Raw genomic sequence first — 267,063 nt, 5'->3', positions numbered from 1 at the left:
AAATACATAAAAACACAAATATTATCTCCTCACATGTCTTTTGAGGGTTATTTATTTTGCAGGATGTTTAACCCTTTCTGGCATCACAACATCCAAAGAGGTCCAACTTAGGCTCTTTATCCTTAAGCATGCCCTTTGTGGACCTGCTACTTTTCTGCTCTTCTGAAACAACCAGAGACTCTGGATTTGGGTGGGCACAGAAGTGCTCAAAGCCCTTTGGGAGCACCTGGTATCTCTTTTCCATTCATTTTGAGGTGGGCGAGAGAGTCGCCAGAGTTTGTTAAAGTCCTTTGGCTGGCTCTAGGTTCCCCTCACTGATGGGGAGGGTAATCCTGGCCAGAGTCAAGAGTTTAATATACCAAAAGGCTTGTAGGACTACTCATGTGTGAATGTAGTTTCAATGGCCAGGGTCTCTGCAATACAGGACAGGAGGTCATGGAATGCCTTGAAGTCATCAGTTGCCAGTGTGGGGGTTGGTTCCAAGGCCTCATCTGCCAATCAGGATGACTCCTTGAGTGGCAAAGGGGGTCATTGCTGTTCCTCCATCGTCTCCTCTCAAGGGGACCAACATCTGGCCTCAAGTGGGTGGCACGGCTAATGACACCACTGGGGAACCGAATCTCCTCCTCCTTCTGGATGAGTGAAAGGGGGATCTGCTCCTGGATACACCTGACAATGGTCCACAGCCAAGGCAACATGCCAAAGTAGAGGGTCCAGCCTAGTTGAGGCTGGCCAGCCCAGTGCCACTCACTCCTCATCTGAGGCGGAGCCCTAAATGAGGGCCACCTGATGACCTCCCTGGGGTGGCTCTCTGAAGGTAAAGGGAAAAGAAGTACGTCAATGATGACTAAGAGGAGTACATTTCTTCTTCAAATAGCAATGCCTTTTCATAGAATATCAGGGTTGCAAGGACCTCAGGAGGTCATCTAGTCCAACCCCCTGCTCAAAGAAGGACCAATCCCCAACTAAGTCATCCCAGCCAGGGCTCTGTCAAGCCTGACCTTAAAAACCTCAAAGGAAGGAGATTCCACCACCTTCCTAGGTAACGCATTCCAGTGCTTCATCACCCTCCTAGTGAAAAAGTTTTTCCGAATATCCAACCTAAACATCCCCCACTGCAACTTGAGACCATTACTCCTTGTTCTGTCATCTGCTACCACTGAGAACAGTCTAGATCCATCCTCTTTGGAACCCCCTTTCAGGTAGTTGAAAGCAGCTATCAAATCCCCCCTCATTCTTCTCTTCTGCAGACTAAAATCCCAGTTCCTCTCCTCATAAGTCATGTGTTTCAGTCCCCTAATCATTTTTGTGGCCCTCTGCTGGACGCTTTCCAATTTTTCCACATCCTTTTTGTAGTGTGGGGCCCAAAACTGGACAGAGGCCTCACCAATGTCGAATAGAGCGGAATGATCATGTCCCTCCATCTGCTGGCAATGCCCCTACTTATACAGGCCAAAATGTCATTGGCCTTCTTGGCAACAATGGCACACTGTTGATTCATATCCAGCTTCTTGTCCTCTGTAACCCCTAGGTCGTTTTCTGCAGAACTGCTGCCTAGCCATTCGGTCCCTAGTCTATAGCGGTGCATGGGCTTCTTCTGTCCTAAGTGCAGGATTCTGCACTTGTCCTTGTTGAACCACATCAGATTTCTTTTGGTCCAATCCTCTAATTTGTCTAGGGCCCTCTGTATCCTATCCCTACCCTCCAACGTATCTACCTCTCCTCCCAGTTTAGTGTCATCTGCAAACTTGCTGAGGGTGCAGTCCACACCATCCTCCAGATCATTAATGAAGATATTGAACAAAACTGGCCCTAGAACTGACCCTTGGGGCAGTCTGCTTGATATCGGCTGCCAACTAGACATGGAGCCGTTGATCACTACCCGATGAGCCTGACGATCTAGCCAGCTTTCTATCTACCTATAGTCCATTCATCCAGCCCATACTTCTGTAACTTACTGGCAAGAATACTGTGGGAGACTGCCAAAAGCTTTGCTAAAGTCAAGGAATAACACGTCCACTGCTTTCCCCTTATCCACAGAGCCAGTTATCTCATCATAGAAGGCAATTAGATTAGATAGGCATGACTTGCCCTTGGTGTATCCATGCTGACTGTTCCTGATCACTTTCCTCTCCTTTAAGTGCTTCAGAATTGATTCCTTGAGGACCTCTTCCAACTTTTGTGATACTGCTGCCAGCTCCAGTGCCAGTCATTGTCTGGGCTCAGAGACTGGCTCCAGAAGAGACATCAACTTCTCCAAAGTGTATTTCAGGCCATTACCAGGCTCAATCATGGGTACTGGTACTAAGGGTACCCTATCAGGTCTCTTTTTTTTCCCCATATATCAGTGCAGTTTGGGGGGAGCAGTTGGAGGCTCTGTCTTTGGAGGCTTGGTGTTTTTATCCTTTTTTCCAGGACTTTCCCTTCTGCTTGCAACTATTCTTGAGCTCCTTTTGGCTCTGAGTTTTGGCATCACCACTCTGTAGGGGCATAGTTGCCAGCTTTATAGCCTGGGATGCCAGCACTGGGGCTACCAGTGCCAAGGCTGTCAGTGCCAATGTTCTTGGTGTTGAGTTTGTCAGCATCAAAGTCACCTTCTTTTCATTATCTGATTCTAGAATATTATGTGTGCTCAAGGAAGCACTGGTCAATGCTGGCTTTTCCAGCCTCACTCTAGTAGTTACAATCACTTCATGGAGTGCCCTAGCAGACGTAACTTCAGCCGAGCATCCCAGGATTTGCAATTTCTTGACGAAAACACACAGAGCATTTATCTGGAATGTGGTTTACCTCTAGGTAGACAAGGTGTTGACTATGTCCATCTTTGATGAGGATCAGTCTGTCCTATGACAGACAGGGTTTGAACCCTGAAGGTTTACAGTCTGTCATGAGATGTGGCAGTTGGTGCAAAGCACCTCACCCTGTTGTAAAGTTTTTCACGTTGACATCTCTAAGAAGAGTAGTGGACTGAATGCTCGCTAGGTTCCATCTCAGTGGGTGCTACCATGGGTGATAAGAGGGAACTAATGGAGGGTCACAGTTGCACCACCTTTCATGCTCTTGCATGGGAGCATTAGGAGGCACAGGGCTCTGATGGATACAGCTCTCTCACCCATGAGTTCTATGTGCACCTACAGTGGGGCCATGTGAGGGGTTTACAGCCCTCATACTAAACCAGAGCCAAGCATGAATCAATATTGGGCTAGGAACTCCCTGCCCCTCAGCAGCTATAGGCATGTTGCAGGTGGAGGGACAGTTTAAAAAGGCATTGGCAGCTGAGGAGAAGAGGGCAAAGAAGTTACAGGCTGCACCAGAAAGTAAGGTTGAGGCCTGGAGCCTTGGACAGAATGACTGTGATGGGTTCCCCAGAGTGCATCCTGGAACTGGGGTACTGCTGAGTCCTCTGGCATACCAACCTGGGCTCCCTCTCTCACTGTGATGCTGTGACCAGCTGTAAACCTCTCCAAGTACTGCACTTACACAGCCATCCAAAGGCAGGGATACATCCAGCTGAGTTACATGAACGCTTTTGCCAGCCACTCATGAACCAACAATAGAGAAGCTCCAGCCAATTCCCACCAGCTCCCCAGCCTAGGAGGTATACCGTCTTGCCCTGATGGTATAGTTCCTTAATACACAAGCTGGGATTCTCCTTTCCAGCCTTGGCCCACATCCACAGTTCAGTCTTTGTTCTGCAGACCCATTTCCAGGTGTTGAGTTGTGGGGAGAGAGAGACCAAGTGATGATGTTACTTCCCCTCTTTTATAGCTTATTCCAGTTTGCTGGAAAAATCCTTTGTTGGTTGCAAGTCAAGCAGTGTCCATTGTCTGCGTGCTATCTCTGAGAAGTCTCCATTGTATACAGTTCCTGGGATAGTCCATGGTAGTGTAGATTCCCCTTAATAGACCCTCAATGCTGTCGGGCTTCTCCATTGTTGTACCTGAAAGGCTGGCTGTGGGTGTTTCCAACTTCACAACATATTTCAGTAACACACACATAGCAAAACTTCATAACTTCACATACAATGACAGCACATACAATCCAACAGGATATTAATGTTCAACAGATCAAGACTTTTAGAATACTTCGCAAGGCATACTCTGTACAAAACATATCAATCATATCACCATGGTAAAGATGGGGGTGCCAGGGTGTTGCTTTGAGGTACAGTGTCACAGTGACTATGCCCACTCCAGAAGCAATGATCCAGATGCACTCCCTCTGGAGGTGGGAACCCATGAGAGGCCCTGAAAAGCAGGATGTTATCACCCCAGACTGACTAAATTGCTACTACTAAGACTGTTACCACACCCCAAAGGGAGGAGCTCCGGCCCAGAAGGAAGAGACCCGGGGAGAGTGAAACTTGTGGTGGACCAGTGGGTGGTCTGTTTGGGACACTGCAACACTCCTTTAGGACCATGAGTCACGATCTGGTGGAGGGGAGGACCCAGGTCCCCCTCTTCCCTCTGTCACAACAAAGCCCCAAACGGAGATGATGGAATACACAGGAGGGGCTGAGGGCTGCTGTATATGACCCAGCAGGGCCCCCTCCAGAACAGAGAGACTGATAAAGACTGGGGAGCCATGGCCTGACTACTAGGCCAGCTGGCTTTCAGCTTGACACATTACAAACATTGGTGGAGAATGTGGACCTGAAGGCAGCCTGAAAAAAAGTGGGGTAGAGAGAATGAAGAAGGCCATGGAGATGACAAGTTGCTAAAATGGGTAGTGGAAAATGGACAACAGCAATAGACCCACTTGCTGCAGCAGCCAGGGACACAACCAGCAGCAACAGGCTCTGCAACAACAGCTGCAGCAGCAGCAGCAGTTTATTAAAGGAGTTGGCCACCAACACAGGGAGCAGCAGTAACAGGTGGTGATGCCTCTGCAACCCCCAAACATGCCATCTAATCCACCAATAAGGACAGTTGACCCCAACTCTGCTCCAATCCTCCCTTTGAAACGACAAAAGTAGGTCCAGACAACAAGCCCAACTTATTTCTAGTGACCTTCCAGAGGAATGGAATGGACATGAGCAAGCACTCAAAGGAAAAAATGGTTACTAACTTTTCGTAACTGTTTTCTTCGAGATGTGTTGCTCATGTCCATTCCATGATCTGCCTTCCTTCCCCTCTGTCAGAGTTCTGGAGAGAAGGAACTGAGGGAGGGGGGAGCTGGTAGCACCCCTTATATCGGCGCATACGCGCACTACTCCAGAGGGCACCAGAAGCATTCCCCTACGGATACCACTCGGGGAAAAACTTCTGGCACCAGTGCATGTGGTGAGCACACACACCCTACAATGGAATGGACATGACCAAGCACTTGAAGAACCTGGCTATCCAACTAAGAACTGGGGTGGCCAAGTAAGCAGAGATCACACTCAGGACTTTACTCTCAGGGTGAGTTGCGACAGGAGGAAGTTTCCAGCCCAGCAAGAGGCTCCTCTGCAGACACAATGTCAAATGTGGAAGCACAAGCAGCCAAAGCCCCTCCACTGCCCAGAAACTGTCCCCAAAGAAAGAGGGAACGCTGTGGACAGGATGATAGAAGAACCCTAGGGAATAGTTGGGTTGGGGGACAATGAGCCAGGGAAAGAGATGTCCGCATCCCCAGTTAAAGGCTCCCACCCTACTGATGAACTATGCCCCATGGGGATTCAAGCGAATGACATATATAACACACTCCCTGACACCGACCTGTTCTTGAGCCAAGTTGATGTCATCAAAGAACAACAAAACAAGTTGAGGTTGACCAGAACCTATGTGTAGTCAGTGATGAAGTAAAGGAACAGTGGCTAGTAAAGCAATGGCCACACTTTGTATTTCAAGGAGAAAAAAATATACTGAGCAGTGAAGGATGCTCAGATTGGGGAGGTCAGGATGCAACTCCTTGTCCCCAAGTGGTCCTGAAGGGAGCTGATAAGCTGGCCCATGTGATACTTCTTGGAGGGCAACTCAGGCAGGAGAAAATGCTTGAAAGGGTGAACCTGGCATCCACAAGAATGTGCAGGACTATTGTGCTTCATGCTCTGAATGTCAGTGGACAAGCCCAAGAAAGGTCCCTAAGGCTCTCTAATGTCTCTCTCAATGGTGAGGTCCCCATTCAAATGAGTAGGAATGGTCTTCATAGGTCCACTGGAAGAGTGCAGCGGGAAGGAGCGGGTACCAATATATTTTGGTGATCATGGACTATGCCACATGCTACTCTGAGGTGATCTCCTCCAATGCACAAAGGCAGCAATCATTGCCATAGAGCTTATGAAAGCATTTGCCTGAGTTGGAATCCCTACAGAAATAATCACCAACCCAGGGTCCAATTTTATGTCACAGTTAATGAGGGAGATGTGCAGCTTACTAAAGGCAAGAGCAAGGCATAGATCTCATGGTGGAGGGACAGTTTAAAGGAGCATTGGCAGCCCAAGGGGAAGGGGACTCAGGCTGAAGCTTGGGCTCTGAGGCACAGGGAAGGGGTGGGCTTCAGAGCCTGAGGTCCAGCCCACCCCAGAATGTCTGCACATGGCATGAGTCCCATGAGCTCCATGGCACGAGTCTTGTGAGCGCAGGACTGTAGACCCAGGCTCTGAGACTCATTACCATGAGAGGGGTTTTTTTTTGCCATGGAGACATACCCATTGACACTGGAAGCACAGAGACCAAAGGGGGCACCAATATGTTACTAAATAATATTCTCTCTCTTAATTTATAGCACCTAGTGCACATGCCAAAAAAAGAGACTTGCTCAACTTGGACTTTTTTTTGAAAGTGAAGACTTAAAAGCTTATTTTTTTTCTTTAACCTCTGAAATCCTAACAAGAAGCCCAAATCTTGCTTCCTTCATGCAACAAATAGTCCCGTTGGTCCATCAGTTTCAGTCAGCTTACAATGTTGCTATGTAGTGACCAGCTCCTGCCTCTCGGGGTGGTGGAGTAGCTACGCTGTTGGAAGAAGTTCTCCTGTCGGTGTAGTGGTGTCTTCACTAAGCGCTACAGCGGTGCACTTGCAGCTGTAAGTGTGGACAAACCGTCCGTGTGGAAGGAAAAATCCCTGAGATCCTGTGCTCCCACTGACCCTAGTTTAACACAGATGCTGACTGCAATTGAGTGACCCCTGATTTTACACGTGAGACCGAACGCAGGTCCTCAATAAGGCCCTCGATTTGGCCCATAACTAAATAAACCCTCATTGCATATTACTGGTGGGCGGGGGGTGGGGGGTGTATTGAACCCTGACAGAAAATTTGAACACGCCATCTTACAGCTGGACAATCTGTCTGGACCCCAGACACGGGGCAGCGATCAGCTCAAGCCTCCGGCGCTTCCCGCGGCCAGCGCAACCGCCTCGATCGCGGCACACCGGCGTTACGCCTCCCGCTCCCCCGGCGCCCATCTAGGCACAACCGCCAGGGATACGGCTCCTCTCAGCGGCTCAGCCCGCCCCGCCCCGCCCCGCCCCCTCAGCGGGCCGGCGCCCGAGTCCCGGCGCGAGCCAAACCCGCTCCTTCCCGCCTCCTGGAGCGAGCACGCACGCGGGGCCGCGCCCCGGGAGTCCGGGGTGCCGGGAGTGGGGGACAGGCGGGTTTGGGGTGCGGGGCTGAAGGCACCGTGCAAAGCGGCCACCCAGCAAAGCCGCCGCCCACGCGGCGCTCTGAGTCCCGGCAGCTGGGACTGGGGCGGCGGGGGACGCTGGCCGGGCTCGGGCTCGGGCTCCGCCCCGGCGGGGCGACAGGGGCACCGCGAGAGAGCACAGAGCAGCGGGCATGGCGCTGCCGCGCTTCCTGCCCGGGTCCGGGAGGGCAGCGCCCCCTGCAGGGAGCCGCAGCCGCAGCCGCGACGCGGCGGCCGCCTGGAGAAGGGAGAGAGGCGGAGTCGCGCTCGCCGCGCCTGCCGCTACGGGCGGGGCCGCGGGAGGAGGCGGCGGGTCTCGGGCGGCTGGTGTAGTTGCTGTGACAAGGCGCTGTGCGTAGTAATGTGCGAGTTAGCGAGTACTGAGCCTGCTCAGTTCACCTGCTGAAGCCGCTGCCCTTCACCCTGCCCTTATTACCCCTAAGACTCTGCGGACGGCTTTCGACAGGGTTAACAAGGGGCAAAGGGGGCGAATCGGAGCAGGGGGGCGGAAATTGACTGGGGGGGGGTCAAGCAGCTGGAGGCCGGATTAGGAGAGGGGCTAAACAGCAAAATTAGGGCGGGGGGGAGGCGCTGGCGGAGGGTGTCAGGGGGCAAAACCCGGCAGGGGCACAGGGGGTAAGAGTGACCCCAGTGGGACTGAGACCCCGTTGTTTGCCAAAAGGGTGGGGGCAAAGCGTTGGTTTTTTTTTAATTTCCCCTCTCACAGCCAGCGGCTTCCCAGGGCTGGGTTCTTAAAGGCCCAGGCATCCCAATGCCTAGTCAATGCAACTCTTCTTTGTCTGATCTAACCTACTGCGGTTATGTCTACGCTACCAAGTTAAAAGCACCGCCGAGGGTGCCAGCGCTCCTGGTAATCCACCTCGATGAGGGGATTAGCTCCAAGCACTGGGAGCCGAGCCTGTCCACACTAGCGCTTTCAATAAGATGGGTGCAAAACTAGTTGGAAAACAATCCCGACAGTAGTTAACAGTCTGAAAGGCCTGAGTCAGGTTGAAAGGGCATAACGAGTGGGGTTCTGCAGGGAGCCGTTCTGGATAAGTTTCTATTCAAAATCTTAATCAATGATTGAGATAATGGCATAGAGAGTACATTTATAAAGTTTGTGAATGATAACAAGCTGCACGCATACAAAATGGGAAATGACTTCCTAGGAAGGAGTACTGAGGAAAGGGATCCGGGGGTGGTCACAGTAGACCACAAGCTGGCAGTATGGTGTCCAGGTGTCCAGTTATGGGTGCCACATTTCAGGAAAGATGTGGACAAATTGGAGAGAGTCCAGAGAGGGGGGGGGGGGAAATTAAGATCTAGAAAATGTACCTATGAGGGAAGTAGCATCTTTTTACAAAAGCTGTTTCTTACAATCCATACGTATAAAAAACTGCTGCAGATAGTACATTTCTACATGTAGCAATTTCACATATACTATAGTGCAAGAAACTGCTACCTGTAGGCATTTGCTACATCAGGTAGCCGTTTACTACAATAGCAGTTTCTTACAATCCATTACGTATCAGTAACTGCTATCAGTAGCACACTTCTACGCGGAGCAGTTTAATACCTGGCCGGGCCAGGTGCTGGCGGCGCAGCTGACGCCAGGCAGCGCAGGGCTGCACATCCCGCTCCCACAGTGGCAGGGGATAGGACCGGGGTTCCCGCAGTGTGCTTGTCCCCTCCACGCCCGAAGCGCCCGTAGCTGGGCCACTCTTCTGCTACCCCCGGGAGCTGGGACACCAGGCCCGGGATTCCTCTGGGGATCCCGCCAACCGAGTAGTCTCAGCACACCCTGTCATGGGGCCCACTTGAATGGCTCCGTGACAACCTGCGCACAACTGTGGACCCATGGGGGGCGGCTGAGCCCCAGGGAGTTTCAGGGGAGCTTCAGTAGGCAGAGGAAATTTTGACTAACAGTTTTATTGAAAAAAGAGAAATAAGAAAAATTCCAACCAGTTCTAGCCTTTATCCCATATTCAGAGGGTCCCCACAGTCCCTCAGTGGGTCTCCATAGGTTTCAGCCGCTTGAGCCTGGTCTACACGTTATAACTATTTCCTGGAGGTGGGGGTTGGGGGTGTTTTAATGGCATGTCTACACTTGCCATTTAAGGTGGAAAAAATCCCTTTTTTGCGCAAAAACCATGAGAGTCTACACTTGCCAATGACTTTTTGCGGTGAAACTCGAAACTTTCACCGCAAAAAAACCCCCACCCTCACGAGAGGCGTACAGCTCTTACCGGTGATGCTTTTGTGGTGATGTGCAAGTGAAGACGCATTCTTCCTGTTTACACAGCTTTTGGGCTCCAGGGGATATCCCACAGTGACCACTCTGACCTAGTTTCATAGTGGTTGTCGTGTTAGCCTGTATCAGCAAAAACAAAGAGGAGTCCTGGCATCTTAGAGACTAACAAATTTATTTGGACATAAACTTCCATGGGCTAAAACCCACTTCGTCAGATGCGTGGAGTGGAAAATACAGGAGCAGGTTATAAATACATGAAAAGATGGGAGTTGTCTTACCAAGTGTGAGGTCAATCTAACGAGACAATTCAATTAACAGAAGGATACCAAGGGAGGAAAAATAACTTTTGTAGTGGTAATGAGAGTGGCCCGTTTCAAACAGTTGACAAGAAGGTGTGAGTAACAGTAGGGGGAAATTAGTATGAGGGAAATTAGCCACTAGCCATCACCTACAACCCCCAACTAAAACCTCTCCAGCGCATCAAGGATCTACAACCTATCCTGAAGGACGATCCCTCACTCTCACAGACCTTGGGAGACAGGTCAGTCCTCACTTACAGACAGCCCCCCAACCTGAAGCAAATACTCACCACCAACTACACACCACACAATAAAAATACCAACGCAGGAACCAAACTCTGCAACAAACCCCGGTGCCAACTCTGTCCGCATATCTACTCCAGGGACACCATCATAGGATCTAACCACATCAGCCACACCAACAGGGGCTCGTTCACCTGCATATCTACCAATGTGATATGTGCCAGCAATGCCCCTCTGACATGTGCATTGGCTAAATCAGACAGTCTCTAGAAGAATAAACTGGACACAAATTGATCCTCTGCTTGGAGCAATGCTGAGCTACTAGAGCTGATCAGTGTTTGGGGAGAGGAGGCTGTGCAGGGACCCAGGATGTCCAGTGATCACACACATACCCCTTCCCACAAGACCTATTTTCAAAATGGAGAAAGCTGTACTGTAGGATAGCTGCCCTCAGTGCACTGCTCTCATCGGCAATGGAAGTGCTGCACATATAAACACTCTCTGACGCCTGTAAAAGTAAGTGAGAACACAAACCAGCACTTTTCTTTCACCGGTTCACTATCACTGGTGAAACTGACAGCGCAAAAACTCTGCAAGTGTAGACATAGCCTTGTGCTGCCTCCATGCTAGAGGTACGTCTCTACAGCAAAAGCTGTACATGGACACTTAAATCTAACTAGTTGGTTTTCAGGCTTGGTCTACACTTAAAAGTTAAGTTGATATAGCAGTTAAGTTGATATAGCCACAGCACCTGCTGTAGTTAAGCCAACCTAACTCTTCAATGTAGACCTGACTGTCAATGGCAGAATTATTTCATTGACCTAGCTACCAACTCGGGGAGTTGGATTACCTACATGGATGGGAAAAAATCCTTTCTATTGCTACAGAAATGTCTATAGAATGAAGCTTCCACAGTAGAGCTGCAGCGGTATCTCTGTGGTGTCAGTAGTGTAGACATGGCCTTATAATATGAATACTGTTCATTTAATGATTGGGTATCAAAGGAATGCAGAAATCAATTCTCCCAGTGAAGTCAATGAGTCAGGCACAGGGCTTCTGGATTTCTTACTGGGACAGTGCATCCCCATATCTTTATTAGCATGGAGCCACAATCTTGCCCCAATGTGAGAATCTTTCCTATATTTTATTTTCTTGTACTGTATGAGCAAAAAAAAGAAAAAAAGGTTCTTTTGAACTCTGGTCATATTATTAATCTTTCAATCCATTAAACCAAACTTTTTATAAGGCCATTTTTGTTACTTTAACTAATGCTTCCTTTCAGCTTTACTATTGAAACCTGTACCATTATACTTTTCTACAGCATTCCAATTACATTTTTGCAACAGGGATTGGTTACTCGGAGATCCTGCAGTATTCAGTGCTTCAAATAACCCTTTTATTTTCAGTCTGTAATATGCCTACTAGTCTCCTTTACAGTTACCCTACTTTCCATGTTCAGCAAATTTAGCAACATTTGTATGTGATACTAAGCTTCCATAAATCTGCCACTTGCTTCTTAGACAGTATTCCACGGAAAATATTTAATGGAAAATGTTCTTGTAAATATTTTAAGAGTGTGGGGGAAATCCTGTCTATGCAATTGGTGATTTGGGGAAATAAAGTCCCTCTTTGCTGAAATAATGCAGTTAGAATTATTTTGCAAGTACACATAACAGTAACATTACTGGCTAGTTTTGTATGGAAAGACCTTTATTCAATACTTTTGGATTTACATTTCCAAGCTCCGCACTATCTTCTGTTTTGTTCCAACACTCAAATTGTACAAGCTAAAGGAAAAAACACGAGAGCACAATGGAGCAGTCATTAACCTTTATTATGGTAGCTTTTGAGTAGTTGCCACCAGGAGAAAAGAGACAAATACAAAATCTGGAATTAATTTGTTCTTCAACATTCCACCCTTAGAAAACTATTTTAGGAGTGTTATGATCACTTTCACATCTCCAGAATGCATATTAAATTCACCTTCAGGTCATTAATCAATTAAGTCTAATATTTTTCCACAACTTCTATTACAGCCAGATACTTCAATATTTTTCAGTGTTATTTGTTACCTGTGTGCTTAGAGCTGCCCCTACCCTGATGGGTATTCAAATCTAAATAGATAACCAAACATACTGGGAGAGCCAGGGGAAGTGTCTATTTTGCAATTTGTTCACATGGTGGAAAATGACCAGCATAGCTATGCTAGAATAACTATTTTAGGGCTGGTCTTATACTACATCGTTAGATCGACATTCCCCGCATTGGGTCGAATTTATAATGTACTTGTCTACACTACAGAGCCCTTCTCACTGACCTAAAGGGCTTTTAAGATCGAGGCCTGTACTCCACCTTAACAAGTGGAGTAGCACTAGATTCAACCTTCCCAGGTCAAATTAAGGGTACTGTAGACACAGCACAGTGTATTTCAACTTGTTTGGCCTCTGTGAGGTGTCCCAGAGTGCTCTACTGTGTTCACTGTGGACAGCACTTTCAACTCCACTGCACTTCAGCCAGGTAAACAGGAGAAAACCTGGGAACTTTTGAATTTCATTTCCTGTTTGATCAGCATGGAGAGCTCACCACTACAGCTGACTATGGCTACCCAGGTATGCGAACGTGCTCCAGTGTGGAGCATACAGGAGACACTGGATCTGATTGCTGTGTGGGGAGAAGAGTCTGTCCAGGCAGAGCTCCAAAGCAGCAGAAGAAATGCTGACATCTATGCCAAAATTGCACGGGGCATGGGGGGAAAAGGCTACACCAGGGATATACAGCAGTGCCATGTGAAAATAAAGTTGCTCAGACAAGTGTACCAGAAGATAAGGGAGGAGAATAGTCGCTCTGGTGCTGAGTCACAGACATGCCACTTTTATGAGCAGCTGCATGCAATTCTAGGCGGGGACCCCACCAGTACCCTAACACTCTCCATGGAAACCTCCCAGGGGACCCAGACGGCCACGGGCAACAATGAGGAGGACATTGTTGAGGAGGAGGAGGAGAATGTGCAGCAGACAAGCAGAGGATCCATTCTCCCCAACAGCCAGGAGCTTTTCTTAACTCTGGATCCAATCCCCTCTCAGGATCCACTGGTGTGGGACTGTGATGGTGGGGAAGGCACCTCTGGTGAGTGCACACTTGTAATAACACTACAGAGGTTAAATGCAATTGTGGTTACTGTTTAATTTGAAGTAAACAGTTGGGGTACGGTGGTGGGCAGTACAGCCATGCAAAGAGTGCTCCTGGAAAAGCCTGTTTATGTGCCAAGAGTGTCCACAGTAAAAAATTTCCCTGGGTGTGCCCAGGGTCGTCCCTAGCTATTCTGGGGCCCTACGCAGTCCCCCGTGGGGTGGGGTGAAGGTGTGGGGCCCCAGGCTTCTGCAGGCCTCTGTGGAGGGGGCAGGGAGGAACCATCCCCCAGCACTCACCCAGCAGTACGGCTGGGGCCGAATCACTGCATTTCCCACTGCCGGTGAGTGCAGCCCTGGTCCCGCTGAGGAGCTCAGGGGAGTGGGGGTGAGGCTGGAGCGGACCAGGGACAGGAAAGAGGCAGAGCAGGGTGGAGCAGGGGCAGGGGCCTGGGGAAGAGTCAGAGCAGGGGCTGGAGCAGCACGCAGCTGCACAGAGCACCAGGAAATTTGGTGACCCAAATTTCCTGGTGCCCTACTCAGCTGCGTACTTTGCATATGGGTAAGAACGGCCCTGGGTGTGCCCTCACATCGCCTACCCTTTCGTGTGTGCTTAGCATGCCTGTCTGCAAACCGAAATCTACTGCCCAGCGCTCTGCCATATGTTGTACCTTACTAGCAGGCTTTTCTTTTAAAACACAAAATGTGTTTGAGTACCTCAAGGAATGTATTTACTGCTGTGAATTGTTTCATTCATTGCAACAGTTAACCTTTTGTTTTCAACCATGTATGCTTTTCTTTGCAGCTGCAATATGTTCTCTGGGTGCTTCCTCCACTCCAGCACAAAGGCTATCCCAGATTAGAAGGCAAAAAAAGTGAACAAGGGAAAGACATGTTCTGTGATGTAATGCATTCCTCTGAGGCTGACAGGGCCCAGCTCCATGCATGGAGGCTCACACTTTCAGAGAGCATGCGCATCAACCAAGAGGGCAGAAAAGCAAACAGGGAACAAGAGCTAACACACAAGAGGAGATGTTGCGGCTTATGGGGGAGCAAACAGACATGTTGAGATGTCTGGTTGAGGTGCAGAAAGGCAGCTAGACCTTAGAGTCCCGCTGCACCCAATGATGAACCAGCTGCCTTCCTCACAAGGTCTATATCCTCCTCTTCCAGACATCCTAGAATGCGGGAGGAGGGAGGAGGGAGAGAGAGTTCCAGTTTCCCTTGGACTCAACTCCAGGGGATGGTTCATGGAGCAGAAAGCTCTCATTCCCACAGCTTTGATTGCTAGACAGTGCAATTCTAATAAGCTATGTGTCTTTGCCCCTCCCTTCCTGTGTTACCAGGCCCTTATCTGATTATCATTTCTATTCATTACTATCTGTTCAGTGTTTGTTAGCATAATAAAAATGCATGAATTGAATTTAAGAGGCTCTTTATTCACTGTGCACACTGTAGTTGGTGGGGGTTTAGTTTACAGGGCAGTACATGTGAAAAAGGGGGCAGGTTGGTAAGGAACAACACACAGAACTGTCACATCAGTGTTGGATCATTCATGAAACTGGTTTTCAAAGCCTCTTGGAGACACAGTGAGCTTCATTGTGCTCTTCTTATTGCCCTGGTGTCTGGCTGCTCATAATTGGCATCAAGGCAATCTGCCTCAACCCCCCACCCCACCAGAAACTTTCCCCCCTTACTTTCACAGATATTATGTAGAACATAGCAAACAGCAACAACAATAGGAATATTGCTTTCGCTGAGGTCTAACCTAGTGAGTAAACTGCGCCAGCGCCCCTTTAAATATTTAAAGGCACATCTACCATCATTCTGCACTTCAGCCTATGGTTGAACTGCTCCTTACTGCTGTCCAGGCTGCCTGTGTATGGCTTCATGAGCCACGGGAGCAAGGAGTAGGCTGGGTCTTCAAGGATAACTATTGGCATTTCATCATCACCAATGGTAATTTTCTGGTCTGGGAAGAAAGTTCCTTCTTGCAGCTTTCTGAAGAGACCGGAGTTCCTACAGATGTGCACGTTATGTATCTTTCCCAACCATCCCACACTGATGTCGGTGAAACAGCCCCTGTGATCCACTAGCGCGTGCAACACCATTGAGAAGTAGCCCTTCCGGTTTATGTACTCTTTGACAAGGTGGTCTGGTGCCAAGATAGGGATGTGACTCCGTCTATCACCCCACCATAGTTAGGGAACCCCATCGCGGCAAAGTCATCCACTATGTCCTGCACATTTCCCAGAGTCTCTACCCTCCTTAACAGAAGTGAATTGATTGCCCTGGCTACTTGAATCATAGCAGCCCCACAGTAGATTTACCCATTCCAAACTGATTCCCGACTGTCTGGTAGCAATCCGGCATTGCAAGCTTCCACAGGGCTATCACCACTCGCTTCTCAATTGTCAGAGCAGGTCTCATTTTTGGTTTTTCTGCGCATCAGGGCTGTTGGAAAGCAATTTGCAAAGTTCCATGGAAGTGGCCTTAGGCATTCAAAAGTTATGCAGCGACTGCTCTTCATCCCATACCTGCATCACGATGTGGTCCCACCAGTCTGTGCTTGTTTCCCTGGCCCAGAAGCAGCATTCCACTGTGTCAACAAGCCCGGCTGCCACTGCCAGTATGTGCAAATCGCTCCATTCCATGGCTTCCAGCACAGCTATTTGCGTGGCATCACATTCTTCCGCATGGCTGCTCCTGGCTATGCTCTGCAAATACCGCAGGTTGATGCGTGAGGGGTTTGTGACACTCACAACAACAGCGTACAGCTGAGCGCGGTCCATGCTTGCTGTGCTATGGCGTCTGCACAAGTAACTCAGGCTTAGGCACACAAATTATTGTTTGCCATTGCTTTCAGGGAGGGAGGGAGGGAGGAGCCTAGTGCATCACAGGAGGCTGACGGTATGTATCCAAAACACCTCACAAAATGTTTTTGTCCCATCAGGCATTGGGAGCCTAACCCAGAATTCCAATCGGGAGCAGGAACTGTGGGATAGCTGCCCACAGGGCATCGCGCCGTGAGTCAATGCTACCCATGGTAGTGGGGATGCGCTCTGCTGATGGAATGTACATAGTGGAGACATACACCACTGATTTTGTAAAACTAGAGGCAACAGGTTGACTTTAATAAATTCAAACTCATTTTGTAGTGTAGACAATCCCATAGTATATTTTAGCTATTCCAGGATAACTTTATGAGCAGATCATTTATTCTAGAATAAAGTGTCCACATGGGAAGCTTCTGGAATAGTTACAGCAGAACAGTTATTCTGGAATAATTATGCCACTCAATCTCGCTGTGTAGACAAGCCCTTAGTTCAAGGGTGGCCAGCCTGAGCGTGAGAAAGAGCCAGAATCTACCAGTGTACATTGCCAAAGAACCACAATAATATGTCATCAGCTTCTCCCCTCCCCCACTCCCAACGCCTCCCGCCCACCAGCAGCCCCGCCAACCAGCACCTACCCCTCCCTCCCCGCACCTCCCGATCAGCTGTTTCGTGGTGTGTAGGACCTCGGGGGGGAGGGGGAAGGAGCTAGGGCATGGCAGGCTTAGGGGAGGGGGCGGGAAGGGGTGGAGTGGGGGCAGGGCCTGTGGCAGAGCCAGGGGTTGAGCAGTGAGCACCCCCCGGCACATTGGAAAGTTGACACCTGTAGCTCCAGCCCTGGAGTTGGTGCCTATACAAGGAGTCGCATATTAACTTCTGAATAGCCGCATGTGGCTCCAGAGCCATAGGTTGGCCACCCCTGTCTTAGTTGTTGTTAGTACTTGTTTGTTCGCTTTTGTGATTGGAGGGTGACAGCATTTTACTCACATAGGTAAACTTGTTAGAGCAGGGAACAAGACTGGAAATTACAATGTAAGTTCTAAAGCTCTTCAGATAGAAAGTGACATACATGTACTAATTATTAATCTTATTGTACAAAATATTCAGACTCAAATAACAACAGTAAATTTAAAATACAATGATGAGTTTAAAGAATGAAAATAGTATAAAGATTTTAAAATTGCAGCTCCTTATTACATGACAGTTCAAAGATTTTTTTTTTTTAGTGATTAAGACTTCCATTTGTCATTTAACATTATGTAATCATATTGATACACACTGGTGGGCTGTAATGTAAAGATACATATCATCATTTTTACAACGCTGATAGAATAAATCTGAAAGTGTGTAGGAAGAAGTGCTGTAGAAAGCGTTTCACATCATCTCACTGAACAAGCAGTAGGTAGCATGGGGGTGTAAAACTAGGTTAACATTAACAACACAGAGTTGCATGTAATCCTAAAAGTGCTAATGAAATAGCTTGTAATTTCCTGCAGTTCAATGATGAAAATGGCACTTTTTTGTTAATGTCTGAGGTCTGCTTTTAATAGCTGCCCTTTCAGTTTGTTTATATTTATCAAGCTCGGAAGCTGAAGGGAAAGTAAATTGCAACTAATTTGCATCAAGGCAGAGTTATGAGAAAACTTTCACCTACAGGCACTATTATGTAAGATTTGTTTTTCTTCAGATCACTTGCCAGCTGCAGAAAACAAATACTATTTCAAAAGGTCCTAGGTTATTTCTTTATTGGCTGTTACCCTCACTGAACACATTTTCTACAATTATTCTTTGCTTTTTCCTGGCCTGGGAATTAACTTCCGCACTGGTTAAAAGCATATGCACTTGGCTCGTGCTGGTTAGAAGTGTAGGGTCCTGTAGGCTGTACCCTACTCCCACCCTCTCAGGGCCCAGCTGTTGTGGGTGTAAAGGGAGGGGCAGAGAACAAGGAATCCTCCCTGCCCACTGTAGCAGCTGGGCACTATTGCAGTCCCTGCAATCCCTGGTGTACAAGACTGCTCACTCCATCCTGTGGAGTAGACTGTATATGCACCTCCTAAGACAAAAGACCCCCCCCCAAAAGGAGTGGGAAGGAAAAGAGATAGGTCAATGGCCCACTCACTTCATGAACTCACAGCAGAGCTGGCTGCCCACAGAGGAGGGCGTATGCTGCACCCCCAAACAATTGTCATAGAAAATATTCTCCCCTCACCTATTGGAAAGAATTCCCGAAGAAACTGTTCCTTCCAAAGACCTCCCAGCTATCCACTGTCCCCACTGCAGTCCAGAGGCTAAATAGCACTATTGTGCCCAGAAACACAAGCCGTTCCAGAATCGTGTAGAGTAAGGGCTGTAGGATCACAGGCATCAAAGTTTGTTCATTTGTTTTTCCTGTTTCACATGCTTCCTACCTTCTCCTGCCTCATTTGCACTATCTGCTATCACAGTGCTTTCAGGCCCATCAGGAAATGGCTTCCATCAGCATTAGTGTTATTAAAATACAGCTGTGCTCTCTGCATTGGCAGTACAGCAGTTCCTCACACCACCAAACCTCCTCTCTTGAAGCCAGATGGTGGCTGGCCTTTGCATGGGTGCACAAGAATGGTGCAAAGACATCCCCTTTCTTTGGAACCCCTCCCTTCTGTGCAGGGACTGGCCACTGTTGCAGTCTTTCCACACCCTTGAGTACAATGACAGCTCCTAAGGTACAGCAGTGCCCCAACGGAGACAGTAAGGAAGCACTTCTCTGTAACTGACGTGGGCTTTCCAACTGCAGAGAGGAGTGTGCATGGCACTCTCAGTAAAGGTGATGAGGAATATTTAGCATGCAAGTTCAAGCCTGCTAGTGTGAGTCTGTCTGCCCAGACTGGGAAGCTCGTTCCCAGCCGCAATGTAGACATACCTCAGGAGACATTGTGGCTCCCTAAGGGATGGCTTTAGAGCTCATGCTGAGACCCAGTGCCACAATATGACCTTTGTTTTACACTAATTTGTAAACACTTTTACACAACTGTACCTTTGTTCCATAGAAAACAGCTCAGTTCACAGTACTAACTGCTGTGGTTATTGTATCAAGCCTGCTTCTTACTGCAACTCATACCAAATACCACTGGGGAAAATTCATCCAAGATGTAATCCCACAGAAGTCAGTTTGCAATTCCTCAAAGGTTATTGCATAAAGTGTAAAATGCTCATTTCCTCTGTTAGATTAGTGTTTCTACCTCTTCTGGAAAAAATAAAATGAATTCTGTCACCTATACTAGGAAGAAATGGATTCCAGTGGTTAAAGGAAGGGACTATGAGTGAGATTTTCCAAATGCTCAGTATTGGCCTAGTTCTGTTCCCACTGAAAAGAATTGTGTGGACTTCAGTGCAAGCAGAGATGAGCACTTGACTTCAGTGGAAGCAGTGTCAGACCAGAACTCAGTGCTTTTGCAAATCCCACCCCAAAATTCAGAGCTCCTGGGGCTCTGGTTCCAACTCTACCTCAGACTTGCTGTGTCTCAGTTTGCCCATTTGTAATATGGCATTACATTTGCCTTTCTCAGTGGTGCTCATAGGGCTTTAAAATCACCAAGATCCTCAAATACAAAGTAAAAATAAAATGCAAAGTATTGTTTTATTACTAAATCACGATAAAAAAATCAGTCATTTTATAAATGTTATTTGATGCTGTTTATTATTTCTAAAGCCATTTACAGTAATTTTATGAGCTACCCTATATTTACATATGTAGGTATAAATGGATTGCTAAGTAGCAACAGCTATTACACTCAGTATGTGCATTATAAGTTGTCACTGTAAAGATAAACAGCTCTAACATTAATTAAATATCAGTAAAAAGACAGGTACTCAGATTTTCAGGGTCACATAGGAAGGTAATGGTATTATATCATTCTTCTTGCCTGCATTATAGGTACATGTTTTCATCCGCACTGACTTCTTTTAACCTTCACTCTCTGCTAACATAGATAGGTCTCTCATTCTATGCTGAAAGCTATGACATAAGGTTTTGTGAGTTGTTACAGCTTAATGGAAAAATTATTTTTGCATTCTGCTAAAGGTCAAGGCCCTAATACAAATGTAAGTCAACAACAGCCTCATACATGTGGTTTCCATACATAGTTATACTTAGTCATTTTCTCAGCAAGATACTTTTTGTTTCCTGTTTCTCCTATTCTGCATCTGAACTGGTATTTTAGACTCTAGAAACAAATGAGTTGCTCACCTTTAAATTGTCAGACACATCAAACTATTCTTTGTCATTAGCTGACTGATTAAAGTCATGTTATGAGTCAGTTAGTTTCAGTCTTGGTCATCAACAGTAACATTCACCAAATTTGACTTTAGAGATCAGTAGCTAAAGTCAATGGTAGCTTCATTTGCTCAGCACCTCAGAAAATGAGGTCACTTAGTTAGGTGGCTAAATATGGATTTAGGTAACCAACATTAGACATCTGGTTTTGAATATTTTTGGCCTAACTTCATTGACATAAAGATCCAGCATATTTCTACTGACCATATTTTCAAGAATTAGTTTCATCTCTCTATGGTAATGGTATATATTCTGCTGCTGCTAAGGTGATCCTGTGAGAGGCTGTAGGTTCCAAGAGGCTTTCTCTCAAGGTGTAGCACTGCATTCACATATTTGGGCATGTGGTCTTTTAATAGTGTTAATTTGTTTAGTGCTGAGTTGGTTGGTGCCGAAGACTAACTTACTTTTCTTAAGGTGAAGAGTCTTTCAGTTGTATAGAAATTTGAAGAAGGAAAAAAAGAGAATGTAAGTTGTGGTATGGGGAAATAGAACGTTTCCCAAATACAGGCTCTGGGCAGCAGTATTACAAGGTTAATAGTCTCTCTGGGAGGTGGTTGCACTAGACTAGAGGATCTGAACAGCAGTGATTCCTGACTTCAGGGGCAGGGGTCATTCCCACAGCAGGGTTCTCAGCTCCTGTTTTAGAATGAGAGAATCTGGTATGAGGATTAGGTGTTGTCTCTAGACCACAGGTGAAGGATAATATGCAAGACCTTTTCTTATAACTGGAGAGGAGACTGGCTGAGGGTTGAATCTGTTCCAGAGATGATGGGGCACTGTCTCTAGAATGTGGCTGTCTGTGGATCATACTAGCGAGTAGATTGGATAGAGTGGAATCAATTTAATTCTGTGATAACTCTGGACAGCATATTGTACTTTTTGTTTAGTTTGGCTATTGCAGCACACGGCTAAAGATAACCTTCATGTCTGTGAATGGCTGTAAAAAAATCATCCGAACTAGGGGAACAATTCTGCAGGGTGCTGAGCACCTCCTGGGAGGTGCTGAGTGCCTTGTGGAGGGAGCACAGCACACTGCAGGATCCAGCCATGTATGAGTCTCTGCATTAGCTATCTAGCAGGATCCAGAGATGTAACCCAAACAAAATGGGAGCACCATGGCCTTCAGGTTAGAGGTTAAGAAGTTGTGTTGTTCGGTCTTATCTTTTTGTGTGGCTTTTATAAAAAATATCTGTTTTGATCCCTGGGCTGTTATGGATTTCTGGGGAGCTTTCAACTGCTATAGCCATTGTAAACAGTTTACTTTCTAGCCTAATTATCCATAATGACACTTCCATGTCATGCCTCCAACTCCATTCCTCTAATACATTTAAGACAGCATTTGAAGTTTGCAAGTAGAGAGAGGGACAACTATTAAACTGTGCATAAGAGCATGTACAGCATTATTTTATGCTGACTGATATATGTGTAACACTCATACATGCATATACACATGCACAGAGTATATCGGGGGAATAGGATGATTATGGAGAATGATCTTCAAAGGTAAAAAATGAACTTACTGGTTTTGTGTAAAACCATTTAGCTTCAGTGATTATTCAGTAACAGAAGTGCAGACTCCACACTAATGATAATGTAATAGAAAATACATAAAAGCATGGGGTAAATAACTAATATGCAAAAAGACATCTGGCCCTTTATGACATCCTACCTCACATTGTCTTTAATCATTACCCAGCAGGCATGTCATACAGTGTTCGACTTCTTTAACTTCATTTAGGATTTACATGACAAAGTCTTGTCAAAATAGAACCCTACAGGCTGGAAAACAAACTCTTCATTAAAGCACAGTGTTTCTAATTACGTACACCAGGACAAACTCATTACAATGAATGTCATTTTCAATAGTGTCCCAAGAAATGACAAAACAAAGTCATTGTCAAATGCACACCCATCACATTTATGACGTGTGTTCACAGAATTGATAGCTGTTTCCATTAGAGACACCAGCACAGGCCTAATTTAGTGTTGAATGGTACAGTGGTATATCTCTGCACAGCGCTCCCTCCATAATGTGGCGGCAATTGTAACATGCATTATTGTACAGGAAAAGCAGGTTCAAGAGGTAGGGTGGGAGAGGGAGAAAAACTAATCTGGGGTTAGAATCTAGCTTCAACTGAAGTCAGTGGAGATGTCTTTCTATTGCCTTCAATGGGAGCTGAATCAAAGCCTTGGTTGGTGGAAATCAGATGCCTTTTAACAGGAGCGGCTGTCCACCAATATTCAGGTTACAGAAATATTTCTATCTAATCCCTTGTTTTCAGCGACTTAGAACTTTTAGAAGCTTTCAAGTTCTGCACTTAAATTTTCTAGGCATGATCTCTGCACAAAGGGTTGCTCAAAGGCAGTTCAATAACTTGAATCTGAAGAGGATGTAAAAATGCTTCACCATTGCGTAAAATAATTACAACTTTTTTTGAATACCTCTACAGCCAAATTGGTTTGGGGAGAAGTTGGAAATTATGATTATTTATTAAGTGCGTGAAGTTTGCTGGGGATGCTGAAGTAGAAGTTCTAACTCACTATAAAGCAGTGGTCTCCAACCTTTTTACACTCCGCCCTTTCCCCAAAGCCCTGCCCTGCTCAGTCCATCTTCCGTCCCCCATCGCTCACTCTCCCCCACCCTCACTCACCTTCACCAGGCTGGGGTAGGGGGTTGGGGTTCGGGAGAAGGTGCAGGCTCTGGTCTGGAGCTGAGGGGTTCACAGTGTGGGAGAGGGCTCTGGGCTGACCCTGGGGCAGAGAGTTAGGGTGCAGGAGGGGGTGAGGGGTGCAAGCTCTGGGAGGGCATTTAGGTGCAGGAGAGGGTTATGGGCTGGGGCAGAGTGTTGGGGTGCAAGAGGGGGTGTGGGCTCTGGGAGGGAGTTTGGGTGCAGGAGGGAGCTCTGGGCTGGGGCAGAGTGTTGGGGTGAAGGAGGGGGTACAGGGTGCTGACTCTGGGAGGGGAGTCAGGGCTGGGGTGCAAGAGGGGGTATGGGGTGCTGGCTCTGGGAGGGAGGCTGAGGGCAGCACTTACCTCTGTTTGCTCAGTGATGCAGCATGGCTGCCACTAAAGCAGACTCCCTGCCTACCTGACTCCAGGCCGCTCCCGGAAGGGGCCAAAGTGCCCCTGCAGCCCCTGTGAGGGGGGGAGGGCAGGAGGTATGTGGCTCTGCATGCTGACCCTCTCTGCAAGCACCACCCCACAGCTCCTGTTGGTCACAGCTCCACATTCCCGGCCAATGGGAGCTGCAGGGGTGGTGCTTGCAGGCAGAAGCGGCACACAGAGGCAGACTCTTGCCCCCTGGGCCACGCTGGCTGCCTCTGGAGTGACGTGGGGCCGGGGCAGGCAAGGAGCCTGCCTTAGCAGCAGCCCTACTGCACCACCGGAGATTGAGATCAATTGGGAGATGAGAAGATAAGAGCTGGAGGAATCTGTTTCCTTGTGTAAACAAAATGGCTCATACAAAACACTCGGTGAACAAACTTGTGCTAAGTGCACTCAGCTGGAAATGTTTATGCTGTGTTCCTGAAAAATATACTGCATGTGTATTGATAGACTCCGAGAAGTGATCTGCTTGGGGAAAGTGAGCTGGATGGAGACCTTGTACAGGGAAGCTGCCCCAGGAAGAGTTTTGGAAAATACCTGACATGTGGTGCAGCTTCAAATGTAAAATATTTCTCTGCTCAGAACAATTCCTATGAGATCCAGGGATAAGAGTCATCTCTGAACTGGGTGACTCAGTAGTGTCCAGAGGGAGTGAACTCCCTCAAAAATCACCCCAACCCATTCTTCAATTTGTTGGTGGGATTTTAGCAGAGGACTTTGGAAGCCTCTCTCCTCTTAGCGCATCACAGCTTTGGGGGTGGGGAAACCAACCCAAGCTGCAAGGTGCTCTCTGTCTCTTAGGAATAGGCCCAAAGTCAGGGTCATGGTGAGTTATACAAAAAACCCTTTTTTTTTTATTTGTTTTGTGTCCTCCCCCAGTTTACTTTTCTACTTGTCTTGCTGGTTCTCAGAACAAGTCATGCCCCCTCCCCCATACCAAGGTTGCTTATTATACCATTAGTAATGGGAGGCTGCACCAAAAGTCTCACCAGCCACTAGGGCTAAAAGTGAATGCTGGCTAGCACTGGAAAGCTGGCATTTCTAGCTTGGTCAGGTCTTGGGATGTTGACAACCTACTAGGCAGCTGAGAATGGGGACTCTGGAATGGCTGTAACCGAGGAACCTCTTGGTGCCAACTGGCAGAGGGCATAGGGGGTGCATATAGTTTTAAAGGGATCTCCTGGGTTGGATATATGCATAATAATTCACTAAGAGGTGGCATGAGAGGTCTCTCTAGCAAGACCCAGTAGCCCACTGGTCATCATAATCATTGCAGAATGTATGTATGGATAATATCTAAGGAGTTATGTGCCTATACTGAAAATTATGTTCTTAAGGAAGGTAACCCGGAGGTGACATGTCTTTGAGAGGTTCCTTTCAGATGGGGGTAGCAGACAATATCTCCCTGTCTGGTCACTGTGTATTGTGTCCCCAAGCGTATATCTATTTGCATACTGAGCCAGATGCTGATCAAGCAATTGTGAAATCTACAAGGAAGAGGTATACAAGAAAAAAAAATTCAGGGGGATGGGGGAGAGCGGGTGTGTGTGTACTGCTTATGAATAATGACAGTGGATTGTTCTGATATGTCTGGGGGTGCAGACACTCAAGATTTTCCACCGAGGAGGCAAGCTGACAGCATGACTTGTCTCATGAATGGAAGGTCACAACCAAACCTGGCTGTAAAATGCTGGAAGGACTTTGGGTGAACATTGCTCTATAAGACAAGAAAATATCAAGTTAAATAAGTCTAGGTTCTAGAAGGCAGCTTATGATGTTATATGTAACAATTTGCTTCCAATACTTCTAGTTGCTATTACTTGAATCTCTATACTTTGTTAAATGAACTTTTACTTGTTTTCACTATAAACATATCTAAGTGCTGTGTGTTAAGCAGCATGGTGATCCCTGATGGAAATGGTAAGCGGGGTATACTGCTTCTTTGGAACTGGCAAATCTGTAAATACAGAATGTGTCCAGTGGAACAGGGGCTGCACACTCCAGGGAGACACTTGGAGATCTGAAGGGTTGGTGTATGCCTATCACTAACCAACAGAGAGACAACAGGGCCTATGAGGTCTACAGGGGCATTGCTTGTGTTGCCTGTGGAGTTGGGGAGCTGACTCCCGGCAGGCACAGACAATGCTTCTTCATGCTATGGGCAGGTAGTAGCAAGGTGCCCCATTCCCTTGGGTACTCCCTGGGAAGTGTCACAATGGCACCATATATACTATTCATTTCTAGCCTTGTGGCTTGTCATCTATTGGACCTTAATACAGTCACTGGTCCCTGGGACTAGCAGCACCTTTTGATGTAGCAGCCTGTTTTATCCCTGCACTGCCAAGTGCTGCCTCCTCCTGCCTCTTCCTCACTGCTGCTATAAAACCTGCTACTAGGCAGGAATAACTTGGCAGCCACACAGCAGCACTCTCATTAATGCATGATCAGTTTTCCCCTGTATCTCCTGATCTGCGTATCACTTTTCACTTTAAGCTTAAGAATTCTGCAACACAGCATTTGTGCTGCTAAAGATCAAGTGGCATGGTGGCCACTTACCTGCCAGGATGTCAGTGGTACTTGAGGGTACTGCACTGATTTAAGCCTTATTTGTATTACTATAAAAAGACTTGGAGAGCTGAGATATTTATAGGGAGCAAGAAAGTGAACATTCTTGCAAACTGGCAGTATGTTACAATTCAGAATAAAACAAAACCCAGAAGAAGAATTTTTATTCCTGCTAAAACAGGGCCAAATCCTCCTTGCTTTAGGCAATTGCTAGGCAGTGAGTCCACTCAAATATGTCAGGCAAGCAGGATTTAGCCCAAAACTGCCTGTAGGTGCAGCACAGAGTTCGACCTTGATGAGAATACCTTGGACAGTTCCTATGACTATCACTGAGAGGAGTGCACGCTAGAAACAGAACCTTATTGGCCACAACTGATAAGTTAAAAATGAGCATTAATCCATTTCAAGGATTCCACTTTGTAAGTTGGCTGCTGAGATGCTGAGCTGTGCTCTCACTTCTTTGTCTCTTCATTAGAAAAATTATTTCACCATTTTTATAAATCAGTACAAGGGATTAAACAAAACAAAATGTCTGCAAAAGATTTAAGGCAATTGCGGTTAAGTAAGACTATAAGAAGCAAATACCCAAGATCTCTCTCCTTCAAACCTTAAGGATCCAAACTGGAATGGGTAAACTTGACAAGAACAATGAGGTTTCTGGCCAGTCATCCAGAACTATCTGGAAAGTGTTAATCACAGGGAAGAGGAAACTGGAAAGTTCTTTGTGGTGGTGATTATTTTAAATAATAAATAACTATTTGTGACATGTTTACTGTCATAAATATAAAGGGAAGGGTAACCACCTTTCTATATACAGTGCTATAAAATCCCTCCTGGCCAGAGGCAACATCTTGTTACCTGTAAAGGGTTAAGAAGCTCAGCTAACCTGGCTGGCACCTGACCCAAAGGACCAATAAGGGAACAAGATACTTTCAAATCTTGGCGGGGGGGGGCTTTTGTTTTGTGCTCTTTGTTTACATGTTGGTTCTCTCTTGGAACAGAGAGGCCAGACAGAAATCCATCTTCTCCAATCCATCCTAATCCAAGTCTCCAATATTGCAACCAGTATAGGTAAGACAGGCAAGGCGGATTAGTTTATTTTTTGTTTTATGTGAATTTTCCCTGTGTTAAGAGGGAGGTTTATTCCTGTTTTCTGTAACTTTAAGGTTTTGCCCAGAGGGGGATCCTCTGTGTTTGGAATCTGAATACCCTGTAAAGTATTTTCCATCCTGACTTTACAGAGGTGATTCTTTTACCTTTTCTTTAATTAAAATTCTTCTTTTAAGAACCTGATTGATTTTTCATTGTTCTTAAGGTCCAAGGGTTTGGGTCTGTGTTCACCTGTACACATTGGTGAGGATTCTTATCAAGCCTTCCCCAGGAAAGGGGGTGTAGGGCTTGGGGGGGATATTTTGGGGAAAGATGTCTCCAAGTGGTCTCTTTCTCTGTTCTTTGTTTAAAACGCTTGGTGGGGGCAGTGTACTGTTCAAGGACAAGGCAAAGTTTGTACCTTGGGGAGGTTTTTAACCTAAGCTGGTAAGAATAAGCTTAGGGGGTCTTTCATGTGGGTCCCCACACCTGTACCCTAGAGTTCAGAGTGGGGAAGGAACCCTGACATTTACACAAAGTGGAGTCCAGCCCTCGAGACAAAAGAGGTCAAACAATGGTAGTTGTAGAGCATAATGCAAGATAGGTCTCACAGGGCTTCATAAAAGTGTTCTATACACCACAAAGTGCTGGCTACAGCAGGTTTACTCAATGCTTGTGCAATTACAAGGAAAGGACTACCTGATGGGCATTAAAAAGAACAGCTGCTGGACACCAACACTCTGATTCACACTGCCGTGCTGCAATGGTAATGATTAGTCATGTTCTACAATACATTGAGCCAGCAGTGTATTAAGAACAGAATTTGTCCCAGTCTCTTCTTATGATTAAGGCTTTTTGGTACAAAGCTGCACTTTATGCAAAGTTATCCTCCCATGGCATACAACTTGACCGAAATCCATCATAAAGATTTGTGTGGCATTCACTACTATACAGCGTAACACATACAATCTTTGGTTATTTAGAACCATTTGTAACCCTCCCCATGAATTCTAATTTCAGAGTTCTTCCAGTGAATGTCATCTTATCAATACAACCAGAGCAGATTTATGATTAAAAGACGGCAGTAGATCTTGGGCAGCCCCCACACCATAATTATAGGCTTTCTGGCTGAGTACACTGTCTCAAGACTGAGATATAGATTATTTATTTGCAAATTGCAGTAATAATCCCACTTTGTGTTTGGAATTTTTCCTCTTGCTTTTATATAATTTTCTTTTCTACCATGTTATTTCCCTTGTAATACAAGGTGTAATTTTCTTGCCTCTTCCACAGTATATTTTTTCTTGGTCTAGTCCACACCTTTGAATTTTTTTAGCCCAAAGGTAAACCCTGGTCACTGCTAGAAAATTAATACTATATGTTCTTTAGAGGACCACAGAATAGTTACAGCTGGACAAAATCCATGGAATAAATTCTAATCCTCACACCTGCTTATTTTGCAGGACTCTTGGGGCCAAATTCTCCAAAGATCCCAGTCTTATGCATGCAAAGACCTCCATTTATACATGCCAATGGGTATTCCCATGTGCAAATTGTAAGTTAGATGCAAAACAGATAATTATGTATGTGTAGATACCCATTTGCACAAATGGATGCATGGGCACAAAACAGAGGCCATTTAAAATGTTGCTATTGATGAATAAGAACGCTCCTACTGTTAAAACTAGAAGAGGACCGCATAAAGCAACATAACTTGGGGGAAATAATTTTACTCTTCTCAATGACATGAACACCTGAAAAATATGTTAATATGAGCTAGAGACAGCTGACTTACAAAGCATGAACAGTATGAAAATTGAATTAATTTTCCTTTAAGAAAAAATTATTTTCCCTCATTTTCATTTTGTTTTTCTGCCTATTTTCCTGACATGACACACACACAAACTCAAATGCTACCATATTCCTGGTTTGTAAACTCCATAGGTCAGTTTCTGATCTTAGTCACAACAATATAAATCTAGAGTAACTCCACTGACTTTACACCAACGTTACTGTGATTAGAATCTGGTCCATCACTATTGACCATATTCTTACTTCTGTCTTTTCTATTTCTTAATTCTCTTTTTTCTTCTTCTTCTTTCCTCTTAGATTATTTTCTCATTCTCACTGCTTTTCCTTTTACTTCCTGTTTGATTCATGCAGTAGCATCAGCAAAAATAACTTGGGAAATTAATCTGTATTTTTAAATTACTCTGACTCCTCACACTTCCCTTTCTGTTCCCTTATGAAAAGGCAACAGCAAGGTTTCTGTAGCAATTCCTTGAAAAGCTGGTTCCATCTGCTAGAGTTATTAGCTATAAAGTGCCAATTCATCCTTGGTGTAAGAAGGTTCAATTTGCATTGAGGATGTGTGAATTTGGTTCATGGATACCAGGAGGTGAAAAGATAAATACCTACCTATAGGAGATGCCTGTGTTGCAACCTATCAGATACCATCAGGGGTTCTTCTCTTAAAAGAATCTGTGCTGGATGGAACAGGCTTGGTAGTCTATCAAAGTACTCGCAAAAAGAAAAGGAGTATTTGTGGCACCTTAGAGACTAACAAATTTATTTGAGCATAAGCTTTCGTGAGCTACAGCTCACTTCATCGGATGCATTTATCGGATCACTTCATCGGATGAAGTGAGCTGTAGCTCACGAAAGCTTATGCTCAAATAAATTTGTTAGTCTCTACGGTGCCATAAGTACTCTTTTCTTTTTGCGAATACAGACTAACACGGCTGCTACTCTGAAACTTATCAAAGTACTGTATGCCTGAGTTCGGTATTTCATAGCTGTGCTTTGGAAAGGATACTCTTCAAGATCAAAACTCTCACATCTTTGAGGAACCTGCTTTAGGTTATAGGAAGTTTAGATCTGTAAATTCAGGTTATTCTCTTCATACTTATGGGTATTAAAGTTGTACAATATGTGTTAGGAGCAAAACTGCTGAAATACGTAATTCTTGCCCACCAAAAATAAACATGCAAGAGAACTGTGCTATTTTGAAAAATTTTAATAATCTGTTCATATTTACTCCTTTGTTTCACAACATGCAGCTATAATTCAGTGCCATTGGCATTTAAAGTTCTAACTTGTTGACAGGCATTTTGATATGTACAGTAGCATATCAGAGCTAGATTTCTTACAGCTGTTGCATATGACCTTTATTTGGCTACTGCAGACTGCCTGCTATTCAACCTTTTATAATGCTTTTTGTGAAAGTCACTTAAATGTTCTAGTTCTACTTGCTCTGAAAGAGGAAGTTATTTACCTTGTGCAGTAATGATGGTTCTTTGAGATGTGTCCCGCTATGGTGTTACCCCAAAATTTGGACCCAAGAAACCCTAATAGTGGCCTGTCTGTAACTGTAAATCAATTGTCAATTTGGCCCACTTCAATGGGTAACAAGCAGTGGTGCAAGTAGATTTTAACTCTTACCACTATGGTACCAACCCCACTTCCCCTCAAAAAATATTCCGAGACTACAGCCTTGTGTGGATACAAATTTATACCCGTAGATGTGGATATCCGCGGATAGAAATCATTGTCCCCTGAGCTGCAGGACTCTCCCAGGAACCACAGCAGTGGAAAGAGCAGAAAGTGGGACCGCCACTCCCAGGAGCCAATGCCCCATATCAGCAGCTTCTCCAGCACTGCTGTACCATCCCAGCCAGTACACACAGCTGTGTGTCCTGTCTGGGGTCTGGACAGCCCCACCGGAGGACAGGGCTGGGGGCAACACTCAGGTTGTGGTCAGCAGTTTCACTGCTTTCTGCTGTGCTTTGATTAGCCTTGTTAGCGGTGGTGGTGTATAACTTGAACCTCATGTTGTCAACAACAGCCTGAATGAATTGTGACGGCTTAATTATGGGACTTTTCCCAGTGCCTGTCAACCTTGTGTTCTTGAACATCATAGCCTCTTCGGCTCGCTGGGCCTGTTCAGTGTGCAGTCCAGGGATTCTATGTAGGCTCTTGATTCTCTGCAAATAAGTTTTCATCAGGTTGTCTGCTTTTGGGATCATCAGTTCTCGGTCTTGTAAGAGTTCAGACAAATTCATGAGCTCAGCCAGGACATCTAACATATTTTTTACAAAGTTGACTGAACACAGTTTTGAAAGGAGACCTTGGAGTTTTGCTCATTCCCTTCTATCTCTTGACTGGTTTTGTGAGGCTTTCTCAAAATGTTTAGCTAATACTGGGTAAGTCTGCCAGCCTGCATTGACAGCTCTCCAAGTTGAATCTACCCATCATACACTAAAAACTCTGCCGATTTTTTTAAGTACGTTATGCAGTTTGTTAGCATGTGCACTGAGCTCACAGGCATTTTTTGGTGACTGACTGTAAAGCGAGTATAAGCTGTCTAAAAATTCCCTGAAATAGTTTGTACCCCCAGTAATATCGGTGCTTGATCAACGGCCAGTTCAAGTCTATGGTTAAGGCAATGCCACAGAATGAGATTTGGGAAGTTTTTTGTAGGAGTTTGCCCACCCCAGCTTTGACTCCTAGCATGACATTTGCACCATCACTTCAAAAACTGACAAAGACCTTGGTCAGTAATTCCATAGTGAACCCATAGTGTAGTAAACATTTGATTATGTCTTACTTTATGTTCTCAGCCAATGCATTGTCTGACTTAATCAAATCCAAAGGAAATGCTACTGAATTCATAACACCATCAAAACACCGGCTTTTAAAAAAATTATAAGTTGATTTTCGAGCAAGAGTAGTAGATTTGTCAACTGGTATAGTGATCTTGGATTTGGTCTTGATTATCTGCGAGACAATTTTTTTCTCCATTTCTGCAGAGAGACATGTTCTATGATATCACCACAGACAGTTCTGCTTTGAAGCAATTGCCCCATCTCCACCCCATTCACTTGTTGCAGGTCAATCAAGCTCTCGTGGTCAATATATATGGCCAATTCATTTTCTCAATGCAGTAAGCTGTCCTGAACACGTGAGCAGTAGTTTCAAATGCTGCTTCTTCACTTTTTGCATTGATGTTTATCAGAATGCCTTTCGTAGTTGTTTCTAGAATTTTTGTCACTTCAGTGTGAGCAGCTGACTTTTTGTGTTCATTCATTTTTTTTTCAAAGTGATGTGAGCTCTGTTTCTTTACTTTTCCCAAAAGATGAAATCTGACATTCAGTCCATTGCGAAGCGATATTCACACCTCTACCTGAGAAAAGCTTTAATTGGAAACGTCTCTACAAGTTCTACACCCTAGCGTTCCACTGAAAGCAAACAGCCAATAGTTTTTCCTTTGAAATTCGTCAAATTGAACCCTCGACCACACAGCTGGGTATTGCTTTTCATCAATAGGCTTATCCCTTGATTCAGCAGACCTCTCACCCTCCTTAGGCTGAAGATTTGGCCTTTCTGTGGCTTCATGCGGTGTCGGTGACCCATTCATGGGTTTTTTTTTTTTTTTTTTAGAGGCCCTACTTTCTCCACATTCATCCTCTGCTTTATGCTTGAACATTTTTATTAACATTTGTTGCACTGACATAGTGATTGACCCTTATTAACTACTTTAAAAAACCCGAACTAGCTAGCTAAATTTGGTTTCTTAATTTGACCATCTTCAATTTCACTCACTGCCCAGATTTTTTATTTTCGCGCCATGCAACAGTGGCGTAGATACCTTACCACGACCATTCGGATTCTAAATCAAGTGTAACTTACACAAACAGACATGACACAGACAATGCAGGCTGTCTCTCACTTGCTCCTTACAAAGGCACACACGACACACCTAAATAATGGATCTGATTTGATAAACTGTATATCTGGGCAGAACGTGTCGGCACTGTAGCCGTCTACTCTCTCAGTCACCTTAAGTCCCAACTCCAAAACTAAACAAACTGTGGCTGCAGCCTCCCCCTGTCACCTAAATATTCTAACCCCGCGTGGTAACCGCTGACCCAACCCCTCAGTCATTTACCACCTATCACTATAGCAACTTGCCCTGACATCAACGCAACCCAATACACAACAACACAACACGTACAAGGGACATATTTTAGCAATTAGCTACATATGCCAGCGCACTCTTCCAATATCCTTAGAGCATAACAAGAGGAACTAGGCCACAGACTAGTCTTGCACAGCTGCCCTAAAACACTGCACGAAGTGTGTACTGGGACAGCTACAATACCTGGCACATTACACAAAAAATAGTCCATGACAATAGAGCCCTGCACGGATACAAATTTCTATTGGTGGATGCAGATATCTCTGGATAGAAATAAGTATCTGCTGAACAGCAGGGCTCTCCTGGGAACCACAACGGCAAAAGAAGCAGAACGTGGGGCCATCACTACCAGGAGCCAGCGCTCCATGCCGGCAGCTCCTCTGGCACAGCTGTACCACCCCCAGCCCTGTCCTCTGGCAGGGCCGTACAGTAGTTACAATACTCTTAATAATCAAGAAAGAATACACTGTAATACATGACACAGTTTAACACAATGGTATAGCATTTAGAAACCATGTACTAAGGCAGGGGTCTCAAACATGCGGCCCACGGGGTTATTTTCTGTGGCCCGCCAGCTCCCCGCAGCCCCCTGTCCCCCAGCATTTACCTAGAGCAACTCCGGCCCGGCGTGCACCAGGGGCAGGGCAGGCTCCCTCACTGCCTGCCTGCCCTGCCCCCACGCCACTCCGGAAAGAGGCCGGGACCTTGGGGAGGGGAGGCACAGGAGTCTAAGTGTTGCCCTGGCTGCTCCTCCAGGTACCTCCCCCGAAGCTCCCATTGGCCAGGAATGGGGAACCTCGGCCAATGGGAGGTACCTGGAGGCGTGGCCAGGGCAACACACAGACCCGTGTGCTCCCCTCCCCCAGGTCTTGGCCGCTTTCCGGAGTGGCGTGGGGGCAGGGCGGGCAGGCAGGCAGGGAGCCTACCCTGCCCCGGTGTGCTCCGGGCCAGACCCACCCTCCGAACCTCTCCTGCAGCCGAACCCCCTGCCCTGAGCTGCCTGCTGCACCCCGACATCCTGCCCTGAGCCCCCTGCCACACCCCTCCTGCCCCAACCCCCTGCCCTGAGCCCCCTGCTGCACCCCACATCCCTCCTGCACCCCAACCCCCTGCCACATCCTGCACACCTCCTGCACGCCAACCCCCTGTCCTGAGCCCCCTGCTGCACCCCGCACCCCTCCTGCACCCCAACCCCCTGCCCTGAGCCATCTGCTGCACCCTGCACCCCTGCCCCACTCTGCACCCTGACCTTCTGCACCCCACACCTCTCCTGCACCCCCTGTCTGAGCTAACAGACAGTCCCAATTTCTTTAGAGCCACCATATAGTCTAGGATTACAGACAGAGTGGCTGCATCTGGGGTGACGCCTCTGGGCTGGCACCAGATCTGAAATCTAGTCCACTTTTGTAGGTATGATGGGGAGCCACCTTTCTACTAAGTAATAACACTTTCTGTACCTCTTCAGAACAAGATGTTTCTATGTGCTGGAACCATGAAGGAGCCAGGCTTTGAGCCGCAGCATCAGCAGGTTGGGATGGAGAGTGTGCCTTTCGTAAGGTAAGAGTGATTGGAAGAGTCATTGGACATAGCGCCAGGTGTGACCGGTAAGGATACCGTGTCTTTCTGGGCCAGGTGGGAGCGATCAGTATGATGTTTGCTTTTTCTCTTTTTATTTTCAAGAGGACTTTCAGTACTAGAGGGAATGTTGGAAAGTCATAAAGAAGGCCCTTGTCCCATAACAGGAGGAGAATGTTCCCATTGGAATGTTGTCCAATCCCCGCTTTGAAGTAGTACTGTGGATATTTCTTGTTCTGATAAGTGGCAAACAGGTCTGTTGTCAGTGTCCCCCATTGCCAGAATATGTTGTGGAGTATCACTGAATCTATCTCCCATTCGTGGTTTTGGGGGAATTTGCTAAGACTGTTTGCTGTCACGTTGTACACTCCCAGTAGGCAGGCAGCTGATATTATGAGAAATGTGACCAGTTCCATAGTTTTAATGCTTCCATGCACAGGGAGGGTGAGCTGGCACCTCCTTGTCAGTTTATAGAATACACGCAGGCCATGTTGTCCATCATCAGTTGGGCATGTGTGCCTCCGATCAGAAGGAGGAAGTGAGCACATACATTCCTGACCACTCGACGTTCGAGCAGGTTGATGTGAAGGCATATCCCAGATGGAGACCATTGCCACAGCATTGTGAAATCATTGAGATGTGTGCCCCATCTTATGAGGGATGTGTCCGTGGTCAGGAGTAGCAATTGGGGAGATTGAACAAACGGGATTCCTGTGCAGACATTTATTGGGTCTTTCCACCAATTCGATTGTTTAATCTTGGTGGACATCAGTCGTAGTTTATTTATGTCGTCTCCGTTTGGTCTGTAAACCAAAATGAATCATGCTTGGAGGCATCTCATGCACAGTCTGGCATGAGCTATAACCGATGTGCCTTCGGCCATATGGCCCAGAAGCTGGAGACAGTGTCCGGCTGAAATTTTGGGGCTGGATTGCACTCTCTCTAAAAGTGTGGAGAAGCTGATGAATCTGTGATGTGAGAGAAGTGCCCTCACCCAGATGGAGTCGAGGTCATCTCCTATGAATTCTAACTTCTGTACCAGCATTAATGTCAATTTTTGTGCATTGATTTGAAGGCCCAGATTCTGAATAGATCTAGTGTGGTAATTCCATTTGACTGTGGACTGAATTGTACCATTGAATTACCTCTCTTCTTTCTCATCAGCCACAAGTCTGTGTTGTGACCACATGAGGTCTTACAAGCAAAACAAGGTCTGGCCAAGTCAGTGCTAGGATGGAAAACAATGAAGATAATTTATGTGCTGCAGATACTGGTGTTGGTGATTCAGAGCTTGTCTCCCTGGAGAAATGATACTGTTACAAGCTAAGGTGAATTTAAACTGATACAGTTACATTGGTATATGGACACACTTCTTCTGGAATAAGAATGCATTTTCCAGTTTAAGTTTGTCACTATGGAAGGGATTTAAGTTAAACTGAAAGCAGCCACTCTTATTCCAGAGTAAGAATGTCCACACAAGGAATTATACCAGTATAACTAGGAAAACTTTCTTGTATAGACCAACTCCTCAGTTGTGGCATTCCATCCTTTGAATCAATACTGAATCAGCTCTTCAACATGGTATTAGGAGCCACAGTAATACTGACGTTGCCATCTTCTGATTATATGGCATTGTTAACATTTCCATGAAAAAAATCTATGTAAGAGCAATAGATAGACTGGGTTTAACCTGTCATGACCAAGATCCAATTTGGGTAATCTTGCCTATTTAGCCTCTCCTGGAAGTTTCAAATGTAAAGTTGAGTAGTTTCTGTACACTTGTTAATGAGTTGCCACATTTCACCTAAACCACTGTGTTTCTGTGGATGCAGTTATGCCTATAAAGTGTATTTATATCAGTTTGTAAAATACATCAGGATCCTTTTGGGATGAAAGGAAGAACATAAATGAGCATTAGCATCAGCCTAAATGAAGAGAGTGGCATTTTATTCTTGTGCAAGTAAGTGCATAGTCTGTGATTCCTCAGGGTCTATTGCTATACTTTATTAACTACTACTCTGTATGCTCTGTGTTTTGTGTGGGGAGTGTTTTTATATTACATCTCAGAAAGACCGATAGTGTGGAAGATGAAGCACAGTGACTTGAGATTAGTTTCACAGGAATATGGAAATTATTTGAAGTCTGACCAAAAATGAAATTATGCATCACTAATGTAATTCTGTCTTCTAATACAGTACATGCAGTTCTGTAAAATTTAATAAAATACAGATATTGAACTTAAAAAAAATATGTTATTTATTAAGGGCCAGATTGAGACATTGCTTCTAGCTAATAGAAGCCATGCTGCCCCAGGAGCAGTCCAGGGAAGGAATTGTGTCTCTGAGACAACTAAAAAACCCAAAGGTTAAGGGCCTGATTTTCATACTGGTCTGGTAATATAAAGAAGCCTTAAAATGAGACTAAATTACATGACACCCACGCTAAGGCCACCCCCTCGATAGGCTGCAAGAGCAGTAAAAAGGAACCTAAGCATGAATGAGAATCAGGCCCTTAATCCAGAAGTGATCAGTTAAAGGATTCAACTAGTTCCCCACTACTATAAATTCCTGCATCACTCATCATCATCCCACCCACCTTATACCACCCATCTAACATTTGCCACCTACAATTAAAAAAAATTAAATGCAAAGGTCAAACCAACAACAAATTACTAAAGGAGTATAAAAATCTTATTTTCTATTCAAGGAATCCATTTCTAGTAATCTCCTTGTGAAATGGTATTTTGAACAGTTATTCCATATTGAATCTTTTATATGCAGCAATGCAAGATAAGGGATTTTACTTTTTTTTTTTTTTTGGGTGCTTGAACAGCACTCTTGATTTTGTGTGAAAGATAACCTGTCTCATTAGCAATTATCTGTTGCCTATGCATAGCCAGGACATATATAGATGACAATTATTCCCTCTAGGTACAATCCACTGGCAGTTATTAGAGTGCATTCAGGACCATGCACCTTTTAAAGTTGATTTCTGTTGGGGAGTTGTCACTCAGTTTCTGAGAGCTTAGTTGAGGCATCTTTGAAAACAGGGGTCACCAACCTGTGGCTCCGGAGCCAAATGTGGCTCTTCAGAACTTAATATGTTTCAGAGTAGCAGCCATGTTAGTCTGTATTGCAAAAAGAAAAGGAGTACTTGTGGCACCTTAGAGACTAACAAATTTATTTGAGCAGAAGCTTTCGTGAGCTACAGCTCACTTCATCGGATGCATCAGAAGTTAATATGTGGCTCCTTGTATAGGCATCGACTCCAGGGCGTCAACTTTCCAATGTGCCGGGGGTGCTCACTGCTCAACCCCTGGCTCTGCCACAGGCCCTGCCCCCACTCCACCCCTTCCTGTCCTCTCTCCTGAGCCTGCCATGCCCTCGCTCCCCCTCCCCCCCCGAGTCTCCTGCACACCACAAAACAGCTGATCGGGAGGTGTGGGGAGGGAAGGGGAGGCATTGATTGGTGGGGCTGCCGGTGGGTGGGAGGCACTGGGAGCGGGGGGGCTTTGATGGCGGGGCTGCTGACATATTACTGTGGCTCTTTGGCAATGTACATGGGTAAATTCTGGCTCCTTCTCAGCCTCAGGTTGGCCACCCCTGCTTGACATCATCATTGTGAGCTTCTGTTTATGAAAGTTTCTATTAATAGATTCCTAAATTTTAAAGCCAGAAAAAACCACTGTGATCATCAAGTCTGACCTCCTACATAACCCAGGCCACACAATTCCATCCAATAGTTCCCACATTGTGTCCAATAACCTGTGGTTAAACTACGGGATTTTTTTTTAGAAAGGCATCCAGCCTTGATTTAAAGACCTGAAATGTCAGGACATGCCTTAGTATGCTGTTCCAGTGGGTAATTACTCTCACTTCAAAAATTCCACTTATTTCCCAGTTGAGTTTGTCCATCTCATTTCAACTTCCAACTCTTGGATCTCATTATGCCTTTTCCTGCTTGATTAAAGAGCTCTCTAGTGTCAGATATCTTTTCCCTCTGAAGATACTTATAGACCATGATCAATTCACCTCTTGACCTTCTTTTCAATAATCAAAATCTATCCTGATATGTAGGACTAGTTTGCCTCCATATTGCCTAAAGGTAGGTGTTGCTGAAACCTAGATTTGTTTATTACTGTAGGAGCAGAAAGAAGTAACCAAGTCAAAGAGTTCTGATTCTGGTAGTTCTGACTTGATTCCTGTGGAGTAGCTGTGTCTGTTGGACACTGAATTTAATATCCACAGCTCACACAGAACTATTTACTTGAGAAAAATCTGTGGAACATCTAGAAGGGTTCCTATGTATCTACCCTCTTTTGCCATTTTTATGAATGGTGAGAAAGCTTTGCCACCTGACTCTCTTTAAAATGAGATCCCTATTAAAAATAGTCACCAGCTTAAGCATTTCTAAAACACAATATTGAAAAACAACTCTTCATGTTTAAACAGTGAACAACACAGGCATGCTGGCAAATCCATGAAATTTACAGGTTCAGAGTTAACTCTATATCTGTAAAGTCCTCGCTTCAGACAGCCTTTCAGAGGGCTCCCACTGACATATGTATCCAAAGCTGGAATATGGCCCTTATTCCTTCCTGGGTTTCATAGAGATGCAGGAATAAGTTTAGAGATGAGTCTGGGTGAATCTAAGGGAGGCTAACAATGTAATTTAACCTTCTGGCTTTCTCAGTTTACATGTTACACTAAATTGATGGTTAACGTGTAATTTACACCAGGAACCTATACTGGTGTTGCTGAGGATTTGGAAGAGAGGTGTAGCAGGAAAAGCAACAAATAGGAGAAAACAGAAAGGTGTAAATTAGAGTAATCATAAAGTGGCCAATTTTAATTTAAAGAGACAAAGTGGGTGAGGCAATATCATTTATTGGACCAACTTCTGTTAGTGAGACAGACAAGCTTTAGAGCTTACACAGGTCTGAAAAAAGAGTTCTTTGTAGCTCAAAAAGTTGGTCCAATAAAAGATATTACCTCACCCATCTTGTTTCTCTAATGTCCTGAAACCAACACAGCTAAAACACTAGTGCATACAAAGACAAACAAAGCAATGATTTTGTAAAAGATCTATAACTGGATCTGAAGCAGAGAACCTTATTAAAGAGCTGGAGGGGAGAGAGATACAGACTCATTATTTTTTCCCGGTTTCAAAATACAACTTAATTGTATTGCCCTCATAAAGCAGGAGAAGTTGACAGATATTAATTCCACTCCTGAGCAGTTAGATATAGCCCTCCAGCATGGAGGTATCCAGGTCTACTTAACAACAATGTGAAAAATAAATGAGTCACTGATATGAGATTCACAGTATATATCGGAGCTTCCAATCAAGCAAACAGGCTGCTGCTGAGCAACTGTTTTATAGAAAATTTGTATCCCCAAATAGGAAATCCTAAGAGTCGCCCTTCTCTCTCTGCTACACAATATTTAAATAAAAAGCTAATAAGTAATATACATTGGTCCCAACAGATCAGAATATATCTCCCTTAAATATTCCTAGCCCAGACTGCACCCTAATGTTTATTACAGATGTCTCACTGATGGCCCTGCGTTTTCCTGAGGCAATACTCCCCTTTCATTAACACCAGCCCTAGAAATATGCCAAACTAACGGAGTAATGAAACCAATTGGGTAACATCACAGGCACTTTCCCATTTGTACTACTTCTGTCTATTTATAGTTCAGCACAAACAATCACATTCATTTAGTGACTAGTCCATTAATTACTTGCATAGTCCTAGGTCATCATGCATCTAACTATAGAGAAAAACCATGGGTGATGTGGGCAATTTTCAGAAGGAAACATATGTTTGTGCTATACAGCATTGCTCAGTCCTCTGGAGAGCCAATCAACAGAGGTGGATAGAAAGCTGGCTAGATCATCGAGCTCCATAGGTAGTGATCAATGGCTCCATCTCTAGTTGGCAGCTGGTATCAAGCAGAGTGCCCCAAGGGTCAGTCCTGGGGCCAGTTTTGTTCAATATCTTCATTAATGATCTGGAGGATGGCGTGGACTGCACCCTCAGCAAGTTTGCAGATGACACTAAACTAGGAGGAGTGGTAGATACGCTGGAGGGTAGGGATAGTATACAGAGGGACCTAGACAAATTAGAGGATTGGGCCAAAAGAAATCTGATGAGGTTCAACAGGAACAAGTGCAGAGTCCTGCACTTAGGACGGAAGAATCCCATGCACTGCTACAGACTAGGGACCGAATGGCTAGGCAGCAGTTCTGAAGAAAAGGACCAAGGGGTTACGGTGGACAAGAAGCTTGATATGAGTCAACAGTGTGTCATTGTTGACTCATAAGTAGGGGCATTGCCAGCAGATGGAGGGACATGATCATTCCCCTCTATTCCACATTGGTGAGGCCTCATCTGGAGTACTGTGTCCAGTTTTGGGCCCCACGCTACAAGAAGAATGTGGAAAAATTGGAAAGAGTCCAGCAGAGGGCAACAAAAATTATTAGGGGGCTGAAGCACATGACTTATGAGGCGAGGCTGAGGGAACTGGGATTGTTTAGTCTCCAGAAGAGAAGAATGAGGGGGGATTTGATAGCTGCTTTCAACTACCTGAAAGGGGGTTCCAAAGAGGATGGATCTAGACTGTTCTCAATGGTAGCAGATGACAGAACAAGGAGTAATGGTCTCAAGTTGCAGAGGGGGAGGGCTAGGTTGGATATTAGGAAAAACTTTTTCACTAGGAGGGTGGTAAAGCACTGGAATGCGTTACCTAGGGAGGTGGTGGAATCTCCTTCCTTAGAGGTTTCCAAGGTTAAGCTTGACAAAGCCTTGGCTGGGATGATTTAGTTGGGGATTGGTCTGGCTTTGAGCAGGGGGTTGGACTAGATGACCTCCTGAGATCCCTTCCAACCCTGATATTCTATGATTCTATGATTTAAGAAAACCCTTCCAACATGGTAATTCGCTTGCAAGTTGTTACCCTGCCACGGAAATACCCCCTTGGAAGTGAGGAGGCGGCCAAGTAATTCCATGAGGCTCACCTCATGATTATCTATCAAATTTTCCCCTCAAGAGGAATCAGGGGAGCTGTGGAAAAGGCTAAGGTACAGCCTCTCCATCATGTGGATCCCCAAAATTTAGGGAACAGCACTTCCAATCCATGAAGGGCCAAGCTTTTCTGTGAAACAGCTCTGGTTCTTTGTTTCCTTCTCTGCTGCATAGTAGCAGTTGCAGACTGTATCCACTTGAATAGCGATGGGGCCAACAGAGGATAATGCCAGGCATAATACCCCTTTTCTGCTCCCAAAATTCCATTGCACCCACTCCTGCTATTATGTTTGGAAGGAAAAGGATGCTATGGAGTCATGGCTCCCCTATACTGCAACCCCCAACCTAGGGTCATTCCCAATCCACTGAGAGCAGCGCAGGGATTGATTGAGGCCTTAAGGCTTTAGACCTGGTTGCCAAAAATGGGATTCTGATGCTTTACTGTGCATGAGTAGGATATTTGTCTCACCATCAGATAGTGTCATGGGCATGACAGATGTTCACATACCTGTTATTTACATGGGATTTGTGGGAAAGGGATCTCTGTGCCCTTTTCTATTATTAAAGATTTTACATGCATCTGACTAGATGATCTCGAGGTCTCTTCCAACCCTACATTTCTATGACTGTGTATAATTTAATTATATCACCACTGGTGTGGATACCGTATGCATGCTGAATATGAGGAGTGACAGAATGGGATGCCACATAAGAGTCTTCAGGAAACATACGCAGCTACCCAAAACTTCTGTCCCATGTCTCTGAAAGAAAGAGTGGAACTATTCAAAAACATTCCGTATATCTCTTCCAGCACCTGCAAACCTGCTAATACCACCTCATCAGGAGTAACGCTACTGAAATCACTAAAATACATCATCATACAATTGTAGTAAGTCAGAGAAGAATCAAATCCCTTGACTTCAACAGAAATCGTACAAAGTTGGGCCATGTGTTTCTCTATCATTGTGATATAGGCACCAGAGTTTGTATACACTAACCCCTGAATTGGAGTAGTCAAATGATATAGTGTAACCCTTCTGGGCCCATCAGAGTTGGCAGCAAAAAGGGCCAGGTTCAGTATCTAGGGGTTCCATTCCAATAACACAATGCAAAACCGGCTCGAGCCCCCACCCAGTGACCTGGGATAAATATATACCACCCCTGCTGGGCACCACCAAGAGGCAATACTTTCCCCTCTCACAAGCACAGAGTCTGAGTGTAGCAAAGCTTTTTAATAACTGAGATTAAGGGCAGGATGTGGCATTATGCTGGGGAAACACCACCAACAGGATTCCTAACATAACCCATGAGCAAAAAACCCACCCCAAGCAAATTGGAGCATGTTCTTTCCCTTTGGTTCTTGAGTCCAGCAACCCAAAAATCACCCAAAGTCCAACACCCCAAAAGTCTCTGCCCCTGATCAGTGCAGCCCCAGAGTTCGAAAGTTTATCTGCAGAGTTTTACCTCCCAACCTGGGTGGAGATGCGGGGGGGAAAGGGTGGGTTAAGGGGCACCTTACATGTCCAAAGCAGATTGCCCCACCTCTCCATTCACCCCGTGAATCGCTCCGCTTTGCCAGCCATCCCATGAGCTGCTCCAGCCATCCCACAAACTGCTCCGCTCCAAGAGCCGCTCTGCTCTGCCAGCTGTCCCGCAAACTGCTCCGCAATATATCTTCAAGCTCCCCCACTACTTAACACAACACTCAGTGATTTCAGCTCTTAGTAAGTTTGGCTCTTTTGTGATTTCAGCTTGTACTAGGGGAGCCTCAGTGCTGGTGCACCATTAGCCCAAAGTGAATTCAGCTCAGCAGCCTGTAACTAGATTCCTAATGGAATCAAAATTAGCTCTGATATTCCACAGTGGAGAGAGAAAGTGCAATTAGCATGTAAGGCCCTCACTGTGGGGCCCATACCTCCAGGTATTAATACCTATCCCCAGCCTCTCTCCATTCACTGGGTTTTGGAACCCATGACCCTTGCCTATCAAGTACTGCTTAGTTGATGGTGAGTCCCTCCATCATAACAAAAGGCCAAGTACAGTTCCACTGTCCTTGATTCACATAATCAGGATAATAACAGTTTATTCCTGTCCCAATAACAGAGAAACTGGGGCTCCTACAGCAGCCAAAGTGACCATCTAGGCAGGGTGGGTGTGCCTATGCAAATGAGATCAGCCCCTGAAGTTCTTTTCCATAACCCACCATGACTTGCCACCAGATGTCAGGGTAGAGCTCATAGATTCATAGATACTAAGGTCAGAAGGGACCACTCTGATCATCTAGTCCGACCTCCTGCACAGCGCAGGCCACAGAATGTCACCCACCCACTCCTATGAAAAACCTCACCCATGTCTGAGCTATTGAAGTCCTCAAATCATGGTTCAAAATCAGAGTTCATCCTGACTCTGCTTACATCCGGGGGAAAACAAAGAGAAAAAAGAAAGACTTATCCCAACAAGCTCTAGGAAAAGAGGTGGATCACTACTCCCCCACACTCTAAAGTTACCATTTGTACCCTTTCCCACTGTCCTCCAGCCAGGGTCTTCCCTGGGTATCTATTTAGGCAAAAAGGATTGACAGCAGCTGATGTGGCACCTTGTTTTGATATGACAATTTGAGATTAGTGTGCCACCATGGGCGCTAGCTACCACTGAATTTGATTATGGCATTGTATGTGCTCGAGTCTTGCATTTTGTTTTTGTTATAGAATTAACAGCTGAGCTGGCTGGCTGCCACAGCTCCAGATATAGTCTCCATAACGACCACAGAAATAACTGAATCCATTTGACCAATTTTATGGAAATCTTTGCTAGCACTAGCCCTCCCAACGAACCTCCTTCGGTTCCATAGCCTGCACTTTCACGGGCAAGCTCTGGGGCATACAACTGATCAGAGAAGACAACAGCTTCACTGTTCTGCTTTAAGAAATAGCATTGCACACCTTCACCTTAGTTTGCAGCAACACTTTACGTTTCATATTAAATTCTGCAAATAGAGGACATCTTAACAGTCCTTGGTTTTATAAACAACTGGCACAGGCACATACATTCTATTGCACTTTAATATACTGCTGGGTTCTGTGGTTTGGTTGCAACACTTCTAACATAGCGGAAATTATGCCTAGTCCTAAAATTCCACTCAACATCTACTTCACCCCAGAGAGGGCAAGGGCTAGTACTAGGGGAGAGAGGACATGAAAAGTGAAAAGGATGGTACATGGCTGGGCTATGGGAGTTCACCACAACACCTCTGCTCCTCCAACCCTTGTTGCAACATACCAGTAATGGATAGTCCGTATCCTCTGCTTATGTAAATCAATGCTTTACAGAATTCTGTGGTGCCTACCAATCAGCTGAGAATCTGAGCCGTAGTGTGTGATATTTCATTCCACCTGAAAAAATATTGAAAGTGCCTTGCCTGTAGGCCAAAGACATTGTACTGTACAACAGTTTAGAGATGGTATGGTAACCTCTTGATGGCCCTTCCAGCCCTACATTTCCATAAGTCTGATTTATTGTATATGTCTATTCAAAAAAAGCGTTGCTGAAACACATACAACTGCAGTAACCTAACAGTCTTTCCAGTTTATTACCTAGAGTGGTAAATGATCTGAAAAGATATTCTCTCCTTTTTCTAGGCAAAAATGAGCCTATTTTTTGTTGGCTTGAAACTGCCTAGATCCCCTTAATTTAGAGCTATGCTTAGCAACAGCAGCAATAAAGGAAGAGATTAACAGCTGTGACACAAAGAAAATAAAAGTGGCAACAACTGTTTTCCGCTTGGCAGTTGCTACTACTTCGTGTGGTATCATTTGGATTTTGTAATCCAGCCAGCATGTGTTAATGTTTCCACTTACATAGAACAGATGCAGGAGAGAAAGATGATATATTGCTAAGTACAGTGGCATTGAGGACATGTTCATAAGTACTATCAATAGCCAAAGAGTGGGGTTTGGAAGAGCTTGGAAAAACCTACCTGTCATGAAGTTCAGTTTCTTAAAGCTTGCCAGTCTAATGGGCTGGAGGGGAATGAAATCAGTCAATAGAAGAAATGCAAGTGGAGAGGTTAAGGACAGGATGACAAAAATAGTGATTTCATAATTATGCAGATGGATCTCTGCCTAATGGATTTCTCCTGAAAACAGATACAGTAATTAGCCAAATTTCTAACATGACATCTTCTACAATAGCTCAGCAACTGTGCACAAAATTTCCCCTATGTATTGTGACTGAGTTTTGTGTTAGTCTAGTACTCTGTAGCAGTGAGTTAGGGAAATGACACCATGATGAGATACAGGATACAGTAAATCAAGCATTAAAGCAAACCCAGTGACTGATGACATCAGTGATGATTATTTTATCATCATATATTTCTTAAGGGCTGTATGTTGCCCTCCAGCATACCATGGCACAGAAGGCTGGTTGACACACAAAGAGTTATGATGAGAAAAGGAAACTAAACAAGGTGCCCCAGCCTGCCCTCAAAAAAATGTAGTGAGATGAAGCAGAGGGTGACTGTAAAAAAGCAGTGGAAGAAGAAATGATGAGGAAATACAGTGCACAACCACTGTGTACAAGGAAACACGAGAGGGTAGCTTTTCTTCCACATTACCTTGGCCTCCTTTTTTTAATCTTGCCATATGTTCCCTTAGTGCATTGATCTTGTCCTTAGGAATCCAAGCTTCCTGTGTCAGTGTCCAGTTCAATATGTAAATAAGCAATAGTGGTCCCATCCTTGTGGAACAGTGAGCCTGTCCATGAGACTAAGAAATGGCCCAGCAATGCCTCACAATGCCCACGTCCTTGGGGGCCCATGAAAAGGAAATCACCAAACTAACATGCCAGGGACATGAAGTGTCACCTCTTGCCCCCCATTCCAGGGGCATGTTAAAGGCTGCAAATGTGAACAGCTCACAGGCATCATTCTATCAAAATTCATCTGGGGTTTCCTCAAGGACTATGCCCAGAAAGGAAACTCACAGTGGAAAGATGGGAAGGGATGTAAAAGACCTGCTGTCTTACCAGCTCCCTCATGGTTTTTCTTCCAACCATCTTAGGAAGAATAATGGGCCTGCTATCCATATAAAAGCTCTTAGTCACAATGAGCCTCTGGCCATTCTGCAAGGATAATTGCAGAGGAGACTCTGGCAGACTAATGGGAGGGGCCTCTTTTCCTCTAAAAGCTCTGGGCTCTTCCATCAAGGACTCACCTTGTTAACTGCCTTTCTTCCCTCCTCCTGGGTCCCCACCCTTTCAGCAGTTGATATTTCTGTGCTGACCCTACTCTTGGATCATCAAAGAGGACACAGGGAATTATAGACTGGTCAGCCTAACTTTGATACTTGGAAAAATACTGACAGGTTTCAGAGTAGCAGCCGCGTTAATCTGTATTCGCAAAAAGAAAAGGAGTACTTGTGGCACCTTAGAGACTAACAAATTTATTAGAGCATAAGCTTTCGTGAGCTACAGCTCACTTCATCGGATGCATTCCGATGAAGTGAGCTGTAGCTCACGAAAGCTTATGCTCTAATAAATTTGTTAGTCTCTAAGGTGCCACAAGTACTCCTTTTCTTTTTGGAAAAATACTGGAACACATTATTAAACAATCAGTTTGTAAGCACCCACCGGATAATAGGGTTATTAGGAATAGCCAGCATGGATTTATCAAGAACAAATCATGCCAAACCAATCTAATTTCCTTCCTTGACAAAGTTACTGGCCTAATGGATGGGAGTGGGGAAAGCAATAGACATGATATATTTTGATTGTAGTAAGGCTTTTGATAGTGTCTCAGATGACATTCTCATAAACAAACTAGAGAAATGTGGTCTAGATGGAACTATATAAGGTCCGTGCACTGCTGGCTGAAAAACAGTACTCAAAGAATAGTCATCAGTGGCTTGCAGTCAAACTGGGAGGGTGCATCTAGTGGGTTTCCATGGGGGCGTATCTAGTGGGGTTCCACAGTCCTGGGTTCAGTACTATTCAATATTTTCATTATTAACTTGGATAATGAAGTAGAAAGTATGCTTATAAAATATGTAGATAACACCAAGCTGGAGGAGTTGCAAGCACTTTGGAGGACAAGACTGGATTTCAAAGGGACCTTAACAAATGGGAGAATTGGTCTGAAATCAACATAATGAAATTTAATAAAGATAAGTGCAAAGGAAGGGAAAAAAATCAAATGCACAACTACAAAATGGGGAATAACTGGCCAGGTGGTAGTACTGTTGAAAAAGGATCTGGGGGTTATAGTGGATCACACATTGAATATTAGTCAAGGTGATTCAGTTGCGACAATGGCTAATATTCTGGGGAATATTAACTGAAGTGTCCTATGTCAGACATGGGAGGCAACTGCTCTGCTCTATTAGGCACTGGTGAGGCCTCAGCTGGAGTACTGTATCCAATTCTGGGTACCACATTCCAGGAAAGATGTGGACAAACTGGAGAGAGTCCAGAGAAGAGCAACAGAAATAATAAAAGGTTTATAAAACCTGACCTTTGAGGAAAAGTTTAAAAAACTGGGCATGTTGAGTCTTAAGAAAACTCGGCGGGACCCGAGAACAGTCTTCCAACATGTTAAGGGCTGTTACAAACAGGATGAGGACCAATTGTTCTCCGTGTCCACTGATGGTAGGACAAGAAGTAATGGGTTTAATCTGCAGCAAGGCAGTTTTAGGTTAGATATTAGGAAAAGCTGTCTAACTATAAGCATAATTAAGCTCTGGAATAGGCATCCAAGGAAGGTTGTGGAATCCCCATCACTGGAAGTTTTTAAGAACAGGCTGGACAAACACCTGTCCTACCTCAAAGCAAGGACTTGATGGACTTGATGACTTCTTGCGGTCCCTCCCAGCCCTACATTTTATGATTCTATGCCAGACCTCCAGTGTGGTTTTGCACACACTCCCCTCTGGCATGCTCAGTAGCACTGTTTATCCTCCTCAACAGACTCTGGCAATGAAAAGCTGTTAGTTTCCTGCAAGGGAACCAGCCAAAACAGGGTCAACACACAGTAGAACCTAGAGCATCCCTGCATTTTGTCAACGTCACAGCCAACCTGCACTGTAAGGGCTCATCATGGCAAACCGCATCTTTGGCCCAAAGGCTTCTGTGCACCCAGAAGGCCAAAAGCCAGTTAAAGATGGGGCAAGACATAGAAGGCTTCTTTGTTGCCTCCACAAAATATATATTGTGTACGAGACTTGGGAGGACAGATTTTTAGGTACGAGAATGAGGTAGGGTTGAAAGGGTGAAGTAGATTGCATCAGAGTAAAGCTCAGCCATGGGAACATAGTTGGAGCAAGTGGGTTTCAAGGATACCAGGTCACCTAGAAATGAATTGGGAAAGGTCTCCTCCAGAGTGTTTAGCTGAAAATGTGACCTATACATTAATAAAAATTTCTAATACATGTTAAAGACAAACTCCTTACAAACAATTCCATTAATATATTGAGTGATGAGTTAACATGGGAAACACCACCATTATAATGAGTGAAACAAATTAAGGAGGGTTATACAAATAAAAATATCCTCTGCTTCAGGAAGACAATTACACGTAATATAAATGAGGGTTTGAACTGCTCAATAAGCACATTCAAGACTATAGGCAGCCTATTAAGCTATTATTTAACTCTTTACCTCTTAAGCGCTCATAGAATTAATAAATGATGAGTAAGTCTCTCATCAAATGGCAGAAATATTTCCTATTATAGTGCAGAAACATCACCACCTTTTATAACCTGTCTTGACTGGGCTGAAGTTCATTTCTGTAATAAGCCGCTTATTTCTAATTCATTGTCTCAGTTCAGCCTCTAATAAAGAACGCAGAGCTCAGAATGCTTCATAGCATTTATATTCCTCTCCAAAGTCATTTGCTTCACATAATGGGAATAATTTTATATTGGATCTGACCCTGCAAGCCTTGAAGTTGTTGGTAGCTGCTTGTAGACTTCCAAGTTCCCTGCTGGACTTTGGGATTCCCAGAAGACTTCCTTTTGCTCTCCTAGTCCTGGGAAATGGTCCTAGTCCTGCTTTCCTGGCAGCCTTCTGCCCTAACAGAAGGAAGAGACACTCCCACTCTGCACTTGATATATCTGACTCTCCTCTTGCTTGAGATGAATCAGAAATCGCTCCACTGGAATTAAAAGAGATGCACTGGCTTAGAATTACTATGCGAACGAGGAGAATCAGGCCCAATGGTAGGATTCTCCCATCTGCTAAATCCTACAGTGCAAAATGGATTTAAAATGGCTAGAGATGAGCAGAGAAGAATTTCCCCTGTGGATGGCCTGCTCTGGTCAATGTTCAGCCCCGGCTCAGGGCTCTGTGCCACTATACCAGGGGAACCCAGGCATGTCTGCTAAACCAAGTTCCAGCTCAGGGACCCTATCACCAGCAATCCAGGTCTGCTCAATCCCTGTCCCTATTGCTGTTTCCGTGAGCTCCTTCCTACACAGCTTTCTGTCATCACTTGTCTATTTCTGGGTTTACCATGGGAGCCTATTCTACTCCCCGTGGTTACTTTACCCCCTCCTAGCCTCTTGCTAGACTCCATACTCCCAGGCAGGATCTCAGGACTTACTCTGACCCTGAACTTCCTCCTTGTCCCTGATGACCTCCCTCATCACAAGGAGTGACTGCAGCTTTCTTCTGTTTTCAGCCTCCTGGCTTTACAGTACTGTCCCAGCTGGGCTTCTCTCTTAATTAACTCTGGCCTTCCCTCTTGCAGGTGACTCCAGATTACCCAATTGGCCTTCTTAGGCCCTCGTTAACTCCATCAGGGGCTAGTGTGGAGTGCACACCCTATCACACAACCTTATGGAAAACTTAATTTAACAGGCACTAAATCAATATAGTTCTATAGAGCTGTAATGAGGTTCTATAAAAACTACTCTAAAACCTAGAGTGGAGTAGAGAATAATATTATTTTTAGAGGTTTTTAATGATCTAAAAGAAGGGATTTAATTCTGTAAATTCTACAGCATAGTTAAAAAGACATAGAAAACAGTTATTTCCTACGTAATTCTATAGACATCCCATATGGACAGACAGTCAGAAAACTGAATCTATCCCAGCCTAATGAGCCTCAGTAAAACCCTTCGCGGCAACACTGAGTCTGATAGACTCTTAGTGCGAGTTGTTTTTGTATACAGTTCAAGCCTCCTCTTTTTAAGAATGTGGCCCTTCCTGTCATACCGGAGAAACAACTAGTGTTCTTGTACCAGAGGATGAGACTTCAGGTCTGCTAAACAAGCCTGCCTACTTTCTCCCACAGCTTTCAAGCTGGAGCAACAGAATTTCAATCATTCAGGAAGACAATTAACCCTAAGACCATCTGAACCATGGAGTTCTCACATAGAATAATTTATCTATAACTTTAGCCAAAAGAAATGGCTGCCTAGTTATGGGACCTATAATTCACACTGTGTCAGTGGAGAGACCTTGCCAAGGCCCCTACTATCCAAAAGTCACAAGGTTGAGAGGGGTGGGAGGGAATAGAAGTGGTGAAAATAGCAGTTGAGGATGCTCAGGGCAAACAAAACTATGTCCTCAGTTCAAGCTTTGGAAGGGTTAGAAAACTCCAGTTAGCTTTTAAAGCGAGCACTCCTGAGTCCTTAGCAAAAGGGACCAAATAATCTAACCATTACCACAACCATGAGACTCACATGGAGAAAGCAGGGGGAAGTATAACAACATTTCCTGATTGTATCAGGTGCTCGTATAATATAAAACTTCAGATCTGCTGTGAATAAAACTAATTACATGTCATGTAACTGGGGAGATAGAAATGCTCAATTATATATATATATATATATATATATAAATAAATAAATAAATAAATAAATAAATAAATAAATCTCTCTGGTTGACAGATGAGAGAATACAATGGGAATAAAACAATCAAAATAACCAACAAAGGGAAACCAACAAAACCCTTTGAATATATGACATTTGAACATATTTCAGATGGACCTTATAACATCCTGGAAGACCATATGGTGTGGGTGTGTCACTGCTCTCTACTGGATGGAATCTGAACTGATCAACTGAGTGGCAAAGCTTCAGCCCTCAGTCTCAGAGGTAAAGGATTCTCCTGTAGCTGAAGTTGTAGATGCTGCTCCACTGGAGTAGGACCATTTCTGGTCAATCCTTGTTGTTGCTATGAAGTTCTGTATGGCCACACTATGCAATATAGCAAAGTCCTAGGGAGTCAGAAATCTATTGCAGCTGGTTGATCTGTATTTCTGTGAACCCCAGATGCTCAAGAATAAGCTTTGCTTAAGTGTGGGGAACATGTAAAATACTGGCTCGTGTGTAGTGCATCACTGCCCTCTCCTGGATAGAATTAAACCTGAACACATGTGTTATAAGTCTTAATATTACTACAGTTAAAGGAGCATTATCTCAAGTGCTAAGGGTTGTGCTTTTAAAGCAGAGGAATCTGAGTTCTAACCCCACTATCACTGTAAAATTCTGGGTGGCCAGTAGGTGCACTTCAGTAATAACCATGTCATCTTATAGGAGCACAGATTTTTTAGACCCCACATCCCTAGTGAATACTGGTCTGTGATGCAGTATTCCTTTCTCTGCCTAAACTCTGCTCAGGAGTGGGTGGCACCACTGATTTGCCAGAAGTCCCACAACTGCAGTGACGCCATTTGCAATGGAGTGGATGGCAGCCTCCCATAATTATTTAATATTTATACTGTAGTAGCACCCAAAACCTTCTCTCAAGATCCCATTATGCTGGGCATCATACATAGTCCAAAAGGCAGTCCCTGCACCAAGGAATTTACAATCTAAATAAATGAGACAAAGAAGAGATGCCCAGTGGCCAAGGTGACTGGCAAACAGCATTTTGGTTCCACAAAGAGACAGTTTATGCCACCCTCAGTGAATGGCAGCATTAACTCGGCCACTATCATGCGTGTCACCAGTGGGTCATATTAAACTAAACTTCTGACTTACATAAAAGGAAGTGGGGACCTGACCTACATTTATGTACACCCCAGTCAGTGTGCACACAAAGACATGCAAGAACTCTGGCTTCACACCATGAAAAATAGGCCATAAACAACGATGCCGAGCAACCAAAACCAGGACCAAGCAACCGAAGCATGATTAACATAGAACTAAAGGAAATTAAACCAAAGCAAAGACCACTGAAACGTTCTCCTAACATGCTATAAACTCAAGCAACAAGGGAGCTGGCCTAGTGCACGAGAACCAGGAATGATATTCAGCTAGAAACAAACATGATACTGACCTGTTTGGTTTGATTGACCAAGCTGAGTGAGTTGCAAAGAGTAAATAAACATAAAAAAAGAATGATTTTAAAACGTTTTAGGTTCAATAATCTAAGGTATCACTAGTACCAGAGTAATTATATTTTTCTATATTGTATGTGATGTTTTCTCAGATTATAAAGCCAGATGGGACCACAGCAATCATCTAGTCCAGAGGTTTTCTAACTGTGGGGTGCACCTCCCTAACGTTCGGGAGCATAAGCAGCGAGGCTTGAGTAGGGAGCACAACCTCCATCCCTCTGACTCACCTCAGTGGGCCACGCAGCCTGTGGGTCAGCGTCAACATCTGCGCGCCAATTTCTGTGCCTGGCAGCTCTGCGCCCAGTGCTAGCTCCGCCCCCACAGACCGTTCCACACGCCTTCCCCAACCCTGAAAACCCAGGGGGGAAGGTGCAGATATTGGGGGGATGCAACCAAAAATTGTAACTCAAAGTGAGGGGGAGGGCTCAGCTCAAAAAGTTTGAAAATCACTGATCTAGTCTGGCCTCCTGTATAACACAGGCCATAGGACTTTCCTGGATTAATTCCTATTTGAACTAAGGCACATCTTTTAGAAAAATATCCAATATTTATTTTAAAATTGCCAGTGATGGATAATCCAGCACAGCCCTCAGTAAATTACTCCAATGGTTAATTACCCTGTCTGTTAAAAACCTACAGCTTATTTCAAGTCTGAATTTGTCCAGCTTTAACTTCCAGCCATTGAATCTTGTTATACTTTAGTCTGCTAGCCTGAAGAGCCATTATCTAATTTTTGTTCCCCACGTAGGTGCTTACAGACTGATCAAACCATCCTTACCCTTCTCTTTATAAGCGAAATAGATTGAGCTCCTTGAGTTTATCACACAAGGCATGTTTTCCAATCCTTTAATCATTCTTGTGGTTCTTTTCTGAACCCTCTGCAAGTTGGTTGGTGGTTTCATTCTCTGGGTTCACAAGGAGCTAATCTGAGTTTTTCTGTAGGAAATCTTGTTGCTCATTCTAGAAATAGATTTAACTAAGGATCTGATCTGCACCTCCTGATCTACATAGGGAAATGTTTTAAGTTTTAAAGGAGGTCACAGAGCAAGAGGAACTTGCAGTCAAGACTCCTAAATTCAATTCCCAACTGTCTCACTGTGTGGTGTTGGGAAAGTCCCCTTATTGTTGTCCTACAGCCTAGTCATTTAGACACCAATCCAGTGCAGCACTTTAAAATCAATGGGTCTTAATCCCATGCTTACAGTTGAGCATGTATTCAAGTACAGAACTTCTTCATTCTAATCATAGTGCTGATACTAAGGAACTCACAGGAATCTGTAAATCACTACACTACTTTTCTGACTTAGTTTCCCTCTGTCAGCTAACCAGTATGAGGGCAGTCTTGCTTAGTGGTCAGAGCAGGTGTCAAGCCCCAAGGATGAGGATCAGCGCAGAGTCAGTAGTCAGAAGCTGGAGCCAAAGGTCAAGCCAGAGTCTGGAGTCATGGACCAAAGTCAATGGTCAAACCAGAAGCAGGAACTGCAGCAGGGTGGAAGGCAGGGGCATAGAGGAAGAGTTCTATGGACCCGTGGTGCTTGGGCACCAGGAATATTTCTCGGCCCCACCTTCTGTCCCGGGCGCTCCTCCCCCTGCTCATCTCCTGGGTGATTTAAAATGGCCCGGGGCCCCACCCACCACCGGCAGCACAGCAGAGCTGAGCGGCTTCCTGCCTGCTTGCTCCACGTAGCTGCCAGCCTCTCCCTGCGGCCCCTGGGCGGGGTGCGTCTGTGTTTACACGTGCTGCTCTCACCCCAACCGCCCGTGGCCAATAGGAAGCCAGCCTGGGGGTAGCAGTGCACAGAGGCCACCCCGGCCCACCCTGCCTAGGAGCCCCAGGTAAGCACTGCACCCCCCCACCCCATCCCAGAGCCTGCACCCCCACCCCTTTCCCACACACCCCCTCCTGCCCCCAAACTCCCTCCCAGAGCCTGCATCCCATCCCCACACATACCCTCCTGCCACCAAACTCCCTCCCAGAGCCTGCACCCCCTCCCTCCGTACCACCTCCCATCCCCAAACTCTCCCCCAGACCCTGCACCCAAACTCCATCTCAGAGCCTGCATCTCTCACCCCCCTCCTGCACCCCCACCCGGCACCCAGCACCCCCACCCGGCACCCAGCACCCAAACTCCATCCCAGAGCCTGCACCCCAGACCCCCTCCCCCACCCAAACTCCCTCCTAGAGCCCAACCTCTTACCCCTTCTGCACTCAAACTCCCTCCCAGAGCCTGCACCCCTCCTGCACCACAATCCCCTGCCCCAGCCCAGGGCACCCCAGACCTCTGCCCCCCACCCAAATTCCCTCCCAGAGCCTTAGGCAGGTGTGCGGCAGAGTTTTGAGGGGGTGGGCTCTGGACGTTCTGGGCACCACCAAAATTTCTACAAACCTGCTGCCCCTAGGCAGGGGTAGGACAAAGCCAATACTGGGTGGAAGGCAGAAGCAGGAGGAACCAGGTAACAAAGGAGCAGGCACAGTGGTTGGCATGAGCATTGAGAAGCCAACGAGCTGCTGCTGTTGCTGGCTTAAGATCCAGCCTGCTGGCCCCAATCAGCCAGCCTGCTGCAAGCCTGCTGTACTGCACAGGCTGCCTGGAGATTAGCTCTGCTGCAGGCCCCAATTCCTGACACCGCCTCTGTAAAATAGGAATATTTATTTATCTCACAGTGGAGTTAAGGGGTTAAGAATTGATAAATTAGTATTTGCAGCGTGATTGGAGATTCTCTAATTATGAGCTCTATATACCAGTATGATATGATCATTCGCAGTGGTCGCAGAAAACTGAATGTATCGTAAGTGCCACGGACTTATGGAACCAGGGCTCATAAGTGATCTTGGGATCCAGTCTCCTCTCCCTGCACTCGGGCAGTTTTCGATAATATTAAACAGGTTTTATGTACATGTATATACAGAATTGGGAGAATATGTTTCCTTATGTCAAACGCCAATTCCCAGAGACACATAAGGGACAGGTTACTGAGGGCAGGGGTTTGTTCAAAAGCTATCAATGGTTGCAGGGAGAACAAAATATGGAAAGGAATGTGGGTACCTACAGGAAACTATAGCAGACTTATCAGCTCTGGAGCCCTAAAGACTCAGCCACAGAGACTGTGTCAAATACTCCCAGTAGAGAACAAACAGTGAGTAACATTACCACCATCCACTAGGTAGTAATGAGGGTAACACACTGTGCCCAAGAAGCCAAGACACTCATATAGATGCTGGGGAAGCAGTGGCTCTACTGCATTCTCTCCCTGACCGGAAACACTACAGAGACCAGTGGGGTGAGGTTCTTTGGCTCTAAGGGGCTGAGGGAGAAGCCACTCTACCTTACATGTTTCCCTCAGCTCTTGGTAGATTTCCAAGAATCCTGACCGTGGGTATCCAAAGCTCTGCACAGATTTTCGGACATCCATAGGTTTAAGGGATGAAAATCCATAGGTTTAAGGGATGCACAGAGAGCAAACCCTGCCCCGCACAACAGAATGATTCTGAGAAAGTGCAGGGAGTGCATATTCTGTTTCCTATCATGAGCCAAGATGGAGGCCAAACTTCTCCCTACAAAATAAAATGAGAGCTCCAAAGACACTAGATTATATTGTTCAGACATAGTTTATTTAAATCATTTCAGGCTTTGCAATAACACAAGGAACTAGCAAGCCATAGACATTTCCCTATCCATTTCTTTAGGAAGTTTGGGATGGCCAGGACCATCTTTTGAACTGTGTTACTGAAACTATAAAAATATTTCACACAACTTGAATAAAGATTGTAACAGGACTTTGGGATCTTATGCTTATGTAGGGGACCTGAGCAAATCCATATACAAAACAGTGTATATCCTGGACTAAAAATCAAGTATCTTAATTTAAACAACACTGGATAAATGCTTAAAAAAATCTCCTCATACGACCAAGTTGATAATGATACAAGCAGAAGAAAGGTTGTCTTTCCTCAAACAGCGGACATTCAGGTTGTAACATTTTCTCCTTCCATGTGAACGTCCTGCTCATGAAATATGCTGAATTGAGAGCTCCAGAATTTGTAGTTCTCAAAGAACAGGTACAGCCATAGGTGCAAGCTTTCCCTCAATGCCCCACGAATGTGTCTCCCTCCAGACTAGACAAGGCACCTCTACGAGAAAGTAGTTCTACTTCCATGTCTGCTAAATCCTTGACCTCTTTGCTCAGACTCAGAACAAGGGGTTACTGAACTATGATTCTGATTCTAATAAATTTGTTAGTCTCTAAGGTGCCACAAGTATTCCTTTTCTTTTTGCGAATACAGACGAACACGGCTGCTACTCTGAAACCTATGATTCTGATAGTTTTTGTGATGTGGACACCTGTCCACCAGGAACTAGACTGACATGACTGACTTACTTCACATAGTTCAGATGGGAACTACAATAGAACCCTGTTTATCTGACCCTCCATTATCTGGCATTCCTATTAACTGAACAACCAGCCCACACCAGTCCAGAAGCAGGAGATCTCTCCTGTGGCCACTAGATGGCGCTGTGGCATCATACTTTTCCATTCTCTGGATTATCCAAATTTTCCGATCTGGCCAGAGAGGTCCCAATTAAATCAGGGGTTCTGCTGTACTTTGTCACTGCCAATCTGGGCTGGATTGTTACTGTTATTCCTTCTACAACAAATCACACTACGTCAAAGCCATCCCTTCAATTTGTGCCTATACTGTAACAGTTACCCATGATATAAACAACTAAAATACACAGCTAGATTGTACTACAGATCACACATCACCATTTATACAGCACTCACTAATTAGGGGTTGATTGTCACAGTATACTACAGTGTTGATACAATAATTAAGAACACCGTAGTATATTGTGACTATGGTCTGACAATTCCATTGTAGTGGTGTGATATTGCACATTGAGCATGCTATTCTACAGATGACCATCATCATAGTATCTGGTTTCAGAGTAGCAGCCGTGTTAGTCTGTATTCGCAAAAAGAAAAGGAGTACTTGTGGCACCTTAGAGACTAAAATTTATTAGAGCATAAGCTTTCGTGAGCTACAGCTCACTTCATCGGATGCATTTGGTGGAAAAAACAGAGGAGAGATTTATATATACACACACACAGAGAACATGAAACAATGGGTTTATCATACACACTGTAAGGAGAGTGATCACTTAAGATAAGCCATCACTAGCAGCAGGGGGGGGGAAAAGGAGGAAAACCTTTCATGGTGACAAGTAAGGTAGGCTAATTCCAGCAGTTAACAAGAATATCAGAGGAACAGTGGGGGGTGGGGTGGGAGGGAGAAATATCATGGGGAAATAGTTTTACTTTGTGTAATGACTCATCCATTCCCAGTCTCTATTCAAGCCTAAGTTAATTGTATCCAGTTTGCAAATTAATTCTAATTCAGCAGTCTCTCGTTGGAGTCTGTTTTTGAAGCTTTTTTGTTGAAGTATAGCCACTCTTAGGTCTGTGATCGAGTGACCAGAGAGATTGAAGTGTTCTCCAACTGGTTTTTGAATGTCATAATTCTTGACGTCTGATTTGTGTCCATTCATTCTTTTACGTAGAGACTGTCCAGTTTGGCCAATGTACATGGCAGAGGGGCATTGCTGGCACATGATGGCATATATTACATTGGTAGATGCGCAGGTGAATGAGCCTCCGATAGTGTGGCTGATGTGATTAGGCCCTATGATGGTATCCCCTGAATAGATATGTGGACAGAGTTGGCAATGGGCTTTGTTGCAAGGATAGGTTCCTGGGTTAGTGGTTCTGTTGTGTGGTGTGTGGTTGCTGGTGAGTATTTGCTTCAGACTGGGGGGCTGTCTGTAAGCAAGGACTGGTCTGTCTCCCAAGATCTGTGAGAGTGATGGGTCGTCCTTCAGGATAGGTTGTAGATCCTTGATGATGCGTTGGAGAGGTTTTAGTTGGGGGCTGAAGGTGATGGCTAGTGGCGTTCTGTTGTTTTCTTTGTTGGGCCTGTCCTGTAGTAGGTGACTTCTGGGTACTCTTCTGGCTCTGTCAATCTGTTTCTTCACTTCAGCAGGTGGGTATTGTAGTTGTAGGAATGCATGATAGAGATCTTGTAGGTGTTTGTCTCTGTCTGAGGGGTTGGAGCAAATGCGGTTATATCGTAGCGCTTGGCTGTAGACAATGGATCGAGTGGTATGATCTGGATGAAAGCTAGAGGCATGTAGGTAGGAATAGCGGTCAGTAGGTTTCCGATATAGGGTGGTGTTTATGTGACCATCGCTTATTAGCACCGTAGTGTCCAGGAAGTGGATCTCTTGTGTGGACTGGTCCAGGCTGAGGTTGATGGTGGGATGGAAATTGTTGAAATCATGGTGGAATTCCTCAAGAGCTTCTTTTCCATGGGTCCAGATGATGAAGATGTCATCAATGTAGCGCAAGTAGAGTATCTGGGTTCTCAATGGTATAAGGCTCAAGTAAAAAAAAATATATATATACCTCAGGGGAAAAAAAAAACAGAACAATATGCCATCTTACATTACAAATATACTGGTGAAATTCAGAAGGATAGGAGAGTATAGAATATCCATCAGAATGGATAAAATAAAGAAGATGTGTAGAAATTGATATTTCAATGTCAGATGCTGATCACAACCCCAGTGGAACAAGGGGTTAAAGCTGATGTAAGTCTGCTTACTGTTAAGGCACTTGTATGTAAGTAGCAGCAATTAGGTAGGTTGAGATTTGACCACCACCAAAGACTTTTTCCTTCACTGTCTCAAGTTTTAAATACAGATCCACCTGATTCATAATATTACAAATCAAATCTTATATGAAGGGTATTTTCCTTTGAACGCTTGCTGCTATTACTGATAGGCCAGGTTTGGCATGTGTCATAAAAGCTGCTTGTCCTAGATCACATGTTAACAGGGAAATCCAAGCAAATTGTATCACTTGATCTGATAAGATCATACCATAATCATACCGTATACCCCACTAAACACACACCACTCCTTCCTCTACTAATGTTTTTGAAGCAGGAGAGAAGTGTACTATATCATAGGGACAAAGTGGAAGCACTGTTCTAGATTCACGAATTTAGATTTTAAGAAGTTGTCAGAAAAGTTTATAGGAACATATTTAGATGCGTGTTACCTCATCTGGGTTCAAGATTAAAATACTGCAAAGTGAGGACAGATGCAAATTAAGAAATAATTAACTTAACTAAAGCATAGTAAAACACTTATTGCAGCCATTTAAAAAAAAGTCATCAGTCCAGTTTTATCCAATGGTCACAACAACATGACTCAAACAAGCTCTTTATAGTATATGCCTTTAAGAAGCTGCATGAATTTCTGAGAGGACATTTTTACAAATGCAAAGCAAAAAAAATATATACACTATAGATTACAACCTACATATTGTACAGCTAAATTATAGACTATTCAAGTGTAAATTTATAACTTCACACAAAGTAAGAAGTCAGGAAAAAAAAAACAACAACCACCTAGTAGACTCCAGAAGAAATACAGAAAAACTTCCCAACAAAAAGTGAGATGAGGGCAGGGGAGGAGTCAAGATGCTCTCTGAAGAGAGATTAGAAATCTGCATCCAGAGTGAAAACATTGTCCGTTGTTTCCGCCATAACTGCAAAGCGCTGATACTCTGAAACCCGCTTCTCAAAAAAATTTGTTTTTCCTTCCAGTGAAATATTTTCCATGAAATCAAAAGGGTTTTCTGCTTGAAAGACCTGAGAAAAGCAAACTTTATTAAATTGGAGTTCCTAAAATGACAACATGATGCTCCTATAAATCCTCATATGCATAATCCACAAAATGATGTTACTTACCTGTAACTGGGAGTTCGTCGAGATTTGTGATCCCCATGTGTATTCTACACAAGGGTGTGCGTGCGCTCCATGTGCCTGAAACTGGAGATCTGTAGCAAGTAGTGTCCTTTGGTCCATGCATGAATAGTTGCTCTCCTTGTGCTTCAAACCGAGGGCAGAAAGGGTGGCATGGACAGACACCTTTCCAGTTCCTTCTCTTACCATGAATTAGATCCACATCCGAAGCAGAGGGGAAGGAGGGCGGGTAGTGGAATGCAGATAGGGCCCACACATCTCAAAGAACCTCCAGTTAAAGTTAAAAAGAAAAGGAGTACTTGTGGCACCTTACAGACTAACAAATTTATTTAAGCATCCGATGAAGTGAGCTGTAGCTCACGAAAGCTTATGCTCAAATAAATTTGTTAGTCTCTAAGGTGCCACAAGTACTCCTTTTCTTTTTGGGTCAGTAATGTTTGTCCCTGTGAGCGCTCTGTTATGGCGACAAATATTCTTGGTGTTTTCCCATTCAGTTTCGTTCTTTGTAGATAAAAGACCAAGGCCTGTTTGACATTGAGGGAGTGTAGTCTTTTTTTTTTTTTTTTTTTTTTGCTGGAAACATGAGGTTTTGGGAATAATATTGTTAAGTGAGTTAGCTGGTTCATGTGAAACTCTGAAGAGAGACTTTCTCTGTGAAATATAGTGTATGGCAGGTCAGCCATGAGTGCACCCCATTCATTCACCCATCTGGCTGACTTAATGGCAAATAAGAAGGCAACCTTCATGGAAAGGTGTTACGTGGAACATGTGACCATCATTTTTGAAAGTAAGAGCTGAGAGTACCAAGCTGAGGTCCTATGTAGCATGGGTACTATCACTGGTGGGAAAGTCTTAATGAGTCCTTTGAGGAATCAAATTGTGGCAGGGTGAGTAAAGATAATGTGGTTTTTCACTGGATGAGGGAAGGCACTGACTACTGCCAGGTAGACTTTCCAATCCCTCAAGATGTCAGGTTTTTCCATTGGCTAGCTGAGATAGTCTAAAATGGCAGTGATATCTGCCAATTCTGGTAAACGCTGTTTACATTGTGACTAGATAGAGAAAGGCCTCCATTTAGCTAGAGAGCATTTTCTAGTGGAGATTTTTCTGCTCTGATTGACAATATTTCAGATAACCTCTGAATATGAATGTTTCAGATCTGATGACCATCCAAATAGCAGGCCATGAGACGAAGAGGGTCTGGGGTGTAATCTCTAATCCTGCCCTTCTCCTGATCCAGAAAAGATTGTATATAGGTAGGAGGATGGGATGACATTCATAGGAGGCCCACAAGCAAAAATGTCTAGGCCAATTGGATACAATGAAGACAACCTTGGCCCTGTTGTGGTGAATTTTTTATAGAACCTGAGGTAGTGGGGGATGGGAGGAAAGATGTACCTTAGGTGGTCAGTCCAGGATAACAGAAGGACATCACCCCTGGAGTCTCAGCCTAATGTTGCTCTGCAAGTGGGAGGGGAACAGGTCCCAAGATGGTGTTTCTCACTGGGTGAAGATTTCAGTCAAGACAGAATTGTGTATTTCTCACTCATAGCCTGCTGAGATTTTCTGCCAATGTTCTACACACCAGGTAAGTATGTCACCAACAGCAAGATGCTCTTCTTGATGCACCAGTCTCATGAATTCAGTACCTCTATACACAAAGGAAGCAATCTTGCTCCAGCCTGTTTGTTTACACAAAAGACAGTCAATCGTGTTGTTTGACGTTAGCTGGATATGACAGAACCATATGAGGAGGAGGAATGCATTATAGGCAAGGTGAACTGTCCTCCTCTCTAGTAGATTTATATGCATTCTGGTCTCACATGGGAACCATGTGCCTTGTGCAGTGCAACTGTCCATATGGGCTCCCCATCTTAGGAGGGATGCATCTATGATTATGGTTGCATCAGGTAGGGGTGGAAGAAAGGTGACTCCCGCTCACATCTGGTCCAATTTTGTCCACCACACAAGAAAGGCTCTGACCTTTTACAGTATTGTTACCCTGGTATTCATGTTGTCCTTGTCCGGTGAATAAAACAGACAAAAACCAGGCCTGCAGGCAACAGAGATGGAGTCTGATAAATGGTGTAAAATACACACACGCAGCCATGTAGATTAGTAGGGAAAGACACATTCCTCGATGTAGTGAGAGGTCTGAGGGTGATTGCTCATAGCCTCAAATCTGTTTATAGGGAGATAGCCTTTACTGAGAACGAGTCTAAGGTTGGTCCTATGAAATCTATAGTGTTTGTGGGAGTGGAATTTTCTTTATTTATACAGACTCCCAATGATGTCAGAAATGGAGTAAGGACAGGGTCACCGACTGGGCTTCCTGACTTATTCAGCATGTTAGTAGCCAGACGGTGTAGCGGTTGTGCCTCATCTGGGCTGCCACCACTGAGAAGACTTTTGGGAAGACCTTGGGTGCGGTCACCATCTCATATGGGAGAACTCTAAACTGGTAGCGTTCTTGTCCTATCATGAATCTTAGAAACTTTCTGTGGTACCAATGAATATCCACATGAAAGTAAAGATCTTTCATGTTGAGGGATGCAAACCATGTGTTCTTCTCCAGAGAGGGAATTATTGATGCCAGTTTTACCATGTGAATTTTGATTTGTGAATAAAGACATTTAGTTGGCATAGATCAAGAATTGGTCTCCATCCTCCATATTTCTTGGGAACTATGAAATATGGTGAGTAGACCCTCTTTCCTTGATGTTGGGATGGTGCCTCTCTGAAGGACAAAGTTCACTTCCCAACGAAAGATCTTCTCGCGAGAGTGGTCCCTGAGAAGATGATTTGTGATAGGGAGGTGAGACAAACTATGTTGCGTAACCTGCGTGGATGATCTCTAATACCCACTTGTATGTTGTTATTGCCTTCCAGTTGTGTTTGAAGTGGGTAGCAGCCACCAAAGGTCTGCGGGGCAGTACGGCATGGCATCAATATCAGCATGCAATTCTCAATGAAACCCTTGGATAATGGGTGACGGCAGACCGTGGTTGCAGAATTGGAGGAAGTTGCATACCTGGATCTTTGAACTCTCTGTCATTTGCGAGGTGATTTGTGAGGGCACTGGTGATAAAATGCCGGGGGGCGGAAAGCCACGGGAGTGGGGGGGGAGAGGCTTGGGGCTATAGGTTTGCTTGTGGAGCTCTTTTCAGGGCCAGGGTATAAATCTCCAGGAAGCAGAGTTGTTCTAGAGTCCTTAAGAGAGCATAGTGTAGCCATAGGGCTCACCTGCTGACTCATTGCTCTTCTTACTGAAGAGATTATATTCAAAAGGCAAATCCTCAGTGGTATTATGGACCTTTGTGGAGAACTAAGAAAAATATGTTCCAGAGAGGTAAGGTTTCAGTTCTTCCTGGAGTTCCAGGAGTCCCTAGGTGGGGGCCGATGGCTCTGGGGCCAGGCCTCCAAAGCTCTTGAACTCAGTATGCGCCAGAATCACTGACTCCCAGGTGTACAGTGTAAAGCTCCCAGACAGGACCAATCTGTCCCGTGGGAAAGGGTGAGAATCAGAACTGTTAGATTCTTCTTCCTTTGCACCTTTCCTTCTTGGACAGAAGGTTTGTGCAGACCTAATTCGTAAGGACCAGCGAATGAGGACTTACCTAACTTAGACCAAGACGGAAGGAATCCTTTTTCATAGAGGCAAATCTGGATGGAGATCTCTCTTTATGCCTATACTTATGTTCCTACTTTTATGAGAAGGTTTCTTAGGCTTAATTGTTTTGACCCCTAGTCCAGAGCTTTTACTCAGCAGGGGCACAACTCGCAACGAGGCCACTATACTGAGGTTCTCCCCAGCCTGCATCCAACTGAGATCTCAGCGCCAGCTCCATGAGGTGGTTCCACAGACGGAGCTCTTATCCCTCACAGGTTTGAGGACAGAAACTGAGGCCAATGCTGCACTTGGCAGTAAGCCTCCCCAAGTCAGTAAAGGAAGTGCTAGTGTTCATTGCTGAAGCAGAAGGAACCAGGGTGGGAGATACAGTTCTTGAACTCTAGGACTCTTGGCATAGTCCTTTTCCACGGGGAGAAGCTCCCAAGAACTAAACTAACTAGACTAGCTATGAAAATATGAACACACTTAAACACTAGATCTAAACTTACTAAAAACTATTTACAATATATAATTACAGATATTGTAAGCAGAGGAAGATCAAAGTGGACACAAAGAATTCAAACTAGGCAGTGGTAAGAAGGAACTGGAGAGGCATTGGTCCGTGCCACCCTCTATGCCCTCAGTTCGAAGCATGAGGAGAGCAACTGCAAATGTGAGGACCAACAGATGCTACTTACTACAAATCTCCGGTCTCAGGTGCTGGAAGCACATGCGTGCCCATGTGTGGAATACACATAGGAACCAGCACTCGAAGCAGCAGCACCCCAGTTGCTGGTAACTTCCCTGGGTAAAAATAAAGCAGGAATTCTCCAGCTTCTCATAGACTGGTTCTCCCCTCCTCAGACCACCAACCCTGGCAACCAGCAAGGAAACATGAAATATCTCAGGAAACAAGATATTAGAATAGACTTGGCTCTCATTCCACTTAAGCAGTGCAATATAAATGTTTATTTTTCACACCCTGAGAGCGCCACTCTACCCTGTATATTGATTAATGTTTTTTTTAACTTGGGGTTTGTACCAATGAATGCATCCAGCACAAAAAACTCTGTGCAACCCTTAACTTATTTCTCAGAGGTTCACTTCTTTGTGTGTGTAATAAAAGGGTTTATCCTCAGAAAGTTCTCCTGTCAGCATTATTAATAGATCTATTTTCCTCAGAGTAACAGTATTTTTCAAAGGTCACTTGCTTCCATCTAAGCAAATTCAGTGTTATATTGACCAACCAAGAGATGGGCATGCTAATCTGTTAACCTTGTGCAATGAATATAAGCAGTTCTGCTTCATTATAGTTTTGCAGAACCAGAGCACCTGAATGCAACACACACTTCCAATTTAAATCCAAGTAGTAATTACAGGGCAACTCTGGCCAGAGAAACAATGGTTTCATCTGTTCCAAATAATGAAATCTGTATATTGACATTGATCTCTGTGTGAGACACAGCAGAACGCACAAGTGCGATACCCACACCTGTGGTAAATTAGTGCAGCACACAGACAACTTTGCTTGGCCATTTTAACAGGCCAGTATTTCTTGGAAGTGTCATCTCTCTCAACTTTCTTACCTTAGGGAACCCAAGTTCTGTAAGTAACCGGTCTGCCACAAACTCAATGTACCGTTTCATCAAAGTGCAATTCATTCCAATCAGCCCTACTGGTAAAGCCTCTGTTAAAAACTCCTGGAGTAAAACAGAACAGTGACATTTAAAGAAGGGACAGTGCAACTTAAGGGGAACAAATGGTATCTACTTAGTGTTTCATTTTTGATGTTTTTATGAAATCAGACTCAGCGGTTGTTTACTACTTAAATAACTTGTATCACAAAAAAACACAGCAAATGTCTCCTGTTTTGATCAGCTCTTTGCAACTTTCTATATTTTAGTATTTATTTTGTGAAAGTCAGTGAGATTTTTCACTGGTGTTTTTACTACGTGACAGATCCAATTCTCACTAACGATCAATGGAAGTTTTGCCACTGAATTCAACAGAAGCTGGATCAGATCCTATGTGTAGCAACAAAAGTGTCTTCCCTGTAGGTAAATGTGACTGAACATGAAAGAGAAAACTCACCTGTGCTGGCTTTAGCTTGTACTAATCACTTGGCTAGTACTGTCAGAAATCATCTCTGCCTTCTATTCTCTGTGACAATCAAGAGTACCAAGAGACTGATTGTAGGTGGTGTGTTGGAATTTTACAGTGATTTACATGTGCGGACTAGTCATTTATTAGGAATTCCAGAAATTCTACTAGAGCATCACCTTCTTTACACATGAAAATCCTCTTGTGCCATCAGTGACGCTGTACTGATCAGTCTTGTCTGCTCACCTGCTCAATTTCAACTGCATTAACAATAATCTCCTTGACCCTCTCTTCTGAAGGCTTGTTCACTAAATAATGAAATATTAGACAAGCAAAGTCACAGTGCAGACCCTGAAATACAAAAGAATGAAAGTTTAATTTCGCCTGCCCCTCATGATTTGCTATTTAAAGCCTTGTACTGATAATTGTCTCTCTGAGAGGAATAAGCTTCCTAACTTCCTGCTTCATGGCAATCAGGGTGGATAAAAATCAATGATTAAAAAAAAAAATCAGTTATTTAAATCGGATTTTTTTGATAAAATGCTTTTTGAGGAAAAAACTTATCTAAAGATAGTTTCAATTAAGATACATTAGAGCTCAAAGATATCTCATCATAGAATAGGGATTATAAATTCTAATTCTACAGAATGAGACAATATATTCATGTAACGTTTAAGAAAAGTTTTGTAAATGAGTTCCAATAGTTCATGGATTAGGGACCCAATCTTATGGGATTCCAGGGGTTTCTGTATAGATTATTTAGGTTAATCTTGATCTACCCAATGGGATGCAGTGGTCAGTCTAAAAGATACCATCAGGTATGCTTAGTTTTGCATTTGTGTCTCCAGAGATAACATGCTTGTTAACAGCAAAAATGTTTTTAAATAAATAATATACAGAGATAACAACAGATCTCAACCCTATTGTCTCTCTGCAAATCTGTGTACACAGAGACAATCCCTTACCTCTCTCTGAAAATGCAAAGTTTCAAAAAGTTCAACGAATAGAAGATTGTTGGGGGAGGAATAGATCTGGACAAGGGGAAGAAGTCTGGAGATAAATGTGAGAAGGGAGGGACAGGCAGTAGAAAGAGAAGTGAATCTGTTTGTGCAGCATATTTCAGAAGTCTTGAGGTTTTTCTGAGCGTAGCCTTCATTGATTGAGATCTACCATACCATTCTCTCACTAGAAGGGAAAACCTATAATAGCAGCAGGCCCTAAAAGAGACCCAGTTTGGGAATATTTTAATGAAGCTCCTCTAACTGTGGGTAAGACAGGCATGCATGCATGCAAAATGCAAACAGTGTAACGAAGAAATGCAAGGCTTGGTTGCCCAAATGAAACATCATGAGAAGTGTTCCTTCTCAGGGGGAAGCTGCATTGAAGATGATGAAAGGAACATGTTTGAACATGCAGGATCTTCAGGTTGGTAAATTTTTTTACTTCATACCTTTCTTAAGGATTGCCTGTCTTCCTTCTGGACCATTCTTGAATTCTCATGTTTGAGCAATAAATATACTTGTTACTCTATGGTACTATCATTTTAGATGCAGTTGTGATAAAAAAATAAAATAGCTGAAATAGGCAGATCTTCCTTTTATAATTTCACCTTTAAAGTAGTACTGAGTGTCAGTGAATATAATGAGTAATACTAAATGAGCAGTATGGTAATAATAATTAAATAACTGCATTGACTTATTTTGTTTAGGAGAATCCATCCTCAACATACAGGATTCTGAAGATGATCCACCTTCAAGATCACCATAATTTTCTATAGTTTCAGAGTTATCTGCCAATGATAATGTTTCAGTCACATCATGTATGTCACATAGCCACAGTATATCATCTGTAGCAAAAAGAAAAAAAAATCTCCATCATTCAGAAACAACCATAGATAGGTTTGTGATAAGAACAAGCAGATTACAAAATGAGGTAATTGATGAAAAAACTGCCCTGTTTGTTTATGCAACAAACTTGCCTTTCTGTATGATTGAGAGCCCACTCTTCATTAACATGGTTCAGTCATTAAGACCAGGATACAGTCCACCCAACAGACAGATGTCACAGGCAAACTGCTGGATAAAATGCATGAAAGAGAAATTGAGCAATGTGCAAAAGGTCTAGAGGATAAAATTGTTAACCTGAGTCTTGATGGGTGGAGCAATGTCCACAATGAGCCTGTTGTAGGTGCTTGTGTGACAACAGAAGAAGGGAATGTCTTCCTTACAGAAACAGTTGATACAATAGGAAATGCACATATAGCAGAATACTTACAAGTAGTAGTAAAAGCTATAACAAACTGTTAAAAAAAATTCAAATGTCTAGTATGCAGCTTGGTCACAGACAATGCTGCAAATGAATCCAAGATGAGAAGAAATTTAGAAGAGAATCCCAAGCTAATAACATATGGTTGCAGTGTTCATTTGATGTACCTCCTAGCCAAAGACTTCAGTGTTCCAGAAATAAAGGCTAATGTTGCTGAAATTGCAAAATATTTCCGTAACAACCACTTTGCAGCAACTGCTCTGAAAAAAGTGGAAGGAACCAAGCTAACTCTCCTACAAGACGTGTGATGGAACTCAGTAATGGACTGTTTTGAGCACTATATCAAGAACTGGCCTAGTCTGATGACAGTTTGTGAACAAAATCGTGAAAAAATTGATGGCACTGTCACAGCCAAAGTTCTCAACATTGGGCTTAAGAGAAATGTTGAACACATGCTAAGTACCCTGAAGCCTATTTCTGTAGCCTTGAACAAAATGCAGGGAAATTGCCGTTTTATTACTGACACTGTTGAAATTTGGAAGGAACTGAGTGAGATCTTAAAAAGATAAATATGCAATGAAAGAGTTAAATTCCAAGCATTTAAAAAAAAATGGGACAAGCACCATCTCCAGCTCATTTTCTTGCAAATACTCTCAGTACCAGGGTCAAAACTTAACTGCTGAAGAAGAGGTGTTGGCTATGACATGGACATCAGCAATCATCCTTCCATAATGCCAACTATAATAAACTTTAAAGCTAAGGATGAACCATTCAAGAAATATGTTTGCCGACTATGTTTTAAAGAAAGTCACACCAGTGAACTGGTAGAAGTCACTTAAGCACTTGAATTCAGAGACTGTTGAAGTGATAATCTCACTTTTAACAGCAGTAGCTTCTTCTGCCAGTGTAGAAAGAACATTTTCTTCCTTTCGACTACTTCATTCCAAATTGAGAAATCGTTTTGGACCTGAAGAAGCAGGAAAGCTTATTTTTCTTTTCCAGATTATGAACAAACAGGAAAATGAGGTGAAGATGACTGAGATAGCTGCAGAAGCCAATATTTTAAGTTTCTCATGTTGACCTGGCTGACAGTCTATTTAATTTTTGTTTTTTTAAAATATTTCATTTAAAACTAATTTAATTAAAAACAATTTTAACAAAAACAAACCTGATTTTTAAAAAATTGAATGTTTAACTAAATTCAAAAATTCATATGCTTGTTTTGTTAAAATATTATGTTTGCTGTTGAAGAAAAAAATCCAGAATAACGTTGTTGTTTTAGTTAAATAAAACAATTAAAATGTCTGTCTGGTGATGTTCTCCTCCTAATACAGCATGGCAAGAAAATCCTCCAAACGTTGATCATTAACCTGTTGAATTGGAGGTAGTTCACCTCCCAGTGACTTCATAAATATCTGCTTCAATTACTTTTGGTAAATGAAATAACCAAACAATCATTCATTTGCTGATATAGCTATAAAACTAATCTGAAAAGTTTTCAAAATAAATCACTTTAAAAATGTATAGTGTGTACCTTCTAAAAAATTAAACCTACATCTATCTCTGAGTTGTGAAGACTATGTATTAAGGTTATAACAACCAACAAGAATGCACTTTTATCTAGAGATCCGTGATTTAATCGAGTCTTCCTGACTAGATTAAACCAAATCCACCCTGATGGCAATGTTGATGTAATTGTATTTCTCAAACCTTAAAAGAGCACTCACCTATACTGGACAGAAATATAATTATTTAAAATCTACAAATCATTATGTTGAAAAACAGAAGACAGGAAAAAGCAGTTGACTTTCTTCAATTTGCTGATATTAAGTATTTTTGGACAATCCTTTAATACAAAGGGTATTTATGTGGAACCAAATTTAGTACTATCCTCCTGTTATGGATCATACTTTGTAATCATGTTATAGCACCAGACATTAGAAGTAGATTTGTGAGCACTCACGGTTTCAAGATATTTTAATTATCTTTATTAAGATTTTTTCCTCCTCTCATGTGCCTCTGAGCTCTTGTAGAAAGGAGGAGGTTAATTTAACAAAAGTTCCATTACTGGGATCAGAGTAGCAGCCATGTTAGTCTGTATTCTCAAAAAGAAAAGGAGTACTTGTGGCACCTTAGAGACTAACCTTTATTTAAGCATAAGCTTTCGTGAGCTACAGCTCACTTCATTGGATGCATTCAGTGCATCCGATGAAGTGAGCTGTAGCTCATGAAAGCTTATGCTCAAATAAATTTGTTAGTCTCTAAGATGCCACAAGTACTCCTTTTCTTATTACTGGGATCAAATCTAAATCTGAAAAATACATTTTCATGCAACATGCAGTTAGGGTGTAGGTCTTGTTGCCACAAGATTTCATCAAGGACATTAGGAATAAAAATAAAAGAGAACTGGACAGAATATGGACAATAAAAAAAACCAGAGTGACAACAGTGAAGATTGAAACAAATCAGCCAACCAAGAGTTTTGGAAGCCTCATAAGCCAACCTCAAATGGACATTAGAAATAAAAATCCCAGAGGAAAATTTCTCTCTTAATTGCCTGCTGCTGGATTTCTTGCACATTCCTTCGGTTCAACAGTTGCTGCCCACTGTCAAAGAGAGAATACTGCACTAAATGGACTACTAGCATGAGCCAGTCTGGCACTTTCATTATGATACCTGATATTTTAATGGATTTTGGCAAATTTTTAAGATCTGTGGCTCTCCCGCTTAAAAGAGAATGACTGCTTGTGCATTCCCCAAATAAACATGCATTAGGTGGTGCCCACAATCTATCTAACCAGCTCATCAGAAAACAATTCACATTTTCTTTACAGGACTTTTATTGCTATTTTATCATTTTAATTTTGTACTGATCCTGTCTCAATACAGATGCCTTGTGCACTTTGTACTTTTATTGCAACAACTATCTATTTAATTACAATTATACCACTGGAAATTGAACTGAAAAATTATGGGTTTTTTTGCTGCTGAATGACATGCCACAAAAGGGCAGTTGGACCTATTGTATTTAGCATCCTACATCACATTAACCTGAAAGTGAGTTTTATAGATAACTTCTGCTGAAAATTACACGCATATTGATTGCATGAAAAAGGTTACAATGACTTCTAGGAATAGAAAATGAAACTGGATCTTATTAGTGGACATGAAGTAGAATTTATTTTTCAAAGCATTAAAGTTGCCTCAAGCTTGAGCCATATCTTGCTTTATTTTCCAGTCCTATCATGTACTTCAACAATTCTTTCATCATAATACAGCTTCCTTCTACATTAGAGTAAATGAGAGCTACTGGCTATTTTTCTTGTGATGGAATCCTTTACCATTTTAAGCCAATGCCAGTAGATTCAAACATTGCTATGTTGATCTTGCAAATTAATCTGTCCTTCAGGTTCTACAGTGCTCCAGATTTTAAACTGGATGTATTTTTTTCCAACAGCGCCTTAACTGTGCAAGGCCCCGCCCATGAGGAGCCATTACTACAAGATGGGGTGAGGAGGCAGTAGGAGGATACATGTTACTACAGTGATTGGCATATTCAACATCAGAAAGATACTGGCAGGTGCAGCCTTACAAATATATTACAAGCCACCATACGTTTTAATCTCTTAAAAAATATTTGAACTTAAAAAGCGTTTCCCACTAACAGTGCCAGTAAGACAGAAGAGCAGTAGTTCCACTCCACAAGATATATTTACAGTATGTTACTAGAGGAACAAGAAGGAGAGCAAGGTCAACTGCTTCTGTAGAAATACCCCCTACACTGGACCAAGCACTGCAGAAGGCCCTGTGCAAGTACTGTGTTCTGTAACTGGAGAGAGTTACCGAAGGGGACAAGACAACCTGCGCCATCCACCACCTGAGTGCTGTGGTAGAAGCCAGTGCAAAGCCAACTGCCAAGTGAACAGGCTGCACCTCCATTGTAAAGCTAGGGGACACAGGCTGCACTGTAGAATCCCATGTATGTGACTACCCTTGGCTGGCAGTGCAGTCCGGTACATGTGCACACCTGCTGCTCTCTGCTGTCTATTTGACTTCTGCTGCCCTCAGTGCTGGAAGCTGAGCACTGTGCTGGCTCAAGTCTGCTCTCTCCCATTATTCACCATCACTTTGTTTCTTGTGCCATGTGTCTCCAGTTCCTTCCTTACTCATTCTGTGAATTAGGAGTTTTTTTCATCTTATTTCTTTTCTTTTTAAGATGATTTAGGTGAATAGTTTTATTCAGGATGATAATTATTCTTGCCTAGGAACATGGTGGTATTTAAGCTCTCCTACATTCATTTAACATCTGCCCAGTGGTAATTTATTTATCAATCTTGTTCCTACCCCTTCTCCCTTTAAACTTGTTCTAAAAATAGCCTACTCCCTCACAGGATTTCAGTGCTCCTGCAGTTCCCAGTAATGTCAAGGTTTGCAGACTCAGGGCTACATGTTGCACTGTGTGGAAGACCACTAGCAGAGAGGGTGGGTCTTCCTGGTGCTGCCACCATCCACTGCCTCAGCCGAGCTATGGTTGAACCTGTGAGAGGATACTGTGGGTGTGGCTTAAAGTTAACGGACAGGTCAACCAGTTCCTTCCCCCAGTCAAGATGCTGCACCTCTCCATGTAACAAACTCTGGAAGAATCCTACGATGCATGTCAGGGTAGGCTGGGTTTCAGAGAGCTGACTCAGGCCTTTACCCTCTTCCAGCCCCATCAGCAATAACATGTCAAATCAGCTCCATCTTGCCAGCAACTCACCCTCTCTGCCTTGCTGGATTTCCCCTTCCTTCACTGGTGTTTGCGCTCCCCAACCTTCTGCATCCACTTACCTGCTTTCTCCCTTTTCCCCAGTGAAACCCCACCTCTTCAGCACCTCACAATTCTTTCTTTCCTCTCCCACAGCTGCTGACAGAGGTGGATGAAGTATTGCCCTTATTGGCATGGCTATTAGGCTCTGCTCAAAGTGTGTGTGGGCAGCAGCTCTAGAGGGGGAACATGCAGAAAAAATTGTGCCTCTCCCCTCTGGCCTGGGGATTCACTGAGAGCCCAGCCACGCACTGCTCTCAGCTAGAGGAGCATTCTCCCCCCAAACAAATGTAACGTTCCACATATTACCTCATCTCGGCTAATGAGCTCATTGGAGAATGTCAGTCCAGGCATCAGACCCCTCTTCTTCAGCCAAAATATAGCAGCAAAAGAACCTGAGAAGAAGATCCCTTCCACTGCAGCAAAGGCAATCACTCTCTCCCCTGTTTAATACAATACACTGCCAATTAAGACTCAGAAAAATCAAATTTGCTTCTAGTTTGTCAGGTGTGCAGCTTACATTAGACACACACTGATACTGAACAGCATTAAATCATCATCCACTTAGGTACCATATTTTATATTTCATCACATAGGATCCCACAGCATGCATGTACGTGCACACATCATCATTTACCAACCAATGAAATGCAGCCACTTTTGGGGTGAAACAGGACAGCTATTAAAAGTGTTCAACACACAGCAGCTTAGATCAGGAAGAGAGGAAAAATAGCACATCCAATTGAAAGTAAAGGGAGCATTTCAGAAGGAAGAATTTAATTGCTCAAACTGAAATCTGGTCAGGATATCAGGCCTCATCTGGCCAGGACATCAGGCCAAATACCCCTGTTCCTCTTAGTAGATGGTGGCTGTGACTAATTGACAAGATTGGGAAATACAGACTTCCTATGGGAGCCTAATCTGTCTGGGTCTCAGGTTCCTACATAAACGGAAAAGTATTCTCTACCCGATAGAGGCAAGACAGGATGCAATTTATTAAGATTTCTAAAGTACTCGGCTTCCTATGGCTTCTTCCATCTAGGAAGTTAGAGCATTATTATTATGACTCTTGCAAAAATAGATGAAACTCTTTAATGACCATAAATGATCTAAAAAGAAAAGGAGTACTTGTGGCACCTTAGAGACTAACAAATTTAATAGAGCATAAGCTTTCGTGATCTGAATCTGTTTTATGCCTTAGCCTAATGACAGCACCACCCACTGCCCAGTAGCCACTGACTCCATAAAGGCTATTGATGTTAACTACAGAGAAGAGTGCCACCTACTGAATCCCCAGTACCACTTCCTGCTACATCAGAAGTGCTTCTTGGAGATCTCTCATCCAGGTAATGACTAGCCTAAGCCTGTTCAGCCTCTGAGATTTAACAAGTTCAAAGCCCAAGAAGTTATAGCTGTGCATGTAAACCCATACACTTAGAGGCTTAAAGGCATTTACCCAGAAAAAAAAAATCTACACATGTGCAGGAGATTTAGTATAATCTCAAGAGCAAATACAGCAATACTTAATGATTTGTTATGTTCAAAATTCACCAGAACACTTTATTCTTAAAAAGGCCTAATCAGAGCTGAATTAATGGTGAAATCCTATAAGGCACTGTACTTTGACATCCATATCATCAGCAGATGTATTCACAATTAGAGTTGTTACAACTAACGCTAAATGAATTTATAATCACTGGGTTGAGATTTTTGAAGTCTAAAAGAAAAATTCTTAATACATAACTTGGATGAAGAAAAATTTGTTTTCCTTGTCTAACTTTTTAAGAGGTGCTCATTTATAAATGCTCCATTTTAGGAAATACATTTGCATATGGTACAATGGAAGTGCAAATATTCCTTTTCTATTACTTAATGCTTATGATGGCCGAACAGGTTAATCTCTTTAGCAGCCATTAATCTGAAATGGTTCCACTGCCTTTTTAGCACATAGGTTTAGTTTGCTGTGCAAGAAGAGTTATTCTTCTATCTGGTCAATTCCTTTCAACTGTTTTCTCTTTCCAACAATGGAAGCAAAGGAACGAGAAAGACAAACAATGGAAGTGACTTGGGGAGGTCCACCGAGGCCCATGCAAGGGGAATGCAGAGAAGGGTGATTATGGACTCATGAAGAAAGCTCATGATAAGGACAACCTTCACAACTCTAGTAATCAAGCTGCCTTGCAAACCAATCAGTGGAGTGTATGGGGGGGTAAAAGGCACAATAGAGGTGGAATATTTTTTGTAATGGAGATATCACCCTGCAGCGAGCAATGGGGGAACGGCTAAAGAGGGTCTACGACAAGTCTTGAACCGCTACTCTATTTGCAATACCCCTTTAATCACAATAAAGTATTTGTAACACATTCTGTGCATTAGTTAGATGACACAATGACTCAACTTGTCTTCCACATAGGATAGACCCAAACTTTCCTCCTCACATTCCCTTCCAGCCAAAAATATACACCATAATATACCTCACGGCATTGCTCTCCTAAGATTTAATCATAAAAGTCTTAGCAAGTTCTCTGGGAAGTGTCCCAAGGCAGGGCTCTTTCACTGGAGATCAAATAGCAGCTTGTCTAAATAAGCAAAATAATCTGTGTATCTGCGCTATTAAGATCAGTAACATCAGTGTAGAAACCTCAGCTGAGGAGGGCCATACTGACCATACTGTATCATACATAAGAAAGCGGAGCTGAGCCCTCAGTCTGGGGTTATCAGTTATTATCTGTGAGACCTATTAATTCATTTAGCCCCATCTTCCACCACTGTGAAATTCCTTGCACTACCTATTCTAGTGCTTCGGCCAACCTTGTTTTAAGTAAGTCCCAATTATGGAACTTCCTCTACTTAAAGCAAGCAGTCAGGGCACCGAGTCCAGACAGCCAAGGACAGCAGAAAGCACTTGCCATTAGCCTAGGTACTAGTGGCCTTCCTGAAGGGTGTGTACTGGAAGTTAGAAAGATATATGCTACAATACATCAATATCAGGATATGGAATCTGCACCTGCTCCTCAACATCAGAGCTATCGTCGTGCAGGCTAGTGAAGTTGTGATCTCTATGGCCTGGCTCTATAAGTTTAGGCTAGAAATTAGAAGGTTTCTAAACATCTAAAGAATGAGGTTTTGGAACATCTTCCCAACAGGAGCAGTGGGGGCAGACAATCCAGATACGTTCAAGACGGGGATGTAAACAACATGTAAAAACAGTAACTGTATAACCATCCCCTCGCCTGGGGTACCTCCCGGCTGCCCGGAGGGACCCTGGGTGTGCTGGGATGCCAGGCGGCAGCCAGGCTGCTGGGCATGCAGGGATGCCGGGTGCGCAGGGATGCCGGGCGGCAGCAGAGTCCCAGGTGCGCGGGGCAGCAACCGGGAGGGACCATGGGCGAAGTTTAATCATTAACAGAAACCGATAAGCATCAAGCTTGTTGGTTAACTGGTTAAACTCTTACATCTCTAATTCAAGATGATAAATTTATGAACAGGATTATATGACAGAGTTGTCTGGGATAGCAGGGGAGGGGACCCTATGATCCAAGAGATCCCTTCCAGTTCTATGTTCCCAAATTCACTCCTGCTGCCTCCCGTTTCTGTTGCCATCTCTTCTTCACCCTACCTTGGGCCATCACTGACTCTGCCTTTCTTCCTCCCACTCTACACCCCAGTGCCTTCAAACCCATGTACTCCTCCTCCCCAAAGCCCTGTTTCCATAGAAATGCATATTGTATTTTAAAGCATCCTGATGATGTATATAGATAAATATCCTGGTCTCCAGAGGTACAAGGTCTGTGCCTTAAACTCTTGCACCTTTGCCCCCTGTGCCATGCACAGATCATTTTAAGAAAAGGACATTTATTTTTCTACTCCAATGAATGGAATGCAGGTGCCATCTGCTGGTTTATTTAGGGAAAGGTCATATGGAGAAAAGAATTAAAAGACAAATAGCATATTTACTGTATTACTGTAGTTCACACGGAAGAAATATACTTGACAACTCTAAAAACATACCAGACAATCCTAAAAAAATAAGTGTCAATAAAGCCAACGATCAAATGCAATACCTGATATTAAAACCCATATAGCAAAATTTCTTGCTGAATGTCTACTGGCTGGCTCTTGCATACTGAAATATGTAACAAAGTTTTTAATATGCTCATTGGAAATCTCAAATCAGGAGTGTCTATTTCTGAATGCTCCTGAAAAAAAAAAACAATGAAGTTGGGCTAATGGGTTCTTTTCACCCCCCTAGCAATCACTTTGCATGAAGAAGAAACAGGGTCCTGCTGTACTTTAGAATGAACATACTGAGCAGTCAGCTGACAAAGTCAGAGCTAGTGAAACATCTATGCAACAAGCATCTGGCAATGTGTCTGATAAAAAGTGAAAAAAATGTATAGAAAATACAAGTTGCCAGAGCCACTAATAGGAAAATAAGGTATAAATACCTATGTTACATCTGGCCAAGGCAGCTCTACCTGCAGATTGCAGGAAAGGAAATGGTTCCCCCCACAACTGACACTTGGAACTTGATTAACAGTTCTCAATAGTCTCACTGAAATATTTTCAGGAAAGCCACCAATAATCACTACGTGGTCTAAATTTTACCAAAGAAAAACCTTACTTGGGATGATCCCTCTTTCCCCTCCCAATACACAACGTAACCTGCACCTCATTTCTTCCCACCCAAAACAAGAGTGTCTACGCTAGTGAATCAAACCAGTTCTCACAGTAAGATTATTTCATTTTTAGTGGAGGGGAGGGGTGCCTGGACATGCTGACACACCCAGAGTGTTAGCTGAACCCATGTTAAAGTAATAATTGCCTTTTTATCCCTTATTCATAACACAAGAACCCCCCCAGAATTTTTACTGCTATGATCCCCACTGGGCTTTGACACTGGCACTCGTCATTAGCTCAGGATTAAGATCTACACACTGATCTGATTTTTTCTTTTTTTAGAAATCACGGTTGGACTTGAAACTCAAGATAAACGTAACCCTTAAACACAGGAGAAATTCCGCTCTAGAAGGTTGCAGCTCAAAGGGTAGACCCAGAAAACTACCCTTTGTTAATCTGAAGTATATATAATGGAATCACCTAATTTAAAAGCTACATACCAAAAGTTGAGTCTCTGTCTGCTATCCACTTCAGGGCCCAATCTGCTTTCTTCTTGACACAAGGCATTGTTTCAATTGCATTAAATAAAAATTCTCTACAGAATGAAACAAAGGTAATATTACAAAAACTTATAATGTATTTGTATTATATTAGTACCTAGAGACCCAAGCTGAGATTGGGATACCACTGTGCTTGACACTATACAAACACAGAGTAAGAGACAGTCTTTGCCCCAAAGTTTTTACAATCTAACAGACAAAAGCTACAAGGGCAAACAGACAGAGAGAGGGAAAGTCACTTATCCAAGCACACACAACAGGTACATGGCAGAGGCAAGAATAGAACCCAGGTTTCTCAACTACCAAATCAGTGTCCTATCCACTAGAGTATGGTGCATCTCACACTACAAGCCAGATATTGGCCAGTTCCTCCTCAGGGAGACTCCCCGTCCCGGCTCCCCTTGCAGGCCCCACACAGGAGCTGGGTACAGTTTCAGCCGCTGTGGGCTACAACTGCCGATTCTGGCTAGCACAGCTAACTGTGCTCAGTACCCCAAAGGTTGTAGAGACATAAGCTTACAAGATGACATAGCAGCCATCTCCCCACCGCCCATGTACCTTGGGAGTTCCAGGAGATATTGAGCTTCCCCAGTGTAGGATGCTGCCCTGGAAATGCAGCTCTGCATGACCCTCACTACAGGACCATTGTATCTCCACACATCTGTAGCCACAGACCAACTTTTTGCTATTGTTATTACTGTTAATATTTACATTAGACACACTCTCTTATTGACATACAGGGCAAAACTGATATTCATAAACTGAAATGTCGTGACCTTTGACTAACTGGCTAGGGTAGTTTTAAAGGAAGGTTTTGAAAAATATTAGCAACAAACAAGTTGTATACAAGTAAAGCAATAGATAGCATTATTACAAATTCAGATCAGTAAACAGCATTAAATTCCTAGAACGATCTATAATCCAACTGTTTCAATCCATCAATTATATTGCACTGTACAAATATTAACCAACCCTGACAACACTCCTGTGTAGTAGATATTATTATTACTCCATTTTATAGATGAGGAATACAGAGCAGGAAACGTTAATGATTTTCCTAAGGCCACCCAGCGAGTCGGTATGGAAAAGAAGGCAGGTGATACTGGCATGTGCTGCATGACTAGCCCTCTAGACTGCACAGCCAGTACTGAGGTAATATGTTTAGTGACTTTGTGACAACTTTGAGAATTACCGTTTCTTGGGATTTTTGATGTAAGTGTCTATTAGCAAACTGTACATCTCCGAGTGAACATTCTCAATTAGAATCTGAAATCCATAGAAACAGCGAGCCTCTGGGATTTGCACTTCCTGGCTGAATCGCTCCACCTACAAAAAAAAGTGCCAGTTAGGGTATTAGCACTACCTGAAAGAATATTTTCAAGCCCTGAAATGAACAAAAGCAACCCCCTTGCCATGGAGAAAGGATGTGGGCAGTTGAATTGAAATATTTCACAAACATACATGCAAATAGCTAGTAGATTGTGGAATTATTCTTTGAGAGAGAAAGTGAAACAAAGCTGCTGTATATGTAGCTTATAAAACTGTAATCAAGAGGTATGCTGTAAAAGTACTGAAAGTATAAAGCATAATACTGCAACACTGAAAACTTCACATTACACAAACACTCAGGATTTTGGTTTGATATTAAATAAAATGAACCAGTACTTCACAAAATCTCTATGTCATAGAGAATGTGTGTCTCTTTCTCCAACCTCACCCCATACTATAATGTATTTCCTAGATGTGCGCCCAGAAGTTATATATGCACAAGTTCCAGGATGGGCCATTTTCAGGCCTACACCATGGATGGTTTAAGGTCAGATATCTTGCAGCCACAGCGTGACTACAATTGGAAAATCCATATAATCGGAAAGGGGAGCTCCATCACTTCCTTGCAGACCTGGTAGATTCAGAGATATCCCCAGCAAGTCAGCGGTTTGAGCATTGGCCTACTAAACCCAGGGTTGTGAGTTCAATCCTTGAGGGGGCCATTTGGGGCAAAAATTGGGGATTGGTCCTGCTTTGAGCAGGGGTTGGACTAGATGACCTCCTGACGTCCCTTCCAACCCTGATATTCTAAGTCACCATCGTAAACACAGGTCCTTAGAATAAGTTTTACTGAGATAAGGAACACTGGCCAGGACATGGTAGTATCCCCTATGGTTTTTTAAAAAGTGCTACGTTAGGGAGAGAGAGTATGATTTTAACCAACTCAAAGAGAAACACTGATGACACCACTGGAGAAGTTCACTCCCATCTTCCATTTCAAAAGAGCCAAAAATGAACTACAGTTCCCTGGAAGGGAGGACTTAAGATTGTTTCCAGGAACAGAGTGGTTGGAATCCTTTAGACTATACTGGAGTGAGCCTTATGATGTTTCACTCCATATTCTTTATGAAAATACGCTTATGATATGAATATGACACAACTGAGATATACTTTATGCAAGATGGGCCTTGTAAGATATCATTGGAAAGGTTATAATTTACTGAATGTGATTAACCAATTTGTATGCCTGTATCATTTCTGTATCTGAAGTTATGAATATTGTCTATGTATCTCTATTTCAACTATGCTATTTTGCACTGCTAACACTTCAGGTACAACAATGGAAAAGCCAGACAGGGCCAACGGCCCATGAGCCAGGACAGTGGACTCTGAAAAGGTTTGGCCTTCCTAGGGACCCTCCATACTGCCACTGAATCAGATGGTCTTGTCACCTGATAATAAACATTACCTGGGACTTCTTGTAACTTTCCACTGGAAGGGAAGAGGGGTCAATTTTGGGAAACAAAGGATTCCCGACTTATGTAAATCCTGTTTAAGGGTGGAAAGGAAGGCAAATGGGACTCCTCCTCTCCATGACTTGTCTGTTCAAGAAGAAAGACTGCTAAAGCCACCTGAAGGGAAGGCGGGGGAGGGGGGGGTTGTCCAGACTGAGACAGAGTTCCAGTCTGAAAAGGAATATACAGAAACTTTGCAACCTGCCTAAAAAAACATTTAGGGTGAGAATTTACATTTTGTAATTTGTTTCTTCAGTATATTGAGCTTAGCTTGCCTATTTTGCTTTATTTGGTCAGTAATCTGCTTTGTTCTGTCTGTTATCTCTTACATTCACTCAAAATTCACCTTTTGTGGTTAATAAACTTATTTCTTGTTTGTAATGTAACCCAGGTTTGGTAATTTCTAACTGAGAGGGCAAGAAGTTGTGCATATCTCCCTCCACATTGAGGAAGGGGGCAAATTTCATAAAACCTTTGGGTTTGTACCCCTTAAAAGGAGTGGGCACCAGACCGTTGGAGCAAGCCCCTAAGGCTGAATCTTTCCAGAGTGGATCTCTGTCTCTCTGTGCAGCTCGGTGTGGCCCTGTCTGTGTACTTGGCTGGAAGAGGCTTGTAAGCCTAACCCAGCAAGGTCAGGCAAAGGGGACCAGGCTGGCATAATAGGCTGACTCAGTGGCATGCGAGCACATCAGGTGACATCCCAAAACCGTCACCGGCCTAATTTGTCTTAAATATTGGCCCAGGGAGAACAGGTTTCTCAGATGTCTAAGCAAAACTAAAATTATGTGGAAGAGAGAAAATGCAACCAGTAAACAATAAAGAGTCACTTGATTATATTAAGTCAAAATTGAAATGAAATTGAATTGAAATTAAGATTATATTAAGTCAAAATTGAAATGCTAGCCAGATGAATGGTAACTCGTGAGAAATGGGCTCATTGTAAAGATGCCTTACCAAATTTTCATTTACAATTCCATCGCTGGCTGCAAAAAAAGCCAGGACATGAGAGATGAAGTATTTTTCTTCTGATTTCAGCTTGTTCCAGTGAGGAAAGTCCTTTGATAAATCAACCTTATGGTAAAAAAAAGAAAGAAAAATACAATATTATTGTCCTTTCATGTTGATAACTCATGAAGAAAAATAGAAGAAGCTTAAGCAAATCAGTAATGCTGGGAGTTATTTGAGACCAAACTTGAAAATGTTTAGAGAATTTTATTACATTTGTAATTGAATTTAAATTAAACACAGTGCAAGTAATGAAGTACGGTAGTGTATCTGCCACCATAACGTAATTTAATTGCTTTGCAGCTTATAAATGACCCCCGCCCCTCCCCCCCCATGCACAAATACAGATCTTTGGAAACTCAGAGAATATACACAACATTTAGAGTCACTAGAATGACCACTAGATGTCTGATACTATAGTGTGTCTGCAAAGATATTTCTAATGGCAGAGTAGAATAATTTACTTTTACATAGCGCCCTTCATCAGTCTGTGAAGCACTTTAGGATGAAGACACTACAGAAATGGAAAACGACTTTATATATTGAACCATACAACACTGAAAGTGAAAAAACATTTCCTCACTGTAAAGCAGCAGGATTTCAAAACCTCAATGCGTGTCAAACAACAGAGATCCTTTCCAATGTATCTTTAATGATACTTGCAATTAAAGACTGCATTTTGCAATGAGCCTATAAAAGGCCAAGGATTTTCTTTATGTGACATCTAATTTCTCCCACAAGACTACTGTTGGACAATAAGAAAGCATTACATGTCTGCTCTTCTATAAGACAGTGAATTCTGGCTGGGGTAGAAACCACAAATTCCTTAGCAGGGGTTGTATTTTTTATTTATTTATTTTTAAACCATGGCAGCAGTTAGGTAGGGCCAGATGTGAAAACCAATGAGACACCAAAAACTTTATTCTTACAGTTAGATTCCCAATTCAGTCAAGCAGGGCACTGGTGCTAAAATGACAGTAAGTGGGAGGAACTGGTAGGATAGCTAAGTCCAAAGCAGACTGCAAAGCATTACAAAGGGACCTCACAAAACTGAGTGAGTGGGCAACAAAATGGCAAGTGAAATTCAATCTTGATAAATGCAAAGTAATACACACTGGAAAACATAATCCCAACTATACATTATAAAATGATTGGGTCTAACTTATGTTACCACTCAAGAAAGAAATTTTGGAGTCGTGGACAGTTCTCTGAAAACATCCACTCAATGTGCAGTGGCAGTCAAAAAAGCAAACAGAATGTTAGGAATCGCTAGGAAAGGGATAGATAGTAAGACAGAAAATATCATATTGCCTCTATAAATCCATGGGATGCCCACACCTTGAATACTACATGCAGATCTGGTCAGCCCATCTCAAAAAAGATATACTGGAGTTGGAAAAGTTACAGAGAAAGGCAACAAAAATTAAGGATATGTAACAGCTTCCATATGAGGAGAGATTAATAAGACTGGGACTTTTCAGCTTGAAAAAGAGATGACTAAGGGAGGATATGATAGCGGTCTATAAAATCATGACTGGTGTGGAGAACGTGTGTTAACTTAGAGCTAAGGAGTGTCATTAGGTAGGAAGGAGTACTTAACCAATTCAATCTGGAGTAAACATATGTATCTTTAACAGCTGTCACCGTTTACAATCATCTGCCTAAAAAAAAAAAAGTGGCTAGCACTTCAATAGAGCATTTTCATCCATATATCTCAAACCATTTTACAAGTGAGGAAACTGAAGCACAGAGAGTGCAAGTGTCCCATCAAAGGCCACATGCAGCAAGTCAACTGCAGAGCCTGCAATAAAAATCAGGTCTCCTGACTACTAAATCGTGGGCCTTGTCCACTGGACTATAGTACTCACTGCGTCCCTAAGACACCACACTGCAACGCATATCAGGCCTGACATACTCACTAACTCCAACACACTGTTATCATAATATGTATCTAAAAGGTGTCTTGTAAGATATTATATTTAAACTGATCATATGCCAGTCCTGAAAATCATTGTGTGATGTGTGTATAGGTTGTGTACAAAGAGTTACATGTGTGTACTAGAAATACATTCTTAAAATGTGTTTGGAAGGCAGTGCACAAACCCTACTTGCCCTAGATAAAGAAATGTGTATTTACCTGTCTGACCCGCTTGATTACAGACAGGGGACATAAGGACACATTTACACATAAGGTGAGTAAAGCTAACAAGCTAACAACCATGGAGGAGAGAGTTAAGTGAACAAGCCAGGGGAAAGTCTCTGCATCCCAGGAAGACTTCCTGGCTCTTGAGGCAGAGATAATGGACTTTGGGAAATATAAGGGTAACAAAAAGCTATTAATCCATCACATAGAAGACAAGAGACCAGAGCTCTTGGACTCTGTGAAAGGTGGATCCTTCAACCATTTGGGCTGAAGTCTCTGGAACCTGACAATAGATGAGAAATTGCCTCAGACCAAGATTGTAATCTGTTAAACTTTAGACACTAGAAAGCATGTTTTATTTTTGTTTTGTCTGCAATCATAACTGTCTTTTTCTCTTGCTTAGTATCACAGAATCATAGGGTTAGAAGAGACCACAAGGGTCATCTAGTCTAACCCCCGGCCAAGATGCATGATTAGTTGTCTAAACCATCCAAGACAGATAGCTATCCAGCCTGCTTTTGAAAAGCTCCAGTGAAGAAGCTTCTGCAGCCTCCTGAGGCAATCTGTTCCATTGCCCTACTGTTCTTACACTTAGAAATTTTTTCCTGAGATTTAATCTAAATCTGCTATGTAGTTTGAACCCATTGCCTGTTGTCCTGTCCTCTATGGCAAAAGAGAACAACTTTTCTCCATCTTTTTTGTGGCAGTCTTTCAAGTATCTGAAGACCATTCTCATATCCCTCCCTTAATCTCCTCTTTTCCAAACTAAACATACCCATGTCCCTTCAGCCTTTGCTCGTATGGCTTGCATTCCTTTCAACATCCCATTGACCATCATTGTTGCTGGCCTCTGGATCCTTTCCAGTTTCTCTACATCCTTTCTATACATTCATGACCAAAACTGGACACGGTACTCCAGCTGAGGCCTAACCAGCACTGAGTAAAGCGGAACTATCACTTCTCCTGACTTGCATGCCTTGCCTCTGTTAATGCAACCTAAAATTGCATTTGCTTTTTTTGCAACAGCATCTCATTTCTGACTCATGTTGAGGCTGTGATCCACCACAACTTCCAGATCTTTCTCAGCAGTGCTGCTGCCAAGCCAGTTTTCCCCCATTCTGTATTTATGCATTTGTTTTTTCTTCCCCAAGTGCAGCACCTTACATTTGCCTTTGTTGAATTTCATTTTGTTGTTTATAGCCCAGTTCTCCAATTTATCAAGATACTTCTGAATTTTAGCTCTATCCTCCAAAGTATTGACAACCCCCTCCCAAACTTTGTCTCATCTGCAAACTTGATCAGTATGCTCTCTCTACCTATATCCAAGTCATTAATAAACATGTTCAACAATATTGGACCCAGAGCAGACCCCTGGGAACCCCACTTGAATCACTTAAATCTCTGTTCTTTATTAATAAACTCATTCTTGTTTTATTACAAAATAATATCAGTGGTATACTTTGAAGTGAAGTGAGAGTCTTCAGCTAAGCTAACAGGCTGGCATGTACACTCTCTCTTTGGAGGCAGCAAACAATTTCTGTGAGCATCACAGTGAGACATCTCTGGGGTTCACTGTTAATTGCATGGACAAGGTGTCGACCAGCAGAGCGTCAAGGACAGACTGGAGTGGCAGGCACTTGAAAATCTCATCTCCAACAAGGCTGAGACTTGCTGAAGCAGAGAGATCACACTGTGGCTTACGGTTCTGAATGTCCCGAGCAGAATATCACACTCACCTCTTCTGCTGTCCAGAAGGAAGCTTGTGCCTTTTTATACATGTTCCATATGTCCGGGTATTGGAGTGGGAAGATGACAAATCTACGAGGATTTTTTCTGAGAAGAGGTTCTTCATTTGGTTTAAAGTCATTTTCAATAGCATCTGAAGGGAAACCCTAAAGAAAAAGCAGTGTCATTTCAGAGGATTATTTCCCTGTTATTATTCCACCACTTACTTTCTTTTTAAAATAATTCATCTGAGGAAAGATAAAAAATGTCTTTGAATTAAACCACTGAGATAGGCACATGCCTGAACCAAGTAACCGGAGGATCTTCTACTATAACCCTTCCTCTTCCATCCGCCATCCTTACTATTTGTTACCATAGCTTATTGCTTTGTCTTTCTGCCTGGAACAATTTTGAGTGTTGTAAATTAATAAGTAACATCCCTAGAAGTTTGCCTTGTACTAGGTGCAGCAATGTCAGAAAATGTCTGATTCTACACTGCAAAAAAGTCTCTGTGCAGTATGATGGAGAAACCCAACTTGCATTGCCAAGATTCATGGAGCAAACAACATTGAACTGAATGCACATGCAAGGTCACATAACCCCACTACCAGTTTGTGTCTAGCACAGCTACTCAGGGTTTGTCCTCACAGGGATGTTACATCTGATTAGCTCCCATTACAGTCCTTGTGTCCACACATACTGTTTTTAAGTACATTATTCGGCGTCTCAGGTTGCAGTAATTAACCCTGTTTGGAATAGGAAAAACTCTAAAGTGGAGGGGGGAGGGGAACCTTACTGTAAAGTTTGTGTGGATGCATTCCTATCTACTGCAAGTCTGGCAGTCCTCCCACTGCTACCAGACTGCACTGCTTCATACCTGCATCAACCTGTCTATCTGTGTGCCTTCGACTGCTAGGATTTCATCTTCACTGGATGCCATCCTCCTATTTAAATGCTGATAGGCAGCCAGGTGTGCCCCGTTTAATACCAGGAAGTAGCGAGTTCACGCTCCCAGGCTCGTATTCCCATTATAGCAGTCATGCACCTTGGTGCTTCTATGTGGACCCCTGCAGAGCTCCTGGACTTGACTGCCCTCTTTGGAGAGTTGCACATCCAGTTATATCTGCATAAGAGTCACCAGAATGCAAACATCCTCAAGCCATTGTCATAGCAAATGACTGCAAGGGACACTCCCAGACTTGGTTCCAGTGCCATATCAAAGCAAAGGAGCTCTGGCAAAAGTACCTGAAGACAAGGGACAAGAACAGGACCACTGATAATGCTCCTACCACCTTGTCCATACCATGAGCCACTGGACAGCATTTTTGCAAACAATGCCACCTGACCCAGAGAATTTGGATATTATACAAGAACCCCATATGGACAGCCACCCTGAAACTGCTGTGATGTAGAACTCTATCAGGAAGTATTACATAGTGTAATAGAATAAAACTGTACAAGAGGATTTAAACAACATTTTCTGGTAGTGGCTGTCCACTTCTATGTTGAATGGAGCTGGGAGCCCCTCTCAGCCTGCTCAACCTTTAAAACACTGCCTGCCCCACTAAAAACGGCACCCACAACAGAGACTTAAAGCTATAAAAGTTTTATTTCCCTTAAGTATAAAATCCCACAACCATCATTAATCATTCTCACCCCGTAAATTCTTTGGGAATTTTGAAAGTCCCCTTCCTGCTTGCTTGGTGACGCGTGCAATGGTCTCAGCACATCTTTCCAGATGGCCTGGCCTGCTCCACACACCAGGCAATCCCCGGCTTGGGGCTATGCTGAGCTGCTGGACCTCATTTGGGGAGAGGAGGTTGTCCAGTCCCAGCTGTGCTAAAACCATAGGAATTATACCACCTATGGACAGATTTCACGATGCATGACAGAAAGGGGCCATGACTGGGACACACTACAGTGCAGGGTCAAAGTGAAGGAGCTGCAGAACACCTACCACAAGGCATGGGAGGCAAACCGCCGCTCCGGTGCTGCGCCCATGAGCTGCTGGTTCTACAAAGAGCTGGACATGATACTCGGTGGCAACACTACCTCCACTGCGAAGTCCACTGTGGAACTTCAGTGGCTCCCATGACAGTCAGGAGTGGACCGAGCCAGGAGGATGAAATCTTGGATGAGGATGTGGAGAGGGCGGGGGACCCAGAGGCAGAGGATGACTCGGAGACCAGAGATGCATGCAGCCAGGAGCTCTTCTCTACCATGGAGGAGGCAAGCCAGTCACAGCTGTTGGAGCCTGGCAAAGCGTAAACATGAGAGGAGACCCCTGGAAGTGGCTTTGATTTTGGGAATCACTGAAGCGAGTTATTGGGGGCAGAAGGGTTGCAGAAAGCAGGCTTGTGTCTGTGATGCACGTACCACCATGTGCCTAGTCTGAATGGCGGAACAGGCTGTTGATTGACTCCCTCACTTCATGGGAATCTGCCTCAGAGATCTCCAGGAAACGCTCACAGAGATCCTGGGCAATCCGGTGGTTCTTAACCCCATTAAGCATAACTTTCCCACGCCACATTGCCATCACTTGGGAGTTGGGGGGGGGGGAGAAGCACACAGGCAAGCTGCATAAGGGCCAGGGTGGAAGCCGCAGTCTTGGAGAAGACCCTCCCTTGATTCTCTGCTCACCCTCAGCAGTGAGATATCTTCCATAGTGAACACAGCCTGTGGAAAATGTGGGGCCCCAAGACCTATGTGCCCAGTAGGGTCCAGGAACACTGATTTCCTCTGCCCCTGCAGCTACTCAGCATTTTAGGGGTCTTGTGGCTCATGTGAGCTTGCCTGGGGTCAACCAGTTAGTGACAGGTATGTGAATAGTGGCTGTGTTTTAAATCACTGAATCAGTGATCTGTGTGTTGCAAACAATACTGCTTCTGTAAAGTGTTGCATTTTTGCTTCACAGATATGACCTTGGGAGCCTAGTCTCCATCTTTGTTATCACAGGCTGAACGGCTGCACAGAATTAGAAAGCAGCCACGAAGAACTAAGGAGGACTTTCTGTGTGAGGTCATGATGCACTCTGCAGCCGAAAAACAGGAATTGAAGGAGTGGCGGGACAGTAAGAGGAGGGACCGAAAGGAGAACGCGGCACGCCAGAATGAAGCCAGGGAACGGTTCTTAAACTTATGGAGCACCAAGCGGAAACACTCCAAGTGCTACTAGCACTGCAAATTGAGCAGCTCCGCGCCTGCCATCCCCTGCAACCGCAAAACTCTTTCCCATACCCCTCCCTCCCTCCCCTCTAGACACCACCAACACAGACTTATCAACCTTCTGGCTCCAGTCTGTACCCGCAGCATTCCACTCCTCCCCCATCACAGCACTGCAGACTCTCAGTATCCACTGCACTCAACACCTCTCCCTCTGTAGTTTAGCTCTATTGAAATTCAGGACCCACTGCACTGTACTCCAAAGGACAAGGTTGCATATGCTACCTGGACATACCCAAATCTTTAACTGTCCCGGGACCCCACTTCCTCCTGGGACCTTCCCTTCCCCCATCCTCCTCAGTGCTGATGTGTTTTTTTGTTTGTCTCTCTTCTCCAGTTTTTGTTTTTTTTAATAAAAGAATTGTTGGTTTGAAAGCAATCTTTATTCCATTAATTGAAAGCAAACAGTGCCCTGCAAAGCAAGAGGAAATTTTCTTAAACCTTCATAGCGCATTGTCTGCACCAATCACAATCACCTCCTAGCATTATAAGCACTGCACTCCTGAGCACAGCAACAAATATTAGTGGCTTTCAGCTTCAAATTGCTGCTTCAAGGCATCCCTGATCCTTATGGATCCACACTGCGCCCCTCTCATAGCCCTGGTCTCTGGATGTTCAAATTCAGCCTCCAGGCGCTGAGACTCAGCAGTCCAGCCCTGAGTGAAGGTTTCACCCTTCCATCAAAAATATTATGGAGTGTACAGTACACAGCTATAAGTGGAGGAATATTGTCATCAGATAGGTCCAGCCTCCCGTAAAGGCAGCGCCAGAGGGCCTTTAAATGGCCAAATGCACACTCCATAGTCATTTTGCACTTGCTCAGCCCGTTGTTGAACCGCTCCATGCTGCTGTCAAGGTGCCCCGTGTATGGCTTCATGAGCCATGGCATTAAGGGGTAGGCAAGGTCTCCCAGGATCACAATGGACATTTCTACTTCCCCTACGGTGATCTTCTGGTCTGGGAAGAAAGTCCCTGCTTGCAGCTTCCCGAACAGGCCAGTGTTCCTGAAAGACCTCGTCATGCACCTTTCCGGATCAGCCTGCGTTAATGTCCATGAAAAGCCCACGGTGATCCACAAGCGCCTGGAAAACCATAGAGAAATACCCCTTGTGATTAATGTACTCGATAGCTAGGTGGTCTGGTGCCAGAATTGGAACATCTACCACCCCTCCACAGTTAGGGAAGTCCATTTGTGCAAAGCCAGCCACATCACACACTTTGCCCAGAGTCACAGTCTTTCGGAACAGGATGCGATTAATGGCCCTGCACATGTCCGTCAACACGAGTCCAACGGTCGACTTTCCCACTCTGAACTGGTTAGCGACCGATCGGTAGCAGTCTGGAGTAGCCAGCTTCCACAGTGCAATCGCTACACACTTCAACTACAGGGCAGCTCTCATTCTTGTGTCCATGCGCCGCAGGGCAGGGTGAGCTCATCACACAGTCCGTGAATGTGGCTTTCCTCATCCGAAAGTTCTGCAGCCACTGCTGGTCATCCCAGACGTGCATCACGATGTGATCCCTCTAGTCAGTGTTTGTTTCCCAAGCCCCAAAGCGGCATTCCACTGTGGTCCGCACCTCCGCGAATGCCACAAGCAATCTTGTGTTGTAGCTACTACATGTGGCAAGATCAATATCGCACTCCTCATCTTTGTAGTTTAAGGAATAACTCCACTGCCATGCCTGATGTATTAGTCAGAGCGAGCAGCACACTGGTAAACAATGTGTGATCCATTCCTGCAGACCGAAGAGGCAGAGCGCGCAGTACACAAGCCATTGAGAGATGGCACCAAATGCGATGGAAGCACAGGGGTTGCTGGGATGCGAAGCAATGCATCATGAGGTATTGGGACAGGACCCAGGATGCCCCGCGACACCCTCCGCCTTCCCACAACTCTTAGCGGCAGAAAAGAAAGAGATGCTCTGTGGGACATCTGCCCAGAATGCACCGCTCTGAATACCGCTGCAAGTGCAAGTGTAAACACACTATTGCACAGGCAGCTGACAATGTGAACACACAACAGCGGTTTTCCTTCAGCCCTCTCTGAGTGGTGCTGTTAACTGCCGGCACTGTAACTCTGCCAGCATAAACACACCCTAAGGAATATTGGCTACAAATAATTTCTCACCCTAAATGTTGTTTCAAGCAGGTTGCAGAGTTTCTTGAAGGTAAACTGCACTGCTTGAAGCTTAAATCTCCAGAAATTCCTTTTACAGGTTGACCTTTCTCACCTGGGCTCAGTCCCTGCCTCCCCCAGCTTAGTTCCTTTGATCCTTCAGGTGTTTTCAGCAGTCTTCCTTCTTGGGCAGGGAAGCAGTGGAGAAGAGCCCTGATTAACTCATTCCCCAGTATTAAACAGGATTTGCATATGGTAGGAACCTTGTTTTCTAGTTTGACCACACCACCCCCTCCCTGTGGAAAAGTACCAGCATTTCAAGATGGTATCCTGTACCAGGTGACATGACCCTGCAGTGTCAACGCAGCATCCCAGGAAACCTCTCTGGAAGGAGGAATATCAGTATCTTCAAAGTCCTATTGTCCTTCCTAATGGCCCATTCAGGCTGATTGCATACAGTCTGGTGGGTGTTCTCCAGGTGCAAACAGTTGTAATTATTACATAGTTAATATTTCTAACTTCAGATACAGAAATGATACAGGCTTACAAATTGAATAATTACATTCAGTAAATCATAACCTTTTCAGTGATACCTCCCATGACCCATCTTGCATAAAACATATCTTAGTTATGCCATATTCATATCATAAGAATATCTCTAAGAAGAATATGGGGTATAGGGTCACATTAGGTACATTAAATTTTATGGAGGTACATTGCCAAAAATCAGCCTACAGAGGCATTCCACAAAGCACAGAGATTGCAGGGTACAAGATATTACAACATCCACCATGTCTGTCTAAAGATTGCAAGGCATTTTAAAGCACTGGTAATGCTTTGTGTCCAAACCAATAATTGAAAAAGTTTATTATGCAGTGCACTCTGCTGATCTACAGGTGTTTATAAAAAAGAATTTCAGTCACAGTGAGCTCTATTTTAGCATGCACATTGTAAGGCAAAGCAGCTCACTCAGGGCTGTCCATATAGCTAGTGGCACCTTAGAGACTAACAAATTTATTAGAGCATAAGCTTTCGTGAGCTACAGCTCACTTCATCGGATGCATTTGGTGGAAAAAACAGAGGAGAGATTTATATACACACACACAGAGAACAAGAAACAATGGGTTTATCATACACACTGTAAGGAAAGTGATCACTTAAGATAAGCCATCACCAGCAGCAGGGGGGGGAAAGGAGGAAAACCTTTCATGGTGACAAGCAAGGTAGGCTAATTCCAGCAGTTAACAAGAATATCAGAGGAACAGTGGGGGGTGGGGTGGGAGGGAGAAATACCATGGGGAAATAGTTTTACTTTGTGTAATGACTCATCCATTCCCAGTCTCTATTCAAGCCTAAGTTAATTGTATCCAGTTTGCAAATTAATTCCAATTCAGCAGTCTCTCGTTGGAGTCTGTTTTTGAAGCTTTTTTGTTGAAGTATAGCCACTCTAAGATCTGTGATCGAGTGACCAGAGAGATTGAAGTGTTCTCCAACTGGTTTTTGAATGTTATAATTCTTGACGTCTGATTTGTGTCCATTCATTCTTTTACGTAGAGACTGTCCAGTTTGGCCAATGTACATGGCAGAGGGGCATTGCTGGCACATGATGGCATATATCACATTGGTAGATGCGCAGGTGAACGAGCCTCTGATAGTGTGGCTGATGTGATTAGGCCCTCTGAAACATATAGCTAGTGTTTCTATTCTCCTCCTCCAGCTAAAAGACACCATCCTGGCAAACAGAGGTGCAGCTTATTTTCTCAGTTTGCCCATTGTCTTTTTTAACAATATCCTTCTATGTCTTCTGGGGACTCACCTCAGGATAACATCCTCCAGTGCAAGGACAGCCTGCAGGAGTGAACATGCAATTACTAACCTGCCCCTCACCATCTTCCACCCATTCACCCCACAACTCCCCACCCTCCTAGCTTTGGTACAGGGGGCATACATAAGAGGGACGTAACCTGGAAAATGATGGAGGAGATCTTAAAGCAAACTCTAGAGTGGGAAGAGAAGATGGGAAGGACATTCCAAAACAGTGGGAACAATAACATTTTATCATCAGTAGCATGAAGACTAGCATCGGGACAATAAGTACTTGTCCTTTTTCTGATTTCCCTCAGCACCTGTAAGACCATGACCTGGGCATACAAGGGCCTTATCTGCTAAAATGAGGATGATTTTCCAATTACCAATAGCCTTCTACTGAAAGAAGCAGGGAGCTCAGCTGCTTGCTTGGTGTCAGGATGGTCCTGTGATTAAGGTAATGACTGGGATTCAGAGGACCTAGCTTCTAATCCTGTGTAGGATAAATATGCAATTAAAGAATTAGAGTTTGATTAAGGACATGTGTGTTGTAAAGAAAGGCCCTGACTAGCAAGTACAAGGAAGGTTTAGAACTGATCAATGAAATTGTTTTTAATTGTTCACTTTATTAATATAACTTCATAAGCAAAGTTTTATGAATGAAACAACATTCATTCATAAAGCCGGTTACCCGATAACTGGCTAATTGAGTTTCACTGTCAATCCAATTGCTGCTTAAATCACTGAAACTTACACTGTTTCAACATTGTAACTTCTGTTCACTGTTTGCCATTCCTTACACTTATCCATGTTGTAACCCAAACTCCATTTTAACTTGTCCCAAACTCCATTTTAAAATGCTCACTTCATTTTTGCAAAACCGTGCTGTAATCTGATTAGTTTAGTTTAGATGTGTGAATGAGGTATGTATGGATGATGGAATCAACCTCCAGCCCCAGACTGTCCTGATGAAATAAAGTGTAAACACCCTAAAAAGAAAAGAACAAAAGTACAACTGAAGAAACATCAAAGCCAGGTCCCAGGCGGAAAGTCATGTCTGCAATTGACAGGTGATCAATCACACCAAACCCAGAGGCAGCGTGACACAGCAAGACCTACAGCCTCTGGATTCAAACTGAAGCCTACAAAAAGGATGGGTAAGATGGAAGACTTTGGAGGGTAACGTTCTGCTGCCAACATGGAAGGGCAACGGTGCATGCCCAACAGAGACCCAGTCCTTCCTTCCAGTTAGCTGCCACAAGCCACGAACCCAGGCTACATTCAGGACTGGTAACTATCTAGCAGCTGCAGTGTGTATGTGTGTACATAGGTATTAGATATTATTGTTCATAAATCAAATTGTATTATAATAAACGTGACATCTTGTCTTGTCCTCTGAAACGATCCTGTGCAGTTTTGTCTGTATAACAAAGGCCTTGAAAATAATAAGTTACAAGGCCAGAAGTAATAAAGTAGGGAGGATGTCTGGTTGAAAGAATAACTAATGAGTAAGATTAACATCCTGTCACAATTATTTTTAGTAAAAGTCTGGTATAGGTCACAGGAAACAAACAAAAATTCACAGAAGCCCATGTCTCTGACTTTTACTAAAAATAACTGACAAAATGGGGCTGATGGTGGGATGAGAGCCTGAGCCCTGCTGCAGTTGGGATCTGCAGGGGGGGCCTCCCATCAGCTGATAATTACAGCCCCACCACGCTGGGGCTGAAGCAGAAAATGTTTCAGAAGTCTCTGGAAGTCACGGAATCCATGACATAATCTTAGCTTTACTAATGAGATAAGGGGAAGTTTCTAAAAAGAAGGCCTCTGACCCATGGGGTGACTGGAGATGGTTTTAAATAAGACAAAAAAAATCTGTTTTCAAATGAGCCAATATAGCCTATCCCAACCTGTACACCCGTGTTAAAATCTATGTGAACTCAAGTGCAATGAAAAAACTATTGAGCAGCAAGGAGGAGAGGAAAAGTCTTGGGAAGAAAGTCGATTGTAAAACTTAACTGGGTTAAGACTAGAAATAAGGGTGAACTGTCTCAAATAGGCTTGCAGCTGAAGTCAGTAATTGGCAATGACATCACTTGTTTGTTAAAGGGCATAAGAAAGAAAACTCTTAGAGGGTTTAATGCTAATACCTGCATGACCTCAGTGGAGCCAACCAATATGGGTCTAATAACTAAGGCTACGATTATGTCACAGAAGTCACAGAATCTGTGACTTCCAGAGACCCCTCTGTCATTTTCTGCCCCGGCCCGCAGCAGCTCCTATCTGCTGGGCAGCAGGGGGACCCCAGAGCTCCCTGTGGGTCCCCCAGAGCTCCCACTCACCGCAGATGGCTGAGATCCCTGCAACTGCCCAGCCACAGCTGTTGGCGGGATCCTCCCACCCCCACCTCAGCAGCAGCAAGGGGACCCCGCAGCAGCCCAGCCGCCAGGGTGAGGATTGGACCCCACAGCAGCACAGCCACTGTGAGTGTTGGACCCGCCTCATTTTGTCAAGGATATTTTTAGTAAAAATCACAGACAGGTCATGGGCTTCTGTGAATTTTTATTTATTGCCTGTGACCTGTCCGTGATTTTTACTAAAAATATCCGTGACAAAATCTGAGCCTTACTAATAACCCCTGGGTTTAGCCTGTTTGTAAGTATCTTGATCAAATGCTTATGAATGTTTTGTTACTGTTTAGGTGTAGTAAACTGCTTATTATTTAGGCATTTTAGCCATTTTAGAGCGATTGTATTGGCCTTTGGATTTAATAAAAGCATCAAAGCCATGCTAACTCATCCATACTGCACTACGCAGACCTTTTGAATTGGATTTGCAATTTGACTTGTGTCCACGCTGCAAAATGACAAGGCTTGGATCTGAGCTATAGCAGGACTTGGGCTCTGACTCCCACAGCAGGATCCTAGAACCCCAAGTTAGACTGAGTTGTTGTGGACAGAAGGAGGGGCTTGGGCTCAAACCTGATCAGAGCCTGGATTCAGTGTGCCACGTAGATATACCTTAAGTGTTTGTACAGTACCTAGCACAATGGGATCCTGATCTTGGTTGAGGCCTCTAGGCACTACTCGAATACAAATAACCAACAAATTGTGCTGGAATCCCTGCATAGCTATCAATATCTAAACAGTGGGGTAACAGACAAATCACCAAACATACTTGGCCTCCAACTTGTGGAGGATTTTGTTCAGATTCTAGTAAATTTCAGCATTTACAGAGCGCGTTACAAGCAAATTAATTATCACAACACGCCCAAGAGAAGATAATATTTACCTGTCTTTTTAAGTCAAACCCCTTAACATCACTTTAAGGAGAGGGCTTAACCAAATTTCCTTATTTAAATTTAGAAAAGAAAAAATACACGTAAACACTTAAAATGTATTTGGCATTTCCCTAGAATTTAGCAACTACTATATGATAGAGTTCAAAAGCTCCCCAAGGACCTATATGTTCCTGGTGTAGCCGGAACTCCCATTGAAATCAAGGAGTGCACGCTCAGCCTCAGATCAACAAAGATATCCCATATTTTAAAAGCAAAATGTTTTATTATGAACTTTGCCAAACTAAGGAGACCAAATCAAAGGATGTTTGGCAGCCCTAGTGTCCATTTTTTGAGGCTTTATTCTACGCAAAAAATGTATTTCATCATCACACAGATGCAGTCAACTTAAAAAACAAAACACACTTTTGTTTGAATAACTTTACCAGTTATTGTTAGCAGTAACACCCTAAGTCACTAGGTCCAAGGAGAGAATGCTTCGCAATGATACTGAAACAATAGAGGACAGCACTGTGTCCCCACACCTGTTGTCCCTGGGAGTCATTCACACAACAGAGAAGAGAACTACGTTAACACACACACACACAAATAAGTCCAGGAAGATGTGGCTGTAAAAAAGCAAAAAGTCATAACTGAGGCTTGGTCTACGTTAGCAACAATATGCTGGTATAACTATGGTGGAAAATCTACACCCCTGGGCGATGCAGCTATGCCGACCTAATCCCTGGTGTAGACAGTGCTATGTCAAGAGGAGGGCTTCTCCTGGCTCCCACCTCTCAGGGAGGCGGAGTACTTCTCCCGTCAGCAGGTATCGTCTTCACTGAAGCGCTACCGCTGCCCTGCTGTGGCGTTTTCAGTGTTGACAGGCCCTGAGCGCAGGAGCGCCCACTGGATACTGTGACCCCAGCGCTGCCAACCCCAAGCACTCAGACACCACAAGTCCCCCCGTTCACCCCCAAAAGCCGTGAGAGTGTTTTTAAGCCAGTGAGATTTTGTACAGCCCTAGGGCCTGCGTTTTTCAGAGCTGCCTTCTGGGGCACATTTTCCAGCTTCTCTTCACCATCACAGCTCGAGGCTGAGCGGGAAGGGCGCCACGCGAGTCCAGCGAAGCTCACGGCTCCAGGAACCGGGGCTTCAGAAGAACACACCCGAAGCCAGGGGGGCCGGTAGCCCCGACTCACTCCCCCTTCGCCAACCTCCGAAGAGCCGCACTTGAGACGGACGCTGACCCGTCGTCAGCCCCAGCGGCCGGGTGAATAACGAACCGGCGCTGGGCGGAGATCCCGGCTCGCCGAGCACCTGCCGCACCGCGCTGCCCACCCGCCGCAGGCCTGGCCCCGCCGCTCCGGGGTCCTGCCTGAGCCTGAGCCTGAGCCCCCCCGAACCAGGCTGTCTAGGGGCCGGCCGCAGCGCGCTCCCTGGCCCGAGGGCAGCGCGAGCCAGCTTGGCGCGCGACAGGGCCAGGCGCCCCGGCAGCGCTTACCCGCTCCGGCCCTGCGGTCTCCTGCAGCGGCGCGCGGCCCCGGCGCTCGCCCATGGCGCGCGGCGGCCGAGCAGGGCTGCGCCACTGGCCGCGGGGACACGCTTGACCAGCGCCGCGCAGCCCTGGAACGTAACAAACTGCGCGGCTGCGCTCTTGGTACGGCGCATGCGCGTTCCGACCGAGCATGCTCAGTGAGCTCGGCTGAAGCCGCTGCCCTCCCTCGGGCGGGGAGTCTGTCCCCGGCTGCGCACGGGAGAGGCGCGAAGGTCCTGAGGGGGCGGGTGAGTCCGTGAAATATTTTACACCCCCCCTCCCCAGAAGTGACAAGGGCCTGTCCGGGTTTGCCGTTCCCCTCCCCTCCCCGGCCCGGCCCGGCCCGGCCCAGCGCTGCAGAATCGCACGTAATCCTCGACTGTCCTACGGGCTGCCGGGAGCTTCAGCCAGCAGCCCTCGCCCTGGCTCTAGTCGAGCCACCCGCTGGTTGCCGCGTGAGATCTTAAGTCCTCAATTTTTGTTCTTTCTCCTACATGTTTGTTCCTGGGGATCATGTGACCTCGGGGCAGAACGATTTCCTGATTTGGTGTCAAAACTTCTCCCGCTTCCTTTGATCCGCACGTGGGGATTGCCTTCAGCAGCTGTCCTTGTGCCTCTTTCTCCAGCGGTCTAGTGCTTTTCCACATGTCATCATGTCCGTGTAGAACCTGCGTCTCACCTGTTCACCACAGGCCAGGTTTTTAAAGGGGGAAGGTACCTAGTTGATGCTTTTGAAAATCAGTTGCCTAAATAGCTTTAAAAATCTGGCCCTGTACTATCTTAGAATATCAGGGTTGGAAGGGATCTCCGGAGGTCATCTAGTCCAACCCCCTGCTCAAAGCAGGGCCAATCCCCCACTAAATCATCCCAGCCAGGGCTTTGTCAAGCCTGACTTTAAAAACTCGATGAAATCCTTCTAAAAGGCATAGTTATACAACCTACTATATATATATATATATATATATATAAAAAACCATGAGATAGATTGACCACCACAAGTACTCAAAAATCATGAGTTATACACTCAAAAGTTATGAAATTGAAATACATACATGTGGGTTTCTCTTACTTTGCCATTCTGAGCCTTTAGGACAGGGGTGGGCAAATTACGGCCACGAGGTCCCACTGGGGAGCAGGGTCTGGGGCTTGTCCCGCTCTGACGCTCCAGCTGGGGCGCAGGGTCGGGGGCCATGCCATGCGCCTCCCAGAAGCCACAGAATGACCCCACTCCGGCTCCTACACGCTCCAATGGGAGCTGCAGGGGTGGTGCCTGCGGAAGGGGCAGTGTGCACAGCTATCTGGCCAAGCCTCCGCATAGGAGCCGGAGAAGGGACATGTTGCTGCTTCTGGGAGTCACTTGAGTTAAGCGCCACTCAGAGCCTGCACCCTGGAACCTCTCCCTATGCCCCAACCCTGATACCCCCTCCTGTCCTCCAAACTCCTCAATCCAACTCAGAGCACCCTCCTGCACCCCAAACCTCTCATCCCCAGCCCCTCCCCAGAGCCCGCAACCCCAACCAGAGCCTGCACCCCTTCCCACACTCCTGACCCCTGCCCCAGCCCAGAGCCTCCTGCACCCTGACTTCCTAATTTCTGGCCGCACCCCCTCCCATACCCCAACCCCAATTTTGTGAACATTCATGGCCCACTCTACAATTTCTATTTCCAGATGTGGCCCTCAGGCCAAAAAGTTTGCCCATCCTTGCTTTAGGGTACACTAGTTTCATATTTTTGCTGTCTTCTTTCCCAAAGAATCCATATATCAAAAACAGGTCTACCTTTCTATAACATTCAGTACCATTTTGGATTTCCAGTAACATGCAATTCCCCCTTCCTTTTATAATTGAAAGCTTATTAAAAATCCTTATGGCTATAAGTAATTCCCCATCCTGCAAACACCAAAGTACACACTTTACTCCATTTGTTGCGTACATAAATGTTGATCTTTCTGCTGAAGTGTGTATCCTAATTACGTATTTTAATTTTTTGCCTTTGTTGCTATATATTTGTTTTGATACATTTCAGTGATGTTCTTCATTCTGACAGGTTTTAGAGTAGCAGCCGTGCTAGTCTGTATTCGCAAAAAGAAAAGGAGTACTTATGGCACCTTAGAGACTAACACATTTATTTGAGCATAAGCTTTCGTGAGCTACAGCTCACTTCATCGGATGCATCCAATGAAGTGAGCTGTAGCTCACGAAAGCTTATGCTCAAATAAATGTGTTAGTCTCTAAGGTGCCACAAGTACATCTTTTCATTCTTCATTCTGACAAGTTTATTGTTCAGTCTTGCCAAAATCAAGGATTTTCTAAGATAATTTATCCTGTTACTCCTTTGCATTGGTTGCCTTTTGGAGAAACTGAAGTGCCTTTTCTCCACTATGTTATTACAGGGAGATAGATAATGCATTACTTATCCCATGGTAAGAATACACATTTCTCCACAGAGGGGACAGACTATAATGCTGACTCAGATGTTAAATTAACCATTATGCATAGCTTGACAACTCTGATACTGATTGTGTGGCTAACACTGCTGCTTTGCCATCAGAGGCATTTGCATCTGAATGTCTGGAGCCCCACCCTCCATTTGGGCAAGTGTCATGGAAAAACAGTGTAAAGCATTTTAACTAAAGGAATTAACAGAGGCTCCCTGCCAATCCTCCTATTTCCCCTTATTAAGGGTATTTCTAGATAGTGTGATACTTAAGGTACAAAGTTAATGCACATACCTCACAGCACCTTAAACCCCTGTGTGTGGATGGTTTCATTCAAAAGTAAATTGGTGTTAGTTTTGACAACATAGTCAGGGCCCCATGGAAGATTTCATGAGTCCTTCCGCAAAACACTATTAATCAGCAGACCTTTGACCTGCCTTGAACATTTTTTAAAGTTTGTGTATATTCCACATCCATCATACCTTGCTACCCATGGACCAGAGGACAAGGAGGTTGAGATGCAGCACAATTTGCTACCTCTGGACCAGAGGATGGGGTAAGGCAGAGGCATTAAATTATGACAGGACAACAAAAAAGAACACCTAGATGTCAGTAACTGTGACCAATAGCAAATTGTAACATTACAGCCTCTGTGTGTGTAATTCTGCTTAGCTTGCACATGCAATGACAATCAGTCTGTGTGCAAGAGGCAGGTGTGGTCTGAGACTGGGGAATGGTCTGTCCCCATTAAAGTAAAACTGAAAACTCCATCTGGAAAGAGCAAATGTTCCTTTAAAAGCCTTTCTTTGAACACCACCACATTTTGGGGAAGATTGTTTGGAAATTGTAATAAATGTTTAAAAATATTTTGATCCTGTAACTAAGTGTGCACCAAACACATATGTTGCTCCTATTAATCTGCCAAACCCCAGTTTACACTGAAAAAAACCAGGACCCCCTCCAACTAAAAAAAGGGAAAGAAAATAGAAAAATCATGTGCCAGACCCTAGAGAAATCTTATCCCTTCCTACACACAAGAGCAATCTGACCTGGACTTGCAAGCATTTATGAGGAGCAGCAGCCTTGTTATGTACAGAAACCAGAAAAAGCTACCAGTGTCCAAACTTCATGTAAAACCCAAATAGGTTTTTGGATTAAACAATAAAAGAGTTCTGAAAGGGCAAAATACTGAACACTTCACTCCACTGTTCTCTCTGGCACCTGGACCTATAACCTTGGTGTTATTTGACACATTTACCTTTTTCTCACGTCTGTATTCAGGCTGTTGCCAAATCCTGCCATTTCTTTCTGGCCCATCCACACAAGTTCAAACTGTGCACTTGCTAACCAACTGTGACATTCATGTGACCCATTTACAGCATGTACAGCTGAGTTGTGTCATAAGAGAACAAAGAGGGATCAAGGACCGTGCCCACCTATGTGTCTGTACAGCATCTAGCACAATATGCGTACTACTGCACATCCACACCTACCACAGTGTTTTGCTGTTTGTGTTGATGCATTCTGGGAAGATTTAGGCAATTACCTGTAACACCTCAGCAGTGGGCAGATTGATTGGAGTATATGCATATAGAGCAGGACCACCAGTACCTGGATAATGCACATGGGGATGTCCTACCACACAGACAGCTAGAAGGGAGGAGGAGCAGCCAAACTGGTTGTAAAGGCAGGATAGCTAGGGGCGTTCCTGTCCAACCTGCAGAACAGCAGGTGTTACTAAGGGCATGTCTACAGATACAGTGCTGCAGCAGCGCCATTCTACCAATGCAGCTGTGCCACTGCAATGCATCTGGTGAAGGCGCTCTCTGCTGATGAGACAGAGCTCTCCCGTCAGCATAATAAAACCACTTCTGTGAATGGCAGAACCTGTCGGCAGGAGAAGCTCTCCCTCTGATGTAGTGCTGTGCACATAAATGCTTATGTTGGTGTAACTTGTCACTTGGGGGGGTGGTTTTTACACCCGAGCAACACTACTTATGCCAACATAAGCTGTAGTGTACACATAGCCTAAGTGGTTCCAGAAAACCCACCTAGTCCTCTGGAATGAGTGAAGCACTTCACTGCCAGGTTTAGAGAGTATTAATCATGTATTTGAGCACAAACCATAGTCAGAGCAAACAATCCCACTAATGGTGAAAAGGATGTGAACTGGTCAACTGCAATTCTCCCCTCTCCCTTTCTTGCTCTCCTCCTTCTTCCAAAATCCTTCCAAAAATATGCCCATTTGAATCCCTTCACTGGTTTCACGTCATCCTTTGCACTGAGTTCAGGTTTCTCATCCTCACTTGCAAGGCCCTGCACTATTCTGCTCCTGCCTCTCAGTTCCTTAACTGCACTCAAGCCACTCACAGGGCATGGGATTGGAACTCAGGAGATCTGGGTTCAGTTTCCAGCTCTGCCACAGAATCCCTGTTTGACATCACTTTGTCTCTTTTGGGTCTCAGTTCCCAGGCTGTAAAGAGAAGACTAACACTTTTTAGGCTTTGTCTACACTGGCAAGTGAAAGACAAAACTTTTGTCAAAACTTCTGACTTTTGGCAGGAGAGCGCTCCTGCCAACAAAGCTGCTGCCACTTGTGGGGGATGGAAGGTTGGAAGGTTTGTTTGTTTTTTAAATCGGCAGGATACCTCTCTCCTGCCAACAAACAGCAGCTACACTGCATGCCTTTTATTGGCACAGCTGTGTTGCTAAAAGCTGCATAGCGTAGACATAGCCTCAGAGGCATCAGAATTTCCTGGCTGGAATAGGCCGTCCGTCCATATAGCATAACATCCTGTCTCCAACAGTAGCCAGAATCAGATGCTTCTGTAATAGGCGACGTGGAACTTCCATTCTCCTACCCTTTTTCTTGCTATTTGGATTGTAATTTACTTGGGGCAGGGACTGACCCATGTATCCTTAGCACAATAGGGTCCACGAGATGCAAATGTATTTCAAACAACTAATTTCTTCCTTTGTACTCTTCTCCTGTTCTTGATTTCTACACTATCCTCTGCAACTGAAACAACTTCCCTATCCAGTAAGTGCTCTCCTTAAAATAAATCTCTAAAGCCCTTCCACAGCCAATTGAATTGTATTTAAAAAAAAAAAGACTGCTTTGAAAATGCCCTACATTCCTGGCCCCTTAGGGTATTAGGTCTGATCTTTTTTATTTGTCCAGTCCAGAATGTAAACTCCTTGGAGCAGGGACAGTATTTCCATCTGTTTTGAATAGCACTGAACTCCCTGTCAGCACTCAGTAGCTGTCCATCTTGAACCTTGCATCAAAACAAGACAAAAAAACCTCTGAAAAAAGAGTCAGGTGTTCTCCATCTGCATCAGATCACCAGGAAGATGGGAGGCAGCTGCTTAGCCACAGGAAGAGTCTGCAAGGAACTCAAGCCCAGAAAGTAATCAACCAACAGAATTTATTTTTTAAAAAAGGAGGGGAACAGCAATTTGGCCCATCAGAAACCATAACAAAGAGGTACTAATTCTACTGCCAGGAAAGACAAGACACATCATCTCAGCAGAAGTGAACCAGAATACTTCAATATTGTTGCCAGGAGTTTGATACCAGCCCATTATAATCCAATTGCATTTTCCCTCCCAAGTCAAAAACAACATTCTTTGCACCCGAGAACAAAAAAACCTACCCATCAGCTATCACAGCAAGCAAAGTGTGGAGATAGGCACAGTCTAGGGAAAGTTTGCTTACAAAGGGCACGTGACACAAATGAGAGAGATTTAGGATCATTTTGTCTGGAATAGAGTATTACAGCAGAGCTGAGTGAGTGATCCTAAATTATGATCAATTATCTTTTCCTGTAGTACGAGAACAAGAGACAATTCAATTCACTGATCATCACCACTTTGTCTAAAAGTGTAAAAGGAAATATTACACAAATATCAAGTTAGCCTGTGAAATTCACTGCCACTGGGAACCAAGTCAAACACTATGGTCAGAAAGGTTGGTGGGCTTGATAATTTTATTAATACCATTTGTAGTTATATATGTGAACATAATGGAAATCAGAAGGATGTGTCTAATCTGTTTTTGAATACCACTAAAATCCCTAGGTGGTTGTTCACCCGACTGAGATCTGCATTGATTTTTGCCTCTCCAGAAATTTAGGAGAGCAGCAGACTCTTCCTCCCCAATCATCCTCCATTAGCTCCATGTGGTTTGTCCATTCAGCTGCTTCATTATGAATATTTACTAAAGCATGCGTCTCAGAAACAGGCTTGAACATAATCTTCTGTTGATATCACAGCAATAAGTAGCTGAAGGTGTCCCTCAGTTAGTTTCAAAGCTAGTCTCTGCTTTGACAGAGGAATGGGGGATGGTCCATGTAGGAAAACCAGAAAGTTTGGCCTTCCTGAGCCAACACAGCCATAAAAATTCTCTTCAGATGTTTGCACAGGAGGAAAACATTTGTCTTAATCAGCTGTTACATTTTTTCCTGCCTCTTCACTCAGTTTGTTTACATGGGTTTTTCACAATGGAGTAGCTGAACTGATGCAAACCCCTCATATGCATATGTTGCACTGATGTACTGGCAGATGTACTGCACTGGTGTAAAAATTATTTGTACTAGCAGAACTTACCCCAGTTTCAGTAAACAGCTCTGATGCAAGTCACTTTTTACACTAGTACAGTACATCTGCCCTAGGGGTTTGCATCAGCCCCAGGCCCAAACCCCAGTGTAGACAAGCCCTGAGGTCATTAAGAGTGAGGTACTGGGAAGCATTTCCAGCTAGCAGAAGTGGCCATTCAGCAGGCAGATCAAAAGACCTTGAGAGCATGTACTATAGTCCAGGCTACTGAAAAAAGGTTAAACAAAGTTAGGCCTCAGCACTAGGGGGAAAACCAAACAGCAATGATACTTTAAGACTTACAAACATTGCAGTGGTTTGACTTACCAAACACAGACAGAACTAGGACTAAGATGACATTTAAAGGTACAGAGAGGAGCCAAGGTGGGGGGAGAATTGTAAATATGACCTCTCAGAATTTCTACTTATTTTCCAGAAATTTAATCTTCGTTTAGAATTTCTTGGTTCTCAGGGGTGTGTATTTTTTTTTTTTTTTTGTAAACAACAGTATCCTAATAAGGAGTGTTGTAGCAGACATACAATAACTGATAAGTCTTCACAGTCCCAGCTGTATCACAGCTAAATTCTTAGTCTAGGGATTCTGGCCTTTTCTTTGAACTCCATATATCCACTGGATTCTTACTCATGCTTGCCATACATGCAGTCTCTCCCTCTGTGAAAGGCTCATAAGAGGGCACAGGAAGAGGGCATCCAAGCTATCCTCAATGGTTGATAAGTAGAATAGATGGGGAGACATGTCTGTGCAGCATCCAAGAACACATTTGTTCTAGATGTAGAACAATTTTCCCCTGCTTAAGTGAAATTTTTTTGATGAGAACAATAATTAGCCTATAGACTTCAGTACTTCACAGACTGCACTAGGGATTTATAACACAGGCATCTATTAAGGAAGCAAGTCTGGTGTTCTCTAGCTGAAAACAGGTGGATAACAGCACATATAAGATTCTCTTTATATCTTCCTATTTTGGCCAGCTGGTGAAGACACTTCTATTGGCCAATACTGCTCCTACAAATAAGTGACTTAGTCTAAGGACAATGGTTCTCCCAACTACTTCACTTCATAACACAACTTTCAGTGGAGCACTTCCCTTCCCAAAGCCCTCCTTTCTCACTGATTGGTGTGCTAAAGGTTTCATTTTGTGGACCAAGAAAAATGGAGTCCACAGCCAGTTTGAGAATCACTGAAGAACAAGGGCAAGACCCAGTGGCTCAGTAGAAACCCTGCCAATTAAATGCATGCCCGCTCACTGTCCAGAGCATATTGGTGGCTTAATGGTACAATTTTCCTCCTTAAACACTCTACATTTTTTTCATTTAAATCTGCACTCTTAAATTAAGTTAATATATATCAGCTGCTTGTTGTTGGGTCCCTACCCCTAAGCACTGCCTACTTGTCTGTTTGTTCTTTGACTGAAAGCTCCTCAAAGCAGAGACCATCATTGAGAGTTTAGGAAGTGCCTGTTGCCCAGCAAATAGTGGGTGCTATTATAAATGAATCTTGAACACATTTAACAATTCAAAATGTATTTTGGGTTGTTTTTAAAAAAATAAATACACTAAACTTCCCTTCTACAAATGTAACAGTAACCATCTGGCAATACAGCACCTACTGGTATCTCATACTATGGTGAGCATTGTAATCTCTCTCTGAATAAGTGTACCCTCAGAGAGAAACATGTTAATGAAGTCTGGTGCTTTTCTCCATACGTAATACCTTAAAAAATTCTATTAACTAATGCTAACTATATTTGTTAGAGTATATGAAGCTTATACCATGGGAGTATGGAAAAGAATGTGTAGGATTATAAAACAAGTCATTTATACTTTTGACTTTATACAATCCAACTATTTCATTAAGCCCACTCAAATGAATACAACATTCAAAAGTACCTGGCATATCTGGTCATATTGACCATATTGTAGGTGTAGAGTGACAAGGTGGGTGAGGTAAACTCTCTTACTGAACAAACTAGTATTGGTGAGAGAAACTTTCAAGCTTACATGGAACTCTTAAACACAAAAGCTTGTCTCACTCACCATCAGAAATTGGTTCAATAAAAGATATTACCTCCCCCTTGTCTCTCTAATATTCTGGGAGTGACACAGCTACAACAACATGCATACATATTGCTGGTTTGTCATTCAGCATGAAAGAGGCTGAGGTATAAATCTCTGAAAAAATTGAAAATCTTGATCACTAGTGGTAACTACCACAAGAGAACACAGATTACTTTGACAGTCCTTATAATGCACTGAAATTCACATCATATAATCAAGCTAATCAAAGGGCATATTACTTAGTTCTATGGGTCATTACTAAGGCTACGATTTAGTCAGGGGTATTTTTAGTAAGAGTCATGGACAGGTCATGGGCAATTAAAAATTCATGGGCTCTGATCTGTCCATGACTTCTTATAAATACCCCTGACTAAATCTTGGGGGGGGATGCTGCTGAGGGGGAACTGGGGCCAGCAGCACCAGCTGCCAGAGGCTGTCGCAGGCGCCCCAAGGACCACTGCTCAGGTGGTCCCCGTGCCAGCCGCACTGGCTGTTGCTTGGGCAGTCCTGAGGCAGCTGGACCCAGGGGACACCTGAGTAGCTGTCCTTGGAGCAGGCTATTTGGGTGGCCCTGGAGTCAGCCACACTGGCCACTGCAGAAGTCATGGAAGTTGCAGAAAACCACAGAATCCGTGACCAACATGGAGCCCTAGTCATTACTACTGAACAAAATAAAATGTGTGGCTATGAATAGTTACCACATATGAAAATACTTTTCAGTTCTACAGCAGGTTTCAGAGTAGCAGCCGTGTTAGTCTGTATTCGCAAAAAGAAAAGGAGTACTTGTGGCACCTTAGAGACTAACAAATTTATTTGAGCATAAGCTTTCGTGAGCTACAGCTCACTTCATCAAATGCATCCGATGAAGTGAGCTGTAGCTCACGAAAGCTTGTGCTCAAATAAATTTGTTAGTCTCTAAGGTGCCACAAGTACTCCTTTTCTTTTAGTTCTACAGCACTTTCTATCAGCTCTCAAAGGGCTTTGTTATTGAATTAAATATCATAACATAGAATTGTAGGACTGGAAGTGACCTTGATAGCTCATCTAATCTAGTCCCCAGAACTCATGGCAGGACTAAATATTATTCTAGACCATTCCTAGTAGGTGTTTGCCTAACCTGCTCTTAAAAATCTCCAATGATGGAGATTCCACAATCTCTCTAGGCAATTTATTCCAGTGCTTAACCACCCTGACAGTTAGGAAGCTTTTCCTAATATCCAACCTAAACCTCTCTTGCTGAAACTTAAGCCCATTGCATCTTGGCCTATCCTCACAGGTTAACAATATTTTTTCTCCCTCCTCCTTGTAACAACCTTTTACGTACTTGAAAACATATGTCCCCCTCAGTCTTCTCTTTTCCAGACTAAACAAACACAATTTTTTGTATCTTTGCTCATAGGTCATGTTTTCTAGACCTTTAATCATTTTTGTTGCTCTTCTCTGGACTTTCTCCAGTTTGTCCACATCCTTCCTGAAATGTGGCACCAAGAACTGGACACAATACTCCAGTTAAGGCCTAATCAGCGCAGAGTAGAGCAGCTGAATTACTTCTCATGTCTTGCTTCAACACTCCGGCTAATGCATCCCAGAAGGATGTTTGCCTTTTTTGCAACAGTGTTACACTGTTCACTCATATTTAGCTTGTGGTCCACTATGACCCCCCAGATCCCTTTCCACAGTACTCCTTCCTAGGCAGTCATTTCCCATTTCCTTTGCGAGGTAAGGAAGTATTCTCAATTCTACAGATAAGAACTGAGACAGAGCTGTGTGTAGAATGTTACAAAGAAAGTCCATGGTGGAATTGGGAATAAAATCCAGGTTGCTCTTGGCTTCCTGTTCTATACTTTAGCCACACAAGCATCTTCCCTCCAAAATCAATCTTGAGGGATTTCCCCCAACCCCACACAACAATTCTCAGTTACTCCCTGGAAGTATTTCACAGAAAACCTTCCAAAATCAAAAGCTGAAAATCCATGGAAAGAAACTTTTCAGTTATCTAACAGTGTTTCTCAATGACCAGTCTGTGGACTGGGACTGGTCCCTGAGATCTCCCTGACACAGTTTAGAAAGCAAGATGGTCCTGGTATCAAGAAGGTTGAGAAACACTGATCTAACACATAAGGAATTCAGCATGTCTGAGTCATTTGTTTAGTGACAAAATTTGCAAGACAGTTTCAACACAAAACAATAGGAAATTTAAACTAGGATAGGTTAAGTTAAGAACACTGGGGAAAATATGACGCACCCAATGAGAGAGGGAGAATCAGTGTTAAAAGACGTCTACTGTAGGGAATAGTTTGTAATGTAACTGGTGGCAATAAAAAAAGGCTGCCACAGTTTTGGGGTGCAGAGATATTTCACAAATCAGGAACGTACTGTCTTCTCTACACAGCTTTGGTGCAGCTGCATCAGGAACATGATTCCATTTCAATTATCCAGGTCTTGGAGGGCCCTCTAAAAACTTCATATGATTAGTTTAAGATAAACAAATTTCAGTTTTAACATTTGGATTTGGGACAAATGTCAGAAACTGAAATTTGGATAACTGGGGATTTGACTATATCACAATCAGTCCCAGGCAAACCACGAGTAGAAAGACAAACTGGAGGGAGTTTAGAGAAAAGCAGCAACAATTTTAAGATATCTGAAAGGACTGACGAATGAGGAAAAAAATTAAAAGTCAAATATACACAATGTGGTCAAGAAATAAAGAGAGGGAGAGATAAAAATATAGAGAGAGTAAACAGAATGGAAAGGAGCTATTAAGGATAGTGGAAGGTGTATAATTATGATATATACTACATATTGGTTATGACAGGATGACATTACAAAAGGAAATTTTAGGTAGAATAGCAGGGAAAGCTTCCTGAGTCTGGGATATATTAGACTGTGGAATGATATTCCAAAGGCTGTTACAAAAGACCCCATCAATAGATACCTAGAAGATGTACCTACCATAGGTAACAGTACAGCAACTACAGGGAGATGGACTGGATGACCTGCATATTCTCTTTCCCCCCCACCCCCATTTGAATGATAGAATTAAAGATGAAGGGCATTTTAACATTTTCTGCCCTTGCTCATCCTTGGATGGGTGAATTTTAAGTAAATCAGAATACCCCATTAGTTTTGTATATAGTCCATGCTTTTACAATTAAAAAAACCCCACACTTATCTTTGGAAGGGAAGAGTAAAGTCCAGTTTCTCATGCATTTGAAATTACTAAAATTCTGCAAGAAATACATTTGCTTTTGCTTGCAAATTTTCTAGTCTATTACTCTTCTCTCCACTTTTAGGTTTAATGAACAGAAATCTCACTTGCAATTGCAAAAAACAGTTGTCATTTCAAAGCCAAACTGGGAAATTATACCAGCTAAGTATGAGAAAAAAACCCAGATCATTTTTTAAAATCTAGAATCCCAGAACAGGGTTGCAACATGAAATTTAACTTAGGTAAAGTGTATGATTATTTGAACAGTGACTACATTAAAATCCAGAATTCGCCTGGTTAGCATGATGCGGTATATCATTACAATAGGAACCAACTATTGACCTGTTGGCAAATGTTGACATTTTATTGGAGGCTGCTGTACTACTTAGAGCATTATGAACACTTGAGGAATTAGGCCATAAAACTGAAATATTACAAACTTTTCTCCTTTTTTTCCTTTTATTTATCTACCGCATCTTAAAAATAAACTAACAGAAGGGCTTAAGTCAAAGGGAAACAAGGTGTATGATTTTAATTAACATTTTTCTTATTAAAAACCTTGATATTGCTTAAATATACCATACAGAGAAAAGCTATTTTATAAAGCAACATACACATTTCAAGTCAATGATGGCAACATAAATTATTCTGGCTTATCCCTCTGCTTATGTTATCAGAGTGCCTTGGTTGTGTATATATGGTGAACTACTGTATAAGACTAGTTACCTGTGTAGTTTCTGCCTAGCTATACAGTACAGGTTTTAAAAAAATGTTTATGCTATATACAGAAATATATATACATATAACATATATTTATATGTTATACATACACATACATTTTTATACATATACACACAATACATATATACACAATACTTTACACTTACATACGGCCTTTGATCAGAGGATCTTGGATGAGTTTTACATCATTAAGCCTCACAAAGCTTTTGTGAGGGAGGCAGCTTCTTTATTTTATGGACTGTGAATCTGAGGCCTGATCTACAGTTTTTGTACCAATATGAACTATTTCAGTTAGGACTGATTTTTTTTTACTGAAGTATTTATACTGGTACAACCCCTAGCGTGGACAGTTATACTGGTATAAAGGTGCCTTATACCTATATAGTGTAGTCTCTTCCCATGCAGGAATAGCTATACTGGTATAAAGCACCTTTATACCAATATATAACTGCACCCACATCAGGGAGGTTGTACTGCTTTAACTATACACGACTCTAGTAAAAGCAGTACAGCATGTGTTTAAGTCTTTGAGCTGAGGGTTTGTCTAAAATAACTTGCTGAAAGTCACAGTGGCAGATTCAGGAATGGAATCCAAAATACCAGACTCCCAGTCCCCATTACCTAACCACTTGAAACCTCCCCCATGACTATGAGGGCTGTTCTTGGGAATGCTATTATTTCATTAATACATGTGGAAATATTTCTACTGCATATTGGTGCATCTGCAGTTTAACTAAGCAAGTCTAGAAGAGTTAGTCTTATAAAACAATTTTCAGAGTCAAAGTGGCACACATGGTGATCAGAGTTATGGTCCCAAGTCCTCCTCCATGCATGCAAGATTTAGAGGTGCTACAGAAGCAGGATGCTGCATTTTTAGGTAGGATGGAAAAAGGAAGGAGTTTAGGTCACTTTTGGCCATCCACCTCCGCTTGGCACTCAAAGTGGCATTAACCAATTTTGGTGGAAAACCAGTTTAGCACCCCTCAGCAAGAAAAGGTCATTGCAATATGGAGTCTCAGAGTGCAGGGAAAAGTAGGAGAACAAAGTCTCATCAAAACCCATCATCATCAGTCTATTCTATTAAGTCTTAATAAGCATCAGAATTTGATAGCAAGGGCAGCCAAAGTTGCTCCTTTCTTTACTAATAGCCTTCCAACATTTATAATGGAAATCATTAAAGCACTAAGAATTTAATGACAAAAGTACTAGGCTACTGTATGTTCAAAAACTACCCTTGTAAGATCAATAATCGCTTTATTAAAAAAAGATTGGACATACCGTAGGTCCCACTACAATGAATCTGCAGATTTATTCCATCATAATCCATTTTGATTATTAGGGAGAAACTTTCCCTTAAATTCTGCATTTTTGTGAAGAGAAGGGATTGCCTGGCTCGCTCTATTCAGGATTCTCTGCTAACTGTAAAATGTGGGCTGAACTGCTTCCATTATTTATTTATTTATTTATTTCTTGTTTATTATATAGTGCAGATGCAGATCAATTTTTCAGTTCAGAAATTGAGATTTTTTTAATGGACAACTGTGTCTGGTGTAGGCTGTTAAACTAAAATATTCAGAGTTACATAAATAAAAACTATTGTGTCTTCAATATGACTTGGTATTTTGTCTATAATTTCTTTATTAAAAAACTGTAACAAGATACTTAAAAAAGGCTAGATACAAAAGTAGTTAAGCTGCTCACGAACATTAAAATTTTCCAAAATGTATCTTCAATAATCATGATCTTATAAACATTTTACAGTTACCAGAAAGTGCCCAGGCTGAGTTTACACAGTTGAGATACCGCAGTTCAAGTGTCTGGTTATAACTGGAAGTGGAACAATCTCCTGACTGTCTGCTTACTGAAACAGGGATACAAAAATGTTGATTGTGAACTATGAAATAATGTGCATTGGCCTCATCATATGTACAAAAAACCTCACTAAAGGTACAGATTACATGCAAAATATTAGTGATGGGATCTAATGTGCCAGAGTTCAATGCAATCAGAACAGAAATTGCAATGAAAGTGGTTTCATAAGTAAAAGTGAATGATTCCAACTCTTGGATCTGAACTGTGAAGAACTTTTTACAAGTTCAATATACATGATACACAACTGCAGCCAACCACAAATTAAACACCATAAAAAAAAGTTAAAATAAAACACAGAACATACTTAATTTTTTATTTTGAAATTCCCTACTCCCTCTATACAAGAGCCTTTGCTGAAACTTTTCACAAAGGCAGCAGTGAATTTTCTGAACATTTTACATATTTTCCCTCAGCAAAAAGATAAATCACAGTGTAAATTATATTGTTCTGCTGTCATCTTTGGCTGGGGTTAGGCCAAGAAGTTATTGACTAGCGAACTGTTACAGTCAAACATTGCTAGTGCTCCTTAGGCCTGTAGGTTACAAACTTAGTACAGGAATGTTTGCATTTAATCAAAGTACCACCAGGGGTATGACAGCATTAACTTTCATAAACTTTTATAGACAAATGGAAAAATCTACAAAACTTAGCTAGTAATATTACACAGCAATACACACTTTTTATACTCTACACAAAACCAAAATTCTTGGTCTTAATGGCGAGTAACAATTTCTGTTTCAGAATCTGTTTAGAGGAATAGAGTGGGACATAAAGGCGAGAAATGCAAGTATTTGCTGTAGGAAGATGTTGGTCATCTGGTGGTCTTATTGTGATGGATGGCATGGGCTGGAATCCCTCCTCACTGGCAGGCAATGATGGGCTTGATGTCCAAAAGTAAACCTAAAAGAATAGAAAAGTAGGCTGTAACTTTTGCTGGTCTAGAAATATTTAAACTGACTCCATGGTATAAACATTGGTATCACATACTGATCATTATTTTGACATGAGTAAAATGGAAAAAAGTCACAGGGCAGTCCTGGTGCTTGATCATAAAACATTCCTTGTACTGTAGAGACACAGTGGTTACACTGTACTATTAGGACAATGTTATACTCCCAGTCATTTCCTCTCTTCTTTCAACTACAAATATATAATACCACATTTATCAAAGCAACACTCTCCAAATGATATTAACCACATCTTGGTGCAGGAAGTTGGGATTTCCTGTCCTTTTGGGAAGAGGATAATGTCTGTGTATCAGAAGCTTTTATATATAATCGAATTAGCCACTTTATATCAAATCAAATTACTATAAAGTACAGCATTGATACCAAATGCATTAATAGCTAGCAATTGCAATACCAAGAGTTTACTTGAAAAGTATTAGAAGTGTGAAATATCCTCTTGCAGAGCCAAGTGAATACTGCATTGCACCCTGAGTTCTCTTTGCCTAAACCAATCTACTCTAGATTTTCCTCTTTTTACACCAGTCCTGGTTTTCTTTTTTGCAGAGTTCATTCAAAAATGAGAAGGTTCACATCTTTGAGGTGATCAAAAGAGAACATTTTTAAAAAAAATGGGTGAATACACTGCACAACAAGCAAACTTTTCCAATCCTCTATAAATGCAATTCAAACCTGATACTCTGACCACCTGTTAGCGTGAAACCTCTCAAACACGGACTGCATATATGCTTGAGAGTTCTGAGATATGGACAATGAAAGATACACCAATATTAATTTTCTTGTGAACAAAGCTAGGTTTCATATTCAGTCTCCAGATTGAAAACCTAATGCACTAACTCCCTAGTACTTACTTTGCCACTCTACCAGTGTAGAAAACCTTTCCATTAAAAACAAAAAAAATACTGAAAAGCAATACTGATTGTTTAAAAACAGTCTTAAGCAACCTTTTACAGGGGAAGGACAACTTACTAGATCTTGTCTTTCTGTCATACTCATCTTCTCAACTATGGACCAAAACCAACGCTTGAACTGCAAAAGCTTCTCAGCATTTTCTCCTGTTTGAAACAGAATAATTAAATTAAATGCATTTGACAATAAACATTTAGAGCACATGTTTTATACACACCAGCAAGTAAAATACTTAGGGTCACTACCCCTCCCAACAAAACCGGCACATCAGGAACAAGGACAATTCTATGTCAAATACACATTCAAAAGTGTTTACATTAAAGGACTAGACTGAAGAACACTGGTGTAAAAAACTAATAAAATTAAGATACTGTATGATTTACTAACTAGTTGTATCTAAGTTCGTAACAGGTCAATGAAATATTGCTTTAAAAATATTACAACTACATCAATCATAACTCTAAATATATGGTCAGGCCAGGATTTGACATGAAAAAATAGCACAACCCATAATTTGCTCTCCTTGCATTCTGATGGATTATTTATATAGTGATACTGAGGTTGTACCCTGGAAAGAGTTGTGTATTGTTCTCTTCCATTTTGAGTAAAGATGCTTAAAAGTGGCAAATAATAGGGTCCAGCAAACTGAAAATTCTTTTAACATATTATATTTAGAGCCATTCATTAAGGTCAATGAACAGAGCTGGTTTTAAGCTTAGAAAAAGTTGGAAAAAAAAATCATCTTTGCTATCCATCTCTACATAAAAGGACAGACAGGTGAATAATGCTAAAGTTTAGCTGTACAGCTCATTTCCTAAACAGACTACGTATTTCATACCTGACTCATCATTGAAAGAGGTAAAGCTGATCAGCATTTGCACGTTTACTTCACCACAGCCGTTTACCAAAAGCCTGAAATCTTCTGCTGTCAAGTCTTCTAATGAATTCTTTGGAAGCACATCCAGCAGACCTTTCCTCATTGCCTGAAACAGTCACACGATTCACTTTACACGGATCACCTTTGCTACTGTTTAAGTGAATCGCTGAGAAGTTACATACAAGGAAGTTCACAGCTCACAAATATCAGTTGATTTTCCTCTTGGCCATTCACTTCTTCCATGTTCAATCTCAAATGGTAAAAACGTTTTTTTGAATGGAAGCTATATGGGCCCATGGTCTAGAACTTGCAGTATTCAGGCCGAGACCAGCAACAAACATTGCTAGACTGAGGGAACCAGTGACAATTATTTTTAAGGTTGGCACCTTGCAAACCACTGGTAGTACAAACCAGTGTACTCTCTCTCACTGGAATTTGAACTTTTCAATATAGCCATTTTTTCTATGTCCTACTCAGTTACAATATATCCACAATTCTTTTTATTACCTTGCTGTCCTCTACCTGAAATTCCCACTTCCTTGAATTATGATACTGCTTTAAAAATCTGCCACTTTGAGAACCACTAGACTTAAAAACTAATGCTGTAGCTGTATCTCATTAGAAAGCCACTAAAATGAGAAGGGGTATGGACAGCTTCCACAGGAGAAGAGATTAAAAAGACTGGGACTGTTCATCTTAGAAAAGAGACAACTAAGGGGGAAATACGATAGAGGTCTATAATATCATGAATGGTGTGGACAAAGTCAAAAAGGAAGTGTTATTTACCCTCTTCACATAACACATGAATCAGTGGTCACTTCATTAAATTAATAGGCAGCCAATTTTAAAAGCAAACATATGGAAGTACTTCTTCACATAATGTAGTCAACCCATAGCACTCGTTGCAGGGGATTTTGAAGGTCAAAAGTATAACTGTGTTCAAAAAGAATTAAATAATTTCACAGAGAACAGGCCCATCAATGGCTGTTAGCCAAGATGGTCAGGAGCACAACCCCATGCTCTGGGTGTCCCTAAACCTTTAACTGCTAGAAGCCAGGACTGGACAACAAGGGATGGATCACTCAATCCCCTGTTCTGTTCACTCCCTCTGAAGCATCTGGCACCAGACACTGTTGGATAACAGGATACTGGGCTAGATGAACCATTGGTCTGACCTACTATGGCCATTATTATGTTCTTGAAATGAATATTCAGGAGACACTAACTAATAAATCATGTCAGAACTGCAATTTGGGGCACGGGAAGGTGGGGAGGCAAATGACAATAAGGAAATATAATTTCAAAAAGTCTAATATCCCATGGTCTACAATGGTTGGAAACAGTTAAGCAATCCAGTAAATTGCCCTAAACACTGGTCTCTGAATCAGTGATCACAAAGCAAATATTTTTATATCTAATCTTCTATTTCAAAACAAGCTTCTAAAAACAAGATGAAGTTTTACTTTTAATATAATTTGAGACAGATTCTGGTCAGTTTTCTTGTTTAAAAAAAAAACAACCAACAACGGTAAGAACAAAAATTCTGCTGTCACTAGCCACACTGATCCTGCATAGAGCAGGCATAAGGAGGCCAGAAGCTCCAGTGACTTTATGCTGTCAGAGTTTGGCTTGTTACATCTCTGAGCCAAGAGGTTAAGTAAATCTAGGCTGACAAAGAAATATAGAAAAATGGAAGATTTTACAGAATCCATATGTCTGAAGATAAGCATTTCTACAGTATACATGTTATATAAACTCAAGATATTAATTTTTAAATCTATATGTAAATGCTGAAGTTTAACTAGTCATTGAGCTAACTTTAATTCTTAATTTGAATTTATATCCTTCTTTCTATTCAAATGAGCTTTTAGGGTAATCGAGGTCTCCACATAATTAAGTTAGCAACTGTGTAACAAGAAACAAAGATTAATACCCTTCAGAAGTTGGACAACTTGGAATGGAACGCGGCATATGCAGAAATAGACAGTATCATTCCAAAAAACTACAAAGCTCTTACATGTAGAGGTTGTTCTGCTACTACCAACATTCTGTGTTCTGCATATTTCCGGACATATTCATAAACATTCTGAGGGGTTACTGGTATATTTACACCATTGGAGATAAGTTCAACCTATGATGAAGTAGCAAAAGGGAAGAGGATTTAAAAACACTTTAAAAGCAGAAAAAAGCAACAGTTAAAACAAGAGTATCATTTCTATTACTGTATGCAGTAAATATATTGTGGTGTTATACAGCTTTTTCACTCTTAAAACAAGTTTTCAGTGGGTTACTGGTTCGGACTATTATTACCATGAACAGAAGTTTTACATTTAAAACCAGTCCTCATGATGAGACCAATAATACTGATACGGCTGATTTCTCATTTAGATTATATTAAACAGCCCATAAATTCTAGGGGTGGGATATTCAAAAACACGTAAGTGATTTAGGAACACAAATCCCACAGACTTTCAATGGGTCTTGGGCTCCTGAACACACCTTAAATCTACAGTCTGCGGTTTGACAGGCTATGAACAAGTAACATTAAACTGTAAAGGCAAATTCAGCTTGTACCTACCTGCCCTCCACCCTCCTCCTTGCACAGGTCTATTGCAAATGCTAAATCCATTGCTGCAAAAACAGCATCAGCATCCGTGCTCTGGGAGGCTAGGATAAGTTGCCGCAAGCTCTCATACATAACCGGATCAAAAAAAGCAAAGTCATGCCAGTTCACCTAAAATAAGGTAGATATTTGATATGTAGCATTGTTTTTATAAATATATTCAACATAATTAGAACTGATAAAATATGTACACTAGCATAAGGCACCTAAATAGCCACGTAATGAGGCATTTACTCAGACACTTGGAAAGAATGGCAATAAATAAATATACATACATACATACATACATACATACATACAAGTAATTTCCATTCTCATCCTGATTTTCTGAGGTGCAGGAACATAACACCAGACTGAAGTGCATTGGCAAAGCACAGAGATGGTTGTAAAGCATTTTCTAACACTAAGAATGACTATAGATCTAGGCAACTGAACTCTTGGAACGCACCCTTTTCATAAATCAGCTTGGATCAGAACAGACCTTGATGGATTTTTCAAGAGGATTTGAAAATGGGGTCACGTGTCACCACTCCTTTTCTCATCTCCACACTCCCTAAAACTCTGGAAGGAAAATTCACCTGCACCTTTACAGAAAGAAAGCTTCTTCCCAGCAGCTGTAAACTCCTTTAGGTGGAGGTTTTGTGTGCCCAGTAGTTGCCCTCCTCAACAAGCAGATCTTTTGAGCAGATCCTTTCCTTTTTTGCCCCATTTTGGGGGCCTTTGCTCCATCGATTCTGTCTTTCCATCTAAGACAGTACTTTGTGGTGCCCCTAAACTCAACTACAGGGAATTTTGGTGCTTCTCATTTTCCCATGTTGCCCACTCCTCTGCTGTCGACATGAGGGAGCCCTAGGAGGCTTTTACTCAGATGGTAGAGCAAGGAGAACGTCCTTCTGTTTTGGAAAAGGGTCAGGGTGTTCTTGTGCATCCATACCTGCTTGCTCCTTTGTCACCATTCCCCTGCCCCATTTGTTAAAATCACATCCATTTTAGACAACAACAGGCTCTGATGGGTTTTTTTTTTTTTTTAAATTTATAAACCAAAATGAAGGCCAGGGATAATGGAAAACATTGTTCAGTTTGTTGCATCAGGCACCATATTGAGAGAAATATTGCCAAAAGATAATTAAAATGTGGTCTTGACCTAAAACAGTTAAAACATAGGCAATTGCTGGACTGCATTTAAATTTTATGTCTACACCTGAAGCAGAATTTGAAATCTGATTAAAGAATTCTCTCAATTGTTAAACAAAATGCCTTTTTGAAAATATTAACATAGAAAGAGCAAGAGAACTAATGCTACAGCACTGGTTCTTCAACTTCACGAGCAAAAAAAAAAGAAAGGAGATCAACCCTGTCCCATTTTAAATATGTAATTAATAGAGACAGATAGATATAGATGTATATAGAGAGAGCGCGAGCGCACACATTATGTCAATGGAAAGCCACCTCAGTCAATTCCTTGGCATCCACTTGGCAAACTCAGTTTAATTGTAAGACAAAAAAATCAAAACTGTTTTAATTAAATCTAGTATTGCCAAACAAGCACAGTGTTAACATCAAAACATATACTTTGTGTAAAAAAAAAAAATTAAATCTTATGTACTTAAAGGCAATTCAGATGTCTGATCAACTTACTTTTCTGCCCAGAAGAACTTTGATAACGTGTCGGTTTAATGTGATGGGACATAGTTCATTCTGCAGTAAGCACAACCCTAGAATTCTGAGAACAAAAAGAGTACTATTAGAAAATCACAAAAGGAAATTATTTAAAAAAGTGGGATTCAAAAGAGTTTCTTGAATATTTCAAGAAGAAAAAAATAAAATAATTAACTCTGGAATTCAGGTTGAAGCTAGCTTCCAATTATAAAACCTCATATTTAAGACTTCCCAATGCCAACATCCCCCAAAATAAATCACTGTTTCTGAAATGCAGTACCTCATCCCATGAGGAGAGTTTATTCTAGGAAGTTTGGTTAAAAAAATAAATAATCCGCTATTTTTCCTGAAAGAACAATCATGGGTAAAGGATCACTTCCTCAAAAATACCTGCTGCAACAGAACTCCACTCCTGGAGACTAAAAATCTCCACAGATATTTCTATGAAAGAAAATATCCCAAAACAATCACCAAGAATATAAAAATACTGTTAGTGGAAAGAAAACAATAAACCTATTTTATGTGAGACTCAGCAAAAATAGGGATAAAATAAGAGGGTTCCCAAAAATTTAAAGACAGGACAACTTAGGCAAAAACTGTTTCTGCAAAAAGGCTGTTAAAATGAATTTTGATGGCTGCCTTCTGGCTGATCAATTACACTTCATAAAGGTGTGAAAAGAATTCTAAATACCTGCCCTATAAATCTGTTTAGAAAATTATGAGTCTGGCTGTGTAAATAAATATTAAATGACTGAATGAGTTTTGAAGCTATGAGTTCAGTTGTTACAATAAAAAACGCAGTCAGACAAAACACAGACATGGTTCTTCTGGAATCAGGAGAATCTGCTATACTGGAGTGAAAATCAAGAAGTGATGGGATTTTTAAGGGTATCATTCTTCTCCAGGCATAAGCCTATGGACTTCCAGAAATTCGCTCTAAAAAGCGCCTCAGCAGAGCAATCCCACATGTTTTTCTCATGATCACCTACTTCAAAGTGAGGTGCACTGAGTCCATTAGTGCCAATGGGGTGCAAAAACATTCACTGACTTATTCAGGAGAGCAAACACTGGTCACAAGCCTTGTTCTGAAGCACATGATCCCACAAAGGAACAATGACAGATGTCAGAAGCAACCTTCTGTCACATACATTTTCACTGGAGATGAAGCAACATGGTAGGAAGACAACACCAGGCCCCACAATATATTCAGAACTGAAAAGTTACCTTTACTGTATGAAACGGTGTAATTGGAGGACTTCATCCTATCCTACAATAGGTTCTTATTCTGCCCTCATCGACAGTATTGAGAACCTTCAAGTAGTGTTAGGCAACACGACTAAATTCTGTCATATGTCATTTAGTCTCCTTCTCTCATCACTCCCCAGGGAGAGAAGTTGTGCAGTGTAGTGTTTTGTTTAACACACACACACTACTATGCATTTATTTCAGAGAAGACAAGGTGAAAGAAGAGCACTTTGAATTTGGAGTGGAATGTGGTGAGGTTTGTGACAGCCCTTAATTTGTGACACAGTTAATTCCAGAGTCAGACTAGTCACTGAGAAAGCTTTGTCTCCTGCACAGACAAGCTTTTTCCCTGTGGTAGAAAGTTTCACTGTGCCACAGAAGTAGAGTTCTTGACTATGGTCCTCATCCTGGTGCTTTAAGCCGTCTCTTTAAACATTTTGGGCCCATGCCACTAAGCTCCTTGAAGGTAAGGACTGAGATCTTGAACTTTACTCAGTAGTCTCTAGAAAGCCAACATATAGAGCAGAGGCCAGGTCTGATGGGCTCAAAGCAGCTAGCGTTGCTGAGGAATGCAGTGCAGGGTTCTGTACTAGTTGGAGTTTCTCCAAGGACTGGTGTCTTCATGCCCAAGTATACTACACTGCTATTATATAGACATAAGGTGATGAAGGCATATATAAGAACAATTGAACATGCATTGAGAAGTCTAGAAAAGTGAAATGTCTTTGGAGTGAGTTCTACTTGATACACACTTTGTTTTCTTGGGAAGAGAAGCCTTTCCCCCCCCCCCCCCCAAGTCAGTTCCCAACAACATGAGCAGGGTCCTGGAGTCCATCTATACCAGAGCTAGCAGGTTGTTTGTGGAAACACAGCTTGAGCGCCTATTTTGTAAGAGCTTTACCAATGTGGGAAATTATTGATAGTCATGATGTCCAGCAAGGATGCTCAACTGCTTATTTGAAGACTGTTTGCCTATGAAAACTTGGAAAACTCTGCGTGTGTGGGGGGGAAGGAGGAAGAGGGAACAGGGGTGTGAAGAGAGAGAGAGAGAGAGAGAGAGAGAGGGAGAACCAGGAATGATTTCAGGGAAACTCACTTTTGAACGTCAGAGCCCATGGTGACATCTGGACACAGATATCAAAGCCAAGACAGTCTGTTCTGCCGGCTGTGCATGTGCAACTTAGGACATAATGTGGATGGTACCAGGGGACTTTAAGGTCCTGCTTCTCTGACATACTTGCAAAATAAAAAGGAGGCAGGGAAAGCAAAAGCACAAAGATACAAATTTTAGCTTAAGAAATCAGCAAAATAGTTGCCTTTTACAGAAAGTTTATGTCCTCAGAGACCAGGGAGTCATGGGACCTGAAATGCCAATGGTGCAATAAATCTGATGCTACTAACATTTTATTTTCTTTCTCTCTCTCTCTCTCTCTCTCTCTCTCTCTCACACACACACACACGTACGTATGTTGAGGGGTATTAGTGCAAAAATTGAAGATTTCTCTCAAGATTTAATAGACTGAGTTGTTCAGGTTCCCCCACATGATTTCAAACCCAAGATGAGAACTCTATTACAGCTTTTATCTTTGGAGAAATATAAGCTATCGAAATATCTGAAATGCCAAGAGAACACAAGACTAGCAAACTAGCTTAATATTGTACCTGCCAATGTTTCTGAAACAGTTCAGCCTTGCCTCTGTGTTTTTGCCAGGCCTTGGCGTATAAAAACCTCGTTTCCCAGGTTGGTAGAAAAGTGGTGCATTATCATCACCATCATCTGTATCATCCAATTCCATGTCCACCACACTGCGACTGGAGCCATGTCGCTTTCTATTTTCCTAGTACAAAAGATTAAGAAGCTAATTTAGAATCTCAGTTAAAAATCAAACATCTATCCTATTTTTGTTACTCATTGAATACAGAAACCTGCTCACTATTGAACCAAAAGATTTTTGAGTCTCACCATAACAAAAGTCTGGTAATATTTGGAAATGGTGGATTTTTAAGTAATTGAGCAATTATTTCATTATTTTGAAAAACAACAAATTAAAGAAGCAGATCTTTTCAGCAAAGAATAAGTAAAAAAAACACCCTTCATTTTATTAGGGCTGTCGATTAATCAGAGTTAACTCACGTGATTAACTCAGAAAAATTAATGGTGATGAATCGCACTGTTAAACAATAGAATACCAATTGAAATGTATTAAATATTTTTCAGTGTTTTTCTACATTTTCAAATATATTGATTTCTATTACAACAAATACAAAGTGTACAGCACTCACTCCATATTTATATTACAAATATTTGCACTTGTAAAATGATAAATAAAATAGTATTTTTCAATTCACCTCATACAAGTACTGTGGTGCAATCTCTTTACTGTGAAAGTGTAACTTACAAGTGTAGATTTTTTTTGTTACATAACTGCACTCAAACAAAACAATGTAAAACTTTAGAGCCTACAAGTCCATTCAGTCCTACTACTTATTCAGCCAATCGCTAAGACAAACAAGTTTGTTTACATTTACGGGAGATACTGCTGCCCACTTCTTATTTACAATGTCACTTGAAAGAGAAAACAGGTGTTCACATGGCACTTTTGTAACCGGCATTGCAAGATATTTACCTGCCAGATATGCTAAACATTCGAATGCCCCTTCATGCTTCGGCCACCATTACAGAGGACATGCTTCCATGCTGATGATGCGCATTAAAAAATAATGCATTAATTAAATTTGTGACTGAACTCCTTTGAGGAGAACTGTATGTCTCCTGTTCTGTTTTACCGGCATTCTGCCATAGATTTCATGTTATAGCAGTCTCAGATGATGACCCAGCATACGTTCGTTTTAAAAACACTTTCGCAGCAGATTGGTATCACCTTTGAGTTTTGTCCAATGTGAGATTTCTAAAAATAGCTACAGCATTCGACTTAAGGTTTAAGAATCTGAAGTGCCATCCAAAATCTGGGAGGGACGAGGTGGGGAGCATGCTTTCAGAAGTTTTAAAAGAGCAACACTCCAATGCAGAAACTACAGAACCCAAACTACCAAAAAAGAAAATCAACCTTCTGCTGGTGGCGTCTGACTCAGATGATGAAAATGAACATGCGTCTGGCCACTCTCCTGTGGATCGTTATTGAGCATAACTAGTCATCAGCACGGACGCATGTTCTCTGGAATGGTGGTTGAAGCATGAAGGGACATATGAATCTTTACTGGATCTGGCACATAAATATCTTGTGACACTGGCTACAACAGTGCCATGCAAACACTTGTTCTCACTTTCAGGTGATATTGTAAACAAGTGGGCAGCATTATCTCCCGCAAATTGTAACCAAACTTGTTTGTCTGAGTGACTGGCTGAAATTGAGTGGACTTGTAGGTTTTACATTGTTTTATTTTTGAATGCAATTATGTTTTGTACATAATTCTACATTTGTAAGTTCAACTTTCATGATAAAGAGATTGCACTACAGTACTTGTATTAGGTGAATTGAAAAATACTATTTCTTTTGTTTTTTTACAGTGCAAATATTTGTAATCAAAATAAATATAAAGTGAGCACTATACACTTTATATTCTGTGTTGTAATTGAAATCAATACATTTGAAAATGTAGAAATCATCCAAAAATATTTAAATAAATGGTATTCTATTATTTAATCACGCGAGTAATCTTTGTAATTGTGTGAGTAATTGCGATTAATTTTTTTAATCGCTTGACAGCCCTACATTTTATGTGACAAGAGGAGATAACTGAGGCAAAATGGCAGGTCATTTACAGGTTGTTACGTTTATTTTAAAAAACCATACATCTTTTTATGGCAAGCCAATATAACTAGATCCTAAATTTCCTTCATTTCACAAGTGAACCCGATGCAAAACAGATCTCTTACCTGTACCTTATCTGAGGAGTCTAGCAACCCAAGATCCAGGATACTGTCAGCTCCATTTTCCCTGGGGAGAGGGGAGGAGAAGAGGCAAGCCAAGATTTAATTTACCATTATCAATTAATAGTCACATTCTGAGCGGAAACTAGAAAAGTTTATTTTTTAATGAAAAGTCAAAATAATAAAACTAGATATGATTCTGAAAACAGAATTTAGTAAAGAAAAATTTGAAAGACTGCAAACTCTTTATTATGCATGTATACAGATGAGTTTCCTCAACCAATCTCTACAGCTAGACAGGAGGAATACTAAGCCATTATAACCAGGTTCTGAAAACAAACTGTGCAAAGTGCAGTTTCTCGCCAATTTGGTTTTAAAGCAAAACACAAACAAGAATACCATATTATTATTTATATAACAATGGGACCTAGATGCCGAACCAAGATAATGATCCCATTGTGCTAGACACTGAACATACACAATGTAAGAATGCCTCAAAGAGTTTACAGTCTAAACAGACAAGATACACGTTGTGGGGAAGAGGAAGTACTTTCTTATTTTCCAAATGGGAAACTGAGGGTACTAATATCAGGTGACTTGCCCAAGGCAAACAGGATACCTGTGACAGAGCAGGGAACTGAACCCAGATCTGCTGGATCCTAGATCACTGTCTTAACCACAAGACCAGCCTTCCTTTTTTTATCTGAATCTTCATTTAATCCTTTACCTTCCATGTGCAATAATGAGTTCCATAGCCTCATCAACTCTTGCTCTAAGGGAATCTTCGCTTGCTAGTAACAGAAGCAGCTGAGCAGGAGACAACTCCAGTAGCATACCTGTGATTTTGCTTGCAAATGCCTGGAAATAAGAATTCAAGATCTTACTGTCGCATCATTCCTTCAGTGCACTCGCTTTCAAATGGGGTTTTCTGAAAACCTTCATATCTTAACACACCCACGATTTAAAACAAATTTGTGAGTCAAATGACAAGCTGTAGAAATACAAACTAAAGAAAGTCACAAAAGAGATAAAAAAAATACCCTTATAGAATTCAACTATTTTAATAAGTCATGAATTTCACAACCAAAGGCTAAAGAAAAGAAATCTTAAGTGAAAGATACCCATAGCAACAACAATAGACTTAAGTGTACTGCGCAGATTGGCCTTACTGGTTGCATTGCTTGTACACGAGGGTAAAGCCTTTCTCCAAGGGCCTGTCGATGTGCTGGAAGAGGATCAGGATCATCACTAGGATTCCCTTCTGAGGCTGGTCTAAAGGGCCTTGTGTCAATGGAAAGTTGTCTTCTAAAGTCCCTTTAAAAATGACAGTTTACATCCCTCTTGGTTTATATTTTGTGAAACTTGATAAGACTATGTTAGTTGCAAAGGAAACGTACAAATCTCTTGGATAATATTATTTATGTACAGATAAAATAGTATGGACCAGTTTGTGCAATTGTAATATTCCATGTAGTTAGTTGGATATAAAGGTCTGGGAAGGGAACAGAGTTGAATTCTGTCAATCTTTTGGAGAAACAAGGTGGACAACCCACTAAGTAACAATGGTGGCGTTTGTAATAGATTTCTTGTCTTGGCTACTGCAATGACAGGAGTAATTTGTGAGATGGGGTTGAACAACGGTCTAGTGATGCTGAAATGGGCGTATTCATTAGATCATGTATTTATATTAAAAAAAGAATATGGAAAGTTATTCAAAATAAGTGTTCTATCTTGAAAGAGAGAAGCTTAGTATCCTGTCAGTTTGAAGAAAGGAGAGTCCAAATTTTAGAACAGACAATTCATGTATTTCAGTGGTTCTCAAACTTATTTGATTAGGCTCCCCCCAAATACATATACCACCATCAGGCTTTGAAGGCAGAGCAGAGAGCAGCAGCTGCTGGCTGGGTGCCCAGTTCTGAAGGCAGTGCCGCGCCAGCAGCAGCAAGGAAGGATGGCAACGTGAAAACTGATATTCATCAATATCGTTTTTCACAGCAGGCTTAACACCCCATTGCCACCCTTACTTCTGTGCTGCTGCTGCCACCCCAGGGCTGACAGATGGAGCCGCACCACCTCCAAATGAGGAATTGGGCCGGGGGGGAGGAGAGCCTGAGCCTGGGCTGCCTACCCATGAGAGATGGGGGTGAGAGCCCAAGCCACCTCCCCATGAGGAATGGGGGGGGAGGAAGGAGAGGGAGGAGAGCCTGAGCCCAGGTGGAGGGGCTTGGGCTGTCAGCCCTGGGGCAGCAGGGCTCCAGCTGTCCCCTTTATCCCTGCCTTCTGGGTGTGCACGGCACTTCTGAATGAGATCCAGCCGCCCAGGGCTGAAAGCCAGAGCTCTTTAAAAAAAAAAAAAAAACCACACCCACACACCACCACACCCACATACAAGAACACTCGCACAGCTTGTGCCTCCCTTGACACATTCCCACACCGCCCTTGGGAGGCCCACCCCATAGTTTGAGAATCGCTAATCTATTTCATAAAATACTTGTGACCAGTTACAGTTACTGTAATCTATAAATTACAGATAAATCATGTACCTATCCCTGTCTCTTCGAGAACCAGCTCGTAAGCCACTACTCCTCCTCATTTCCCTTTCACGCTCCCTCTCTCGATCTCTCTCCCCTCTATTTCGCAATCTCTGCATCAGACCTGAAAAAGAAAAAAATGTTTTAAACTTCTCATACTTATACAATGCAGTGTACTTTGAGCTCTTTATTGCATAGCTTATGCAGGAAAAGAGCACAATTTTAGTGGACTAGATGGCTTAGCAAATCACAATGGGATTCAAAACTTCAATCTAGTTAAAAGTTTATTTTTCAGCTTTTGAAGTCTTATGGCAGGTGTATGCTTTCAAATAGTAAGGATTTGTTTTCTATGTCACAGACTCGGTGATTAAGCTGTTTCAAATGGTTGCTGCCTGTTAAAGGGTTAATCACTATTATATGTACTCCAAGGCCTGGTCTATACTACAGCATTAGGTCAGCGTAAGCTGCCTTACGTTGACCTAATTATGTTAGGTACACACTACAGCCTTGCTCCCACTAGTGTAAGTGCCCTGCTACACCAACATAACTCCACCTCCATGAGAGGCGTAGGGTTTATGTTGGTATAGTTAAGGCGACGCAGTGTCCCTGTAGACTCTGCATTACTTACATCTATTGGCTGTCATTCTTGTAAATTTACAAGAAAGCTGGCTCCACAGCTTGGCTGCTACCAGGTCTCCACTCCAAGGTGAGCTGCCATCCAGGCACCCTGTTCCCGGCGGGGAGCTGAGGAGAACAGGGCAGCTGGGCTTCCCGCAGGAAGCTGGACACGGAGCTGAGAGCCCTGGCTCTCAGTCCCCCACTCTGCCACTCTTAAGTAAGGGGAAGCATTGAAGAACATCAGTGTGGACATGAACCACCCGCAATAATTAATACAGTGGCTGTAAATTGACTTAACATAGGTTGATTTAATTTTATAGTGTAGATATGCCCTGAGAGACTAAAATATTGGGGTTAGGCTGAAACAGCAGTTATGGAGATTGAAGAGGTGATATTTCATTCAGACTTTGTACACAAATCCAGAGCAGCTGGATGTTTCTGCTAAAGCGATCAATGAATTTTTGACATGGATTTTATGTTATTAGGAATTAGCTAATACATAACTAAGATAAACAGAGAAAGTTCATACGTTCAGATCAAACGTAGAACTCTACACAAATTCCAACTAAAATGATCTGAGCAGAGGTTCTAAGAGGAATTGTGGGGAAACAGAGCCATTCTTACCATAGAATCATAGGACTGGAAGGGACCTCAAGAGGTCATCTAGTTCAGTCCCCTGCACTCCTGACAGGACTAAGTATTCTTCTTCTATTATCCTGGCCCCCAAATAGTGTGTAGGTGAGGAACAGCTGTAGAGTGACTCCAATGCCACTACTATTAAGTCCACAGACTTCAGTAGTAGAGGATTAGAGTTTGAATCTCACAGTGATGTTCTCCACTCTTCTGCACTGCTCCAGCCACACCAAACTGTCCAAGTACAGTTGCCATGTGACCTGCTCCCACCACAGCAAACCCACAGCTGCTCCATTACATTTAGGATCTTTTACCTCAGCTATGACAGTAAGCATGCAGTTCCTAGAGTTATTTTAGTCTTCCTGAATACTCAGAAGTGCACCGGCACACGTTCAGAATCTCTAGGAAATCGCAAGAACTAGATATTTCCCTCCCTGCCATGAAAAATTTAGTTTCTGCAGAAACTGAACTTAAATTTCTACAAGAGAAGTGCTGGTATAGCATACCACTTCACTCATATCTCAGGGACAAAGTGGGACTGAATGGGATGGTCATGGGCTAGAGAGCCTTTCACATTTCAGTTGTCTGTTCATGACCATATTGGCAATGTCCAAATATAGTAGATAAGTGGACAAGTACCTAGCTCTTAAAAAATACTAAATCAGTATCCCTTTTTGGCAATTCTGACCAAGAAGCAAAGAATTGAATGGATGTATCCTTTCAGCCTGGAGGAAGTTCCTTCAGGTCAAGGCTGATTCACATTTTCAGGGAATCAAGGGAAGAAGTTATAGCCACTAGTTATTTAGCCATCTTTCTGGTTTTCCTAATGTATATTGAACTTTTAGCTCCCTGATGGCATAACAGAGTTAATATTCCAAAGTGAAAAGCGTGTCCAGAGTTATGATTAATGGTAGCCATGGAATACCTTCTCTATGGTACTTACTTGTATGGGTACCCTTGTTGGCATTCTGGATGCAGTCTAAGTTTGGCAGTTTCTCATTTGATAGAAAAGCCTGTGCGATGGCAGTATAAAAACTTCGTGCCACACCACTGCCTTCTCCTGGCTCATCCTTAAACGTAACTTTTACTCTGTGAACAGCCATTGGAGTTGTAGCACATCTGCGACCAAAATGATTGTTGAGCTGCCTCATCGTCTGCTGAATTAGAAGATCTCTATCTCGATCAACCTAGCAAATACATAGGCTAAATTAAGTGTTTGCCCTTCTGTAATGATTGCCATAGCAAAAGATCAAATATTAATTTCAGCTTTAAATGCCATTTCAAGAGGATTTTTAGTATTTCAGAATAAAAGTTCCCATGCAATACTATGATTGGAAGGAGCCACCAGAAGGAGGAATCCATAACACTACACAGTAACTGCAACAGCACTATTCAGTGCACCGGAGTCCCCCCCTTGAAAAAAGTGTTCCAAAATGTTTGCCTACAGGAGTTCGAAACATAACTTTCTATATCAAATTACTAAAAACACAGATAGCTGTAGTGTGTGTTAAACCTTTAACAGAATATAAAATTATATTGTGATGTTTTCATTGCATTCAACTTTTAATTAAGTTATAAATCAGGAAAATAAAACTATTTTTTTTTTACCTCCAATGTTAAATCCCTGGATTGCTGGTTTCTAAGTTTTTCCATTTCTCTGCGGAATTTTGATTCTTTTACTTCAAAGCCACCTAATTCAGTCAAGATCTTTAAAAAAAACAAAATAATAAATTAGCTGTAGAATTTAATTACACAAAGTGCGGTCTATTTTCCACACAGAAAATACATACCGATCCAGGCTCTGCTCCAACATCTTCCATGAACACTCTGCCAAACAGTTCTAAAGAAAGGCGCCAGCGTCCTAGCAACATATCATGAGAAATAACCATTCCCATGAAACTACACTGGGGCCTGGTAGAACAGGGACAAAAAACAAACTTGTAATACTTAAAAAATGCAAACACTAAGTTAAACCTCTGATAGTACTCAGTTGTATATTTTTACTTTTGTTTAATCACTGTATTCGGAATAATTCCCTGATTTTCTAGCACCTAGAAATAGGAGCTTCAGGGCAGCTCATGTTCTGGTTTGAACTGAAATGTCGATGTAGAGGCTGAGATACCAAACATGAAATCATTTATTGTTAAGATCTGGACAAAATTTAAACTTTAAGTGGCACTGTAAATTATTGATGACAGCCACCACGTATAAAAAAAAATGTTTTAAGTGATAATAAAACTGAAAGCTACAATAAGGGATATGATTTTGTTGGAAGAGCTCCTGAAAAATACAACTCAGAAATCAGCTCACATGCAACTTATGGCATTTCTCCTAGTTAAGTAATACATAGGAGATGGAGTAGATCGCACAAAGATGGCAAGAAACATTTCAAAGCTTGCCCAATTAAATAAATCTGTGCCAACCAAGTTGGTAATTTCCATTTATTTATTTTTTTAAAATAATGGACGAGTAAGCAGCTGTCCATTTTATGCCTAATTTTCAAATCCTTCCAAACTTCTCCAAAGAGACACCACTCTTCCTGAAATTCTGCATGCTGCATCTCATCTCAGGATATGCTTTTTCAGGAAATTGTGTAAGTCAGAGTTTTAAAGTTATGCTGTTATAAAAGTTTTCAGAGTAGCAGCCGTGTTAGTCTGTATTCGCAAAAAGAAAAAGGAGGACTTGTGGCACCTAAGAGACTAACAAATTTATTTGAGCATAAGCTTTCGTGAGCTACAGCTAACTTCATCGGATGCATTACAAAAGTTAAGCTTTGTTTACTTCTCCAATGTTATTCTAGTGCTTTTTCCCATTCATCATCTCTTCAGATGGGGTGGCCTAGAAACTCTAGATTTGTTTTGCTCACCTAACTGAGAATTGCCTTTAAGGGTTTTTTTTTTTGTTTTTGTTTTTTTTTGTTTTTGGAGGGCATGTATGTGAGATGAGTCAGGAGTGTTAGAAACTGAATTTAAGTGCAAAAAGAGCATCATTTTTTTAAAAAAAATGAACAGATATAAAAAAATGACCTTCTGACTCCAGCTGCTGAGATGAGCCAGAAACAAGAGTGTGGCAGTGGAGAGGGGGCATATGGAGGGGTGACATGGAAACACAATTTCAGATTTAGGAATGGAGGTTTTGGGAGAGACAGTCGACAGAAGGGGTCATATGTAGAGGAGAGAAAAGTGGTGTGTCATGGGAAAATGAAAGGGATGCAGAACCACAGAGAAGAACTACACATAAGATGACATAGAAGTAGGTGCAGGAAAATAGGGATGTTATGGGATGCACATTCAGGGAATCTGTCTTACTTGCCAACCCAACCTAACCATATGGCACCCAAAACAACTATACAAACAATTCATTAACAAAAACGTAACCATTTCCTAATCGAGGCTAAGGTGTGCATCAGTGGAGTCTTATAATTTAGAAAATGTATTCTGTCTTCCAAGTAATTCTTCTACTTCAAAAACCCCTCAAAAATAGGAAAGTCTTGAGGTGAACCACTTTCCTCATGCCATATAGTTCTTTACGTTCCATCTTACCATGCAAGTAACTTCTCCCTACCCAGTCTCAGGATTGCCTCCTTTGCATAAAGTTAAAATTACTAGGGAACTGGAAAATTCCTTTTCTTTATGAAGGAATGTTTCCAAGGTACTTTAAAATACGGTATATTACTACTATTACTCATTATAAACAGTAAACATACCAATTAGCCATGTCTATTATATATTTAAAAAACATATATTGACTATATTTCATAATTCCAAGGAAAATGTTTACCTGTGCATTGATAAAAATATTACTCAAACAAAATGTATGGAGCTCTGATCTATGCTAATGAATGCTGTGAATTACATAGTTATGAAATATTCATCTCTAAGTTTCATATTATTTATCTTATATATGTGCATACACACAGATATATTATTTCAGAACACAGCAAAGGGGCACAATTTAGGTTCAATAGGGTGTTGTAACTAGCATGGTGTGATAGGAAGAAAAAGAGTATGAGCAAAGCTGCTGGATCCCTTAGCTGTTCATTTCCAAATGTATTTATTTAATTTAATTTAAATTAATTTAAATAAATTTAAAATTTTAATTTTATTTTTGTTAAAAAAAACCCAAACAAAAACACCACCATGTAGGTTGAGGAATTATTCTATGGAAAGTGTAACATTTTTAGGTGGTAAGCAGACTCCACTGCTACACATTTCAACATTAACCATTTCCTAACAATGTGGTTTTTGTGGATTTTTTTTTTCCCCAAGGATGCTTTTAGTGCTTATAAAAGGTGCTGGATCATTACTTTAGAGACCAAAGTCCCATATAGAAGAAGTAGCAAAACAAACAGTGAGAGCACCAGCTTGTCCACTCTTCCTACATACCTCAATCTTCTCTTCTGGAGGGGACTAATAATGAAGGCAGTTCAATCTCTAAACCCATGAAATGATCTTTGATACCCAGCTGAGATTCCCAGTACAGACGGTAATAGTGCCAATTCCTCCTCCGGATACAAACTATGTAAGAAGTAAAAGGTTTCCACTCCAGTTCACTCATCTTCCTATCCACTTCTGCTCAACTGTCTGCACTACTTTGCATCCAACCAACTTTGAAACTGTTTCAGAAGTGTCCTGAATATTTTTCCAGTCTCTTAAGTACTTCCAAAAGGTTCTTACTAAATGTTTGAAACGCCGCAAGATTATATGCTAATTTAGCATTATTTTATAGAACAATTTGATTTTACTCCTTGAGTACCTGAATGATGTAAGAGGTGGCCCTTCACTCTCTGTCAGTCCTATCTCCGCCAGCAAGCTACTTTTCAACTGTGCTGCAAGATCATGAGCTGAAGGCCCTGGTTTTGAAGTTTCAGATTCTTCTGTTGGCACATTTTGTTCCTCTCCTTCCTTCTTTTGCCGATTTTGCATGCTCATAACATTTTTTAAATTGGCTGCGTAAGACATTTTGGTCGGAAGAACCTAAACAAGGAGACGTCATTTAATTACATTTTAAAAACAGACCATGAACCTTTTCGAATTAGACATCCTGAAGAAAATAAAAACACTGAACACTGTCTTTCATGAGTAGATGAATACGCTTCTACCACAATTCCAGTGTGTAAAATTTTAGAAGACCTTTTGTACATAATTTTCCTGTTGATTTTTTATTTATTTATACAGGACAGAACTGCACTTAAGGAACGATAGACTTAGCTTGTCCCCAGACACACACAGCAGAATTTCAAGCACAAAAGCACTTCAAGATGGCAGCGGTTCAGGCTCTGGGTGATCTAAATAGGACATTCTAGAGGTGGGAATTTTTTATTCCCTTTTTCTCTCAAATAGTCTTGATTTATTAGCATTTCAAGTAAATGCCCCCAAATTACTGTAGCCTTGAAAAAATAATCAGAGCATGCATTTGATTATTAAAGGTATCTGTTTAAAATAAGTTGTTTTTTCAAACAGATACAAAAGTATGTTCAAAATATAATTTTTAAGTTTTAAAATTTTACCATGCTATTTTAGACCCACCACTATTTTAAAAGTTATCTTCATTCTTTCCCTATGGTAAAGCATTCACAACAACAGTCTTATTTGTTTTAAAAGGGATTACACAGTATTAGCTTTCATAAGTCACACTTTGAAATAAAACAAAATTCCTATAACTGTACCTCAAGGCAGTTTCTATCCACTGTCACTTCCATTAAGCACTTCCCAGTGTTGGCAGAGGATGAATATAAACCCTGACTTGGACGGCCAAATAAATCTTCTTTTCTAGCATTTGGCTGAAAATTAACAGAAGCATGCTGAGTAAATAACATACTTTAGTTAGAAATGAAAAACAAATCTACAAATAAGTATCCTCAAGCATACAGTCTCTGGTGTCACCTGTAGAAGATGTGGTTGGTCTGCCAGGGGGATGGCTTCTGCCAGAGGAACTTCAAATGGATTGGGTGGAATACAACCAAGGAACGTCATGGAATCTGACCGTCGGAAGAATGGATGGTTTTGGCCAGTTTCTGCTGGGAGGGAGTCATCATCCTTGTCATTAAGTGTAGCACCTAAATATCAGAAAAGTTTTTACTGTTAAAAAACCTTAGGAAAGGTTATACAAAATTTACCTTAAGAGTACATGAAGGATGAGAAGTGAAGGATTTAAAAGCCAAGAAATGCCAAAGTTGAAATTAAATATACTAGAGGATTACACATTTCGTAGCTTATGTAAGATGAACTGGCAGTTGGTGGGAGGGACAAGAACACAGTCTGTAACCCTAAACCTGGAGTCATTTTACAGGATACTGCCAGTAAACCTAAATTTGATTAAGTCCTCTGAGCTGCTCCTCTTCATTGTTCCCCTTGACAGTGCCATTTGGTGCTGCAGGCAGAAAAGTCTGAGCAGTAGCACTGTAACATCAGAGGTAACTTAACCAGTTACTCCCTTCATTCCCTCCTAACCCTGCTGGGCTGGTTTGGTCACCTCTCCCTTTGACTGTGCCCATTTGGTGCTGCCAGTGTTTAGATGAATTAGAACTGTTTTGACTGGGCAAAGATAAATGATCTTACCTGAGCCAGGAATAGTGTGAAGGAGCTACATTGCAAATCCTGAGCCTCACTCCTACTGAGCTAATATAGTTCCTCATCTGAAGCAGCCCCTGCTCTTCCAGTCCTGAACCCCTGGGTATCCCCAATTCTGTCAAAGTACTTCAGTCCTGACCTGCAGTTTCATTTGCTAACTAGTTTCAACCAATGGAATTGAAGTATGCAAATGAGCTGGCATGAATCAGTGAGACACACACATTACTTTAAAATAAATTCTGACATACAATTCCTCCTTTATACTCTTGCCAAAACTCAAAATAAAGACTGCATATTTCCCCTGGAGGAACAGTGCATTCTTCCGCATTCCCCAAAATGTTCTTTGGTGCATGTGTCAACTCCTGCACTGGAAACAGAACCCAAAACTAGCTGAGGGCCATATTCCAATTTTGGTGAAGAAGTTCTACTAATGTCAGTAGAGTTCAATTTACAGAAGTAGATTATACCCCCAAAATTGTAAATTTTTATAAAAAACAAAAGCCAAGAAAAACATCTTGGACTTTCACTTGAGTACATCCATCAAAGCCTCTTGAATTCCATCACTTGAAAGTCACACACACAGGTTGGGATCACCATGAAGCAGCTTAGCATATCAGACTTTCTGATCTTTTTATAAATTGAATACAATAGGCAGAGAAAAGTGAAGCAACTTTCCTTATGGTCACAAGTCAGTTGCAGGGCTGGAAATACATCCCAGATCTCCTATCTCCCCAGTCTGGAGTCATGTCAGTTGAACCACGCAATATCTAACTTGTATTTAAATGGCACCACACAGTATCTGAAGCACTGGTATTTTAAATTGGGTGCAGAACAACAAGCCTGCACATTCTCTCCCCACACTCATTTACTTGGGAAAATAATCAAAACAATCACTCAGTTTATGGATTCTGTGCTCTTGAACAATGATACTTTCCCAGTTGTGCTAGCAACAGTTTGTACCAACTTGGAATCATGAGTCCTGATCAAGTTCAAACTTTTGTTGCCACTGTAAAAACATTACTGTGTAGAAATAATTAATCTGCAATCTGTGTCTACTGTGAGGGGGGCATTAACTAGGAAGACACACACACACACACACACAGAGCTACCTAGAAGACGGACATAGGGAGAAGATGGAGGACGAAGGATAAAAGAAAGGGAAAAGAAATTTTGTGAAGTGATACCTGTAAGTGGATCATTACTAAAAATGAAGAGCTTTACTCCAAATATTTGTATGTTCCTTCACGCCATTTACATAGTATATTGGAGTAGCAAAATTCACACCCAGAAAAAAAAGTGTAGTTAAAACTTTATTAAGTAGAGCCCTGTGCAGATACAAAATTTGTACCTGCATCCAATCCGCAAAAATGGTCTGCGGATATCCATATACGCAGATATCCATGGATATAAAGCGGATAGCCACAAATTTGCAGGACTCCATTATTTAGTCAAAGGGGGAAAAGCATAGAGATTGTCCCATCTTGGTATATGGCAGAAATTTTCTCTCATACTAACTTTGATTTGTGTCATCATCATTTTCATGTTCTGAATCTTCATTGTCAAGACCCAGTTCCAAGAGCTCCCGAGTCCTGTAAGAGAATAATCAGTTAGTCCTCTTCAAGAAATCATTTTGAAAATATAAACACTAATATCATGCAATAAAAGTGATAGAATAATTAAAAGGGTGGCTAGCCTACCATACGTGTAGTTCTCAGAAGAAGGTACCCTCCTAACGTCAGCCTAACTGGCCTCCACTGTGTTACACTGGGAGTTGACTCACAAAGTTTGAAGGTATTTCTTGACTACTTTTCAACACCCCCTGTCCTACCCTCCACTGATGCACTCCTTCTGATTAATACCTGAAATGAGCTGTAGTTTAAAAATTCAACTTGGGGGGAGCTGGGAGAAAGAGGAGAGATTCAATGGTTTTGAATAAAGAGAAAAGGAATCATCACTTGAGTTAGGTTACAGAAGGTTGTACAGTGGATATCACTGTCAGAATTATGACAGCTCAGATACCTTTTGGAGAAAGGTAAGCTCTATAAATCTTCTCTCTAGGACATTGTAGTACTAAAAAATTGCATCTATAGGACACAGTTAAAAATGTACTCAAAATGTACTCCTCTGGCATGTAACTTTAAAAGTATGTCAATCAGTGGCAAATAATCGACAGTCATCCTACCAATAACTTTCCAAATAAATTTCAGTCTGCAGTATGCCAAAGAAGTGGAGCTAAAATGGGGGAAGTGTGAAATGTTATAGCGTCTACCCTTTTTTAAATTTGAGGAAGAATTGAGAGTTCATTAGATGTACTGGATGAGAGACTTGGAAGAAGTGCAATAATGAAAACTAAGAGCAGAATGGTACACTACAAGGACAGAGATTTTTGTTGTATCTCCATATATCTGGCAACCATAAGCAACCGTCAGCGCCACAAAACTCAAAAGGGTAAGGGAATTGATGGGTGAAGGCTGTCATTTATACTCCCTCTAGGATGATGAATTGCACCTTTAAATGGGAGATTTCTTAAAACAAAACAAAACAAAAAACCACTATTAGATTTGAAAGCCAACTCTTTATTCCACACTGGAGGCCACATGACCCAAGTAGGGAGAGGTCAATAAGAGAACACACACCTTTGGAAAGTATTTAACTATTGTCAAACACCAACATTTCTAACTAATTACTATTCTTTTTTACTATTCTTTTGTCAAGCAAAGAGACTTAACATCCACTAAAGAAAGCCACACAGGCACCTGGAAGGCAGAGATCTCTAATTTAATTACAGCATTTCCTACTAGCCATATGCTTATATTGGTGGTTTTTTGCTCCAGTTCCTACAAATCTTTTTGTATCAATACCGTGTACTATCTTGTGCTTCTCTGATGTGCCTTATGTCTGAGGAGTTTTAGGTGCCTACACCAAATGGAATTAACTGCTGTGCAAATTGTGTCAGTGTCACATGGATCTATCGCATGTCACAAACCATTCTTAAAGTTCAGGTAGATTATTCAGTATCTCTTAGCACAATTAAAGCTAGCAGAATATTAAAGCAGTTTGAAAAAGTTCTATTTGACCAGGGTATTATTTTTGAAAGTAAAATATTTTTTCATCACCATCATCATGAGAAAAATGTGGAGTAGACTGCATGTGTGGGCTGGTAAGTTTTCAAGCCAGCTTTATAAGGGTGCTTTAAAGATGCTTCAAGGTTTTGTATATTTACTTCAGTGACACGGTGCAGTGGTGAGCACGATGATTGCCAAACATTGCTACCTACCACAAAAGAACAAATCTTTTGAATTTTCAAGCTCACAGCACACTAGATTTCTGCCTCTCTAGTAAGGATTTGTTTTTGCTAGAGTTGGCTTAAATACCTTTTCCGTTCCAGCTGAGGAGTGTCCAGTGTTGTCTGTTGGTTCATTGCTTTAATCCAATAAATTAGGGCCTGAAAAACATATGCTACGTGCTTCAGTGAGCAGACATCCAGAACAGGAAGAACATCTGAGTGCTCATCATTGTGAGAACGCATCAGAGAGAGAGCATAGTTTAGAAAGTCTCCACGTGCCGACATCATTCCTTGACGGGCACTGAGCAAAGTTGCACGCCTGTTAGGGAAAAAAATTGATATATAAATGGTGCTTAGATAGTACAGTGGTAAGGTGCCTTAGAAATTCATATATTAGTTATATAAAGTATATGAATGTATATCCTCTAATACCTGTAATTCAAAGATACTGCAATTCTACCAGTATTGGGAAATGAAGTACAATAATTAAAACATACAACCTTAAGTTTAATATGTATAAATACCCAAATGATTACATTTGTGACTCTTATATTTAAGGAAGAGTATGAATTTTAGGGTTATGACAAAAATCAGTCTAGTTATCAGCAAGGAAAGCATCTCATTTACCAAAATATATATTCATATTGAAGATAGTAATGGTAATTAAGAAAGCCTCCTGTTACATTACAAAAATAGTTACACATTTATGCTTGAGGTCCAGATTCCCACAGTGAGGAACTTAACAGTGAGTAAAGAGGTTAAACTACAAAATGAATAAATGCATATAATTGAAACATGAAATGAAATTTCACACCTTCTACCCTCAAGTGTTCTTAAACTAGCCTCCTCACGTGCTGTCATCCTCTCCCTTCTCGTTGAGTTCTGAGAAGCATGCAGGGGATGGTTTGGATGTCCAGGGTCACCAGCAGATGCTAGTGCAGAACCATAACGCAGTTGAGCTTCAGTGGAGTCCATGATGCTAACCATCCAATTCCAAGTGGGAATAAGCTTTTCCTCTACATAGTTCTGAACAAAGATGAGACATAATGAGTTAGCAGCATCACAAGCAAAAACAGAAAGAAAAGCAATTAAAGTATGAGGTATTGACAAGACATTTTTAATTCACTTTGATTTACTGTAAATACTTAAATCTCTCTATCATCTGCCATGTCTCCTCAAGAGGACTCCCATTCCTGAAAGCCAATAGAAAGATCTACTCTGCTGATAGCTGCTTCCCATAAACATCACTACTCTAAAGAAGCCTGGAGTTCCCACCATGCAACACCTCCTTATTCACCACCTCGGAATCTCTCAAGGTAATCTTTGCCAAACATTCTGACCTCCATCTTGGAGATTCTCATCTTGTGTCATTTGATACTGATCACACACAACCCACCTCCCAGATGCGTATTTTCAGTGTTCCATCCAAACTCTGATATTTCTGTTGCTTTGTAAGAACTATCTTCCCACTCCAGTCTCCCTCTCTTCCATTGACTCCACAATCTTCATCTTCAACTCCACTTTACCGCTGTGCACTTGAGTCCTTGACTTTATCCTACAACTCTGTGCTGCCATTTTCTAACCCCTCAATCTTTTCCCTTGACCCCACCTCACCTAATGTCTCATTCTCTTACTCACTGCCCCCCTCTTCTTCAAGATCTCTCCCTCCCGGCAGACTTCAAACATGTTATTGTATCTGTTATGCTAATAGGATCCTCCCCTTGACCCCATTTGTGTATCCAAACAGCCCAACTCAAAAACTCCTCAAGTCTGGTCTATATACTCACTGCCTGACTACGTCATTTCTACATCCCTTGAATGACCCACCATCATTTCAAACTCAACATTCAAAACTAACCTTCCCAAAACAACATCTCAGTTCACTGTAAACAACTTCACCATCCTACTGAGTTTCATCATATTAGTGCAATATTCAATTCCTCTCTGGCCTCCATCCCCCAAGCTATTATCAGGTCCTCTCTTTTCTTCCGATCCATTTATAAATGGCACCAAATCACCAAAGTAGCTAAGCATTGTTTCTCCTCCACAACTAAGACAGTCAGCTTTCTCCTCTCATGTCCCACTACAGAAACTCCTTTCCACACCCTGAGCATCTTTTGCCTCAATTTCTGAAGCACTCATCTCGGTAGTCCCCAAATCCCACCACACTGCACTGTGGCCTAAAGAAAATAGCATAGCTAAAAGTCATCTTACTCTCCAGCTCCTTATACAGTGTCACTCCTCTATGTGACTTCCTCTCACCTTCTGTATCAAGTTCAAGTTCCTCATCTTCATCTCCAAATTACTGCTCCCTATTCCCACTACCTATGTTCCTCAAGCCTTCCTCCTGAAAGCCCCATGTCTATTTTCCAAACATTCTTTAAGTCTTCTTCCATGGTGCTTCTTAGATTTTGAGCTCCCTTTCTCCCCACGTGACAGCTGTCATCCTTCTACCCTTTCAAATTCTTCCTTATAGCTCACTTCTTCTATGAGTACCACCAAAAACTGATGTGCAGCACTCCAGGGCCTAAATTAAACCTGCAACATCAGGGAGACCTGAGGAGTAGAACACTGAATGGATCTCTCAGAGTGAAGACCTAAGTGAATGCCTGAGGGAGGATAAGCGGTTGGTCCTGAAGAGATGTTCCCTGAACAGGGGCAGGACTCACAAGCAGGGAGGCCTGGGGAATGGAACACTGTGGGGAGCTCTCTTACAGGACACACCTGACTTGGGGGCCGAGGCAAGAGTCAGGAGACTCGCCTGGAGAGTGGGGCCCCAGTGCAGAGACTAAAGGAACTGGGAACATAATGCTGCTATTGACTCTTGAGTTGGTGACCTGGAGTGTTCTCCTTGAAGAGGGGAGTGGAAAAAACCTCTTGTTTCTACATACATGTTTATCGTGGGTTTGTTCCTGCATAGGTTGATTAAGTTTGTTGAGAATGATTTTACTGCAAGGTGTTTTGTTTGGGGCCAGGGGAGGGGAACTACTGTGCTGGTGTACACAAATTATGTACTATGCCCAGAGATGAGTTCTGCAAGCCATAATACATTATTTCAAAGCATTCAAACAGACAGAAGGAGCTACAAAAATGCCAAGAAGCAATAATGCAAAGTTTGTGGGCACAATTTCAACTCTAAGATCTGAAAATTTTACACTAAATGGTTTTACAGAGAGATTAGATTACTCTGTGTGAAATATGGATAATTCAACGTGTTAAAAATATTTAAAGTTCTACAGCAATTAACTGGAATGCAAATACAAGTATTTTATTTTTAAAAAATGTTAGCACTGAAACCAGCATTAATGTCTAGAATGTTCTAGTTGCACCATACCTGCAAGTTTACTGCATCCTGATAAGTCAGTTTCACTGCAGCGGGGATCTGGGAGTATACCAGATGATTGTATTTGGGAATCAAACCCATCAAATCAGATATCTGTCGGATCACAATACTGTATGCCCTCGCTAAGCTGCTTGCAGATGTTAAATAGCTGCTTGCATTGCTAGCTTCTAAAGCTGCCGCTGCTGCTGCAGCACTTGTGCTGATGGTGCCACTTCGACGTAAGTTTGATGGATCAATATAAATCAAACCTGCGGAACTTGCTGAAGATAAGAGAAAGTATGACACCATTAATAATTTTATATATCCTTTACTAGTTCTTGTGTTTGACAACAGAAAAAGTTATTAAAATAAACTAAACTTGTAAGTGATTAAACATGAATAATGTACCTGTACTGGCCCTGCAGCTCTAAGTAATAAAACTTAATACTAATATCTTCTTGGAGCAGGAATAAATACTGTATTTTACTAATTTCTTAACTAAAGCTTAAACAGGCAAAGCACTTTAAGACTGCACATGTTCCTCTTAAGCTACACCAAAAAGATAGTATGTGGTTTAAAAAAAACATACTTAACACTTAATCCTATGGGCTAGTCTACACTAATGCTGAAGCTGACCTATGTCACGCTACTTCAGTTATGTAAGTTACGTAACTGAAGTCCACATAACTTAGGGTCAACTTACAGCAGTGTCTATACCACACTATGTTGACTGGAGAAGCTCTCCCGCCAACTTACATTCTGCCTTTCGGGGAGGTGGAGTACAGGCGTCATTGGGAGAGCGCTCTGCCATCGACTTAGCTTGTCTTCGCCAAACCTGTTAAATCGACACCAATGCATAGATTGCAGCACTGTCAATTTAGCAGGAAGCATGGACAAGCCTTATTAAAAACGGCAAAACCAAAACCATTTATAAATGATGTACGTGCATTCCCTTTGCTGAGACTTGCCTGCTGGGGCAGATGTACTTGATGGAGCCGTGCTAGTTGTTCTCTGATTCTGGGTGTTGCGTACAGCCCACTGCATTGAACGGGGAGCTTGGGCAGCACCATTGGCATGAGAGCTGTTTGTGGTTCGCTCTAGGGGCTCATCAAGCATGAAGGTCTCCTGCTCTATGTCATCGCTCTGGCTACTGCTGCTGTCTGAATCACTGGAGTCATTTGATTGAGAATCATCCTCAGAAAAAAATGCTGGAACACTGCTAGCACCTATGTAGGAAAACAGTGTTTATTGTAATTTACTTATAAGCAGTGATGCACAGTCAAACTATTGTACATATACAGTAAGTGTTTGAAAACTTCTTCCTGAAAAAGAACTACACTTGTAACATTCAAGTACCATGCTTACAGAACATCCAGAAATGCATTCTAACAAATTGTCCTTAAAATACTATTGCTAACTTTCCACAACAGTTTTATGGAAAGGCAATCAAATTAGTTTTACTTATGTTCTGAAAGACAGTTAAATGATTAAGGAACATTTTAATTAAAACCACAGTTCTTTTCACGACAGAGGTAATAGAGCAGAAAGTCAATGTACGAGTTTGACCTTCAGATGACTTCAACTCAGATTTAGAAGGATCCAGCTCCCAAACAAGAAGGCAGAACAGTTGCTCTCAAAAATACTTAAGTAGTGTTCAAGTTACATAGGGAAAAGAAACATTAAAACATTTAAAGCTGACTTTTACAACACTCCCAGGTATTTTCACACTGATGCTAACAGCTGCACGGCAACAGAACATAGGCAGAAAGCCCTACTACAAGAGCCCATTTCTCTTAAGAGGGCTGCACACTGCTGTCTCACTGCAGACAAACACGAGACATTATGTGAGAAAAACAGAGGAGAAGGAAGCTTCAGAGAGAAGATTACAGGAGGAAAAGTCTAATTTAAGTGCTAAGGGTCTCCCCTACAAATTGGGGGTAGAACTAACTATTTCCCCACATTTCCCCTGCCCTTTACTGCCTTTGGCACTAGGCAGCATGTGACCCTTCAAAGATTTTGTATTTAATCAGTTAGATACTTTCCTTCATCACATATGCCTAAATCCTGGCTTCCAAGTTTAAATGAAGACCGATGCAAGAGGGGATGAAATGGTGTACCTGCTTCTGATCCCGCAGTAGCTGCAGTGACAACACTTCTACGCCCACTAGCATTATCCTGGTTGCTGTGGTTACTCTCACTGTCACTTTCTGTTTCAGCCGCTGCTAGTAGATCCAACTCCATGTCACTGCCTGCAAAAATGAAAAAATACAATATTAACATCTAATGCTTACAGAAAAATAATTTAATATCAAAGGAATTTGTGTAGTCCTGTATATTTACAACACCTCATGCTTATAACTGAGCACTAAGCATCTTAAAGCCATCTCACTTCTACACTTTTATTTCTTCTAAGTTTTGAGAATTAAGAACTCAAGCCACAAGATTCTACATTTAAAGTGGCACTTCCAGCCTTATTAATTCTGCTCTCTGTGCATATGTACTACATAGTCTTTAATTACAGGATCATGTTCTGTTTCAAGAAATAAAATGTACATATAAACTGAGTATCTTGGAAGCAGCTGAAGCCTTCAGGTAATCAGAGTTTGATAAAAAACATTTTGGACAAACCCAAATCTGGATAATCAGGACTACCTGCAAATAAAATGGTTCAAAAGGAAAAGCCAGGGCAATCCTTTAGAAACATAGAAAATGCCATATTTCATCAGACCTTTGATCCATATAGGCTGGCATAGTGTCTCTGACAATGGCTGGTACCAGACAATTCAGACAAAAGTGCAACAGTTCCCATAATAGACAATTAGGAAGAAATCTTTCCTAACCTAACGCAGTTTGTGGTTGTCTTAAGACCTCAAACATAAAAGGTTTATATCCGTATTATTTTTCCTATCTGATATAAACGTATATAAATGTTAGCAGTTCAAATTATTCTTTCCAACCTGTATTACTTAGCATTTGGCAATACTGTATTTTGTTTGACATCATGCTATCCATTTGCCTCTCTTTATGATGTTTCCCCAGTCGTCCTATTTTCTCTAGTCTTGACTAATCTAAATAACTCATCTAAAATGTTTGCCTTCTCCCTATTCACTCCACTTATTACATCATTAATAATTGTACTGAATAAAAACCAGTCCTTTTATGAATCCTTGGGGCACCCCACCTAATCTTTTCTCATATTTAATACTGGACTATTTCGACTCATTTTTTAATCTATGCCAGTTTCTAGTCCGTAACTCTTGTGAGGGACTTTGTTCAAATGCTTTTTGAAATTTCAAATAAATTATACACATCAGTTCTTTTTTTCCTACTATTTTGCTGATAAGCTAAAAAGAATTGTTTTTGCTGTTTAATAAGGCTTGTCTATGCTTCCTGCTAAATTGGCTATGCTGCGATCTATGCAGTGGTGTCGATTTAGCAGGTTTGGTGAAGATAAGCTAAGTCGATGGCAGAGCGCTCTCCCATCGACATCAGTACTCCACCTCCCTAAGAGCCGGAATGTAAGTTGGCGGGAGAGCATCTCCAGTCAACATAGCACGGTATAGACACTGCTGTAAATTGACCCTAAGTTCCTTCAGAACTCTTGGATCATCATCATCAGGGCCTAGAGCAATTTGTTAGTCTTTAACTGTCAATTTGTTCCATCACTTTGAAACCTCAATCTGTTAGTGTCCCATTTATTAGCTGAAAAGTGAAACTATGAAGTCTGTATTGCCTCAAAATTCTCTGTGGTGAAGACCATTGCTAAGAAGCCGTTAGCTTCTTTGCAATACCTTAGCCTCCTTAATTGCTCCCTTTATTCCTTGGTAGTTCAGCAAACTCATCTATTCTTTCACAGGCTTCCTGGCTCTGATGTATTCAAATTTTAATTTATTACTTTCTTTATGCTGTATTATTGCTAACTGTACTATTGTTAACTAGTTTGTCCAGAATCTTGTCTTTTAAAAGGGGTGGGAGAGGGAGGAAGAGGAAGGGAAAGATGCTCCTTTTGCATTATGAATGAAAAGTGAATACCATCTTCATCATGCTCATCATGTTGTCCTTCTGCTTCAGCATTTTCTTCTCCATGTTCTTCTTGTTCATCATGGTGGTCTTCTTCTCCAGCTACTCCCTCAACCACTTCAACCTGGAAAATGCTTTTTATTTTTATGCTGCAACATGTATATTTATCTTAGCTCTATTCAAGTACAAACTGTCTGCTTTTTCCTGAATTTTGTTCTGTGAATCATACTGCAAAGTGACAATTCTGTTTCCTGCAGCAATACTAGTATAAAATGAGCATACAATTATGGTAGAGGTGAGGAGGAGGAAGGCATTTATTTGCACTGGTTTGTGTGGCAGCTCATTTGACAATTCACAAATGAAATGTTATGGAACAGACAAGACATCCAAAAATAAAAGTTGCCTTGGTCATCAGAATCTAATACTGAAAGGGAAATGTTGGCCACAAACACCAGGATTAACTAATCCTTTCTGAGTTTGTAGGTTTTTTGTTTTTTAAAATCATCCACCTAGAAAACTACAAAGGATCTTATCCAAAGGACAATATCTCTTGGTGGACCTATGCTCTGAAATCTACATACGTTAACAGATTGTTGCAACAAAATATCATCCAACACACTTGAAACATGCAGCATGTAAAGGACTGAGTTACTTTAACAGTGTTCTGAAATCATGTTCTAGTTTTGCAAAATTCAAACATTTAAGAACATGTCTACAACACCGTTCAGTCTAACCTCATTTCTGTAGCAAGACAGAACCATGTTTTAATCATGTCAGGCACTACTATCTTGTAACGCAGACCTTTACCACACTTTTTTCCAGTGTACAGCAGACCTTACTTGCAGTATTCCTGGAGGCCACTGCAGTCTCTATACCATGTATATGCTCAAGTACTGAATTCATGACTTTCTAGCTCAGAGGTGAGTGCCATTGGTTATGCACTGATATTTAAACAGCAAAATGCACATTATGTTCCAGATTGAGAAAAATTAAGAAAATAACCTCTTCCACGTCTGCTGATACAATATCATCTTGCTCTTCATCTCTACCACGAACTGGCTGTGACTGGCTGATCCGTCTCTGCTGAGGATTCCTTATAATGTAGGAGGACTGAGACTGACTGGAACTACAACAAAATAGAAACATAAGTAAACTTTGGCAACAGAAAAAATTACAGTATAAATATTTTTAACAAAGTAGTAGTCATTCACTTCCCTTCTCACAACAGAGCTAATCTAAAAAACTAGTGGAAGAACGAAAGGACTTCCTCAGATTTACTATCAAATTAGGAGGACTAGCCTTTTCCTTTCCTTTCTTCCAGATTAAAAAAACACTTTCAAATTAGACTAAAATGAACAGTTAGATTGTCACTTACTCAGCACATGTTCACCTTTCTGCAAACATACCCAAAGAGCAGGAATTAATCAGTGTGTTCATGTACGTGAGTGGGGATGACAGCACTAGTCAGTCAAGAAAGGAAAGTACCATGGGGCACTGGCAAAGTGCTGCTCTTACCCAGCCATTAGCACTTCTCCAGTACTGCTGGACACCAGCATTTTTTCTGCTTATCTTCTGTCTAAAGTTACTTGATCTAGTGCGTCTCCCTGTGATTGAGCTTCAATATCATTACCCCTTACTGCACTTGGGCTGGAATCAGACTGTCTTCATCTCTCTGTGTTCACAATACGGTCAGAGATTTTCTCTCATGCTCACTGGGGGTCTCCATTTCTCTGGACTCAGCCAAACAATGCCAGATTACCCTCAGAACAACTGATTATGGTTTTTCCTGCCTCCCATGCATTGTAAAAAGCATCCTGTATCCACACACTTACAGGTCCAGATGCAAAGTACACAGGCCATTTATTCTTTTACAGTGTTCCAGAGGATGCTGCCACACAATTTTTTGTGATTTATATACTCGTGGTCAAGTATTCTGGAAACATTTTACTTGTAATATGGAGCCTCTACATTCTGCTACTAAATATATAAAATGATTCTTTAAAGAACATTCCAAAACCATATTTTAGCAAGCACATAAAGAGATGACTAGAATAAGTAGTTAACTTTACCTGCTAGATTGATCAGATGATGGTCTTGGTGGTAGAGGCTCCACAGAGAATAGTTCTTCACTGCCTTGCATGGCATCTATACTAGTGCTAGCAAGAGTAAATGGTGCAGTAGGACGCGCAATACCCATCCTGACTGGAATAATTAGGGATTCTGCTACATTACACAACTCCTCCACAGCATAGGGTAACAGTGCTTGGAATACACGTTTACATTTTCCAATTGGTTGTGGAATAAAGTTGCTAGAAAAGAAATGATGGAAAGAAGAATCAAATAGGTCACCTTTTGAAAAAAGTGTTTATATGCTATATATGGGTAAAAATTATTAACCAATGACAGAATATGAGGCAATATGTGTGTAATGCATTCTCAAAACAAAAAGCAAAACACTCAGTTACACTACAAGTGAAGCAAGTGAAGATACAGAAATTGCAATAATTGATGATGTTGGTCAAAAAAGGGTTAGAATTAGAGCTATTGGGGAAACCGCCTTCCCATCCTGCAAAGTTTTCAGAGATTTCCTAACTTTTCCTGTTCTGCAGCAGTACAAAAACAAACACCAAAAACAAAAACAACAGACTCTCACCCCTCTCCCAGAACAGAACAACATGGGGATTAGGGCATTAACATGGGATGAGAGATGCCCAGGTTCAAATCCCTGCTCTGCCAGTCTCCTACATCCCAAGTCAGCATCCTAACCATCTGCCAATAGCTATTCTGAGGTGTGGGGTCTCAGTTTTTTCTGTTGGAATAGTTCCACTTTGTAGACATTTCCATTAGAGCAGGTACTTGAAACTAAGTCTCATCCCAGATGAGCAGCCAACCAATGAATATTCTGGGGTGGGTGAGCCTACCTCCCTCCCTCCTTCCCTCCCACAACAAAAAGTTTGCTTTAACTTTTATCAGCATTTATTGAAAAATTCTCAACTAATTCTAGTTTGTCTACTTCTTATTAATACCTCAAAAATGAGGGAGCACATGTAAGTGTACACTGTTAACAGAACAAAGTTGGTCAAGGCAGTACATTTTGTATAAAAAACAGAACCCATTCAACATTAAAATTTAAGGTTCCTTTTCTATCTTAACTAGAGTAAGGTCAGCACACGATTTATAAAAGCTCAGGTCCAATGCAGTACTGTGTAGAGTCATGTGTGATGTAAACTTCGCAGTTCCACCAACATCCCTCATCTTTGACCTGTGACACCTGACATCATAAGTCTGAAGACACTACAAGAAACTGCCAATTGTGCTGAACTATGTGACTATGTTATGCATGTTGTAGCTGTGTTGGTCCCAGGATATTAGAGAGAGACAAAGTGGGTGAGGTAATATCTAGCTTTTGAGCTACACAGAGCTCTTGTTCACGTCTGTGTAGCATGAAAGCTTGAAAGAGAAGTTGGTCCAATAAAAGATATTACCTCACCCACTTTCTCTCTCTAATTATGCTATGGGAAAATAGAGACTAAAATAAGAGTCAAACCATTCCTTTTTATATGGAACTTAAATATCATATGAATCCAGATCTCCAGAGGTAAAAGGCTAGTTTCAGAAGCCTTGTGGATCACCTATCCCCACAGGACCATTTTAGTATTTTCCTTACTAATGACTAAACACCAGTTCATACACATCTATTTATGTAATAAGTAAAACACAATCCTTACTTTTTCTTTTTGGATGAAGCCATTTCCACACTAAGAATAACAAAAACTCTTGCCACAGAACGCAGAAATCTCATTGTAACGGCAATAGCTTCTTCTCTACGCCCTGGAGTGTATTTATTTTGTAGTTCCTTTACAAGGGTACCCAACAAAGTATCTAAAAGCTATGGAAACAACATTATAATACATTATTTATGTGGTTAGAAATGCTTAACGCATTTTGTTTCAAGTGTCTAAATTAAAGATTCACAGAAAACTGGTATCTAAAAATGTGCTTGTTCCCTTAATGTAAAAAAAGGCATATCAGTAGATCACGCAAGAGCAGAATTGGGTGGAAAACCCCACACCCTTATATTTGAAATTGAATTAAAAACCGAACTGTTAAACGTATCAATATCTAATGGATATTGCATGATGTACAAAATTAATTTAAAACATGGCTAGAAGTGCTTACCAAAATGTCTGCTGTGCACTTGACAATAAGGCAATGTGTAAAACAGTCCAACCGAATTGTACCACTTTGCTGATTAAGGTAAACTTGTTCTTCAGGCAAAAGATGACCTATTCTACTGCTTGCACTAAGACTTGGAAAAAACAAAGCAAAATGAAAAAAAATTATATAAGTTGACAGATCTCAAAAACAACAGTTTAAAAAAAATTGAAACAATATTTGCAAATACACACGGGTCTTTATTCTCCTGGGAGCCAAACATGATCATAGATTTCAACGCATTCCAGTCTTGTAAAACACGTTCCAAAGCAAGCTGAGCAAATCGTGGAGGTTCTAAATCGTGATCAGGCATATCAGAATCTAAAGAGAAAACAAGGCAAGAGTGGTATGTAAGTAAGGTAGTGAAATGCAGAGACCTACATATTTTTCTTTTCATTGAAAAAAGGCTCACCTTCAGGATTTGCAGTTTTACGATTACGATCTTCCCTAATTCTAGGTGGTCTGTACTGGCAGTGTTCTACAGTTTGCCTGGCAACTGTCTGTACTAAAAATAATAGAAGATGTTCCCCCCTGTAATGCAGAATACATTAGTAAGAAAGATATTTAAAAACAAACTTGTCACATATTTTATTCCTTCTACTCCCTTACCCCCAAGTCACTACAAATACAAATTTACCTGCTATTTGGCATTGTGACCAGATTTGTAGTGGTAAGCAGTCTGTAAAGTAGATCAAGACGAGCAGACTTCTGACCTGCAATTAGTGTTTTACACTTGCATTTTTCCCAGCAATCACAGTAGGCTGTTGGGGATGTTCGCTTGAGCCTGAAACAAATAAAAATCTTTAACATCACTGTTCAGAAATTCATTTTTAAAATATTTACTGAAGAGGGCTTTTGGGTTTTTGTTTTTTTAAAAGCATTTCATTTTCTTCTACAAACTTTTTGAAACAGTAAACACTCATTTTAGAGAAAAAATTACAATTCCTAAATAACTCAACTTTAGTTTATTGGTGTTCTGCTCTACTACTGATTTAGCAGGACAGTTTCACTACACAGCTTTTCACATTTCGGATTACTTTTTTTTTAAAAAATAAAAGGGATCTCCAAAGCATCAAAAAGTTTTTCAAAAAATCAAAAATCAAAAAATCCTTTTTTCCTACTGAAGAAAAATCGAAGATTCTTAAAAATGAGAAGCACATCTTTGTGGGTACAAGCTGATAACTTGTTAGTTTATATATGTTTGATATTAATGAAGCTGGGCTTAAGCGGTTTAATGAAGTTACCTAGACTGTAGCTTCAAATTTGTAGCAATCAAATATTTTGGATGTATATTTGGTTTCTAGCTCATTTCTCTCTTGCTCAGGGCTACTTGTTAGGGGGAACATACATTAAATTTGTTTTGATGCTTCATAGCTTTGGTTCACATTTTATTCCTATATAAGCAAACTTCGGAGGTTGTGGTTGAATATGCTAACCATTTACTCTGTATGCCACTGCCTCCAGTCAAATAGCAGAAGGACTAAACATTTATGGATATAAAAAAAGAGTATGGATATAGACTGGTTCATATTAAGTTAATTTTTAATAGTTTATTAATGTGCAAGTATTTTGTAGCATAAACTAATGAATTTGAAACAACTAATCAGAAGAGAAAGCAGTTAGTGAATGGAACCAATTAAGACATCAGTTTGACTGTAAAATAGTGAACTCAGTGTGTACTTACTTGCAATCATGACCTTTGTGACAAACCCTTGCACATTCTGTGCAACAACAAAGAGATTCCAGTAAGCCACATGTTCGGCATTCAAAAATATCCTAGAATGAAAAAAATCACCATTTTATAAACTTAAAGTTATATGCATAATTTCCACCTCACGATGGATATCTAGTATCAATATTCACTTCAATATCAAAAATGTAGGGCTGGAAGAGACCTCAAAAGTTCATCCGGTCCACCTCCATCTTCTACAATAATACAGGATAAAGTATATTACAGTGTAAAAAAAAGTAAAAGCTATTTTAAATGGCATGTTGAGGGGATGGGGGGGGGGTGCCAGTAAGTGAAAAATGCTGGTTAAGTAAGAGGGAGGGAGTTTGGGTGCAGGAGGGGGCACGGGGAAGTGGGTTGGAGCATGGGGGCGCGTCGCGGGGGTGCGGCGCAGAGGCTCACCTTGGGTGGCTCCCTGCAAACGGCGACCTATCCTGGCGGCTTCTAGGCAAAGGCGGACAGGTAGCTCCAAGCACTGCCTCTGCTCACTGGTGCCGCCCCCGCAGCTCCCACTGGCCACGGTTCCCGGCGAATGGGAGCTGTGGAGCTAGTGCTTGGGGCAGGGGCAGCACACAGAGCCTCCTACAGCGCCTCCACCTAGGAGCAGCCAGGACAGGTCGCTACTTGTGAGGAGCTGTCTGAGGTGAGCGCCCCCCAGATCCGGGACCCAGCACTCGCTCCGGTGCTCCAACCTGCTGCCCCAAGTCCCCTCCCTCACCAAACTCCCTCCCAAAGCCCACGCTCCATACCACCGCCAGACTATAAACCGGAATGTCAATGAAGATCAGAAATGCCAGTTTATAGAGCTTTCTGGTTGGTGAAGTGCCAAATAAAACAGCTTTTACTGTACATTGCTTTTCTTTGGTATTCTTTCAGTAAAAGTGAAGCTATTAAAACTGAATGTCAAACTAAGGCAAGACTGAGCAACAGGACAGTTCTGGGGGAATAAAAGTAAGCTGAAAGGAAGACAACCTCCATTTTTAGAGCTGCATTAAGGCTTAAAAGGTGGCTGTAGTGGCCCCAGGGTAAAAATGGACTTTAAAAGTTGCTGAGTAGGTGCATTTTTGTTGGTTAATCAAAGACTGCAATGCCTCTAAAACCTTGCTTTTTAAAATATTCCTTTAACACACAATAGAACTACTGTGAAACATTTCTGCTAGTTAATCCTTCAGACTATAGAATGCTCTGCTCACCTACAAATCTATATCCAAGCTGTTCAGGGAAACAGCCCTCGAACTCTACTAGCAACAAAACAGCTACCGCTTTATGTTTTCCATTTTGAGAATTGGAACTAGATAAAGACGACTACAGCACAACTCCAAACTGTTAAAATGAATTAATAGATGAATTTCAGAGTAGCATCTATACAAGAATAGGGACAGTGGTGTTCAGTAACACTAACTCTAAAGTACAGACAATGTATAGTTGAAACACATTCCCATTTAACTTATTAAAAAGTCTTTAACTTACCTGATTAATGTGCTCTGCTCCAGTCCACGTAAAGCTGCATGTATCATTACAACACAAAACATATAAAGGAGAATCATCTGGGTTTGTGCCAGATGGGCAAACCATTCCCATGAACACATCTTCCTCTTTTTCACTAGAAGTTGTCTCAGCTAGAAAAATTCAAGTATAAGTCTTTTAAAACAAAGTTTTTCATGGTAAAATCCATTTTAAAAAAATTAGAAATATGAATGATAAAATGCTCCCAATAATATTTAGAAGACTTCTTCCCCAACACACTATAGGTCTTCCCTACAAAGAACACCTGCAGATAACTATGATAGGAAGTTAAGCAGATCCCTAAGTCTTTGCAGTAATGGGACCTAGATATGTGTACAGTTGTATCAGATATTGTATTCCAAACCAGAAAGAATAAACTTAAGTAATGGATCAAGTGATTCCTTTATATTACAGGAGTACTGTGAAGCTTAATCATTTAGCACTTTAGAATGCTATCTTAATTCATTAGTGTTTATAAAGCAATGAAAGGCCTTGTTAGTAGCAATGGAGTTTTGTTAATACTACTTCTTTGCTCTATTAATACACATATTAGTACATGTTCTCAAATAGCAAATTATCCATGACACAGGCACCATATTTTGGGAGGGGTAAATTTTGAACACCAGCATTTACTCAAACATATGAAATTTTACATAAAAGAATGTATGTTAGTTATGCATTCAATTACTGTCTTTGTATGTACGCCAAAACCAAAATTAAAAAAAGGAAACAGCTCGGTATGCATAAAACATATTTGAAACTCATTTACCTTTGGCAATTTTCTGTGCAGTTTCCAGAATGGTAATTGCAGCAGGGTATGCTCTGCCACTAACAGCAGACATAAATGGTGTCATACCTCTTGCATCTCTAGTAAACAAATTTGTAAAGTTATTACCGAATAAGTCGAAAAATGCTGAACTTGTAGTTAAAATAGAAAGCTATGAAATAGGCAAACAAACCTATATAAACAGGAATTAGCCTGGATAAATGAGGCTGCTGAATATTAGTATATATAAAGTAATAACCAAAAAGAATGAATTTTTTTGTGTAACAGAACAAAACTGGAAAGATTAAAAATGAAGTTAGTATAGCATAGACACTAAGGAAAACCAGGGAGTTGGTAATTTAATAATTTACCATATATTTAAAACTTGGTTATGTTGATTAAAGGGAGAAACTCAATTAAGAGTGTCTCTTTTTACTGTAATAATCTAAATAGTCTTTCATGAGAAAAGAATTCAAATGTTGCTCTAGTCCTCTTCGGCATCTTATAGCAAACCTTTATTGCACAATGGGCAATATGTCTGTCAAAGTTCCAGAGAGTTTCTTGACACTTAAGTAGTGTCCCTTTGTTTCTTAATTTGTATGAATTCTCCCTAGTATGAATAGTTTATCAATTTTATCAATCTTGTCAATTGTGAAAATAGTTAATTGTCTTATCCAAAGATATTAAGTTGGATTCCATTTCATCTTCATGAAGAATCTCTAGACCTGGTGTCAATTTTTTATGATACACCCTTCTCCAATACAGCAGTATCACAGTGTTAAGTACCTAGATTAAATATCCTAAAAGGGATTACTTGAGAAGTAAAGTACTTTGTAATCCATGTATCTGTGTGCACACACTCTTGCAGACATTCTGCAGTAATACTAGTTTAATATACCATTTCATATTTAAAATTTGACTACATATTGAAGACATTTTAACCAAGATGTTCATGAGCAAGTTTCAGCTCATGTACCATCTTCAGGGGACATTGTTTTAAACAATGGCGGCACTTTTCATTTGAAAACCCTTACTTGGCTGATAGTAGTTCTCGAAGATAAGGTTGTAAAACCACACTATCACATAACAATTTCAGTATAAAATGAGCATTTGCCTTCCGATCCTTTGATTCTACTACAGATGGTTCGGTAGAAGGACCTGCAATTAGAAAAAATACTTCTGTGGAAACAATCCCCAAAGTGGGTCCCTATTACAGGGGGTCATTTAATAAAAATAATATCAAAAAGAGATAGTTGTGTTAAGGTTATCATCAATCACCACCTTGACTATGACAGTCTTGGCAGTTTCAGCAACACATTCTGCATTTCACTGTATATAAAGGATATAAGATTTGCGAATGTGAAATGTTATGAGCTGAAACAAATAGCATAATTGCATATTGCTATTGACATTTTTCACATGCACAAAATTTACAGGTAAATAAAAGTTTATGTGATGTTCTATTGAGCTGTGCTTTACATAAAAATAAGTTTAAGAATAGTGGGAAAATGCTGCTTCAAGCCAAAACTATCTGTATTTACAAAGGAGCAGCAGTTGGGATACATAAAAACCTATCAAAAGGTGGCTTTTTTGATTCCCCGTCCCCCCCTTCTAAAGCATATCCAGATAAAGAGCAGGTTCTCACCTGGTATGGTGGAGGTGCTAGGTCCTGGGCCAGTGCCAGTCGCTGCTGTGGTAAGAGATCCCACAGCGGGGGCCAGGATAAAATCAATGTCACCATCTTTCAGTAAACAGAACAGCAGGATGTACATCAGTATATAAAAAACATTCTTAACAAGCAGCTTTTTCTGTAGTATCTAGCTACACTATACACCTGTTTTTTTATATTTAACTGACACTTTGCTTTTAGCAAAAAGTCATGTCATTAGGCTGACATAAATATAGCCAACATTATAGCAAAGTCTGGTTGTTAAAAAAGTTTGGCAACCGCATTTTAAACAAATTTTGTTTATTGTACCAGTTTGAAGAAGTGCTTTTAAATTCTAAATCACTGCTTCCATACAAAAAGTACATCTGACTACTCCATTACTAACATTACTTACTCTTTAGGACATTTTTTAAAATCTATAATTTCAGTCTCATACACTAAATTTTAAATTCACCTTTAAAGTCATTAGTTTCTTGTTGTTTTTTTAAACATGTCTAGTTTTACACTCAATTGATACATTAGCAATCTTACCAGGATCCATTGCAGGAGGATCAGGAACCCAGCTGGGAGGAGCTATTGGTGGAGAAACTGGGTCCTGATGATCACTAGATGAAGCTCCAGCTTCATGTCTACCTAATCCAGCAGCTCGCAAGGATCTTCTCATCATTTCCCTTAATCTCAAACTGAATACAAACCAAACAGAACAAATTCACTTCCACATTAAGTATATTACCTAATTATAAATCAAAGAAAAACTTGTAGTTAAAGGCAAACCAAACTTGTGGGGGGAAGCACTTAATGAAATTAGAGGTCCTGCAGACAGCAAATAAATAGGGACATCTTGTGAGTTTATCAATGACTTAGAGCAACATAGGTACCATACCCTCTCACCCCCACCAATCCCTCAACAGCAATGGTTAGTTGTGGAGAAAGGGGAATAAGAGTTGAAAGAATCCAAGAAGCTTTCAGAATGGATCACTATAAAAGATATTTGGAATATCAATTTCAATATTACTCATTTACTTTTCCATCACAGAAATTACACTCTAATATATACAGACCACACACACTGAAATCATAAACCTATCCTAGAAGTTTTAAGATGTAAATATAAGTAGCAATTTTCAAACACTTATATAACACTTTTATTCCTAGACTCTCAAAGCACATTATAAACAGCAATTAAAGCAAGCCTCAAAATCTCCAGGTTGTAGATAAGTACTAATACACAGTTGAAGAAGCTGAAGGCCAGAGTAGTTGTGACACACCCACAAGTCTATGCTAGAGCTAGAAACAGAACCAAGCCTGTCTGGCCTTCACTCCTGGACTTTAATCACTACATCCCCATTTCCTTCTCCTTAATATGACAACAGCACTTCATGCTTGACCACAACTAAAAGGCAAAAAAACCACCCAAACTCCCCCCCACCTCCTCTTCGAGGATAGGCTTATGATTGCAGTTTGTGTGGTCTGAGTACATAGAGTGCAATTTCTGTGATGGCAAAGTAAATGAGAATATTGAAATTGCTATTCCTAATATCACCTTTTATAGTTTCATTAATATACCTGGGGTACTCAAAGTACAAAACAAGCTTGTTAAAACCAGTTTATACCTTCTGCTGCTTGATGATCCTGCCCGATTTCCTGGACCATTGCTTGATACTACTGAGATTGCATTTGCAATAGCCTCAACTGCAGAAAGCCTTTCAGCAAATGTATTCCTTTCAGAGCGCTCTGCTTCTGAAACATTAAGAAAAACATTTGGTGCCAAATTTTAAATAAAGTATCATTATAAAGAAAGGAGTTAAAACAGGGAACTTTATTACATCATAAAGACTTTCCTGCAAACTCTTTAATTTTTGTTTTAAATTCAAATTAGTCTTCCAGTTGCAAATTCCCTGGCTCTAGGAGGAAAGTAGCTGTTGATGGGAAATGATTGCACAGAATATGCTTTATGATCTGCAAAAGCATGGATCCTATGTTTTTCATTTTGCAAGAAGTATCCAGATATTACTGCTGTGTGCCTTATACATGTGTGTAATAATTATTGGAATAAGACTCTGGATTCAATGAATAAGGTGTAGAACTATTAGTATCTTTATATACAACAACCCAGAGAGTCTTAAATCTCCTCTAATGGCTGTACAAACATACAAAGGTCCTGAGTGCCAAAGGGAACCAGCACTTGAAAAGTCACTGCAAAAGAAACAATTGCACAGAGCTCCCCTCTGAAATTTCTCTGAGGTGTCAAGCCAATAAAGTTCATCCAGATACTGACGACAAAACAATATCGTGCAGGCAATCATGACAAAAATCTATGGTACAGCAAATAGAATCAGCAAGACATTTTCATTGGTTTGTGTATTAGAAAAAAAGTTTTACAAAAAAGTTGTAAAATTTGCATCTGATGAAGTGAGCGGTAGCTCACGAAAGCTTATGCTCAAATAAATTTGTTAGTCTAAGGTGCTACAAGTATTCCTTTTCTTTTTGCGGATACAGACTAACACGGCTGCTACTCTAAAAAAAGAATTGTATAATTTAGTATAAACAAAAAGAAAAGGAGTACTTGTGGCACCTTAGAGACTAACAAATTTATTAGAGCATAAGCTTTCGTGAGCTACAGCTCACTTCATGTTGCATCCGATGAAGTGAGCTGTAGCTCACGAAAGCTTATGCTCTAATAAATTTGTTAGTCTCTAAGGTGCCACAAGTACTCCTTTTCTTTTTGCGAATATAGACTAACACGGCTGCTACTCTGAAACTTAGTATAAACAGTTTCTCTCAAAGAGAACCGTTTTATCTGGATTACAACATTCCTGTGAAACAGAAAGCCACCTAAACACTACAGCACTGTGGTAACGAAAAATCCAGAAATGACTAAGGCATGTCTTCACTACGTGGCTGTGTAGTTGCAGCACTAGCGCTGGGAGAGAGTTCTACCTGCGCTATAAGAAAAAACAAAACAAAACAAAACACCTCCACAATACCTGCTCCCAGCACTGGTGCACTGTCTACACTGGCACTTTACAGCACTGAAACTTGCAGTGCTCAGGGGGGTGTTCTTTCACACCCCTACGCAAGAAAGTTGCAGCGCTGTAAAGTGCCAATGTAGACAAGCCCTAAGTCATTTACTTTTAGTGCTTCTGTCTGGATAATGAAAAATTATATTGACTATATTCTTCTATAATCCTTTACTTACTTCCCTATGAAATATTCTAGATCAGAATCTCAGAAAATAGGCATCAATAAAAGTCATAAGAAATACTGTTCAGCAAGATACAAGCTAAAAACAAAACATTTCAAGTTAAGTAGTTAATGCAGTTTACAAGGTCATTTTCTGAGTTTATTTTATTCAGGCAGATAATGTGAAACTGTAAAAAAAACACCACACTGGATTTAAGCTAAAAAATTTCACAAGCATTTCTGTACCAGCATTTAACTAGAATTGAGTTAGGTTTCTACTTTAATATGATCAAAGTTCTGAGGTTACAGTACTGGTACTGCTTATATAATAAAAGCATACATAGCATAATAAGTGGTACTGTATTAACACGTATATTTAACGTTGCCTGACATTTTCCATTATAAGACCCTATTTTAGTTGCTTATAACTTTGCCAAACTCGAATCATTTAGACCGAAACTTCATGCCGACTGTTTTAGGCTTATGTCTTTTTCAAAAGTTTAAGCCAAATTGGATCAGCTGTTTCTCAGAAAGAGATGAACAGTTTAGTCCATGTTAAAAATTTTATAACTGTTTCATTGAGAAGCTCAAGCACACCCTCTTCAGAACCTGGAATTAAACCCATTATTCCTTAGTCAACATTCCTTTGCTACCATCCCTGTCTAGTGGCAGGTCAACAGAAGATAACTTTCTACCACTACCGCTACAGTTAGCTCAAGAAGGGAGGTCTGTGCATGGGAACTAAATAGCCCAATTCTACTTACGAGGAGGGGAGGAGTCAATATTATTCGACATGATGGAATTTTTATCTTTTTGGGTTTTAAGGAAACCTGGTAAAATTACATATAAAAAACTGTCAAAAGAATGTTACGCTTGCACAGTCAAGTATTCAAAATTAGGAAGAGAGAATATTAAGGTTGCCAGCCAATGCAACCTTATTTCAGTCCTCTTGTGGATATGCATTTTAATACAGTCTTTAATTACATGATCACATAGTATTTTTTCCCACAGGACCACTGCCTCAATCAGTGCACATGATGGACGGTGCTCTGGGAATAAGTGTTGTGTAGTGAATGAGGCTGTCGTCTGTAGGACCCCTGCCTCATTTCTGTCACAGAAATTGGAAGTTGTGTAATGAATGAGACAGGGAATTGCAGGAAGAAAAAGGATGGTCTTGCAGTTAAGGCAGCTGTATGCCACGGTAGAGAGTTCGATTCTGTTTCTGCCTCCCCCAGTACCATATAGAAACTCTGTGGCAAAGTCATTAACCAAAATTTTCATTGGTGACCACTATGTGCTCCTTGGGTAACCAATCAGAGACACGTGGGGTTTGACTTGTGAGTGATCCACAATACTACAACCAAGATTAATGGGAGTTGTGCTCTGAATGTATAGAGTGTTATAAATTGCTAAATACTTTGGAAAAAAAATCAGGCCCATGGCTTCTCAAACTGGGCACCCAAAATTAGTTGGCACTTCTGGATTTAATCTCTCTGCTTCAGCTCCTCATGCGTGAAACAGTGATACCACCACCCGGTCACCACAGTGGCCTTATGAAGATAAGTTAATTAATGTCTGTAAAGAACCAAGATACTACTATGAGAGCACCACAGTAAAGCCCATGAGGAAGTTAAATCTTTATTCAGTGCAGGGTTTGGATGGTGTACAATAAATAAGGAATGGGGCCACACATTGAATGATGAGGATAAAAGAAATATTGAATAGCTACCCATTTGGTGAGCACTGTCCATCTTGTGCACTGAATGAAGTAGCCCTGTGGAAACAATAGTATGTGATCATGTAATTAAAGACTATCATAATGTATATGCAGAAGGGGGTTGAATTAAAATTGCAAGAGTAGTCTTAATTCTGGCATTTCCTATCTTTTGAGCATTTGACTTTGCAAAACTTAATGTTCTTTTCATGTGGCTTTTTTTTTGATGCAATAGTATTTTAAAAAGTTATAAAAAATGTCAGTCCCTTACACACAGAAAGCCCTTTGTTCATATTTTCCAATACAGATTTCTCAATGGAAGAAATACCAAAGACACCACTAAACATTATAGACTAGTTATTTGATAACCCTGGAAAGAAAACTTGAACAACTGTGAGTGTGAGTGTGGAGTGACCCCAAGCTAATAGTGATATAAAGGGACAATCTAAAATTTTCAGATCTAGGTACTCTAAGTTTGTCCTAAAACCATAGTTAGGTACCTACATAAAGTAGTGCTGAGCTCCCATAAATCCTAATGAAGTAAGTGGGAGCTGCATATGCACCACACTTTTGAAAAGTGAGGCCATTTTATTTTAGGTGACACATTTTAGGCACTTGTTTTGAAAATTTTGGCTTTCCTCCAAATATTCTTGAAACTGTATTAAAAAAAAGGTAGTTTCAAAAAGACACTCATGATGCATTGCTCACCCTCTTCCTCTTTAGTTTCTTTGTTACTGGTTGGGAAGCATACAGATACACAAGCATGTAGAATATTACGATTTCCATCACATCTGTGGCTGAGGAACGTCTGCAGCATTTGTAGATTCTGATCCAAGACAACAGCTTGTTCAAGATTCATCAGGTATTGTCTGCAGGCCTCATAGTCACATCGGAGAATATGCTGCATTAAAGTTTGTTTCTGTGTTCAGAAAAAGGAAGACTTTAATAAAATGGAACAAAAAATGTAGACAAACAATTCTAGATACTTCTGGCTTTGCACTGAAAAATGAACATGCAAAACTTAAGTCTAAGATGTTCACTAGTAACACAGGAAATGCTGAATACAAATATACCAGAAGAACTTTTTTTTTTTAAATGTTATTATCTTATCATCATCTCATATTGAGTCTGACTGTCATTTCTACTATAACCAAATAATAAAAGGAAATTAAAGAAGGACATCCTGAAATACCAAGCATCTGTCAAACCTACAAAAGCTTGGCTCTTGGCATCCTACCTGGTTACATCACTTCAAAAGATACAGGATTTCTATGATTCATGACTATGTAACAGAGCAAAATGGTAGGATTCAAGGAACACAGCAAGTGGTCTGTATGAACAGGCTTTTATAGGGTTTTCTCTTAATGATTGGTAGAACTGGGATGGGAAGGCTGAAATTGTCTGGGTGACTCCTTTTCCTCCTACAGATGTGGAGTATCCCAATGCGAGACTCAATATAGCTCTAGTACAGGGGTCAGCAACCTTTCAGACGTGGTGTGCCAAGTCTTCATTTATTCACTTTAATTTAAGGTTTTGCATGCCAGTAATGCATTTTCATGTTTTTAGAAGGTCTCTCGCTATAAGTCTATATATTATATAACTAAACTATTGTCATATGTAAAGTAAACAAAGGTTTTCAAAATGTTTAAGCAGTTTCATTTAAAATTAAATTAAAATGCTGCTCTTACGCCGCCGGCCCACTCAGCCCGCTGCCAGCCTGGGATTCCGTTCACCTAGGCTGGCAGCAGGCTAAGCGGGGCCTGCGGCTGGGACCCCGGCTGGCAAGGGGCCTGCAGCCAGAACCCCAGACTGGCAGCAGGCTGAGCAGGGCCGGTGGCCAGGACCCCAGACCAGCAGTGGGCTGAGCGGCTCAGCCCGCTGCTGGTTTGGGGTTCTGTCCACCAGCTCCTGCCAGCCAGGGTCCCGACTGCCGGCCCCGCTCAGCCCGCTGCTGGTCTGGGATCCCAGCCCTGCCCACATAGAGTGGGTAACTACCTTCTCCCTGGTTCTAGCCCATTCTCTTCCTCTCTCTGCACTGAGCTGAGGGTGGGAGTGCACTGACCACAGGGCTGGGGGTGAAGGAGCAGGCTGGGGTGTAGGGTCTTTCCAGGAGCTAGAATGAGGGAGGGGACTCAGGGTTGGGGCAGGAGGTTTGGGTGTGGAGTGCTTACCTGGGAAGCTCCCATTTGGTGCGAGGGGTGCAGGTGAGAGGGAGTGTGAGTGTGTGTGTGTGTGTGTGTGTGTGTGTGTGTGTGTGTGTGTGTGTACAAAGAAAAGGAGTACTTGTGGCACCTTAGAGACTAACAAATTTATTAGAGCATAAGCTTTGGTGAGCTACAGCTCACTTCATCAGAAAATGCATCCGATGAAGTGAGCTGTAGCTCACGAAAGCTTATGCTCTAATAAATTTGTTAGTCTCTAAGGTGCCACAAGTACTCCTTTTCTTTTTGCGAATACAGACCAACACGGCTGCTACTCTGAAACCTGTGTGTGTGTGTCAGCTGATTGGTGGCAGGGAGGGAGAGGAGGAGTGGCAGAAACCCTGCATGCTGGGGGAAGAGGCAGGGGAGGGGAGAGCTTGCCTGCCCTGCAGCAGCCGGCAGGACCAAGCTTCTTCACTCTGCCCCCGCGGGGGAACGGAGAAGAGTGGGCTGGGGCGGGCAGGATTTTTAATGGCACGCTGCTGCCTGCCAGGATCCTGGCCTGGGTTTGGCAGCAGGCTGAGCAGGGCACGCATGCCATTAAAAATCGGCACGCGTGCCATAGGTTGCCGACCACTGGTCTAGTATGATGTGCAGCAGTACAGCACACATGATAAATCCATCCTTTAGGGAATCTGCTAATATACCACACTAAACATTTAAAAGTAGTGGAGGTTCTTCCAGCATGTTTGGCATTTTGCATAAACTAGTGTACAATATACTGTATAATTATTTATACAGTGCTGTAGGCGTATATGGCACTCTACAGAGGATTCAAGCAAGAGGTCCTTCCCCAGAGATTTTATACATCACAACAGTGGAGATTCACAAGAAATCACTCCTACAATTTCTCCTTTAACATTTCCTGCACTAGTTCAAATTACAGGCAAACCGTAGTGCCTTTACAGTAAGATGGCAAACTTCTGATCACTTGAGAAAACACATACATTCATAATAAAATAATACAATATTATGAAAGACACACTAGTTAATATTTTAAACTTTAGAAGCATAATCCCTAATAATTCTAACAATTATAAAAGAATAATTTAAAAATCTTATACTGGAGTTGTGTCAAAGACCTTTTGGTTTACTAAATAATTGTGTTTGGTTTTCATGTTTATAAAAGATTACTTAATTTAAAATGACAGCTAAGAGTAGAAATGCAATGGTAATTTAAAGAGTTAAATATCAAGATGCTTTAATTTACCGTTTTTAAAAAGCAGTTATTAAGATTACCACATAATAATGAAGTAAGCAAAACACAGAACATTACCTCAACAGCCATGATGATAATAGCAGCTTTCTTTTTGATGGTTGAATTAGCAGGAAGATTTGTTAAGGAATGAACACCCATTCCAAGACTACTAATAGGTGGAAGATCAAGCCAGTCGGGATCCCTTATTCCACCCATGCAATCTTTTGCCATTGGATAGATAGTTCCATTTCCATCTCTAAGAATAATAGGAGATTCCTACATAAAAATAAATTAACACCAGATCACCATTTTGCAAAATCATATAATATGTATTTCTACATTTAAATCCCTCCTAAAGACTCATTTCTGTTATGCTGCCTACAGGAAATCTAGTTGATTTGAAATTCATAACCTCTCTCTACCTCTTCTTAGACTGAGCTCCTTGGGACAAGAACCACCGCTTCTTGAATGACTGGGAAGGGCACAGCTCAGCACAGGCACTAGCACAAATAAGTGCCAATTTACTTTAAAAATGAAACCTTAATTAAAATGAAGTATGTATCAATCCTAACAATACCTGGATCTTTGACACCATAATTTATTGAAAAATACTTACACTTACAAACTTGAATGGAAACAATGAATTCTATAAATTTTCAGAGTGCCTTTGACAATAAATTTTCTTACATATCTTTACTAAAGATGTGGCTCATACAAAAGCTTGCAGAAATCACTGAATATTACTTTTTCTGTTTCTTCTTCTAAACACCTGTGTATGCCTGCCAATCCATTATTCACTTATGTCACCTAAGCAAGTCATGAACTGCCTACACTATGCAGAAAAAAATATCAATATTGCTGTGTGTGATATATTTTCTCTATAGCCTTTATATAATAATCTGCATTAAGAAATAAGGGATATGCAGTTAAAGACAGCCACCTTACATATGCATTACAATACTGAGTTAAGTCTGTTATTCAACCTTAAATTTGGGACTACCTGACTTGTGTATTTAGCCAGGCAAATTCTACACTGATTTAACATACTTTTGACCCGTAGTTTCTATTATTTTAAAAGGGGGAGGGGAATGACAAACTTAAAAGAAGCAGATTAACATCACAGGATTTAGAAACTCTGATTTGCAAAATATTGCAAACAAAGCATGCAAGTCCACAGCCAGACCCTATTTGTCTTTACACTAACATTGGAACCTGATCAACCTTGATGCCACAGGAACCCAAAGAGGAGGATCCATTTAATAAGACTGTGGGTCTGAGAAACATTCAAGAAGTTTCAGTCTTCTGGAAGTGCTTCAAAGAGACTTAGTAGTTCAGAATGCACCTAAGAGAGGATGTGCTGCACAGGCATGTGTCCCAGTGATTACGTGTTCATTAAGCTCCTTATGGACACATGCACTTCACATCCTATTAAACAGATGCTTAACAAGCTTAACACACACTGAGCATGAAACAGTTTTTGCTATTTTCAAATGTTCAGAAATGGGTCAGATGAAAATCTGCTTTCCTCCCAAACAAAGCCATATCTGCTGTTCACTGAAGTCTTCACTGAAGCAGTGGTTACTTCCTCTGTAATAAAATACTTTGCGCCTTCCATCCAAGGATTTCAAAGTTCTGATATGTGATTTTCAGACGTGCTTAAAAGTGTTTGTTAAGTGCCTAACTTTCAATGAAAGTCAAGGGAGTTGGATGCCTAGCTCCCTTAAACCATTTAAAAATCCCAGCTCTTCCAAACCTTAAACAAGTTTTAGAAAAGTAAGCAGCATTTCCATTTTACAGATTAGGAAAACTAAACTGGGAAGTTAAACGACTAAATTCTAACAGGGAAATTAACAAGAGAACCCAAACAAACCTGTCCAGCTGTAAAAATGGCAACGCTTCTCTCATTCTGACCCAGGAAAGCAATGCTGCTAGTGGGGAAGTTATTTTCTTGCTCAGCTTTCCCTGTAGCAAGGTCAAATATGCAGTATCGAACCCAGTTCCCAGTCTTCAGGACAGCATGCACTCCTTCATGGGTACATGAACAGGAAAGAAAAAAATTAACATCTCTTATTGATGGCGTTCTGTAATACAACAGAACACACATACAAACTATTGCATCTCTAATAATTTGTTAATCAATGCAGACGAGCATGCACCTTTATTTGACAGCTGAAATGTTTTTCACAAAGGGGAAAAAAAACACTTAAGAAGTGCAGCAGGATAGTTTACAGAAAACACTTACCTTTTGAATCTACATTCACTGCTAGAATCTCTGTTTTTTCAGGAATACACAGCTTTTTAGGAGTCCTTTGGAAGCAGTCTGGAACTTTTGGAGTCCCGCCAGTTTTGACTACCTAAAAAACAAGAGCAAGGTTTCGGTATGCAAACAGCATGAGGAAATTTCAAATTCCTGTTTTTTATTTCTCCATCAAACATACCTGGAGTTCATCTATTCTGAGCAGCCTACAATCTTGGAGAAGGGAAGAAGGATCAGGATCTGAACCAGAAGTGCTCTGACAGTTTGCATTACTAGATGTGCCTGGAAATTTCACTGCAACATAGGCACCATCCACTTTTAGTACCTACAAGCAGAACATATTAAATATAATTGATGCATTACTAAAAACTTTGAGGTAAAGCTGTAAAGTAGTTTTATGTACCCTGAACCTTTTTGTCAGAGCACAGAAGTTTGGTCTGAGATGGTAAATCTTAACTCGGAAGCCCCTAGTAATTAGGGGCACTATTCTTCTGCAGTTACTGGGCTCCTGTGTACCTATTTGTTTAGATGGATTTCTTCATGCTTACCCCAATCCAGTATTTGGAACGACTACGAAAAGAAGCCGCATGACAGTAACCGGTGAACTGTGGTAAGAGTGGTCTTACTTATCTGCCCCAATCCAATCTCATAAATAGTTTACTACTAAAACTCGAGTCTAAGAATGCAGCCACACGTACCCAGGAACGTTTACACTACATGCATCTTTCCCCTTACAAAGCAGTCGAAAGCCTCAGACACTTCTTCTGAAATTCTAAGTGGTGCTTGTCCTTGAAGAGCTGCTCATTATATATGCACGACTGGTATGCTTGCCAAACAAGTTCCTCAGTTTAGCATCACGTTCATGAATCACCAAACTGCAAAGCCATCATGTCCCTTGGTCATTCCAGCTGCAGTCACCAGTCTCTCAAAAGTACAAGAGAAAAATTAGCAGAAAAAGTGTAACGTTCCTTTAACTTTTGAGGCTTCTAGGATGAATGAAGGTCCAACACCACTTTCACCTTTTGGTCAAAACCAGATGATGAGACCTGCCTTCAGATTTACTAAGGCCTTCGTCTCAAGGAATAATGGTAACTCTGGAGCTTTTGCTAGCCTCTAAATTAAGTGAGATTGGTGCAGGTACCCTGCCTGCAAGGAAAGAAAAGAGGTATTTTGTTCACTAGTCAACTGCTGCACCCTCCTCTACTCCGATAGAGTTGTAAGGAGTAGGAGGGCTTCCCTCTAAATCTTCAGCGTGACAGAGACTCCTATGGACTCCCAACCCTTCTCCCAACCAGTTTCAGGCCGCCAAGTGCTTTGGGGAAGTGGATGCGTTGATGGAAAAAGAATGCTTTAACAGCCTGTATCAAGAGAGATGGCACCAAGGATGGCGACAACGTAACCAGCAGTATTACAGGCACTGGTACCAAAGCATAAGGCACACTCACCCAGAGATGGAAGTGAGCTTGATGCCCTATTCCACGTCAATTAATACAGAGCGTATAGGATTGACAAGTTGTAAGAACGTGGTGTAAAGCCACAAACCTGGTCCTGTCAAAAGAGAACATGTTCTAGACCAGAGTTTAGCTAGCAGGAATGGTAATAAAAGAATGATGTTGCATGGAGGACTCAAGCAGTCTGATCCAGGCATTCCAGGAAAAACTAGGCATAGGAAGTGTCAGTAAATAATCTACACTTGAAATGAGGCTTCAGTCCTAGTTTCTCCAGTGATCAGTGCTGTAGATTGAGTGTTTGAGACCACACTAAAGCCTTGGCATAACCACTGCTCTAACATATGGGAGCTCACAAATGGCTGTTTAAGTGTTGCTATGGAAGTCTTGACTTGTGCCTCTTCTAAAAACAGAGTCTTAACTTCTATCAGGAGTATGGAGAGCTATGAGGCCATCTTCCATGTTTCCTTCTTTCCCATCTTCAAGACTTGCATAACCTGCTACAGGGGAAAAAGTTGGCATTCTCCCCAGCATCTAACAGATCAACACATCTTCCTAAAACAAATCTGCTCTAGACTTCTTCTGATAACACTTCAGTCACCATTTAAAGCAACTGAGCTGCTTTTTAAATAGTCAGTAAAAAAGAAATACTGACAGAATAAGAAAAATGCAGTGTCCCTAAAAGGAAACTGTTTTTTAAAGGAGAAGCACCAAAACTGAAAATCTTTATTTAGAAAGAAACTAATGGTCATTCAGAGTTGATTTAGGAAAACCAGGGAAAACCTTCATTCAAGAAGGTTTGGGAGAGAAGGGATTAGAAGTCAGCTTCTGAAAAAAGACCACTACGGTAGCTCCTTCATTGACAAATGCTACAGTAGTTATTGGCTTTTGTGTGCGTCAGTCTAGTCAGAATAGACGACCCACTGACGAATCAAGCAATCAACTGGGAAGTAAAAACTGGATGCTCTGATCCAAGTTATACAAAGAACACAGACCCAAGAGTTTGGATCTATTATATACTTGCCTTTAGAAAAAGATTTGTTGACCAGTATACAACAGCAAAATTTTTCTTAAAACTAGTCAAGTAGCTCAGACTCATTTTTATTCCCAGTTTATTTTAGTCTCGGTTCAATGAAAGAAGCTCACTACTAAGCCCTGGTATTTTATTATTTTTAATAAAAATACTTGACTTAGACATCTCTTTCAGAAACAGAATTGTTTACTAAAGACATTCCACACTGCTAGTGCAGTTCACAATTTGTGCAAATTCCATCAAAAACTAAAATACAATATTCACTTTACAATTTTAGTAACAGAATATATGCATATATTGTACAGTCGTACATTCAGTAAGAGTTAGCCTCTAAGAGTTGTCATTAAATAGACAAAAAACTTATTTAGAACAAAGACAAGCAGATAAAAATGCTGAAGTTTAAATATACTTCCAAAAGCAAAATTCACCTTCCGTGGCATCTGCTCACTTTCACTATTCTCTCTTTATATTCCACCGTAGCTTTTCAGTATTTTAAAATTTGGTTAAAAGGAAATATTTTAGTAAATTTGCCACCTACCACACAAAGATATGCATTTACTAACATTGAACACACACACGCTTTCTTGTGCATTTCATTAAGTTATACTAAAAAAGCAAAGTGGAGAAAAAAAAATTCTGAATGATCAGGAAAAAAAATTTTCAATGGTAAGTTCTGTTCTTCAGCAACAAATGGGCAGGTCATCTTGTCTTTTTGACATGTCTGATAACTGTTTGCAATTTGGAAGTCTGTATGCATCTAAAAATTAGTGATACATGCAATGTATAAATCTAAAATATGAGGATCCAAATCCTCTTTCCATTCAATAAAAAGTTAAAAAAGGTTAAACAATTACCAAGACTACTGTTGCAAGATGAACAAACCTGGCTATTGTGGAGGGTTGCAAGACAGAAGGATAATGAACAGTATTTTTCAAGTGGATATTAACAGTGTCCCCAACTTGTTCTACGCAACTTCATGGGCAAAAAGAAGCTAAGCAATCTGAATCAGTAAGATTGCAACATGCATTTCTCTGCCCTCTTTCACTGGACATTACAAGTGCATGTCTATTTTTGCATGCTGGGTTCTGGAAGCTACTGTTTATCTAAATCTTTATTTTGTTATCTATTTTTATACTATTGCTTGCAACTTAAAATTGGCTGACATTTACATTGTATTGTACATTTTACAGTGCTACATAAATATATAGGTAGTAATCTTTCCCTACCTGAAAGAATTTACAATCTAAGATATAAATGGCTATTAAAACAGTACCATAAATGAGTATTGTGCGTAAAACACATTCCTGGCCATCACGAGTTCACATTCTAAAATATGTCAACTTGATATCTGATGATTAGAAAAACAAAGGCAAAAGGATGGACTTGAATAACAGCAGTACAACTGTGTGATTGTTTTGGTTGGTAATACAAGAATTGGAGACAGAATTATTTTTTCCAAAAACTGTTCATTCATGCCCGATACCATTTCTTGGAAGAGAGGAATAGGTTTTGTAGGCTTCATTTCTGTTCAGACAAAGGAGAGTCTGCAGAGATTACTGGAGAAGGAGGGAAGAATTCTTGAAAGCAGTGGGATTGGTGGGTTGGGTAAAGATCAGCTGGACCTGTCCCTTTCTTTTTCATAGCTTGCACATTTTAGTTTTACTTTTAAAAACATTATTTGCATTATTATGATGCTATCTAGCCTTCTATATTTAAAAAAAATCAGCAAAGGTGACTGAGTAGTCCTGATGGGTGGGCCTCCTTACTAGCAATTGTGGACATGTGCAAGTTGTAAAAATTTACAGGCAGAAAAATTGCTATATTTGCACATCACAAAAACGGTGTGCACAAAACAAATTCAACTTCATTTATTTTATTTGTATTACAGAGGCACCTAGAGGTCTCACCCCAGATTTAGCACTATTGTGCCAGGTACTGTACACAGACAGTGAGAAACCGTCCCTGCCCTGAAGAGTTTACAATCTAAATGGAAGAGACAGACACTGGGAGGCAGTGACCATGAGATGGTCGAGTTCAGGATCTTGACACAGGGAAGAAAGGAGGAGAGCAGCAGAATACGGACCCTGGACTTCAGAAAAGCAGACTTTGACTCCCTCAGGGAACTGATGGGCAGGATCCCCTGGGAGAACAACATGAGGGGGAAAGGAGTCTAGAAGACCCGGCTGTATTTTAAAGAATCCTTATTGAGGTTACAGGGACAAACCATCCCGATGTGTAGAAAAAACAGGAAATATGGCAGGCGACCAGCTTGGCTTAACAGTGAAATCGTTGCTGATCTTAAACACAAAAAAGAAGCTTACAAGAAGTGGAAGATTGGACAAATGACCAGGGAAGAGTATAAAAATATTGCTCGGGCATGCAGGAGTGAAATCAGGAAGGCCAAATCACACCTGGAGTTGCAACTAGCAAGAGATGTTAAGAGGAACAAGAAGGGTTTCTTCAGGTATGTTAGCAACAAGAAGAAAGCCAAGGAAAGTGTGGGCCCCTTACTGAATGAGGGAGGCAACATAGTGACAGAGGATGTGGAAAAAGCTAATATACTCAATGCTTTTTTTGCCTCTGTCTTCACGAACAAGGTCAGCTCCCAGACTACTGCACTGGGCAGCACAGCATGGGGAGGTGGTGACCAGCCCTCTGTGGAGAAAGAAGTGGTTCAGGACTATTTAGAAAAGCTGAACGAGCACAAGTCCATGGGGCCAGATGCGCTGCATCCGAGAGTGCTAAAGGAGTTGGCGGATGGGATTGCAGAGCCATTGGCCATTATCTTTGAAAACTCCTGGCGATCGGGGGAAGTCCCGGACAACTGGAAAAAGGCTAATGTAGTGCCCATCTTTAAAAAAGGGAAGAAGGAGGATCCTGGGAACTACAGGCCAGTCAGCCTTACCTCAGTTCCTGGAAAAATCTTGGAGCAGGTCCTCAAGGAAACAATTCTGAAGCACTTAGAGGAGAGGAAAGTGATCAGGAACAGTCAGCATGGATTCACCAAGGGCAAATCATGCCTGACTAATCTAATTGCCTTCTACGACGAGATAACTGGCTCTGTGGATGAGGGGAAAGCAGTGGACATGTTGTTCCTTGACTTTAGCAAAGCTTTTGACACTGTCTCCCACAGTATTCTTGCCAGCAAGTTAAAGTAGTATGGGCTGGATGAATGGACTATAAGGTGGATAGAAAGTTGGCTAGATTGTCGGGCTCAACGGGTAGTGATCAATGGCTCCATGTCTAGTTGGCAGCTGGTATCAAGTGGAGTGCCCCAAGGGTTGGTCCTCGGGCCGGTTTTGATCAATATCTTCATAAATGATCTGAAGGATGGTGTGGATTGCACCCTCGGCAAGTTTGCAGATGACACTAAACTGGGAGGAGAGGTAGATACACTGGAGGGTAGGGATAGGATACAGGGGGACCTAGACAAATTAGAGGATTGGGCCAAAAGAAATCTGATGAGGTTCAACAAGGACAAGTGCTGCACTTAGGACGGAAGAATCCCATGCACCGCTACAGACTAGGGACTGAATGGCTCGGCAGCAGTTCTGCAGAAAAGGACCTAGGGGTTACAGTGGATGAGAAGCTGGATATGAGTCAATAGTGTGCCCTTGTTGCCAAGAAGGCCAATGGCATTTTGGGATGTATAAGTAGGGGCATTGCCAGCAAATTGAGGGACGTGATCATTCCCCTCTATTTGACATTGGTGACGCCTAATCTGGAGTACTCTGTCCAGTTTTGGGCCCCACACTACAAGAAGGATGTGGAAAAATTGGAAAGAGTCCAGCAGAGGGCAACAAAAATGATTAAGGGACTGGAACACATGACTTATAAGGAGAGGCTGAGGGAACTGGGATTGTTTAGTCTGCGGAAGAGAAGAATGAGGGGGGATTTGATAGCTGCTTTCAACTACCTGAAAGGGGGTTCCAAAGAAGATGGATCTAGACTGTTCTCAGTGGTAGCAGATGACAGAACAAGGAGTAATGGTCTCAAGTTGCAGTGGGGGAGGCTTAGGTTGGATATTAGGAAAAACTTTTTCACTAGGAGGGTGGTGAAACACTGGAATGCGTTACCTAGGGAGATGGTAGAATCTCCTTTCTTAGAAGTTTTTAAGGTCAGGCTTGTCAAAGCCCTGGCTGGGATGATTTAGTTGGGGATTGGTCCTGCTTTGAGCAGGGGGTTGGACTAGATGACCTCCTGAGTTCCCTTCCAACCCTGATATTCTATGATTAAATGGCTTTCGCAAAGTCACAGACCACATCAGTGGCAGAAATAGTAACAGAATCCAAGTATCCTGATTCCCAGTCCAGTGCCCTATCCACTGTAACACACAGTCTCCCAAGAGAAATCTGAAAATGCTTTCGGGTGTTCTTACACAAATAACTCAATCCTCCCGTATGCAGCAATAATCCGTATGAGAAAGAGGAAATTCATCATGGGATCTTCCCCTTTCAGAAAGGGAAGCAGTGCAAGTTTCTGCAGTTTATTACAAATTGTGCCGGCTTTTCCTCAAGTTTAGAGAATACAGCAGAAAAATGCCCAACTGACCTCATCCCTCCTAACTAATTTCACAAAGCCAGAACCAAAGGAGTGTTGGAAACAAAGGGCAGTGCAGAGACAGTACCTCCCTCTTCGGCACTCTTGATCCTGAGCAAGATCTCTGAAGGCAGGTTCACCTTCACATGTGGGTACAGACGGGAGCTTGAGGTCCTGAGATGTATAGGACCAGACAAACTGCTGTTCTTGAATAAAGTAAAATGTCCTGCTGATGTCATTTAGTAAAAAGTAAAATAAGAATTATTCCCAGTAAACATGTCAATTTATTTCTACTCTGACTTTTGTTTGTTTGTTTTCTGGTTCCCATTTTACCAACAGATTTGTCCAAGCAAATTTTCAGGTGATGCTGTCTCAAAAATATAGTTTATTTGACCCACCATGATTTTGCTGGACAGACCGGGGGCTACTGTTCCTTATAAGAACTTTTGAGCAAGGCCAAATCTTTGTGCTTTTCTTGCAATGCTAGGCTTGAATCTAGTCCAGGGAAAATCAAAGATTACTTCTTTCACAGTCAGTGTTTTGGACTCAGAGTGTGTTTGCAGTTGATGAGCATCATTGATTGTGTTAAGAACAAATGTTAAAATATGATAAAAGTTGTGCTGGGAAGAAGCACAAACAACAATACTCCCATCTGTCCCCAAAACTGGGTCACTTTACAGCCAAAGTAAAACCAACTGAACAGTCAGCCAATCGAAAGGAAAGGTTGTTTCACAGTAATTAAAAGGAAAGCAATCAGAATTCATTTTAAACAAACCTTGCCAACAGGAACGTTCTTAACATCTTCTACAAACACGACTTCCCGAAGAGACCATTGCTCTTCATTCACTTTCTCTTCTTCCTTCGGCGCAGGAGTAGACCGTCGTCGTTCTTAAACGACAACAAAATAATAAGTACCAAAAAACCTGCAACTTGAAATATTTCATCTAAATATAGCAGAGATCTTACTTTATGACTAACACACACACACACACACACTTTTTGCAGAAGTGTACCATTACTCAAACCAAAATTTAAAATCAGAAGTAAAATTTAGTTTGATTCTAACACTGTCTGAAGTCAGGGTAGCATGACAGAATTTCTCAATGCCACTTGAACGTTTTGCTTATAAATCTGTACCAAAACAGTAAAGCTGTTCCATATCAACAAAAAGAAACTAAAAGAAAGTCCATTAAAGCTATGACTTCCTTAGTCATGTTAATTCATTCCTAGCCATGTTTGTTTATTCCGTATGTTAAAGATTCAGAGTATTAAAGTACCAAATGTTCTTGTAATGTTACAGTAATTATGATAAAGGACCTAAAAAGCTGAAGTTAGCATAAGATCCTTAATTCAGACATGTTAATTATGCTGAATTATTTATGACATCCTTGCAAAACTCTGCCAACTAGCCCAGGGCAATATTTGACAGATGAATAAAACAGTATTACTGTGATAAAGGTCATAGAACACATTTTGGACCTGGGTTGCAATGTATTCATGGCAGTCTTACAATTTTGTTTTAAAGATCAACATCTGAAGTATCAAGTGTTAAGATGCACATTTGTATTCTTGTTAATAGTGTAACATGGCTAAGTTAACATTAATAGGAGGCCCTTTGCTTCCTTACTTACAAGAGTTCAGATTAACCAACAATACATGAACATATGATTTCATATTTTTTTAAATAAAGAAACAGGAAAGGTTTATAAACTCCACACATCTATAGCCCTGCACTTACAGATTTAAAATTCCACACAAATGTATAACCACAGGGCTGAAAACATGGGGCCTTTTAATAGCTGGAACATAACTATGTAAACACACACATTTTAGTGCTTAAACTTTTCTATGAAGAAAGATTAAACAGACAGCTATTTTAAGTCAAAAAATAGTTACTGCATTCAAAACTGATCTATAAAACTTTTCTATTTTGAAAGCTTTCTATTTAGATATTGGCTATAACAAAATTAGTATTGTAGGTCTGAACCTAAAGTTCTCTAATCTAGGTAACTATGTGACCCTTCAGTATGCTCTATGTGCATAACTGGAGGGACGGGGTTAAAATGAGAAAGTTGTTGAAATGATAGTATCAGACCAAGAATCCATTACAACTATACTGATTTAAAAAGTCACAAAAGGTGGTAAGGTAGGGACAAGTGCTTTTGAGTTTTTAATGTGGTATATTTGGTATTCTGAGAACTGTTGATGCAAGCAAAAACAGTTTTATAGCATATGTGCAATACCGAATGTCTAAATTTTTAAAACTGTTACTTTGGGTATGTGCAATAAGAGTGGAAGGTGGTCCTCAGTGGAAGACTATCCAATTGGAAGCTTGCTCTAGTTAAGCTGCCTGAGCAAAATACATAGAAATGTTTTAAAATAATCTGGATGTGCATAAGGTACATTTCCGCTACCCCTGCACACTTCAAAAACTGAAGAATGGATTTTGCTCAATTTTTCAAAACCAGTTCAATTCTAGATTGAAACCAAGCATGAAAAATTTAATTCCAGGAAGTTCTAAACATACAAAAATATAGTTATACAGAGACTTCCGTTATAACCAACTACAGTGTTTCTACCAATGAGCATCATATATTTATGGGCTTTTGTATAAATCTACAACAAGCTCCATGACTGAAATTCACTATATTTACTTTAAGATACCCAGCACTAAACTCCTACTGTTATTCTCATAAATTCTACATTAGAAGAACACTGGCAAACCTGAACTTTCAGCATCCATGGATTAAAGACTACTGTGATTTTTTTTTTTTTTAAATTAAAGTGAACTGCAGTTAGGATAGAAGAGCCCGAATGCATTTTGCCAGTCAGAAAGTTACATTTTCAAAGATTTCTGTTAACTACACTATTCATAAGTGATCTCCCATTTACTGATTTTAAATTACTTGTCAAGTGCACTCTTCAGTGCTAGAGATAAATTAAAATAAACATACAATGCAATTGACTTAGTATAACTGTTATATATCACAGTTATATAAACAGGTTTCAGAGTAGCAGCCGTGTTAGTCTGTATTCGCAAAAAGAAAAGGAGTACTTGTGGCACCTTAGAGATAACACATTTATTTGAGCATAAGCTTTCGTGAGCTATGCATCCAATGAAGTGAGCTGTAGCTCACGAAAGCTTATGCTCAAATAAATGTGTTAGTCTCTAAGGTGCCACAAGTCCTCCTTTTCTTTTAGTTATATAGACAGTACACTATTAAAGTAAAACTTACTGTATGGCATTGATGCGCTGCTTGCAATTGAAGATGCATCACTACACGTAGAAGCTGGGGATGGCGGTGGACCCATTTCAGTTTTCACTGGTTCCTGTTTGCTTTCAGGCCTAGGATTTAAGAATTTAATTATATTTATGAAAAAAACATTAACAGAATGAAAAGTCTATTTCAAGGTTTGGACAAAACAGTTTCTTGGGCTTGTTTTGCTGAACAAAAAGCTAATCTAGCAAAGCATTTACATTATAATTTGTGTAAGATAAAATACTTTTCTTTTTGCAAACACTTAAAAAGATTTCTTAATTTAGAATGAAACAGTAAAAACCTTAATATAAACCTATATTTCTATGCTTTTAAACATATCCCATTATAGAGCTACTAGGATAAAGTTATAATGTCTAGATGATGCTATGTTCCTTACTCAAGGTCTGGCTGTGTAATTATTCTCAATGGAGAGTTGAAATCCCACATTTTGGAATGTTAAAACATCCCCAAATGTGAACTAACTTGGAAGGACAGGGTGGGAAGACGAGAAAGGTGTTTGTTTATTAAAGTGATTTATAACTCAAAATAAGTTGTAAGAAAAGTGCCAAACTAACACAGGGGTCTCTAACTAACATGCGGCACCCCTGCTTCCACCTAGAGCGGCTCCGGCCCAGCACGCATCAGGGGTAGGGCAGGCTCCCTCCCTGCCTGTCCTGTCCCCGCGCCGCTCCAGGAAGCGGCCGGGACAGGGGGTGGGGAGGAGAAGGAGAGGAGACAGGGGGTCTGTGTGTTGCCCCGGGAGCTTCAGGGGATGTGCCTGGAGGAGTGGCCAGGGCAACACACAGACAGAGGTCCCGGCTGCTTCCTGGAGCGGCGCGGGGGCGGGGCGGGGTAGGGCAGGGCAGGCAGGGAGCCTGCCCTGCCCCCGATGTGTGCCGGGCTGGACCCACCCCCAGAACCCCTCCTGCAGCAGAACCCTCTGCACCCTGACCCCGACACACCCCGAGCCCCTCCTGAACCCCCTGGAGGCAGGGAGACGGCGGAGTTGGGGTGGGAATGGGGGCAGGGAAAGGGTGGGAAGAGGTGGGGAAGGGCCAGGGCCTCACAGAAGGAGTGGAGTGGGGGCAGGGCAGCAGAGGGGTTGGTCAGTGATGCAGCCCTCGGGCCAATGTACGAGTCCTCATGTGGCCCTCGTGGTCATTTGAGTTTGAGACCCCTGAACTAACAAACAGTTTGCTCTTAAGAGTATGTGAAAATTTTCAGGCCAAATCAATTTTTTCAAATCAGAGTTATCGGTGAGCTAACTGGACTTTTTAATGGTAGCTGGATGCAACCCTAACTTTGGAGAGACTACCCAACACAGCTTTTCACAATATAATTAGTACCAAGACTGAATAGTAAGCAATTTCTAGCTTACTAAAATACAAAATTGTTCAAGTAAGTTTTACTACTACTATGAAACAACACAGCAGACAAAAAAGAATCTTAGTCTTCACAAAACACTCCTGTTGTTTAAATGTCCACAGTTTCAAAACACTCGTGGTAACATCTTGATTGCAATTAAAACATCTGCACATTTAGGTAATTTGAAAATGCAGGCTTTACCAGTAAATCCGAGTCTCATTCTGAGATGGAATAATAAAAAAAACACTCCAGGATTTCGCTCAACCCCATACTCCTTATCTAAGGTCTGACCACTTCCAAATATTTTCCTTTATATTTTGGCATCACCAATTCAAAGCTCTCTCAAGTAAAATATTCAACAACCTATTTAGTTGATAAAGTAACTGAATCACCCCTTTTGGATTGTTTTTTCCTTCCCCCCCAATTGTGTGATGTCAAGTTATAACAAGATGTTTTAAGCTAGCAACCATGTTCTGTTAAAAAATATCAATAGTTTACCTAATTAAAAATCTCTTGCTATAATATACAGTACATAAGAGCATCATTTATTGCTCTAGCCAAACAATACTACTAGCTGGAAGCGACATTCAGCCAAAAGCAAATAAAAGCTAAAGCAATAAATATGGTCACATGTCTTAAACAATCATATATAATACATCAATAATTCAGTAACACAAACCAAAAGCAATACAGTCAAGTCAACTACCACATCTCAAAACAGAGTATCAGCAAGACATTTTTCTTTCAAATTGTGTTAACTTGTTATTTGCTATCCAAAATTATAGAATCAGGACTGCAGATCTATGTACCGATGAAGTGAGCTGTAGCTCACGAAAGCTTATGCTCAAATAAATTTGTTAGTCTCTAAGGTGCCACAAGTACTCCTTTTCTTTTTTGCGAGTACTTTTAATTGTAACAGATGTGGTGCAATTTCAGTCCCTCACCAATAATAATTAAACGCTATTATTCCAATTTTGTAAAGTAAATATATTCCAAAAAAATATTTTTTTTTCCTCTCTAAAAAATAAAGAAGTGGACTAATGCCCTCTGGAATCTATGAGGGCTTTACCTTGAATGTTCTTGCTTATTTTACTGCTGTGATTTTCAACCTTTTGTCATTTGCAAACCGCTAAAAAAAGTTTCAAATGGAGGAGTGAACCCCTTTGGAAATCTTAGACACAGTCTGCGAACCCTCAGGGGTCTGCAGGCCAGAGGTTGAAAACCAGTATTTTACTGAATTTCCCTAGAGATTACCTTCACTCTTTACATCTGAGCTATACTAGCGATCACTCTGAGGAGGAAATGACAGTCAAAAGCAGGAGGAGGATATGGGAAAGAGGAATGGTAGTGGAAACATCTGACCCAGAATTAGGAAAAGGAAAAAGTAGTGTCCAATGCTGTGAGGAGTTGCCAGGGCACCAGTGACATCTGGCAGGTTATCAGTTGATCTATCCAGGAGAAAGTAATGGCTGAGCTGGCCATTTGGTAGGTACCATAAGGAGGGAGAAAAGTGGCCTTAAATTTTTATTTGAAATAAGTTATTTAGACAAAGCTGGATTTCTGATCATTAGTGGACATTAGGGAAAATACCTGTTAGATGTCAACTTTCCAGAAAAGGGTCTGATTAAGAACTAAGGAAACACGTAAACATTTTAGCAACTCCAAACTTCTACAGCAAATGCACTAAGGCAAGCTCAAAACCTTATAAAAATGATATGTCCCTTAATTTTTGGAAATTTTCAAATAAGTACTATAAAGTTAAAAATATATTAACGTATTGATTTTCAAGGTAAGCAGGATAAAGAGAAGAGACGACCACAATCAAATGACCCAATAGGTAAATAGGGCGCTCTCTTCCACTCACTAATTCCAGAACAAAATTTACTGGCTGAATTAGACTGAAGCATAAATATGGTGCTCAGTAACCCTGTGGACTTTTAGTTAGGCTGCCTGATATTAACAACTCAGTTATCCCAATAGTCTGTTTTCCCCTCTCATATCAAGTAACCCTACTGATATCAGAGAACACTGGAATCACCAATAACTGCCCTATAAAAATCTCTTTTAGTGACCAATAGAGTTTTTTTTAAATGGTTTAGTAGTTTCAACAAGTGGCACTGTCACGCCTCTGTTTGCTTGCTTGCCTACCATGATCCCCATCACTGATAATTCCTCCTTTAGATTCAGTTATTCTGAGATTCTTCTCAAGACAGTCCTCTTTTTCATATGCTGCTGTTTCTAAACCCCATCAATTTAATATTAAAAAGAGTACAGTAAAACCTGAGAGTTACAAACACCAGAGTTATGAACTGACCACACACCTAATTTGGAACCAGAAGTACACAATCAGGCAGCAGCAGACACACACACACACATACACACACACAAGCAAATACAGTACAGTACTGTGTTAAACGTAAACTACAAAAAAATTGAAGGGAAAGCAGGCTTTTTCTTCTGCATAGTAAAGTTTCAAAGCTGTATTAAGTCCATGTTCAGTTGTAAACTTTTGAAAGAATCATAACGTTCATTTAGAGTTAGGAACATTTCAGAGTTACAAACAACCTTCATTCCCAAGGCGTTCATAATGCAGAGGTTCTACTATATAAGTGGTTTGTGTCACTCACTCATTACCCCTAAAATAATCCATTTTACTGAATAGTTATTTGCCAGGTAATCTCCATCAGTGACGTCAGGAAAGAGCTCACAGCAGCACGCTGCAGAATCTATGGGGATTTTGTTTAATTCCATCAGCGTCTGCTAGAAACTTCATGTAAGCTTGATGCAAACTCGTGATTGCCAGTATCAATTAATCGGTATCTCAATTAATATCGGTATTAATGTTTAATTAATATTTTGCCAAACTAATACATTTTCACTCCAAAAATATATACAGATTCTTTTAGTGCACTTACTTTGCCTCAGTAGTTTTGCTAGCTTTCTCCATGTTTTTCAAGCTCTCTGGTGATCGAAGCTGGAACCTACAGCTATCGTTCATATTCCAAACCGATTCCATTAAGACACCCACTTTAGGAATTCCAGCACTAATTGAAAAAGCCACGGCTCCAGCATGATAAAGGGGATTATTTCTCAGGCATACCTACAGACAAGAGATAGAAATATTCAGCTATTTCTATGTAAGATCAGACAAAAAACAATATTAATTCAGATAAGAGCACAAGAAAACATTGAACATACATATATCTCTGTGAAAGTGTCTCATTTCCTCAGCAATTAGAAAGGGAAAACTTTAGGGGAGGAGTGGACACAATAGGTACAGATGCAACCAGCAGTTGCCAGTTGCAAAATGGCCATTTCAAATATGACTTTACCAAGCAACTACAACCTTAAAGGGCCAGGCTCAGAAAAGAATGCTAGGAAAAAATGTTCCTAGAAAAGTGCCACCCTCCCTTGGGGAGTCAATAAGGACAAGCAGCAGCTCCTTGGAAAGAGGCTGTTCTGGCAGTGTGACTAGAACCATTATTATAATCCCATAACACGCTACGCTGAGCCTCTTAGGTTGTTTTAAAACCTTTTCAGGACCCAATCTGGCAAATGCTTATATGAGTAACCTAAGCATTTGCCAGATCAGAGCCTAATACTTGAATGACTTATAAAGCAGTATTCTCAATAGAGTACATCAAGTGTTAAGTCCTACAGCCCATAATACATTCTTTACTATTTTTTAAAGCAATTCAAACTGAATTATGGACAAATAGCTACCCCTTGGGAAAGCTCATGTACACAGATTTTAAGGAGATAAAACAGTTGTAGATTAAGCTACCTCATCTGTATTTTTGTTCTATACTCCTAATGAATGTGTAGAGTGCAATTAGTTCAAATAATTTAAAAAAAGTTACCTACCGTTCATAACTGTTGTTCTTTGAGATATGTTGCTCATGTCCATTCCATTCTCAGTGTGTGCGCACCCACGTGCACAGTCAAAGACTTCTGCCTTACTGGTATCCGTAGCATCAGCTGCACCACCCCCTTAAGTGCCGCACTCATGCGCCAGTATATTAGGTGCCGACCCTACTCCCTCTCAGTTCCTTCTTGCCAGCAACTCTGACAGAGGGGCAGATAATGGAATGGACACGAGCAACACATCTCCAAGAACAACAGCTATGAAAAGTAGGAAATCATTTTTCTTCAAGTGCTTGCTCATGTCAATTCCATTCTAGGGGACACACAAGCAGAATTCTCCGAGATGGGCTTGGAGTTCACGGACTTGTGGCTTGCAACATTGCTCCACCGAAACCAGCATTGTCCCGGGCCAGCTGAATAAGCGTGTAATGAAACGTTAACATGCGTATGGACGACCAGGTGGCCGCCTAACAGATGTCCTGGATAGGCACTTGGGCTAGGAAAGCTGCCAAAGAGGCTTGCGCTCTGGTTGAATGGGCGGTCATGATCACCGGAGATGGCATCCTTGCATGATCGTAGCAGCAGCGAATGCAGGCAGTAATCCAAAAAGAAATTCTTTGAGCGGACACTGGACAACCTTTCATCCTTTCTGCCACCAGGACGAACAATTGCACCAACTTGCGAAATGGCTTAGTCCTTTCAATGTAGAAGGCTAGCGCCCTCCTGATGTCTAGGGAATGCAACCTATGCTCCTCCTCTAACTTATGTGGCTTTGGGAAAAAACAGGTAAGTAAATGTCCTGGCCTGTATGAAACAGACCATCTTAGGCAGGAAAGCTGGGTGTGGTTGCAGCTGGACCTTGTCTTTGTAAAAGACCGTATAGGGTGGTTCTGAGGCAAGAGCCCTAATCTCGGAGACCGGGCAGGCAGATGTTACTGCAACCAAGAATGCGACTTTCTAGGAAATGAAAAGGAAAAGGAGACAGCAGGAAGTCAGAGGCTCGAAGGGGGGTCCCGTGAGCCACAACAGCACAAGATTCAGGTCCCATGGAGGGACGGGGTCCCTGACATGCGGGTACAGGTGCTCGAGGCCCTTGAGGAACCTGGTAGTCATGTCCTGGATGAAAACTGACCTACCTTCGAGCGGCGGATGGAAGACGGAGAGTGGCCAAGTGGACCTTGATAGTCAAAAGGGACAGCCTTGGAGCTTGAGATGCAAAAGATAGTCCAAGATCAACTGCAGAGAGGCCCACTTGTGCTGGATGCCTTTATCTAAGGTCCAACAAGCGAACTGCTTTCATTTGGCCAGGTAGGTCGCTCTGGTGGAGGGCTTTCTGCTGCCCAATAGGACCTGTTGGACACCAGCCGACCACTTCTGCTCCTCCGCATTTAACCATGCGGCAGCCAAGCCATAAGGTGCAGCGCTGCCAGGTTCAGATGCAGAAGACTGTGGTGGTTTTGTGACAGCACATCCAACTGGAGCAGTAGCTGTAACAGAGCAGCAACCAAGAAGTCCAGTAGCATGCCAAACCAGTGTTGGCGCTATGAGGATTACCTTCACCCTGTCCCGCTTGATCTTCATGAGGACTCTGGATCAACGGAACTAGGGGGAAGACGTACATTAGAGCACTCACAGACGTACATTAGAGCACTGTGCCAATCACAGGCACAGGAAAACGTCCGATAGGAAGCCCCTGTCGAACCCCCGAAAGGAGCAGAAAACGTGGCATTTCCTGTTGTGCCTGGACACAAACAGATCCATCTGGGGAGTACTTCATCTCTGGAAGATGCTGCTGACTGCTTCTGGAAGGAGAGCGCGCCTCAGCAGGACCTTCTAGTCTCGCCATGGGTGATCTGCCAAGGCGTTCCTGGCCCCAGCAAGGTGTGCAGCTATGAGATGGATGTCGTGTTGTACACAGAAGTCCCATAGCCTGAGGGATACTTGGCAAAGAGTAGACGACCTGGCTCCGTCTTGCTTACTGATATAGAACATAGCCGCTGTACTGTCCATCAGGACTTGGACCAGCCTGCTCTTTAAGTGAGGTAGGAAGGCAGGCAGGCCAAGCGGACTGCTCTGAGCTCCCTGACACTGATGTGTAGGGAATGATCAAGACAGGACCAATGACCTTGCATGCTGAGATTGCCCAGGTGGGCTCCCCATCTCAGGTCCAAAGCATCAGAGATGAGGGTAACCAACGGAGCAAGGACTGTGAACGGAACTCCCTCCAACGCCAATGCAGAATTTTTGCACCATGCATGTGACAACAGGATGTGGTCTGGGACCTTGACCACATGGTCTGTGCTGTGTCTGTTGGGGACACAGACTGACACCAGCCACGCCTGTAGCAGCCTGAGGTGGAGCTGCGCATGGCGGACCATGTAAGTACAGGCTGCCATGTGGCTCAACAACTGCAGGCACATATGAGCACCGGTAAGAAGGTGGACTTGCATACACAAGATCAGGTCTGCCATGGCCTGGGACCGGGTCTCAGGGAGGAAGGCCCTGACCCACGTAGAGTCAAAGACTACTCCAATGAACTCTAAGTCGTGTGCTGGAACTTTTTCTCATTTATTAACCGCTGCAGGTCGCAATTGGTGGAGCAAACCAGGTCAAGAGGACACCGCACCTGATCCCGGGATTGGTCCTTTATTAATTAACCAGTTTTCGAGATACGGATAAATTTGCACACCTCGGTGCCTCAGGTAAGGAGCCACTGACACTATTCACTTTGTAAACCATCTTGGAGCTGACAAGAGACCGAAGGGCAGTGCGTGATTTAAAATGGCCGTGGCCCAACACAAAACGGAGGGAAAGCCTGTGTCCTGGGAAAATGGAAATATGAAAATACATGTCCTTTAAGTCGAAGGCAGCATAACAGTCTCCAGGATCCTCAAAATGCCTGCTTCTGGCTTCCTTGGCCTCTAGAAGAACCAGGCTGGGAGAGGAATGAGAAGACAAAGGGTACCGCCACTTAAACTCTTTGTCTCTGTCCTTCCTGTAGGAGCTGGACCGGGGGACACCTCAGGACCTGGACAGAGGAGGTGGGAGACAGAATGGCTTTCTAACCTACACAGGGGTTTGCAGGCCTAAAGAACAGAGGGTAGTACAGGAGTCTTTAAAGCCATGAGCTGTGCATCAGTCAGCTCCAAGAAGATCCCTGCTCCCTCAAATGGGAGGTCCGGAAGAATAGTCTGCGTCTCCTGGGACAGGCTGGAGGACTGCAACCAGGAGCTGCAGCTCATGCCCATCACAGAGGCAACTACCCTGGTCGCCAACTCCATAGCATCCCAGACCATCTGGAGAGCGTCTCTCACCACCACCACCATGACAAACTCCTGTGGAAGGCCCTCCTTGAACTTGCTGATGGAGTCCCACAGTTTGACATTGTACCTGCCTAGCAGGGCCTGATTGTTAGACACCCAAAATTCCAGGCTGGCTATTGAATAAATTTTCCTGCCAAACAAGTCCAGCCTCCTGGCATCTTTATTTTTCTGTGTGCCGCTAGCCTGGCCCTTTTGTTGATGGCAGACACGACCAGGAACCCTGCTGGAAGGTGGGCATACAGGTATTCAAATCCCTTTGCCAGGACATAGTACTTCTTTTCTGCCTTCTTGAAGGAAGGTGAAATAGAAGAGGGGGTCTCCAAAGACTCAGCAATTTTCAGGACTCCTGGGTGGACGGGCAATGGGAGCCGGGCCGGGATGGAGGAGGGTATGACATTAAAGAGGTCGTCAGACTCCTACGCTAGCTCCTTAACCTCCAAGTCATCGGGTGGGCTGCTCTTTGCGAGGGGCCTGTGACCGCTTTGTCCAGAGATGCACCACAGATGTAAGAGCAGCATACCCTTGTTCATCTGGGGATGGCTCCTGGGGCGTCGGGTCCTGTTGTGCTGCCCCCACATTGGATTCTGCACTGGGCTCTGACTCCGGTGCTGGCTGTGCCAAACGTTTGCCCAACATGGCCTGGGAGGAATGGTGGGGAGTACGGGGCCAGCATAACAAGTACACCCCACTGGTTCCAGTACTGGCAATGAGCGGGCCACTGCCCCTACCTCCAAGACGCCACCACCGCAGGAGGCGCACAGATGACAATTCGCCTTTTATAGGTGAGGGGCTGAACTCCCCTTCCGACTTGTACCATTGCCTTCCCAGTGACCAGGGTGGAGCTGTAGATGCTAGAGTCTGCTGACAGACCCTCATCGGTGACAGTAAGGACCTGTGCCTGCCTGAAGAGCAGTACTGGGGAGCTGGAGATTGGTGCCATGACTGGGAACAATCCCGCACCAGGAGGAGGTTGGGTGGGGCGGGGGGGGGGGGGGGAGGGAAAGCGATGCCTGGGAGATGGTGATCTGCACCGTGGTGATCGCTGGTGGGAGGCCTGATGGTACTGTGGAGTTCAGGGATCGGCACTGTGACTCAGGAGTCCGGTGCCCTGTAGGTAGAGATCTTGGCATTAGGGACCTGGGTCTTCTAACTGAGGCTGCCGTGCCAGAGTCCTAGACTGTGGTGATGGGGATCGACACCTGCGGTTCAGGGACACTCCGCTTCTCCCTTAGATACCAGGACCATAGCCAGGTTTGTCACGTGGCTTGGCTTCTACAATGCCGGCCGGCCTACTTGCTCTTTGGCTGCTGGGCCCACTTCAGGCACAGATGGCCCTATGAGGGGCTGGAACCCCCTCCCAGGAGTCTGAGGTGGATCCCTGGCTGGGCTAGGGGGTCCGACCACAGAGGTACACCCAAGGAGCTCCAGGACAGGCATGTGGCCGAACACAGGTCCTTTGCCCAAAGCCCCTTTGTCCTGCAGTGCCAGCAGGTCCTTCGACTTCAGATGCTTCTTAGGCACAGGCAAGGGGGAACAATAATGGGCAGATTCTGGTGCTGGCAGTGCGTTGCATGCCAATGCCGAAGTGCCAGGAATGGAGTCTGATCGAGCGGTCTCTGAGGCAGGACGAAGTGCAGCCTCCTTGAGGAGGACCCTCAAGTGGATATCCCGCTCTTTTTGAGTTTGAGGGTGAAAGTTTTTGCAGTTTTTGCAACTTATCCTTTCTGTGGGACTCCCTCCAACACCTCTTGTGGGGGTTGCTAATAGGGCATCAGCCGGCTGCACGATGAGCATGGCTTAAAGTCTGGGGAATGGGGCATGCCCCACCCCGAGGCGAAGTCCCCAACCGGGAAACCAACTCATAAACTACTACTCTAACACTTAACTTAATGGTCTAACTATGTACCTATCAACTAAATACAAAGGAGACAGAACAATAGACTGTAAGAACCGCTAACATTCTTGCCATGCAAGACAAGGCACTCCAACCAAACATCATGAGCGGTAAGAAGGAACAGAGGGTGTAGGGTCAGCAGTGCCTCATATACAGATGCATGAACACGGCACTCAAGGGGGCGCCACAGCTAACCCTATGGATACCACTAAGGTAAAAGTCTCCAATGTGTGCACACCCATGTGTACAGTCACTTAGAATGGAATAGACATGAGCAAGCACTCAAAGAACTGCTGTTCAGAGCTGAGTAGCAATGACTCCAATACACTATTACAGAGTTGTACACAGCTGTTAAGAAATGGAGGTGATCCCAACACCTACCTACTTGGGTTTCAGAGAACGGTATAAAGGGACCTTAGACTTGGTCTACACAGTTTTTTGGATTGACTTAATTATTGTTGTTTTTTTGTTTTTTTTTTTAAAAACCACAACTGAGGTCAGAAGGGATCACTGTGATCATCTAGGCTGATCTCCTGTATGACGCAGGTCATAGAACTTCCCCCAAAATAATTTTTGAACTACAGCATCTCTTTTTTAAAAATCCTATCTTGATTTAAAAGTCACCAGTGTTCGAGATTCCACTACAACACTTGATGAATTGTTTCAGAGGCTAATTACCCTCACTTTAAAAAGTATGACCTATTTCCAGTCTGAATTTGTCTCGCTTCAACATCCCGCCATTATTATACCTGTGTGTGCTCGAAAGAAGAGTCCATTATCAAATGTTTGTTCCCCAGGTAGGTATTTATAGGCTGTGATCAAGTCACCCCTTAGCATTCCCTCTGAGGTAAATGGTAGGGCTGTCCAGCATTAAAAAAATTAATTTCAATTCATTGTGCTGTTAAACAATAATAGAACACTATATAAATATTTTTGGATGTTTTCCACATTTTCAAATACATTGATTTCAATTACAATACAGAATACAAAATGTACAGTGCTCACTTTATTTTTTATTATAAATATTTGCACTGTAAAAATAGTATTTTCAATTCACTTAATACAAGTACTGTAGTGCAATCTCTTCAACTCTCATGATACTTACAAATATAGATGTATAAAAAATAACTGCATTCAAAAATAAAACAATGCAAAACTTTAGAACCTACAAGTCCACTCAGTCCTACTTCTTTGTTCAGTCAATCACACCGACAAACAAGTTTGTTTACATTTGCAGGAGATAATGCTGCCCATTTCTTGTTTACAACGTCACCTCAAAGTGAGAGCAGGAGTTCGCATGGCACTGTTGTAGCTGATGTTGCAAGATATTTACATGCCAGATGCACTAAAGATTCATATGTCCCTTCATGCTTCAACCACCATTCCAGAATACATGCTTCCATGCTGATGACGTGTTTTGCTCAGTAACAATCCAAAACAGTGCAAACCGACGCATGTTCATTTTTCATCCTCTGAATCAGATGCCACCAGGAGAACGTTGATTCTCTTTTTTGGTGGTTCAGGTTTTGAAGTTTCCGCATCAGAGTATTGCTCTTTTAAAATTTCTGAAAACATGCTCTAGATCCCGTCCCAATCAGATTTTGGAAGGCACTTCATATTCTTAAACCTTGGGTCAAGTGCTGTAGCTATCTTTAGAAATCTCACAGTGGTACTTTCTTTGCGTTTTGTCAAATCTGTAGTGAAAGTGTCATCCTCCGAGATAGCTATAACATGAAATATATGGCAGAATACGGGTAAAAAACAGAGCAGGAGACATACAATTCTCCACCAAGGAGTTCAGCCACAAATTTAATTAACGCATCTTTTTTTTAAATGAGCGTCATCAGCATGGAAGCATGTCTTCTGGAATGATGGCCAAAGCATGAAAGGGCATAAAAATGTTTAGCAGATCTGGCACGTAAATACCTTGCAATGCTGGCTACAAAAGTGCCATGCGAACATCTCTTCTCACTTTCAGGTGACACTGTAAATAAGAAATGGCCAGAATTATCTCCCCTAAATGTAAACAAACTTGCTTGTCTTAGTGATTGGCTGTACAAGAAATAGGACTGAGTGGACTTGTAGGGCTCTGAAGTTTTACATTGTTTTTTTTTTTTGAGATCATTTATGTAACAAAAAAATCTACATTCGTAAATTGTGCTTTCACAATAAAAAGCTTGCACTACGGTATTTGTATGAGGTGAATTGAAAAATAGTATTTAATACAAATATAAAGTGATCACTGTACACTCTGTATTCTGTATTGTAATTGAAATCAGTATTTGAAAATGTAGAAAAATATCCAAAATATTTAAGAAATTTCAATTGGTATTCTATTTTTTAACAGTGCAATTGAAACGGCCATTAATCTCAATTAATTTTTGAGTTAATCATGTGAGTTCACTGCGATTAATCAACAGCCCTAATAAATAGATTGAGTTCCTTGAGCCTATCACTATAAAACAGGTTTTCTAATCCTTTAATATCATTCACACGACTTCTCTGAACTCTCTCCAATTTAATCAACATCCTTCTTGAATTATGGACATTAAAACTGGACACTGTATTCCAGCAATGTCTACACCAGTAACAATCACAAAGGCATAACAACCTCTTTACTCCTACTCCAGAATCTCCAGTTTACACATCCAAGGATCGTATTTTCCCCTGTGGCCACAAAATTGCATTGAGAGATCATGTTTAGTTAATTATTCACCATGACCCCCAAATCTTTTTCAGAATCACTACTTCCCAGGATAGAGTCTCCGATTCTGTAAGTATGGCTTACATTCTTTGTTCCTAGATGTATACGGTTACATTTAGCCGCATTAAAACGTATTACTTGTGCTCTGCTTACCAAATAATCCAAGACTCTCTCTACCAGTGACCTGTCCACTCCCCCATTTGTGTGTTGTCTGCAAACTCTATCAATAACCATTTTATGTTTTCTTCCAGATCATTGATCTGGTCTCTTCCGAGAAATGTGGCTATTGTAGGGGCCTCACAGTATTGCCATCCTTACTTCTGCGCTGCCTTCAGAGCTCAGTGGCTGCTGGCCGGGTGCCCAGCTCTGAAGGCAGTGCAGTCACCAGCAGCAGGGCAGAACTAAGGATGGCTATACTGCAACCCCACCCCCAACAATGGCCTTGCAAGCCCCCCACAGCCTCCTTTTGGGTCGGGACCCCCACCGTTACAACACCGGAAACTTGCAGATTTAAATATGTGAAACCACAAAAATTAAGATTTTTTTAAATCCTATGACCATTAAATTTATCAAAATGGACCATGAATTTGGTAGGGCCCTACCTATTGCATTAAGATGTGACAGATGTTATTGGCACATGGAATATTCAATAACCGCTGCATTTATTTTAAATGTTATTTGTATTCCTGGCTCAAAAGATGAACTAAAGGGTTTTCTGCAAGAACTGAAGTCACTGAGGGATAACTGATGCTAATTCTCACCAGTGAAACAAGACAAGTAACAAATCTGTGGAAGTTTCTCCTACCTCCTACCTCCCTCAAGGGAAATAGCATATACTGGTTTGACCTGATAAGAGGCCTGGGAGACAAAGAACTTGAAACAATATAAAATACCAGCCATGAAGAGAGGAATCACTCGCACTCAAACCAAGAACAAACATGAGACTGTGAACAAGAGAGGCAGGCCCTGCAGAAAAGGCCTAAAGTAGGTAAGGCCTAAAGTAGGTTAGTCCTATTAGGGTCCCTATGTGGGAGATTAACTGACCAGGCAGTCACCAGGCATGCATATAAGATGTTTTCTTTGTAATGCTTTTATTCTGAACAAACAGAGAGCGGACTGATCACCAGTTAACCCTGTCATTGTCCCTGAAACAGGACTGCCGGTGCTCAACTAAAATCAGACCTATTAAGATAATCACAATAAATTGCAGAAACCTGCAGCCTAAGTCCCCAGTCTGGAAAGAAAGGATCATGGGATCCCATCCTGAGACAGGTCTCAGGCCTCTATCTGTCACCTAAGTGGAGTGCCCTCAGGGATACCAGGAGATGGTCAGAGGTGCAGTTAGCTGGGACTGTGACAGCTTATTCCTCTAAATTTACAGGAAAAAGCTATATCAGCATAGGTGCATTGACATGTAGGGGGTTGCAGCACTAACTAAAAGTAAAAGTGAAACAACTTTTGTGCACAGACAAGGCCTTAGTGTAAATGGAGAATGGAGCTTGATATGTTTTTGACAACCTGTATCCCCCTCCCAAAACACATAAGACAGCTCACAATACAGTGGTTGTACTTACTTGCGTGCCAACTGTGATATTTGGCATTGAAGAGATGCCAGCACTAGACTTGGGCTTTTTATTTTTTGCTCTGGCCTTTTCTAGCATCTTCTTCCTTTGGCTAAAAGGAACTACTCCCCTAAGGAAAGAAAACAAATTATTAAACCAAGAACTACAAAAGAAGTGTCTGTTCGTAGTCTTGAGCTTCTTAAGTCTACAACTTGGGGCCTGTCTATACTAGCAAGTTTTGTTGCTAAAAACTGCCTTTTGGCAACAAAACAGCAAGATTGTACACACTACAATGGGACTTTTGTCACGAAAAATACCCAGTTTTGGCAACAAAAAAATTCCACCGCTACAAGAGACTTGTCTTTTCCCCTCCCTTTTTTTGTCCATAAAGAGGTTTCTGCCAGTATCCCACAATGCCTGCCATGATTGCTCTGCTCAGTGTTTTGATCTCTGCATGCTGCCCTGCAAGCATGCGCCCCTCCCCTTTCAAAGCTCCGGGAGGTACTTGTGTGCTGCTCCCTTTGGGAAACAGAGTAAATATTTGGAATGCTCCTGTCCTGCCCTGCGCTAGGAACACAGCAGCAGGCAGACTACTGCTGCAGAGGGAGGGGGACAGACTGCTGTGCTGCTTTGCCCTTCCTCCGCACAGAGCTGCTCATGATGCTGCTGTCCTTGCTTACCGTGTCAAGGATGGTGTCCCCAATGTGGACATGATCTGTTGACAGAGGGAGCAAGTGTGAACACCCTTTGGCAATTTTTGGGTGTTGACATAAGTTTTGACAACAAAACTTGGTAGTGTAGTCAAGCCCTTAAATGGAAGGCATGGTAAAATACAACTCTGCCAAAAGCCCTTAGCAAAAGTGACATCTTGCTGTCCCATATTCACTCCACCTCACTCTCAAACGCTCTTGTATCAAAATGCTCACTTCACAAATCATTTTTTTTTTAAACTGCCTGTACTGAAAACTCAACATGCTATTTAAAAACCTAAAACTTTTTGTCCTGCTTTCTATACCACAAACAAGAATCTAGAATCAAACTCACTTTGCAATTCTGCTAAAGAAACAAGGAAAAAACACCACTTGCAGCACTTTCAATGTTAAATGCAGATATAATTTGTACTATACAGAGATGCATTCAGGAAAAAGGGGCCAATTTCAAGTCATCTGATCATAATGGCATTTTGAATCTAGCTCAACAAAGAACAAGGTAATGCTATTTAAATATATTTTAAAATACTACATTGTCACACCAGCCTGACAACACAGCAGATGAAAGATGTGCTGCCATTCAAGAGATTGAGGATGAGAAGCAATTACAATATTCTCTCCACTATGCCCACTGGAACTCTATGTAAACACCACAAGAGCTTTTTGTATATGGATTCTTACTGCTCTACTCTGTACTCAGTGCCAAGATCAGCTCTGGATAGCAGCAAGGATACATGCACCAAGGGTAAAACAGGTAACAAGTACAACTTGAAACAATTTTCTTGAAATGCAAAAACAGCTAACTAGCAAATACCAACTCTCTTTGGCAATCATATTGAACATAAACATATTGAGGCTGTCCTCACCATGACTGGCAACAATTCCCAAAGCCCCCAGCCTTTTCCTTACTGGAGGAAAAAAAAAAAAAAAAAGAGTGGTGTTGGGAGATTGTACTTTTTTTAAAGCACGGGTTAAAAAACACTTTGTCCTGGTGTAGCCATGACTTAAGTGAGATTTCCAAGTCGTCATATTTTTTCCTCATCTAGATACTTTCTCCCCCCAATCGAGTTAGATTGATCCAGCTACAACTCAAATGAAAATCCTAACACCCTTACCTTGATTTCAGCAAGTCAAGTTATAACCTCAGACTATACAGCTAGAGGTGGTAAACTGTCCGTATACTGATACAAAGTGTGGTTTTCAAAGAGAGTTAAGCCAATTTTATTTGGATAATATGGATTTACATAGAAGGCACCTTTTTACCATAGCCTAGCCACAGCATAAACAGCATGGGATGCTCTCTATACTATGCCTGTCAGCAATTTAGATTTTTTTGGGGAAAGAATCATCATGATTAATAGACACTTATTTCTCCATAATCTGATGACAAATACATGATCATCAATATTAAAGTTAAGCATACCTAACTAGTGAAGGGCCCTGTAGGATAATTCAATTTGTAGTTAATTTTTAAATAGCATAACAAACAAACCTCTTAAATACAATGGGGCTGATTATCAAAAAAGGTAAGAAGGCATGCAAGTTTCCAGTATTACAGTCCCCACAAAGTTGTGGTTTACTGGTTGCGATGCTGAGTGATGCTCTAGAATGAACTGTGTTCACAATGACACTGGTTTTATAGTCAAGAGAAAAAAAAATCAGAAAGTTGTGATTTCTACTACCGCTCTGCCCCAAATTTCAAAATTAGGAGTAAAACACAACTTCCTCATATATCTGGCTGTGATTTTATTTGGCTTCTGGTTAATATTTAGCAAATACCCCAAACAGAAAGATATTTAGTATCTCAAATTTTCAGTGCTTGCAAATAACTGGTCAGAGAGTATTTAATCCCACTATAACAAAAGCTACTTGAGATCCCTGCTACTGTAAGCAAGGCTTGTTTAGATTTAACATAACTCTTAAGTGAAGCACAGGTTAAAAACAGGGTGGGCACTGAAAATGGCACAGATATGCTTGTCAACTCATTGTAATTAGAAAATTATTTTCATTTCTTTACATGCTTGGAAAAATCATCATCAACTTCTACCTTTTTATGTCCAGAAAACTTGACATTTTAAAAATTCAGTGAAGTTTTACAAATAGAAATGTTTTAACAATTTATGGGAGGTTATTTCATCCAATTTTTCAGCATGCATTTAAGCCAACAATATAGTTTATGAATCAGACTGCCTAACATTCTAGCCACAGAGCCCTATGGGAGAAAAATGACAGTGTACACAGGTAATTTTGTTTTCTATATTATTTGAAAAGGCCTGAAAGGTACAAAATATACTAAAACTACTTTGTGAAACTATGTAATACCAGGGGAAAACACTCAGCCATCTAGCATTTATTTTCCCAATAAGAACAACTCAATTATCTGGATCTGCAGATGACAACCCAACTTGACAAGACAATTTTTTTCATTATCTATATTGCATAGTCTCAGTCTAATGTCCTAAATTTTGTAGCTCTTAGCAAGGCTTTCATACTCTACGCAGTCAGTCATCAGAATCCAGTGATGAAAGTACATCTTTACAGGCATGTCTAGACCCTTGACACCTCAGTAGTGGCACCTCACTATTATATAGCTGTTCCTCAGCTACAATATAATAATGGTATCAGTTTTACAGCGTTCACTATATTTCACAGCACAATTAGCAAAAACAGTCTTCTCTATAATCACTTCTTTACCAACTTTTCTATCACTATCCTATCTGAATACTAATGAATTTAACATCACAAAGTATCACAATATCCCATTTTACAAAATAAAAAGAAGAGACTATTTCAATTACTTCCTCAAGGTCACACAGGAAGCTTATGGCAGAGCCAGGAATAAAACCCAGATCTCTTGATTCCCGCCAGGTCCAATGCTTTAGGCACAATATCTTTCCTCTTTTGTAATCATTGCATGCAATAATAAAAATACTTCTTCAAGGATAGTATAAGCCATGAAAGCAGAGTTACAGAACTTCATCACTAGAACTATAACATGAAGTTTCCTTGCAGTGCATGTCATTATAATGAGTTTGCAGATACTATTGGACAAATATATTCAATACCATATATACTTACCACCAGTACAAGTTGTTCTCTAGCTGAGCACAGGTATAAAGAGCACAACAATGTAGTGAAACTATCCGTTCTCCCTGCAGCTCCGAGTAAGTTTGTGCAGTGTGTTCCAATTTAGAAGCTACCGAGCTTAAAGTTTCATCCACCCAGGTAGCAACCTAAAAGGAAGGGGAGGGGAAAAAACCAACACTGCATCCTAAACGAACTCTTTACATTTTTCAGGATGAATCAGTTTGGGAAAAGTATCACCCCAACCTTCACTCCAGTTTTAGAACTGGCCCTTTAAAGTTTTGATCTATCTGGTAAATTTTCCCTTCCAGTTCTGGTCTCAGCCAGAAAATGAAAGTACCAAAACACTGAAAGGGTATTGCTGTCAAAGCATTTCAGCAAATTTGGATATTTAACCAAACTGCACTTTTAACTCAACCTTCTGAGATTCATCTATTATTGGTCAAAACAAACTTACTGTTTGTATAATCTGTTTTTACTGTACTTTGAGCCAAAAATCTTTAAATGCTTAATATTTTTTGCTACAACTCCATCCCAGAATTAGGCCTCTCTAACATTAGATTTAGTGCAGCAGTAAAAAAATTAACAGTTTTTGGAAATTTGATAAGATTGACAGGCTTTCATTGCTTAAGAGTTCCTGGAGGTTGGGACCACCTTTTAATCTTTGCTCACAAAAAGATCTCAGAACTGCCTTTGATTTAAATTTCTATAGTACAAAAGAAGACAATTATGAAAGCTGAACCCATCAACAAAAATTATTCAATATGATCTTTATAATGAAATTAATTTGTACTACTGACTTATAGCTGCAGACTTTGGTTTACTTATTCTTCATAGAGCAAAACAGTGGCTGAAAAAAACACAAAAGTTTTATCATGAACTCAACAACAAAGAAAAGGATCTCATACCTTGTTATTTTCTGTGGCTAAAGTTGCTCTGATACTATTTGCAGAAAGGAGCACTATCTTTTCATTGGTTAACCCCAAAAACATTGCTCGTGGATGATGTAATGAAGGATTCTTTGAAAGCATAAAAGAGGTTATTATTTTATAAATTCATACATACAGAATTATTTTGAAGATAGATTTAAGGATGTACAGTACCTGTGCATTTCTATAAGGCTCTGATTCACTCCATTTCCACTGATAAAGTTCCCCTTTACTGCTAACTGCCACAAGCTCAGAATACAGAGCTCCAACAGAAATAAACTTTGTTCCATCCTACAAATGAAAAAGATGAAGTTTAAAATGGCAGTGCTATATACTAAAACTTTTTGAGTAACAGCAGATTTTAACATAAAAAAATGTCAAGTGTGCAAAACAGAGCTTATAACCGTTACTGAAATTTTAATCAAGTCATCTGTACTATTAAGAATTTCACTGAATTTAAAATTCAGTAGTAAAAAAAGTTATCTGATGTGTTGCCTGAAGCTGATCATACTTTCAGAAACAAATAATGAAATATTCAAGATTTTTTATTCAGGAAGTTATTTTCCTTCAGTTCAGTAATATCACAATTTGCCAATCACATTAAAAAAAAGTCAATTCACAGCCACAAAATATTTATGACAGCGTGGTCTTTGGTTTAAAGACACAAAAGGAAGGATATTTAAATGTTACAGATAAATTCTGCCCCTAATAGGACACTTATCGGTTTGGAAAAGTCCCATTTGCATGTGGAAATTTTTGCACCCATTACCATTATCAGTGACTACTAAAAATACCATAACAACAAGATTTGAGAAAAAATATATTTGAAATCTCTTTTACATTATACATTTGACAGCACCTTTGTGTACGGTCAATTACAATTTTTGGTGATTGAACATGTCTTTCTTCACGCCCTGCTGGAGTATGGGGATGAGAAATGGGAAGAGAGCTGAATGGACAACAAGTAGCAGGCAGATGTGCAAACACAGAAAAGGGGAACTGGAAACAAGGCTAGGCATGAGCATTTTTGTTATTGCTCTTATTGCCTCTGAGCCTCTCACCCTTCTACATGTTTGTCTGCATCTGTATTTGTTTTGAATGTTTTTTTTAAATTCAAAATACATCATTTAAAGGGTGATCAAGATTTTTTTTTTAAGATAATAAATTAACACACCCCCAAGTTGTCAGTGTTCCCTTAAATTCTGTTAATGTCTCAGTACCACAACCCAGTATGTGCGCCTTTACACGCTGTTACTTAAAGGTGGTGTTCTTATCCAGTTTAGCCCCATTTTCTTTAGTTTGTCAAGGCTCCCATTTATTGGGACTGAAATTTGCAAGTTCTGCATCATCCCTGAGAATTTTTATTTGTATTTTAATTTTAAGTTTCAACAAAATTTGTTTGACTATTTTTAAATTATACAAGCATGGCTGGGGGAGGGAGGGAGGGAGGGAAAGGGGACAAGATACACTATCTTACCCGAACTTTTTTGTTAAAAGTCAAAATATTTTAAGCAAGAAATTATCACACTTGACTTTTACATAGCTCAAGGTTAAGGCTCAAGACATTAGAAGAAAGACGTTCAGCAGTTTTAAAGTAATAGACATTTTAGAACTTGGATCCCGCTGTCAAAGCCATATGGGTGGACTTCTGTGTCCACATTGATCCACAGTGTCTTGAAAGGGAACTCCATGCAGGTAAAGAAGACCTGCCTATGCAGATCTGACTACAGGATCAGGGGCTTAATTTGTCAATTTCATGCACAGGGTGATAGAATTTAAAAAAACAGTGGGATTTAAGACCTTCTCAGTTCAGGATAGTCTTCCAACTTTAAAATTAAGGTTGATTTTTTTTGAATTTAGCTTGTTTTGCAAAACTAAGGTTTTAAAAATCAAACTGGTTTTGATTTGGTTTAGGGTTTTTTGGGAGAGAGGGGAGGTATTTTGGGGACAGGTTGATTTTTGTTATTAAATTGGTTCTGATGGTTTAAAATTACAAAAGTTTTAAAATCAGTTCCTCAACTGGAAAATCAGTTCTTCCAAAAATTTTCAAGATAGCTCTATTAAGAAATGGTTCCATTTTAGCAGGCAAACTGAGTAGCTCAGATTTCTCTTTCTCAAAAGCATTTTCCTCCCTCCCCAAAGAGCAAACACAACAATAAGGATGAGGGAGTCAGAGGTTAAGGCTGGACATTAAAGCCATCACACTCCCCCTCTTTGCATATGCTTTAAAAGTTGTGTCTTTATTATATTTATGAATACATAAATACAAATAAAAAAGTGCATTTCACATGTTGTATACCATATGTACAGCAATATACTATTACGTAACAGATTCAGCACATAATCTGATCTCCCCCGTTATATGAAAAACCAAAAATTCTTCCAAAAGATCAGGTCGTTTCTTTCACTGGATACTGATTGCAAATCAACTGCCATGTTGTGAGTTCCTATATCCATTTAGATTTTAGCAGTTTAAAAAGACTAGTTCTTTTTTTTGCCCCCAGAACAGTCAAGCACATTAAATTGCCAGATGAATTGTTTATAAACACACAAGTGTATAAAATGAGCACTGATCAACAATACTCTTATTTTCATTACTCATCAGTAATTTTGTGCATTGTTCCTCAAATGAATGTTTTAAAATCCTTAGGGAAGAAATGTCTAAAACATGTTTTGTGATGTTCCCTACACACATAGGAAACCATACATAACATGGTATAATTATGTCATTTGTAAAACGTAGATGAAACATTTATAAATATTCCAAGGTTTAGAGACCTTCAAGGTAGGGGTGTGTACACATACACACTCTGGATTTACACACTCATACTGTGGCTAGAGGGGCCATCATATTATATAGGTTAGACCCAGAATTAGACAAGAACAGAACTTTTAAATGTACCTATATTGCTGGCAGTATCTGTTTTTTTTAATTCAGGCTTCCCAAAATGTTTATGGTCTTCATTCACATGAAACAAAAAACTGCAAGAGCTATTTATCCGATGATATTACAAAAATTGTTTTTTTTTTAAAAAAATGCCATTTCATAGTTACATTTATAAACAGAGGCCCAAATATTCACTCCAAGATGACTCTGAATTAATGAAATATTACATGCTATGTTGACTTAAGGTAAGCTTCCTCAAAAATTGTAAGTAAGTTTCACCTTTGTGATAATTTTATTAAAAACAAGACATTTACAATAGCTGAGTGTGAAGTATTTACTAGAATATGCATATGAAGTGTGAGCAGTAAATGTTTATTACTAGTTAAAGGTTCATTTTACAAATGCATCTTATATAATACCAAAATACATTAAGATATTATTCAGTAATAAATTTAACTAGGAGGTATACACATACAGCATTGTATGAGAGGATATAACATGAATTACAGTATTCTTTATACAGAAAAACAGCAACCCAAGAATAGCTAGGTAGATGGCGAGTTGCTATCACTGCTACTGAATGGCTACTAGAGTGCTGCATAGAAAAATAATTCCATTTACTGGAGGATTTGGGTATTCTGAAAGTTGCTTTCTCTCTGGTTTGGAATGAAAACAGAGAACTTTGAAATTCTCTGCAAAATGGAAAGCCCTGAGGTCCCCAGCCCAGGGACAATCTGATCAGCTGGCTGCCCGGGAGCTGTGGACTCTTGACACCTGGGAGCCTGGGCTACCACGGAGCCATACCACTCAGGACTTCCAGGCTCCCTGTCAGCCAACCTCTGAGCTCTCGAGGAGCAAGAAGCCTGGAAGCCTTGCTTAATGGCAACCCAACAGATGAGATGTAAAGGAGCCCTGGTTCCTCATCAGGCAGACTGCCAAGGAGCCACGTGGGTAAACTGGCAGGAAAACAGATAGGATTCCATTGGAATCCTGCTTGCTTGTTGTAAAAAATGAATAGTCTCCAATTTAGATTAATTAGCATTCTCTGACTAAAACTAAAAAACATTCCACTGGGAAATTTCCAACAACCTCTGACAGCTACGAATTGGGTACACTTTATATTTTTTACCCTGTCACCTTCACTCCCTATACCCCAGCCTATACCTTCACTCCCTATACCTCAGCCTGCTTGTTTGTCTCTTCCATCTGTCATGTCTTGTCTTTTATATTGCAAGCTCCATGAAGGAGGGACTCAAGTTTATTAAAAGATTGAACAGCTAAATAGAATGGAACACCAACCCATTGTGGCCTTCAGGTGCTACTGCAATCTAAATGTATAGTAATAAAATAATAATAAATATAAAGTCTTCGTACGGAATCCCAGTGATTTTATATAATTTGTTAAATATTTTGTCTACATGACTTTCTTCATCCTACTCTTAAGACAAGTCAGAGGGCCAAAAGCACCGATTTAACAATTCAGAGTTACATGTTTAGGTTGTACTTCAGAATTCCAGGCATGGGTTGAAATGCACTTATTCAAACAAACAGTTTTTCCAAGTATCCACACTGTTCAGCACAAGTACCAGGATGGAGGAAGTGGTAGTCAAGGTCAGCAGATAGACACGGAAAATGACAAACCTCTGCAAGCTCTTTACCGCTAGACTGGCAAGAGGGCAAATAAACCAGAGAAGTGGGAAGCCCAAAAATAGATCAAAAGAACTGCTAAGCAAGGAAGACAGGAGAGAATGGGTAAAGGAAGAAAAGACAGACAGACATTGCAGACTGACACAGAGCTGTTGAATTGCCTGGAAGCGGTAGGTCGGCAGGAACACTCTCAACCTCATGGAATCTAACAGGGCCTCAATGAACTCGATTTTTTGAGTGGGAGCCAAGGTTGACTTTGTGATGTTTAAAACAAGTCCCAGAGAGTCGAGCAAACGCAACATGGTGTTGACGTGGGTGAAAAGCTCCTCTCTGGAGCCACCTTCAGCAACCACTTGTAAAATATCCACCAGTTTGTGCGTGTTCTCTTGGAGGAATTCCGCTTGGATGCAGCTACGTGGCATAAAAATCTAGTATGCTGTACCAGGATAGAATAGGACTATGAACCAGACAGCACAGCATCATTCGGCGATGAGGACAAAGGTCTTGGGTGAGCCAAAGCCATATCTCTTCCACCCCAGGGGAATGTACCCAGGAGGGAAAACTCTTCAGTTCTGCAGGAAGGAAGACCAGTGATGCCAGGGCTTGTGGTTGAGCTGAAACCTCCACCATCAACCTAGCAGGTGACTTTGACATCAGAGATGGTGAGAGCCGCTATGGGAGCACTTGTGGCATCAAATGCAGCAGGGACGAAGTCCCCCACACGATTTTGGTACTGTCTCCATCCCCACCATGGGGAGGGAAGAGTCTGGATGCAGTGCTGACCAACATGAAGGTTCAGCGGCTCGCTTCATTAGAGGGGTTATAGGTGAGGCAGCCCGGGGAAAGTCCTGGACCAACAGTGAGGTTAGGACCAAAAGACAGAGGTCTGCAGCTGTCATAAGTGTACAAAGCATCAACACATTCAGTACTGGCATCTCCTTGTTGGTACTGAACTCAACAGATACCCAGAGGCCGGAACCAGGGTCAACAATATGGGGTTTCTGCCCTTCCCACTCAGTAACAGGGAAGCGTCGGAAGTACCCCAGCCATTCTGGCGGTAGAACCAATTCCGTGCTGGTCCATGTTTTTCCTCGGGGAGGTGGAGGAGTCACCCTGCAACCTGGAACAGTCCCAAATGGTCTTATAAGATGTCTTCATTGGTGCCGATAACAGAGAACAGCTTCTCCACTTCTCTCGCAAGGCGCCTACCCTAGAAGGAGGGGCAATAATGCTCTCCGAGCCCAAGGGTCATCTTTGGCCTAACAGGGCCTTGGTACCAGATCAGGCCGCGTGGCCTGTTCAAGTTGGGGCTGCTTGAGGCAAAGGTACCGCGCCACCTGAGTCCTCTTTTTAAATGATTTACAAATCTAACAGTGCTCTTTAAGGGGCACTTCACCGAGACCAAGTGGGAGTCACCGTGGGGATCATACCTACACACGAAGAACAGTGTTTAATCCCAGTGACAGCTTCACCAGGGACACTATCAACTAACAGTAACTACTAACTAACTTACTATATATAATAAACTAGGCTAAGACTAAATAAGAGATTGTGAGACTACAACACCAAAAAGCTCTGGCTCCAGCCATGGGCTTTGAGAAGAAACTGAGGGGGATCAGGACAGCTCTGCCTCATTTCGCCAGGGGAGGGGCCATAGCCACGAGCACCGCCCCCTAGAGGTACAGCTAAGAAATAGTCTCCAGCTCCAGTGCACTGGACACGCACACACCTAGATGGAATGCACACTCTGCATCTACTCAAAGAATACCTGAAATTTTAGCCTGGGCTCCCATGGAGATGGAATATGGGGTGCAAGTGGGTCCAGCTACCAAAGCCAGATGGATACTTAATTACTATTTGTGCAGCTCTTGATCCTCACTTATTTAAATAACCAAGCATGACAAAACAGGATAAATGTAAACAGAACTGAAAAAACTGAACTAATCAAAATACAAACCTCTTTTAAAGGAGCTGGACATGAATATGACCATTCACTCCAATGCATAAGTGCAACTCAACAGGAAACAGAAAATTGTTTCATGGAAGAGAGAGCTTAAGTTCTTTGAGATTTCTCTGGTTGTTGCCTGCATGAGCGGCAGCCACACAGATGAAACAGGTCAGAACAGAAGTGGCAATTGAACCTCAGTTGTAAGGGCATGAATGGCAATAATATAAACAAAACTAAAGCAGCACATGAGGAATCATTTTACTTCAATATCACACTTACAAAAAAATCAAGATTTTTCCAGGGAAAATCAGAAGTACAGACATTTCTATGGAAAAAGAAGATCAGTTGCATGCAATGTACTAAGCATATAAAGGAGCCAAAAAAATTCTCAGTACCTTATCTGGCCACCATTGCAAATCTTCTCCTAACGAGACTGGGCTTTGAACAGGTGTATTCTTCTTATCCAGGTTCGGCTCCCCTTCCTTGCTTGTAGAGCCCCTTTCATTATCAAATGAGGCTCCATCAAGCCACCTTCGTTCACGCAAACGTAAAACGGACTCACGTTCACGCAACAGCTCAGAGTCTCTCTCTAAGGGAAGAAGGAGAACTGGTATGCAATTGGGTCACACCAGTGGGATAAAAGTAAGCCACTCTCTAGTAAAGACCCTTCAGGATGCAACTAACAGCAGTTAAAATCTATTCACAAAAATTTAAAATACTGATATATAAAAAAATCCTGACATGCAACATTCAATATATTAACCCTTTCAAGCATATGTACTTATTACTACAATATAAAACATATGAATGATAAACTAGAAATAAAGTTATTTCTAGAAATAAGAAAATCAGGTATTTTATGCACTACTGAAAGCATAATGCTTCATTTTTTACTCAGAGTGGTAAAAAGCCAAAATGTGTTTAACAAGGTAATTTAAGGTTTTATAGTACGATATGCCCTGAAGTTTTACCGTATGATGGTTTATCTAATATCAAAATCATCTAATTAATCTAGGACGTCTGTTAGATACATTTAAGCAAGCCAAAAAAGAGTATTTATTAGAGAGTCTCATAACAAGTTTCCCAAAAATAAGAACTTGAAAAGGTTAAAGACAAAGCAATCTTTTTAAAAGGCTCTTGTAATAATTTGATAATCCAACCCCTTTTGTTTAAAGCAACGTTTTACAGGACTGGATTTAATACATTAAAGCATATCTGGTGGTTTTTTGTTGTTGTTTTCTGTTTTGTTTTTTAAGTACTCAAATGAAAACTTTTCAAGAGTCAGACAAGTTTTAAAAAGGATCCTTGTAGGAAAGTGTTCCTTACCAAAATGCTTCCCCTCCAATTGGCCTACAAACTGTCTAAAGCCAGTACTCTGCAGTTCGCTCATGCAGATAATTTTTTTAAATCAGGTAATCAAACTAACTTTCCAAGAGTCAACTATGCATGGAAAATAAGGATTACAAAATTCGTGGTAACGTCTTACATAGAATAACCTTAGGAAAGGAAAAAAAAGGAGGGATTTAGAAGGAGTTATGTCAAATGTTGAATATTTGTACATGCACATAATGCATTTAACCCATTAAGTACCTCATTTATGTTCATAAGATTCAATTGGAATTACATGTATGAAATGGTCACACTACTGTATCATCCTTTCAATAAATTCCTCAAAATCTTGGGTTTTTTGCTACACTAGACAAACAGGAACAAGTTTTTACATAAGCTAAACATGACGCCTTGCCCTGTAGGTAAAGTTCACATAACACTGAATCTGCTCATTAGGAAACATACTGACCCTCGACTGATAATTTGTATCAAGCAATTATATGCTCAGCAGTTAACATACTAATGAAGAAAACAGAATTATGAAACAGGTTAGAGCTGTACTAAATGAGCAATCATGGCAGAGGTTGGATTAACAGTTTGTAAAATGCTCTGGGCATCTATTGAGTAGAATTATCTTCAAGAAGCAATGAACAAAAAGCTACAGATTCTGTGCCATAAATATTAAGATTTAATATACTTTTCTAAGCATTTGTAATGACTTCCTACTATTCAAGGTGTTCATTAACCTTAGACAGTTAGTTACAAGCCCATTTCCAAAAATGCTTCAAAAAGAGCACAGTCCAGCTCTCATTTCCCTCCCCTGAATTTAAAATTGCCTTCACTCATTTATGATGTTTACTAGTTAAGAAAATTAGAAGAGCACTGCATACTGAGCAACCTAAACCAAATAAACCAGCTTTCAGAATGCTGCATGTCATATCAAATTTGAGTATTACTTTTAGATCAGAATTAACATTCTCAATTAGATACATTAAGGTAATTAGTAGGCATTTGTGGTTTCAAAAAATAATTAGTAGGTATTTGTGATTTTAAAAATTTCATGCAAAATTTCTAACAAAATGATTATCAGACAAACTTCAAAGTTGCTCGTGATTTTTGCAGAACTTACCTGTTCATATTCAAAAAATTTTACTATTGATTTTATCAAAACTATTAGAGACTTAATGTTTATCAATCAATTTGTGCACACAAATCAAAGACTAAATAACTAGTGTGTACTATCACTAGCTTTTTGCACAGCAAACTACTTATTACAAAGAAAAAAAAAAGATGCAAAATTACCTCGGGATGAGCCTAGCCTGGAAAGTGATGAACGCCGAAAGGATGGATAACCAAAGTAACTAATATCTTCTGAAAACATAGCATCAGCATCAATAATGACACTTGGGTGAGCAGAATGTATGTCAGCATCCAGAAGAGACATAAGATCCTCTATAAGAGGAGACAAGGGTCTTAAGTGAATAATCAGCTACTTAAAACATCAACTAGAGAGACCATCACCAAATAAACATCAAAACAAAAAATGTCCTACTTATAAGTTGAATTTCTGCTCTTCAGATTCACCAGTGCAAACTGATGTGCCTCCTATGCACCCACATTTACAATCAAACACAGTGGTCCAATGTATGCAGCCAATTTTTCCTACAGGAACTGCTCTGTCACTTGTCTAACCAAGTTTTCTGGACAAATCTTGCCCCAAAACAAAAAAAATTTCCACATCCCAGAAATTCAAACCTTAGTCACACACTTGGGAAGAGCAAAGCATCAATTAAAATAAACAGCCAAACTCCATAAATTAGTTACCTAGAATTAGAAAAGACTAGTATTGCTATTAGGTAAAAGCTGTCCCTCCAAAGATCCTGCAGCCTTTCCCCTCTGGTGCCAAGCAAAAAGACTACACACATTTCCAAGTGACTGCCCAGCAAGTTTGCTTCAGAGATTAAGAAATTTCTTCACTCCCAGAAACAGTCGCTGTGCCTTCATAGAATAAGCTTTGAGATGAGGCTTCACTATCTATATTAAAATGAATAAAAGGATGTCTACAAAAAAGAGTCACTATTTCAAATCTATACAATAAAAATTAAGAGCTAAATTGAAATACTATCAGTCTAATCCCAATCACTACTCAAAAAATCTTAGGACCCTAAATACAGACATTCACAATGTTTCCTCTACCAGTGCCTATTATCAAATGAGTCTAATATAAGGTAGGAATGCCAAATTCCATAATAAAAAAAAATACACAGAGCTAACATATTAAACTTAATCATCATGTAATACAATATGCCCAGCTTCTTCAGCCATGACCTCTCCTATTATGGAATTTGTAAAGCCTCTAAATTATCAAACACCCAAAAAAATGCAGCAACAGTCTAGATTTAGTGGAATTAATTTTAGAGTTAAATAATAAAAGCTCTGAATCCTGGCTGGCACATAGTAATTTCTACTTGGACTTTTGGAATTAAGAAGGGTTTCATTTCTTGACTGGTCAAGAAAAGGTCAGTCAGTGAACCCCCATCCCTAAAGACCAGAAGGACCACATTAACATTTTCTGAAGCCAGACAAACAGTCCAGCATCCAACAACAGCAACTTGCTTTCTCAACAGTCGTAACACATTTCATATAAACGGACATTCACTGATGACAATCATAAGAACATAAAAACGGCCGCACTGGGGAATAAACAGAACAGGGCAATTATCGAGTGATCCATCCCATCATTCAGTCCCAGCTTCTAGCAGTCAAAAGGGTTAGGAACACCTGAAGAATGGAGTTGCATCCCTGACCACCTTGGCTAATAGACATAGATGGACCTATCCTCCAGGAATTTATCTAAATTATTTTTTGAACCCAGTTATACTTTTGGTCTTCACAGCATTCTCTGGCAGAATTCCACAGGTTGACTGTGCATTGAGAGAAGAAGTACTTCCTTCTGTTTGTTTTAAAACGGCTGCCTATTAATTTCATTGGGTGACCCCTGGTTCTTGTGTTATGTGAAAGGATAAATAACACTTCCCTATTCACTTTCTCCACACCATTCATGATTTTATAGACTATCATATTCCCTTCCCCTCCCAACCCCCATTTAATAGTCTCTTTTCTAAAATGACTATTCCCAGTTTTTTTAATCTCACTTCATATGGGAGTTATTCCATACCTCTAATCTGTAACCTTTCCTTTTTTTTTTTTTAAATAAGATGAGGAAACCAGACCTGCCTATATTGTCAGACCATCCAATTACAAACGGTGTAGGAAAAAGCAATGACCTTGCTGTCCAAATGTCTACCAGATCCTTCCATACACACACCAGAGCAGCGTAACCTCATTGTACCTTGTGGCAGCTCTCCACAAAGGAACAAGGTGGTCTAAATCCACCACCAGTCTGTCACTGTCCATCCAAATGGCTGCAGTGCACATCATCCCAGCCCTTTTCAATAGAATTAAGCTATAAGGAGCATCTCTTGGAGAAACTCTCAAGCATTCATCCAAGTTGAATAAGCTGCTTCCTCATCTCAGCTCTTCTATCGGAGATGGAAATTTCCTATACAGGACAGCTAGAACTTAACAGGCATCCCTCAAGCCATCTTGTTCATCCAGAGGTGGGAAATCTTTTTCAGTATATAAGTTACAAGTCAGCACAACTCCTCCAAAAATTTGAACAAATCTTTTAACAACTCAAACATACATACATTTTTGGCTCCCGAGTCATTAAGAAAAAACAGGAGGAGGGCACAATAGCAAACATTTATCTTTCCTCTTGTAGGACCAGTTCCACTTCAAAAGATAAAATTTCATAAGATGACATTTTAGAAACTAAAGGAGTCCCTTCTTTCTTCCATTCTCTACACCATCAAATATATGTATTACATAAAATTTTGGACTGAGGAGCCAAATCCTCAGTATCCTTCAAAGAGCCTTCAGGTATTTTCTCTGAATTCTGTGGAGATACAAATAGATTCAGCAAGACTAAAACTTACCCTAAGAAGTTTGGGTGAGAACATACAATATTCCATTACTTATTCACAAAATTCTGCCACATGATTTTATGCTCCACTGTTCTCAAGAATCCTATCCAGTTTGGACACTCATGTTTCCAGCAATGTTAACTCATGATCATACATTTCTCATTGTTGAGCAAGATATTGTGATCCTGACAGCTCTGTCCAGGTAAAAAGGCATTTATACCTACTTCATCTGAATGAGCTATCAGTGAAAACTGTGGTAAAAAGAAAACTAATTTTGACCATGCCCAAATTGTTCAAAAAGTGCACCAACAGCAATCTATAACTTTAGAGAACTCATCACCGCACACATTTGTCGGTATTGTGTCTGGATATTGTCCATCTTGGAGATAATTTTAAGGAAAAAAATGGTTATTCTCCAAGTAGGAAAATTTCTAGGGACCCAACTTTTCATCTTTTTCTTATGTTCTGCTCAGGGAGCTAATACTCACTATGATGTAATACAAATACACCAGACAATGCTGCACCTCTAAATCTTCCACATTTATTCCTTCCGAACAATCAGAACTTTAAGGAATACACATTATTTCATGTTCCACTATCCAAAGCAGTAAGTAATGTCACTGCAATTATGTTTCACAAGTTTCCCTAGAATCAATGTATTCTTCACAATGAAAATGAGAACCAGGTATGTGTGTTTCACATAAATTGCTAGGGAGGAACAAAATAAAAATCTAATTAACTAGGCTCCCAGGATCTTTTTTATGTTCTGGAGAATCACCGCATTTTATTAGAACACAAACCCCCAGGCAAGATTCCAAGCTGGCTCACTTGCCGTGAGTTGCCGGCTAATGGCTGAACCAGGACACTTGATCATGCCTCTGCCAAATGGTATTCTCCTTTCCATAGTCTCATTTACATTGCTTGTTTTATTAGTAATGTATTCAATGGAGTCTCCTTATTTTGCCACCAAAGACTAGATTTTTTAAACTAGGTCATGAAAGCAAGCATGCATACATAAGAAAAGCAAAAGCATTAATTAAAGGTGACTTGAAAAGGAAAAACAAACTGGGCTTATACCCCTTTTTTGCTTTTTTTATGATGTTTAAAAAATGTCTGAAAGTACTGCCAAGTGTTTTCTGCTCCCCTTTTTTTAACATTAAAAATTCAAGTCAACTCTTATATTTCCTAAAAAATTATGGCGATTCAAGTACTAATGAAATTATGGCAAATATACAAGAAGCTGCAAATTGCATAATTGAGGGGGAAGGGATTTTCTACTCAGATTTTAAAATTATTTTGTTTTTTAAACACTTATTTAACTCTAATGAAAAAAAAAAAGGCACTTCCATGCTTTGCAGATGTGGAGGAATAACCAGCTATAGTGGATCACGGAGCACCAGGTGCCCATGAGGGAAAAAGGAGCAATATGTGGAGGTTTCAATACCATATCCTTATAATTAAGGGGCCAGAGTTTATTTTAAATACTTCTGAAGAACTCAAGAAGCCCTCCAGCCTTAACATTCCTGCTTTTCCAAGGTTTAAAATTAAGCAGAAAACCACAACTTTCAAGCATTCATTCTACATCATCAAAAACTAAAAGGCAAACTTTTAAAGAACAACTATTCAGGATCACCTCTTAAAAAAAAGTTACTTGGAGTCATCACTTGAGAGACTGGATCGTAAATGTTGTTTTTCTTGTAATTTTTTTCCTCTTCAAGTCTATAGCACTGTAAGTTCAAAAGAATATCCAGAGGCAAAAGGAGAGGAACAATTTCAGAAAATAAAGAAGGTTCAGAAGACTTAAGGGAAGGGTATGCTTGGTATGAATGAGAAATTAGACAATCAAAAATTCAATTTGTATTTGTTATGGAGTCTTCTGAAGGAGAGTGTCATAATTTTTTCCACAAGAGATGCGGGAAAGTATTTTGGTCCACCATTTTTCCTGGAGACTATACTTTATCCTAATCCTAAAAATTAACTTGACTCTGAAGAGCTAGAAGAACTGCTAAATTTGTAAGCAAAATTCAATATACAAAAGAATAGAGTCACAGGTATACAATCATCATATTTTTAAGTTTGCCTTCTGGCATGTCCAGATCTTAACTACAGTTAAACACTCTTTGAAGGGTGACAATTCTTAGTTATCTACTTTAGTTTTTAAAAAGCTAATGTAGTTTATGAAAAAGACAAGGGAAAGCATATTCTGAGAACTGGGAATTCTGGATTAACTTTGCCCAGACTGGAGCTGAAGGGTGTCAAAAGTGCCATTTCTGTTGTCATTTCCAATCCCTTTCCCCCCAAAAATTTGAAAATAAATCCATTTTCTCAGGGGTGGTGGAGGGTAAGATGATGAGAAAGATTACAATTTTAATGTCAGGAAGTTTCAGTCTTATCTGGGAATGTTTGGTCTTTCCAAAGGGAGGATCATAAAAAAAGTTAGCTAAGGAAGGAACCATTTTCTAGGCATTTATTGAAAACTTAGACATTGTGCTCATGACTAATTATCTTACATTGATTCAAGACAGTCTAGAGTCATCAGCTGAAGTCACAGTACTCGCAAACAGACGTGTTATAAGTCAAAGATTGTCAGATGGTCCCTGCAAGCTTGCCGCTATAATCTGAAGTAGTACTAAATCAAGAGAATCATGAACTCGGCACAGGATTGGATTGGAAAGAAACTCTGGTCTAAAGAGTGACCAAGGATGCTTACCTCCAAAGCTGAAGGCAATTTCACGATTGATGCATCCTTGTTTTCTCAGGAGTAAGAATATTTACTTTGAATAAATTTGGGAAGAGAGTAAAATGAACTTATTTCCTCAACTACATCTCTGGCAGATAGATTGTGCAACTAATTACTAAAGAGAAAGATGGAACAAAAAGTGCCTTAATTTGCTTTTTCTGTGCCTACAGGTTCAACCAAAGGACTCTTGATTCTAAAGCAAAATAAAGTTGTCAGATGCAAATGCAGGAAAACACACTTTGTCCAATCACATGGTAGACAAGATAGAGATGAAGGAAGCCCATGAGCTTCTTGGTGAACCAGATGAGCAGAAAAACCCATTAGAAAAATATAGTAAAATGTCATTCTATCATACAAAAAGAAAACCTACTATGCACACAGAGTTTAGACATTTGATTTTCATACTATGCACCTAGCCAAAACATACAACCATTAGAGTTGGCTACTACATACTTTCAAGCATGTTTACTCAAGAAGAAAAGTCCAATTACGGAAATATTAGTCAATGCAAGAAAAGGCTGAAGGACTTTTAAAAGCAGTTACACAGGAAAGACACTATTTCGATAAAGGCTCAACCAGCATGACAGCAACACTCCAGCACTGCTATAAGATTTAGTTATGAGGATATTTTGAGGCTAAAGAATAGAAGTCCTCAAAAAAACTATCAAAGACTATTAAGCTAGACCTTATTCAGCTCTTACACAAAATATCTTAATAGAAAGCTGAACACATTTTTCTCTAAACAATGCATCTTAAAAGTTCACATTATCACAAAGACTAAAATTCAAAAATGTGAAGAATTCATTTCTTCATTAGAATTAGCATACTTGCCATAGATGCATGCATGGCAGTCATCTCACTGAACAGCAGCATAGTTTGTAATGCTGATGATACGAAGCCCAGCATCCAAAACTCACTTATGTGTTACCCACAAATTAGTAAAGACAATAGTTAGTTTTTTTAAAACATCAAAGCTATTCCCTTCTCCAGGCTTCCCAGTGCAACTTGTTATCCATAACAGACTGAAATCTCCTGGATGCAAGGACTATCTTCATTGTGTACCTTGCACAGCACAGAGCACATTGTTGATGTTCAAATAGAGAGAACTGAGAACTTGTTTGCATTTTCAGATAACCCTTTTGAGACAGGAGAGCTCAACAGTATTTGAAAGATGGAAAAAAGGTAAGTATCACGATATACAAACCTCCAGGTAGATATGATTCACTTGCTGTGTCATCTCCATCATCTCCATCTTCATCATCACGGCTCAGCAAATTATTTACAGCAAGATTTACGTCAAGATTTGTCCGCTGGAGTTCTCGTATAATGACACTTCTGGATTTTCCTTGTAAAACAACTTGTGCCTGTAAAATGCAGAACACTTATTTGTCATTCCCAATTCACCAACCATCACTCTGAATGATTTCTCTCTACAAGAGCAAAACTTCCTGAAGTAACGAAGAATTGGAGCGCGACTGCTGATTTCTCAAAAAGGCAAGTATAGTGTATGAAGGCCAATGGTCAACATTTTGGTTCATCAGTACATGGAAATCAAGTCTCCAAATGAAAAGCAAGTTTTTGGGTTTTTTAAGTCCCAAAAAGCCATATGTGATAGTTTGCATACGGTAATGAAGAACACCAAGGTGAAGAAGCTAATGAACAAAAGTAATACAGCTGAAAGAAACTAGTTTTATGGGAACGAAGACTGCATTTTCATTCCTTTTCCCCACATTTCCTTTATAAAAAAAAACCAAATGCCTTTTCACCTCTCACAATATCACCTTCCAAAGTGATATTGTGAGAGGTGAAAAGTTATATACAGCTGTTATGCATTATTGCTGCTTGATTTCATTCTATATTCCCAGATAAAAACCACATTAAGACGGAGTTAAGGTTGAAAGTACACAGTAATTTAAATTTTAGAGTATTATCTATTTTACTCTAAAAATTACTGTGTACACTTTCAAACTTAAGTCTGTCTTAATGTGGTTTTTATCCTGGAATATAGTAATTATCATACAACCAAGAGTGCTAAACCCAGGACATTCATAATTAAACTTAAAAAAATACAAATGGGTTAAGGTATGGAAGCGTGCAGTTGGGGCACAGGAACAACCTTAACTCTGCCCTATAACACCATGTAACAACAGAATTATGATTAAAACATTTTAAAACTTGTGCTCCCAGATTGGATTCAACCATTTTTTAAAGAAAGATCCCCCTGCCCTGCATTTCTTCCCTTCAGGATGCAAGGGGGACAGCATTACGGTTGTCTGGGTGCTCTCACTATGCATTCACATATACCTTAACAGAATTAATTTCTTTTAAGTTTAAACTTTGGAAACTCAGGAAAACAAAAGTAAAATGTTTGGTTTGGGGATAATTCATTTCTTATAATATAGCTTTACCCTAAATTATTGATCTGTATGTTCAACCATAATCCTGTTTTAAGAAGTTTGTGTCTAGGAATATTTTGATGGGTCTTTCTTTAATTGAAAATTTTCATATATTAAAAACTAAACAAGAAACTTAAGTGCGCCCATGTGATATTTCTGTGATTTGATGATAAAAAGTAACAACCTTAAATCATTAAATTTTTTTTAATTAACTTTTATGGCCAAAAATCGCCACTATGCTCTGGCTGCTTTATGCTACTCAGGTGCAGCACAAAGCAGCAGAGCATACTGACTGGTTGAGAGAGTTTACAGGTGCTTTCTTGCATCAGAGTATGTAAAGCAGCTACGGTATACATCTAGTTCCTCCTCCCTTCTGCACCCACTGCATTCCCCTAAGTACATACTTACACTTCTCCCCTTTCCCCTGTATACTCCCACACCCTGCTATCTTCTCTGTTTAATAGATCTGGTAAAACAGCTTTTGGAAGGGAATATTTAGGATTAATGAGTTTGGGGCGAATATTTTTCATAACCCAAAAGTTTTTCTGGAAGAAGAGGGTGGTACATAAAGTCTTCTCTTTCAGAAACCCTCAAGAAAAAAAAATCCATTGGTTCAAATGAGAAAAGTCAAAGTGCTCTCGGGTAAGAGTGTCACCCTATGCTGTGAGGAGGTTTAGAGAACCACCCGAACCACTGAGAACAAAGGGAAATGGCAAGGCCAGGTTCTTCATAGAATTCTCTGTAGCAGATTATTCTTCAGCAGAGTCTGAAGAAACTCAGTTATGAAGAACAGAAAAAAAAATATGAACCATAAAGTTTTTCAAATGCAGCCTATATACCCAGATTTCAGTGATTTTTAACTATTTAGGAAGTCTGAGGAGTCTATTCTGTTAAAAATCATTATGGAGAACAAAAGTGTTGGTCACTGGGTGCAAGATTTCTTAAAGGACACATTTCATTTTTAAACTACTGAACTACTTAATGGATTTACTCGTAAATTCTCAAAAAATTCATTTTATACTCAAAGAGTAAGGAAAGAACATACTGTACTTTTCTGTACACAAAGATGTTTAATCCCTGCTGTAAATGAAAATCTCAAGTCACCCTTAACTATGGAGCTGAAACTGGTTCCATAATAGAAAAGGAGTACTTGTGGCACTTTAGAGACAAATTTATTTGAGCATAAGCTTTCGTGAGCTACAGCTCACTTCATCGGATTCATCTGTAGTTCACAAAAGCTTATGCTCAAATAAATGTTAGTCTCTAAGGTGCCACAAGTACTCCTTTTCTTTTTTGCGAATACAGACTAACATGGCTGCTACTCTGAAACCTGGTTCCATAATGTTGTTAATCCCTTCCTTTCTGCCAACACTGGCTCTCTCCCCGTCTCATTCAAACACATGGGCTGCCATGCGCTCCTATACAGACTTTTAAAGATTGAATTCTCAACCTGCTGCTTGCTTGTTTTTGTTTTGTTTTTTTAAATAAAGTCTACCCTCCTTTGCTTATGCATCTTTTCCTTTTTCTTTGTTGAACCAGGTCTTGTAAAACTCCCTCAATCACTAATGACAAAAGCATTTAAGTTTTATACAAAAAAAAATTCTAATGCAAAGAAAGTTTTCCAAACGTGAAATGAATGTAAGTGGATGAAATGCTGTCTTCTTAAGTCTGCATGTAGCAGTAAAACTTACAAGAATCAGATCAATTTCAATCTGTTGCCTACTGCTTTGATCCTTGAGGAAAGCAAAGAGCATGCCCAGGACAGCCTCCGATAACTATGGGAAGACTATTGGGTACTTACCCAATTGCTCTTAGAATTCCAGTGGGTAAGAAGGCCAAAACTGACTTTCTTCCATCTGTATTGGACACTGAGAGTGTTACAGTTTCTAATGTGGACATGAGAACAGTTACCCAGGGCTTTGTGATCCATGGGGATTGTGACCAAAGTGTTTCTATTGGACAAATAAAACAATCCCAACCAATTCCATCTCCTTTACCCTCCTTAACAGAGACTTATTTGCCTCTACTGTCAATAACCTCGACATCCATTCTTGAACACGAACTCTCCTCCTGCAACATCCCCTCTATCTGCAGATTACCAACTCTAAAACATTGTGTATGTATGCCATGCCTCATCTCCACCTCTAAGTTCTAGTCCTTGCCTACAACTCTCTCATGTACAGATTCTCAGATCCAAAAAATCATCACCTCCCCATATCTACCGTTCTCATCACTCATTCCATTATGAGGAAACTGGCACTCATGTGTCCTTGAATATGAACTTGATAAATCTAAAAATAAAGAAATTCAGCTAGACAAGGTCAGGTTTTTCAGATACAAGAGGAAATTAAAAGGCAAAGAGAACACACAATACCCCACCACCTATCAATATATAAGCAGTTTCCAAATGTTTATCAACAGAGGCAAAGTTCTGCCAGCTTACCTACCTGTGAAATGAGTTCCTCTGGAATTACTGATGCTGGAATCACTGGCTGTGGCTGACTACCCAACAGTCCAGATCCTCTATCACGTCCAGTGCGAATAACTCTGGTTTGCCTTCGGGAATCCCGAGCTCCAGCTGATGATCTACCAGAGGATCCTCCTCCACTTCCACCAACCCCTGAACTCCAGCGGCTTCTAAGGGATTTACATTTTTATTATTATTTTAAACAGATCTGTACATTTTCTGAGCTATTTTAAAAGGGTAAAATGTATTGGATTTTATCCATTGGAATCTTCGCATCAGACACCTTATGGGATACATTTCATTTCTATCGCGTTGAGAAAAGTACAACTGAGGCTGAGCCATGTCACCTCCATGTAAAAGAGAGAAGAGCTTGTCAGCTTGAATTCTCAGTTGATTTCTCCAGAGCGGTGATCTCTAACACTAATAAAGCATAAACAATGTAAACAGCAGTAAAACTGACCAACTCAGGAAAAAAATGAAAGTGTAAGCTTGGGCTATATAGAAGAAATTGTAAGAACAAGAATTTGGGGGTAATAAATTTTATTGTTCAAGACTCTACACCAGTCATGAATCTTGGAGTTTCTAAAAGCAACAGTAACATCAACAAGAAAGTATTACACCCAACTGTGCACAGCATCGTACTGAGAAGTGCACATCAGAGGAGGTTGCCACATTCAGCCAACAGAGCTTCAGAGACGGTCATGACACTCAGCTGGCTGTCTTACAAATATCTAACAGCTCTTCTGACCTGTTCATCTAGAAGAGGCCACTACTCAAAAGAAATGTGCCTTGAAGCATTCAGTCATTTCCCTGATGCTAAGGCCTTGTCTACACTACTGGGGTAAGTCGACCTAAGTTACGCAACTCCAGCTACGTCAATAACATAGCTGGAGTCAACATACTTCGGTGTCTACACTGTGCTGAGTTGACAGGAGACACCCTCCTATCGACTTAGCTTACACTTCTCGTTCTGGTGAAGTACCAAGTCAAAATGGGAGAGCAATCTGTGGTCGATTTAGTGGATCTTCACTAGACCCGATAAATTGATCCCCAGCGCATCCATCACCACACCATCAATCCCCAGTAGACATGCCCTTAGACAAGCTTCTCCAACTACTTCTGTAGTCTATCTGCAGGGCACAGATGCTACCTGGTCTGAACCTATTCCATTTGGAATAGTTACTAAAGCTTGGTATTGATTCCTGTATATTAGTCCCGGGGGAATTCTGTGCCACTGCGCAATGCAGAATTTGCACAGAATTAATGTTCTACCCAGAATTTCCTTTCTCCTCCACAGAATTGGCATTGCAGAGCTGCTGGCTGCCACTAGGGGCCACTGGACCCGGCAGAGCCCACCTCCCCAGCTTGCAAATAGAAGCCACTGCTTGTGGGAGGGGGAAGGAGCTGGAGGATTCCCAGCAGCTGCAGTTCCCGGCACATCCTCAAGGAAGAAAGCGGTGTGCAGAAAACTCCACACAAGCCTGAGGCCCAGAATCAGACTGTTTTACCTTCTGGATCCCTGGGCTCTGGAAGAATAGGGGGTGAGAGTGTCTGGACTTGGGAATGGGGGTCGCAGCTAGGCTGGAGGGAGGAGGCGGGGGAAGGAAGTGCAAGTGTCTGGGCTGAGGCAGCACAGAGCAACTGGGCTTGGGGAGAGGGGAGGCAGAGAAACAGGAGCCGGGTTGTCGTAGGGATTTCTTTAACTCTCTCCTCCTGGGGGAGGTTTTCGTGTTTATTATTACAGACACAGTTGTTCACAGGTACTTTGTAATAAATTACCAAAATAATTGAAACTGGCATGATTAGTGTTATTTTGACAAAAAATATGCAGAGTTTTAAAATATTGTTCACAGAATTATTTTTTTTGGAGCACGATTTCTCCATTTCACAAGGGTGAGTAAACAAACATTCTCATTTTACTAGAGCCCTACCAAATTCATGGTCCCTTTTGGTCAATTTTATAGTCACTGGATTTTAAAAATCATACATTTCATGATTTCAGCTATTTTAATCTGAAATTTCAAGGTGTTGTGATTGTAGGGGTCCTGACCCAAAAAGGAGTTTTGGGAGGGTTGCAAGGTTATGTTGGGGGGGTTGTGGTATTGCTACCCTTACTTCTGCGCTGCTGCTGGTGGCAGCACTGCCTTCAGAGCTGGGGGACTGGAGAGCGCACTGGGATCCCAGCTCTGAAGGCAGAACCACCGTCAGCAACAGTGCAGAAGTAAGGATGGCATGGTTTGGTATTGCCACACTTCCTTCCGCAGTGCTGCCTGCGGGTCACTACCTTCAGCGCTGGGTGCCTGACCAACAGCAACCGCACTCCAGCCCCCCAGCTCTGAATGCAGTACAGAAGTAAAGGTGGTAATACAGTGATCCCCCTGCAACTCCCTTTTGGGTCAGGACCCCGAGTTTGAAAAACATTGGGCTCTCCTGTAAAACCTGTATAGTACAGGGTTAAAAAAAAGAGTCACACAAAAGACCAGATTTCAGAGTGCACAACCCGTTTTTCATAGCCTTAGATTTGGTAGGGCCCTACATTTTATAGATAGGGTAATTGAGATTAACAGAAGTAACTTGTTCAATATTAGTGCCAAAAAAAGGAACAAAACCAGATCTCCCAATTTCTAGAGCCATCCTCAATCTACTCGATCACAGCTACCTTTTACTAGTTTAAAGCAGCCACAGAATTCCTTCAGATCGATCTATGCTGGAGTAAACCTAGCTAACTCGCAGCATGTTGAGAATCTGAAAACCTCTTTAGTTTATCCTTAGATATGACCAGGCTTTGGAGGATAAATCAGCCATCCATTCCTTCAGAAAGAGAGCTTTTCTGACCAATGTAGATGCTGTCATATTGCACACTGAGGCTTAACGATATCAGATATAGCATCTCTGATAATTTAATCAATAGTATGAACAAAACTAGTTAGCAAGGACCAGCCTCATCTTTAACAGTTTCAAGAAGAGAAAATACAGAAGACCAAACATCTGATCGATAAAAAGAAATATATATGCTGTCTGAAGCAGCAACTGCTAAAAAGATTCCTAGGAAAGCAGTTCTCTCTCTCTCTCACACACACACACACACACACACACACACACAGAGTTGCTGGATTTAAAAGAAAGACTGGATGTCTAAACTACAATTTTATAGCCCCACAGCACGAGCCTGAATCAGCTGACAGAGTCAGCCGTGGGAGTTATATTGAGTGTAGACACATCTACATCTTGTTTTTCACCTTCATCTCTGCAGTCCTACACTCCAGTATACAAGGAATTAGTCTGAATTATATTAGGCATATCTCGTCTACATGGTTCAAATAGTCAAGTTATTTCCATCAACGCACAGTTCAAAGAGCACAGTTCTCAAACTGTACACAGTGGACTGCTAATGGTCTAAAGATGGTCTGTCACAATAAAGAAAAAGTACACAATTGAAACACATCATCCCAGAAAATAGGAAGCCTGTTAACAAGGCTCTGTTGTTGGCATAAGCATCAACCATGAATTTCTTGATGGCAGCAAAATTGGAGAGAGAGCAAAAACACAAGTGAACAGAAGCAACCATACAATGACTTGGACAAATAAGAGCAGAGGCTTTGAAGCAGCAAAGAGAGATTTGATACTAATATGTATAAAGTTGTACATTCCAGGAAATAAAAATACAGAGAAGGTGCAATATTTGGGAGGAAAGGGAACTGGAGGTAAATTAGTATTGAATTAAACAAAGTTTATCTTCACCTAATTTCTAGAGGTCCTGTCTATACTGCACTTTCCCCTAGCTAGGAAACCGTTTTTAAACAATTGCACAAAACAGTGTTTCTGCAAACACAGTTATTCTGGCTAATGTGGGCTGGCTATAACTTTGTTAACTCCAGTTTAAGCAGATAAGGGACGTGGATCATGAGGATTTCTAGTTTAAGTATTCCATAATTTGAAAAAGTTGGAGAACCAATGTAGTACAGTAAATAATCCCTTTCACTACAGCAGTTAACATTTACTTTTGTTGTGCTGATTTGGAATCCTACAATTATCCACTTTTGAATTGTTCCAGGAAAGGTCTGAAGCTCCTTAGGGTTGTTGTCCTGTTCATACAGCAGCATCAAGCACACTGACTGTGCTCAATTGAGCACATAATATAAAAATTCAATTTAGTGCTCTCTACATCCCAGCTAGAAGCTGCATGCTTTAAGCTACAGAAAAACTATTCCAACACCAAGTTTCTACACACTTACAGACCCAGACATTTTTTAGCTTGCCTTAAAAATAAGATTAGGACAAAAGGCTCAGACACTAACTGTGTTCCCTGTAAGCTGCTCGCTTAGGCAGCCGCGCAGGAGAGATTTAAGTGCCGCCCAGCTGATTAGCTGAGTGCGCACAGCCGGCAGCATGTGTTCAGGTGCTGCCCTACCCAGGGATGAAGGTAAGTCCTTTAAGTTACTGATATTCCAGAGTCTTTCGGAGAGAGCGAGGCCTCAACCAGAAGAGGCAGGGCCTTTACATCCCTAGGCCCTTTAAATCAAGATTTAAAGGGCCCAGGGCTCCAGCTGCCGCTACCACAGCAGAGCCCCAGGCCCTTAAAATAACCATCGGAGCCACAGGGGCTCCTGGCTGCCACTGCTACCCCGGGGCCCCAGGGTCTGGCAGAGCTTTAAAGGGCCTGGGGCTCCGCTGCATTAGCGGCAGCTGGGAGCCCCTGGACCTTTAAATCACCGCTGGAGCCCCACTGCCGCTACCCCAGGGCTCCAGCAGTGGGGCTCTGGTGGCAATTTAAAGGGCCCAGGGCTCCAGCCGCCGTTACCGCCCCGGGCCCTTTAAATAGCCACCAGAGCCCCGCCACTGCTACCCCAGGACTCCGGCAGGCTCAGGGGACAATTTAAAGGACCTGGACTGTAGCAGCTACCGGAGCCCCGGACTCTTTAAATCATTCCCAGAGCCCTGCTGCCGCTCCGATGGCTATTTAAATGGCCCGGGTTGGTAGAGGCAGCAGGAGCCCTGGGCCCCCACCAGTTCCCCAGGGCTCTGGCAGCAGGGCTCTGGTGGAAATTTAAAGAGCCCAGGGCTCCAGCCGCTGCTGGGAGCCCCAGGCCCTTTAAATTGCCGTCTGGGGAAGCCGATCCGCCCCGGTATGGCGCACAGGCTCTTGCCGGTACGCCGTACCGGGGTGTACCAGCTTACTTTCACCTCTGCCCCCACCCGCACGTTGCTCCTCCTACTGCCTGCATAGAGTAGGGGATGGTGCTGATGTCAGGGTGTCCCCCTTTCCCGCCCATGTACCCCAGCTCCACAGAGCAGAGGAGGGGAGACACCAGAACAGAGCTGTAGAGCTTTTAGTGAGTGTCTTAAAGAGAAAATGCACTGCTCTCCCCAGCAGCCAGCGCGTGTGTGCATGCACACGCGCATGCACACACACACACAGTCTCTTTCCCACTCACCTCCCAACACATACTTGTATATTGTTGTTGTTACTTCTTGGTACTTCCTGTAACGCACATATATTCTCTGTAATTTTATTCTTTCGATGTGTGTTTAGTGTTTTGACTGGTCTACGCATTTCATAATTTTTATTTCTCTTACACTTGCATTTAATTGTTTAAGTATTGAGTTCTAAAATGCCTAACCTTTCCTGGCTGGAGTAATTATCCCTATGGTAACTTTTTAAAAATATCTATTATATCTAGGTTTTTTGTTTCTACTGGTGGCACACATCTTGATGCACATTTGTTCCGCACATGGATGGAAAAAATTAGAGGGAACATTGCTCTCTACATAAATTTCATAGGATTTCATTTCTTGCATTTTAAATCATACAAAGCACTAGCTAAAGTTAGTTTATTCTTTGACATAAGTAAGGGATATATTCCACTTTGGTCAAAAGCCATTGCCTCTCCTCCGTTTAACCATGCCGCAAAATTTCCCACATATTCAGGGACTATGATTACAGAATTTCATAATATCCACTGAAATATTCACTAACAAAATGTGACAGTGTTCAAAATGTCTTTAAAAAGTCAGAGAATGCAAAATCTATTACGATTAATTAGTGGAGACTAAAGTACATGAATATATACACATTTGACTTCAATGGAACACGCATCAATTTAAAATCTAGTTAATTTAAAATAATTAAAACTAATGTAGTATTCCTCCAAATTCCTCTATCGATTTTTGTGGCAATCAACACTTTCCTTTTTATTTTTATTATTATTACTAATAAAGGAGTTTGTTTCCCCTTACTGTGTGAAAGACATACATGGGAAACCAACTAAGGTACACAGAAGGGCAAAAATAAAACTGACTATGAACAGAATGTTGCCAAATGCACAAAATAAACCACAATTTTTTCCCTCTGGAATCCCTTTCATTTAAAAATTTTAAGTATTACTTTAATACTAGTAGTCTAAAAGATTTCCAGCAGAAGTGTGGTGTTTAAATAGACTCTGTCCCTCTAAAAATTAGTCATGGCCCAAAATTCAAACACGAATACTTTTCAAAAGGACAACACAACCAACAGTATGAGTTTAGTTTTGATTCTATGTATTCTGAATTGGTTTTGTCCTGAATACAGAATATCTTCAAATCTTAGGTTCTGAATGATGAGTTGTGATTTAATAAACAGGGTTTTTAAGTTGTGCCTAGCTAAACAATTGCTGCATTTAAAACTTTTCATACAAATTGTATACAATTTATATATGTGTATACACACAAACCCAAATATGGTATAAAAAGATTGCAGCCTCAATCCTATCAAAACTTACCCAAGGGTGTTGCCTGCCAGTCTGCCCAAAGTTTCAGAACCAGACAGAAACCATGGGGAGTCACTAGTCCTGCCTGGCCTGGATGTCCTTCCTGCCCCTGAGCCACTGCTCAACTTTGAACTGAAAGTAAAAGATGGTAAATCAGTCACAAAACAATCCCAAATGGGTTAAGAACAACACCTGGAATCCCAGGTCTAAAGTCTCAGGGACTTAGTCTGGTAACATACCAGCTTAAGCAACACCCTTGGGGAATACTCCAAACTAATCTAACTGCAAAACAGTAAGGTGTATAGTGAGATACTGAAAGCATGCCTAATAGATATTCATGTCAGCGATCCATTGTTTTTTTCTTACAACAAAAAACACCTTTTTAATAGAATAACTGCAAACACATTATTCTAATTACTTTGAATCGAGGTAGCCTCTGAACTTCATGTTTAATTTAAGGTATATGTACAGACTGCAATTGTCAATGTTATTTCTGTAAACTTGCTATTTTAGCATTAAAAAAATTGTTTTAAGCCCAGATTTGAGTTATTTTGATAGTAGTCCTATCAAGAGCACTTACCTGGGCTAAAGTTAATGAAAATCCTTCAGTTGGTACCACTGTCAAAGTAGGTTCAATATGGGGTTTAAACACACACGTCTGTTCCTTTCAGAAAGTTTCTGTTTATTATTATGTTAAAGAGATTCTGAAGGACTTTTATCATCATTTTGGTACTAGGTATGGCATTTCTTTCAACACAAAAATATAACTATCAAGCTAGAACTGAATTGCTTGGCTACATCATCACAACCATTGTAGCACACCTAAAGATTTCCTGCATGGTACTAGCATTCATTTTAAATTTTGAGGATAGATTTCAAAGACAAATATATAAGAAAATCCAGATTTATCCATTTCAAATATCTGATGAGTACAAAAAAAAAAAAAAGTATTTCTTACCCATCATTATTGTCAGGTTTACCCAATTCCAGTCTGTCTGGCTGAACTGAAAAGCCAATCCTGCAGACTCTACCGTCCTATTTTTAAAATAAGAAAATAGTGTGTCCAAAATTGAAATGCAAGGCAGAATTAGAGAAAAATCAAGTCTTCAGTTGCTTAATTAATTCGGTTGCATTAATTTAATGTTAAAAAGGATTATGTTTAACCGTATGGTTTCAAATTTGTTATGAGAACACATCTGAGTAATTTACCTCAAGAAGAAATGCAGCATGATTTGGTCCCACCACACACTGTTTAATAGTAGCCTGTTCCAATACATTCAAAGGAGGGTGGCTGAAAAAAATAAAAGTGAGCACGTATAACATTTTTAAACTTTTGAACTCTGAACAAAAATTAAGCGCTACTTGGAAGATGCAATGTGCAATCATGGTTACTGATATAAAACATTCAAAATGACTAAAAATGTACATTAGTTGAAGCAACTATGATGTATTTTCAGTCATTACGCATAGAAAAGGCAAAACAAAAAGCTTAAAAGGTGATAAAGGAATATTGTATATTTTATTTCAGTCAGCAATAAAAAGTTGAGTCTATACTCCAAATTAAATTCATTTTATGAGGTTGATGCTTACTAATAGATAATCAACAGCTAGAACTTCCTTCCTAGAAAAAAGTTACCTTTTCAGAAATATATAAAAAAATAAACATTAGTAGTAGAAATGTACATCTACAATGTAAACTTTTGCTTGTCAGTCAGAAAAATTGTTTTGCTGAACGGTTTTACAGCAATGGCTAACATGTCTTACCTATTTAAATTGTATTTGTTCAGCTTCTCTGAAACTTCCCTTAACCTGCAAAAAAAAAAAAAAAAGTGCATGCTATATGAAAGATATCCTGTATTATACGCGAAATTCACTTAAGCAACATATTTGTTTTGTGACATGATTTATTCTGCTCAACCTCTTACCATTGTGTGGTTTCTCCAACATACTACACAACTTGAAATTACCACAGCAGTATAACTCTACCCGCAGACATGGACTGCCACTTAATAATGAAGTTACATTTCAGAACACAAGTCATCAGACAAATTGTGCAATTCAGTGTTGGACACAACATCAGTAGGCACCAAAGTTAAATTATAGCAACGACTCACTACTACATAGTGATGAAACCCAGTACAAACACTGCAAGATGCCAGGACACTGCACTACAATTTTGTAGGGGCCAGCCTCAATTCAACCATTTACTTTAGGATTTTATGCTGCCATCCATTACCATAGAACCCAAGTACAATATCTCTTTACTCCCCTTTCTCACTCATTTTTGGTTGTTGGAAAGAAAAGGGCATTCATTATTCCTGTCTTGTCACCATACCCTTCCTAGCCAACACATATGAAGTAACACAGGCGAACAATGCTTAAGGCTGCAATTTAGTCACGGAATCCGTGACTTCCAAAGAACTCCGTGACTTCAGCTCTCCCCCCCCCCGGCTGTCAGTGGAGGGGGACAATGGAGTTCCAAGGCCCCATGGGTGGTGGAGGTCCCTGGAGCCCGCACCCAGCTGCCCAGGCTCCCCATTTTGTCATGGATACTTTTAGTAAAAATCAGGGACAGGTCATGGGCTTCCCTGACTTTTACTAAAAATATCAGTGTGGAACCATGGAAGATTTAAAACCAACACATGATTCTCAAATAAAAAAGTGAGGGGAGGGGGAAAAACTCAAATATAAAAACTGTCAAATAAAGAGATAAACGATAAATGCAACTTGATGTAGGAGATCAAAATAGGTAGACAATTCAGAGAAATCAGAAATATTTATTATTCAATAGTGCCAAAGATATGGACCCAGCTCCAAAAAGCTTAAAGTCTAACATTTACACAAACATCTCTGAGATGCTCTTTATGACATCTAATTGATTGAAAGATCTGAGCTTGAACAGAACCCACAAGAGCATGTATCTAAGGCCAAGGGCTGCTCCACAGAAGGGACACAGTCCTCAGGGACCATGCAGTAATTTCCATTCCTCCTCCCCATCTCTGAACAAAGTTTGTTTCTAGGCAGTGAAGCACTCTCAGATTGAAGATGCTTACAGTGCAATTTAGCCAACAGATAAGCAGGAGTTCAGAGAGTGCTTGCTCTGATTCTCTCTCCTCAATGATCACAGTGCCTGAAGCTTCAGAATAAGAAGGTTCAAAGACTTAGGATCTACACACTTTGATTCCAAATGTCTCCCAGATTTAAAGGTAATATTTTAATTCTGTTGGGAACCAAAGCCACGGGAACTCTTACCCTATCAACACTGTACAAATGCTGCCTGGATAAGGAAAAACTAAATGCATAAAACAGTCTTTTCTCCATAAAGAGACAAGTCTGGTACAGAGAGCATCTTCTCTAAGTAATAGTCTCCCAAGCATTTCAGAGCACAGGAATACTTGAACGCCTACACTGCAATGGGAGGTGTGATTGCAGCACATGTAGACATAGCTAAGTGAGCTGCAGCAAGCTCTATGGCCCTCACCCCCAACAGGCACCTTGGATTCATGATCCCCAGTCTCTACACCAGGATCTTATGGGACCCCGAGAAAGCAGCATTATGGCTATCCTCCCTCGTCCGGATATAGGACATTTAAAGTCTCTTTACACCACGCTCCAGATCTCTTATGCAGCATAAAGGAAATGAAGCAGAGGTGAAGATCTCTCCCTCAATGTTTAATTACAATCCATATATGGGCTGAGGTATAAATCAGGACTATATACTCCCACAATGCTCACTGACATGCCCACTTGTATCAGTAGAATTAGCACAAAGATCAAAAGTACAGTATGACCTTTATGTAATTAAACATTTAACTATTATAGGAGAGGTAGTAGTACCTCCTATAGTTAAGTTAGCCTAAAATTTTCATTATAAGACTCTTTTCAGTTGCTTATAACTCTGCCAAACGTAAAACATTCAAGTTGCAATTCTCCATGCCAGGTGTTTGCCTAAAAAAAAGTTCCATTTTTATTTACTTAATATTTTTTAAAGTTTCAACTAGAACTGTTCAGATGTTTCCAAGCAACAAGATTAAGAAAAAATGTTTTTAACCCATGTTACAATTCTTGCAACTCTTTTGTTGAGAAGCTCTAGCACACACATGCTTTGGAGACAGTGTGGGGGGGGGGGGGGGGCGATGCCTTTCACACTCTGGTGTGAGGGATGTGCCTTTTGTCACCCCTATGAAAATTCACTCAAATTTGGCCAAGTTATGAACCTTCAACAAATGACAATTCACACATCCTCAGTAGAGGCTTGTTAAAGTTTGACAGTGGTATACAATCACCAACCACCCGACCAGAATGGTGATGGTAAGATTAGTGGGGCTGTAAAAATAGAAAACTCAATAATAATTGGGGATTTCAACTATCCCCATATTAACATATCACCTCAGGACAGGATGCAGAAAAAGTTTCTTGACACCACAAATAACCGCTTCTTGGACCAGCTAGGTCCTGGAACCCACAAAAGGAGAGGCAATTCTTGATTTAGTCCTCAGTGGAGCACAGGATCCGGTACAAGAGGTGAATATAGCTGAACTTCTTGGTAAGAGCAACCATAATATAATTAAATGTAACATGCTTGTGGGGGGGGGGGGGACAAACACCAAAGAAGCACACTATACTAGCATTTAACTTCAGAAAGGGGAATCACACTAAAATGAGGACGCCAGTTAAACAGAAATTAAAAAGGTACAGTCACAAGAGTGAAATGCCCGCAAGCTGCATGGAAACTTTTTAAATACACCATAATAGAGGATCAACTTAAATGCATTCCCCAAATTAAAAAACATACTAAGAGAACCAAAAAAGTGCCACCATGGCTAAACAAAGTAAAAGAAATGGTTAGAGGCAAAAAGGCATCCTTTAAAAACTGGAAGTTAAATCCTACTAAGGAAAACAGAAAGAAGCATATACTCTGGCAAGTCAAGTGTAAAAGTATAATTAGGCAGGCCAAAAAGGAATTTGAAGAGCAACAAGCCAAAGACTCAAAATCTAACAGCAAAAAAATGTTTAAATACATCAGAAACAGGAAGTCTGCCAAACAATCAGTGGGGCCACTGGAAGATTAAGGTACTTAACGGAGCACTCAAGGAAGACATGGCCATTGTGGAGACGCTAAATGAATTCTTTCCATAGGTATTCACTGAAAAGGATATAAGCAATTCTTTTTAGGTGACAAATCTGAGGAAATGTCCCTGATTGAAGTGTCAGTAGACGAGGTTTTGGAATAAACTGATAAATAAAACAGCAATAAGTCACTAGGACCAAATGATATTCACCCAAAAGTTCTGAAGGAACTCAGATATGAAACTGTAAACTACTTACTAACTGTGCTACGTAAGCTATCACTTAAATCATTTCTGTATAAGATGACTGGAGGATACCTAGTGAGACAGATTTTTTTTTTAAAAAAGGCTCCAGAGGTGATCCTGGCAATTACAAGTCGGAATGCCTAACTTCAGTACCAGGAAAATTGGTTGAAACTATAGTAAAGAACAGAATTATCAGACACACAGATGAACATGATTTGTTGGGCAAGAGTCAACGTTACCTTTGTAAAGGGATATCATGCCTCACCAATCCATTAGAATTCTTTGAGGGAGTCAAACATATGGACAAGGGTGATCCAGTGGACATAGCGTACCTGGACTTTCAGACAGCCTTTGCCCTGGTCTACACTACGAGTTTAGGTCGAATTTAGCAGCATAAGATCGATTTAACCCTGCATCCGTCCACACAATGAAGCCATTTTTGTCAACTTAATGGGCTCTTAAAATTGATTTATGTACTCCTCCCCGACGAGGGGATTAGCGATGAAATCGACATCGCGAGGTCAAATTTGGGTTCATGTGGACGCATTTCAACAGTATTGGCCTCCGGGAGCTATCCCAGAGTGCTCCATTGTGACCACTCTGGACAGCACTCTGAACTCGGATGCACTGGCCAGGTAGACAGGAAAAGCCCTGCAAACTTTTGAATTTCATTTCCTGTTTGGCCAGTGTGGCAAGCTGATCAGCAGGGGTGACCACGGAGTCCCAGAATCACAAAAGAGCTCCACCATGGACCGAATGGGAGGTACTGGATCTGATCTCTGTATGGGGAGATGAATCCGTTATCAGAACTATCAGCTATCAGAAATCCGTTCCAAAAGACGAAATGCCAAAATATTTGAAAAAAATCTCCAAGGGCATGAAGGATAGAAGCTATCACAGGGACCCGCAGCAGTGCAGCATGAAACTTAAGGAGCTTAGGCAAGCCTACCAAAATACCCAAGAGGCAAATGCCCGCTCAGGGTCAGAGCCCCAGACATGCCGCTTCTATGATGAGCTGCGTGCAATTCTAGGGGGGTGCCCCTACCACTGCCTCACCCTGTACATGAACTCCTGCAAGGGGGGAGTCTCATGCACCAGGGATGAGGATTTTGGGGATGAGGAAGATGACGAGGAGGGGGAGGTTGAAGGTAACACACACCAGGCAAGTGGAGAAACCATTCTCCCCGACAGCCAGGAACTGTTTATCACCCTGGAGCCAATACCCTCCCAACCCGGGCTCCTGAACCTTGAAGGCGGAGAAGGCAGCTCTGGTGAGTGTACCTTTGTAAATATAATACACTGTTTAAAAGCAAGCATGTTCAATGATTACTCTGCCCTGAAGACTTGGATGCATTCGCAGCCAGTACAGCTACAGGAAAAAATCTATTAACATGTCTGGGGATGGGGCAAAAATCCTCCAGGGACATCTCAATGAAGCTGTCCTGGAGGTACTCCCAAAGCCTTTGCAAAAGGTTTCTGGGGAGGGCAGCCTTATTGCATCCTCCATAGTAGGACACTTTACCATGGCAGGCCAGTAGCACGTAGTCTGGAATCATTGCATAAGAAAGCATAGCAGCATGTGGTCGGGGGTGTCTGCTGGAATTCAAGCAACATCCGTTCTTTATCTCTCTGTGTTATCCTCAGGAGAGTGATATCATTCATGGTCACCTAGTTGAAAGAGGCAAAAAGAAAAGGAGTACTTGTGGCACCTTAGAGACTAACAAATTTATTAGAGCATAAGCTTTCGTGAGTTACAGCTCACTTCATCGGATGCATTCCGATGAAGTGAGCTGTAACTCACGAAAGCTTATGCTCTAATAAATTTGTTAGTCTCTAAGGGCCACAAGTACTCCTTTTCTTTTTGCGAATACAGACTAACACGGCTGCTACTCTGAAACGTAGTTGAAAGAGGGGAATTTTATTCAGGGGACATTCAGAAGTGGCCATTCCTGCTGGTCTATTTGCCTGGGGCTGAAAAAAAATCATCCCTGTTAGCCATGCGGTGGGAGAAGGGGTGAAGCTATCATCCCAGAGAATTGGGTGGGGGAGGGGGGCGCGGGTTAGTTGGGTTTGTGCTGCACATTAACCTGAAAACATCAGCCCCTCCTTTTAAATGGCCAATGTGTCTTCTTCAATTTTAATCTTTTTTTTTCCCCTCCTGCAGCTGCAAATGCTTCAACGTTGCGACTAGCATCTCTGTCGAAGAGGCTAGCGCAGATAAGGCGAAAAAGACCGCACTCACGATAAAATGTTCTCTGAGCTCACGCAGTCCACCCAAACTGAAAGAGCCCAGTAGAATGCATGGAGGCAGACAATGTCAGAGTCCAGGAAAGCACAAAATGAACGCAAGGACAGGAGGGATGCGCAAAAGAATAGATGGCTGGAGCAACAGGAGAGGTGGCAGCCAAATGATGAAAGGAGGCAGGATGCAATGCTGAGGCTATTGGAAGATCAAACTGATATGCTCCGGAGTATGGTTGAGGTGCAGGAAAAGCACAGACCACCACGGCAGCCCCTGTGTAATCAACCACGCTCCTCCCCAAGTTCCATAGCCTCCTCATACAGATGCCTAAGAACATGGGGTGGGGGGCGCTTGGGGTACCCAATGACTCCACCCCAGAGGACTGCCCAAGCAACTGAAGGCTGGCATTCAATAAGTTTTGAAGTACCCCAGAAGGCCTTGTCCTTCTCTCCTCTCCCACCCCACCTGGTGCTTCCCTCCTTCCCCACCCCTCCCAGGCTACCTTGGCAGTTATCCCCCTATTTGTGTGATGAATTAATAAACAATGACTTTATTGCCTCTGCAAGCGGTGATCGAAGGGGGAAGAGGAGGGCGGTTGGCTTACAGGGAAGTAGAGTGAACCAAGGGGGCGGGTTTTCATCAAGGAGAAACATACAGAACTGTCATACCATAGCCTGGTCAGCCATGAAACTGGATTTCAAAGCTTCTCTGATGCACACCGCACCCTGCTGTGCTCTTCTAACCGCCCTGGTGTCTGGCTGCGCGTAATCAGCGGCCAGGCGATTTGCCTCAACTTCCCACCCCCGCCATAAATGTCTCCCCCTTCTCTCTCAGATACTGTGAAGCACACAGCAAGCCGTAACAATGGGAATATTAGTTTCACTGAGGTCTAACTGAGTCAGTAAACTGCGCCAGCACGCTTTTAAACGTCCAAATGCACATTCTACCACCATTCTGCACTTGCTCAGGCTATAGTTGAACAGCTCCTGACTACTGTTCAGGCTGCCTGTGTACGGCTTCATGAGCCATGGCATTAAGGGGTAGACTGGGTCCCCAAGGATAACTATAGGCATTTCAACATCCCAAACAGTTATTTTCTGGTCTGGAAAGTAAGTCCCTTGCTGCAGCTGTTCATACAGACCAGAGTTTTGGAAGATGCGAGCATCATGTACCTTTCCCGGCATCCCACGTTGATGTTGGTGAAATGTCCCTTGTGATCCACCAGTGCTTGCAGCACCAATGAAAAGTACCCCTTTTGGTTTATGTACTCACTGCCTTGGTGGTCCGGTCCCAAGATAGGGATATGTGTTTCATCTATTGCCCCACCACAGTTAGTGAATCCCATTGCAGCAAATCCATCCACTATGACCCGCACGTTTCCCAGAGTCACTATCCTGGATAACAGCAGCTCAGTGATTGCATTGGCTACTTCGATAACAGCAGCCCCCACAGTAGATTTGTCCACTCCAAATTGATTCCCAACTGACCGATAGCTCTCTGGCATTGCAAGCTTCCACAGGGCTATCGCCACTTGCTTGTGAACTGTGAGGGCTGCTTTCATCGTGGTATTCTTGCGCTTCAGGGCAGGGGAAAGCAAGTCACAAAGTTCCATGGAAGTGCCCTTACGCATGCGAAAGTTTCGGAGCCACTGGGAATCATCCCAGACCTGCAACACTATGCGGGCCCACCAGTTTGTGCTTGTTTCAGGGGCCCAGAATTGGCATTCCACGGCATGAACCTGTCCCATTGCCACCAGGATGGCCAAATTGCCGGTGCTGTGCTTTGAGAGAAATCTGTGTCCATGTTCTCATCATTCTTGTCACCGAGCTGCCATCGCCTCCTCGCCTGCTTTTGCAGGGTATGGTTCTGCATATACTGCATGGTAATGTGCAAGGTGTTTACAATGCTCATAACTGCCACAGTGATCTGAGCCAGCTCCATGCTTGCCGTGGTATGGCATCTGCAGGAGAGCAGAGAGGCAGCGGAAGCAGTCATTCAGTGATGGTTTGCAGACCTACTGCACTGTCTTCTGCCAGGACACAACAGCTGAGCAGGCTGCACGCTTGCCGTGTTATGGCATGACAAGAGCAGCCAAGCAGAGTTGCAGCAGAAGCAGCCTTGCGAGATCACCAGGAGAGCACAATGGCAGCACAAGTGGTGGCTGACAACCTGCAAGGTGGATTCATGGGAGCAGGAGAGTAGAGTTGCAGCGGAAGTGGGAGCCCATGAGAGACAACATGGAGAAATTCGCTATCGAGACTAGAGCAGGAGAGCAGAGTGGCAGCGGAAGCAGTGATTCAATGACAACGATTAGCAGTCCTACTGCACCTTCTGCTGAAAGTATGGTGCCTGCACAGAAAAAAGGCACGAAACGATTGTCTGCTTTCACGGAGGGAGGGGCGACTGACATGTACCCAAAACCACCCGCGACAATGGTTTTTGCCTCATCAGGCATTGGGAGCTTAACCTAGAATTCCAATGGGTGGCAGAGACTGCGAGAACTGTGGGATAGCTACCCACAGTGCAACGCTCTGAAAATCGACGCTAGCCTCGATACTGTGGACGCACTCTGCCGACTTAATGCGCTTAGTGGGGGAGACACACAATCGACTGTATAAAATCGCTTTCTAAAAATCAACTTCTATAAATTAGACCTAATTTCATAGTGTAGACATAGCCTTTGACAATGTCCCTTACCAAAAAGTCTTAAGCAAACTAAGAAGTCATGGGATAAGAGGGAAGACCCTCTCATGGATCAGTAACTGTTTAAAAAGACAGAAAACAAAGGGTAGGAATAAATGGTAAGGTTTGCAGAAAGGAGAGGGGTAAATAGTGGTTTCCCCCAAGGATCTGCACTGTGACCAGTGCTGTTCAACATTCATAAATGATCTGGAAAAAGGGGTAAACCAGGTGGCAAAATCTGCAGGTGATACAAAATTACTCCAGCTAGTTAAGTCCAAAGCAGACTGTGAAGAGTCACAAAGACCTCACAAAACTATGTGACTGGGAAACAAAATGGTAAATGAAATTCAATATTGGTAAATGCAAAGTACTGCACATTGGAAATCATAATCCCAACTATACATACAAAATGATGGGGTCTAATTTAGCTGTTACCACTCAAGAAAGAGATCTTGGATTCATTGTGGATAGTTGCCTCAAATCATTGGCTCAATGTGCAGCAGAAGTCAAATAAGCTAACACAAAGTTCGGAAGCATTAATTAAGGGATAGATTTTTAAAAAAAAAATCATTATTCCACTATGTAAATCCATGGGACGCCCACACTACTATACACCATGCCCAATACTACATGAAATTCTGGTCACCCCACCACAAAAACAATATACTAGAATTAGAAAAGGTACAGAGAAGAGCAACAAAAATGATCAAATATATGGAACAGTATCCATATGAGAAGAGATGGAAAAAATAGACTAGGAGTACTTGTGGCACCTTAGAGACTAACAAATTTATTAGAGCATAAGCTTTCGTGAGCTACAGCTCACTTCATCGGATGCATTTGGTGGAAAAAACAGAGGAGAGATTTATATACACACACACACAGAGAACATGAAACAATGGGTTTATCATACACACTGTAAGGAGTGTGTATGATAAACCCATTGTTTCATGTTCTCTGTGTGTGTGTATATAAATCTCTCCTCTGTTTTTTCCACCAAATGCATCCGATGAAGTGAGCTGTAGCTCACGAAAGCTTATGCTCTAATAAATTTGTTAGTTTCTAAGGTGCCACAAGTACTCCTTTTCTTTTTGCGAATACAGACTAACACGGCTGCTACTCTGAAACCAAAAAATAGACTGTTCAGCTGGGAACAGAGATGACAAAGAGGGGATATGATAGAGTCTACGAAATTGTGACTGGTGTGGAGAAAGTGAATAAAGAAGTGTTATTTACTCCTTCACATAAAACAAGAACCAGGAATCACCCAATGAAATTAATAGGCAGCAGGTTTAAAACAAACAAAAGGAAGAACTTCTTCACACAACACACAGTCAACCTGTAAAACTCATGGGGATGTTGTGAAGGCCAAAAGTATAAGTGGGTTCAAAAAAGAATGGAGGTAAGTTTCTGGAAGTTAGGGCCATCAGTGATTATTAGCCAAGATGGTCAGGGATGCAATTCTATGCCCTGGGTGTCCCTAGCCTCCGATTGCCAGAAGCTAAGTGTGGATGTCCAGGGATGGATCATTCTATAATTGCCTGCATTGTTCAATCCCTCTCAAGCAACTGGCACTGACCACTGTTGAAAGACAAGATACTGGGCTAGATAAATCATGGCCATGCTTATTTTCTTATGAAAATTCTGAGGAGTCCATCTGCACTAAGTGTGCTCCAATCCAGCAGGGGCTGCAGGGACAAAGCAGGACATTCCCTACAATTGCTATTCCAGGCTGCTGTGGTTTCAGAAAATGGCACTGAGAGCAGGAAGACTAAAAAGAAAAGGAGTACTTGTGGCACCTTAGAGACTAACAAATTTATTAGAGCATAAGCTTTCGTGAGCTACAGCTCACTTCATCGGATGCAGGAAGACTGTTTCTCTTGTGTTCCAATTTCTAGCATCCAAGCAGAGTGGAAGAAAAGGAGAAACAGTCTGACTGGAATGCAGAGAGGTAAGGAATTTGGAAGGTGGTGGAAGTAGAGTATATAGAATCTATTGGGTGAAGAAGAGCAGAGCAGGAAAGGAGGTGGGTAAAGAGGTTGTACAGATGCAGAGGGGAGGGTGTTGGGACACAAAAAAGGGTGCAAAAAGGAACAGGAGATCGGAGCAAGAGACAAGAGGATTGGTTGACTAGAAGTAGGGAGAACACATAGCCAAGAGGTAGATAGGTTGCACAGAAGAGGCAGACAGGCTGTGGGCACATGGGTCTATAAATACTACAAAACAGTCACTTCTAGACCCTGGAATTGAATCAATTCTTACCAAGTCTCAACATTCCTCTGATGTCAGCAAATAGCTGTGATATCCACCAGCAAAGTACGTGCCTCTATCCCCCTCTAGTAGCAGTCCACATGGCCTATACCACTACCACTTACATCATATGATCAAGAAGAGATAGAGGACTGTACTGGGGATCTTAAGATCCCAAACCTGCTGATGACCTAGGATCATTATTGTTCCATATGACAGTGGGTTTTGTTAAATGTTTACATATAAAAAAAGGTAGGAAGTTGTATTTAAAAACCTAACATTAAAAGAATGTTAAGATTGCTAAGACAATTGCTTGAAAGTTATGAAATCCCAAAATTAAGGTTGCCCATGTAACCTTAATTCAATCTCCTTGTGCATAGGCATTACGATATATAGCCTTTAAGCATATGATCACATACTAATTTTCCCCAGGACCCTTGCCTTGTTTAGTGCACAGTATGGACAACACTTTGGGAATGAATCAGAGTTATGTAGTAAATGACACCATTTCTGTAGGACCCCTGCCTCACTTGTTGCAGAAGTTTGAAGGTGGGTAGCGAACGAGGCAAGAGACAGCAGGAGGAAATAGGACTGCCACACTGTTAAGGAATTTGATCATCACACTGTAGAACTGGATTCTAACCCTGCCTCCACTACACAGTTCCTATGCGACTCTGGCCAAGTCACTCATACTTAAACCCAAACTTTTTATGGGGGATCACTAACTGTGCACTCCTCATTTTCTAGGAGCCCAACATGAGACACCTGGGGCCAGATTTGCAGAAGTGCTGAGCACTCACAGCTGCAATTTAGGTCAACAGGAGCTGTGCTTTGAACATATAAAATACTAAGTATTCTGAAAAAAAAAATCAGGCCCTAGGCTTCTCAAATTGGGAACCCAGAATTAATGGGCACTTTACTCAATTTTTTCCTCTCTCTTTGCCTCAGTTCCCCAGCTGTGAAGTGATCATACCACCTAATCTCAGAGCGGTGATATGAAGATAAATTAATTAAATGTTTGTGAAGCACTCAGATACTATGGGGAGAACACCACAGAAATAATTTTGTATTCAATAGATGGTGTAGATAAGTTCTGGGGCAACATAATGAATGATTAAAATAAAAAGAAATATTGAATACCTATGAATTTGTAGAATAAGGAGGGGGTACTATGGAAAAAATAATGTGATTGTGTAATTAAAGACTATCAGTGAGTAAGCAAAGGCAACCTTAATTCTATCATTCCAATCTTTTGAGTGTTTGACTTGGCAACACTACTTTTAAGTATAGTTTTTTATGTAAATTTGTTTAGTGTCTTATTCACATATATTACTTATTGTAAAACATGATTCCCTTTAGGACTACTCTCTCTATCCTTTGTTTCTCTTTTCTTTATCCTCCTTCGTTTTGCTCCCACTTCCACATATTTACTAGTCTTCTGTAATTTTCTCAGCATTTCCATCCCACAAGGAACTCCCAATTTTCAGCCAAGTGTGCTCTTCCATTCTACTTCACTACTGCCCACTCCATTCCATCCACCAAAATGATCAGTGATTAGATGGCCAATGTTGAAACTGAAGTGTCATTACTGGGCTTTAATCTGAATGAATATCAACTTAGGGGAGGGGGGAAGCAGCTCACACCTTTAAGTCATGGTTTCAAGTTAGCCGCAGAATTAGGCCAACACCAAAGCATCAGCTGCACTTCGTTCAAATTTGGAAGGTTCTCTCTGTAGATAGTAGGGATAGAGACTTGGGGGGGGGGGGTTAAATGAAAGCTTAGATGATAGAGAATGTGAATGTCATATAGGCCAACAAATACATATATGTTTGATACCCCTGCTCAAAGAGAACACTCCAGGAAGAGGGCTTATGAAAGTGACAACGCTTTGAACTAAATTCATCATTGGTTCAACCCACACTGAAGTCAAAAACACAAGGCATAAAGTTGGTCCCTGAACTGCTAACATAATGGAGTCTTTTAGAATGGCACAGGTACTTATGTGGTATATTTGACAGACTATTTAACTTTCCGATTCCACCTTTTCTTTAGCACACAGCACAGAAATTATTTCCCAAAAGGGAAAATAGATAAGATTACCACTTAGATCAAACATCCGTGCACACTACACTAAATAAAACAATCTTTACAGATCTATAGTCAATATAAAACTTTATTCCATCAGATGGCATCCCTTCCTTCACAGTAGTCAGTGAGCCTCAGTAGCAGAGTGCCATTAGTAACAAGAACATAGTGGCAACTGGTTTAGGGAAAAGCAGGCTTTTCAAGATCTCCTCCAATAGTGTAGACATGCAGTTTTCAATTATGAGAGTGCTACAGTGCCACAGGGAAACAAGATACTGGTTAAAGGAAGGACCAGATTTTCAAGTCTCCCCGCACTTTCTGGAGGTGACATGGGTGCAAAGAATTGAATAAGTTACTGAGGACTACAGCTAACCCCAGCAGTCTGAATGTCAAGTGGTATACTTGTGACATATGGAGTCTGGTGGCCTGGAGATAAATGTGTAAGAGAAACCTCAGATGCCAGGATCCACCCTCACATACACTTTGAAGATCCAGTAATAGGGAATTATGTATCATATCCAATTTTTTCACATCCACACCTAAGTCTTTGGGAGGCGAAGGCATGTTTATAGATTATTTTAACATAATTCCAAAGTGTACTAAAACCCATACACTATGAAACTTACAAACTACCCGATGAAGTGAGCTGTAGCTCACGAAAGCTTATGCTCTAATAAATTTGTTAGTCTCTAAGGTGCCACAAGTACTCTTTTTTTTTTAAACTACTTTAGGACATGATGCAATAAACAGGGCAACAAAACACCTTGATGAAAGGTATGAGGAAGAACAGACAAAGGTAACATCAGTAAGGTAATGTGTATACTCAGCAAAGCCTAGTGCATAGCATAGGGTATATGCAAATGGAGAGGTTTCTCCCCCCCCCAAAGATAAATTTGTAAATGATTTGTTCAGCTACTTTCCTCTAGCCTTGAGTATAAGTGTGTATCCAATAGGTTTTTAAACAGCGAGAGGTTAGTGGATTTGCAGACCACATTCTTCAAGCTAGAAGATGATCTTGAGTACTGGTCCTGCAAGCGCGGTGGTCTTGACACATTTGGTTGGATTTACACAGGCACTTTCTAACGAGGTGGTCTTCCCCTTTAGGGGCTGGGGAGCCTGAGGCAAGCCTGTACAGTTCTGAGGCACGGTTCTTTTACAATAGATGATTGGGCCTGGCAGAGAGGGATCATCAGACCAAGCTAGGAATGGGTCAGGCGACTGCCTGATGAGCATCTGATTCCTATAAAGGCTGAAGGAGCTCACTCTCAGGGCCTGTCTACACTACCCGTTGGATCAGCTGGCAGGAATCGATCCAGTGATGGGTTGATTTATCATGTCTAGTAAAGACGTGATAAATCAACCGCTGAGCGCTCTCCCGTTGACTCCGGTACTCCACCAGAATGAGAAGCACAAGCGGAGTCGACGGGAGAGTGTAGGCTGTCAACTTACCACAGTGAAGACACCGCAGTAAGTAGATCTAAGTACATCGACTTCAGCTACTCTATTCACGTAGCTGAAGTTGCTTATCTTAGATTGACCCCACGTGGTAGCGAAGACAAGCCCTGAGAAGGGGGACCCACAGAAAGCAGGCTAGTTCCAGGGGCAGGCCTTGGAGAAGGTGAACTGCCATGCACATGCTCTATAGGAGAACTCAGAAAGTGCTGCCATGTGATGCTCTGGAAAGAAAGCCCCTGGGTCGGGGAAAGGCACCTGTTGGATTTATGCTGAACTGTTTTACTTTTGGTGTTTGCTAAAGATTGTCAGTGCAATCAATAAATGGTGCCTAAAGAAAGAGACTGAACAGACCCTGGGCATGGTATTTAATCATTCCAAGGCTAGGGAGACAGAACAGCAGTCTACACACACACACACACACACACACACACACACACACACAAAAAATCATTAAATGGGAGACATCACATCCTCTTTGGTTCAGATATACAGGTCAATACACAACCATAATCCAGTCCAACAATATTATCTTAACGGTACATTCTGAAATAGTATAGGACGAAAAGTCAGTTCTACTTTTCGGATGAGCAAAATCCTCCAAATCCAAAATTAACCACCTCAACTCCACTTTCTCAACACCAAAAGAAGGTGCAAAAGCCTTTAGTCTTCCTAACTTACAAATACAATAATACAATTGTGAACACAAAATACAGCAGCACACAAATGATCAATGTAAGAACAGTCCAAAGTTAAATTTATCAAATTAAACCTACGGAACATTGTTCTAACTGCAATATTACATTTGAAAATAAATTCAGTAAGTCACACATTTTTAATTTGCTTTAAAATGCAGCCAAAATACAACAGCCAGTATTGTTATGCTGCAGGAATTAGAGAGACTTGTTGCATAACATGCATTCGGGAAGCTACAGGCTACATAGTGCCTTGCTTGTATAACTAAAATCTCTTTCAATTGCCAACGGTAAAACTTCATCTAAATATAGAATGTTTAAAGAACAAAGAAATCATTTTCAGTTTTATATATCACCAGATATTGCAACCTTGTTTTAGGAGGGAAACGGGGGGGGGGGGGGGGGCATTGTTTAGGAGACAGTGCTGGGCCACAAAAACAAGCAGCCATACTTTTATCAGAAGTGGGATTTCAGGCTGAATAACTCAAAACTGAAAAGCCAGTCAGCCTCTGGGATGAATAGGTCACTGTACCACTTTGCCTGCATTTGCCAAAAACTGATTATTTCCCCCCTCCATCTACCAGTACAGCAGCCACAACATTTCCAGGTGCTTCCCCCACAGACTATCCAGCCTTCTGGTTTTATGCCGAGAAACTCATTAAGCATCACACTATATAGCTCTTGCTTCATATTGTGCCTGAAGCCACACTATTTAGGGTAGCAATCTTGTCAGATATAAGCTGTCTCACCCTGCTTTGACTGAATCACTAGCCCTGCATGGTGGTGCAGTTTTTCAGCAGATATTAAAAACCTAGGTATTGGGCACTCCTGGGAACAATACCTTTTTGCAGGAGTGGCACTGTTCTGATCACATTACATTCTGGCTGCCTATTTTCCCCCCGTAACAAAATACAGTATTGGATATCTTAAAATTGTTTGCAACATTTCTATGTACTGTTAAATAGCTCCAGAGTTCTATCCTACAGATGGGCACATTTCAGAAAGGGTGAAACAGTCCTGACAGCAAAGCCTATGAAAGGCTATACAAGTAATCTATTTTCATAAAAGGAAAAACATATACAAATGAGATGGACCACTATGTGACCAATAGGAAGTAAAAAGAGGGAGCCCCTAAAAAAAAACTCTGCCATTATACCACTGAATTAAAAAAAAAAATTCTTTAAAGTACTTTTTAAAAGGTGACCAGGAAAGGTCAGGGTGGAAGAAAAGGTGCCCACACTTCGCTTCTTTATGCAATATAAAGGAAGCCTGAAATTTGGGGGGGGTAATTTTTTTTCCATTAGAAATTCAGATTTTTGTCTACCCTCTTTAACCTGGAAGACTACAGGCAATTGTTATGAATAAGAAATCAGACACAATATAAGTGAAATCTGAGAGGGGAAGCTATTTTTATTTGAAATGTTTAAAACATGTTGTCTTTGGATAACAGTTAAGAAACACTAGAGAAAAGCGTCAAAGATTTGACATCTTCAACCCCTTAATATTAAGGAATGAGAAAGCTCGTAATCCATATTTCAGACCTATGAGTGCAGCAAAATCAGGGAAGCAGAGACTTGATATTTTTGGTATTTCAAAAGAACAAGCAGCAGGTTTTGGAGTCTTCTTTGAGGTGGGGGTTAAGTTTTCAGGAACTTTACACAAAATACAGAAGCCAATTTTGCATGTCACCCATAAAGGGTGATTTAAAATTTAATCTAATTGTAAAAATTGAACAATTTTTAAATAATTTGTAGGAAATCTTCATTTTACCTGTTTGTTATGGGGCCAGGTCGTCCTCTTACCTAAATAAATAGCAAGACTCATTGACTTTAATGGTGGCTGAATCAGGCCAATAGCTTGTGACCAAGGAAGTGCCACTCAGGTAAATGCATGAAGGCGGCTAAGCATTTGATGATTGTATTAAGTTATTAGAAAATTTAGTGCAACACAGACACTTATTTGTCCATATTACGTAGTGTCAAACTGCAAGGGGGTGAATAATATTAAACGCCAATTAAATTATTTGTTTAGTCTGTAATCACTCCCAACCAGCAGCAGGGTCTCATTGCACTAAAAGTTTGGAGAAAAATACAGAAAGACAACTTCAGTCTCAAAGAACTTACAAACTTACAAAAAGACAAGAGATATAAAATGTGTGTGAAAGGGATATAGCATATAAGTAGTCAGGGCAACGACAAGCATAAGGCTTGTAAGTTTTTATATATATAAAAACTGAACAAAGACTTGGAACTACTATCGCTCTGATGATTTTATTTATATGCTATATCCTTCTCCCCAATCTTTTTATCTTTTTTGTCATCTATTTTTATGACAAGAACTTCATTTTAGGTTTAAGGATATTTTGAGAGAGTTCCATTCCAGCTGGACAGGAAACATGCGTTTTATTACAGGGGCTAGTGGGGGGAAAGGAGGTGGGATCGGAAAGAACTGTTGAAGCAGGAGTAGATAAAGTGCAAGAGAACCTGAGGGGGAAGAGAGAAGATGGCAAGCAAAATAATAAGCAGGGAGAATTAGATTAGGCAGATGGAGATGCGGCAGTGGGAGAGGTTCAAGATGAAGGGACCAACAACTACTAGCAATACAGCACAAGAAAAAAGAAAACCAGAGTCTAAGTTTGAGCTGAGTGAATGATGTCAAGAGGCAATGCAGGATCCTCCTGGCTATTACTGCCGATTCCCATTTGGAAAGGAGGCCGCCAAGCCTCGTGACCTGGGAAGTGGTGAAGATGTTTGTTTTACATTAAAGCACTACTGGAATACAGTAATAATGGTCCTAAATTACCCACATCTTCGGCTGTGGCTGGTACTGGCTGCTTTGAGTAAAGAGCAGCAAACAGCTTGTGCATGTACGTTTTTCTACACAATATTTTATATTAAAAGATAAACCTGAAAAATTATGAAAGTCTCCCACCTTCATGCTTCCATCTGCTAAGTTACACTTCTATTATCACAAACTAAATCAGCAAAACTGAACGTCATACCAGTAGCAGCAGTAAAACAGTAGTGATCAATTGCTTCTGTTGACTCAGCAAAGAGGTATTAAAAACAGCAAAACATTTTGAAAACTCCCTTAGTAATTGGTATTCTTTAGTAAAACCATTTTAGCTATGTATGGCATTACAACAAATTCATTGCAGTTGTCTTTTAAAACTTGCAGTTGCAGGTTCTCACTGCACTCCTCCTACAGTTTGACCAGCCTTTAAAAAAAAAATTAAAAAGGCATTTGGGAGCATTAACCTATTCCCAACGTAAAATGTTTTTGAAAAATACAAAATGAAATGAGAAAACTAACTGGAGGAGGAGGGGCAGAAGACACTTTGGAAAGATCATTTCTGCCAGAAGAAGGGAGCTGGAGCAATAGGGCATGGGGAGAGTCTGAACCAAAAACCTGGAAAAACAAACAAACTAATGTAATTAAATTTCCTCAATTATTTTTAAATCTACAAAGAAATCCTTAGGAGCCATTTTACAACATTGTTACCCAAAAACCCCCTCCAAAACTATCTTGCCCCAATCCACATCTATCCAACTAGTAAGTACAGAGAAAGACAATGTATGCAAAATATAACATTATCTTAATCAAAGGCCCATTTTGTAACTGCAATAAGATGAATTGTGTAGTAGTGCTGATAAATGCAAAAACTGTTTGCATTTGAAGCACTTCTCCTCAAGCCCCAACACACCCAAGATGTACAGCCCATCATGTCTTAAGATTTAATTATCAAGACTTGGCAGGGGAAGGGGTGGGGGGAGAGCACTCTCTCATTTATCAGTAGGAAAGTTCCCTGGGAAAACTGAGACCAGCAGCAACAGAATGAAACATAGAATTCAGACAGTTCTGCTTTGCTAAAAGACTTATGTTTCTCAACAGACATGGTAAAGGCAAACTCCATATTTAAGTTCTGCTCTGCAATTAGATTCCCACACAGGCAGTTTTTTGAACTTATGTACATCCAACTGCAGCATCAGGACCTTAGTAAACATTAGCCAACGATGGAGGATATAAAAGATGGGGCTGGTCAGCAGGATTGAGGAACTGCATCTTAATAAGCCTCACAACTTTCCCAACAAGTGCTATGTTTGAATCTCAGATGTGTTGGAGGTGCATTTGTAGTATGGACTTTGAGTAAACAGATTTAGCTCTTCAGCAACATTTTTCAAACTGTGTTACAAATCCTTAGTGTCACTTCTTTTGAAGATGAATGTCATATCCTATGTGGTTTAGGTTCTACAACCTGTGGTTTTCACATAGAAGCCACTCAAAGAAGCAAAAATGAGAAAACTTCAAGATTAAATGAACAATCCTTCAGATCCCGATTTTGTTTTGGAATAGCTAATCACCATCCTAAGCACTATGCTTGTATCTTGCATCTCCTTCCCCACTTTTTGATTGTGTCTTTATAGATCAGCATTTCGAACATGTAACAGACATCATCCTGCCACATACAGGACCTAGTTGTCTTACAACTCAAAATGCGTGAATAGTGATAAAGCCAACTACATATTTATTTATCTATGCTCTTGTATAAGCTTACAAATGACCAGTTTAAAACAATCATTATGAATGGAGGTGCTTCTCACATATTCACAACTTTGAGAAATTTTCCATGTTTTGTCTCAGAAAGTAGGTTTTTTGTGCAACAAAATCCTGTTCTGTCTTCTGAATCAGTGGAATGGTGCTGGTAAAATATTTCTCCTACTTAAAAGGTTCTGCCAAAAAAAGGGTGGCGGGGGGAAAGAGGTTTAAAATTTGAAAATGGATACTTGGTATGCAGGTGAGCCCTTGCTTTAATGAATTATTTCAAAATTGCTTAGTGACCATAGACTCTTCATTTGAGAGGGGTATTGCTCCAGGTTAGACATAATGCTGATACATGCACAATTTGAACTGCATACTTCTCAAAACTTGTTAAAAGGCAGTTTTTGCCTAAGTTGTTTGTTGCCTCAACTTCCATCTTCTTATCCCCAGACAGTCCCCCAATCTATTCATTCTACCTACCTAAGTTTTATTCTGCTGCCCACCACTGTAATATACAATGCCCAGATCCTCACAGGTATTTAGACTAACTTCCACTAAAGTCCATGGGGTAAATCCCTTTGAGGTTCTCAGCCTGAGTGCCTTCCATGTAAAAAAAGTCTCCTGCAAGAGAGACTTCACAGAGTCTCTGACATGGTTTTTAAAAATATTCTGTGCAATTTAACCCATTCTAAGGGGCAAGGAGGCTGTAGAGCCGATATGTGGTGCGGTGATAGGAATAGGCTATAATAGGAATGTTTTGCAAACTTAACTACCGAGGATGCTACGAGTGCAACCACTATAAAAGACGAGCATTCTGTCAATTACCCTGAACCCCTATCTGTGATTTTATTTATATTTTTTTATATTATATATATACACACACACACACACACACACACCCTACATTTAAGACAATACTATAATTACAAAGTCATAACTGTAAAAATAAGTATAGGTGCAACACATTGGAAAACTGTAGTATTTAGGTATACTGTTTGGGTGAAGCAATGCATCATTTACATTTATGTAAAAATTTCTTTCATTTTTGTATCTACTATATCCCTCTAAATAGTCTTTCTAGTTAAGAACATAAGATCACACACACAATCTGTTTTAAGCCTAACTTGTGGATTTATGGAACCAAATTTATCATGTTACAAATTCATTCAGCATGGCAACTAAAGCAACTGTCATCAGGAATTATTTTTACATATGACTATATACTTAGTATGTTGAAACTAACCACATTAGTATATGTGATTAGTTGGTTTTAAGTTTTACAATGAATTAAAACATTGCAAAAATATCTGTACTAGTCACAAAAATCCTACTTTTGTATATGATCAAAAACTGAGTATTTTTCCGATTTACATATCTATTCTCAAGATGTGACCAATATAATCTCAATCCATTGGGCTAATCTAGCAAGACTAGTAAACACAAAGTCTGATCCCAAAGGCAATCCTAAAACTGGAGGGGAGGGAGGACAAGGGATTGGAGACTGTGTGTGACCAGCCTGCTACCCAGATAAACTCTTCAGCTGGCTCTGCTCAGCCACTTGCACCTTAGACCACACTTTAGGAAGTGTCTGCATAGCCAATTATGCATGTGCTGTCCTCGAAATCAAGTTTGGGGTGCAGTGGCTGAGCAGAGCCTACTACTACTGACATTTAAGAATAGGCCTACTCCCCCCAAACCCTTCATTCGCATTTTCAATCTCAGGTTTGAGATGCCACTCAGAAAAAAAATTCACAATTTGTATATGAACATCAGATCAGAAGTTTGTCCTTGAGGAAGGTACACAAAGTATGCATACAGTGCAACTTCACTTTAAAAAAATCTTTAGCAACCGAAGTGCTAACATGACTGCAGAAAAGTTGCATCAACCATACTTATTTGACAACTGAACTAGAGTACCAAGTTGTCCATGGACAAGTGTCAATTAAAAAAAATTTATTTTTGAAGTCTGAGGCTATGTCTACACTAGAAACTTCGAAGTGCTGCCGCTGGAGCACTCCCACGGCAGCACTTTGAAGTGTGAGTCTGGTCATGCACTGGTAACCCACCTCCACAAGGGGAATAGCTCTGAGCGCAGGGAGCCGTGCTCCTAGTGCTTGGAGCCTGTCCACACTATGCTCTTGCTGCACTCGGAGGGTGATTTTTCATCCTCCTGAGTCAGCTAGTTAGAGTGTGCTATAAAATGTAAATGTGGAAATGCTCTGAGCTTCTATACAAGTCCTTTACATAGTAAATTTTGTGACTACAGAACTAAAGAAAGTGCAGACAGAGTTTTCTGAATATTTTAACTACAGTGGACTCAGTCAAGAATATAGCCAAAAGCTAAAACCAAGAAGTTGGTGAACTTGCTACATGACTTACCCTTAAAATAAAAAAAACAAAAAAAAACATAAGCCCTAATGCATCAGTGCATAAGTCAACAACTGTTTTCAACCTGTGGTCCACAGAGTTTCAACCATTTTTATCTCAACTTCAAAAAATAGTTTTATTATGCAGTTTGTAATTAAGTACTGTTAAACCTTTGGGATAAAATGGTGTATTTTGACAACAAAGACTGGTAAAGGAAAAATATTCTACAGGTATGCAAAGATAGCTCTGTTTCCAGAAAGTGATTATTAGTATTAAATTAATCCTTATATAATCAATTACATACAAACTTGGGTCTAATACAGACAGGGGCATACAAGTTTTATAGTTTTCTGCCATTCCCATTAAAACTTCGGGATTAAGTTTTAATCCCATATGCATTTAAGAGACTAAGTCCTTCAAACAAAATCCCAACACAACTGACTTGTAACTAAAGTCTTGTCTACCCAAGAAAGTTACAATAGGTAAAAGGCTAATTTGAGGTCATGGATCCACCAGTTCCCTGCCTCTCCCCAGATACCCTTTCTGCATCAGTGAAGGAGCGCCTGTGGAGCTATACTCCATGAGGTACACGCTGCATCCATGATGTCCAGCCCTGGACACATTAAAACGCTACAAAGCAAAGACCATACCCCAAGTATATTAATATCTTTACTGCCAACTGTCTCAGTAGCTACGCACTTCTGTTTTAAAAATTAAAGCCATAAACTATTGTGTCACCTGTACTCTGCAGAAAGAAAATTTCTAGATCATCAAGTTGCAGACTGCATCTTGAATTTTAATTTTTCCTATTTGGTCTGCAGAGGAGAAATTTTTCTAACAAATATACTACTGCTCTGGAAAGCCTCATTAATTCAATACATCCTAAACAAAGGCGAGCAAATCAGTTAACCATTTCAAAAAATGAATCCTAATACGAGCACCACATATTGCCTTCCTTTTAACCACCATCTTGTACTTTGTTTTCTCCAGAAAAAATAGCTTCTAGACAACTACTGAATACCTTGAATAAGTTATTTTAACAATACTTCAACTTCTATGGGACAGTACTAAGGGACACCATCAAGGTGGACTCTAGTTATTTTCAAAAAGAAAATTAAAAATCAATTTCAGGTAGTACAACTGTTCAAGTCCCCTTCCCAATTTTTGTGGGTTCTACAATCATTTCTTTAAAATCATTTCTTTCCTTTCCCCTGTTATTGGGTGAAATGCCTACTCAGATAAAGAGGAGACTAATTATGTTGGGGGAAATTCGTACAAACTATATGCTAACTGCAGTCAAATTCACAAAGTGAAAAGATTTTTCCTCAAATTTCAGGTGTTATTTGTAACAATAGGAGGTAAAATATTTTCAGAAAACAGTGCTTTTTTAATTGACTTTGCCTCTTTCAAACATTCTATTTGCTGCTCTAAATTTACATGGTTAAATGCCTTATTTTAAGATCTGAGGCCATCCAATATCTTGATTCACAGGAGAGTTGCATGTGTAAATTCCTCATGCTTCAACAGGTATCCCAAATATCTTTAATATCTTAAATATTAAATTTAAACTCTTGATACTTATCCATTTATGATTTCAGGAGACCAACATAATGTAGGGGGTTTTTTTGCACAGAGTATTACAGTGGGCTGTCAAAATGGAATTCTGCTCACAAAAATCAGATTGAGAAGCAATTAAAAGCTGCAGTGGGGATGGAGAAAAGTGACTTTGCCTGCTGACAGTATTCATGGTAGAAAGAATAGCAAGTCTAGAAAAAGAAAAGCGAACTCTATAAAATGGAAAAAAGATGTAGAAAAGCATCTTACAGCTCAACAGGAATTTCTAAATGCATATTTATGTGAAATCACAAGTATAATGCTTTCTAGGCCCTGTTATATCGTCACATTACAGCAATAAGTAGTACTGCTATAAACAAAAATGAATTGGCATTTCCTGAATAACACCCACCACACAAACCTATTTATGAACCCCTCTGAACTCAGTGTTACAAGTTCTGATACACATTTACCACGTTTCTAGTAAAATTATGTTTGTGAAAAGGATACTTACAATTTTCTGCTCAGATCAAGAAGACACTTGATTCAACAAAAGTCACTACTTAATAGCACTTTTACAGCTTTTTTCCTATGTATTAATTACCACATTTTTGTGAAGCTTCCTGTACTAAATAAAAAAGTCTTAAGGGCTGGTGCTGTGGTAAAATAAATTTAGAAAGTGCTAGAAGGACTGAAGGGTCATATTCAGTACAGATAACTGGGGGGCACACACTTTGTAATTCTTGTAGACCAAGTTATTGCATTTGCACATACCAGGGGCTTCTTGAATTCCTTCATTCCAGGCCACAAGCTCCCCTTGTGCCATTCATCTCTTTCAGCAGCACCACACAACTTCCTCCAACCCCTCCCTCATGTTGAGACTATGTGTACCCTCCTATACTACCACTAACGCACCAGGGTCCCTCAACCTCCTCCCTGCCAGGGGTCTGTATACCTCCCATTCTCCATCTTCCCATACCAGAGTTCCCCAATCTTCTCCCCATGCCAGCAGTCAGTTCTCTGTGCCCTCCCATTACTCCTTCCCCCTAAGTCAGAGGTTTTGAGTTCTCCCATACCAGGGTCTCCTAATAGCCCCACACCAGAGGGTCCTCCCCATTCGTCCTCCCACATTCCAGGATCCCCCATTCTACCACCCATAGGAGGGGCTCTGTGCACATCTGCTTTCCCCATTCCTCCTCTTCCACCATAGCAGGGTACCCACACTGAACGCCAGAAGGGGTTGTGCATGACCCCTCTTCCCCCACCCATTCACCCTACCCCCAGAGGCTGTGCTCACACTCCTATTCCCCCCACTGTTCTTTTTCCTTGTCTGAAAGAAAAAAGTCATTCAACGTATTAAGATGTTAAACTCTGCTGGGAGGACACACAGAGATGAGCCAGGGATATTGTTATACTGGAAGGCATTAATGGGTGTCATCAACCTGTTTGATATATAAATAATTGCAGAGATGCTTTTCTAATTGGATATCTGAGACTCCATATGTCTGCCATTTTTCCCCTTTCATTTTTCCAATTTTCCCCCAAATCACTAGAATTCTGGCAACTGACCCCGAGCACTTTTCTTGTTATTTTGGAAATGATCAAATGTGGTTTTCAAAACTTGCTGCATTACTGAGAAACAGAGAAATGCAAGTTAGCTGAATGCAAGGCCTTCAAAAGCTGAGCCAATAAACAAGACAAGTGAAGTGTTAAAGAAAAACCTGCAGCATTCCTTCAATACACTTGGAGCAATGTGCGCAATTACATGCTGAATAACAGTCTTGTCATATTTTTTAAAAACATGCTGGTTCTTTCAAGATCAAAAAATCTTCATATACCAGAAGTTAAGTGAAGAAATGGAAATATCCCAGCACAGTATCAGTGCTCACCTTCTCCTGCAGGAAGCAACTGCATGCCATACATGAACGCATTACTGTGAAGGAGGTCAATCTCCCAGCAGTAGTTATGCCGCCTCTTTTGGGAGGCACATGACAAACAGTGTCCTGTAAGACAGGACAGGTCACTCCAAAAAAAGTTACACCCAACTGACAAGTTTCAGGTCACAGCCCCCTTTTATCACTACAAATCTCTCCTCTCTGTTTAAGGTCAAAGATGAAGCAGTTTGGGTGAAATATGATCCTTTCAATGACTTACTTTGCTCACTGTAAACATTAACCTCCCTGATTCTCAGATGTGGTTTAATGGAGGCATTTCAACATTCTCTTTTCCTACTCCAAATTACTCAGTGAGACATCATCATGGAAGCCTAGATCTATGCTCAAACCTGGGAGGCAGCAAAGGACAGAAGTCCATATCCAAAGGCCCATACAGCCTGATAAGAAAGAAGATTACTTAGATTTCCACCCTATAACTAAATCTAGGATTTCTCTATTATTAACCACAAACAATTTGACAGGGAATTAATATAAGCTGAGAATTTATCAATTCAGATCCTATTAAGATTTTATATTTGTGAAATTTACTAGCTGCAGAAAACTCTATTAATAATGATTAGAAGAAGACAACAGAGAATTTTAAGATGTCTCACACCTCTTGAGATTTAAATAAAAGGTTTCCTTTCTTCCCCAGGCCTGTTTTAGTTTCTTCATAACTGGCATTTTTCTCACCATAATCTAAAATATAATTGTAAAGTTTCCAAACACCACATTCAAAGATGCAATGTGTTTCCATGTCTCTCTCCTGTCTCTCTTCCCTACCACAGTCAGCACTTTATAGAACAGCCCTTTTCAAAATAAAAGCCTAAAACCTAATACAAACATTTATATTTATCCCACTTTATACTTCCCTCCCCGTCCTTGTGTATGTTCCATCAGTTTCACCCCTACCTCCCAACTGCATCGTCTGTCAATTCATCGTTGATTTACATGGACAAATTTTTGCTCCTCCTCAGCCTCAGCCCAGGAGTAATTATAACCCACTTTTCAGATGGGGAGCCTGGGACAACCCCGGTGTCCCCCGACCACTGAAAGCTGGGCGGAGAGAGGCGAGGAAGGGAGTGAGACACTCGCAGAGGTCACGATCTCCCAGTACCCAGAGTTTGCGGTGTCCGGGGACTATAAGGAAATGACCATGTTTTAAACCGTGCAGCTCAGCGCCTCCCCTCACCGTCCCCGCGGAGAGGGGGCGGGGGGAGAGAGAGAGTTGACCCACCCCCCTGATACACTAGACACCGGGCGGAGAAGCGGGTTAACTCTTCACCGGCCCCGCGGCGAGGCTTCCTCCCCTTCCCAGAGCCCCGCCACACGCCGCGCTCCGGCCGCCAGACACATGGGCCCGGCCCCTCCCCTCACACACGGGGGCCGGGCGGCGCCCCTCCCTCTCCGTCCTGCGTCCCCCTCAGCCACATGGGCCTCCCCTCACCGGTCATTAAGCTGGTCCTCGGTGCCCGGCAGCGGGTGCACCACGAAGTGGATCGATGTCATGTTGCGCTCCCCCCGCAGAGGCCGGGCACACAATGGGGGTGGGGGGAGGAACTCGGCGTCTCCCCCGGGGCGGCGGGGGCGCTCGCACCCGCAGGCAGAGTCCTTCCCTCGCCGCAGCGACGCGACGCGGAGCGGGGTGCGGGGGCCCGCGACGGCAGCGTCAGGAAGAGACTCGCTCCGCGCCGCACTCACACACGCGCCGCCATCTTAACTTCCAGCGGCCCCTTCTCCTTTCTCCCTCCCCTCCTCCTTGCGCCGCGCCGGGTTGGGCGGGGCGATGACTGACCGACCGCGATGTAAGGCGCGCGCTTACTGGCGCGTGGGAGGCCTATCGGCGGTGTGTCTGTAAGGTCGTAGCGGATTGGGCCAGCTAGTCCGTAAAGCGCGAGTACGTCGAACGTGAAGTACGTAGAGACCACGTGCTCCTGAGAGAAGGGGTGGGGGTGGGGTTGTGGCGCGGCGCGGTGCCGTGCCGTGCCCGCTCCGGCGGGGAAGAGAGCGAGGCGGCGCGGCTCGCTATGGCGGGAGGCAGGCCGGCCCCCCCCCCCCCGCCCGCGCTCGGGTTACAGCGGCAGCTTGAGGCTTCTTCCGGCCTGGGCTGGCGCGTCTGGGCGCTGGTCCGCCCCGGTCCTGCCTGCAGGGCTGTGCCGAGAGGGCGACCCTGGCACTGGCAGGTCGGGGTTTGGGGCCTCCGCTCTGCATCTGCCTCGGGCGGCGTCTCCCGGGGAACGCTGGGAGCCCGGGCCGGCGGCGGCTGGAAGGCGTTGCCGCACGGGAGTCTGCCGCCTGCGAGGGGCGGGCTGCCCGCAGCAGGGGTCAGGCGGCGGGGCGGGGGGGGCCCTAACCTCAACAGACGCTAACTAACGACACTGACCACGGTGGTCTGGACGCTTAAATACTTGTGAGTGGACCAGGCTAGCGATTACAGTCGCGTTTGCCAGCTAGCTAATGGCTAGTACGGCGACAACAGAGTCCAGAAGAGGCCTACTCTCTGTCTTGGGATGTCTTGAAGACTTTTCCAGCCATCAGGGTAGCAGGGAAGAATACTTTTTTTTTTTTTCCCTTTCCTTTCCTTTCCTTGCCCCAAGCAGCTGTAGTGTGTGGACAGTTTAGCCCTGTTTCAGTCATGCTCGCTGGACAGGGAAGGTGAGCCCGAAACGTAACTGAAGTGGTGTTAAAAGCTATCCACAGCTGCTTTGGGGAGGGGAGCGATATTCAGTCTTGACTGTGGATTGAGCCTGAGATGTTGCCTTTCAGCATCTAGCCTAAGCTTACTGTTGCCGTACCCATTTGTAAGGCTCGATAACTGCACTTTGCAAAAACAGCAAGAGGGCTACTTTCACCAGCACTAGAGTCAGTTAAATAGGATTTCCCTCCCCAGGATTGCAAACTACATGTATTTTCAACTTGTGTAGTCAAGTGCACTGACTTGTCACAATTTAAAAAGCATTTGTTTAAAACATTTTGATCATTAACACCCTGGGTTGCCAACATGGGAAAAAGAAAAGGCGTACTTGTGGCACCCTAGTAATGAACAAATTAATTTGAGCATAAGCTTTCGTGAGCTACAGCTCACTTCATCGGATGCATCCAATGAAGTGAGCTGTAGCTCACGAAAGCTTATGCTCAAATTAATTTGTTCGTTACTAGGGTGCCACAAGTACTCCTTTTCTTTTTGCGAATACGGACTAACACGACTGCTACTCTGAAACATGGAAAATTGTAACTTAATTGGTCAGCAGTTATAGTGTTTGCTATTTTGTTCATTTGATCAAAAAAAGTTTCACTTCGGTTTATCTTTTTAATTGATCATGCTTCCACACACCAGAACAATGTTGCAATGTGTAGTTGCAAAATCATAGGGCTTTTTTTTTTAATGTAGGAATTTCCACAGTGGAATAAACGTGGTCTAATAGTCTAGTGTGCTATTTCCATCAGCAGCCACAGCTATGTGTTTCAGAGAGTGGTGTAAGAACCCCGGAGTAAGCATATTTGAGGGGGGAGATTCCACATAGTTCTCAACCTGATCTGTTAGGTATTAAACCTTGTGCTTTAAGGTTTAAGTCAATATCCCCTTCCAAAAATCATTGATCTCCAGGAATATGTGATCCTTTGTCCATATTAAAACAACCTTTCTCTAGCATTTAACAAAAGTGTGTTATAAAAATGTCTTTACAAAACCGAAGTTTTGTCCAACTCTCTCTAACATCTCATCTACACAATGATTATAATGGTCTTGGAGAGCCCAGTTGTAACACTAGTCAAAATATATATTAAATTAGTGAGTCATTATCTTACAATATTTTCAAGAGAATCAGTAATGGTAGATAAGGTCAATTTTTTAATAGGATATGCATTTCCACAACATTTCAGATACATAACCAACTGCACTAAGTTATAACAAGTGAGTCTAGATCAGATGTCTGAAGAAAACATTTAAAGATGCCCTAAAATTCAACATTTCAGAAACATTGATAAGACAATCTTAGTGAAGTCTGTGGTTCAGTTTTCTTCAGTAATGTCACCTTAAATTAAAAGAGCAGTCTTGGTTGCATCTTAAAGTTCTCTTCTTTTGCCTTTCTCCACCCTTTTCTCTCTCAGTGCAGGAGGGAAATTTCCTTTTTTTCTCCCCTCCCCTCCCCACTTTGAAGGGCTCACACTTCAAGGGGGGGGAAAATGTTGCAAATGGAAGACTATAAAAAGAAAGCACAATGCATCTGATCATTTTCTAGAGAGAACAGGCCGCCTACTAGTTAACTTAAAAAGAACAGGAGTACTTGTGGCACCTTAGAGACTAACAAATTTATTAGAGCATAAGCTTTCATGGGCTACACTGCTACAGCCCACTTCATCGGCTGCATAGAATGGAACATATAGTAAAAGATAGATAGATACATACATACATACATACAGAGAATGTGGAAGTTGCCATACAAACTGTAAGAGGCTAATTAGTTAAGATGAGCTATTAGCAGGAGAAAAAAAAATTTTGTAGTGATAATCAAGATGGCCCATTTAGACAGTTGACGAGAAGGTGTGAGGATACTTAACTTGGGGAAATAGATTCAATATGTGTAATGACCCAGCCACTCCCAGTATCTATTCAAACCCAAGTTAATGGTATCTAGTTTGCATATTAATTCAAGCTCAGCAGTTTCTCCTTGGAGTCTGTTTTTGAAGCTTTTCTATTGCAAAATTGCCATCCTTAAGTCTTTTACTGAGTGGCCAGGGAGGTTGAAGTGTTCTACTGGTTTTTGAATGTTATGATTTCTACTGTCAGATTTATGTCCATTTATTCTTTTGTGTAGAGACTGTCTGGTTTGGCCAATGTACATGGCAGAGGGGCATTGCTGGCACATGATGGCATATATCACATTAGTAGATGTGCAGGTGAACAAGCCCCTGATGGCGTGGCTAATGTGATTAGGTCCTATGATGGTGTCACTTGAATATATATGTGGACAGAGTTGGCATTGGGCTTTGTTGCAAGGATAGGTTCCCAGGTTAGTGTTTTTCTTGTGTGGTTGCTTGAGAGTATTTGCTTCAGGTTGGGGGGCTGTCTGTAAGCAAGGACTGGTCTGTCTCCCAAAATCTGTGAGAGTGAGGGATCGTTTTTCAGGATAGGTTGTAAATCTTTGATGATGCACTGGAGAGGTTTTAGTTGGGGGCTAAAGGTGACAGCTAGTGGCCTTCTGTTATTTTCTTTGTTGGGCCTATCCTGTAGTAGGTGACTTCTGGGTACTCTTCTGGCTCTGTCAATCTGTTTTTTCACTTCAGCAGGTGGGTACTGTAGTTTTAAGAATGCTTGATAGAGATCTTGAAGGTGTATGTCTGAGGGACTGGAGCAAATGCGGTTGTATCTTGTAACTTGTTTCTTCAGCAGGGAAACTGACTCTCCTCCTCTGCTGATCTCTGAGTGGGAGGTATCAGACCAATGGGGAGCAGAGAGAGATAACATCTCTGCTTTGGGCATGAGCTGTCTTCTAGTAATGCTACTGTGTTATTAAAGGGAGTTTTCCCTTAGTGAAATGTGGGTGCTGCAGTGAACCTGAGCCCTCCAACTCCTCCCAGTGACAGGTTGGCCTGGTGTAGCTCCCATACTTCTCCCTCCCGCCCCCCCATCAGCTGTTTGTTGCATTAACCTGCCACTCTTTATCAGTCTCCCTGAACTTCATGTGAGGGGGAAAATTCAGCAGTGTGCTAATAATGCTTTATTATATATTTGCTTTCTCTGCATTTGTTTTTTATAATGTGTACTGTATGGTATTGAGCGTGTTATCAATGCTAAACAAATACCTGTTTTGAGGAATGAAGGCATAGCACAGTAGACCTAGTTTCTATACCTGGGTCTCCCATAGATTTCCTGTGTGACCTATGTTCTAATAATAAACTTAGTATCCACTTGATTTCTTCATTGTATGTTTGACCTCATGAGTCTGTCAGATCAAAAATTAGGGAAATCAGCTTGTTTGATAGCTTACTTTTCAATAGCTTATGTGAAGAATTTTCAGTTGATCAGCCAGCAACACTACTCCTGAGGGAATTCTGTGTCACAAAATTAAAAATTCTGTACACATTTTAAAATTCTGCAAATTTTATATGTCAAAACAACAATATAATCACATGATTTCAATTAATTTGGTAATTTATTTCAAAATACCTGTCAGCAAGTATGTCTGTAACAATACAGATTCAGGAAATACTTTTTCACAAATAGATTCCTTACTAAGCATACTAGCACATTTATATGGCTCCACAGTGAGCGAGCAGGACTGAATCTCACACGCATGTTCAGTCCTGACCCCACACTTGGATCAGAGGGAAGCCGGCTCAGCCCATTAGGATCCAAGTGTGGAGGGGCTTAGTGGGTGTGGGGGATCCAGGTAGGGGGCGGGGATCTGAATGCACAGGAGCTCGGTGGGGGGTTCCAAGTGCAGGGGGAATAGGACTGGCAGGGAGGTCCAGGTGAAGATGGTTGGAGATCTGCAGGGGGTTCTGCGGGGATAGTCTGGGTGCTGGGGGAGTGGAGTTTGGTGGGCTCCAGGTGCAGCTGGTTGGGGATAAGTGGGGTGGGAGTCTAGGTGTGAGGCGCTTGGTGGAGTGATCCAAGTGCAGGGGGGTGGGGTTCAGCAGGGTGGGGGTTTGAGTGTGTGTGGGGACAGAGGGGGGATGGTCTGGGTGCAGGGGTGGGGTTCTGTATGCAGGAGGGAGGGCCTCAGTCGGGGCAGGGTCTGGTGGAGGTCGGGATGCACCAGGGTTGGGCAGATGCCTGTACAGGGATCCCTTCCCCCCGCAACTGGGAAGCAATGGTGGCAAGAATTGGGGGGGAAAGTGTGGAACTTCCTCCAGCAGGGGGAGCTTCCTGGGGGTGGTCTGACCCAGCCCCGGCAGCAGCAGAGGAAGTCCTGTTCCCTGACAATCCAGCCAGAACTAGCAGCTGGAGGCCAGCGCATGATAGGAGCCACCGGCCAGGATATCCCCAGCCCTACCCCTCTCTGGTACTGGACGCATGGCAATAGTGAGCAGAAGGGGTAGAGAGAACCACGCTCTGCCCCCTGAGGCAGTGATTTACATCTTCTCCAGCTGCTTCTTACGCCAGAACCTGATGCATCTCACCTCCTCCCCCCAGACCAGTGCCCAGGAGGGGCATGTGAATCAGTTTTTTCTGCAGGAAAAGAATAAATTCTGTGGGGGGACATTAAGGGAAAGTATAGTACCCTTACTGAATGGGGGAGGCAATCTAGTGATAGATGATACGGAAAAAGATGAAGTACTCGATGCTTTTTTTTGCCTCGGTCTTCACAGACAAGGTCAGTCAGGGGAGGGGCAGGGGGAGGACAGCAGCCTTCAGTGGTGAAAGAACAGGTTAAGGATTAATTAGAAAAGTTGGACATGCACAAGTCCAGGGGTGCAGATCTAATTCATGTGAGGGTGCTGAGGGAGTTGGCTGATGTGATTGCAGAGCCATTGGCCATTATCTTTGAAAACTTGTGGCGATTGGGGGAGGTCCCGCACGATTGGAAAAAGGCAAATATAGTGCCCATCTTTAACGGGAAGAAGGAGAATCCGGGGAACTACAGACTGGGCAATCTCACCTCAGTCCCTGGAAAAATTATGGAGCAGGTCCTCAAAAAATCCATTTTGAAGCACTTGGAGGAGAGGAAGGTGATCAGGAACCGTCAACATGGATTCACCAAGAGTAAGTCATGCATTACCAACCTGATTGCCTTCTATGATGAGATAATAAGCTCTGTGGATATGGGAAAAGCAGTGGACATGATTTACCTTGACTTTAGCAAAGCTTTTGATATGGTCTCCCACAGTATTCTTGCCAGCAAGTTAAAAAAAGTATGGATTGGATGAATGGACTATAAGGTGGATAGAAAGCTGTGTAGATTGTCGGCCTCAACGGGTAATGATCAACGGCTTGATGTCTAGTTGGCAGCCAAACTATCAAAGCTATCAAACAGAGTGCCCCAAAGGTCGGTTCTGGGGCTGGTTTTGTTCAACATCTTAATTAATGATCTGGATGATGGGATGGATTGCACCCTCAGTAAGTTTGTGGATGACACTAAGCTGGGGGGAGAGGTAGATACTCTAGAGGGTAGGGATAGGGTCCGGAGTGACCTAGACAAATTGGAGGATTGGGCCAAAAGAAATCTGATGACGTTCAACAAGGAATAGTGCAGAGTCCTGCACTTAGGATGGAAGAATCCCATGCACTGCTACAGGCTGGGGACCAACTGACTAAGTGGGGGAGGGGTAGCTCAGTGGTTTGAGCATTGGCCTGCTAAACCCAGGATTGTGAGTTCAATCCTTGAGGGGGCCATTTAGGGATTTGGGGCAAAAATTGGGGATTGAGCAGGGGGTTGGACTAGATGACCTCCTGAGGTCCCTTCCAATCCTGATATTGTAAGTGGCAGTTCTGCAGAAAAGGACCTAGGGATTACAATGGATGAGATGCTGGATATGAGTCAGCCTTCTTGGCAACAAGGGCACATTGTTAATGGCATATTGGGCTGCATTAGTAGGAGCATTGCCAGCAGATTGAGGGAAGTGATTATTCCCCTCTATTTGGCACTGGTGAGGCCACATCTGGAGTATTGAGTCTAGTTTTGGGCCCCCCACTACAGAAAGGATGTGGGCAAATTGGAAAGAGTCCAGCAGAGGGCAACGAAAATTATTAGGGGGCTGGGGCACGTGACTTATGAGGAGAGGATGAGGAAAAAGCTTAGAGTCTGCAGAAGAGAAGAGTGAGGGGGGATTTGATAGCAGCCTTCAACTACCTAAAAGGGGGTTCCAAAAAGGATGGAGCTAGGCTGTTCTCAGTGATGACAGAACAAGGAGCAGTGGTCTCAAGTTGCAGTGGGGGAGGTCTAGGTTGGATATTAGGAAACACTATTTCACTAGGAGGGTGGTGAAGCACTGGAATGAGTTACCTAGGGAGGTGATGGAATCTCCATCCTTAGAGGTTTTTAAGGCTCAGTTTGACAAAGCCCTGCCTGGGATGATTTGGTTGGGGTTGGTACTGCATTGAGCAGAGGGTTGGAGCAGGTCTCTTTCAATGCTAATCTTCTATGATTCTAATTCTGTGCTTGTGCAGTGGTGCAGAATTCCCCCAGGAATACAACATGGATTGCCCTTTAACAGATCTCGCCAAGTGTAACACATAAACAAATCCTGCAGTCCTTACTCAGACATAAATTCAGTAATTTGGACTGGAAATTTTGTCCAGGTAAAAGATGGCAGGATTAGATTGCCATAAGTAGAAACCTTCTCTTTTCAGAAGTACAATTTATGATCAAACAATTTTAAAGAGAAGGTACCTTCCAGAATGGACCAGCTTCTATTACCACCAACAATCCCACTATAATTTCTCTGCTGTGGAGAGTAAGTAAAACAATGAAAAAACGATACAAATTGTGTTTTATAATGGAGTTGACACCAATCTTTGTCTTTGATGGGACTTAACATCTGTGTGTAACTCAGCCTGTTTCCTATATTTTGTTTTCTAAAAATAGCAAACACTTAGGCTGAATTATTTTGGAATCTCTCGGACACTGATAAGTACACCCTTGATAAGGTTAAAAAAAAAAAAGCCACTCTCTTTTTTTAAAAGTCTAGGGTAAGGAGTTTCAGTTCTTTGCATTTCTGCAGCTACATAACCCTAATCCTTAGACATCCCAACTTGCCCTCTCCTCCCTACCCTCCTGGTGCTCTCTTGTCATCAGATAGAGGTGAGATTCTAAACTTTGCTAATTTGAAACATCTCTGTTTTTTCAGAACAGCTGCAAAGAGCTATGCCAAGAAGGAGCCAGTATAGCTCATTGTTTTTGGATTTGGTGAACCTGTTTTCCAAATTCCATAATTTCTTTCATAACATGAGTCACTGTAGTAAGGGTTGTAGCTATTATCAAACTATCTGAATATAGCACAACTTTGTTCTGCATTTATTCCCAAGATGGTAGCTGCACACCTTATTAGTTTTGTTATTACCCTCTTGTATTTGTTTCCAGACAATATTGCGTTAAAAATGGAATTAGTTGAGAGTGCAAATCTGTCATTTAGAGCAGAAAAACATTAGTGATGTTGCAGTTATCCCAATACAAACATTATTGACGCAGCATATTCAACGTTAAGGTTAAACTTAAAAGAAATCCTAATATGTTAATGTGGAAATGCACAATTATAACACCCAAATAACTGTAATTCTCCCCTGTAGTGACCTATGCAACAATCATACATTTATGAATAAGGAATTTTAGTGTTTGTAGTCCCCATTTAAATGGATTTTTTTCATTTTTTTACACGGTTTTGCCTCCTGGTGTCTCTACAGGTCAGAGTTAAGATTGTTTGGATGCCTTGGTGCTGCATTCCCTTATCACTCTGTTATTTCTGCAAATATTCTCCAGATCAAGCATCCAGGCAACTGGAATCTGTTATTTACAACAGTTAGTACAGCTGAATGTTGTTTAAATCAGAATGACTGAAGTTGAGAGAGCAAGATCTTCTACATCTGTTAATAATTCTGTCTGGATGCTTTGCAACTCAGATTTCGTTGATTTTATTTCAGACAATTCTCAAATACCTGCCCTCATTTCAGACATATTCCCATTCTCCATTGTACTGTGTTTGTGAGTAGAACATTGGCTCATGGGGAGTTCTGCCACGGATCTTGCTGCTTCTCTTAAGAAAGATATTGTTACTAGCAATGTATTTATATACAGGTGTTTGGAGGTCTCCAGATGCTAGTTAATTGGGGTCTCCAAGTCATTTAAATTGGCAAATGCAAAGACTGATGCTGTGGAGCTCTCTTAAGGAGCAGTCAGCTTGTCACCTGCTTCCTTCCTCTCTCTCACATGCACTATTTGGAATTTAGGAGTTTATGAAACACATTAGATAAAAGACAGATGGGGGGGGCAAGCCTGGAAACCCCCCCCCCCAAGGGAGCCTGGCTCTTCTGAGTCCTCCAGGTGGAATTCCATTTAGGCATTTTCTGTAGCCCTGTTTATACTTGAAATTATCTGAGAACATAAAAATGGCCATACTGGGTCAGACCAAAGGTCCATCTAGCCCAATATCCTGCTTTCCAACAGTGACCAAAGCCAGGTGCTTCAGAGGGAATGAACAGAACAGGTAATCAAGTGATCCATCCCCCTGTCGCCCATTCCCAGCTTTCTGACAAACAGAGGCTACGGACACCATCACTGCCCATCCTGACTAATAGCCATTGATGGACCTATCCTCCATGAATATATCTAGTTCTTTTTTGAACCCTGTCAGTCTTCTCTGGCAAAGAGTTCCACAAGTTGATTGTGCATTGTGTGAAGAAATATTTCCTTTTGTTTGTTTTAAACCTGCTGCCTATTGATTTTAGCCATTGGCGTAGCTGCATTAGTTTAAACCCTGGTGTAGACATAGAAAGTCATGATCTGCTCCAGTGAAATTTACCCCACTTGAAACATGGATAAGCTCCACTACCAGTGTGGATAAAAATCAATGATTTTAAAAAGTCAGATTTTTTTTTTTTTTTTACTTAAATGGATTTTTTGATAAGTTTTTTCCTCAAAAAACATTTTATCTAAAAATACTTTTAATTAAGATACATTATAGCTCAAAGATCTCACCATAGAATAGGGATTATAAATTCTATAGTATGAGACAATATATTCATGTAATGTTTAAGAAAAGTTTTGTAAATGAGTTCCAATAGATCATGGATTAGGGACCCAATTTTATGGGGCTCCAGGGGTTTCTGTATAGATTATTTAGGTTAATCTTTCTATCTACCCAATGGGACTCAGTGCTCAGTCTAGAAGATACCATCAGAGATGCTTAGTTTTGCAGTTTTCAAATTGTACATTTGTGTCTCCAGAGATAACATGGTTGTTAACAGCAAAAATGTTTTAAATAAATAAATAATAGCGAGGTAAGAAATAACAGACCTCAACTCTATTGTCCTTCTGCAAATTTGTGTACTCAGAGTCAATCCCTTACCTCTCTCTAAAAGTGCAAAGTTTCAAAAAGTTCAATTAATAGAAGATTATTAGGGGGGGAATAGATCTGGGCAAGGAGAAGTCTGGAGATAAATATGAGAAGCAAGGGACATGTTTGTTTTGTTAAAATATTATATGTTTGCTGTTGAAGAAAAAAAATCCAGAATACTTAATGTTGTTTTTGTTAAATAAAACAATTTACATGTCTGTCTGGTGATGTTCTCCTCCTAATACAGCATGACAAGAAAATCCTCAAACATTAATGATTAACCTGTTGAATTGGAGATAGTTTACCTCCCAATTACTTCATAAACTTCTGCTTCAGTTACCTTTGGTAAATGAAATAACCAATCATTCATTTTCTGATATAGCTGTAAAACTAATCTGAAATGTTTTCAGAATAAATCACTGTTTAAAAATGTATAGGGTGTACCTTCTAAAAATGAAACCTACATCTACCTCCGAGTTGTGAAGAATATGTATTAAAGGTTATAACAACCAACAAGAATGCACTTTTATGTAGAAAACGATGTTTAAATCGAGTCTTCCTGACTAGTGATTTTGATTTAAATCAAATCCACCCTGTCCACTAGTGCAAATATCAGTTTGCTTTCTTCACAGTAGGGCCGTACACTGATGCTGCTACTAATGATGGCTAAAAAAAAAAAGGTAACTAATTCCAAACATAGACAAGACTCAAGAGTGCTTCATCCATCAGAGAAATCCAGCTGTTTACAGACTAATATGTTCTGATATTCTTTTGGAACAATGGACACAAATGGAATTTCCAACTAGCTGGCAGTAGTGTCCCTTTCTTATCAATGAGGCCTAATTAATGTATAGCACTGAGTCAATTTTCTTATTTTTAATTTATAAATTCAGTTTCAGGATAATAAGGTCCAAATCCACAAAGGTACATAAATGCCTAAGTCCCAGATTTGACTCCACTCCGATTCACAGAACTCCCACCAACCCATCAGTGAATAAACTCACTCTGCACCTAAATTTTCAGGGTAAAAGTTCCGTAGGCATCTATGTTTCTCCCTTACTCTAAAGTGTCCAGATGCCTATTTCCCCCAGCAAGCCCTGGAATGATTAACAACCCTGGGGAAGATGAGCATTCATCTGCCAATGTTGCATGTGGGGCCCAATCCAGTAGGTGTACTTAGAGGCTGCCTATCTGCTCAGGTTCCATTCAAATACTGGCTGCCAGAAGAGGCGATGGTAGTGCCACTTTATAACTTTTATCCCAGTGGTTAGAGCACTTGTCTGGGGTGTGGGAAATGCAGGTTCAATTCCCCCTCTCACAGCCCCCTTTTTGCATTCCAGTTCACTGGCTCCTAATCAGCACCTAGGTCCAGTACAGTGAGTGCTGGTGGACCCCCACTTTTAGGGAGCTTCTGCTGCTCCTGATTCCCACCATTCTCACATTTTAAGGACATCAAAAAGACATTAAGGAACACTTCAATAATGTAAGAGGTACTCTAATCACTATATCTGATTACAAAATAAATTTAATTAGTAAATGCATTTTTAATATTTTTTAACTCATGAAACAAATTAAAACATGCCTTAAATATAATTTTCTTTAAAAAGATTAACAAATAATCACAATAAGTCTGATGGAGTAGGTTAGACACAGGAAATATATCTCACTATGTCACACTTCCCCGATCTATATAATTGTAAATGATGCCGCTGGGTACCTTAGGCCTAGTTTACATTAGAAAAGGCTTGCTGGTATAGTCATATTGGCATAGCTATACCAACAAATCCTCCTAATATAAGCACACAGTATATTATAACTGCCGCCCCCCACACCCAAAAAAAAGGGTTTTCCTGGTTCCTCAAAAAAAATATTTATACTGGTGTCATAGGGTGGCCAGCTCCAGAGTGCCGCCTCTTAGCCTCAGGGTAGCCCTGCATGAAACCCCCTGCCTCATTTCCCTCTTCCAGGGGCCACAACAACACCACACAAGCTTTCAGAGTAGAAATATCCTTTTGTGGGCTTAATTGATTACAGAAGTCCTACAACCATAATCCAGAATTTCCCAGCACAGTCTAAACAATACAGTTTTTATTTCAAGTTCCAATAGTCCATCAACACACCTCATTACTCTGACATGTCTTACCACATCTCACCTCAGCCCCTCTGACTAGGGTGTTCTCTGCCCTGTGTCCTTCTTAGGTATGGCTACAGCTTTTACCCAGAGACATCAGCAGTTTATCCCCATAGTCATTCTCTAACCTTCAGCTCTCTACAGCCCTCTGGCTTCAGCTCTCCAGCTCAGAGAGCCAGCAGGCTTTGCCTTCTGCAACTTGCAGTCTTCAGCCCCTCTAGCCTTTTTGTGGGTGACCCCTGACTATCTTCTGCTTTCAGCAATCTGATCTGTCTCCATTGCTCACTAAAGAACTCTTACTGCCCCATCCTTCAAGGGCAACTCATTCCTGAAGATCTCAAACCAGCTCTGCTCTTCTGAGCACTTTGTGGGTAGCTGGGTTGGTTTGTTTGTCTTTCTTTCTTCTCCTCCTCTAGGTTCTGAACTTTCCCTTGCCCTTGGGCTGTCTCTCATTTAACTCCCAGGGGCAGCCCTGTCCTTCTCAAACTAGGCCACAGCTGGACTGGAACAAGAGAGGTGGGCCTAATTTCATTTAAGTGGCCATTTATCCTGTTGTGACTGGCACAAACACTTTTTCCTAGTTTAACTATGTCTACACTACAGTTTTTGCTAATGTAGAACTATTGCGGGGAGGGGGAAATCACATGGTTAGCAGCACTGAAATACCAGCAAAAGTTTCTAGCGAAGACCTGGCCATAGCAGGAGCTGATGTTTGCTGACACCTCATCAGAACTATTCAGTGTAGCTGTAGCTGTGTTTTCCCAGGATATTTGAGAGACAAGGTGGGTGAGGCAATATCTTTCATTGGATGAACTTCTGTTGGTGAGTGAGACAAGCATTCATGCCACATGGACCTGAAGAATAGCTCTGTGTCGCTCGAAAGCTTGTCTACAGTCCCACCAACAGAAGTCCATCCAATAAAAGACTCACCCACCTTGTACCTCATCACAAGGGTATTCTGTTAAATTAAGGCACATGGAATGCAGCTTACCAATGGTTAGTATGGCAAATTGCCAGCACTACTATGATGAGTCTCACACTTTCTCTTCTTGGGGAAGGGGGGGAGTAAGAGTTTCAGGGCACCATTTCTGCCCCTGAAATGGGGTATTAACTACTCCACTAGTGTCCTGGAGAAGGGGAGTGGAGAGGGAGGGACCGGGCCCACCCTCTACTTCGGGTCCCAGCCAGGGGCCCTAGAAATAGCAGTAATCCACTAGAACTAGTGGTTCCTTCTACTGGGCTACTTCCTTTTCCTGCCCTTCAGCTTGTGGGGCTTCCTGCCCCTCCCTCTGCACAAACCAGGTGTCCCTTTCCTAGGGTCTTGGTCTTCTTAGCCCACCACAGCACTTCTCCAAGCTACTCCTTGCTCCAACACCAATCCACTCTGTTTCAACTTCTCCAAACTGCTCTTTGCTCCAGTGCTAATCTTCTCTGCTTCAGCTCCTCCTTAGTCTGATTGAAGCGGGGGGGGGGAAGAAGGGGGTTATCATGTGACTGGCTTCAGGTGCTCTAATTAATTTATAGCAAACTTTCTTCCCTCTACAGGGAATAAGGCTTCCTTCTAACATTCTTCTGCTGTGTGCTAGCTATGCTGTATCACAAAAGGGTTATTGCCTAGCTGGTATTTGACAAGCCTGGCTATACATTCAAGTATATAGTTAAATATAGAATCAATGCAGTTTGGAAAAAAAATAATCTCAGTGAAGACAGGCACAAACAAAGCAGCTTGGAGAAACTCAATCAGGTAAGAAAATTATGTTATCAATCTATCTATATGTGTTAACTCTCTCTAGATACTCTAAGTGGCTGTTGAAGGAGAGGGGGTTGTGGAGTTGCTATGTGGTTGGGGGCTGGGGTTGCTGCAGGCTTGCTTTGTGTGTGTGGGGGGGGGGTAGGTGCCAGTTTTTGTTTGTAGTTGTTGGGTTTTTGCATTTCAAACGGTTGTAACCCTTAGGCCCTCTCAGAGGTCTAGAGTGGCCTGGCCCACTTCCAGCTTTTGAGGCCCCTAGCCATAATAAAAATAAAAATGACAACACATGAAAACAAAATAAGGCACCAAATAAAGAGTAAGACATAATTTGAATTTTTTTTATTTAACAAATGCTTTTCTAGCCTTTTTCTGTGCAAATGCACTAATTATTGAGGAAAAAAATCTAGCTTTCATGCAATGTCACAGTTGATATAAGCATGGTGAGCCCATTCAAACACTCTTGTCCCATAGTGGAACAGTGATAGTTCTTTACCTGCTTCAACATGTTGAAGGTGCATTCACCTGAAGCCACTGATACAGGCAAACTGACAAAAATACGCAATGCAATTGTGATATTAGAAAACACCCCAGAGAGTCCAAGTTCAAGTATTTTCTGAAGCAATTCCTTTGGCTTGCAATCCAATTTAAAGTTTGTGGAATATCTTCATTTGAGGAAGATGACCTCATCACTGAGATGTTTGAGATTTCTTTGTTGTACTGTTGGTGAATTGTTCAGTTGCAGAAAGTAGATCTTCATTACTCAGTCTGTTGAGCTGCCAAAGAAACCCCAAAAGGCTCCAATTTAGTCGCAGTGACTCAAATCGATGTGTAGGACCTGATTGAATAGAGCCATTGATGACAGGGAAGATATTGACCCTATAATGCTGCATGGCATCGGATTCAGTAGATAAGTTGCGGTTGGCGGAGAACT

At 41.6% G+C, this 267,063-nt stretch overlaps 3 protein-coding genes and 3 long non-coding RNA genes across 35 annotated transcripts; 2 read left to right on the top strand and 4 right to left on the bottom strand.

The window, feature by feature from the left end:
• The first annotated feature begins 12,995 nt into the window (after window positions 1–12,995).
• LOC122458618 (zinc finger and SCAN domain-containing protein 29-like) lies at window positions 12,996–14,556 on the top strand. The gene is made up of 2 exons (XM_043507492.1): window positions 12,996–13,528; window positions 14,336–14,556. The coding sequence occupies exons 1-2, from the start codon at window positions 13,000–13,002 to the stop codon at window positions 14,407–14,409; spliced, it is 603 nt and encodes a 200-aa protein (XP_043363427.1). The 5' UTR covers window positions 12,996–12,999; the 3' UTR covers window positions 14,410–14,556.
• Window positions 14,557–41,803: 27,247 nt separating this feature from the next.
• LOC122458617 lies at window positions 41,804–47,350 on the bottom strand. The gene is made up of 3 exons (XR_006278687.1): window positions 45,992–47,350; window positions 45,085–45,193; window positions 41,804–42,776 (listed from the first exon to the last, which is right to left on the bottom strand). It is a non-coding gene; the product is annotated as an uncharacterized LOC122458617 (long non-coding RNA).
• A 7,490-nt stretch (window positions 47,351–54,840) lies between these two features.
• Window positions 54,841–65,450, top strand: LOC119851115. Its single transcript, XR_005291140.2, has 3 exons — window positions 54,841–55,187; window positions 64,069–64,241; window positions 65,328–65,450. It is a non-coding gene; the product is annotated as an uncharacterized LOC119851115 (long non-coding RNA).
• LOC122458616 lies at window positions 56,930–58,398 on the bottom strand. Its single transcript, XR_006278686.1, has 2 exons — window positions 57,662–58,398; window positions 56,930–57,562 (listed from the first exon to the last, which is right to left on the bottom strand). It is a non-coding gene; the product is annotated as an uncharacterized LOC122458616 (long non-coding RNA).
• Window positions 60,599–99,009, bottom strand: RRM2B (ribonucleotide reductase regulatory TP53 inducible subunit M2B). 4 transcript variants are annotated; one of them, XM_043507490.1, is made up of 10 exons: window positions 98,723–98,923; window positions 86,809–86,964; window positions 82,879–82,995; window positions 80,334–80,467; window positions 79,082–79,176; window positions 74,271–74,404; window positions 70,032–70,121; window positions 67,136–67,240; window positions 66,376–66,489; window positions 60,599–61,065 (listed from the first exon to the last, which is right to left on the bottom strand). In XM_043507490.1, exons 1-10 carry the CDS (start codon window positions 98,906–98,908, stop codon window positions 60,913–60,915), a joined length of 1,284 nt encoding a protein of 427 aa, XP_043363425.1. In that variant the 5' UTR covers window positions 98,909–98,923; the 3' UTR covers window positions 60,599–60,912. The 4 variants fall into 4 exon arrangements, with proteins under 4 accessions (XP_043363425.1, XP_038246305.1, XP_043363424.1 ...); XM_043507489.1 differs by lacking the exons at window positions 60,599–61,065; window positions 70,032–70,121 and adding exons at window positions 61,585–62,861; window positions 65,488–65,593 and having other exon boundaries at window positions 98,723–98,925; XM_043507491.1 differs by lacking the exon at window positions 60,599–61,065 and adding an exon at window positions 65,465–65,593.
• Window positions 99,010–111,584: 12,575 nt separating this feature from the next.
• Window positions 111,585–252,538, bottom strand: UBR5 (ubiquitin protein ligase E3 component n-recognin 5). Of its 27 annotated transcripts, none has more exons than XM_043507469.1 (60): window positions 251,705–252,538; window positions 224,907–224,951; window positions 224,352–224,433; window positions 224,101–224,177; window positions 223,155–223,274; window positions 216,377–216,566; window positions 212,738–212,897; window positions 206,110–206,259; window positions 203,874–204,085; window positions 197,171–197,287; window positions 196,976–197,086; window positions 196,062–196,216; window positions 192,286–192,403; window positions 181,842–182,026; window positions 177,538–177,647; window positions 175,077–175,189; window positions 167,463–167,606; window positions 167,267–167,378; window positions 166,895–167,049; window positions 165,103–165,300; window positions 162,334–162,544; window positions 161,641–161,685; window positions 158,342–158,468; window positions 157,260–157,411; window positions 156,705–156,800; window positions 156,094–156,217; window positions 155,063–155,160; window positions 154,258–154,406; window positions 152,743–152,834; window positions 151,696–151,842; window positions 151,471–151,589; window positions 151,253–151,379; window positions 151,023–151,152; window positions 150,572–150,732; window positions 148,913–149,152; window positions 147,846–147,969; window positions 146,856–146,967; window positions 144,941–145,072; window positions 143,792–144,049; window positions 142,836–143,104; window positions 140,316–140,527; window positions 139,590–139,820; window positions 137,731–137,804; window positions 135,529–135,701; window positions 135,312–135,446; window positions 134,399–134,619; window positions 131,434–131,554; window positions 131,252–131,350; window positions 130,587–130,830; window positions 128,405–128,516; window positions 127,031–127,175; window positions 126,589–126,719; window positions 125,868–125,928; window positions 123,632–123,807; window positions 120,704–120,788; window positions 119,021–119,176; window positions 118,460–118,573; window positions 116,404–116,548; window positions 115,626–115,711; window positions 111,585–114,591 (listed from the first exon to the last, which is right to left on the bottom strand). In XM_043507469.1, the coding sequence occupies exons 1-60, from the start codon at window positions 251,764–251,766 to the stop codon at window positions 114,379–114,381; spliced, it is 8,463 nt and encodes a 2,820-aa protein (XP_043363404.1). In that variant the 5' UTR covers window positions 251,767–252,538; the 3' UTR covers window positions 111,585–114,378. The 27 variants fall into 27 exon arrangements, with proteins under 27 accessions (XP_043363404.1, XP_038245290.1, XP_043363407.1 ...); XM_038389362.2 differs by having other exon boundaries at window positions 135,312–135,425; window positions 251,705–252,108; XM_043507472.1 differs by having other exon boundaries at window positions 125,874–125,928; window positions 251,705–252,015.
• Window positions 252,539–267,063: the final 14,525 nt, after the last annotated feature.

The sequence above is a fragment of the Dermochelys coriacea genome, chromosome 2 (genome assembly GCF_009764565.3).
Source record: "Dermochelys coriacea isolate rDerCor1 chromosome 2, rDerCor1.pri.v4, whole genome shotgun sequence".
In the NCBI taxonomy this organism is placed as follows: domain Eukaryota; kingdom Metazoa; phylum Chordata; order Testudines; family Dermochelyidae; genus Dermochelys; species Dermochelys coriacea.
Note: the sequence above shows the minus strand (reverse complement) of the source record. Positions and strands in the feature narration are given on the sequence as shown.

What these genes read in the sequence shown, in the direction of transcription:
- RRM2B (XM_043507489.1), bottom strand. Translation starts at nt 98,908, where the DNA reads ATGCTCGGTCGGAACGCGCATGCGCCGTACCAAGAGCGCAGCCGCGCA. An exon ending in ATCAAAAATCCCAAGAAACG is followed by an intron (nt 79,177 to 80,333) that starts GTAATTCTCAAA and finishes TTCATTCTGTAG; the next exon opens with AGAATTTTTATTTAATGCAA. An exon ending in CCTGAGACCGGAGATTTGTA is followed by an intron (nt 62,862 to 65,487) that starts GTAAGTAGCATC and finishes GTAAACAAACAG; the next exon opens with GCTGGAGCAAGATTGCTTCC.
- UBR5 (XM_043507469.1), bottom strand. Translation starts at nt 251,766, where the DNA reads ATGACATCGATCCACTTCGTGGTGCACCCGCTGCCGGGCACCGAGGAC. An exon ending in TATCAGCAGACGTGGAAGAG is followed by an intron (nt 146,968 to 147,845) that starts GTTATTTTCTTA and finishes AGCATTTTCCAG; the next exon opens with GTTGAAGTGGTTGAGGGAGT. An exon ending in ACCAACCACATCTTCTACAG is followed by an intron (nt 135,447 to 135,528) that starts GTGACACCAGAG and finishes TTATTTACTCAG; the next exon opens with CATGCTTCTGTTAATTTTCA.
- LOC122458618 (XM_043507492.1), top strand. Translation starts at nt 13,000, where the DNA reads ATGGCTACCCAGGTATGCGAACGTGCTCCAGTGTGGAGCATACAGGAG. An exon ending in TGGTGGGGAAGGCACCTCTG is followed by an intron (nt 13,529 to 14,335) that starts GTGAGTGCACAC and finishes TTTTCTTTGCAG; the next exon opens with CTGCAATATGTTCTCTGGGT.